This window comes from Lolium perenne, chromosome 5 (genome assembly GCF_019359855.2).
Source record: "Lolium perenne isolate Kyuss_39 chromosome 5, Kyuss_2.0, whole genome shotgun sequence".
Lineage (NCBI taxonomy): Eukaryota > Viridiplantae > Streptophyta > Magnoliopsida > Poales > Poaceae > Lolium > Lolium perenne.
The window spans coordinates 133383525-133671882 of NC_067248.2; the positions used below are offsets into that span (position 1 = coordinate 133383525).

The 288358-nt window shown below is 45.1% G+C and overlaps 4 protein-coding genes, 2 long non-coding RNA genes and 1 pseudogene across 9 annotated transcripts; all 7 read left to right on the plus strand.

Annotated features, from left to right (window-relative positions):
- Positions 1 to 12923: 12923 nt before the first annotated feature.
- LOC127299941 (protein ZINC INDUCED FACILITATOR 1) lies at positions 12924 to 31439 on the plus strand. Of its 4 annotated transcripts, XM_051330003.1 has the most exons (17): positions 12928 to 13304; positions 13532 to 13572; positions 27365 to 27425; positions 27739 to 27841; positions 27932 to 28034; positions 28168 to 28221; positions 28326 to 28388; positions 28465 to 28514; positions 28594 to 28669; positions 28769 to 28939; positions 29212 to 29299; positions 29409 to 29494; positions 29620 to 29727; positions 29908 to 29952; positions 30061 to 30149; positions 30693 to 30736; positions 31017 to 31439. In XM_051330003.1, the coding sequence occupies exons 1-17, from the start codon at positions 13163 to 13165 to the stop codon at positions 31121 to 31123; spliced, it is 1431 nt and encodes a 476-aa protein (XP_051185963.1). In that variant the 5' UTR covers positions 12928 to 13162; the 3' UTR covers positions 31124 to 31439. The 4 variants fall into 4 exon arrangements, 2 of the variants coding, with proteins under 2 accessions (XP_051185964.1, XP_051185963.1); XR_007850801.1 differs by lacking the exons at positions 29908 to 29952; positions 30061 to 30149 and having other exon boundaries at positions 12924 to 13304; positions 29601 to 29727; positions 31017 to 31112; XR_007850800.1 differs by lacking the exons at positions 30693 to 30736; positions 31017 to 31439 and having other exon boundaries at positions 12925 to 13304; positions 29601 to 29727; positions 30061 to 30091.
- Positions 31440 to 49341: 17902 nt separating this feature from the next.
- LOC127299942 (metacaspase-9) lies at positions 49342 to 50723 on the plus strand. The gene has a single exon (XM_051330005.2). The coding sequence runs from the start codon at positions 49451 to 49453 to the stop codon at positions 50492 to 50494; it is 1044 nt and encodes a 347-aa protein (XP_051185965.1). The 5' UTR covers positions 49342 to 49450; the 3' UTR covers positions 50495 to 50723.
- A 57256-nt stretch (positions 50724 to 107979) lies between these two features.
- Positions 107980 to 206930, plus strand: LOC127303586 (protein HEAT STRESS TOLERANT DWD 1-like; annotated as a pseudogene).
- LOC127299943 (uncharacterized) lies at positions 189070 to 190522 on the plus strand. The gene is made up of 3 exons (XR_007850803.2): positions 189070 to 189148; positions 190033 to 190108; positions 190268 to 190522. It is a non-coding gene; the product is annotated as an uncharacterized lncRNA (long non-coding RNA).
- Positions 196848 to 198452, plus strand: LOC139831028 (uncharacterized). Its single transcript, XR_011745015.1, has 4 exons — positions 196848 to 196979; positions 197145 to 197221; positions 198106 to 198181; positions 198342 to 198452. It is a non-coding gene; the product is annotated as an uncharacterized lncRNA (long non-coding RNA).
- Positions 206931 to 212986: 6056 nt separating the features above from the next.
- LOC127299944 (uncharacterized) lies at positions 212987 to 214667 on the plus strand. The gene is made up of 3 exons (XM_051330006.2): positions 212987 to 213261; positions 213367 to 213739; positions 214376 to 214667. Exons 1-3 carry the CDS (start codon positions 213189 to 213191, stop codon positions 214476 to 214478), a joined length of 549 nt encoding a protein of 182 aa, XP_051185966.1. The 5' UTR covers positions 212987 to 213188; the 3' UTR covers positions 214479 to 214667.
- Positions 214668 to 237145: 22478 nt separating this feature from the next.
- LOC139831600 (uncharacterized) lies at positions 237146 to 239299 on the plus strand. Its single transcript, XM_071820899.1, has one exon. It carries the CDS (start codon positions 237182 to 237184, stop codon positions 239297 to 239299), a length of 2118 nt encoding a protein of 705 aa, XP_071677000.1. The 5' UTR covers positions 237146 to 237181.
- Positions 239300 to 288358: the final 49059 nt, after the last annotated feature.

The following is a 288358-nucleotide window of genomic DNA, read 5'->3' on the forward strand; positions in this document are numbered from 1 at the left end:
GAGGCCAGGGTTAACACAACAAGGTAAAAAAGAATTGGTCAGAGACTTAACTAAACGTCAAATTTGGAAACACTATAGAAAATAGTATGCTATAATTAGTAGTGTTACAGTTCAACAAACAATATTGGAGCACATGAAAATAGGTCGGCTTTGTCTGCCATTCACGTCATAGCAGCTACCTTTTTTTTCCTTTGCTTAACTGGGGAGGGTCATTTATTTTTCAAAAAGAATAATCAGGGAGATGCGATGTGATGACTACCTTCTATCATTCTTGTCTATGAAAAGAGTATTGCGATTGCATCATTTTTTTGGTCCTCATATATCTGCATTGTCTTGAATTTATCATCTTTCAGGCAAAGAAACTGATTTTTTTAGAACCATAGATAGCGATGGGCTGACAGAGATAGAGAAATTGATAGAGAGAGAGAGATTCAGCCAGAGAGATGCTTCGCCAAGACCTCCATCGACATCAGTCTCTCCCCCGCATGCCTCCCCCAAGCTACGCGCTCCACCACCCAACGGGCAACGGCCAGCGCGTCTACCAGGCCAACGAGATCATCGCTGCCTCCAACAACAGCATCAACCGCAGATCAGCAGGTGTCTGTCTGCACGCAACCCTCGGGTGCTAAGTTTCCTAACTTTTCCTGTGTGCATTTTTACTGCAAAACCTTACCATTTTGAGCATCCATAAACCTTGTTATAGGTAGATACCATGGCCTTTCCAATTAAAAGTTCCTAGAGTGTGAGAGCCTGAGGTTCTAAGACAATATATTATAGTGGATGCAATACTATTTAAGCGCGCTGGTGTGTGGGATAGATTATATATGTGAAGGCAGATATTGCTAACTTCTTCAATTTCCTGCCTTGAAAGAGGTTTTCTTTATACAAAAGATACTACAAAGATGTTATAACATGGTACGTGGGATAGATTATATATGTGCATGAGCTCCACAGTTGATTGTGGCCTTTCCATCATACATGGCATTTCATATATCCTTGCAGTTACAGAGTTAAGGAATTAATTCAAGAAGGTTTCAACCAGCAAAATAAAGATAAATTTAGAAATAGAATGAATGTCTTTTCATTATTTCAAGTAACTTGAAATGTATGCATAAATCCGTTGGTGCAGAGGATGGATGATAACACATGGGTGGATGCCCTGTCGAATTTCATGCATGCATCCATCTCCAATCCATGGCAGTCCATGGGTGTTGCCGCCGACGGTGCAACTTACCGGCGACGGTACAGCTGCCATCGCATGCATCTCCATCTCCTCATCGATGATAGAGGTGAAAGGCTGGGATGCAGCCATGTTGGTTCATTGATATAGCAGTCTTGCTTGTGAGCCATATCTCGTTAGTATTTTCCTAGGTTTCCACGAGTCAGAAATTTTTGTTTCCTGTAATACGAAGGTCCGCCTTGATTGTTGATCCCGAGGTGGAAGAAGATTTACCATAGGGTGTCTTGTGAAATTACATTTTCCGTATTCATATTGGCTTGAACCATATGAGAGATTGGCACCTGGTTAGAAATCTATCAAAGAGAGATGCCTCACAAAATTCCTGTACGGACTGTCTGTGAAAACATGCTTTCAGAATAGATTAGGACAAATGTCATGTTTCAGCTACTTCATTGGAATAAAAAGTAGCAGCTGGCAGTTCTCAAGTACCTTATGTTTTGAGCTTGACTTGCTCACAAAATTGAGGTTCCTTTCATACGCTAAGCTTGCGTTATTTGTTTTCTTTTCTACCTCTTGCGAAATTCTTCTTTGCTGCAAATATTGGCACTGCCTCCCCATTTGCCAGGTACAGCTCTAGGCCAATTCTCCTATATTCTATTCACATGAGTGATTTCAACAATATTAAGATCTCATATGCATGTTTGATGGATCATAATAGCAGCCCCTTGCTTCTTTATTTCAGGTTCAAGCTGAGTTATAGTATATGTTATATTGGCTGAGTATAACGAAGTGCTTTCCACGAGAAAACTCAAGGGGTGGGAGGGCTAGCATACTAATAGCACAGCGTGTGGACTAATCTATCGTTTATTTGGACACAAATTAGCTAGAAAGATAAGAGTACTAATACATATTCTAGCCTCTAAATTTCGAAGTGTCAGACCAAGTTTTATCATATATGAAGATTTGCCAAAGAAGTGTCAGACCAAGTTTTATCATATATGAAGGTATGCCAAAGAAGTGTCATACCCAGTTGTATACATGCAAGTGAGTTATTTACTGACCTTGTGCATTTCTCTTGATCATTCCGATATTCTTTAAATGGTAGAAAAGGTGTTACCACCTGTAGTGCCACATTTGGCACCAACAACCAATGTCTTGGGTGTCGTTTTGAACTCTTCAAAAAAAAGGGTACAAAACTTGGTGTTCTAGCTGTGGACTGTGGTGATCTAGACGTGCTGGTGTACATTGTATACTATACAGGATCTGTAAAGTCTAGCATACAATCCTTTTTCTCCTACTACTGATTTGATTGTTGTATTTCTATCTCTGTACCTTACATAAACCTGAAACTGACCGTAACTTGCCATCTGCACAAGAAAAATGGAATTGTAATCATTTTCGGTTTGCCAGGGGTTGAAAGTGATTCTAGATAATGCGGAAAGTGTAATAATTTTTGTTTTACTCATTCTTTTCTCTTCTGTTCTGAAATTTGGATTGTGATATGTAAGCTAATGCTGTTATTTTGGCAACATGTTAAGGTGGTAAAATGGACATGGCATTAACAATAGATGTCCGGGTACCAAACTATGATCCGCGATCATTTAGTTTCCGAGATGCGTGGCACCTGGAGTTTTAGTTTATTAATTTTTAACACCCCTGTAGTTCTTCCTGGTCTCTCCTTTTGATCCAGTCAGCAGCGCAATGTCCCCCTGATGATCTCCCCTCCACGAAGAAGGGAAGCTGGCTATTAATGTGTTCCTTTTAAAAATAGAATAAAAAACACTACTGTATTGAGGAGCACTATAATCTGCATGTAGCTATTTACTTCACTTGAAACATTTTCTTTATTTCAGGAGTCAGGGCACGGTGCGATCTGATATGAAAAATTCCTTGTATGGTTTTTTAATCTTGTTTTTTGGATTTATATTAATTGTTCAAATAAGTTCTTCATTTGTGTGTGTATGGTTTAAAAATGCAATTGAAATAATTAGGTTGATGTTCCAAGAATATTTTTAAAAATGATGTAATTATTATCCTAGATAGTTCTTATCCATGCTTCACCCGCACGTGCATGTGATGGTCATAGCAAAACTCAAAAATGATGTAATTATTATCCTAGATAGTTCTTATACATGTCTCAAGTGCAAATTTGAAAAAAAGGCTTGTAAGACAACACAATGGCTTTGTTTTCATCTGTTTGCCTACTATGGATGTCGCTACTCTGCTTTGTTGCTCCGTATAATGACATAAATCAGCCTTGTTAGAAACAATATCATAGGTTAAGGACATAATCTTTGTATTTTTTTGTGAAGAATACTCGAGATTTTATTACTCTACCATAGAATTACAATCAGCTAGCACTAGGTGTGATATAGTATCTGGAGTGTAACGTACCCAAGTACTTCCTCCAGTTCTATCCAAATTTACTAAACTATGAGCAACCCTATTTTACTTTTGAGTAACCTTGACGCATCTTGCTTCACGAATATTAATCAACCGCTTAACTTTCTCGAAAAGATGACCATACGCCGATTTGTTGCGGTTATCCTTTCTCACAACCGACACCACCAATGCATAATCGGTTTGAATGATGATTGGTTCCTCCGACCACTTATGAGCTAGAACTAAACCCTCCATCATCGTACTTACTTATGCTTCCATGGCATCATTGCAATGTTGCAGGCAACGTTGAGCTGAGAAGATAATTGATCCATTTGAGTCTCTCAGTACCATACCTGTACTAGCCCTTCCTTCCTCATCAAAAGAATCATAATCTTTGTATTTTAACCACACTTTTGATTTGTTTATGTGTGTTGTCGTTCGTCCGTGGCAACGCACGGGCATTTTTACTAGTAACCTAAAATGTGTCTAGCTGAGTCTACCAATTTTGATCTCACGCGATGGTGACTTCTAGTGTGTGGTTTGTCGTCGTCGTCTTCCCAAGCTCACCAATTGGTTGCAGGACCTCATTCTCTCCTAGCACGCCCACAATGTCCAAGCATTTTCCGCCCATATGGCACCAACTACCAGAAAAATCAGCTAATTTTAAGAACTCACACATACATATACTTCTCCCTTCAGCGGTTCAGCCATAAATACTTAAATTAGACAATTTATAAGCTAAAATGTGTCTAGGTTCACTTAACTTGGCGACGAGACAAGAAGCCCGTGGTGTCACATTGGTTGTGTCACTGAGTCGTGGAAAACAAGAGTCCGCATAGTGGAAAAAAATGAGAGGAAAAGTAAGAACATGACACTAGTTTGAAAAATGCGTGGACATTGTGGCCATGCCCGGAGACAGTGAGTCGTTGTTTTCACCCTGGGACATGACATTTGTGTGGAAGATGCTCGACCATGCCATTCTTCATTGCAGAGTGGTCCTTTGGAGATTACAGAGATTATTCGCATTTATCATAGTATCAAGGCATGAACAATGATTAATAAGAAATAGTTGTTGTATTAGTTCATTGAACCGGTACGAGAAAACAAACAGGAAGGCGATCAGGACGCGGCTCTAAAACCCATCTAGGGTTTCGTCCTTCTCACCGGTGACGCTGCCGGTCCGCCCCGCCTCCGGTGGCCTTGAGGCCTCGGAGGTGTGGCGGATCGCGGCCTCTCGCCGACGGTAAGGTTTCAGTTCTTCGTTTAGTTTGTTTTCGGTGTGTTCTTCGGGATGGTGAGGCGGCGGCTACTTCCTGAAGTCAGAATAAGGTCCTTCCCTTTCTATCCTCGCTCCGGTAGTGCATCTAGCGCCATTGGAGGGTGCGTGGAGTTGTGTGTCCAGCGGATCTCCCGTGATCCGGTCGTCTTTCGTGTTCGATTGTGTAGTTTCAGGTCAGTATCTTCCGATCTATGGTTGTCATCTTTGGCGATGGTTGCTACTCTGGTGCACTGGTCCTTTGGGGCCTTAGCACGACGACTTTCCGTTTGTCTACTACAACAAGCTCTACTACGACAAACTTTGCCTGGCTCCGTTGATGGAGGGGCGAGGACGGTGGCGCGCCTTCGGCTCGTGCTAGTGTCTGTAGTCGTCGCTAGGTGGTCCAATGATCTATTTGTAATTTTTATTACTTTTAGACATCTTTGTACTACTTTTTATGATTATTAGTAGATCGGTGGAATTTTCGCAAAAAAAACAATGATTAATAAGAACATCTTATCTTAATCTTACCATGTAATTTAGACATAGCAGTAAAATATGATGTAGAATGAAATATTTTTTAGTCTTATCTAGTAAGGAGATATCCCTAAATATGTGGTGAGAGAGGTTGTTGCTAAGAGTTCATCTCTTACCTACTCCTCCCATTCCATAAAACAAGGCAAATACAAGTTAATATTCTCTAAGTTTGATTAAGTTCAGAGAACAAAATATGAATATCTAGATTACCGAACGTATATGCATTTCCTTAGTGCATTTATCAACTATTATGAATATTTTTATTTTCGTGAATATCTTTAATCAAACTTAGTATGCTTTCATTTTTGAAATATACGCCTTGTTTTGTTTGGAATAGAGGTAGTGAGAGAAGACAAACCTCTTTTCTATTTCTCTCTCTTCCACATCATAAATTATAATAGATGACATTGTTAAGATGTAATCATTAATTGTACATGCCCCCCCCCAGAGCTCGAATAAGTCTTTTCTTCATGATAATAGGAGCAATTCATTGGTCCGAACAAAACTGGAGAAGAGAAAACCAACACTAGTCAATGAAAACCCACGTGATAGTTGGACTACCAAGAGCACGATCTCTCTATGATAGCCGGAAAATTTTATTTACATATACGTGGGCGTCTCTAGACGTTCAATCATGCTCTGAGATTCTTATTTTTCTAAACGGCACTTCATTACTAAAAAGTTTTAAGCATTACACCTGGTATCCTCATAGGTAAGATACATACAGCCACAAAAATAAAACCGAGAGAACTAAACATTCATTACAAAGAGAGAATCCAACTAAGGAGGCGAAGGACCAATCCTGAGATTATGCTGCCATCCGTATTGGATAATAAAATCTCTCGACGTGTCCTCTAACTGTGTAGATACCTCCATAAAAAGGTTGCAATCATCCGTACGCTGGAGCGACGACCATGAACAGGTGCACCGGTAGATAACCTGCATGAGAGAAGCATTTTTCATTAAAAAACTTATCATTTTAGCCAAAGCGACTAAATAACGGTGATTGTTCCTACCCTAGCTAATAAGTGTTTTAAACCTACGATCCACCCTGTTAAGCCAATTGCCAAAAATATTGACGACACTAGGTGGTGGGTATAAGGTATAACCTATTTGGATGATTGACCATAAGAATAAGTGTTTAATTGTCTCATCTTGATGACAAAAAACACACTTTTTACTCATTTGCCAATTGCGTTTAGCAAGGTTGTCCTTAGTAAGTCGGCGAAGATACCATGCAAATATTTTTGTTTTTAGTGGTATCTTCATCTTCCAAATAAGTATATTATTAACTACCGGCTGACTAGGCTGAACCAAAGCCCTATACATGGAGTCCACCGAGAATTTACCATTCTCGTTTAGATTCCAAGGGAACTCATATGACCCTTGCGATAGATGACAAAATCTAACCGCAATAGAAGTGCATTCCAAGATGCAAGCCTAGGCCCGACGAGATCTCTTCTGAACGTCACGGCTAGTGGGAAAGACTCCATCACCTTTGCCAGGGTACCCCTTTGTGACGCACAATGTTTTATAAAGATGGATATTGTTCCGGGAGAGTGGTGTTCCCAAGCCACCTATCCTCCCAGAACCTAATCTGAGATCCATCTTTAATAGAGAAAAAATCAAATGGGAAGAATAACTTGTTCGTCGCCATAAGTCCAGTCCAAAAGTGAGAGTCCCCGGGTTTCCAATAGACCTTGGATATCGCTTTTAAGCCAACATAATTCCTCTTTAAAATGGTTTGCCACGCCCCATATGTCTTCGGTGAGTAGCTTAGCCAACCATTTACCGAGCAGAGCCCTCTTCTTAACCTCAAGGTCATGAACACCAAGCCCTCTTTGGTCTTTAGGCCGACACACAATACTCCACTTAGTGAGCTAGGTATTTCTTCTTTTCGCTATCCCCTTGCCAAAAGAATATTGACCGTAGATTATCCAAATGATGCAAGATACATTTAAGTAATTGAAAAAAGGATATTATATACAGTACCATATTGGTTAATACTGGGTTTATGAGAACGAGTCTTCCGCCTAAGGATTGTAATTTGCCTTTCTAGCTGCTTAAACGTTTTTTGTAGCCTCTCCTCGACGTGTCTCCATTGTAGCTAATTGGAAACTGGCTCCACCCACAACCGAAAACATTAGCATATAGTTTTTCCTCGCCTTGGGCCTCACCGAAACAGAACAATTCACTCCTATGAAAATTTATCTTTAGACCTGATAGTTCCTAGAAAGCTGATAATATTAATTTCAGATTTCTTACCTTTTCAATGTCATGTTCCATAATTTATTTTGCATCATCAGCGTATTGAAGAATCGACAACCCACCATCAACAAGTTGGGGGACTACTCGTTCAAATTGTCCATCAACTTTAGCGTGTACTATTAAAATAGCAAGCATATAGGCCACTATGTTGAATAACATGAGATATAATGGGTCGCCTTGCCTCAAAACTTCTTTCATCTGAAAGTATTGGCCGACGTCATTATTGACCTTGATGGCTACACTTTCTCCGAAAACAAATTTACAAATTAGAGCACGACACTCATCAGAGAAACTTTTTATTCTGAGATTTTGTTAAAGGAAAGACCACATAATTTTGTCAAAAGTCTTTTCAAAGTCAATCTTTAGAATAATGCCACTCATCTTTTTACGATGTAACTCATGAACCATTTCATCCAAGGTAACAACTTCATCTAGAATATATTTTCCTTGCATGAAAGCGGTCTGAGTAGGAGGAACAATATGATCGGCTACAGAATTAAGCCTAATAATACTGACTTTGGTGAAGATTTTAAAACAAACGTTTAAAAGATAGAAAACATCCTGTGTTATATCCCTTTTGTGTCAGTAAGCCCCTCCCCTTTTATAGTATACCTCACATTCTTACAATGCATTATCACCTCTGAGTTGACTTTTCTTTTAACGGTGGAAAAGATAATAATTGAAAGTTAAGTCCCAACGTCAAAGACCGTCAACACCAAGATGCATTTCGAGCGATGGATTTTCAAAAGCCTTGATCGATAGAATTACAGAAGATTTTCGTAAAAAGGGTAAGGCTTTGCCATTGAGATGAAAGTATTGGTATGTTTTTAGGTTCTACTTATAAAAAAATATGTTTATATTCTAAGTGATTGTGTTAGAATCATATATGTCATTAGTGTTTCAAGGCTATTTTGGCCTTTGCAACATTTTTTGAAGTTTGCCCTACCTCAAATTATTTTCATCCTTCGCCATGGAGAATGGTGATTGCTGGAGGAGCACATGGATGGGGTGACGGTGGAGTACATGTTGCTGCCCGTGGAGATGGTGGCATTGTGTCGGCGGCGGTCAGGGTGGGGCTGGGATAGGGATTGGGGAGTCTTGACCGTGGGATGGGTGGCACGTTAGTTTCCTCGGTGCATGGTAGGCATGGCATTAGGAGAGCGGAGGTAAAGCCCATCATCTGCTTCGGATAGAACAAAGTGCAAATGTATAGGGGTTAGAAATACAACGTCTAGGTTGATAGTGTAAAAGAGCGCAACACGAATCAAACCATGATAGCCTTTGGATAAAAAAGTGACACCCACATCTTTGAAGAAAAACTACTGTCCCCTTTTGGTTGTGAGCGGGAAATTAAAGAAGTTATGCTCTCCCTTCCATCTAATAAAGCCCTCGGTCCGAAAGGTTCCATCTTGCACTTCTTCAAATCATGTTGCCATACAATTACATCAGATATCACTGCGATAAATGTTCTTTCTTCGATATAGCTTGCATGCATGCATTGTCCGTGGCTTTATGATTACTTTAAGATTGGCATATCATGTAGTCTCCCCTCTTGTTGTGAGGTAAGTTTATGCCACTTTGCATGCAAATTGTACTGTGCCTCCACACCGTTAGCTCTCTCTCTCTCTCTCTCTCTCTCTCTCTCTCTCTCTGTCATTCATTAGTATATCTAGTTAATTTGCAATCTTAGATTTGAAAGATTGTATGTTTCATACTAAACAACAAATTAACAATATGTTGAAACATGTATATTTATCTGTCGTAAAAATCAATTTTCATAAAATTGAGATTTTCTTCTGAAAAAGCAAAGGACAAGGAACAACATTACAAGCAGATTTTGGAATGTAAGTCTCGTTCCTTACTCTTCCAGTACCTTGGGATACCAATCCATTACAGAAAACTTCCTAGTTTGAGTGGAAGAATAGATTCGCTAGGAAGTTAGGATGTTGGCAAAGCAACTTGTTTTCTTAGGAAGACCTACTTGTGTTGATTAATTCAGTATTTACTAGCCTACTTATATACATGTTTCCTTTTCTTGAAATACCCAAAGAATTTATTAAGAGTGTCACTTGGAATGCTTTGTGAAGGAGCCAAGAATTTATTAAGGCATGCGATTTCCTAGTTCGTGCGAAGATTCCATCTTAGGTGGTTGGGTGTAAACCGATCAGGTCGGACTTTTCTCGTACCATATACTTTACAATATATTTTTCTTGGATTCGTATCGGAGCGGATATTGATCGGTTTTGGATTCAAATGCAGATATAACGGGACCGGAAACAGAAATAGTCGGAGGTAGATATTTGTAGTTCTTGAAAATCATGAGAGAGATTTAAACTTTTAGTCGAGCCGTGTGTAGTTAAGAAAAAAGAGGCACAATGCGACTAAAATTCAATAATTGATAAAAGTTTAGAGCTAAATATGCTTGCCAAATGAATTTGATAACTCAATGACTAGTAACCTTGCAAGATTAGCCTTGGATATTGACTAAAGAATTGGATTATCTGGTTTCAAACCTTTAGATTATCTTAATTAAATTTCCGATAATTCATATCCGCATGCTATTTTGTATACCATATCCTTATCCGTTGGACTCTTTAAAATCGGATCTGGATATCTTAAAACGGATTCGGCACCGATTTTGCTGCGGAAATTATCTTATCCATTTACACCTGTAAGCATGAAATTTGTGTCCCAGCTCAATGAGAAGTGGGTTGGTCCCGTGACCAAAGACTTGGCATCCTTTGAACTTTGTGTCCTAACCTTGTCCGAATACGTAGGATAGCGCCAATATGGCAATATCCAAATCTTGGTATTTATACTCATCACTTCTTTTCTCTAGATTTTTGACGTACTTGCAATCAAGATATATATGTATATAATTACTCTCCCTTTCTCTACCTTCTTTACGATAATTGCAATCTACTTTTCTGCAAGATATATGTGTGTATAATTACATCCATAAGGTGTTTTAGGCAACCGCAAATAACAAGTACTATCTCCGTTTCAAGAAATAAGGCGTCCTCAATTTACGTGCTTTTTATTTGACTAAAAAATATTTCAAATAGATAAAAATTATTCGTATGAAATTAGTATCATTAAAAAGTGTTTTTCAATACGAATCCAATTATACTAATTACATATCATATAATTAAGATTTTGTTGCGAGATTTTTATGACCAAAGTTCATCTTTAAATACGCGTGCGACTTATTCCTTATAACGGAGGTAGTATTAAACTTTCCAGATTCCGCCTAAGTATATAGGTTGTCTTTCAGATAATCCGTCTTTTTTCGTAAAAGCATCTCCAGAGGCCTGGCCAAAAAAACAGATGTGGACCATTTTAGACCACATGAACATGAGGACACCAAATACCTGACTGAGCGGTCCAACGTATATAGATTAAGTTGTGTGAACCGACCCATTATAGGTCTAAATTTGGGCTAGAAATGTGGTTACAAGGATACGACGTGAACGACTCGGCTGTTTGCATGTGTTCGCAGTGGAACCGGGACCGCAAGTCAGTGCCTCAATAAACTAGCTATGCAGTTTTTATTTTATTTGACCAAATTTCTTCTTCTTTTATGTACAGAGTTTAACCTAAACTAAGACAAACTGTATCTAGTCGCCGTCGCACACCTACTATGGCCGCATGTACTCGTCGTTGTGCGCCCTACTGGCCGAAGTCCTCCGCCCTGTTGCGGCATGATGGGTCGGCGCCGTCATGCCTCCCCCGTGTGTCCCAAACCGCTGCCTCCTACACCCAACACCACTCAATGGTGTCACAAATCAGATCATGCTCGGGACTATGAAACCCGCCTGCCGGCCACCTCCCGAGATCTCTCCCTCTCATCCTCCTCCTTCTCGGTTGCCTTGCCGCATCCATGTCGGTGAACCAGCGAGCTTTATCCCTCGCCACCTCTCTCCACCTCCACCTCCATTATCATCGTCACCCCATCTCCGCTTGTCGACTCTACCTCGCTTCCACCACTGCCTCACCCGCCACGTGGTGGGCTTCCACCGAGAAGAATTGGACGGCCGCGCGCCCTGCCGCTAGGGCTTGCCACTCGATAGCCATGAGCTGGCAAGTAGCATCATCGCGTTGGGCGGTCTTGAACGATGTGAGCAGAGCCTCTCGCTCGTCGCTCACGTCCAATGCATCTTCATCATCGTCGAAGTCCTCGAGGTCGTCGAGGTTCGCGTCCACCCACGTGTCGTCCACGGGCTTTGGCTGGTACGCGGCAACCATTTCTGCATCCCTCTGCCAACGCCGCATAGGCCCCCGCTAGCTTTGCCTGGTCCTACACCATGTTTGCGTTGGCCGCCGCGCGCCATCCCTCAGCGATGCCGCCTTCGCCAGGATCTATGATGTTGTCGTAGCCTCAGCCTCGTGCTCCGCGGTCTCCGCCACCTACACAGCCTCGCGCGCCGAGGACTCCGCCACATCCCCCATCCCCTCCCGGTAAGGCCCATACGCCACCTCATGCTCCTCATGTGCCGCGTACGCGGTGGTCTCCTCCTTCTCGAAGGCCTCCCTGATGGCTATCTTCATCTGGGAAGCGGTCGTGCGCAATTTTTGGTTGATCCTCATCGAGGAGGCTTCTCTCGTAGGCATGGTTGCTACGGTTGGCTGCCAGGATTTTGCTGGTTGCTTCCAGAGGGTTTGGCCCGCCACCCCAGCGGCGCTATTCCTCTTGTAGCCACGCGCATGGCGGGAAACGAGCAGCGGCACACGGGAAATGCGAGGCCGTGCACGAAATGATGGGCACATGCGTAGGAACCGAGCGGCCACGCGGGAAGCTGGCGGGCGGTTGGCTAAGGGGTGTGCGGCCTTTAAAGTTTAATCACACCGACGTCCTTGACGATGGGAAAAAAGAAACATGTCGACCCGTTGGGTGTGTCCTAAACCGAACGAACAAGAGGGGTGGACATGGCTGCATTTCTATCCACGAGCTAACGTAAATAGACCAAAACCGATATACATGTGTCTGAAATGAAATAAGTAGGGCACTGATACGACAACATTGCGGAAATTGTGGAGTCGTGGTCTGTGTTTTCTTCAACCGAAATTGGCTCGACGTAGTTGCGAACACGCCACAAATTCCATTTGCTAACGTACGCGGCGCCTCTAGGCCCTCTACTACCATGGATTTGCCTCGATCGTCAGGTGCGATGGCTCCGTCACCCTGCCTCTCACAGCCACAGGAAAAGCGTGGACACCGCTCTACTCGCTGACGCGCGTCACCCGCCTCACGTGTTACATACTAGTGCTACCACTGCTACATCATGGTCAGTGTGGAAGAGATGAAGACGCAACGGGGCACACGTACCAACACACGACGGCGACAGAGTGAGCTACTAGCTTTCTCAGCGCCGTTACCTGTTTCATCTTCTTCTCCGCGCCTTTAATTTTACAAGCAGTCGTCCTCCCTCCGCATCGTCTCCACTGCGCTGCCAGCCTGCCTTACTTCTACGTCTCAGCAAACCTCCACATCTTCCTACTCGCACTTGAGGTTTGCAGGTGCTGAGCGAGAGGCTGAGATGGGCGAGGCGGCGTCTCCAGCACCGGCCAAGACGTACTACGACGGCTGCCCCGGGTGCGCCATAGAGCGGAGGAAGGAGAGCAGCAAGGGGATCCCCTACAGGGAGCTCTCCTTCGTCGGAATCACCACGTTCGTTTCATGTTAGTGTGTTGTACTACAAAACTAGCTGAATTGCTGCCATCGTCTCTCTCTCTCCCTCTCGGTCTTATCTTATTGTCACTGCACCTACAGCACATCATAGTGGATTATTTAATTTCCTCAATGCATGCTTCTGCCTGTCTGCCTAAGTTCTTTGGTCGCATCATTCTCAACATAACCGATATTTCTCTCTCCGCACATCATGTACGTCTCCATCGATCTTCCTCAGCGTTGCCGATCACGTCGCTGTTCCCGTTTCTCTACTTCATGGTAAGTCTATCATACGCATGCCGTTTTCTTTCATTGCTACTGCCTTTTTTGTCTCAGAGTTTATTTTAATTAGCTTCCTTTGTCTCCCTGTTCGTTTTTAGATTGTACTACTGCTAGCTATACGCCATGCATTTTCTTCATTGATAGTCATAATTTTTATTTAAGTTTCCTTCCTGGTTTGCTTGTTTGTTTCAAGCGCATACGAGTGTAGACACTAGTAGAAAAACGGTCATCTATACCGGTTCCAGAGGGCCATTCGTACCGGTTTTGCAACCGGTACAAATTATTCGGCACTAAAGCCCCCCCCCCTTTCGTACCGGTTGCTTACGAACCGGTATAAAACGGGCCTCCACGTGGGCCACCAGGAGAGCTCAGGGCTGAGGATCTTTGGTACCGGTTGGTAATACGAACCGGTACCAAAGGTTCCCCCCGCGGCAGGGAATTTTCCCAAATCTCTGCCGCGGCAGAGAATTGGCTTTTTAGGGTTTCGGAGAGGTTTAGGGATATCGGTTTGATTCATATCGCGTCGATGCACCAGAAACGCGTTTGGGTTTAGGTAGTACATGAAGATCAAGATGATGCATAGCAAGTTGGTGCATATAATATAACACACATGTTATTGCATGAGATCGCAAATTAAGTAGCACTATGCATGAAGATCGATCTTCATGCATAGTGGTGCTCTCCGAGGCGTACTCTATATATGTCTATTACATGTAGCATAGTGGTACTCTTCGAGTCAACGATATATGTAACATGTACATCTTCATTCATTGTGGTGCTCTGCGAGTGGTGGTATGACGTCCCGAAGGAAAAATCCCGCCAATTCCTCGCCTATTGCTATGAAGCGGTCATCGATTGAGAGCTTGTTCCGCTTTCTTGCCAACTATAAAAGAATAAGATACAAATGAATACATGAAACAACTATTACTGAAACTCGGCACAACTTATGATAACAAAACAAATTTGTGAAGATTGTTTTTGTACCTCTTTATTTCTCTCATTATTCGTTCTCTCGTTGACAATTCTGCGGATGAACTCGCAAACGAAGAATCCACAGAGATCGGTCCCCGGAGGTTGTTGCGGGCATTTCTTTACAAGAATATAATTCAATCAAACAATAGTCAAGTATGATAATTGAAAGGTGTGTGGACCTAGGTAGTACTACTTACTTTCGCACGCCATCGCAGCTTCGGTGGCCATTCACGGGACGTATCTTCCTTGATGAAAGTTTGCCATACGCTGCTCGACAAAAGAAAATGCATAAAAGAGTCATCAATTAGTTCAAAGCAGGAAATTAACGAAACAAACCGATAAGAATTCAAATTACCTTCTAAGCATTAAAAAACAAGACACGTATAGATCCTTTTCTTTGGTTAGTGAGTCCAAGACTTCAACTTCTCCAATTTCCAAATTGATGACGAGAAGAATAAAGTGAAACCTACGCACGTTTCAATATGTAGTCATTAGTTAAAATTTTGACATACGGTGAGCAAAATATAATGTGTTATAAGACAGTAAGACTCACTCGAAGTTGTAAGGCCAAAGTATTAGCTTTTGTCACGTTGTCGCTTCAAAAACCTTAGCAAAGTCTGCGGTGTATCCTTGTTATAGAGGGGATCATCTATGGTTTTGACATGCATTGTGTTCGGGTCAATGAACCCAATGTCTGTGATATCGTCCCTTTTGCATTCGAGCATCTTCGATCTGCATAATATAGCGCACAAAAGATTATAATCTGCAGACAATGAACGACTTCTCAAATTAAATAAATAAATCACTTACGAGACAATAGCAACTGATGATTGATTTGTCGAGGGCCCGGAGATTGTATAACTGAAAGAGTTCGGCGAAGTCAACGTTCACACGGTACTCTGGAAGTAGTGCTCTTCCCTAACTCGCACCATGATAGTCTCGATCCCTTCCTTTGAGGCCTTAAGGTACCACGAATGCAAGTTACGCATACATGTTGGTACCTTCCTGAGATTCTCGACCAAATCTTTCCCTTGAACAAACTGATATGCTCGTTCAGCTAAGGCGTAATCAGTTGCGTCTTGTCGAGAACTTTGAACGGTCTTCCCGTCAAACACCTTGAGAGGGGCGACCGATTGAACGGGTTGTTGTCCGAGCTGGTAGACACTGTGTATCCCTTTTATCTCCACGATACCCGATTTAACGGGTTTTGTCGCCTCGATCATCTTGTCATACGACCTTTCAATAGAACGCGCATAGTCAGATGGCGGCGATGGTACAGGGTCATATAGATTGTCAACGGTACGCACAACTTTCTCCCGATCTAGTGTCTTCTCGAAAGGTATCTCTGGCACTTTCGGTGCATACATTTTGTTCACCTCGGCCTTAACGGCCTCCGCGTTTTCCTCTGGAGTTTTTTCCCAAGGTAACTTCTCAGGAGGCGGCAGTTGTTTCTCCTTTCTAGCTTTCTTCCTAGGCGGCGTACCGTTCCGCTTAACGGACGCTGTCTTACGCGGAGGATCTCGAGATGGTGGACTCACGCTGGGGTCCCTCTCAGGTAGGTGTGGACTTGGCTGCTCACCAGGATTGCCACCAGGAGGAGTCGATGGCATTTGCTGCTCATGTGTAGGAGTCGGTGGCCTTTGCAAAAGGACGACGTACTTCTTCGGCCATAGGGCGAAACCGTGCTTGACATCGCCCAGTGTCCTCTCATCTTCACCTCTAGGAATATCAAGCTCCACTTTTTCAAACCCCGAAACAACTTCATCCACCCCGACACGAACACAACCAGGTGGAATGGGCATATGATGGTGCATTGCTCCATCTTCACTTGGGTACACATAGCCGACCGCCACCTTAACAGACGCGGTCCTGATTAACATATGTAGCTCGCAATCTGTCTTCTCCGTGACATAATCCACGGGGTAGCTTCCTCCACATCCGTCAAGATGCGAGGAACCGACACTGCTTCTTCGCTGAGATGGGGCAGCATCGGCTTGTGGATCTGTAGAAACAGCGGCTGATCTGGTGCCCTCTGATTTCTCTCAAGAGCCTCCACCCTAGATAACAACTCCGTTACAATGTCGGCGTCCTTCTTCTTCTTTCGCGAACGGCTTCTATAAGTGTCAGCGCTGTCCGGCCACGCTTCCTTCATGGTGAGACCTGGGCGAGCTCGTACCCGTCCAACATGTTCAGGGTTCCCCAGCAGCGAGTGTCGGCTCGTCATTCTCTCGATCGGGAATGTACTCTCCCTTTCTGACCTTTTCAATTGCATCTACAAGCTTCGGTACAATTGCCTCAATTTTTTCCTTCCATTTTCCCTTCGCAACGATCAACCCTGTCTTTGGGTCCAACCCTGCCCCATGAGCGAACAACCAGAACTTGGACCGTTCGGGCCAGTCCCATGTCTGTGGAGTGATTCCATGATCCATCAGTTTATTCTCAAACGCTGTCCACTTCGGAATGGCACTCTTGTAGCCACCTGACCCCAAATGATGCGGAAGTTTCTTCTTTGCAGCATTTTCGGTATTTTCTTCGATCGGGACACAAACTTAGACGATTTCTTATACTCCTTAAATGCGGCCCGGTGATCTTTTATCTTCACTAGATTTTCGGTATTATCATCGAATCTTGGATCTTCATTCTTATATTTGTCCCATAAATTTTTCTTGAAGCTACGGAATTGTATGGCCATCTTCTTCCATGTCCATTCCTTGACTTTATCCTTCTGGCCTTCCGTCATGTCTTCCGGTAGGCTGAACTTTGTCAGTAGCGTTTCCCAAAGAAATTTTTTCATGCTGTCGTTGACATAAGTAGCACCACTCTCCGGGTTCTTCGGCTTATGCCACTCTTGAATGCTGATCGGTACATGGTCCCTAACAATAACTCCGGATTGACTTGTAAATTTGCGGCAAAACTCCTTGGGCTCCTTTGGTTCACCATTAGCCTTGAATGCCGTGAGGGCTAACCTGCCCTCGCCCTTTAGCACCCGCGTCGGGCCTCGTTTTGTTCTAACAGACTTGCTCGATGATCCAGAAGGCTAAAAGAAAAAATTATTCGTTAATAAGTGCAATACAAATAAATGAATGCATCTAGGGATGAACACAGACTAATTGATACATAGATATACACCTCGCCGGAGTTTGTGATGGACACTTCATTGTCTTTTCTAACTTGTTCAGACTCAAGTCCCTCGCCAAAATCATTCAGAAAGTCGGCGTACTCGTTGTCATCTCCATCGTCGGGTTCCGGACCACGGGCACTCTCATAGATCAATCGCTGCACCGCTTCTTCCCCCTCCTCATCTCGGACGAAGGTGCCGTCCTCCATACCTCAATGTCACTGCAAAATTAAGAAAGCAATTGTATTTCATTCATCATGTAATGATCATATAACAGATTGCTAGATGGATAACAATTGAAATGAAGAAAGCAAAAAAACCCTAACCACGGACTCGGCACCGCTACAGACCCTAACCCTAACACTCGGCGCTCGTCCTCTCGCTCTTCTCTCTATGTCGCGGCGCATGCAGTGCATCTGCTCGGCGAAATGCCATTGTCACCAACTCACTCGCCGTCTCGGATGCCAGAGCGCGCGCGCGGCGTGGGATAAAAGCAACGGAACAAGGGATGGTCCAACCAGAGCTGCCATCTCGCCTAAATAAAACACTCCCCCACACTTCACCACACTTCGTGGCGCTCTTCGCCGTCCCGCTCCTCTCCTTCCACTTCATCTCCACCAAAAAAACCCTAACACTCGGCGGCGCGCCCCTCATGCTCAACGTCTACCCCTACTACGACTACATGCGCTCCAACGGTGTAATCCCGCTCGACTACGCGCTCTTCCGCCCGCTCCCTCCCAACAAGGAGGTCGTCGACGCGTCCGCCAACGTCCCCGTCATGGTCACCAAGACCGGCTGGCCGCACAAGGGAGACGCGTCCGCCGAGCCCGACGCCAACACCGGCAACGTCGACACCTACAACAGCACTGGATGTCGCAGGCGGCCACGAGCTCCACGCCGGCGCCCACGCAGGCGTCATGCACGGCCGAGCTCGATCCCGCGCAGAAGTGGGGGCCGGCCGCGGAGAGCACGGCGGCGCGCGCCGCCGGAGGCGGTCCAGGAGGGACATGGCGAGCGGGATCTCCGCGAAGGCCTCCGGCCCATTCAATGCCGTCCTCGCCCTCGTCGCTGCATTCCGTCGAGCACCTGGTGTGCGGCGTCGAGCGGTGGTGGGCGGCAGCGTGTGGCGCGGACGGCGGCCTCCGGGCGGTCTCGGGTGGCGCGCGCGGCGTTGCGCGTAGCGCGCGGCTGCGCGCAGCGTAGCGGCGCATCGGCGTCGGCGACAGGTGCCGGAGAAGGGGAGGGAGGCGATGGTCGGCCGGGCGGCGCACGTACTGCAGACGGCGCGGAAAGGAGCGGCGCCGTGGACGAAGGTGATGGCGACGGTGACGGCCTGCTGCGGCGTGGCGCGGTCGACGGCGACAGCGTGGACGACGGCGACGGCGAGCTAGCGGCCGGAGCTTCGTCTTCGCGCGCGTCGTCTGCGGGAAAGTGTGAAGTGTGGAAATTTGGGGATTTTTGCTCGCGGCCAAGTGAAATCGAGCCGAACCCCCCTTTGGTACCGGTTGGTACCACCAACCGGTACGAAAGACCTTTCGTACCGGTTGGTGGTACCAACCGGTATCAAAGGGTTTTTTTTGTTTTTCTTTTTTCTTTCTTGTTTTCTTTTTCTTTTGCTGTTTCTTTTTCTTTTCTGTTTCTTTTCTTTTCTTTTCCTGTTTCGTTTTCTTTTATTTTCTTTTTCTTTTTTGTTTCTTTTTCTTTTCTTTTCTATTTCTTTTCTATTTATTTTTTCTATTGCTTTTCTATTGCTTTTCTTTTCTTTTCTTTTTATTTTTTCTATTGCTTATCTTTTTCTTTTCTTTTCTACTCCCTCCGTCCCAATTTAATTAACTTGCTTGTAATTTTGCGCAAAACCCCCTACCATTTTCTGCCTGCTACTGGATCATAGTTTCACCGTCGTTGTATGTGAGATTGGTTTCCGCGGACTGGAATTGGATGGATCGGCCATGCTCCGCTCGCGGGATTGGAACGCGTTCGTTAACCCCCGGATTAGCGGTGATGCGTTGCGACTTGGTGGTGCTCCTCTCCCGCTTCCCCGCGCTGGGAATGCCGGATCCGACCAGCGGCGTCGCGCTCGGACGGAGTCCGCCGCCTAGCCCCACGACGGGCGTCGCGCCGCAACGGAAGGCGCCGCCCGCTCCCCATGGCCGTCGCGCTCCGGCGGAACGCAGCGACTGCGGCGCGGCCCAGCGAGAACGCCATTGCTCTGGCTGCGCGGCACGACGCTGGCCAAGGCGCTGGCAGGGCGGATGGTGGTGGGCCCCGGCGAGGTGGATCTGGACAAACTAGGAGTGCGCTATCAATATTTTCAATTAGTTAGGACTAAAATGTAATATTGATTTTCTGAACGTTTTCCCCTCCCCAAGTTAATTAAATTGGGACGGAGGGAGTATTTATTTTTTGTATTTCTTTTCCTTTTCATTTCTGTTTCTTATCTATTTCTTTTCTTTACTCCCGCCACGACGCCATCCGCGGGGAAAGTTTCCCGCGATGTCGCGGGAAACTTTCCCGCCATAATGTCGCGCGTGGGAGAAAAAAGGCGAGAAAGAAAGGGCGGGAATAAAATTTTATTACGATTGAACTCGAATTAAAATACATAGTTTAACTGAAAATTAAAGATACATGGCCAAATTCTACTGTTGGAGTCATTCAGTCATACTCGTGCCTAGCCCTGTAGTAGTCGCCACTGTAGTCGTCATAGTCGCCGTCATCATCGTCGCTGGCATCGGGGTCGCGGTACTCTCCGGTCGGCGGGTGAGCACGCGTGGGCTGGGACTGAGGGTAGCGCAGGCGGGGGCCACGGTAGGCCATGACGCCCTGGAGAGTCCGGCCGCGCCACCACAGCCGACGGCCGGCCTCATTGAAGTTCGAAGGAGGCGGACCGCCCTCCTCATGCCTGGAAAGCGCCCTCTCACGCCGATTGATGAAGAAGCTTTCCCAAGTCGGGCTGTAGTCGGGATGCCACTGGGGATTCCTCCGCTGCTCTGGCGTGAGCTCGAAGTAGTAGTGGTTCGTGATGGCCATCTCGCGCGCCACACCTAGAGGGACTGGAGGGACCGGTACGCCTCCGACGCTTAGCAACCAGCCGGTCGGGACGCGGTAGCCCGGCGGGCAGGGGTAGTTCGAGGCGCAAAGCGCCTCCGCCTCCCGGGGGGTTAGAGATGCGATGGAAGCCATGGGAGAGAATGATGAGGTTTGCAGATATGAGTCTAGATGTGATATGTAAATGGTGGCTAAGCCTACATATATATAGTGAAAAAATGGCGGGAAGAAAGAGGCGGGAACCGGTGGAAAGCGCGGGAAGAAAATAGGCGGGAAGACAGAGGCAAACCTTTAGTACCGGTTGGTGGGTGCAATCGGTACTAAAGGTGTTTTTCTGTCATGTAACAAAACTGTCGGTGGGATAAGGACGCGTGGGTAACCTTTAGTACCGGTTGGTGGGTGCAACCGGTACTAAAGCTGTCGGCAGGATAAGGACGCCCTGCTCGATGAGATAAAGTATGTAGGGCACGACGCCCTGTCGGTGGGATAAGGACGCGTGGGTAACCTCTAGTACCGGTTGGTGGGTGCAACCGGTACTAAAGGTGTTTTTCTGTCATGTAACAAAACTGTCGGTGGGATAAGGACGCGTGGGTAACCTTTAGTACCGGTTGGTGGGTGCAACCGGTACTAAAGCTGTCGGCAGGATAAGGACGCGTGGGTAACCTTTAGTACCGGTTGGTGGGTGCAACCGGTACTAAAGCTGTCGGCGGGATAAGGACGCCCTGCTCGATGAGATAAAGTATGTAGCGCACGACGCCCTGTCGGTGGGATAAGGACGCGTGGGTAACCTTTAGTACCGGTTGGTGGGTGCAACCGGTACTAAAGCTGTCGGCAGGATAAGGACGCGTGGGTAACCTTTAGTACCGGTTGGTGGGTGCAACCGGTACTAAAGCTGTCGGCAGGATAAGGACGCCCTGCTCGATGAGATAAAGTATGTAGCGCACGACGCTCTGTCGGTGGGATAAGGACGCGTGGGTAACCTTTAGTACCGGTTCGTGTCTACAACCGGTACTAAAGCTGTCGGCAGGATAAGGACGCTCTGCCTATAAAAGGAGCATCGATACACCATGGGAAGCAGCTCAACAAGCCAACATGGATGGAGAGTTTCATCACCATGGATGGAGGAAAGGGTTGGGAAATCTCCCGTGGCGGAACTTGTCGAAGATGCCCTTGGTGCACACGCCCTATGGCATCTTCGGAAGTTCCGCCTCGGAAAAATTTCCCTGCAAGCCCGTGGAAGACTCCATCTCCTCTAACAAATGTTGGGGAAAGGGTTGGGAAATCTCCCGTGGCGGAACTTGTCGAAGATGCCCTTGGTGCACACGCCCTATGGCATCTTCGGAAGTTCCGCCTCGGAAAATTTTTCCTGCAAGCCCGTGGAAGACTCCATCTCCTCTAACAATGTTGCGGAAAGGGTTGGGAAATCTCCCGTGGCGGAACTTCTCGAATATGCCCTTGGTGCACATGCCCTATATATGGCATATTCGGAAGTTCCGCCTCGGAATTTTTTCCTGCAAGCCCGTGGAAGACTCCATCTCCTCTAACAATGTTGCGGAAAGGGTTGGGAAATCTCCGTGGCGGAACTTCTCGAATATGCCCTTGGTGCACATGCCCTATATATGGCATATTCGGAAGTTCCGCCTCGGAAAAATTTCCTGCAAGCCCGCGTGACTTAACTAGTAAAACAAGCCAACCATCTCCATTGTTAATATCTTACATACGGTAACATCATTACACAAAAGTGATTTCCATATTGAGATACACAAGTTATGATCCCTATATGTAGCTAGCTAGTCTTACGAGTTTTCTTCGCTCGTTTCCCTTTCTTCTTACTGCGACGCAACCATGGACAATCTTCATTGTTTAAGATGATGCTTGGGTCAATTTTTACCTTGAAGGGTGGAATATCGTCAAACTTATTATAATCTTCGACATGTCTGTCTTGTCCTCTACTCCCACGATGTTTCTTTTTCTGAAAGAACTATGTGCCGCTTTGGCTCATCGTATGATGTGTCCTCTTGCCTTTCTTTCCTTTTTTTCGGTTTGCTAGACATATCCTTCACATAAAAAACCTGAGCCACTTCAACGGCTGGACGAATGGTTCGGTGTCGTACCCAAGATTCTTGAAATCCACCGTAGTCATTCCGTCTGCGGGTCTACTGTACCCCGTCTTTCGGGTTGAACCATTTACACCGGAACAAAGGGACCTTGAAATTAGGTCCATAGTCAAGTTCCCATATCTCCTCTATGTACCCATAATATGTGACCTTGTTCCCATTGCCATCTTCTCGCATCAAAGCGGACACCACTGTTTTGGTTGGTGCTCTTTTTGTCTTGGGCGAAAGTGTAAAATGTGTTCCCATTAATCTCGTACCCTTGAAAAGTCGATATAGTAGAAGATGGTTGCTTGGCCAACAAGTACAGCTGCTCGTCATCGGTGACATTCATGAGACGTGTTTGCAACCAACCGCCGAAAGTCTTCATGTGTTCTCCATCAATCCAATCTTCACGTTGCTCCGGGTATTTAGAGCGTAAGATCTCCTTGTGTTCCTCTTTGTACGGAGCCACCAAGATGGAATTAAGTAGAACTGTGTAGTGTGCTTGAGTGAAAGAATGTCCGTCCATACACGTTGCTGATTTCTTTCCTAGCGTGCCTTTTCCACGCAGTCTCCCCTCATAGCGCGATTCAGGAACACCGATCGGCTTAAGGTCGTGAATAAAGTCAACACAAAACTCAATGACCTCCTCTGTTCCATAGCCCTTGGAGATGCTTCCTTACGGCCTAGCACGGTTATGAACGTACTTCTTTAAGACTCCCATGAATCTCTCAAAGGGGAACATGTTGTGTAGAAATACAGGACCGAGAACGCCAATCTCTTCGACCAGGTGAACTAGGAGATGTGTCATAATATTGAAGAAGGATGGTGGGAACACCAACTCGAAGCTGACTAGACATTGGACCACATCCTTATGTAAATTTTGTAGAGTAAGTGGATTGATCACCTTCGAGAAATTGCATTGAGGAACGCACATAGCTTCACAATGGGTACTCGAACATTTTCCGAGAAGCCCCCTCAATGCAACCGGAAGTAATTGTGTCATAATCACGTGGCAGTCATGAGACTTTAGGTTTTGAAACTTTTTCTCCGACATGTTTATTATTCCCTTTATATTCGACGAGAAGCCAGACGGGACCTTGATGCTACTCGGGACTTCAAAAAAGATCTCCTTCTCCTCTTTGGTAAGAGCATAGGCGGCAGGACCTTGATACTTCTCTGGATTCAGGTTGTTTCCTTCGTGGATACTTTGCTGGTCCTGCCGTGCATCCGGTGTATCTTTTGTCTTCCCATACACGCCAAGAAGTTTAGCAGGTTCACGCAAAGATTTTTCGTCACGTGCATCACGTCGATTGCAGAGTGAACCTCTAAGAATTTCCAGTAGGGTAGCTCCCAAAATATCGACTTCTTCTTCCACATGGGTACGTGTCCGTCAACATCATGCGGAACAGATTGTCCGCCGGGACCCTTTCCAAAGATCACTTCTAAATCCTTGACCATATCATATATAACTTCCCCATTAGGGCGGGTAGGCTTGGTTCGGTTATCCGCCTCACCTCCGAAATGCTTTCCTCTCTTTCTTACGTGATGTTGTTTTGGAAGAAATCGACGATGCCCTGTACACATTCTTGTTTCCCAAATAAATACTATCAGTCTCACCTAAACAGGTGTGTGCATGCATTGTATCCCTTGTTTGTTGCCCCTGAAATGTTACCAAGAGCAGGCCAATCATTGATGGTTACAAATAACAACGCTCGTAGGTTAAATTCCTTTTGTTCGTGCTCATCCCACACAGGTACACCTTCGTCACGCCACAACTCTAAAAGTTCTTCAACCAATGGCCTCAGGTACACATCAATGTCGTTGCCGGGTTGCTTCGGGCCCTGGATGAGCACTGGCATCATAATGAACTTCCGCTTCATGCACAACCAAGGAGGAAGGTTATAGATACATAGAGTCAACGGCCAGGTGCTATGGTAGCTCTGCTCCCGAAAGGATTAAAGCCATCTCGTACTTAGACCAAATCTTAAGTTCCTTGCGTCATCTGAAAATGACTTGAACTCTCTGTCGATTTTTCTCCACCGCGACCCGTCGCCGGGGTGTCTCAGCATCACATCTTTCTTACGGTCCTCTTTGTGCCATCGCAACAACTTGGCATGCTCTTTGTTCTGGAACAAACGTTTCAACCGTGGTATTATAGGAGCATACCACATCACCTTCGCAGGGAACCCTCTTCACGGGGGTGGACTCACCCTCAACATCGCCGGGGTCATCTCGCCTGATCTTATACCTCAATGCACTACATACCGGGCATGCATTCAAATTCTCGTACTCCCCGCGGTAGAGGATGCAGTCATTGATGCATGCATGTATCTTTTGCACCTCTAATCCTAGAGGGCAGACAACCTTCTTTGCTTCGTACGTGCTAGAGGGCAACACGTTCTCCTCGGAAGCATCTTCTTTATTATTTTCAGCAACTTTTCAAATCCCTTGTCGAAGTACCATTCTCGCCTTCCTTCCACTGCTGACAATTCCAGCGTGGTACCCAGCTTTTCTGACCATTTTCGCAATTTGGGTACAACAGTTTGTTGTGATCCTCTAACATTTTCTCCAACTTCAACCTCTCCTTTTCATTTCCGCAGTTCATCTTCGCATCAAGAATGGCCCGACCCAAATCGTCATCCGGGTCATCAAAAATCGGCTCATCGAAAATGAGCTCTTCTTGACTTCATCTTCCCCCATTCTACTACCACCGTCTTCGGTGAATAAGCTGGGATAGTTGTCACTATCCTCTTCTTCTTCGTTGTCTTCCAATATAACTCCTCTTTCTCCGTGCTTGGTCCAACAATTATAGCTGGGCATGAAACCATTCTCCGGCAGGTGGACGTGAAGGGTCTTCGAGGTAGAGTAATCCTTCATATTCTTACAGGGAACTACATGGACAATACATGAAACCATTCGGCGCTGTTTGCCTCAGCCACGTTGAGAAAATAATGCATGCCGGTAATGAACTCGGGATGGCACCGGTCACCGTACATCCATTGTCGACTCATCTGCATTTTATATGTATATCAAAAATCATTAAGTACACAACATCATGGATATATGAGTGACCAACTTAATTAATATTCAAGTTCATCACATAAAACTAAGTTATATTTCTAATAAAGACGCGGGGCTCACCGAGGTGGTACCGTGCCGGCTAGGGGACGACGCTAGCGATCGACGGCGGTGAGGACGGGGATGATACTAATTAAAACCTACAAAACATACCATAATTTCAGCTCAAATTGCATATAAAAAAATAAAATCACTAACTTAGGCATTTCATCGAACACCTTGATTGCACTACAAAAATAGTACGAGTTAAAACTACCAAAGAACTGAGCTAAATTAGGAACGCCGGAAGGAAGGATGATATTGCTAACCCTTGGATAGATGTATGCCGTTAATCTTGTTAAAATGGTGGAGAAAAATAAAGATTATTGGAGTGTGTGAGAGGTGGAGAAAAATTTAGAGTGTGAGGAAGATGAGAAAAATGAGAGCCGACGGGGGCTCGGACGAGCTGGGCGATTTTGATATGGCTGGGTACCCTTTGGTACCGGTTCGTGTTACGAACCGGTACCAAAGGTCCAGCCCGGGCCCCACCACGCGTCTGAATTTTGGCCGAAGACCTTTCGTACCGGTTCCTAACACGAACCGGTACGAAAGCCCCTCCCAAACCGGTACGAAAGCCCCTCGCCCACCTGAGCCCTCAAACCGGTACAAATGGCCCCATTGGTACCGGTTCGTAAGGGAACCGGTACCAATGGCTTAGATGGATGTGAGGTTTTCTACTAGTGAGACTGGCTATCAAGTACTACTCTAGAGTGCCTAGACATGTTTGGTTGTTTGCTAGCTACCTGGGCATGTACAACAGAGTGGTCTTTGTCCCTGTCGGAAAAAAAAACAGAGTGGCTAGTCTTCATGTACTCTTGTAACTATAGCCTTTTACCACAAAGGGATTTTACCTCCTTTTGTCATGTTGGTACGTTTTGGATCCACATGTTATTAGTGCAAACCGAGTGGCTAAAAGAAGACGCACCAAAAATCCAGTGGCATAAAGGAGATAAACCGTAGTCTAGCCATCATCACCAAATTATTTTTGTAAGCAGGCCGCTGTCAAGAGACTCTTTTCATCTCTTTTTCGAAAGACAAGGTGACTCTTTTTCTTGTGTCCGGTTTCAACAATAGATTCTGATCCAGACATCCAGTGGTCACTGTACAGTGCACCCGGGAATTTTTCAAACTTGGATATATTTTACCTCCATCCTAAAGTTTAAGCTTATATTTTTTTTGAAAAGTTAAACCAAGTAAGGTTAACCAAACTTTTAGAACAATATATCAACAAATATAATAATTTTTAATACCATACGAAAATATATTTCATTATCTATTTAATGATATTAATTTTATATTTTACATGTTAATGATTTTAGTAAAACCATAGTCAAACTTACATAGTTCGACTTTCTAAAAATAATATAAAACTTAATCTTTGGGATGGAGTACTGCGCAAAAATTAATGAGCACTCAAGGCTTTCCTTCTCTGAAACAGATACAAGACTTGCACGTTGCTCAACGAGAAGAAGATATTGGATTCTATGCTGGGTTTCTTGGTAAGATTGTGTTAGCACATAATTCTCAAAGAGTAATTAACAACAAAGTCCATGCATGTATTTTTGTGGGTTTTTATATATCACAGTTGATTGAGATTTTCTTCCTGAAGTCCCAATCAATTCAGACAAATAATAAATCGACAGAGACTTCAAAATTCCTAATCAATTGAGTCTAACAAAAATATAGTGTTTTTCTATAAATTACCAATATCCGTTCATACCTGGCACCGGGAGCACCAAAATTCATGCATACTTCTATGTTCCACAAAGATATCAATATTTTGTGCATACTCTTTTAATACTTCTATTGTAGGTGCATCATATATGGTTGGTAGAGCTTTCGCGTCAATCTTTTGGGGAATGGTGGCAGATCGCATTGGGCGAAAGCCTGTAATAGCATTGTCGTTACTTTCAACGTAACTGCTCTTAATATCTTTCACTGGTGAAAATTTATTATCCATGTGATTTATTTTGTATGCAAGCTAATTTCCATATCTGCATTTCAGAATTGTTTTCAATACTTTATTTGGATTAAGTGTGAAATATTGGATGGCTATTACTACAAGGCTGCTGCTTGGATCTTTAAATGGATTTCTTGCACCAATAAAGGTATTTTTAAATATAGATAACAATTGTGACGAATAAACAAAGGAAGGATATCACCATCAGCATCTACATATATTCTTATTGTTATTATGTCAAATGTCTATTAAAATAATGTGAAAGTTACTTGTGGATGCAGGCTTACTGCATTGAAGTTTGTCGGGATGAACAACAAGCTTTGGGCATGTCAACCGTAATTCTTTTTCCACATTAAGCACTTAACTACTAATGTTTTGTCCACAGTAGCACTATGATAAATACCATGAAGCTAATTTGATCAACTTCACCAAAACTTAGGTCAATACAGCATGGGGATTGGGCCTTATAATTGGCCCAGCAATTGGGGGCTACCTTGCCCAGGTAATATGAAATATCCTGTAAATCTCAATCGCACTAAGAGTATTTCTTTTCACCTTTTTTGTCTACTTATCACCAGCCAGCCAAACAATATCCACACATTTTCAACGACAAATCAACATTTGGGAGGTAAACTTTTGTCCTAGATTTCCATACTAAATAAAATAAATGTTTAATCATTTTAGTGTTCTTGATCCCAATTATGCAGATTCCCATATCTTCTTCCATGTCTCTGCATATCAACTTTGGCAATTTTTGCCCTGATAAGTTGTATATGGCTTCCTGTATGTATATTTCCTGAAGTCTGCTTATGCTATCTATACTACTACCTATTATTGTGTTTTGTTTGAATGTTTATCTGGTATGGTCAATCAACTAAACAGGAAACTCTACACAAGCACACCAACCTTGAAAAGGTAGTTGAAGCAGCTGAACCTTCTACATCTCAAGAACATACAGAGTCGCCTAAGAAGAGCTTATTAAAAAATTGGCCACTGATGTCATCAATTATTACATATTCTGTCTTCTCCCTCCACGACACTGCATACAGTGAGGTAATAGGCGATATGATTACTTCACTATAGAAGTGCTTCAAAAAGATAATGAGATCTAGGTGCAGTACAATATATATGTCAATCATTTCATGTCACTGTGTGAGATTGACCTATTTGATCTAAAATGTGTACATATTCGTCATGCAAACATGAAATCTGCTACTACCTCGATTCTTTAATATTTGAACTGCCAAAACGTCCTATAATTAGAAAGTGAGGGAGTACTTGGAAGCATAATTATTCTAATCATTACCACCACACTTGAACATCAGATATTTTCTCTCTGGACTGTAAGTGATAGAAAATATGGTGGACTTAGCTTTTCATCTAAGGATGTCGGACAAGTTCTTACAGTGGCAGGTAAGTGTATTAAATCAATTCCTTTCCGGATTTTTTTGAAGAATCTTAGGTAGGTCTTAGATAATGTTGTGTGTTTAAGCTGCAATATATGCGATTTTTTACACTGCAGGTGCATGTCTTCTTGTATATCAATTATTTGTTTATCGTTGGCTCGATAAGATCCTTGGGACAATCAACTCAACCCGCATCGCATCTGTGAGTTACTAATGTCATTCTTTTATCAGATAAAAAAACTGTCACCCTTTTTATATATGGGAATTTCAGTTTACTTGATAATTCACTACTGCCTATGTTTTCTCAGTTGACCACTAGCATTGCAGGCACTGTCTATACCAATTATTGCTGCTTATCCGTTTCTGACACACTTGTCAGGAATAAGACTTGGTGTTGTTCTATATATGGCAGCAATGTTTAAAAGCTCTCTTGCTGTAAGTACTTTATTAGGAGCTTATAGTTCCAAGATTTAAACCATCTTCACCGCTTCCAGCAAATGGTCGATACATGTGATGGTAATTCATCATAAATGTTCGAACGTATGCTGGTACTTGGTGCATTTCTAATTCAAAAATTTATCTTTCACAAATACTCATTCTTGGTATGTTGATCAGATAACTAGAGTCAGCGGCACCTCTCTTCTACAAAACAATGCTGTCGTATGTAACCAACTTTTCTGAATTCACTTGTATACTATCCCAGATCTTACACAGGGAAAACATTATATTCCAATGCACTGACGTAAAAAATAAAATCCACGTTTACAGCCACAAGGGCAAAGAGGTGCTGCAAATGGAATAGCCACAACATTCATGTCCTTATTCAAGTCTGTTGCTCCGGCTGGGGCCGGTATTATGTAAGTATAACCATGCTTTCTGTTTGTTTAACACACTTCAACGTGTGTGTAATTTGAATTAGAAGAAGAGCACCAAATTTGTGTATAGAAACGAAAGTGGTGCCAAAACAACAAGCAAACCAAAGTACACAAAAAAAATAGATCCTAACAATCCAGGTGGTGATGGCTTGTCGCGGCCTTAGTGTAATACACTATTGTTTTCAGCATCTCCTATTTATTGGAAAGACAAAGAAGAAGAGCAACAGCTAAAAAAATTATATTCTGGCTTTTCATAATCTAAACTTTGTAGATTGAACATTGGTTTCTTGGTTAACATGCTTACTCTTACCATTCAAAAAAAAAAAACATGCTTACTCTTTTGGAAATACTAGTTGACCAAACCAAAAAAGCATGCTATTATCCGTAAAACGTAAAACATTTATCAATTTCCTATTGTCTAGAGAACTCATGTTACCTGACGATCAAGATAAAAACATAAAGTAGGAGATATATTTTGGCAAAATGAATTAAACTTACTTTGCAATACCTTTTCTGTGATTGCAGATTCTCGTGGGCACAGAAGCGCCAGCATGCAGCGTTCTTTCCAGGTAAATTTAGACTTCTGAGAAATATGTAACTTGCAGCATTACAAATTTACAATAGCATTTCAACCTTTTAACTGCTAATTTATAATTTGGTGATTTACCCGCTAAAGTCTAAACTATGGTAGGTAAGAAATAGGAAGAGTTTAAACCAGTTGGATAATTTGTAACTAAACCAGGTGGACTTTACCATGTTTATCATAGGGATTGAATATAAATGTCAATTCGTAGAAATTCATAACCACTCTCAAAACACAACTGTTTAAATTGTTACGTGTACGTTCAGGTGATCAGATGGTGTTTCTTCTGCTAAACTTGACAGAGGTACTCGGGCTCATCTTGACCTTCAAGCCGTTCCTGGCAGTTCCCGAACATTACAAGGAAAACAGATAGGTCTAGATAGTGCTACAAAGCATGCTTGTGGTACTGTGGCACCACCGCACCATCATGTTGAAGACTGAAGAGTCCCCTTTTTTTGTACCTCTAGATGTAGTAGTGTTGCTAGCTGTGTGACCCAAGCAATCAATCTGCTAGTTGAGCAATCAACTGCAATCTTGGCATGCCCCAGTGTTCACCCAGATGTTAGCATACGTGTAATAAGCAGGAACTGAAGTCTGATGAACTCTGTAACAGTACTGAACCTTTCGATTTCTTGATGAAATTGGGGGGTTTGTTTGCCCTGCTAAAGAAACGGCAATAACTCTGGCAACATGATTGGACTGCTATTCCTGTATGAAGCGTTATGTACTACGATGGATCTTGTCATGATAGTGGGAACACGGATTGGATCGGCGAGAGATGGGTAGGAGAGTGGGGCCGAGCAATTCGTACCCGCGCCTGGAACGACGTCGCGGCGGTTCCGGGATTAGCGTCGCTCCCGGGTCCTCGCTGACCCTCCAGCTAGCACCTTTGCCGGCGGCTAGCGCGGCGGCGCGAGCACCCGACAGGATGGCGGGAGCTCCTATCGGTCGCCATTAGCGACGCAGGGTGAGCCTTAGCCTGAGCCTGAAAGCTCCCCCAAATGGGCCGTATTTGCACGGCCTGCTAAGAGCTAAGTTATTTTTTTCTTTCTAAAATTATATGTACCCCTCTGGCCCAAATTACTTGTCTCTGATAAATATTCAAAGCAAAAGAGAGTATTTTCAATAAATTAATTTTATACTAAAAAGTGTGTATTTTAATAAGAAAAAGAACTTGCATCGTGGGCGCAAGGGACATCTCTAGTCGCCACTCGCTAACCGGTGCAGGTGGGTGCAAACCGCAAAGTGACGGATAACACATGACGGGGTATCATATGATTGAGGGAGAGTTATGTTTTGATGTGTGAACTGTTGAGATTTGGCTTGGGTTAGACATGGCTGAACGTTTAGGTTTTTTTTTGTATCGAATGGGTTGCATATCCTTATTCTGTCAGAAAATGATTGGTCACTCTTGTTTCCACTTCCATGATAAAAAAAATATGTTAAGTTTTTGTTTCTATATTTTATCTCTTTTTTCCCTCAAAATAATGGCAAAGATTGCATACCATTTTCATCCATAGGAGTGAGGGTGAACAGAGAGGAGATGGTCTTTTTTTTAATCTTGCGTGGCGAACATTTTTTTCTAACGGGGCTACTGCATTTTTTTGGTTTAGTGTTGCATGAATGGAGAACATATATAACTTACAAGCGCAGAGAAATTGGCACCAAGAGCCTATCGTGTGGGCAGTCCCATTAACCCCTCCCGCCTGAAACGTGATGCTAAGGACACGTACAATGGGGTGATGTCACATTTTCCTTAGAGATGTCACGTCGGATTTTTACTTAGTTGGAGGACAGAGAATGAAGAGAGGGAAGATTGTCTTCCCTTAGCTAAGGTTTCATCTCTTCGGAAATAAGGGAAGACTATTTTCTCCATTGTATCACATACGTTTTCCCTTGGCAACAAATTTTCAATCAAAATTTAATTACTAATATTAATTGCTAGAGATGGCTATAAAAGATAATGCATTGTATGACTTATACATATTGCCTTCTCTAGCTGATGTGGCGGGGTAAGTGAAGGCATATCTTCTCTATTATTGTACATGCCCTAAAGAAGACTCTCGTCGACAAATTGTTGAAATATTGGGCCCACACTTAGTGGTCCATGCTAGATTTCAGATTTTTCTATAAATCTCAAAGCCCACATAATGGCAGCCTTGTGAGTTTGAGCTCAAGTTGGTGGCAGCTCACTAGGGAGTGGCAAGAGGTGGGAAGTTTAGTCCCACATGAAAAGTTGGGAGGAAGTTAGACCACCTTATAAGGTGGGTTGTTCCACCACTAGTAAATGAGTAAGAATAGTAGTGGTTGACGCGCGCTCCTCCTCCTCCTCCTCGCTCGCTCGTCTCGACTCGACTCGACACGACACGTCACGTCACGACGCGCGCCGCGGTCGTGGTGAGTGGATTGAGCCTCGAGCCGAGAGTTTCCTTACTTTTTGCAGCTCAGGAAAACGAATAGAGTCCTAGACGGATACGTCGCAGTTAGTCGGTTCGGGTCGCTCCCGGATCGTGGGCTATCTGTAACCAACTCGAAACGTGCGTGCGACATGGGCGTGGCCCACGTTGCCTAGGCTTTTCTGAGCCTATATAATCTCTTGCCCGGCTACCGCAGAAACATATCTAATATACGAGTTAGGTTTTCCCCACCTCTCTCTGCTTGCGCCGCCTTCCTAGTCTACTCCATCCCGCGCGCCGACGTGCATCGACTAAAAGAGAAGAGCAGGTCTCTGATACGTCTCCTACGTATCTATAATTTCTTATGTTCCATGCTAGTTTTATGACAATACCTACATGTTTTGTTCATACTTTATATCGTTTTGATGCATTTTCCGGAACTAACCTATTGACAAGATGCCGAAGTGACAGTTCCTGTTTTCTGCTGTTTTTGGTTTCAGAAATCCTACAAAGGAAATATTCTCGGAATTAGACGAAATCAACGCCCAGTATCTTATTTTTCCCGGAAGCTTCAAGAGCACCGAAGAGGGGCCAGAGGGGAGCCAGGGGGCCCCACCCCACAAGGCGGCGCGGCCAAGGGGGGGCGCCCCCTACTGTGTGGGACCCCGTGGCCCTTCCGACTCCGCCTCTTCGCCTATTTAAGCCCTGATGACCTAAAACTTCGACACGAATAAGCCATAATATGAGAAAAGTTCCAGAGCCGCCGCCATCGCGAAGCCAAGATTCGGGGGACAGAAGTCTCTGTTCCGGCATGCCGTCGGGACGGGGAACTGCCCCCGGAAGGCATCTCCATCGACAACACCGCCATCTTCATCACCGCTGCTGTCTCCCATGATGAGGAGGGAGTAGTTCTCCCTCGAGGCTAAGGGCTGTACCGGTAGCTATGTGGTTCATCTCTCTCTCCCATGTACTTCAATACAATGATCTCATGAGCTGCCTTACATGATTGAGATCCATATGATGAGCTTTGTAATCTAGATATCGTTATGCTATTCAAGTGGATTTTACTTATGTGATCTCCGGAGACTCCTTGTCCCACGTGTGTAAAGGTGACAGTGTGTGCACCGTGTGGGTCTCTTAGGCTATATTTCACAGAATACTTGTTCACTGAGTGACATAGGCATCCCAAATGGGCCTGCCGAAGATGGTACCCGGGGTTTACTGGAGGCCCAATACCCGAAGAATAAGAAGATTCGGGAGCCCAAGATTTACTAAGGAAAGATAGAGTTGTAATAGGAAGTGTTGTTTGTAATCTGGCGGGATGAGTTAGAAACCATCCCGGACTCTGTAAACTTGTATAGCACGAATCCCTCGCTCCACCTCCTATATAAAGGGGGAGTCGAGGGACGAAGAATCAATCGAATCATTGTCTGCAAACCCTAGTTTTCATAATCGTCGAGTACTTTTCGGCTGAAACCTTCGAGATCTACTTACCCTCTACTTCCAACTAAACCCTAGCCTACGATCCATAGGCATTGACAAGTTGATACCTTGTCAATTGGCGCCATCTGTGGGAACTAGAGGCGTAAGGAGCTGATCTCGATGGCACGCTCAAGATCTTCGACATCGTCAACCGCAAGCAACACAATGGATCGAGGTAAACAGATCGCTGCTGGTCTTGTCGATTTTGTTCCTCACCCACCCTCCCGTTTGGATGCATATGCGTATCTGGCGGAGCCCATGGAGATGACGTTCGGAAGGTTCCACTTTCGCGTCGAGAAGGAAGGATCGTATCGTGTCGAGATTCCGATTTCGTCGGGATCGTCGGCGGTCGATTCCGATTTTTCAAACTATGCATCGTCAACCGAGTCAGGAGAAGAAGAAACCTCGGCGACATGCTACGTCAGCACCAGAGCAAGAGAGAAACTCGCCAAGATCTTCAACGACATGTCGTTTGAGTCATCTGCGGACTCATATATAAGCGATGGCTCAAGCGATGTCGACAGTTGCGACTTCATCGACAAATCTCTCACAGTGGGCAAGGTCTTCATCAATCTCAACGATGATGTCACCAAACCCAACGTAGATCTGAGTACAAAATATCATCAGATTTACGCCATTGAAGATCAAGAGGAGACATACGAGGCTTTCGACGGTGCGGGAAACCCATACGTTGATCCCTCCAATCTGCGACAAGGCCTGGGCAACAAATACGTCGGGCCAGAGCCGCGAGATAGAGTTCAACTGTCACAAGCAGCGTGGGACAGAGCCACGAGAGCTATGAACGGCACAGAACCAATGGCTACCACGGCCACACCAGAAGAACTGCAAGCATATCAATATAGGCTCGCACGAGCTGCCAGGAAATTGGAAAAACAGACAGCTGAGTTGGAGAGGAGAAAGGAGGCAGCTTCTGCATCCAGCAGGAGAAGGGCAGATCTAAGTCGACAATCTAGAACCACGGGTGATAGCCATCGGGAGGCGCGAAACAGAGCAAGATCAAGGCTGCAACACATACCCGAAGCAGAAAGAGAGCACTTGGTCCAAAACCTCGACATGTCCTTTATGTCGATAGATACAAGAGGAAACATCATCCCTAAGACACCAGAGGCTGGGTATATGGCGACACATGCTTTTATCCTTGCATCTAAACCACCTCCAGGTGATCCAAGGGAAACACTGTACAATATGGCGGTAGCAGGAGTTGGAGCTATGGGGACAAAGGCTTTGTATCAACGCCTCCCGAAGGAGCGGCAAGACAAAATAGTCCACGACCTGCAGCGGCAACGGCGGCACTTTGAAGGGCCAAGTGGAGCAAGAGACACAACCGCACAAGCAAGAGTCGACGAGCGCGGCAGAGCGAAGGGATCATCGGCAATCTCCGGAGTTGAACGACGAAGATATGTGTGGCTTGCCATGCTTTACGAGGAGAGTCCGAAAACTCGAGTCCCCTCGGGATTCAAGTTACCCGATAACTTCAAGAAGTTCGACGGCCTCCAAGATCCGGAGGATTGGCTAGTCGACTATCTCGGAAACGGTGAAGCTCACGGGAGGAACTAGGGCAACAGCCATGCAAAGCCTCCATGAGCACTTGAGTCGAGCCGCACGATCTTGGATAAAGAAACTCGCCCCGGGATCCATCGACAGTGGGAAAGTTTCGAGGATGTGTTCGTCAAGAACTTCGGATCCACGTGCAAAAAACCCGCGTCGTTAGAGGAGTTGAGAGCGTGTCGACAAAAGCCGGATGAGCCAATGAGGAAGTACATCCAGAGGTGGAATATCATCAAAAACTCGGCAGAAAATATATCCGACGAGAGAGCAATAGATGCGTTTGTTGCGGGAGTCGCGTGGAGATTTTGTCGAGGACTTGGGAAGGACCAATCCAAAGACAAGATCCGCGTTAATGGAGATAGCAAATAAATGGGCAGATGGAGAAGACGCTGTCCACAACAAACGACACAGTCGCCGAGAGGAGGACCGCGGTCGAAACTATCAACCAAGGCGAAGATTTCCTCGGACGTACCGGAACTACGACGCTCCAGGACAAATTTCGGCAGGTTTTCGGACAAATACAGGAGGAAGCAACAGAGATGATTACCAGAGAAGCAGTGAACAGCGAGGTGATAATAGGGATGATTCACGCAACAGGCAAAATAGCGGGCCTAGGTTCCCAAGACCTTTCGTGTCCCCTGAAGAGATGATGAACGGACCGTGCCAGATGCATTTTTTCCTCGACAAAGAACGGCAAAAGACGGTCGGGGCACTTGCGTAAGGACCGTCGAAATTTTCGAGCAATGTTGCGGTATGCAGAGAACGCCAATGCGCGAGCAAGCACGGAGAAATCCTCGGGAACCCAGGAGTGAGATCCACTTGCCGCCTCCTCCTGCGATTACAGATGACAATCGGCATCAGCTCAGAATAGCGGCAGCACCTGCACCACCACCCTATGTTGATCCTAACTCCAACGGAGCGGTGTCGATGATTCAGAAGGGAAAGCCGTCCAATAGAGCTCAGAAAGTAATCTCACGACAGGTGTTTATGGCAGAGAAAATGCCTCCACCAACAGTTGAGTACCTTAATTGGTCAGGACAAGACATCGGCTTCACAATAGCAGATCATCCGCAGCAAGTTCCTCGACCAGGGCAATCAGCACTTATTTTGCCAGCAGTTATCGCGGGATTTGATGTTTCTCGAGTGTTCATAGACGGCGGCAGCAGCTTAAACCTTATGTATGCCGATACATTGAGGAAGATGAACATATCCTTAGCAAACTTGAAACCAACAGACACAAGGTTCCACGGCATCACACCAGAGAAACCAAGTTATCCATTGGGAAAGATCAATCTCGACGTTCAGTTTGGGACCCGAGAAAATTACAGAATCGAGAGGCTTGAGTTCGAAGTCGTGGATTTCCCGTCGCAATATCACGCTCTGTTGGGACGACCAGCATATGCTAGATTTATGGCGGTGCCGCACTATACATACTTATTGTGGAGGTTGCCTGGACCAAAGGGACCAATCACAGTCAAAGGAAGTTTTGCCTTAGCCGATAAGTGCGACAAGGATTTCCACCGGTTGTCAGAAACTTTCGGGATGCAAGCTGAGTACTTGGCGTCAAAAAGCATGACTGATTACGACGTACTGCCAGACGTTGGGAGGCCAAACAAAGAATCAACTTTCAAGATCGAGAAAAATTCAAAAGAGGTGCAGATTCACCCGACAGACCCAAAAAAGACGACATCTATCGCAAACGACATGGATATCGCATAGGAAAGCGCGCTCATCGAGTTCCTCCGTGAGAACTGGAAAATCTTCGCATGGTGTCCAGCTGACATGCCAGGAGTACCCAGGGAACTTGCCGAGCACCACCTAAACTTGGATCCACTAGCGAGACCAATCAAACAACCTTTGCGGCGTTTTTGAACCAAACCGCAAAGCCATGCTATCGAAATCAATCGACTACAAGAAGCTGGATTTATAAAAGAGATATTCTGAAGCCACATGGGTAGCAAATCCCGTGCTGGTGCCGAAGAAAAACACTAAGGTCCTTCGCATGTGCGTCGACTTTACGTGTCTCAATAAACATTGTCCAAAGGATCACTTTCCCCTCCCGAGGATCGATCAAATTATCGACTCCACGGCTGGATGTGAACGTCTTTCCTTCCTGGATGCATACTCTGGTTATAACCAGATCAGATTGAAAGAAGAAGATGAAGCAAAAACTGCGTTTATTACACCTTACGGCGTGTTTTGCTACAGAACAATGCCCTTTGGTCTAAAAAATGCGGGAGCAACATATCAGAGGATGATGCAGAAGTGTTTGGCGACACAGATTGGGAAGAACGTGCAAGTATACATCGATGATGTCGTCATAACATCAAAAAAGGGGGCAACGCTGATTGAGGATCTCAAGGAAACCTTCGACAACCTCGATAAGTTCTGCCTCAAACTGAACCCAACGAAGTGTTCTTTCGGCGTCCAGCGGGAGAACTTCGGGTTTCCTAGTCTCGGCAACAGGGATTGACGCAACTCCCGAGAAAATCCAAGCTATCGTAACAATGAGGAAGCCAACAAAGTTGAAAGAAATACAACAGCTAACTGGGCGAGTCGCAGCTTTGAGCAGATTCGTCGCAAGGTTGGGAGAAAAAGCGTTGCCGTTCTACGCTTTGATAAAACAAGGAGATAAATTTCAGTGGAACGAAGAAGCCGACAGAGCTTTCGAGGATTTGAAGCGTACAATCTCGACACCACCAATCTTGGTGGCGCCAAAAGAAAGGGAACCTCTCCTGTTGTATATCGCAGCCACGCCCCAAGTAGTGAGCACGGCGCTAGTTGTCGAAAGGGAAGAAGAAGGAAAGCTCCACGGCGTGCAGAGGCCAGTATACTTCGTTAGCGAAGTTTTATCGCCCTCAAAACAAAGGTATCCGCAGTACCAAAAGATAGCATACGGAGTGTTCACGACAGCACGAAAATTGCGTCACTATTTTTCGGCACATCCGATCATAGTGGTCAATGAAGCTCCTTTGTCAAATATATTGAACAATCAAGAAGCTACGGTCGTGTCTCCCTTTGGGGAATAGAACTTTCCCCTCGGGACATCACGTATGAAAAAGAAAAGCAATCAAGTCGCAAGTTCTGCCGGACTTCATCGCAGAGTGGATGGAGTTGCAAAATACAGGACCTCCAGATTTGTCGAGAACTTGGACCATGAATTTTGACGGGTCCAAAAGACTAGAAGGAGCTGGCGCAGGAGTAGTACTCATATCACCTGAAGGCGACAAATTGAAGTACATCCTTCGGATGACGTTCCCTAACGCATCTAACAATGAAGCAGAATATGAGGCTCTAATACACGGGATGAAGATGGCGAAAGCCTGCGGAGCAACTCGACCGAAAATCTTTGGCGATTCACGAGTTGGTGGCACGGCAAGTTATGAACCAATGTGACGCAATCAATGATAGCATGATGGCATACAAGGAGGTGTACAACGAGCTCGAGAAGTTGTTCGATGGATGCGAAGTAAACCATGTTAGTAGATTGAGCAACGACGAAGCCGACGTTCTTGCAAACATCGGGTCGCAATGCCTTGCAGTCCCGCAGTGTATTCTGGGAAGAGATAACAGAGAGATCCACTAAGTCGACAAAATCAAAAAAGAAGGAGAAGAAACCCTCGGGGGCTACCAAGGACAAGCAAGAGGACGAAGAAGAAGATCAGGACCTGGTCATGGTGATACAAATACCATGGATGCAACCGTACATATCATACATCCTAAGGAAAGAAATACCCGACGATCCAGTTGAGGCAAGGCGAGTAATTCGACGCTCCAAAGCTTTCACGGTGGTCAAGGGAGAATTGTATAAGCGAAGTATTTCAGGCGTCTTGCAAAGGTGCGTCACACCCGAAGAAGGAAGAATAATCTGAAGGATGTACACGAAGGAATATGTGGCCACCACGCAAGTAGTCGAGCTATCGCAGCCAAGGTCTTTCGGGCAGGATTCTACTGGTTGACAGCAATCGAGGACGCCAAGGACATAGTAAGAACTTGCGACGCGTGTCAAAGGTTTGCCGCAAAACCTCATTCTCCAGCAGCAGAGCTAGCACCAATACCATTGTCATGGCCCTTTGCTCAATGGGGACTTGATATGGTGGGCAAGTTACACAAATCCTGGCCAGGAGGAAAAGAGTACATGCCGGTAGGCTGTCGATAAGTTTACAAAGTGGATAGAAGCGAAGCCGATAAATTCACCAGACGGAGCATCCGCAGTAAAATTTGTCAAAGGCCTCGTCTTCAGATTTGGAGTGCCACACAGCATCGTCACAGACAACGGCAGTAACTTCACATCCCATGAATTCAAAGATTATTGCGAAGAGGTGGGTATCAAGCTGAACTTTGCGTCAGTTGCACATCCTCAAACCAATGGGCAAGTCGAGAAAGCCAATGGCATCATCTGCAATGGCATCAAGAAGCGCTTATTAGGACCACTGGAAAAAGCTCGACATACCTGGCCAGAAGAACTACCAAGCGTGTTGTGGAGCATCCGAACAACACCAAACACAGCAACGCAGGAAACTCCGTTTTTCCTGGTTCATGGAGCAGAAGCGGTACTACCAATAGAGATAGAGCATAACTCTCCACGTGTCGCTGAATATGATGAAGAAACGTCGAGAAAAGCGTTAGAAGATGACGTTGACGCACTTGATGAAGCTCGAGATGAAGTATTATCTCGGGTAACCAAATATCAACAGGACTTGAAGAATTACCACAGTCGACGTTTACGGCCAAGATCTTTCCAGGTGGGAGACCTAGTTCTTCGGCTCACGCAAAAAAGTCATGAAAAACTCGAGTCACCATGGCTTGGTCCTTACATTGTCACGGAGGTAATCGGAGGAGGAGCATACAGGATAAAGGACAAGAAGACAGGGGTGGAGGAGCCAAACCCCTGGAACGTGGCGCAACTTAGGCGGTTCTACGCCTAGAGTCGAAATATAGTCTTTGTAAAACTTCAATGTACTGAAACGCCCGCGAGTTTTCAGACGCACTCTTTTCCTTTTTCGGGGCACCGAGTGGGGCCGGAGAAGGTTTTTAATGAGGCGGGCTCGCGGTGCTGCAATATAATAAAGATAGTGACAGTATAACTTTTCTTCTTTATCGACATGATCAAAGTCTTTGCTCCGACGAATTTCAAATATAGCTCATCGACAAAAGAAAAGCCTTGCTTTGGTATTCAAATACCTCGTGAGACAATAGAAATACAAAATAGTACTCAATAAAAAGCTCGGGGGCTCATCTCCGCCATAAATATATAAATGCCTTGGTTCAAAACCTCGCAAATATACACCGAAACACTCGGGGGCTAGACAAACAGAGAAATATAATGATTGCTTTACAATATAGTCATGGATTACAAACAAAAAATATCTACAAGAAGAAAATAACTAATCTTGATTCAATATGTCATCAAGAGTAACTCTGTTTTCTTCAGGAGCAGCACCAAGAAAATCGGCATAATGGCCATCGGCAAAAAAGTCGGCATCCATCCGAAGCAGGTCCTCAATCATTTCTTCGGCTATAGGCGTAACCTTCGTGTTAATCCTGTCAACACCAACTCTCCGACGTTTTACCTTTTGGTGAACTTTCTCGACAACCTGGGTAAGGTCAAGTTTCGAGTGGCAGATCTGGAGCATGATAAGAGCAAATCTGGCGCCAGCTACCAGTTGAGCTTTGACAAAATCATGGATACTGCGAGCATCCCTGAACCTTTCCATCAAGTCAGGAAGAGTTTTTGGCTGGACGTTCCGAGGAAACATGGAGTTGTAAACCATGGACAAAGTCTTGGTACAGAAGTCAAGGAAATCGCGAGTTTGAGAGGCGCGATCTTGAAATCTGACAATTTGGCGGGTCCTTTCTGGGGTAGCCCAAAACAAAGAACCATGGTCCAGGGAAAGATTAACAAGGAGGGTTGTCCTAGCATTTACCCTCTCTTCCTCGGCAAAGACATCGGTAAAGGCACCTATCAAAACAAAGAAGTGGAAACCTTTAAAAAGACAGTAGCATGAAGATGGAAGATATCAGAGGATGAAACAGGCATACCCGACATATCTGCACTGGCTTCATTCATTAATTCGAGCATGAAATTTTCTCGAGTAGTCGCCTTTTCAGCTTCGGAAGCAGCAATTTCTTTAGCAGCCACGGCCTCGTGAGCTTGCTGAAGAGCAATTTTTTCGGCTTCAGATGACTTACGAGATTGCTCCATCATCACAAGTGTTTGCTTCATCGCATACTGAAGTTGTTGCCGAAGTTCATCCAGTTCTTGCGACAAGGTATCGTCGACAGGAGCGGTATCAGCAAAAGCTCTCCTCGCGTGGGAAGAAGAAGGCGAAACATTGGAAGGAGCGGCAGATGGAGTATAATTGTCAAATATCAACTGAAATTTAAACAAGACAACATCAAACAACCAGCAAAGATAGAAGTTTTCATTAATTTCTTGGAATAATTACAAGGGCATTACAGTGGAGCTAAGGAAGTACGTGTCGCCAAATGACTACTTTGGCGACAGGAGCAAAAGAAATAGAAAGAAAAACAGAGGCATGCAACTAGACCTCCGGCCTTGACGAGCTAGGAGTCGACGATGGCTTAATCCCGAGATATGCCAAGATCTTCTTGGTGTTGGGCTTGGCCGCCTTAATCAGTGACTTCCACCTTGACTGCTCTATTTGCTCGGTGTCGCCAACTTTTATCCAGTCAATAGTCTGTCGACTGTCAGCAACCAACGCGACAGTGTTCTCAACGGCGACCTTCATATTTTCTTGGCGCACCTTCAGTCCAAGGTCTTCCGAAGTATTGAACATCTTGGCGAGGTTAAGGAAAGTTGCGGGTTCTTCTTTCTTCGGGAAGAAGTAAGGGAACAACGCCGACAATCCTGCACTAGCATTCGCCACGCCTTCACGAATTTCGCGCCCGTGAAACTCCAGAAGAGAAAGTGCGTCAAGGAGAGGATCGTTGACGGGATTATCCAGATCAAAATCCTGGTTTGTTTGGGCTGCCACACAAGACAAGACATCAGTCAACAACCAAGAAACAGGAAGTGCAATAAAATAAAAGAGATTGATAATATTACTCAGAGTACGTCGACTTTGCGACTTCAGACGCTTGAGGATTCCTTCTTCACGAGAAGCTTGTGCAGCTTTGTGCTCATCGAAGGCAGCTGTCGCATCCTCAAGTTTCTTCTGCAGTTCCTCGACACCAGCAGCTTTCGCCTTAGCTTCATCAGCTTCGACCTTGGCTTTGCTAGCAGCGAGTTCGGCCTTCTTGCGAGCCGCCTCACTTTGCTCAAGTTTTTGAGCAAGTGCGTCGGCGCGTTCGTTGGCCTCTGCAAGTTTCTCTGTCAAGATATGGAAAATAGAGAGAAGAAAGATCAAAAATCGCGGCGAGCAACAGGAGTGACAAATTAAGGAAAAACAGCAAGTATGAAAGTCGTTACCTTCGGCTCTGTTAGCACATTCACGGTACCCAATAAATTGGGAACCGATGCGGAGAAGATCCTTGATCATAGGCTGTTCAACGTGAACACAGTAAGAGAAACATCGGCATGAAAAAGAGAAAAGGTGTGACAAAACAAAATAAGAAAAATATAGATGTCGACAAACTTACATCATCTAAGAGCAGAGTCGACGAACTGCCCAACTGAGGGGCAGGATCAACAATCTTTTCCACCCTTGCCCTTTTTGGTGAAGGGGCACGGGGGCTTGATGGCGGAGTAGTGGTGACGACGTTTTGTTGAGGAGGCGACGTTTCTTCTCCTTCAACTAGCGTGTCTGAGGCAAGTACAGTACGTGACGTGCTTGTCCGAGGAGCCACGTCGAATCGGTACTTCTTCCTCCTCATCACTGTTGATCAAAAAATCGGCAGTATAAAAAGCAAGACAAGATAAATATTTCGAGTACAAGAATAGAGAGAGATAAAGACGACTTACGAGCTGACGAGGGATTCAACATAAGGATCGTAAGCTGCCTTCGGATGGGAAGGAACAACTTCTTTAGCCTTAGAGGTGCCAGAATCCTCGGCATCAGTTCTTTTCCTTTTGTTCCTTGGAGAAACAGCAGGAGGAAGGGACTGCGTTGACTCACTGGCTTCAGACTCAACTTCTTTTTCATGAGAAGCCGCAGATTTGTGAGAACCCGCGACTTCACTTTCAGGAACAGAAGAGCCTTGAGTATCTTCGGCAACGATGGCCATTTCTTCGACTTCTCCACCCTCAGGAAGAGGAGGAAGGGAAGTCATAGTAGGATGGTTCTGTAAAAAATAGTGACAAAAAGGAAATTAAAGAGAAGACAATACAATGAGATGCAGAACAAGATAAAAACTCGGGAAGACAAAATACCTCGGGGAGTGGATTGGTGGAGCTGTACGGTTCCACGCGACTTGGGGAAGGAATTGGGTCTTTGCCCAGACGAGAAAGTCTTCGAAGCAACTTCTCGAAGTCCTTGGTGGACAGATCATCGGAGATTCTGTTGGCGTCATTTTTACCAGAGTACGTCCAAAGGGGATTTTTGCGAGCCTGAAGAGGCTGCACTCTAATCTTAAGGAAGTAGGCAGTGATTTGAACACCAGACAGCTCCTTGCCTCGAGTGTTTTGAAGTTGATGAATACGAGACATGAGTGCCTCTGTCGCCTTTTTCTCTTCCTCAGAAGCCTCGGCATCCCAGGAGCGGCGGCGCTGGATTTTGGCACTTCCGTCGAAGGGGATTATGTTGTGCTCAACGGAGTTGGCACTTTCTTCGTGAATGTAGAGCCACTTTTTGCGCCATCCTTGGACAGAATCGGGAAACTTGACGTCGAAGTAGTCGACATCAGTACGGACACAGATAACAACGCCACCTATGTTATAAGTGGCGTTGTGGGAGCCATTGCGGCGGAGGCAGAAAATGCGTTTCCACAGAGCCCAATTGGGAGGGATTCCGAGGAAACATTCGCAAAGCGTAATGAAAATAGAAATATGAAGGATTGAGTTGGGGGTCAACTGGTGCAGTTGAATCCCATAAACAAAAAGAAGGCCGCGGAGGAAATCGTGGATTGGGGTCGAAAGGCCGCGGATTAGATGATCAACAAAACTAACCCGGTACTCCATTGGAGGATTGGGGTAGCTTTCTTCGCTAGGGAAGCGGATGGCGCCTTCTTTCTTCATGAGGCCAAGCCTCTTCAGCGTGTTGGTGTCTTGGTTGGAGATTTTGGATCTCTCCCACTCAAGATCCTCGGCGGCCATCTTGGATTCCGGGGTGCTGTGGCGAGTCAGACGCGCGCGCGGTGGCATCAACGGCAATGGGCAGAGCAATGTGTGTGCGTGCGGAAGATTGGAGAGAGTTGGGCGCAGGGGGAGTTTTGCGAAGAGGAACAGGTGAGCGGCGCAAGCGAGGGGATGAACGGAGGTTGAAGAAAGGTTTATATAAGACTCGGGTGAGGCAGTGTGCCGTTGGATGAAGAAATCGTGTGGTGAGAATGGATCTTCTAGATACAAGGGCAAAACAGTATTTTCTTGAGATAGGCGTTACCGTACGTGCGCCAGGAAAAGCGGAGGACGTGTGTCCCCCACTTGCACGACGTGTCAACATGGTAGAAACAATGGACCCACAGAGCAGAAAAATTACGACTATTCGAGAAGGATGAAGTAAATTTGATTAAGGGAAGCATGTCGACAAGAAAAATAAAAGAAGATTGGCGACAGAAAGAATTATTCAATACTTCGGGAGCCTTTGACCAAATACAAGTTTTTGCCCAAATGCTCGGGGGCTACTTTGGAAAAAAGTAAAATTTCGAGTATGACAATATAGAAATTGTGGGAGCCTACAACCAAGCACAAGTCCTTGGCTGTAGCCTCGGGGGCTACTCCCATCGGGAGCGCTGTTCGCGCACCCGAGAGATTAAAAAAAAAAAGAAGAAGAAGAAAGAGATCATATTGGGAAATAATGACAATATAGCGACAAGGTGGACTAAAATGTTGAGCCTACAACCAAGCACAAGTTCTTGGTTGTAGCCTCGGGGGCTACTCCCATCGGGAACGCTGTTCGCGTGCCCGATGAAGTTAACAAAGGAAAAATAGAAAAGCAAGAGAGTATATTTCGAGTTATAGTTAACTCTACATATACTCCCATCGGGAGAGTAACATAAGTCATATGTGACTCGATAAAATGTGCCATTCCAACAGCCGGAAAAGCACTCGACAATATATTCTCAGAACGCCGAAGTTGCGATCAATTTCTGAATGCCGCAAATCTGCGAAGGTAAGACCCCAGATCCGTTCTGCTGGGCGTGGCATCGCCAAAGACTGCGCTCTGCTACCTTTATCCGTATCAGCAGATACGAAGAAAAATCCTAACGGACGCGTTAGGTACCCGATAAATTTGACTGGGACTCGACAGAATGGTAAGACCTTAAGCGGCACCTGTCGAAGTTTACACCAGTATCCCGAGATCATGTCCAGGGACGTGATTTTGAAGTAGGTTTTTGCGGATTGCCACTAGAGCAGTTAACTAGTACCTGATCCGTCAGATGAACTAGCCCCAACTACCATTATCCCTGTACAATATAGAATTTTATGTGAAGAAGTATAAAAAAGTTAAAGCTTCCGAATAAAAATAAACAGTGGAGATTTTCCCTGACTCTACGATTAAAGCAAAATCTCGGGGGCTACTGACATAGGCATCCCAAATGGGCCTGCCGAAGATGGTACCCGGGGTTTACTGGAGGCCCAATACCCGAAGAATAAGAAGATTCGGGAGCCCAAGATTTACTAAGGAAAGATAGAGTTGTAATAGGAAGTGTTGTTTGTAATCTGGCGGGATGAGTTAGAAACCATCCCGGACTCTGTAAACTTGTATAGCACGAATCCCTCGCTCCACCTCCTATATAAAGGGGGAGTCGAGGGACGAAGAATCAATCGAATCATTGTCTGCAAACCCTAGTTTTCATAATCGTCGAGTACTTTTCGGCTGAAACCTTCGAGATCTACTTACCCTCTACTTCCAACTAAACCCTAGCCTACGATCCATAGGCATTGACAAGTTGATACCTTGTCACTGAGTTATGATTTGAGTCGGATGTCTCTATGAAATTGGGGTGTGTTAGTACCTCCTATGAATGCTCACAGTGACAGCGTGGGGTGTTTATTAGTACTTGGGAATACATCTTTAAGGTTTGCCTACATGATGAATTAGTGTTCGTTATCTTGCCAGAGAGTAATTCGGAATAGCATAGTGAAGTGCTTATATTTATATTCAATTATGATTGCAATGTTGAGAGTGTCCACTAGTGAAAGTATGATCCCTAGGACTTGTTTCTAAGCATTGAAACACCGTTTCCAACAAGTTCTAATGCATGTTTACTTGCTTCCATATTTATTTCAGATTGTTATTAGCACTCATATTCATCCATATTACTTGTATTTCACTATCTGTTCGCCGAACTAGTGCACCTATACATCTGACAAGTGTATTAGGTGTGTTGGGGACACAAGAGACTTCTTGTATCGTAATTGCAGGGTTGCTTGAGAGGGATATCTTTGACCTCTTCCTCCCTGAGTTAACCTTGGGTGATTCACTTAAGGGAAACTTGCTGCTGTTCTACAAACCTCTGCTCTTGGAGGCCCAACACTGTCTACAGGAAAAGAAGTGTGAGTAGACATCAGTCTCCGGAACCGCTCGTTCTTCCGATCTTGTACGGGAGAGGGCGAATTAGGTTTTTGGGAAGCGCTCTGCGCGACTGCTCAACCTATTCATCACGGGTCGTCTTCAACGTCGTCTACTTTGACCCGTCGTCCCTGGCGTCAACAACGTTACTGCTGCGACATCATCTGCTACACCTCCACCGCTACCTCCACCAGATCGGTACGTGCAACATATCTCGATCTGTTTAGCGATGGATGCTTTACCGTTTGCGCTGCTGCTACTCATGTTGATTAATGCATCTAGTATGTTCGAGTTTCACATGTTATTAGTTGCTGTCATCATGTTTTATATTTTGGAATTAATCATGAAAATTGTGCCTAATTAAGTAATTGTCCAACACAAATTAGTGAATAACTCATGTGTCAATATCTTTAATCCCTTGGCAACACAATTGTTTGTCCCAACAACAAAAAAAGCAACACAGTTGTAACATTCTGCATTGTCTCTACAAATCGTAATCTATGCAAAAACCATACCGCGACTGATTGATGCCGGCCATGGAAGCAAACACATTCAAAATTGACGATGGTAGTTTGACATTTTATGCTACATGTATGCCCATTAATTTAACACATGACATGAATTTGGATGGGTCGGTGCGTCAAGCAAACAAGGCTAATGCTTAAGATAGACAAAGATATAGAGAGACGTAAAGCGGGGGGTCTATACGCTGGCAAGTCCAATTTATTTGCGTAGGTGGCCTATATATTTCTTGCACGCAAGCCAAAGACCTCTCCCCTGCGCCAAAGCAAGGAGCTACCTAGATTAGGTCGACCTGGGGTGATGTTTGAAGTAAGTAACCAAATTATCCGAAAAAACAAAGTCTAAACCCGAGCTCATATGCTTTTGGTTGAATAAACAAAATTAAAAAATAGCAAACAAATTAAAAAAACAGCTGATTTTTTTTACAATGAACATGAACAAGTGTTCTAACTGCACCAAAAATCTCCAAGCAAAGATATATGTAGTGTAGTCTGCAAAAAATACATATCGGAGTGTTGTGCAAGAGTGTTTACTACATCACTCCGATTCATCTTTTTTTGCATAGATCACTATATAAGTCTTTTCTTCGAGATTTTTTGTGTGCTGTTAGAACACTTGTTCATATCCATTGTACACAAAAATTCTGTTTTTTCAATTTATTTGCTATTTTTTCGATTTTTTATTTAACCAGAAGCATATGAGCTCGGGTTCAGAAACACGTTGTCCCCAAATTATCAGGCTACTTAATGCAATCAGCTTTACTGGGTTCCGGCTCCGTTTGGCATTACGGTAGCAGTTTGGCAGAAGCATCGTTTCAGAGACATAGCACAGTGGGGCGTTTATCTAGTTGGTATGATAAGAAAGCATAAGAAATAATGAAAACAGTTTGCTTAACCCAAACACAAGTTTCGTGCATTGCATCCTCGATCAAGCAACAGATAATCGCGAGCCTGCATCCATCTATATAAAAGGTGGACTGCGACATTGTTATACTACGTGCAAGGAAGGCTAGCTACTGATCTCTCCATCGATCCATTTCCATTCCGGACGCGAAGCATTGATTCGGTGAGTAGGGAAAGAGTGGAAGCACGAACAGACATGGAGGGGAAGCTGGCGAGCAAGAAGAAGATGCTGGCCACGCTGGTGGGCTGCAACTACGCCGGCACGCGCAACGAGCTCCGCGGCTGCATCAACGACGTCGAGACCGCGCGGGACACCCTGGTCGCCCGCTTCGGCTTCGCGCCGGCCGACGTCGCCGTGCTCACCGACGGACGCGGCGCCAAGGTGCTCCCCACGGGGGCCAACATCAAGCGCGCGCTCGCGGACATGATCGCCCGCGCGGCGCCCGGCGACGTGCTCTTCTTCCACTACAGCGGCCACGGCACGCTCGTCCCGCCGCGCCACGGCCACGGCCACGGTGGGGATGACAAGGAGGAGGAGGCGATCGTGCCGTGCGACTTCAACCTCGTCACGGACGTGGACTTCCGGCAGCTGGTGGACCGGGTGCCGCCGGGCGCGAGCTTCACCATGGTGTCGGACTCGTGCCACAGCGGCGGCCTCATCGACCAGGAGAAGGAGCAGATCGGACCCTCCGTCGACCTCCCCGACTCCGCCGACGCGTCGCCTCTGGCCGCGCCCGCGCGGACCGCCCGGTTCCTTCCGTACGGCGCGCTCCTCGACCACCTCTCCAGCGTCTCGGGCATGCCGTCGTCCCACCACGCCGCCGACCACCTCCTCGCGCTCTTCGGCGCCGACGCCAGCGCCAAGTTCCACGGAGGCCACGGAGGCACCCTGCCAGCCGCCGAGCCAGCGCCGGCGCCACGCCCGGACGAGGGCATCCTGCTGAGCGGGTGCCAGACGGACGAGACCTCCGCGGACGTCGCGGCGGAGGACGAGGAGGAGGGCGGAGGCAAGGCGTGTGGGGCGTTCAGCAGCGCGGTGCAGAGCGTGCTGGCGGCGCACCCGGCGCCGCTGAGCAACCGGGAGCTCGTGGCGAGGGCCAGGGCCGTGCTGGACGAGAACGGCTTCGAGCAGCACCCGTGCCTATACTGCAGCGACGCCAACGCCGAGGCGCCGTTCCTTTCGCAGGACGTCACGGCGGTGCGAGCGGCAAGTCCGGCCATGTCACCGTCGGCGCCCTGATTTGATTCCGCCCCGCTTCAGCTCACGTGCGTTCTATGGTAAACAATGTACTGTACATGGAGTTCACTTTTAAGTTCCCGCGCGCGCCGGATTCATCGAGTAGAGTATTGTTGGGTGTGTGTCAGTTGTTGTGTGTGCGGCGTCAATGTACCTGTGCACAGATACGGACATATGGTACTACAGAAAAACAATATACGGTACAACATATATAAGGATTTGTTATTTGTTATTCCTAAGTTCCAACTCGACCAATTGCCACACAAAGTTATGCACGACCGGAAGTGTACACGTCCATAGAACTGAAGGCACCCGGTTTGTTTTTCGGGAGAAAAAAAGGTGCCCCCATTTCATGGTGGACAAAAGAAAGCAAAAGAACTCAATTTTAAACCCTGAATAGTTCGGCGATTTGAACCCTTCTCTTCAAGTCCCTCTCATTTGCATTCTAAATTAAAAAATCCTGGTCTAAATTGAATCGTCACACGGCTGCCAAACATGGTGACGTGGCTAAGGGGTGACTAGGATTGCTAGTTTTGCGAGGGACGCGAGCGAACAAAACTGTGGGTTGGCCTAGTGGGACCCGCCAGTCCACCTTGTCCTCTTCGCATCCCCTAACGTTCCACATTGTCTGGCGATGTCAATGGTGACGGTGGTTCATCGGCCGGGATGACCATCGTGATGATGCGAAGACTCGATGAAGACGATGGTAACATCGTGGAAGCCCTCCTCCTCTCGTCGACGTAGTTTGCTCTCTATTTGCGCCGGTATGGTTTGGGTTTATAGTGAGTAATTTGGCGGTGATTTTTGTGAAACAAAAGATAGGATTTTTGTTGTGGTTTGCCCATGATTCTATTTGGAGTTGCATTGTTTACTTATATATATGCATGCACGTACACTGTTTGTTTTCGGTTAAAAGTGGAAGCCATTTTCGATGACAAATCATATATATCGCCCATCGCATGCGGAATCCGTACAACCCACACGCACGTGGGGTTGGGCCGTCCCATCTAGATGCTTTTCCTATTATCTCTACTACAACGGTCTCTGGTTTTCCCTTTTTCTGCTGGTTTTTTCGTACTATTCCTTTTAAGTGGTTTCTCATGGTTTTTATTTTTTATGTTTATATTTCATTCTTATTCCTTTTATGTTTATTAATTGAAACATTTGAACATTTTTAAATTCCTATTATACAAGTGTGCTAACATTCTAACTGCAATACTCTTTTTTGAGATGTGGCCCAAAATTCCCAGGCCAAGCCCGACCCGACCATGCCTCCGGGCCGGGCATGGGCCTATTTTTTTGGCCTGATGGTCAGGATGGGCCAGGCCTGGGTCTATTTTTTTCCCGATGGTCAGGATGGGCCAGGCTTGGGCCTTCATTTTGTGCGATTTAGTGAAGCGGCTCAGCCCGAGGCCCGAGAAGCTTTCAGTGTGATGGGCCGGGCATGGGCCTATTTTTTGGCCCGATGGTTGGGCTGGGCCTGCGCCTAGATTTTCCACGTCGGGCTTTGACCGGCCCGGCCCGAGAAATGCTCAGGTATATGTTCAGGTACTTTTTTTATTTGTCCATATTTTTTTTATCAAAAGCTACAAGATGTATTTCTTTTACATCAAATCCCTTCCCTTTTAATAGATATCTTTTTACTGTACATCAAGCTAAATTTTATTATGCTCCTCATGAAAAACTTGGCATGTACATGGACGGGGTCCTATTTGTCCAGCAATAGAACATATATTATATCCATTATATTCCTCCTGAGACTTGTCCAGGAATAGAGTGCATCACACTGGCCGCTTCCATGTCCTATATACTACTTAACTCTGTTCTCTCTTCTACATATGAAGGTGTGGGATTTCAGCTCGTTCATTGCTTAAGTATACTCTAGAACAGGTGCACACAAACTGTTGGAATTTTGGCCCAAAATAGCCTAGTCCAATTTTTCCATTCCAATAATACATGAAAATCCTAGAGGCCCATGTAGCCCATTCATGCATGGCAAGAGGTGGGACAAATGTTTAGTCCCACATTGCTAGTTGAGAGAGAGCTGGAGTGGTTTATAAGGAGAGCTGTTCTAGCACTTGTATGTGAGTGAGAACAAGAGGGAATCCTCGCGCACTCCTCCTCCTCCTCGCTCGCTCGTCACGACACGACACGACACGGGTTGCGGGAATGCCTCGAGCCGAGAGCTTCTCTATCTTTTTGCCGCGCGTGAATGGGAAATAATCTGAACGGTTGCACAAAGCTGAAACGAATTTTTGCTAGTGGGTTTTTATTAGGCGTTCGGCTCCGGCTGATGTCTCCTCGGTTCGCCTCCCACTGACTGTTCGTTTCATCTCCCGTCGCTGTCTGTTCGCCTGCCTGCCCGTGCCTATAAAAGGGAGGTCGCTCCTCACCTCACGTACAGGTTCTTGAAAACGTTTTCCATAGCACTGCGCTGCTACAGGTTCTTCTCCATCCCGTCTTGCGGCGTGCACCACGATCCGGGACAGTAGGCCTCCGAAACCCCGCTTCTTCGAGTCCTGTACGGGAGAAGGGCGATAAGGTTTTTGGGGAGCGCTATCAGCGCGACTACTGACTTCATCACGGACTTCGACGACCACTTCCCCGACGAGGACTTCTTCCCCGACATCAGCAGTCTCTACCTCGACGACATGGCTGAAAACGACAACGTCAATGCCAACGCGGGCGCACAGCTGTATGGTGTTTTCTTTCATCTTGTTCAGATCACCACCATGTTCTCTATTTGTGTCGCACCTATAATATATGGATCAATCTCTCCGAATGTGTTTCCATTATCTTTCTTCTCCTACATACATTGTTTATTTTCCATTAATCTAGTCATGTTTTTTCTTGCGGTCTATTTTGTCTAAATTACTTGGTAAATTGCTAATTTTCTCAACAATCCAAAAACCTTATTATAGGGAATTTACCCCAAGTGGCTTTGTCGCATCTGTGAAGCCGTCCCTTTTTGAGGGTACTCACTACAAGAGATGGCGCGCGAGAGCAGTTCTCTGGTTTGAAAACATGAACTGCTATGACGCCACTCTTGGTAAGCCTGAGGGAGAGCTTACTCCTGCTCAGGAGCAAGTTTTTCAGAAAACTGACAGGCTGTTCAGGGCTGCTCTGTTATCTGTACTTGGAGAGAACATTATTGAACCCTATATGTCCTTTACTAATGGCAAGGACATGTGGGCTGCTCTCGAGGCCAAGTTTGGGGTCTCGGATGCAGGCAGTGAACTGTACATTATGGAGCAATTTTGTGACTTCAAGATGACTGGTGATCGCTCAGTTGTTGAGCAGGCTCATGAGATACAGGCACTGGCCAAGGAGCTTGAGTACTTCTCCTGTGTGTTACCGGACAAGTTTGTTGCCGGAAGCATTATTGCCAAGCTGCCTCCTTCATGGAGGATTTTTGCTACTTCCCTAAAACACAAGAGACTAGAGTTCACTGCTTCGGATCTCATTGGGACTCTTGATGTGGAAGAAAAGGCGAGGGCAAAAGACACACTTGCTCGTGGTGCTGAGGGTGGTTCAAGTGCCAACTTGGTACAGAAAAAGAACTTCCAGTCCCACAAGTTCAAGAACAAGGGCAAGTTTGATGGCAAGAGCAAGTTCGACTGGAAGAACAAGCCCTCACAGTCCACTACTTTCAAGAAGAAGACTGATAAGAAGAAAGGTTCATGTCATGTGTGCGGTGATCCTGAGCATTGGGCTCCTAGCTGCCCCAACCGTTATGACAGGCGCCAGCATGGGAAGGGCAGCAAGACCGCCAATGTTGTCATGGGCGATGTTGATATGAAGGATGTTGGATCAGAGGGACTCAGTCCGTGCTGATGGGGAACGGCTCGCATGCTTCTGTTCATGGTGTTGGTACGGTCGATCTGAAGTTCACTTCGGGAAAGACCGTGCGACTGAAGAACGTGCATCATGTTCCCTCAATAAATAAGAATCTTGTTAGCGGATCCCTTCTATGTCGTGATGGCTACAAGATTGTTTTCGAGTCCAATAAGTTTGTACTTTCTGAGTTTGGTACTTTTATTGGTAAAGGATATGAGTGCGGAGGTTTATTCACTTTGTCCTTTATCAGATGTGTGTAATAAAGTTGTGAATCATGTTTCGTCTGATCTTATATCAAATGTCTGGCATTCACGTCTTTGTCATGTTAATTTTGGTTGCATGACGCGATTATCAAAATTAGATTTAATACCAAAATTCACTTATGCCAAAGGATCGAAATGCCTAGCATGCGTGCAAGCAAAACAACCTCGCAAGTCGCATACGACTGCAGAGGTGAGAAATTTGGCACCACTAGAGCTCATACACTCTGATCTTTGTGAGATGAATGGTGTATTGACAAAAGGTGGAAAGAAATACTTCATGACATTGATCGATGACTCTACGAGATACTGTCATGTGTATCTTCTAAAGACAAAAGATGAGGCTTTGAGCTTCTTCAAAATTTATAAAGCTGAAGCAGAAAACCAACTTGATCGAAAGATTAAGAGGCTAAGGTCTGATCGAGGTGGAGAGTATTTTTCCAATGAGTTTGATTCCTTTTGTGCGGAACATGGTATAATTCATGAGAGGACGCCTCCCTACTCACCCCAGTCAAATGGAGTAGCCGAAAGAAAGAACCGAACTCTAACAGATCTGGTTAACGCCATGTTAGACACATCGGGTCTCTCTAAGGAATGGTGGGGGAGGCACTGTTGACCGCATGTCATGTCCTAAACCGAGTTCCCACAAAGAACAAAGAAATTATCCCATTCGAGGAATGGGAGAAGAAAAGATTGAAACTCTCTTACCTACGGACTTGGGGATGTTTGGCCAAAGTCAATGTGCCAATTCCCAAGAAGCGCAAGCTTGGACCAAAAACTGTTGATTGTGTTTTTCTGGGCTATGCTTTTCATAGCATTGGCTATAGATTCTTGATAGTAAAGTCTGAGGTATCCGACATGCATGTTGGTACACTCATGGAGTCGAATGATGCGACTTTATTTGAGGATATATTTCCCATGAAGGATATGCCTAGCTCATCGAATCAGGGGATGCCTAGTACATCTATCCAGAAATTCGCTACAACCTGAATCCACCATTCCGATAGAACACCTTGAGAATCTGGAGGAGGATAACAATGAAGCTCCTAAAAGGAGTAAGAGACAAAGGACTGCGAAGTCCTTTGGTAATGATTTCATTGTGTATCTCGTGGATGACACTCCCACTTCTATTTCAGAAGCCTATGCATTTCCAGATGCTGACTACTGGAAGGAAGTTGTCCGAAGTGAGATGGATTCCATTTTGGCTAATGGAACTTGGGAGATTACTGATCGTCCTTATGGGTGCAAACCCGTAGGATGTAAATGGGTGTTTAAGAAGAAGCTTAGGCCTGATGGTACAATTGAAAAGTACAAGGCACGGCTTGTGGCCAAGGGTTATACCCAAAAGGAAGGTGAAGACTTCTTTGATACGTACTCACCTGTAGCTAGATTGACTACCATTAGAGTACTACTATCACTGGCTCCCTCATACGGTCTTCTCATTCATCAAATGGATGTTAAGACAACTTTCCTAAATGGAGAGTTGGATGAGGAAATTTACATGGACCAGCCAGATGGATTGCTAGTAAATGGTCAAGAAGGAAAGGTGTGCAAACTATTGAAGTCTTTATATGGTCTCAAGCAAGCACCTAAGCAGTGGCATGAGAAGTTCGAAAGAACTTTAACTGCTGAAGGATTTGTTGTAAATGAAGCTGATAAATGTGTGTACTATCGCCATGGTGGGGGCGAATGAGTCATTCTTTGCTTATACGTCGATGACATATTGATTTTCGGAACCAACCTGAATATCATCAAGAAGACCAAGGATTTCTTATCTCGCTGTTTTGAGATGAAGGATCTTGGGGTAGCTGATGTAATCTTAAACATCAAGCTGTTGAAGCATGACAATGGTGGGATTACACTGCTTCAATCTCACTATGTGGAAAAGATCTTGAGTCGTTTTGGGTATAGCGATTGCAAGTCTTGTCCAACGCCTTATGATCCTAGTGTGCTGCTTAGAAAGAATAAAACGACTGCTAGAGATCAACTGAGATATTCTCAGATTATTGGCTCGCTGATGTATCTGGCTAGCGCTACGAGGCCTGACATCGCCTTTGCTGTGAGCAAACTTAGCCGATTTGTCTCAAATCCTGGTGATGATCACTGGCATGCTCTTGAAAGAGTGATGCACTATCTAAAAGGCACTGCGAGTTATGGCATTCACTATACTGGGTATCCGAGGGTACTAGAGGGTTATAGTGATCCAAACTGGATTTCTGATGCTGATGAGATTAAGGCCACTAGTGGATATGTATTTACACTTGGTGGTGGCGTTGTTTCTTGGAAGTCTTGCAAGCAGACCATCTTAACGAGGTCAACAATGGAAGCAGAACTCACAGCACCAGAAACAGCCACTGTTGAAGCAGAGTGGCTTCGTGAACTCTTGATGAACTTACCCGTGGTTGAGAAACCAATACCCGCTATCCCAATGAACTGTGACAATCAAACTGTGATCATCAAGGTTAACAGTTCTAAGGATAATATGAAGTCATCAAGGCATGTGAAGAGGAGATTAAAATCTGTCAGAAAAATGAGAAACTCCGGAGTTATTGCACTGGATTATATCCATACATCTAGAAATTTGGCAGACCCCTTCACAAAGGGTCTATCACGCAATGTGATATATAATGCATCAAAGGAGATGGGTATGAGACCCACAATATGTGTTTTCCACAGTGGTAAACCACTCTATGTGATCGGAGATCCCGTGAATTAGAATTGGGAGACAAGCTGTTGGTTGACTGAGAGGAAAGTATCCATATTTTAATAAACACCACTCCGTGAAGATGCAATACTTTCCTATTCTGCATGGCAGGTTGATATTTATCTTAATGTGTTCTAAGTGGCTTATCTTAAGCAGAGATGTTGTCCGGCAGAACATCTTTTGAAGAGCACACCTATATGAGTTTGACTGTTAACCGTTGATAACCCACAAGTATAGGGGATCGCAGCAGTCTTCGCGGGAAGTAAATCCCAATTTATTGATTCGACACAAGGGGAGACAAAGAATACTTGAAAGCCTTAACAGCGGAGTTGTCAATTCAGCTGCACCTGGAAACAGACTTGCTCGCAAGAGTTTATCAGCAGTAACAGTTTTATAGCAGTAGCAGTAGTGAAATAGTAGCAGCAGAGTAGCAGAGACAGCAGTAGTGATTATAGTAAACAGCAGGATTAAAATACTGTAGGCACGGGGACGGATAACGGGCGTTGCATGGATGAGAGAAACTCATGTAACAATCATAGCAGGGCATTTGCAGATAATAATAAAACGGTGTCCAAGTACAAAGCAATCAATAGGCATGTGTTCCATATATAGTCGTACGTGCTCACAATGAGAAACTTGCACAGCATCTTTTGTCCTACCAGCCGGTGGCAGCCGGGCCTCAAGGGAATCTACTGGATATTAAGGTACTCCTTTTAATAGAGTACCGGAGCAAAGCATTAACACTCCGTGAACACATGTGATCCTCACATCACTACCATCCCCTTCGGTTGTCCCGATTCTTGTCACTTAGGGGCCATTGGTTCCGGACAGCGACATGTGTATACAACTTGCAGGTAAGACCATAAACAATGAATATCATGATGAAATAATAACATGTTCAGATCTGAGATCATGGCACTCGGGCCCTAGTGACAAGCATTAAGCATAACAAGTTGCAACAATATCATCAAAGTACCAATTACGGACACTAGGCACTATGCCCTAACAATCTTATGCTATTACATGACCAATCTCATCCAATCCCTACCATACCCTTCGGCCTACAGCGGGGGAATTACTCACACATGGATGGGGGAAACATGGCTGGTCGATGGAGAGGCGTCGGTGGTGATGATGGCGATGATCTCCTCCAATTCCCCGTCCCGGCGGAGTGCCAGAACGGAGACTTCTGGCTCCCGAGACGGAGTTTCGCGATGTGGCGGCGTTCTGGAGGGTTTTTGGTGACTTCGACTTCGTGGTCGCGATTTTTAGATCGAAACACCTTAAATAGTCCAGAGGAGGGCGTCGGAGGCCAGCCGAGGGGGCCAGACGACAGGGCGGCGCGCCCCCCTCCTGGGCCACGCCGGCCTACTGTCTGGGGGCCCTGGGCCTCCCCCAGGCTTGCCCTTCTGGCTCCGTGAGTCTTCTGGAAAAATAAGACCTTTCGCATAAATTCCGAGGATTTTCCTGAAAGTTGGATTTCTGCACAAAAACGAGACACCAGAACAGTTCTGCTAAAAACAGCGTTAGTCCGCGTTAGTTGCATCCAAAATACACAAATTAGAGGCAAAACAATAGCAAAAGTGTTCGGGAAAGTAGATACGTTTTGGACGTATCAACTCCCCCCAAGCTTAGCTTATTGCTTGTCCTCAAGCAATTCAGTTAACAACTAAGCGATAAAAGAACTTTCACGAACACATTTGTTCATATGATGTATATATTCTCATAATATGGCTAACACTTAGGCAGTTCATAATGAGATACATGCAAATAAGATCATCTAACAGCTATGTCAATCATGGAGAGGTACCAACAATTAATAATAAGTATCATGAATCATGTATATAAGCAGGATTGCAATGTTCATAAGAGAGTATGATAAAGTGGCACTACAAGGAAAAGGGCTACCGCCGGCGAACCAAAAATGCCCATTGCCGGCGCACCACGAGCCCGCCGGTGCGAACGCGCCGGTGATAAATTGTCACTGCCGGCGCACCAGGCAGTGCGCCGGCGATAGATGGTTACTGCCGGCGCACCTTCGAAGCTTCGCTGGCAAAGAACCATTTTCACCGGCGCACAATCAGGTGCGCCGGCAGTAGTGCTTCCAGCACTGGCGCATGCCACGTGCGCCGGCAGTATGTCATTTAGGTGCGCCGGCAACTAATTCGAAAATTCTTTTTTTCCAGCTTTTTTCCAGCATATTACAATACATATTTGACAGCAGTATATATTTACAACGCAGTTCATTTATACAGTATTACATGCAATATGAGAAGCACATAGAGAGCCAAGTTTCATTTCGGTATCAGTACACAAATACGCAAGTTTCGTTTCGGAATGTTGATTCATACAACACATGTGCATATGCAACACCGAACGACGAAGTTTCACAAAGTTAGAAGTCTTGGTACATAGTCGTCACAAGTATCGTCATACACCTCACAATGTAGGTCCTAACCTAAACTAGAATCACATAGAACATGACAAACATGGTCATGATGACCATCATCACGAAGGCCATGGTCTTCATCCGGTTCCTCCTCATGTCCCTCATCTCTCCCGCTAGATAACGGGCGTATCTTCCTTCCGCCTCCACCCTAGTGGGGTATCCCTTGTAGCTGTTGCCGCTGAAACGGTGCACTGTCTCCGATGATCCTCCCGATCGTCGTAGACTCCAGGAACCCTCCCCTTGTACACGACATATGTCGTCGGCATCTCCATTCACAAGACAAGTAAAACGTTAGTACCAATGCAATGAACAAGTGCCAACTCAAATAAGAGACAAGTAGTATGAACTAAATAGCATGTGCCTCATACTTTGTTGGTCGAAATAAATAATAACATACAGGGATGGGGTCAGTGAGGCTAGGTAGGATGCACAATAGATTGATATTTGTGGCCATCACACCAAGCCTCACTGGCCCCACCCCGGAGTGTACAAGTAACCGAACATTTTAATCATCGGCCAATGCAATTAAGAAGTGCGAACTCAAATAGAAGACAAGTAGTACGAATTAAATAGCGTGCCTCATACTTTGTCGGTCGAAACAAATATTAACATCCAGGGATGGAGTCAGTGAGGCTAGGTAGGATGCACAATAGATTGATACTTGTGGCCGTCGCACCAAGGCTCACTGGCTCCACCCCCGAGTGTACGATTGACCGAACATTCTAATCATCGGCGAACTCCAAATACGAGGCAAGTAGTGGTCGAGTAAATGCAAATAATTATTAAGCTATGTACGCCATAATCTTGAAATATATAGCAAAGTAAATGAAACTACAGACACATGTTCACATGCACATTCATACAACTAAATAAAAGCAACTAGTCGATTCTATGGGAATATATAGCAATTATTGCAGTACGGAAGTTCAAGGACATATCGTTCAAGCTTTAGCAAGTGTTCCCGTCGTAGGATCAGGTTATACGCCTAGGGGGGAATGGACGGCAGCCCTCAAGCGAGTTGAACGGCCTCTCATCACGCGACATCTCCAAGCGGAGGTCTATCTCGTCATTAGGTGGTAGACCATAGCCGTAGAAGAACTCGCCAGACCTATTGTTGACATCCTGCAGGATTATCGTGCAAATGAACTGCTGGATGCGACCCCAGTTCTTTCTAATCTCTCTATCAGGGACATCCGCCATGTTTGCAAACCTGTTTCTGAGATTCTCTGGCAGCAACATGTCATCTGTGTACTTTATGTACTCCTGCATCTGAAGGATGGCGTACCACGCGTCCATCCCATTGTCGGGCGTCGACTGCCTGAGGCAGGGGAAGTTGGTTGTGTGGGTTAAGACCAAGCCTCCTCGGGATTTCCTCTCTACTTTGAGGGGGCCTGCCTTGTTGGCGAAGCCGGTGAGAGCATCATTGAGAAGGGCCCTGATGTGGGAGTAGTCTTTCTTGCGGTCCCTACCCGAGTCGAGATAGGCGCATGCGAGTGTTGCGGGTGCACGACGATGAGGGTGCAGAACTTGTCTCTGCGGAAAACACACGGATTAACCTTTGGAAATGCAAATGGAGATATAGGATAGAATGGTGATGGGGGACTAGCGAGTGATTACTTACTCGGGAAGTAAGGGATGAGAATGGCGCCCTTCTTAATGTTCGCCGGCATGAAATCCTCGACCTGTGCGGGTGGCAATCGCGCGATCCCCAGGGTTGCAGATGATGCTCTCCCGCATATAGAAGGGGTCCATTATCGCGATGGTCGGCGTCCCCTCCTTAACAATCTGGGAAGACAAGCTAAGAGCAACTAGGCGAACCACACTAAAGTGGAGCGCTTGCATGCGATAGATGCTGAAGATGTCGTTGAACCGGATGAAGCACAAGTCCGCGGGGTACTTCTCGACGAAGTTCATGCCAGTTGGCACCTTTGCCACGAAGAGAGGGTAACCAGGATCTTTTGATTTGAGAAGAAGGTTCTCCACATGCAAGACAGTCTCATGCAAGCTCCTCATATCCGGGGTGAGTTTCTTCACGACATGCTCCGGCAGCATCGGTTGACCCAAGTGATGCGAGAGGTCGCCAATTGTTTGGCAACTTGTCAAGGAGTGGGACCTTGTCCTTGGATTTGGCCGCCGCCTTGTCTTGGGCGTCCTTCTTATTTTGCCTCTTCCTCTTCTTGGGTTGTCTTGATGGACCCTCCATCGCCGTAGTGGCCGTAGCACGGAGTGTGTTTGGGCTCAACATATTTTTGACGGCGGCGGTGGCGACCTCCTCGGGATTTTCCTCCTCAGTAGTTTCTTGAGAATCGAACAGACTTCTTGGAGCACACATATTTCAAGCCCGGCGCATCCTCATGGACAACTTGTGAAGACGTAGGAATATCCCATTGGAAGTTGTCACGTTCGTATTCCTCGGCCTCGCGGCGCAGCTGGCTGTTGTGGTGGGGCGCTGACCTCGGCGCAGCCGGCCGTTCTGGTGGGGCGATGACCACGGGCGCCGCTGGCTGTCGTGGAGGGACGCTGACATGTGGCGCCGCAAGGTGCTTGTCTTTGCTTGCCGTCGACCCCGAGTAGGTGTTGATCCGAATTAGGGTCTTCGGCCATAGCAGTACCCAACCCTTCAGTGAGGCCAGATTCAACGGGCTATCGTCATCGGCACCATGCGGTTGATTAGGAGGAAACAAATCCTCATAGCCCGGTAACGCCCGATCCACTTCAACCCGGTAAACGTCATCCGCCATATCTCGTGTGTGCCACTTCTTATCCAGGGGCCGAAGGATGGACCCCCTCGCGACGTCTTTGAGTTCGTCGTTTACTCTCATCAGGAAGCTGCATGCCGTCGAGCGCGCTGCGAGAACATGTGTATGGCGTTAGAGAGAGGGCAAGGATGACGAAACTAATATATTAACTTGATGTACACATTAGTTAATTACCGTGAGGGCGTTGAGCTCGGCTAATGTCGACGGGCCAGCACATGCGGCGGCGGGCGTGCAAGTGACGGAGGGGCTGCTACCCGGCATCGACGGTGAATCCCTAGCACCAGCGACATTGCCGGCGGCCGGAGGAGTCTCCATTATAACATTGTCATTGCCGGCGGACGGCGGCACCATCGAGTTGCTGCCGTTGAAGCTAACCACTTGCATTTTCGGGGGGGGGGGGCCTTGTTTGCCACCCTCATACCACGCTTGTAGAGCGTTGAAATCTGCTTGGACTCCAGCGGCGACTTCAGCTTTGACTTCAGGTACGAGTGTAGCTTTGAGTTGCGGTACCAGTTGCGGTACCAAACCAGCTTGGACTTGGGCTAGGATTGACTCCCTCATTTCCTCCGCCTCCCGCTGCTTCCTCTCATTACGCGCATTTTTATCGGCCGCAGACGACAAGCCATAGTGACCATGCTTGTAGCCTGTACCGGCGCCAGCCACACGGCCTCTATGCGGCCTTCTCGTCGGTGAATGCTTATTAACGATGTTTAGCGCCCGTACGAGAGGCTTGTCCCAGGCTACCCTGCCCGTCGACGCCTGGGACGAGGAGCCTTCGTCACCTTGAGAAAGTCTTTGTCTTTCTTCTTCCTGCGGAAGAAACGCGAACCATTTAGAAATATTGCTACTATTATATGAACGATACTTGATCTAATTAAACCGGTAAATTGCTTACCAGTTTTTTCTCCAACGCCAGGACCTTCTGGTCGTTCGTGAACCAAATTATGTCGGTTACGACCTTCGGGTCCGTGACAAGTTCCCCGGTTAGTTTCTTCTTATGGTACCGGGACCTGATGAATCTTCTTTCAAGCGGGTCCTTGTACTTGAGCCAGGGGTTCTCAATGTCGGCATTTACATACGCCTCGTCCTCCTTCGCCCAATAGGGCTCCTTTCCCTCGTACCTGATGACCCACAAGTATAGGGGATCGCAACAGTCTTCGAGGGAAGTAAAACCCAATTTATTGATTCGACACAAGGGGAGACAAAGAACACTTGGAAGCCTTAATAGCGGAGTTGTCAATTCAGCTGCACCTGGAAACAGACTTGCTCGCAAGAGTTTATCAGTAGTAACAGTTTTATAGCAGTAGCAGTAGTGAAATAACAGCAGCAGAGTAACAAAGACAGCAGTAGTGATTATATTAAACAGCAGGATTAAAATACTGTAGGCACGGGGACGGATGACGGGCATTGCATGGATGAGAGAAACTCATGTAACAATCATAGCAGGGCATTTGCAGATAATAATAAAACGGTGTCCAAGTACAAAGCAATCAATAGGCATGTGTTCCATATATAGTCGTGCGTGCTCGCAATGAGAAACTTGCACAACATCTTTTGTCCTACCAGCCGGTGGCAGCCGGGCCTCAAGGGAAACTACTGGATATTAAGGTACTCCTTTTAATAAAGTACCGGAGCAAAGCATTAACACTCCGTGAACACATGTGATCCTCACATCGCTACCATTCCCTCCGGTTGTCCCGATTTCTGTCACTTCGGGGCCATCGGTTCCGGACAGCGACATGTGTATACAACTTATAGGTAAGACCATAAACAATGATTATCTTCATGAAACAATAACATGTTCAGATCTGAGATCATGGCACTCGGGCCCTAGTGACAAGCATTAAGCATAACAAGTTGCAACAATATCATCAAAGTACCAATAACGGACACTAGGCACTATGCCCTAACAATCTTATGCTATTACATGACCAATCTCATCCAATCCCTACCATCCCCTTCGGCCTACAGCGGGGGAATTACTCACACATGGATGGGGGAAACATGGCTGGTTGATGTAGAGGCATTGGCGGTGATGGCGGTGATGATCTCCTCCAATTCCCCGTCCCGGCGGAGTGCCAGAACGGAGACTTCTGGCTCCCGCGACGGAGTTTCGCGATGTGGCGGCGTTCTGGAGGGTTTCTGGTGACTTCGACTTCTCTCCTGGTGTTTTTAGGTCGAGGCGAATAAGTAGTCCGAAGGAGGGCGTCGGAGGCCGGCCGAGGGGGCCACACCACAGGGCCGCGCGGGCCCCCCCTGGGCCGCGCCGCCCCATGGTGTGGGGCCCTCGGGCCTCCACTTCAATTGCCCTTCTGGCTCCGTTAGTTTCCTGGGAAAATAGGGCCTTCTGCATAAATTCCGAGGTTTTTCCCGAAAGTTGGATTTCTGCACAAAAACGAGACACCAGAGCAGTTCTGCTGAAAACAGCGTTAGTCCGTGTTAGTTGCATCCAAAATACACAAATTAGAGGCAAAACAATAGCAAAAGTGTTCGGGAAAGTAGATACATTTTGGACGTATCAACTCCCCCCAAGCTTAGCTTATTGCTTGTCCTCAAGCAATTCAGTTAACAACTGAACGATAAAAGAACTTTCACGAACACATTTGCTCATATGATGTATATATTCTCATGCAATAGCTAATACTTAAGCAGTTCATAATGAGATACATGCAAATAAGATCATCTAACAGCTATGTCAATCATGGAGAGGTACCAACAATTAATAAGAAGCATCATGAATCATGTATATAAGCAGAATTGTAATGTTCATAAGAGAGCATGATAAAGTGGTATCTCGCTTGCCTGTATTTGGTTGGCAAAACATAAATGCCCGGGCACCTCTGGAGTTCATAGAAAGACTAGAAGTAGTGATTGTCAAAAGATAAATGCATCAAAGTTATACCACAATCAATCATATTTTGAGACAAGCATATTGTACTAAGAATGACAGTTGTGCTCTCAAGATAGTGCTCAAAGAAATAATGGAGACACAACATAAAAGTAAAAGATTGACCCTTCGCGAGAGGGAAGCGAGGGGATTAACATGCGCTAGAGCTTTTCATTTTTATAAAGACAGGAGTAAAATTATTTTGAGAGGTGTTTGTTGTTGTCAACGAATGGTAATGGGTACACTAACTACCTTGCCAACCGGACTTTCAAGAGCGGCTCCCATGAATTATTGCATATTTATTTGGCACTCCTTCCAACCTTTCTTTCACAAACCATGGCTAACCGAATCCTCGGGTGCCTGCCAACAATCTCATACCATGAAGGAGTGCCCTTTTATTTTAGTTTTATTATGATGATGACACTCCCCCCAACCTTTGCTTACACAAGCCATGGCTAACCGAATCCTTCGGGTGCCGTCCAACAATCACAAACCATGGAGGAGTGTCTATTTAAGTTAATTAATTTGGGAATTTGGGAATCCCATTGCCAGCTCTTTTTGCAAAATTATTGGATAAGCGGATGTGCCACTAGTCCATATGAGAGTCCGTCAAAAGTAAATGACAAGGTTGAAAGCTAAACACCACATACTTCCTCATGAGCTATGAAACATAAACACAATTTGAGAAGCATTTTGAAGGTTTTAAAGGTAGCGCATGAGAATTTACTTGGAATGGTTTGAAATGCCATGCATAGGTATTTATGGTGGACACTTTGGAATAACTTGGTTTTCATGTGTTTGGAAGCACGAGCAGCGTTCCCGCTCAGTACAAGTGAAGGCTAGCAAAAGACTAGGGAGCGACAAATCAAGAGAGCAGTAACTGTCATAATCATGCTTGCGGCAAAATAAATTAACGGAGGCATAAAAGTGATACAAGAACTCTGAAGCAATATAGATCATCGAGGCTTAATTGACTTTTTGTTCAGTCATATGCATGCGTGAGCATGTGCCAAGTCGATATAAATGAATTATTCAGAGGAGGATACCACAATGCCATACTTACTTATGAATAAAACAATGCAAACAAACATACATGACATGCTACTCATATTAATAAATTGGAGCTAAACATGAGAGATCATGAACTACTAGACTTTCTCAAATAAAATATACCTCACATGAACCAACTAAGCATGCTCACATGGATGAGTATATGTACAAAAATGAAAACAAATAGAGTTCATACCAGCCTCTCACCACAATCAGGTTGTCGTAGATCGTCATTATTGCCTTTTCACTTGTGCAGCTTGGATAATATGAAATGAAAACCACGCTCCAGCCACCGAAGACCATTGAACTCATAAAGAACTTTACAAACCAGAGAAGAACAGCAAATATTTTTGGTGTTTTCAAATTGCAAATAAGAACAAGAGGAAACAAACAAACAAAGCAAAATCTTTTTGGGTTTTCTTATAGCAAACTAGCAATAGCAAATAAAGTGAAACAAATGCAAGAAACCAAAGCAAACAAATGGTGAAGAGAAACAACAGAAATATTTTTGGTCTTTTTGTGTTTTGGGAAGGAAAACAAAGCAAAACAAGAAATAGCAAACTAAAAGAAACACAGAAAAGCGAGATGGCAGAAATCTGCCAAAACCTGACAGCAGTACAGAAATCGATTTTAACAAAAATCTTACGTTGCTCAGATCGAAAAGTGTTCAACTAATGAAAGTTAGATAACAACCTGGGGAACCTGCACAAAAATTTGCAGCTCAAAATGACGCACTGGCTATTTTTGACGATTTTTACAGTAACGTTCCAGAATCTGTTTTCAGGCAGCATTTCCCCAAATATCATCCTCCTCTCATTAGAAAACCACTCAAACGAACAAAACAAGTATGTACAAGTATCCAGCAACCATAATATGCAAAAAATGAGTGATGCCGGTATACCTCCCCCCAAGCTTAGGCTTTTGGCCTAAGTGGAGTTTAACCCCAACGAGGGTCGTTGTTCCTCGCCGGTGGGTAGTCCATGGAGTAGTCATAGTAAATCTCCTGCGCAGAAGAAAAGCGTGGAGGCTCCGCATATCCACCGTGTTGATGCGAGGAACTTGCTGCATCGGATGATGAGTCGAGGTGCTCCTCGACCTCCGTGTCGTCTCTTGCATGTTGACCTCCTCTCTCTATGTGTGCATCTAGTGCACCCTCTGTGACCGACCAATCTCCCCTGGAATCAAGGTTAGACAAAACAGGCGCAGGCAATCTTACTAGTTTCTCAGTTTTCTTAGTTATTCTCCAAACTTTCTTATAAAATATCATCTTATAATACAGGTTACCCAAGTTGGAGGAGTCTGAAACAAATTCATGTTTAATCATAGAGGCTATGTCAAGTTTTTCTATGGGGAACGGAATATCAAAATGATGAGGTTCTACATTATGAAAAGCTAGTAAACGAGAGGCGATGAGACCTCCACAAATTCCACCTTTCTCGCGGTTAGTAGCAAGTCTATAAGCTATTAATGCCCCCAAATTATAAGACCTACTATTTTGCAGTGCTGCAGCTAGAAAAGCCAAATCCGGGATAGAAAGTTTACCACCAATCCTTTTAGCGAGAACGCACTTGGTAATAAAATAGGCAAAGTAGCGGATAGCCGGGAGCTGAATACTAGTGATTTTACCACTTTCACCTGAGAAACTCCTTCCATCGCAAATCATCTTGTAGAGATCCGAGAGTTCTTGCGGCGATCCCTTTATCTTCTCACATGATCCCCATTGCGGTACTCTAATTGCTGCACAAAAAGCACTAAATGGCAAGTTGACAGCTTTATTGTAAATTTTATACTGGACCGTGGGGTTAGATCGTGACCAATTGAACTTGAAGTCCTGCACAAAAGACATAGTTAATTTCACATATTGTCTTGGCTCTCCTTCAACAAAGTCACTCAGCCCTGCACGAGAAATTAGAGTTTGAACATCTTCAAATATCCCCGCGCTTCTCATGAAATCCGCGCACGGGTAGTAAGAGGGGTATACTCCGTCTTCACGATTGACCATCATAACTTGTTGGACTTCCAATTCTTGCCGGTTCAAGTGATATCTATTCCACTCCATTTTCTGAAATTTCAACAACCAATATAGAAATTTGATTTGGTGACAAATAATTGAGGAAAACTACCATAGGAACTTGTTAGAGTACTAATCATGCATCAAAACTAGTTTCTACCACTTAGAACAAGCATGCAAGCTCACTAAACATGTTACCTACAGCAGCAAAATATTCAAGATATACTCAACCAAACGAAATTCTACTTGGATGGGTGGAGGAGTCACATACCGAAAAGCAAATGTGCCAAATTTCAGACAGAAATCTGGGCTGAGCAAAGAGATCGAAAAATCTGGAGCTCTGGAGCAAAAATGCAAGTGAGAGGAACTTGGTGTTGATTTTTTTGGGAGAGAGAAGAGTCTGGGAGGAAGAGATGGCAAAGTGGGGCAGAGGGGGACCCACACCACATGGTGGCGCGGCCACCTCCTTGGCCGCGCCGGCCTGTGGTCTGGCGCCCTCTGGTGCCCCACAGGTCATCCTCTGGTGCTCCCAGGTGCCTCGTGGAAAAATAGGACCAACGGTATAATTTTTGTGAATTTTTGAAAACTTTGAAAAACGCACATTTCTGGGTATTTAGTTTATTATTACTGGCCAGGAAATTTTTTTTGAAATCTTCTTATAACTCAAGAACATTGCAAATTAAAAATGCTACAGCAACTAGAGCAAGTGGAGGAAAAAAGATATGTTGTTTACCTTTCTATGCATATAAAAAGTATCCGTTAACAAGGTTGATCAAGTCTTGTCACCAAATAAATTTTACATAGCATAAGAAGAAATAAACCTCAAATCAATCATGTTACCTTGAATTGTATTGATATGGATCCAATCACGAGAGTTTGATATTCTTCCTTAGGCTCATATATAGGACAATCAATAGTTCCCACTTTGATAGTTCTCACATTAGAAATAGTATTAACTCCACACGCTTTCTCGATCCTCTTGGGAAAATAAACGGTATGCTCCCTATCATCAACATTGAAAGTAACCTTTCCTTTGTTGCAATCAATAACAGCCCCTGCGGTGTTAAGAAAAGGTCTCCCAAGAATAATAGACATATTATCATCTTCAGGCATTTCCAACACAACAAAATCAGTTAATATCAAGCAGTTAGTAGTAACTTGAACAGGAATATTCTCACATATACCAACAGGAATAGCAGTAGATTTATCAGCCATTTGCAAAGATATATCAGTAGGTATCAACTTATCTAGATAAAGTCTCTTATAAAGAGAAAAAGGCATAACACTAACACCGGCTCCCAAGTCACATAGAGCAGTTTTAACATAATTATTCTTGATAGAACAAGGAATAGTAGGTATACCTGGGTCGCCCAACTTCTTTGGAATTTTGCCATTGAAAGAGTAATTAGCAAGCATAGTGGAAATTTCCTCATTGGGGATTTTCCTTTTGTTAGTAACAATATCTTTCATATACTTTGAATAAGGAGGCAATTTAATAGCATCAGTCAAAGGGATTTGCAAGAATAAAGGTTTCATCCAATCGCAAAATTTATTATAGTGTTCTTCTTCCTTTGATTTTAGTTTCTTAGCAGGAAAAGGCATTTGCTTTTGCACCCAAGGTTCTCTTTCATTACCATGTTTCTCAGCAATAAAGTCTTCTTTAGTGTACTTTTTATTTTTAGCATGCTTTTCAGGTTCTTCTTCAACCTCTTCTTTATCAGGAGTATCATTCTTAACATTATCATTATCATTATCATGTTCATTACCACTTTCAGTTTCAGCATCAGAAATAGAAATACTATTAGGATCATTAACAGGTTCAGAGGATTCTACAACATTTTTATGTTTCTTCTTCTTTTTCTTCCTAGAATGAGCACTAGGTTCAATGCGTTGAGAATCTTGTTCAATTCTTTTGGGATGCCCTTCAGGATATAGAGGATCCTGGGTAGAAACACCACCTCTAGTTGTTACTTCATAAGCATGTTTCTCTTTAGAATTATTCCCTAACAAGTCATTTTGCACTTTAGTGAGTTGATCAATTTGAGTTTGAATCATTTGAAAATGTTTAACAAGCATCTTAACATCATTGGAGGTTCTCTCCACAATATCATGCAATTCACTAATAGCTTGAGAATTTTCCATTAAATGATTCTCTACTCTCATATTAAAATTTTCTTGCTTAACAATATAATTATCAAACTCATCTAAGCATTGTGCAGGAGGCTTTGAATACGGAATATCTTCCCTAGTAAAGCGTTGAAGGGAGTTTACCTCAATCATAGACGAAGGGGGAATTATCTCACATATATCTTCAATAGGAGGTAGATTCTTCACATCTTCAGATTTAATACCTTTCTCCTTAAGAGACTTCTTGGCTTCCCTCATATCTTCATCATTCAATTTAATTAAACCCCTCTTCTTCAATATTGGAGTTGGAGTCGGTTCAGGCGTAGTCCAATCATCATGATTCCGGCTTATTTTAGCCAATAATTCTTCAGCGTCATCCGGAGTTCTTTTCCTGAAAACACAACCAGCACAACTATCCAGGTATGCCCTAGACTCAATGGTTAGTCCACTATAAAATATATCAAGTAAATCATGCTTTTCCAGATCATGCTCAGGCCGAGCTCTAATAAGAGAGCAGAATCTCGACCAAGCCTCAGGCAATTTCTCTTCATCTCCCTGATTAAAATTATAAATTCTCTGCAAAGCAATATGTTGAGCACTAGCAGGAAAGTATTTGCGGAAGAAAACATCAAGCAATTCTTTCGGACTTTTAATAGAATTAGGTGGCAAATTATTATACCAAGTTTTAGCGTCATCCTTTAATGAGAATGGAAATATTTTAGCAACAAAATAAGTACGCATCTTAACATCATCAGAAAACAAGCTACTAAGAGTAGATAACTCAGTCATGTGTTCAACAGCACTTTCTTTTTCAGTACCACGAAAGGGTGTTTTCTCAACAATAGCTATATGAGATAGATCAAGAGAAAAATCATAATCTTTATCCTTAATGTTTATGGGAGATGTGGCAAACTTAGGATCAGGAGACAGTTTATATCTAACGGCATGTTCTGCAAGCAACTTTTTAATTTTTCTTGCATCTGTAGTAGCATTGCATTTTTCAATAAAATCATCATTAAGCTCCACATAATCTTCCTCAGGATCATCACTAAAATAACCAAGTTCAGGTGAACTAACAGGTGTAGTAGCATTAGGAGTTTCAGTATTTTCAATTTGTCTAGACCTAGCAATTGTAGCATCTAGAAAAGATCCCAATGAACCACTATCATCAAACACAGCAGAAGCATTATCAATATTATGAGAGTGTTCAGATTCAGCAGATGTACCCACATGCGAAGCATGTGACGGTGAAACAAGTTTATCAATCACAGATGGTGAATCAAGTGCAGCGGAGGTATTCAGAATTGTACCTTTTCTTGTAGTGGATGGTAATATGGCGATCTTAGTATCGCGAGGTTTACCCATGATGGAGAATTTGCAGCGAACAATAATAATCCAAGTGAACTTCCAAATAAAGCTATGCTCCCCGGCAACGGCGCCAGAAAATAGTCTTGATGACCCACAAGTATAGGGGATCGCAACAGTCTTCGAGGGAAGTAAAACCCAATTTATTGATTCGACACAAGGGGAGACAAAGAACACTTGGAAGCCTTAACAGCGGAGTTGTCAATTCAGCTGCACCTGGAAACAGACTTGCTCGCAAGAGTTTATCAGTAGTAACAGTTTTATAGCAGTAGCAGTAGTGAAATAACAGCAGCAGAGTAACAAAGACAGCAGTAGTGATTATATTAAACAGCAGGATTAAAATACTGTAGGCACGGGGACGGATGACGGGCGTTGCATGGATGAGAGAAACTCATGTAACAATCATAGCAGGGCATTTGCAGATAATAATAAAACGGTGTCCAAGTACAAAGCAATCAATAGGCATGTGTTCCATATATAGTCGTGCGTGCTCGCAATGAGAAACTTGCACAACATCTTTTGTCCTACCAAATGGTGGCAGCCGGGCCTCAAGGGAAACTACTGGATATTAAGGTACTCCTTTTAATAAAGTACCGAGCAATGCATTAACACGCGGTGAACACATGTGATGCTCACATCGCTACCATTCCCTCCGGTTGTCCCGATTTCTGTCACTTCGGGGCCATTGGTTCCGGACAATGACATGTGTATACAACTTATAGGTAAGACCATAAACAATGATTATCTTCATGAAACAATAACATGTTCAGATCTGAGATCATGGCACTCGGGCCCTAGTGACAAGCATTAAGCATAACAAGTTGCAACAATATCATCAAAGTACCAATAACGGACACTAGGCACTATGCCCTAACAATCTTATGCTATTACATGACCAATCTCATCCAATCCCTACCATCCCCTTCGGCCTACAGCCGGCGAATTACTCACACATGGATTCTGGAAACATGGCTCGTTGATGTAGAGGCGTTGGCGGTGATGGCGGTGATGATCTCCTCCAATTCCCCGTCCGGCGGAGTGCCGGAACGGAGACTCGGCTCCCGCGACGGAGTTTCGCGATGTGGCGGCGTTCTGGAGGGTTTCTGGTGACTTCGACTTCTCTCCTGGTGTTTTTAGGTCGAGGCGAATAAGTAGTCCGAAGGAGGGCGTCGGAGGCCGGCCGAGGGGGCCACACCACAGGGCCGCGCGGGCCCCCCCTGGGCCGCGCTGCCCCATGGTGTGGGGCCCTCGGGCCTCCACTTCAATTGCCCTTCTGGCTCCGTTAGTTTCCTGGGAAAATAGGGCCTTCTGCATAAATTCCGAGGTTTTTCCCGAAAGTTGGATTTCTGCACAAAAACGAGACACCAGAGCAGTTCTGCTGAAAACAGCGTTAGTCCGTGTTAGTTGCATCCAAAATACACAAATTAGAGGCAAAACAATAGCAAAAGTGTTCGGGAAAGTAGATACGTTTTGGACGTATCAGTACCCACGGCTCCCAAGGTTGTGGTTGCCGATGTTAAGCTCCTGCATTTCCTTCCCCCACAACTTGCGATTCTTGGTTGCTTGTAGCTCTTCATTGGCCAGAAAAGCATCAAAGTCCGCCTGGGTGACATGCGGAAAGGCGGAGTGGACCTCTTCGAAACCTTTGCCCTCAGCAATCAGCTTCCGCACCATGTACTTATAGCTGCTGAGGTGTTTGGTGAACTTCAGGAGGGCTTGTGAGTTCACAATGTTGTTGGTTTGATGACTGGAGGCGTAGTCGCCTAGGAACTTGTATCGTGCGTGCAACCTCGCAATGAGCTGGGCTCGCAAAGGCGCTTTGCTCTCAGCTCGGAGGTCCGTCTCGTTGAGATTGACGACCTCTCGGAGGATACATGCCAGTTGGTTGCCGTACCCCTTGGCAACATCCTTAGGCTCCACCGGCAAACCACTGGCGGGGTCCACCTCTTTGACTGTGTCTCTGCCGGTGCCGACCGTGTTTTGGCGCCTTGCCTTCCGCGGCCTCTTGGCTCCACTTGTCCCGGTGCCACTACTCCCGGCGGCGCCGCTAGGATCGTCGCCGCTTGTCTCGCCGCCACCCCCGGCGGCGCCGGTTGCCTCATCGCCGCTAGGCTCGTAGGTACTACCCCCGGTGGCGGCGCTTGCCTCATTGCCGCTCGGCTCGTCGGCACTACCCCCAGCGGCATCCTCCATCTCATGGTCCTCGTCGCCGCCAACACCAGCGGCCTCGGCATCCTCCTCCGTCCTAAAGAAGTGCCTATTGTAGTGCTCCTCTAACTCTTCTTGAGACGACATGGTGGCTTGCACTAATAGAAGATGAAAAAGAGTTAGAATTCACGGAAAAATTCGGTATGACCTTTGCTAAAAATTGGTCATGCCGAGTGCTAGAATTGCCGGAACGGAAATGAATCGACATTCCGGCACTCAATAGCAACTCAATCCTATGTAAATGCAATTCACATATAGGAATTTTCTCCAATTACATAACTCAAAATGTAGCAGCAACAATAGTAGCAGAAACATCTTAACTCTCAAGTTACATAACTCAAAATGTAGCAGCAACAATAGTAGCAGCAGGCAGCAACAATAGTAGCAGAAACAATAGTAGCAGCAGCATTGCATGTACTACAACCAGTATAGTGAGCATTTTACATCCCTGGCATCCCTGGCAGCATTACTGCTTAATTACAACAGAAATACAGCCTTGGCTCTCCAGCTTATTCCCTGGAAGTCACGCTGTGCTAATCTTCCCAAAAGATGACCATTTTTTCTCAAGAACAGTAGCAGTAGCAGTAAAAGCATCTGACCTAAATGAACTAAATTTCAAACCAGAGAACAAAATCATTTTCTTTTCTTTTTTTAAACCAGAGAATAAATGCAGTTTGCAAACAGGGGCACCACAATTATATACCCCCACAGAGAAACCAAATACATTACTGCTAGCATTTGAAATCTAGTCAACAACTATCTCTGGTTCATGGGTGAAAAGTTGAGCTCTGCCAACAAGATTATCCATAATAGCAGTAGCACTTCCATTTCATTAGGCATTTAATTAAATTAAAACCCCAATTAAATGAACTAGTAGCATCTCCATTTCATTTCCACTATAAATTGAAGCAAACCAGAAGCAAACCAGAGACATTTGCAACCAGAGACATTTGCATCTGGTTCTACTTAATTCATAAATTCAGTAGCATGCATTTCATTTTCTTTTTTCAACAGCACTTGTTCTTTTTATGAACTAAACCTACTGCTAGCACTTGTTCTTTTTAAATTAAGTAAACCTACTGCTAGTGAACAGTAGCACTTAGCATTTGATAGCACTTACAGTAGCATAAAGTAGCTAGCTACTTCACTTGCATTTCATCTAAACCAACTAAACCAACATATATAAAGTTCATTTTCAACTTGATTGCTATATCATTTAAACCTACTGCATCATTTTACTTCATAGCAACAACATGTGTCATTTCTCATTTGTGAACACTTGACAGCATCTATTATTTTTCTCATTTGCTACTCTCTGGCTACATAATTAAAACAGTGCCAAACAGAGCTTGTACCCACTTATACAAAATACACTAGGTACCTTATCATTTTCATTTTGTTTTAAATGAACCAGATAAGGAATATAGCACCAATTTTCATTTTCTTTTTAATGAACCAGAGAAGCTCACATGTGTCATTTCTCATTTGTGGATTATCAGAAAGCTCCAATTATATTTTCTTTTATTGTTTACCTAAACATTACTGCTTAATTACAACAGAAATACACCCTTGGTCCTAAATCCTAAACCAGAGAACTAGCATCAACCATGCATAGCACCAATTTAAATCCATTTTAGCAAACCAGAGAGCAAAACCAGAGAGCATTCTTTTGGCAAGTTGAGCATGAGCATGAGCAGTAGCATTTCAAAACCATTTCAAAATCTTTATTTGCAACCAGTGAGCATCAACATGAGCATTCATTTCATTTCCATTTCCATTTTAAATAGTGAAGTAGCAATAGTGAACTAAACCAGAGAACTATTTTAAATGAACCAGTAGCATTTCCATTTCATTTACACTATAATAAAAAACCCCAACTCAATTTCTTTTTTCAACAGCACTTAGTATATAAAGCATTTTATTAAAGCATTTTATTTTTATTGCTAACATAATTTGACAGTAGCATGAGCATGAGCATGAGGTTTTTTCACAGTAGCATTTCACCATAACCATCATTTTCATTTTGTTTTAAATGAACCAGAGAATGAATTAAACACTAAAGTGCTCATTTCACCATTTTTTAAATGAACCAGAGAATGAAACCTACACTAAACCAGTAGCTACAACATTTTTTTTAAATTGCATTAGGTACATGCCCCATTTGCAAGCATCTAAGCATCAAATTCAATAGAAAAACCAATTTAGCAGTAGGTAAATGCCCCATTTTATTTTCATAATGCAAGCATTTGCAAGCATAGCACCAATTTTGCAAGCATTTGCAAGTATTTGCAAGCATTTGCAAGCATTTTATTTTCAAAATGCAAGCATTTGCAAGCATTTGCAGTAGCTAAATCAACCATAGCACCAATTTTTATTTCCAATTTTCTTACTGCAAAAAATCAGAGGCAAAGCACCAATTTTTATGAACTAAACCTACACTGGCAGAAATTCATTTTGTATATTAGCATTTCATTCTTGTTATTAGCATGAACCAGAGAATGCATTTCATTAGGCATTTAAATGAACCAGAGAATGCATTCTTGCTATATATGAACCCTAAACCAGGGCATCAAATTCCTATGAAATCTAAACCCACAGGACATCAAATTCAAAGAGGGGATCGAACCATGGCATCAAATTTGCTATGAACCAGGGCATCAAATTCAATTACCTATGAACCAGGGCATCAAATTCACTAAGGGGATCGAACCAGGGCATCAAATTCAAAGAATAGAGAGGGGATCGAAGAGGGAGGGGAAGAGGGAATGGGAGAGGGAAGCTTACCGTGGACGGGAAGTGGTAAGGGGACGGTGGCGCCGACTTCCCCGGCCTGCTCCTGTCGGCGATTGCTCCTGTCGGCGACGGTGGCCCGCGCGACACCTCCTCCTCTCGGCGACGGTGTCGACTGTTCGTCCTCTCGGCGGTGACGCCCTGATCCTCCTCGCGGCGGCGTTCTCTTCCTCGCGGCGGCGTTCTCCTCCTCTCGGCGGCACGGGGGCGGGTGCACGGCGCGGTTACTCGCTAGCTAGGGTTCGTGATGAGAATGGGGAAAGGGAGAAAGATAGCACGCGTGCGGCTAAGTCCGAAGTATAGCCGGACCCACCTTATTGCCGGCGCACCTCCTATTCGGTTCGCCGGGGACAACTATACCCCCGGCGAACCAAACATGTGGTGCACCGGCAATAAGGTGAGCCCAGCTATACCTGGGACTTGTCCCCCAACCTGGCTGGCCATTTCTTTTTATTCTTTTCTTTATTTCTTTTCACTTTCTTTTTATTCTTTTATTTTTATTCTTTTCTTTATTTCTTTTCACTTTCTTTTATGTTTCTTTTCTTTTCCCACAAATCCTATACTATTTTATTTCCTTCTCTTTTCAAGATAATAACCAAGCAATATGAGTTATGCATTACAAAAAATATGAGTTATATACATGCATGCATAAAATATTGACCAACACAATATTAATTATTCATACATAAAATATTGGCCATGACCATATGAGTAGTTATGAATTACACAAAATATGAGTTATAGATTGCAAATAAAGTTTTACATCATCGATTGAGAAGAGTGTTTCGCTTTCTTCTTGCTTTTCTTGCTCGTCGTTGAATAATTTAGCCCCGTGTCGTGACTTCTTCTTTTGAAGGGTCGACCTGACCTCGGTAGCGTGGTCCTGCTTCTTCTTGTGGTGTATGTTGTCTCTTCGTCCTCAGATTCTTCCATCATTGGGTCTCCGACTTGTCCTTCGAAGTCTTCCTCGTTGGCGACTCCATCCATTCCGACGATGGTCCTCTTGCCTCTCCTCACGATAACACGGCTAGGCCTGGATGGGTCGGTTATGAAGAAGCATTGGTGCACGTGTTCTGCCAGTACCCATGGCTCATTCTGCGCGGTGGCGTTCGTGGACTTTGATTTGTTGGCTTCGGGTAGAAACATGGTGGTGAAATACCGGTCTTCTTTTCTGACGCTCTTAGCCCATCTGATACGGAACATCGGCACTTTCTCCCCAGCGTAGTTAAGCTCCCAGATTTCCTCGATTCTTCCGTAGTATCTAGTCTTTACGTCACCCGTCCAGGAATCCATCGTTACCCCTGAGTTCTGGTAAACACTGTTCTTGTCTTTTTCTTCCGTGTAGAATGTGTACCCGTTGATATCGTACGCTTGGTAAGTCATGATGTTGGGCGCGGGGCCATGTGACAAGGCCAATACTAGTTTATCCTTGTCAGAATCCATTGGTGGGGGATTAGCATCAATGTGGTCTTTGAACCAGCGCGCGAAAGAGGAGTTGTGCTCTCTGTGTATTTCTGCTTCCGTCATCATCGGCTTGCCACTGTTTTCTATCATGGTTTTGTGCTGTTTCAACCAAGGATCGATCAAGTCAATGTGTTGTAGCGCTACTAAGTTGGCCCTGTCAAAGTCGGAAGTCCGACCAGACATGTGCACGTGCAGTTCCTTCCTTCCATTTTTGTGGCCTACTCCCTCGAACCTGCGGACGTGCTTGTTTTGAGGCAAACCAACAGGGTCCTCGATGTCTAGATAATTCGTGCAGAAAGAGATGCACTCTTCGGTGAGCCAGCCCTGGACGATGCTTCCATCCGGATGTGACCTGTTACGAACGTATCCTTTAATGACCCCATTCATTCTTTCAAACGGCATCATGTTGTGTAAGAATGCCGGCCCTAGACTGACGATATCATCCATGATATGGATCAACAGATGGACCATCACGTCAAAGAATGCAGGCGGGAAGTACATCTCCATCTCACATAGGATCACCACGATCTCTTCCTGGAGCCTTGCGAGTTTCTTCATGCTTATCGACTTCCGAGTTATGACGTCGAAGAAGTTACAGAGCCCAGTCAGCGTTGCACGGACATGGTCATCCATTATACCTCGGATTGCAACCGGAAGAATCTGCGTCATTATCACGTGACAGTCATGAGACTTCATGCCGCTGAAGTTTCGTTTCTTGGGGTCCATGTATCTGCTTATTAGCCCGGAGTAACCGAAGGGCACTCTGACTCCTAGAAGGCAATTGAAAAATTGATCGACCTCGGCCGGACTAAAAGTGAAGCAGGAGGGGGACAAGTAATAGTCGGCTGCTTAATCCTTTTGCGCTTCGACCGCCGTCCGCCTCCTCCTCCGATCGTCCCTCTTGGGCCGGCGGGATCTCGAAGCTCTTCCCTGATGCCCAAAACTTTCAGGTCGTGTCTTGCTTTCGGCCCATCTTTGGTCCGGTCCGGCATGTTGAGAAGAGTGCCAAGCAAGCTCTCGCACACGTTCTTTGTAATATGCATGACATCAAGGCAGTGAGGTGTATCGAGAATTTTCCAGTACGGCAAGTCCCAAAACACGGACCTCCTTTTCCATACACCAATGAGCGGCGTCGTTTCCTTTTTCTTCTTCTTCTCTCCAGGCTTTTGACGAATCTTTCCCGGCGCAGGGCACTCCTTCCAACCTTTCAGTAATGTATCGATCTCTTCGCCGCTCTTCTTACGTGGAGCTCCTCGGGGTTCATTTGTACCATCGAACAGATCTCCACGCTTTCTCCACGGGTCAGTCTTCTGTAGCCACCTTCGATGCCCCATGTAAACTGTTTTCGAAGAGCCGGGATCCTTACCAAGCTGCAAAAACATCGTCTCTTCCATGCACCTGACACATGCCTTGTGTCCATGGCACACCTGGCACGAAATGTAACCGTATCCGAGGTAGTCCTGCACCGTCGTGATCAACGCGGCTCTCAAAGGGAAATATTCTTCTGCGACGGCGTCCCATGTATCTACTCCTTCCTCCGCCCACAACGTTTCAAGCTCCTCCTTTAATAGTTCAAGATACATGTTGATATCGTTTCCTGGCTGTGTCGGCCCTTGAATTAGCATACTCATCTGTATGTACTTCCTCTTCATGCACAGCCAGGGCGGGAGGTTGTAGATCCATACAAACACGGGCCATGTGCTATGTGTGCTGCTCTGGTTTCCGAACGGATTGAATCCGTCCGTGCTCGCACCCAACCTGATGTTTCTGGGATCTGCCCCAAAACTTCCGAATTCATTGTCTAATGCTTTCCACTGGCTTGCATCCGAAGGGTGCGTCAGCACTGGGTGCTCAATCCGCTCTTTATCATTCAACACTGACTCCTTTCTTCTGCGTGCCAGCGCATGAGCTTTGCTTCCTTGCGGTCCGCGTAGAACCGTTGAAGCCGGGGGGCGAGCGGGAAGTACCACACAACTTTCCGAGGAGCTTTCTTCTTACCTTTCTTGTACCGTTCAGCTTCACACACAGGACATTTGGTCTTGTCCATGTGCTCCTTGCGATACATGATACAGTCGTTGATGCAGGCGTGATACTTTTCGTGGGGTAAGTCGAGAGGGCACGTGATTCTCTTGGCCTCGGCTAGACTACCAGGACACGTGTTCCCGGCAGGAAGGAGATCTTTCACGTATTCCAGGATGTCGTCGACGCTTGTGTCCGTCCATCCGTGTTTCGCCTTCATCTGCAGCACATCGAGAGCTACTCTCAAGCGAGACTCCCCCAACCCGCGACCTGAGTCGTACAACGGAGTATTCGAGTCTATCTCGAGTTGCTCAAGCTTTGATTTCCGCTTGGCGCCTTTCGTCTTTTCGAGAAGCAGATCTTGAAGATGAGGGTCCCGCACGACTGAAGCTAGCGGCACCTCTTCGTCGTCGTCAAGGTTATTGTCGTCGTCAAGGTTATCGTCCTGTGCGACAAGCTCTTCATCGTCATCAATATCATGATGCCCTCCTTCTTGCCGGCCATTATTACCACCTGCTGCCGTCGCCCCATTGACCTCCGCGCCATCATCACTCATCCATTGAGTGTGTCCATGCATGAAACCATTAGTGAGCAGGTGCCCCTGCAATTTGCCTGAATACGGGTCAAACCATTTCCCTCGTTTGCATCTCCGGCACGGACACAATACCTCCGTGCGGTTATTTTCATACATGTCGATGATCGCGTGTTTCAGATATCTCATCACGATGCTTTCACTCATCTCGATAACCATTATCGCCTGCATGGTAAGATTACATAATTGATTAGAACCATGCATCCGTCGGTAGTTTTCACGGAAAATTTCGGCATGACCTTCCTACACGGTAGGACATAGGAGCGCCAGAAATGTGCCGAAACGGAAACTTAAAGAATCAACATTTCGGCGCAACGTTGGCAACTCATTTTCAACGCCAACACACACAAGCACAAGCACAAACACAACATATATATATATGCCACACACGAGCTTTGCTTCAAATTAATGTCCAATATACGTTGATTTCATTCCTCAATTTGTTCATTAATCACCTATTGGTTTGATATACTCGTCAACAAGATCGAGACGTCGTGCCGCTACCACGGCGTATGGAAGCCGACTTTCTAGATCTAGATCTATATTGAGCGGTCAATGCGGGATAGTAGATCTAGATCTACATAGGGGGATGTGGGAGATGCATGTAGGAAGGGAAGATTTGGTAAAAAAATATGATTTTGTTTGGTCAAATTGGCTAAATTTGGGATAGAAATGGGCAAAAAATAGGTGGGTTGGGAGAAGGGTCGGGTTGTGTGGAGGAGTGTGGAGTGGTAGTGTAGTGGGGGTGGTTGTTGAGCAGAAATAACTGCCAGGTTACTGCCGGCGCACCAGGGCATGGGTGCGCTGGCAGCACATAGCCTTTTCGGCTATATCACCCCCGGGCCAGGCCCAAGAATCATTGCCGGCGCACCGGCCCAGGGGTGCGCCGGCACTAGCAACTTTTCCACCGGCGCACCACTGGGCCGGTGCGCCGGCAATGATTCTTGGGCCTGGCCCGAATCGGCCGGGGCCATGCCAGGAAATAGCGCCGGCGAGCCTGCTCCCCTGGTGCACCGGCAGAAGGCCCGCATCCCCGGCGCGGCTGAAAAGAGGTGCGCCGGCAACACTTGTCACCGGCGCACGTCCTTGGTGGTGCGCCGGTACCTACTGCCTCCAACTATAGCCTTTTTCCTAGTAGTGTGGTATCTCGCTTGCCCATATTTGATCAGCAAAACATAAATGCTCAGGCACCTCTGAAGTTCATAGAAAGACTAGAAGTAGTGATTGTCAAAGATAAAAGCATCAAAGTTATACCACAATCAATCATATTTTGAGACAAGCATATTATACTAAGAATGACAGTTGTGCTCTCAAGATAGTGCTCAAAGAAAGAATGGAGACACAACATAAAAGTAAAAGATTGACCCTTGACATGCGTACAGCACGCGACCGTTGGGAACCCCAAGTGGAAGGTGTGATGCGTACAGCAGTAAGTTTCCCTCAGTTAGAAACCAAGGTTTATCGAACCAGTAGGAGTCAAGAAGCACGTTGAAGGTTGATGGCGGCGAGATGTAGTGCGGCGCAACACCAGGGATTCCGGCGCCAACGTGGAACCTGCACAACACAAACCAAGTACTTTGCCCCAACGAAACAGTGAGGTTGTCAATCTCACCGGCTTGCTGTAACAAAGGATTAGATGTATAGTGTGGATGATGATTGTTTGCAGAAAACAGTAGAACAATTGCAGTAGATTGTATTTCAGATGTAAAGAATGGACCGGGGTCCACAGTTCACTAGTGGTGTCTCTCCCATAAGATAAATAGCATGTTGGGTGAACAAATTACAGTTGGGCAATTGACAAATAGAGAGGGCATGACCATGCACATACATGATATGATGAGTATTGTGAGATTTAATTGGGCATTACGACAAAGTACATAGACCGCTATCCAGCATGCATCTATGCCTAAAAAGTCCACCTTCAGGTTATCATCCGAACCCCTTCCAGTATTAAGTTGAAAACAACAGACAATTGCATTAAGTATGGTGCATAATGTAATCAATAACTACATCCTCGGACATAGCATCAATGTTTTATCCCTAGTGGCAACAGTACATCCATAACCTTAGAGGTTTCTGTCACTCCCCCAGATTCACGGAGACATGAACCCACTATCGAGCATAAATACTCCCTATTGGAGTTAAGAGTAAAAACTTGGCTAGAGCCTCTACTAATAATGAAGAGCATGCAAGATCATAAACAACACATAAGTAATAGATTGATAATCAACATAGCATAGTATTCTCTATTCATCAGATCCCAACAAACACAACATATAGCATTACAGATAGATGATCTTGATCATGTTAGGCAGCTCACAAAATCCGACAATGAAGCATAATGAGGAGAAGACAACCATCTAGCTACTGCTATGGACCCATAGTCCAGGGGTGAACTACTCACTCATCACTCCGGAGGCGACCATGGCGGTGTAGAGTCCTCCGGGAGATGAATCCCCTCTCCGGCAGGGTGCCGGAGGCGATCTCCTGAATCCCCCGAGATGGGATTGGCGGCGGCGGCGTCTCTGGAAGGTTTTCCGTATCGTGGCTCTCGGTACTGGGGGTTTCGTGACGAACGCTATTTGTAGGCGGAAGGGCAGGTCAAGGGGCGTCACGAGGGGCCCAGGAGACAGGCCGGCGCGGCCAAGGCTTGGGCCGCGCCGCCCTACCTTCTGGCCGCCTCGTGGCCCCACTTCGTTGACTCTTCGGTCTTCTGGAAGCTTCGTGTGAAAATAGGCCCCTGGGCGTTGATTTCGTCCAATTCCGAGAATATTTCCTTACTAGGATTTCTGAAACCAAAAACTGTAGAAAACAGCAACTGGCTCTTCGGCATCTTGTTAATAGGTTAGTTCCAGAAAATGCATAAATATGATGTAAAGTATGCATAAAACATGTAGATATCATCAATAATGTGGCATGGAACATAAGAAATTATCGATACGTCGGAGACGTATCAGCATCCCCAAGCTTAGTTTCTGCTCGTCCCGAGCAGGTAAACGATAACAAAAATAATTTCTGGAGTGACATGCCATCATAACCTTGATCATACTATTGTAAGCATATGTAATGAATGCAGCGATCAAAACAATGGTAATGACATGAGTAAACAACTGAATCATAAAGCAAAGACTTTTCATGAATAGTACTTCAAGACAAGCATCAATAAGTCTTGCATAAGAGTTAACTCATAAAGCAATAATTCAAAGTAGAGGTATTGAAGCAACACAAAGGAAGATGAAGTTTCAGCGGTTGCTTTCAACTTATAACATGTATATCTCATGGATATTGTCAATGCAAAGTAATATAACAAGTGCAATATGCAAGTATGTAGGAATCAATGCACAGTTCACACAAGTGTTTGCTTCTTGAGGTGGAGAGAGATAGGTGAACTGACTCAACATAAAAGTAAAAGAATAGTCCTTCAAAGAGGAAAGCATCGATTGCTATATTTGTGCTAGAGCTTTGATTTTGAAAACATAAAGAGAGCATAAAAGTAAAATTTTGAGAGGTGTTTGTTGTTGTCAACGAATGGTAGTGGGCACTCTAACCCCCTTGCCTGACAAACCTTCAAAGAGCGGCTCCCATTTTATTTTTATTTTTGTGTGGCACTCCTTCCAACCTTTCTTTCACAAACCATGGCTAACCGAATCCTTCGGGTGCCTGCCAACAATCTCATACCATGAAGGAGTGCCTTTTTATTTTAGTTTTATTATGATGACAGTCCTCCCCACCTTTGCTTTCTCAAGCCATGGCTAACCGAATCCTTCGGGTGTCGTCCAACAATCACATACCATGGAGGAGTGTCTATTTTTATTAATTAATTTGGGACTGGGAATCCCATTGCCAGCTCTTTTTGCAAAATTATTGGATAAGCGGATGAAGACACTAGTCCCTTGGTGAAAGTTGCCCAACAAGATTGACAGATAAACACCACATACTTCCTCATGAGCTATAAAACATTGACACAAATCAGAGGTAATAAATTTTGAATTGTTTAAAGGTAGCACTCAAGCAATTTACTTTGGAATGGCGGAGAAATACCATGTAGTAGGTAGGTATGGTGGACACAAATGGCATAGTGGTTGGCTCAAGTATTTGGATGCATGAGAAGTATTCTCTCTCGATACAAGGTTTAGGCTAGCAAGGTTTATTTGAAACAAACACAAGGATGAAGCGGTGCAGCAAAACTCACATAAAAGACATATTGTAAACATTATAAGACTCTACACCGTCTTCCTTGTTGTTCAAACTCAATACTAGAAATTATCTAGACTTTAGAGAGACCAAATATGCAAACCAAATTTTAGCATGCTCTATGTATTTCTTCATTAATGGGTGCAAAGTATATGATGCAAGAGCTTAATCATGATCACAACAATTGCCAAGTATCACATTATCCAAGACATTTTAGCAAATTACTACATGTATCATTTTCCAATTCCAACCACATAACAATTTAACGAAGAAGAAACTTCGCCATGAATACTATGAGTAAAGCCTAAGGACATATTTGTCCATATGCAACAGCGGAGCGTGTCTCTCTCCCACACAAAGAATGCTAGGATCCATTTTATTCAAACAAAACAAAAACAAAAACAAACCGACGCTCCAAGCAAAGCACATAAGATGTGACGGAATAAAAATATAGTTTCAGGGGAGGAACCTGATAATGTTGTCGATGAAGAAGGGGATGCCTTGGGAATACCCAAGCTTAGACGCTTGAGTCTTCTTGATGTATGCAGGGGTGAACCACCGGGGCATCCCCAAGCTTAGAGCTTTCACTCTCCTTGATCATGTTGTATCATCTCCCTCTCTTGATCCTTGAAAACTTCCTCCACACCAAACTCAAAACAACTCATTAGAGAGTTAGTGCACAATCAAAATATACATGTTCAGAGGTGACATAATCATTCTTAACACTTCTGGACATTGCACAAAGCTACTGAAAGTCAATGGAATCGAAAACTCCATCGAACATATCAAAACAGGCAATGCGAAATAAAAGGCAGAATCTGTGAAAACAGAACAGTTCGTAAAGACGAATTTTATTGAGGCACCAGACTTGCTCAAATGAAAATGCTCAAATTGAATGAAAGTTGCGTACATATCTGAGGATCACTCACGTAAATTTGCATAATTTTATGAGTTACCTACAGAGAATTTTTCCCAGATTCGTGACAGCAAAGAAATCTGTTTCTGCGCAGTAATCCAAATCTAGTATGAACCTTACTATCAACGACTTTACTTGGTGATACGTCTCCGACGTATCGATAATTTCTTATGTTCCATACCACATTATTGATGATATCTACATGTTTTATGCATACTTTATATCATATTTATGCATTTTCTGGAACTAACCTATTAACAAGATGCCGAAGAGCCAGTTGCTGTTTTCTACTGTTTTTGGTTTCAGAAATCCTAGTAAGGAAATATTCTCGGAATTGGACGAAATCAACGCCCAGGGGCCTATTTTCACACGAAGCTTCCAGAAGACCGAAGAGTCAACGAAGTGGGGCCACGAGGCGGCCAGAAGGTAGGGCGGCGCGGCCCAAGCCCTGGCCGCGCCACCCTGTCTCCTGGGCCCCTCGTGTGGCCCCCTGACCTGCCCTTCCGCCTACAAATAGCCTTCGTCCCGAAACCCCCAGTACCGAGAGCCACGATACGGAAAACCTTCCAGCGACGCCGCCGCCGCCAATCCCATCTCGGGGGATTCAGGAGATCGCCTCCGGCACCCTGCCGGAGAGGGGATTCATCTCCCAGAGGACACTACACCGCCATGGTCGCCTCCGGGGTGATGAGTGAGTAGTTCACCCCTGGACTATGGGTCCATAGTAGTAGCTAGATGGTTGTCTTCTCCTCATTATGCTTCATTGTCGGATCTTGTGAGCTGCCTAACATGATCAAGATCATCTATCTGTAATGCTATATGTTGTGTTTGTTGGGATCCGATGAATAGAGAATACTATGCTATGTTGATTATCAATCTATTACCTATGTGTTGTTTATGATCTTGCATGCTCTCCGTTATTAGTAGAGGCTCTGGCCAAGTTTTTACTCTTAACTCCAAGAGGGAGTATTTATGCTCGATAGTGGGTTCATGTCTCCGTGAATCTGGGGGAGTGACAGAAACCTCTAAGGTTATGGATGTACTGTTGCCACTAGGGATAAAACATTGATGCTATGTCCGAGGATGTAGTTATTGATTACATTACGCACCATACTTAATGCAATTGTCTGTTGTTTTCAACTTAATACTGGAAGGGGTTTGGATGATAACCTGAAGGTGGACTTTTTAGGCATAGATGCATGCTGGATAGCGGTCTATGTACTTTGTCGTAATGCCCAATTAAATCTCACAATACTCATCATATCATGTATGTGCATGGTCATGCCCTCTCTATTTGTCAATTGCCCAACTGTAATTTGTTCACCCAACATGCTATTTATCTTATGGGAGAGACACCACTAGTGAACTGTGGACCCCGGTCCATTCTTTACATCTGAAATACAATCCCATCGCAATTGTTCTACTGTTTTCTGCAAACAATCATCATCCACACTATACATCTAATCCTTTGTTACAGCAAGCCGGTGAGATTGACAACCTCACTGTTTCGTTGGGGCAAAGTACTTGGTTTGTGTTGTGCAGGTTCCACGTTGGCGCCGGAATCCCTGGTGTTGCGCCGCACTACATATCGCCGCCATCAACCTTCAACGTGCTTCTTGACTCCTACTGGTTCGATAAACCTTGGTTTCTAACTGAGGGAAACTTACTGCTATACGCATCACACCTTCCACTTGGGGTTCCCAACGGTCGCGTGTTGTACGCGTGTCAAGCTAAATCTCTGGCGCCGTTGCCGGGGAGATCAAGACACGCTGCAAGGGGAGCCTCCACATCCCAATCTCTTTACTTTGTTTTTGTCTTGCTTTATTTTATTTACTACTTTGTTAGCTGCACTAAATCAAAATACAAAAAAATTAGTTGCTAGTTTTACTTTATTTGCTATCTTGTTTGCTATATCAAAAACACAAAAAATTAGTTACTTGCATTTACTTTATCTAGTTTGCTTTATTTACTGTTGCTAAAATGGGTACTCCTGAAAATACTAAGTTGTGTGACTTCACAGCCACAAATAATAATGATTTCTTATACACACCTATTGCTCCACCTGCTACTACAGCAGAATTCTTTGAAATTAAACCTGCTTTACTGAATCTTGTTATGCGAGAGCAATTTTCTGGTGTTAGTTCTGATGATGCTGCTGCCCATCTTAATAATTTTGTTGAACTTTGTGAAATGCAAAAGTATAAAGATGTAGATGGTGACATTATAAAATTAAAATTGTTCCCTTTCTCATTAAGAGGAAGAGCTAAAGATTGGTTGCTATCTCTGCCTAAGAATAGTATTGATTCATGGACTAAATGCAAGGATGCTTTTATTGGTAGATATTATCCCCCTGCTAAAATTATATCTTTGAGGAGTAGCATAATGAATTTTAAACAATTGGATACTGAGCATGTTGCACAAGCATGGGAAAGAATGAAATCTTTGGTTAAAAATTGCCCAACCCATGGACTGACTACTTGGATGATCATCCAAACCTTTTATGCATGACTGAATTTTTCTTCGCGGAACCTATTGGATTCAGCTGCTGGAGGTACCTTTATGTCCATCACTCTTGGTGAAGCAACAAAGTTTCTTGATAATATGATGATTAATTACTCTGAATGGCACACGGAAAGAGCTCCACAAGGTAAGAAGGTAAATTCTGTCGAAGAAACCTCTTCCTTGAGTGATAAGATTGATGCTATTATGACTATGCTTGTGAATGGTAGGACTAATGTTGATCCTAATAATGTTCCGTTAGCATCATTGGTTGCTCAAAAAGAACATGTTGATGTGAATTTTATTAAAAATAACAATTATAATAATTCTAGGCCATATCCTGCTAATGGTAACTCTTATGGTAGATATGCTTCACCTAATGAGGAAAAGATGTTAGAAATTGAAAGATCCACCAAGAACTTTATGCAATCACAATATGAGCAAAATAAATTGTTTACTAAAACTATGAATGAGCAATCTACCTTGTTGAAGAATATAGGAAATCAACTTGAAAATCTGAATATGGAGATCTCTGGGTTGCAAACTAAACTTGCAAATGCTGAAAACCGAATCTCATACATGTCTACGTCACAATCTTCTTTAATTAATAAAATGGCTGCTAAACCCGAGGATATAGATAATAAAATTGTTACTACAGCAAATGCCATCCAAGTTAGAATTAATGAGAATATAAGATTGATGGCCGAATTGCGTGCTAGGTGGGAAAGAGAAGAAAATGAAAAAGAAGATAATATAGCTAAAGTTTGGACTATTACCACCACTAGCAATGCTAATGCTACACATGTTGCTGCACCTCCTACTAATAATGGTAAAAGAATTTGTGTTGGCAATGTTTCCACTTCTAATGCAAAGCGCGAAAAACTGCTCAAATCGCTAAAAGCTGAAATCGCTCGTGATAAAACTGCTGAATTTTTTTCCAACATTGGGGATGATGATCCCATTGCTTTAGATTATAATGGTTTAAATTTTGATGATTGCCACATCTCTAAAGTTATAAAGTTCTTACAAAAACTTGCTAAGAGTCCTAATGCTAGTGCTATAAACTTGGCTTTCACAAAACATATTACAAATGCTCTCATAAAAGCTAGAGAAGAGAAACTAGAACGCGAAGCTTCTATTCCTAGGAAGCTAGAGGATGGTTGGGAGCCCATCATTAAGATGAAGGTCAATGACTTTGATTGTAATGCTTTATGTGATCTTGGTGCAAGTATTTCTGTTATGCCTAAGAAAATTTATAATATGCTTAACTTGCCACCATTGAAAAATTGTTATTTGGATGTTAATCTTGCTGATAACTCTACAAAGAAACCTTTGGGGAGAGTTGATAATGTTCGCATTACCGTTAACAATAACCTTGTCCCCGTTGATTTTGTTATCTTGGATATTGAATGCAATGCATCTTGTCCCATCATATTGGGACGACCTTTTCTTCGAACTGTTGGTGCTATCATTGATATGAAGGAAGGTAGTATTAAATATCAATTTCCTCTCAAGAAAGGTATGGAACACTTACCTAGAAAGAGAATGAAGTTACCTTTTGATTCTATCATTAGAACAAATTATGATGTTGACACATCGTCTCTTGATAATACTTGATATACACTTTCTGCGCCTAGCTGAAAGGCGTTAAAGAAAAGCGCTTAAGGGAGACAACCCATGTTTTTACTACAGTACCTTTGTTTTTATTTTGTGTCTTGGAAGTTGTTTACTACTGTAGCAACCTCTCCTTATCTTAGTTTTGTGCTTTGTTGTGCCAAGTAAAGTCGTTGATAGTAAGGTTCATGCTAGATTTGGATTACTGCGCAGAAACAGATTTCTTTGCTGTCACGAATCTGGGCAAAATTCTCTGTAGGTAACTCAGAAAATTATGCCAATTTACGTGAGTGATCCTCAGATATGTACGCAACTTTCATTAAATTTGAGCATTTTCATTTGAGCAAGTCTGGTGCCTCAATAAAATTCGTCTTTACGAACTGTTCTGTTTTGACAGATTCTGCCTTTTATTTCGCATTGCCTGTTTTGCTATGTGGGATGGATTTCTTTGTTCCATTAACTTCTAGTAGCTTTAGGCAATGTCCAGAAGTGTTAAGAATGATTGTGTCACCTCTGAACATGTGAGTTTTTGATTAATGCACTAACCCTCTAATGAGTTTGTTTCGAGTTTGGTGTGGAGGAAGTTTTCAAGGATCAAGAGAGGAGGATGATATAATATGATCAAGAAGAGTGAAAGCTCTAAGCTTGGGGATGCCCCGGTGGTTCACCCCTGCATATATCAAGAAGACTCAAGCGTCTAAGCTTGGGGATGCCCAAGGCATCCCCTTCTTCATCGACAACATTATCAGGTTCCTCCCCTGAAACTATATTTTTATTCCATCACATCTTATGTGCTTTGCTTGGAGCGTCGGTTTGTTTTTGTTTTTGATTTGTTTGAATAAAATGGATCCTAGCATTCTTTGTGTGGGAGAGAGACACGCTCCGCTGTTGCATATGGACAAATATGTCCTTAGGCTTTACTCATAGTATTCATGGCGAAAGTTTCTTCTTCGTTAAATTGTTGTATGGTTGGAAACGGGAAATGTTGCATGTGGTAGTGTATAATAAAATACTTGTAGAACATTGAGCTTTGATAACTTGATTCTTTGCAAAATGTTTTGAGGTATTTAGATGGTAAGGCTTGCTGGATAAATAAGTTAAAATTAGTAGTGGATTGTTGTCTTTAAGCTTGTGCCGTACTACAAATTCTATTTAAATAGTTGAAGGCGTAGTTGGACTTGATAGCTTTCCATGTCTGAGAGTTCATCGTAATAACTAAGTTGTGCTGAAGGTCGAGGGAGCTAGCGGGGTACTTGTGCCACCGTGAACGGCCCTCCTTGGAGTAAATTTTAATCATGCTCTTAATGATGAACCTGCTAGTTGTTTGCAATAAGCTTGTGAGTTCTTTTTGACTAATGTTAAGCTACGATTTTTGGCACTTCCACCATCCAAATTTGCTAGCCTCTTTGGTACCGTGCATTGCCTTTTGCTCACATTGAGAATTGTGCATACTTCGCCGGTACATCCAAACCCGTGGGAGAACTTTCTCTTGTTCTCCTACACATAAGCCCATACATCTCCTCAAAACAGCCACCATACCTACCTACCACAGCATTTCCATAGCTGTTCCGAGATATATTGCCATGCAACATCCATTTTTACATTACATGCCATGTTGTCATTTATTATTTATATATTGCTTTGCATGATCATATACAGCTGATGTGTGGTTTACCCATGTTACGCTAGATCATTGCACATCCTGCTACACTGGCAGAGGCATACAGTTTCATACATCATGTTTCATTCATTATGAGTTATTTGTACCAAAAAGTGTGTTGTCATATTAGGATGTTGCCCCTAAAAATGAAAAGAGCCGTGGAGGCCATCAAAAAGAAAGAAAAAAAGAGAAAGAAAAAAAAATGAAAAAAGGAAAAAAAGAAAAAAAAGGAAAAAAGAGAATAAAAAAAGGGGCAGCATTACTATCTTTTATCCACACTTGTGCTCATGTTTTAGCACCCGCATTATTCATAGTCATCATTTGTGCTCATGTTTAGCACCTACATTCATATGAGAGAGTTTTCATGTTTTACTAGTATAACTATGTGGGGAATTTACACTATAGAACTTGGGTTGTATATTCCAATGATGAGCCTCCTCAAAAGTGCTCTAGGTCTTCGTGAGCAACCAAGTTGGATGCACCCCCACTAGTTCCATTGGAGAGCTTTCATACACATATAGCTCTATGTGCATCCGTTGCATGGCAATCACTACTCCTTGCATAGCTTCGGTCATAAGGCTTCCTCTTGTCTAATGGTCATTTACAGCTTTGCAAGCCTTTCTTCCATTTGGCCTTCCAAACACCTATTAACGTTCTTTATGCCATAACATCCTGGTGCTAATACCAAATGCTTGCGCTCACCGGTTGAGTAGACTTCGAAACAGTTGATTCATGACGTTCATGTTTATGTTTACTTGACTGAATCCTTCTTATGTTGTGAAAATTTACTTGATGCTTGGAATGAAGGATAGAACTTCTATGCTGAATACTTAATACATCTTTAATGAACTTTGTACGGTTGCATGTCTTTAAAGCAATAGTTCATGAAAACTTCTAGCTTGTCTAACTCTTGCATTATCATCTCTTATATCAATATAGATACTTGCTTTGAATGATTTGATCTCAGCTCATATGCTTTACAATAGTATGATCAAGGTTATGATGGCATGTCACTCCAGAAATTATCTTTGTTATCGTTTACCTGCTCGGGACGAGCAGAAACTAAGCTTGGGGATGCTGATACGTCTCCGACGTATCGATAATTTCTTATGTTCCATGCCACATTATTGATGATATCTACATGTTTTATGCATACTTTACATCATATTTATGCATTTTTTGGAACTAACCTATTAACAAGATGCCGAAGAGCCAGTTGCTGTTTTCTACTGTTTTTGGTTTCAGAAATCCTAGTAAGGAAATATTCTCGGAATTGGACGAAATCAACGCCCAAGGGCCTATTTTCATACGAAGCTTCCAGAAGACCGAAGAGTCAACGAAGTGGGGCCACGAGGCGGCCAGAAGGTAGGGCGGCGCGGCCCAAGCCCTGGCCGCGCCACCCTGTCTCCTGGGCCCCTCGTGTGCCCCCCTGACCTGCCCTTCCGCCTACAAATAGCCTTCATCGCGAAACCCCCAGTACCGAGAGCCACGATACGGAAAACCTTCCAGAGACGCCGCCGCCGCCAATCCCATCTCGGGGGATTCAGGAGATCGCCTCCGGCACCCTGCCGGAGAGGGGATTCATCTCCCGGAGGACTCTACACCGCCATGGTCGCCTCCGGAGTGATGAGTGAGTAGTTCACCCCTGGACTATGGGTCCATAGCAGTAGCTAGATGGTTGTCTTCTCCTCATTATGCTTCATTGTCGGATCTTGTGAGCTGCCTAACATGATCAAGATCATCTATCTGTAATGCTATATGTTGTGTTTGTTGGGATCCGATGAATAGAGAATACTATGCTATGTTGATTATCAATCTATTACCTATGTGTTGTTTATGATCTTGCATGCTCTCCGTTATTAGTAGAGGCTCTGGCCAAGTTTTTACTCTTAACTCCAAGAGGGAGTATTTATGCTCGATAGTGGGTTCATGTCTCCGTGAATCTGGGGGAGTGACAGAAACCTCTAAGGTTATGGATGTACTGTTGCCACTAGGGATAAAACATTGATGCTATGTCCGAGGATGTAGTTATTGATTACATTACGCACCATACTTAATGCAATTGTCTGTTGTTTTCAACTTAATGTTTGGAAGGGGTTCGGATGATAACCTGAAGGTGGACTTTTTAGGCATAGATGCATGCTGGATAGCGGTCTATGTACTTTGTCGTAATGCCCAATTAAATCTCACAATACTCATCATATCATGTATGTGCATGGTCATGCCCTCTCTATTTGTCAATTGCCCAACTGTAATTTGTTCACCCAACATGCTATTTATCTTATGGGAGAGACACCTCTAGTGAACTGTGGACCCCGGTCCATTCTTTACATCTAAAATACAATCTACTGCAATACTTGTTCTACTGTTTTCTGCAAACAATCATCATCCACACTATACATCTAATCCTTTGTTACAGCAAGCCGGTGAGATTGACAACCTCACTGTTTCGTTGGGGCAAAGTACTTGGTTTGTGTTGTGCAGGTTCCACGTTGGCGCCGGAATCCCTGGTGTTGCGCCGCACTACATCTCGCCGCCATCAACCTTCAACGTGCTTCTTGACTCCTACTGGTTCGATAAACCTTGGTTTCTAACTGAGGGAAACTTACTGCTATACGCATCACACCTTCCACTTGGGGTTTCCAACGGTCGCGTGCTGTACGCGTGTCACTTGGCACAACAAAGCACAAAACTAAGATAAGGAGAGGTTGCTACAGTAGTAAACAACTTCCAAGACTCAAAAATAAAACAAAGTACTGTAGTAAAAACATGGGTTGTCTCCCATAAGCGCTTTTCTTTAACGCCTTTCAGCTAGGCGCAGAAAGTGTATATCAAGTATTATCAAGAGACGAAGTGTCAACATCATAATTTGTTCTAATAATAGAATCAAAAGGTAACTTCATTCTCTTTCTAGGGAAGTGTTCCATACCTTTCTTGAGAGAAAATTGATATTTAATATTACCTTCCTTCATATCAATGATAGCACCAACAGTTCGAAGAAAAGGTCTTCCCAATATGATGGGACAAGATGCATTGTATTCAATATCCAAGACAACAAAATCAACGGGGACAAGGTTATTGTTAACAGTAATGCGAACATTATCAACTCTCCCCAAAGGTTTCTTTGTAGAGTTATCAGCAAGATTAACATCCAAATAACAATTTTTCAATGGTGGCAAGTTAAGCATATTATAAATTTTCTTAGGCATAACAGAAATACTTGCACCAAGATCACATAAAGCATTACAATCAAAGTCATTGACCTTCATCTTAATGATGGGCTCCCAACCATCCTCTAGCTTCCTAGGAATAGAAGCTTCGCGTTCTAGTTTCTCTTCTCTAGCTTTTATGAGAGCATTTGTAATATGTTTTGTGAAAGCCAAGTTTATAGCACTAGCATTAGGACTCTTAGCAAGTTTTTGTAAGAACTTTATAACTTCAGAGATGTGGCAATCATCAAGATTCAAACCATTATAATCTAAAGCAATGGGATCATCATCCCCAATGTTGGAAAAAATTCAGTAGTTTTATCACAGGCAGTTTCAGCAGTTTCAGCAGTTTCAGGCAGTTTTTCACGCTTTGCATTTGAAGTGGAAACATTGCTAACACCAATTCTTTTACCATTATTAGTAGGAGGTGCAGCAACATGTGTAGCATTAGCATTGCTAGTGGTGGTAATATTCCAAACTTTAGCTATATTATCTTCTTTTTCATTTTCTTCTCTTTCCCACCTAGTATGCAATTCGGCCATCAATCTTATATTCTCATTAATTCTAACTTGGATGGCATTTGCTGTAGTAACAATTTTATTATTATGATTTTCATTAGGCATAACTTTCGATTTCAAAAGATCAACATCAGCAGCAAGACTATCGACTTTAGAAGCAAGTATATCAATTTTCCCAAGCTTTTCTTCAACAGATTTGTTAAAAGAAGTTTGTGTACTAATAAATTCTTTAAGCATGGCTTCAAGTCCAGGGGGTGTGTTCCTATTGTTGTTGTAAGAATTCCCATAAGAATTACCATAGCCGTTGCCATTATTATAAGGATATGGCCTATAGTTGTTACTAGAATTGTTCCGGTAAGCATTGTTGTTGAAATTATTATTTTTAATGTAGTTTACATCAACATGTTCTTCTTGAGCAACCAATGAAGCTAACGGAACATTATTAGGATCAACATTAGTCCTATCATTCACAAGCATAGACATAATAGCATCAATCTTATCACTCAAGGAAGAGGTTTCTTCGACAGAATTTACCTTCTTACCATGTGGAGCTCTTTCCGTGTGCCATTCAGAGTAATTAATCATCATATTATCAAGAAGCTTTGTTGCTTCACCAAGAGTGATGGACATAAAGGTACCTCCAGCAGCTGAATCCAATAGGTTCCGCGAAGAGAAATTCAGTCCTGCATAAAAGGTTTGGATGATCATCCAAGTAGTAAGTCCATGGGTTGGGCAATTTTTAACCAAAGATTTCATTCTTTCCCATGCTTGTGCAACATGCTCAGTATCCAATTGTTTAAAGTTCATTATGCTACTCCTCAAAGATATAATTTTAGCAGGGGGATAATATCTACCAATAAAAGCATCCTTGCATTTAGTCCACGAATCAATACTATTCTTAGGCAGAGATAGCAACCAATCTTTAGCTCTTCCTCTTAATGAGAAAGGGAACAATTTTAATTTTATAATGTCACCATATACATCTTTATAATTTTGCATTTCACATAATTCAACAAAATTATTGAGATGGGCAGCAGCATCATCAGAACTAACACCAGAAAATTGCTCTCGCATAACAAGATTCAGTAAAGCAGGTTAATTTCAAAGAATTCTGCTGTAGTAGCAGGTGGAGCAATAGGTGTGCATAAGAAATCATTATTATTTGTGGTTGTGAAGTCACACAACTTAGTATTTTCAGGAGTACCCATTTTAGCAATAGTAAATAAAGCAAACTAGATAAAGTAAATGCAAGTAACTAATTATTTGTGTGTTTTTGATATAGCAAACAAGATAGCAAATAAAGTAAAACTAGCAACTATTTTTTTTGTATTTTGATTTAGTGCAGCTAACAAAGTAGTAAATAAAATAAAGCAAGACAAAAACAAAGTAAAGAGATTGGGATGTGGAGACTCCCCTTGCAGCGTGTCTTGATCTCCCCGGCAACGGCGCCAGAAATTTACTTGCTGGCGTGTAGTTGACGCGGGAGTTAGAAATCTTTGTGGTGTAACTTTTCTTCAAGTCCCCGGCAACGGCGCCAGAAATTTAGCTTGACACGCGTACATCACGCGACCGTTGGGAACCCCAAGTGGAAGGTGTGATGCGTACAGCAGTAAGTTTCCCTCAGTTAGAAACCAAGGTTTATCGAACCAGTAGGAGTCAAGAAGCACGTTGAAGGTTGATGGCGGCGAGATGTAGTGCGGCGCAACACCAGGGATTTCGGCGCCAACGTGGAACCTGCACAACACAAACCAAGTACTTTGCCCCAACGAAACAGTGAGGTTGTCAATCTCACCGGCTTGCTGTAACAAAGGATTAGACATATAGTGTGGATGATGATTGTTTGCAGAAAATAGTAGAACAATTGCAGTAGATTGTATTTCAGATGTAAAGAATGGACCGGGGTCCACAGTTCACTAGTGGTGTCTCTCCCATAAGATAAATAGCATGTTGGGTGAACAAATTACAGTTGGGCAATTGACAAATAGAGAGGGCATGACCATGCACATACATGATATGATGAGTATTGTGAGATTTAATTGGGCATTACGACAAAGTACATAGACCGCTATCCAGCATGCATCTATGCCTAAAAAGTCCACCTTCAGGTTATCATCCGAACCCCTTCCAGTATTAAGTTGAAAACAACAGACAATTGCATTAAGTATAGTGCGTAATGTAATCAATAACTACATCCTCGGACATAGCATCAATGTTTTATCCCTAGTGGCAACAGTACATCCATAACCTTAGAGGTTTCTGTCACTCCCCCAGATTCACGGAGACATGAACCCACTATCGAGCATAAATACTCCCTCTTGGAGTTAAGAGTAAAAACTTGGCCAGAGCCTCTACTAATAACGGAGAGCATGCAAGATCATAAACAACACATAAGTAATAGATTGATAATCAACATAGCATAGTATTCTCTATTCATCGGATCCCAACAAACACAACATATAGCATTACAGATAGATGATCTTGATCATGTTAGGCAGCTCACAAGATCCGACAATGAAGCATAATGAGGAGAAGACAACCATCTAGCTACTGCTATGGACCCATAGTCCAGGGGTGAACTACTCAGTCATCACTCCGGAGGCGACCATGGCGGTGTAGAGTCCTCCAGGAGATGAATCCCCTCTCCGGCAGGGTGCCGGAGGCGATCTCCTGAATCCCCCGAGATGGGATTGGCGGCGGCGGCGTCTCTGGAAGGTTTTCCGTATCGTGGCTCTCGGTACTGGGGGTTTCGCGACGAAAGCTATTTGTAGGCGGAAGGGCAGGTCAAGGGGCGTCATGAGGGGCCCAGGAGACAGGCCGGCGCGGCCAAGGCTTGGGCCGCGCCGCCCTACCTTCTGGCCGCCTCGTGGCCCCACTTCGTTTACTCTTCGGTCTTCCGGAAGCTTCGTGTGAAAATAGGCCCCTGGGCGTTGATTTCGTCCAATTCCGAGAATATTTCCTTACTAGGATTTCTGAAACCAAAAACAGTAGAAAACAGCAACTGGCTCTTCGGCATCTTGTTAATAGGTTAGTTCCAGAAAATGCATAAATATGATGTAAAGTATGCATAAAACATGTAGATATCATCAATAATGTGGCATGGAACATAAGAAGTTATCGATACGTCGGAGACGTATCAACCCTTCGCAGAGGGAAGCAGGGATTAACATGCGCTAGAGCTTTTCATTTTTAAAACAAGAGTAAAATTATTTTGAGAGGTGTTTGTTGTTGTCAACGAATGGTAATGGGTACACCAACTACCTCGCCAACCGGACTTCCAAGAGCGGCTCCCATGAATTATTTTTATGTTTATGTGGCACTCCTTCCGACCTTTCTTTCACAAACCATGGCTAACCGAATCCTCGGGTGCCTACCAACAATCTCATACCCTGAAGGAGTGCCTTTTTATTTTAGTTTTATTATGATGACACTCCCCCCAACCTTTGCTTACAAAAGCCATGGCTAACCGAATCTTCGGGTGCCGTCCAACAATCACATACCATGGAGGAGTGTCTATTTAGGTTAATTAATTTGGGATTGGGAATCCCATTGCCAGCTCTTTTTGCAAAATTATCGGATAAGCGGATGTGCCACTAGTCCATAATGAAAGTCCGTCAAGAGTAAATGACAAGGTTGAAAGTTAAACACCACATACTTCCTCATGAGCTATGACACATTAACACAAATTGAGAAGCATTTTGAAGGTTTTAAAGGTAGCGCATGAGAATTTACTTTAAATGGTTTGAAATGCCATGCATAGGTATTTATGGTGGACACTTATGAACAACTTGGTTTTCAGGTGTTTGGAAGCACGAGCAGCGTTCCCGCTCAGTACAAGTGAAAGCTAGCAATAGACTGGGGAGCGACAAATCAAGAGAGCAGTAACTGTCATAATCATGCTTGCGGCAAAATAAATTAACAGAGGCATAAAAGTGATACAAGAACTCTGAAGCAATGTAAATTATCGAGGCTTAATTGACTTTTGCTCAGTCTTATGCATGCGTGAGCATGTGCCAAGTCGATATAAATGAATTATTCAGAGGAGGATACCACAATGCCATACCTACTTATGAATAAAACAATGCAAGCAAACATCCATGACATGCTACTCATATTAATAAATTGGAGCTAAACATGAGAGATCATGAACTACTAGACTTTCTTAAATGACATATACCTCACATGAACCAACTAAGCATGCTCACATGGATGAGTATATGTACAAAAATGAAAACAAATAGAGTTCATACCAGCCTCTCACCACAATCCAATTGTCGTAGATCGTCATTATTGCCTTTCACTTGTGTAGCTTGGATAATATGAAATGAAAACCATGCTCCAGCCACCGAAGACCATTGAACTCATGATGAACTTTACAAACCAAAGAAGAACAGCAAATATTTTTGGTGTTTTCAAATTGGAAACAAGAACAAAAGGAAACAAGCAAACAAAGCAAAATCTTTTTGGGTTTTCTTATAGCAAACCAACGATAGCAAATAAAGCGAAATAAATGCTAGAAACCAAAGCAAACAAATGATGAAGAGAAACAACAGAAATATTTTTGGTCTTTTTGTGTTTTGGGAAGGAAACAAAGCAAAAACAAGAAAATGGAAACTAGAAAAGTCACATAAACACAAAGCAGCAGAAATTCGTCAAACTTGACAGCAGTACAGTACTCGATTTTTAAGAAATTCTTCCACTGCTCAAATCGAAAAGTGTTCAACTAATTAAAGTTAGATAACAACCTGGGGAACATGCAATAAAATTGTCTTCGCAAAATACTTTTCTGGCTGTTTTTGAGAATTTTTTCGGTAACAGTCCAGAATCTGTTTTCAGGCAGCACTTAATATCATCTTCCTCTCATTAGAAAACCACTCAAAGAAACTAAACAAGTATGTACAAGTATCCAGCAACCATAATATGCAAAGAATGAGTGATGCCGGTATACCTCCCCCCAAGCTTAGGCTTTTGGCCTAAGTGGAGTTCAACCCCAGCGAGGGTCGCTGTTCCTCGCCGGTGGATAATGCATGGCGTAGTCATAGTAGGGTCCCTGTGCAGAAGAAAAGCGTGGAGGCTCCACATGCCCAAAATGTTGATGCGAGGAACTTGCTGCATCGGATGACGAGTCGAGGTGTTCCTCAGCCTCCTCCGTGTTGTCTCTTGCATGATGGCCTCCTCCCTCTATGTGTGCATTCAGTGCACCTTCTGTGACTGACCAATCCTCCCTGGAATCAAGGTTAAATAGAACAGGCGCAGGCATTCTTACTAGTTTTTCAGTTTTCTTAGTTGTTCTCCAAGTATTCTTGTAAAATGTTATCTTCTAAGACAGGTTACTCAAGTTAGATGAATCAGAAATAAATTCATGTTTAATCATGGAGACTATGTCAAGTTTTTCTATGGAAAGTTGAATATCAAGATGGTGAGGTTCTACTCTATGCAAAGCTAATAAACGAGAGGCGATGAGACCTCCACAAATTCCGCCCTTCTCACGGTTAGTAGCAAGTCTATAAGCTATCAATGCCCCCAAATTATAAGTCTTACTACCTTGCAGTGCAGCAGCTAGAAAAGCTAAATCCTGGATAGATAGTTTACTACCATTCTTTCTAGCAAGAACGCATTTAGTAATGAAATAGGCAAAGTAGCGGATAGCTGGGAGTTGAATGCTACTGATTTTACCACCATCCTCTGAGAAGCTCCTTCCATGACAAATCATCTCGAAAAGGCTTAAGAGCTCTCGCGGCGATCCCCTTATCTTCTCGCATGATCCCCATTGCGGTACTCTAATTGCTGTACAAAAATCATTGAATGGCAAGTTGACAGTTTTATTATAAATCTTATACTGAACCATGGGGTTAGATTGCGACCAATTGAACTTAAAATCCTCCACAATAGACATAGTCAATTTTGCATATTGGCATGGTTCTCCATCAACAAAATCATTCAACCCTGCACGAGAAATCAGATTCTGAACATCTTCCAATATTCCTGCACTTCTCATGAAATTTGTGCACGGGTAGTAAGAGGGGTATACTCCCTCTTCGCGGTTCACTCTCATGACTTGTTGCACCTCCAATTCTTGTTGGTTTAGTTGATATCTATTCCACTCCATTTTCTGAAATTTTTCAACAAACAATATAAAATTTGATTTGGTGACATATAATCAAGGGGAACTACTATAGGAACTTGCTAGAGTACTAATCATGCATCAAAACTAGTTTATTCATCTTAGAACAAACATGCAAGCTCACTAAACATGTTACCTACAGCAGCAAAATATTCAAGATATACTCAACCAAACAAAATTCTACTTGGATAATCGGAGGAGCCACATACCGGAGAGCAAATGTGCCAAATTTCAGACAGAAATCTGGGCTGAGCAAAGAGATCGAAAAATCCTGAGCTCTTGAGAAAAAACGTGAGTGAGAGAAAGCTGGTGTCGATTTTTTCGGGAGAGAGAAGAGAGTGGGAGGAAGAGATGCTGAAGTGGGGTAAAGGGGGGCCCACACACCAGGGTGGCGCGCCCCCTTGCTGGCCACGCCAGCCTATGGGGTGCCACCCTGGGGTGCCCCACTGGTCGTCCCCAGGTGCTCCCAGGTGCATTTTCGAAAAATAGGACCAACGGTATAATTTTTGTGAATTTTTGAAAAATTTGAAAAATGCACATTTCTGGGTATTAAGTTTATTATTACTGGCCAGGAAATTTTTTGAAATCTCTAACTAGCTAAGGAACTTTGCAAATCAAAAGTGCTACAGCAAGTAGAACAAGTGGAGGAAGAAAGAGATGTTGTTTACCTCCTCTATGCATATAAAAGGTATTTGTTAACAAGGTTGATCAAGTCTTGCCACCAAGTAAATTTTACATAGCATATGAAGAAATAAACCTCAAATCAATCATGTTACCTTGAATTGTATTGATATGGATCCAATCATAAGATTTTGATAGCCTTCTTTAGGCTCATATATAGGACAATCGATAGTTCCAATTTTGATAGTTCTCGCATTAGAAATAGTATTGACTCCACATACTTTATCAATTCTCTTGGGGAAATAGACGGTATGCTCCTTATCATCAACATTGAAAGTAACCTTTCCTTTATTGCAATCAATAACAGCCCCTGCAGTGTTAAGAAAAGGTCTCCCAAGAATAATAGACATATTATCATCTTCAGGCATTTCCAACACAACAAAATCAGTTAATATCAAGCAGTTATTAGTAACTTGAACAGGAACATCCTCACATATACCAACAGGAATAGCAGTAGATTTATCAGCCATTTGCAAAGATATATCAGTAGGTATCAACTTATCTAAATAAAGTCTCTTGTAAAGAGAAAAAGGCATAACACTAACACCGACTCCCAAGTCACATAGAGCAGTTTTAACATAATTATTCTTAATAGAACAAGGAATAGTAGGTATACCTGGGTCGCCCAACTTCTTTGGCACTTCGCCATTGAAAGAGTAATTAGCAAGCATAGTGGAAATTTCCTCATTGGGGATTTTCCTTTTGTTAGTAACAATATCTTTCATATACTTTGAATAAGGAGGCAATTTAATAACATCAGTCAAAGGGATTTGCAAGAATAAAGGTTTCATCCAATCACAAAATTTATTATAGTGTTCTTCTTCCTTTGATTTTAGTTTCTTAGCAGGAAAAGGCATTTGCTTTTGCACCCAAGGTTCTCTTTCATTACCATGTTTCTTAGCAATACAATCTTCTTTAGTATACTTTTTATTTTTATCATGCTTGTTAGGTTCATCTTCAACCTCTTCTTTATCAGAAGCATCATTCTTATCATTATCATTATCATTATTATGTTCATTTCCACTTTCAGTTTCAGCATCGGAAATAGAAATACTATTAGGATCATTAATAGGTTCAGAGGATTCTACAACATTTTTATGTTTCTTCTTCTTTTTCTTCTTAGAAGGAGCACTAGGTTCAATTCGTTGAGAATCTTGTTCAATTCTTTTGGGATGCCCTTCAGGATATAGAGGATCCTGGGTAGAGACACCACCTCTAGTTGTTACTTAATAAGCATGTTTCTCTTTAGAATTATTTTTTAACAAGTCATTTTGCACTTTAGTGAGTTGATCAATTTGAGTTTGAATCATTTGAAAATGTTTAACAAGCATCTTAACATCATTGGAGGTTCTCTCCACAATATCATGCAAATTGCTAATAGCTTGAGAATTTTCCATTAGATGATTCTCTACTCTCATATTAAAATTTTCTTGCTTAACAATATAATTATCAAACTCATCTAAGCATTGCACAGGAGGTTTTGAATACGGAATATCTTACCTAGTAAAGCGTTGAAGGGAGTTTACCTCGATCATGGATGAAGGGGGGATTATCTCACATATATCTTCTATGGGAGGTAGATTCTTCACATCTTCGGATTTAATACCTTTCTCCTTGAGAGACTTCTTAGCTTCCCTCATATCTTCATCATTCAATTCAATTAAACCCCTCTTCTTCAATATTGGCATTGGAGTTGGTTCAGGTGTATTCCAATCATCATGATTCCGGCTTATTTTAGCTAATAATTGTTCAGCTTCGTCTGGAGTTCTTTTCCTGAAAACACAACCAGCACAACTATCCCAATATGCTCTTGATTCAATGGTTAGTCCACTATAAAATATATCAAGTAAATCATTCTTTTCTAAATCATGTCCAGGTCGAGCTCTGATAAGAGAACAAAATCTTGCCCACGCCTCAGGCAATTTCTCTTCATCTCCCTGGTCAAACCTATAAATTTTCTGTAAAGCAATATGTTGAGCACTAGCAGGAAAGTACTTTCGAAAGAAAATATCACGCAGCTCAGTTGGACTTTTAATAGAACCAGGAGGCAAATTATTATACCAAGTTTTAGCATCATCCTTTAATGAGAAAGGAAAAATTTTAGCGACAAAGTAAGTACGCATCTTGACATCATCAGAAAACAAGCTACTCATAGAAGAAAGTTCAATCATGTGTTCTACAGCACTTTCTTTTTCAGTACCACAAAAGGGTGCTTTCTCTAAAATAGCTATATGAGATAGATCAAGAGAAAAATCATAATCTTTATCCTTAATGCATATAGGAGATGTGGCAAATTCAGGATCAGGAGATAGCTTATGTCTAACAGTATATTGTGCGAGAAACTTTTTAATTTTTCTTGCATCAGCAGTAGCATTGCATCTATTAATAAAATCATCATTAAGCTCCACATAATCCTCATCAGGATCATCACTAGAATAATCAAGTTCAGGTGAATTAACAGGTGTAGTAGCATTTTCATTAGGAGTTTCAGCATTTTCAATTTGTCTAGACCTAGCAATTGTAGCATCTAGAAAGGATCCCAATGAACCACTATCATCAAGCACAGCAGAAACATTATCAATATTATGAGAATTTTCAGATTCAGCAGACGTACCAGCAAGTGAAGCTTGCGGCGGTGAAACAAGTTGACTTATCACAGATGGTGAATCAAGAGCAGCAGAGGTACTCAGAGTTGTACCTTTTCTTGTAGTGGATGGTAATATGGTGACTTTAGGATCGCGAGTTTTACCCATGATGGAGAATTTGCAGCGAACAATACAATCCAAGTGAACTTCCAAATAAAGCTATGCTCCCCGGCAACGGCGCCAGAAAACAGTCTTGATAACCCACAAGTATAGGGGATCGCAGCAGTCTTCGCGGGAAGTAAATCCCAATTTATTGATTCGACACAAGGGGAGACAAAGAATACTTGAAAGCCTTAATAGCGGAGTTGTCAATTCAGCTGCACCTGGAAACAGACTTGCTCGCAAGAGTTTATCAGTAGTAACAGTTTTATAGCAGTAGCAGTAGCAGTAGTGAAATAGTAGCAGCAGAGTAGCAGAGACAGCAGTAGTGATTATAGTAAACAGCAGGATTAAAATACTGTAGGCACGGGGATGGATAACGGGCGTTGCATGGATGAGAGAAACTCATGTAACAATCATAGCAGGGCATTTGCAGATAATAATAAAACGGTGTCCAAGTACAAAGCAATCAATAGGCATGTGTTCCATATATAGTCGTATGTGCTCGCAATGAGAAACTTGCACAACATCTTTTGTCCTACCAACCGGTGGCAGCCGGGCCTCAAGGGAATCTACTGGATATTAAGGTACTCCTTTTAATAGAGTACCGGAGCAAAGCATTAACACTCCGTGAACACATGTGATCCTCACATCACTACCATCCCCTTCGGTTGTCCCGATTCTTGTCACTTCGGGGCCATTGGTTCCGGACAACGACATGTGTATACAACTTGCAGGTAAGACCATAAACAATGAATATCATGATGAAATAATAACATGTTCAGATCTGAGATCATGGCACTCGGGCCCTAGTGACAAGCATTAAGCATAACAAGTTGCAACAATATCATCAAAGTACCAATTACGGACACTAGGCACTATGCCCTAACAATCTTATGCTATTACATGACCAATCTCATCCAATCCCTACCATCCCCTTCGGCCTACAGCGGGGGAATTACTCACACATGGATGGGGGAAACATGGCTGGTCGATGGAGAGGCGTCGGTGGTGATGATGGCGATGATCTCCTCCAATTCCCCGTCCCGGCGGAGTGCCAGAACGGAGACTTCTGGCTCCCGAGACGGAGTTTCGCGATATGGCGGCATTCTGGAGGGTTTTTGGTGACTTCGACTTCGTGGTCGCGATTTTTAGATCGAAACACCTTAAATAGTCCAGAGGAGGGCGTCGGAGGCCAGCCGAGGGGGCCAGACGACAGGGCGGCGTGCCCCCCTCCTGGGCCGCGCCGGCCTACTGTCTGGGGGCCCTGGGCCTCCCCCAGGCTTGCCCTTCTGGCTCCGTGAGTCTTCTGGAAAAATAAGACCTTTCGCATAAATTCCGAGGATTTTCCTGAAAGTTGGATTTCTGCACAAAAATGAGACACCAGAACAGTTCTGCTGAAAACAGCGTTAGTCCGCGTTAGTTGCATCCAAAATACACAAATTAGAGGCAAAACAATAGCAAAAGTGTTCGGGAAAGTAGATACGTTTTGGACGTATCAACCGTCGCAGTCTATGAGAGTTGGGTGCTCTCTAACAAACTCATGAAAGGCCATGGAGTATGACGCATAAGCTCCACCCGCGGGGAAGTCCCACGGCAGCCTAGTATTGGTCAAGGCTTTGTGTGAAGCTAGGATGCAGCAAACTTGCAGTTCAAGGCACTGTACAAGTCGCCGCCTAGTGTAGCATAGAGTTATAGGTGGAAGTTCAACTTAACAGTCTCCACTGCAGTACCAGTATATAAACAGTGTTTTGGATCCAAAGGCAAAATTACATGTGCCTGTAGGATCTGGTGGGGGATTGTTGGAATTTTGGCCCAAAATAGCCCAGTCCAATTTATCCATTCCAATAATTCCTGAAAATCCTAGAGGCCCATGTAGCCCATTCATGCATGGCAAGAGGTGGGACAAATGTTTAGTCCCACATTGCTAGTTGAGAGAGAGCTGGAGTGGTTTATAAGGAGAGCTGTTCTAGCACTTGTATCTGAGTGAGAACAAGAGGGAATCCTCGCGCACTCCTCCTCCTCCTCGCTTGCTCGTTTCGTCACGACACGCCGCGGGTTGCGGGAATGCCTCGAACCGAGAGCTTCTCTATCTTTTTGCCGCGCGTGAATGGGAAATAATCTGAACGGTTGCACAAAGCTGAAACGATTTTTTGCTAGTGGGTTTTTATTAGGGCCGTTCGGCTCCGGCTGATGTCTCCTCGGTTCGCCTCCCACTGACTGTTCGTTTCATCTCTCGTCGCCGTCTATTCGCCTGCCTGCCTGCCCGTGCCTATAAAAGGGAGGTCGCTCCTCACCTCACGTACATGTTCTTGAAAACGCTTTCCATAGCACCGCGCTGCTACAGGTTCTTCTCCATCCCATCTTGCGGCGTGCACCGCGATCCGGGAAAGTAGGCCTCCGAAACCACGCTTCTTCGAGTCCTGTACGGGAGAAGGGCGATAAGGTTTTTGGGGAGCGCTATCAGCGCGACTACTGACTTCATCACGGACTTCGACGACCACTTCCCCGACGAGGACTTCTTCCCCGACATCAGCAGTCTCTACCTCGACGATATGGCTGAAAACGACAACGTCAATGCCAACGCGGGCGCACAGCTGTATGGTGTTTTCTTTCATCTTGTTCAGATCACCACCATGTTCTCTATTTGTGTCGCACCTATAATATATGGATCAATCTCTCCGAATGTGTTTCCATTATCTTTCTTCTCCTACATACATTGTTTATTTTCCATTAATCTAGTCATATTTTTTTCTTGCGGTCTATTTTGTCTAAATTACTTGGTAAATTGCTAATTTTCTCAACACAAACATGACGACATAATCCATAACCATGTGCTTCTAAAAATATTTAGTGGCCATAAAGATGAAGGATATGCACTTGATTGGAACCAAAGATTTACATGAAGACTTGTGTCTGGTGTGTACTAAATCTTATCTCCGTTAGTTCGATTAAAGACTTCTTCCGTCTGTACAATTCGTTTGGTGGTGCAAGGAAACTGATGTAGTTCGGTATATTGCTTGTCCATGCAGGAGAATGTAACAAATGCATTCATCTTTGGGAACCCTCTTCAGACAGTTGGGATGTGGACACCAACCAATTTGTTGGACACTCTGCAAGTGTTGAAGTTCTTCAGACATGCCATACAATGATTGATTACATATTTCTATAATTATGTTTTGTAGTGGAGACATGGAGAAGAAAATGTATTTGCCTCATGTTCGGTGGATGGAACTAATGTTATATGGGATGATATATACGTGAAGGGAGGAAGCCTTGTTATCCTCTTGTCAGGGGTTCACAATTCTGATGTCAATGTGATCTCATGGAATCCGTATGTACTCTGTATATTATCTTTATGAACACTATAATGTCTTGTATGTCATTATGGATTTTTTGAATTTCATTTCAGGCTTGCAGGCTGTCTAATAGCTTCAGGTTGTGATGATGGCAGTATCTCAGTTCATTATGTTAGAGCAATCGATGTACTTCCATTTTCATACAGCACAAGTGTTTTATGTTGTCAGTTTTCGCATGACGCGCTTAAATAGTACTCTAGCAGTTAATTTGTTCCCTTGTATTTACAATACATTTTGGGGTTTATCAATGTGTCTATGCACGTAATATTCAGAAAGAAAAAAATGTGATCAACTCTTTTCAAGAGAATGCCAGATGAGGAAACCTTCTCATATATATAAAGTTGGGGCATGTTGTTGCTACTATACTTGTCACATCGGCCGTCGGCGACCCAAGGAAAAACGACGTGCCCAAAACAGACAGCCAGCCAGCCAACGGGAAGCGGCGCCGTACATCGCTGCGTCTCCTCCCCATTGCTGCAGTACTCGCATCCGCCTCCTTCCCGGAACCTACCCCGTCGCGCGCCAGAGCTCCCCCTCGCTCTGGTGGTTACTTGCTTGGCCGGTAAACTCATCGAACCTACGAGGAAAAAGAAGCGATGCGCTCTGGCGATGACGAGGGCGATTCTGGCGACCACGAGGACGAATCTGAGATGGCCCGCGGGCCGGGCTCCTCTGCGTCGCCGGAGTTGAGGGCGCTTCCCCTGCGGTCGGTAGCTTCCCCAGGGGTGGGGAGGAACTGGGGCAGGTTTTGGGCGCGGGAGAACTGCGAGGACGACGACGTGATGTCCTTCTCTTCGGAGGGTTCCGACGGCGGTGGCTCTGATGCGGAGCATGGGCCGCTCCGGCCACCGACCCTGTATACCCTGGAGGCTTTTGTGCTCCGGGCTGTGGAGCTTGGGGGCTCCCTCCCGGTGACGAAGCGCTCGGCCTTTGCCCCCCCCCCCTTGGCAGGCCTTCCAAATGCGGTGGCTTGGCGCCGCCGCGGTTCCGGCGGCTGGGTGACGCTGGGGGGCTCCGGCGAGGTCAGCGATAGGGGTTCCCCACCTCCAGCTTGGATCTGGCGGGCGCTTCGCTTCCGCCGGCGCGTGCTGCGACGATCGCTGGCGCATGCCATCTTCTAGAGTCTGCGAGATCTGGGGGTCGGGCCTCGCCGGTGGCTTCGGCGTCTCCAGCAAATTCGAATTTCGAATCAAGGAGCGGGTTGGTGGGGGACAGGCAGGGCCCGGTCTCTGCACCGTTGACCTTTGGTGACGTGGCCTCCACTCCGACCGGGCAGGAGGGTGGGGTCATTCAACCCACGGGCATGGCACTGGACTGGGCCAGACAACCTGAGGGGGTTCGGGTTGGCCACTTGCAGGCTGGGCTGCTGGGCCTGACAGGCCGGTCCACCAGCCCATGTGCGGCCACCAACTATAGATGGCTCTGGCTCCCTTCGGGTTGCACTGAGCCAGCGTTAGGGTTTCCTGCTAGACAGTCTGAAGTGCGTCGGCGCCTCTCTAATCCCCTTGCGTCGCGCCACCGCCTCCTTCGCCGCATCACCAACCCGACGCCGCTGGTCCGCTCCTTCGCGGCCGTGGTTATGGCGGGCGGCTATGATGAGGGGCGCAAGAGGCGCTTTGACGAGGGCTCTGGGGCTCGTTGGCAGGATGGCCGGGCGGGTGTGGTGGCGGGGCACTAGGATGGTGGAGGTGGGGGACGGCAAGATGGAGGCGACGGAGGTGGTGGAAGACAAGATGGCGGCGGCGGAGGACGTCAGGATGGTGGTGGCTACCGCTACCTCGACGGGCCTGGCCGCCAAGATGGCCGGCATGATGGAGGTGCTGGTGGCGGGTTCCGCTCCCAGGAGGGGGAGTAGTTCTTGCGCGACCAGGACCGTGGCCGGGGCGACTATGGTGCTTACGGGCCCCCTCCTCCGTGGTGGGAGGAGCAGCGCTAGAGGGAGGAGGCTCTAGCCAACCACCGCGGGGACAGCAACTCGAGCACGGGTTTCGGGCCTCCGGCGCAAGGTGAGCGGTTCCCACAGGGGATGAGCAGCAGCCGGCCAAGGGCAAAGCCAAGCAAGTCCCTGCCCGGACATGGGCTCCGGCGGGGCAAGTCCTTCAAGCGTGGGAGAGAGGGTCACTACCAATCTGATTGCTTCTTCGACCCTTTCTGCATTGTGCTCCGGGGAGGGGCACATGTCCACAAACTACCTGACAAGGGGTATGGGCCTGCGGCTGGAGACCATGGGACATGCCATCACCGGCGGTGGCTTCTACAACATAGATGTCGAGCCGCTGCGGGGTGGGACGGGCAATGGCGAGGTCTTTGTCGCGATCATCAAGTTCAGCTCGGCCCGCTCTCTGAGGAACAACTGTCTGACGAACTAAAGCATCTTGTGGATGAACTGTGGGATTGGCAGGTTCGCAAGCTCTCTGACTTGGAATTTTCCGTGGTCTTCCCAACTCGCCAAACCCTGAAGCTAAGCACTGGAAGCGGGAAGCTGCACCTACCCTTGAGCAAGTCTGACATGGAGATTAGGGAAGCCTTCCTATCTCCGACACCGAGCGTGATCCTACCTTCCACTTGGGTCGGCCTCACAGGGGTGCCGGAGGACCTGTTGGTGAAGGATCGACTCATGGAGGCTTTTACAATGATCTGCAGACCAATTGACGTGGATGAGCTATCCATCCAAAAGAGTGATCGCGAGCCCATCCACATGCGCTTTCATTTCTGTTACCCGGAGCGGATCAAAGCCTCTGTGCAAGTCTTTGTGAATGGAGAGGGGTTCATTGTGGGGGTCCAAGCCGAGGCGCCGCCGAGAGGCACTCCGGGGATGGGGATAGGGGGCCCGCCGCCGCCTCCTCCGCGCATGGACTTGGATGAGGACTCAGACGAGCTGTCCTCGTACAGCGAATGGAACAAGCATCATCCTCGCCGGGGTGGCAAAGACAAGGGTGACAATCAGCCTAATGTGGCCGGGGGCACCACGGGCCCATCGGGCTCAAAATCGGCCAGGGATAAGCTGGGTATGCCTCTGGACTTGGACCAGTACGAGTCCAACCTCTCTGCCTCGGCAGAGGTTCTCCCCTCCCTGCGTCTCCTCGAGGCTACCAAGACCAAGACAGTGGTGCAGCTTCTCCCGACGACCAAGGCTGGCGGCTCCCTCTGCACCATCAAGGAGTCGCTCGAGTCCGGGGAGCTGGACTCTCACATCACGGACCCGCAGGCCGAGGGTCCTCCGGCCTAGGTGGCGAGGCTATTGCAGGCTTCCCCACCGCGTGTGGCCGGTGTGGTGGAGGTGGAGACGGTTGACACGTCCGACGAGGAGGAGCTGAAGGTGTAGGGGGCGGCTGCTGCGGGGGATCTGAGGAAGGAGGTGGCGGTGGCCACACCACTGGCACAAGGTCTGCGCTCCAAGGCCATCTACTACAAGCGCGCACCGGACACCCCGGCTTCGGCTGTGCGGAAGAGCGCCAGGAACTCGATCGTGGCACCAGGGACCTCGGCGTTGGCGCGGGAGCAGCAGCTGACCACCGAGAAGAACCAGGAGGGGAGGACAACGCTCATTGGCAAGGAGAAAGGTAATGACTTCTCTGTCCTAGATATTTTACCTAATTCCCATCTTTCGTTTGTTGTCACGGATAGCTGCTTGGTGTTCAACCCCTCGGCGGGGGAGCCAGGGGAGCCCTTGTCCATTATTTGGGCCAAGGAGAAGGTTCAGGCTGTCATTGCAGAGACTGCCCGCCGCCTGGCTAGGGAACCCGAAGCGCGGTTCTGCCCAGGTGGCTGCGAGCTTGGCCGAAGCCCAAGGGGTGGCCTCGGAGGATTCGGCGCTGCCAGAAGCAGTAGAGGATTCGGCGCTGCCGGAGGCAGGGGCCTCGATGCCGGATACCCGAGCCAAGGTGACGGCTCGGCCCTCTGCGACCAATCGCAAGGCCGGTGAGACTCTGTCGCGCCTGATTCAGAAGAGCGTCAAGGCTTCTGTACGCCCTGTTCTACGAGACAGTACAAGAGGCGCTCGAAAAAATGAGATCCCTCTTCTACAACTTGAGATGGTTTGGGGGACGAGGGCGTCGCACCCAACTTCGGGACTTTATGCAGCACGAGAGGATCGACATCCTAGGTCTTCAAGAAACGGTCAAGCATGATTCTTGACCGCTGAGCTACGGAGCCTTGAGCAGGGTGGCCAGTTCAATTGGAACTAGGTACCGGCCAATGGTCAATCCGGGGGGATGCTGCTGGGTTCCGAGACGAATGCTTTGAGGTAGGGACCTGGAGGAAAGGGAGTTACTTCATTAGCGCAGACATCTACCATCGCTGCAAGAGGCTAATCTGGACATGCATTCTTGTCTACGACCCAGCGGATCATTCCAAGACTAGGGAGTTCTTGGATGAGCTGGTATCGGAGGTGGAAGCTTGCCACTACCCTCTTGTCGTAGGGGGCGACTTCAACCTCATCCGGCGTGTGGATGACAAGAACAACAGCAACATCAACTGTCCTAGGGTGCGCCAGTTCAATGATGTTATCGCTAACCTTTCCTTACGGGAGATTAACAGGATTGGCGCCAGGTTCACCTGGACCAACAAGCAGATCTCTCTGGTTCGCTCCGTCCTGGACATGGTGTTTGTCTCCCACTCGTGGGAATAGATCTTCTCGCTTTGCTCGCTTACTGCGGTCATGAGAGTGGGTTCCGACCACAACCCCCTCCTCCTCGACGACGGGGAGCAAAGGATTCGGAGGCCTGCGAGATTCTTCCAGACTTGGTGGCTTAGGGTGGCTGGGTTCGATCAGATGGTCAATAAGAAACTTGATGACTGCATCAATGCGCTGGGGCCGCATCACAGTAGCGTTGACCTCTGGCAATGTATTGCTAGTTGCCTTAGACAACATCTCCGGGGATGGGGTGCGAATCTTGGCAAGCTGCATCGTCAGGCGAAGGACATTCTCATCTGCCAGATCCAGGAGCTGGACAGGACAACGGATTCAGCGGGGCTTGATGAGGATGGTTGGGCCCTTCGCTATTTCCTCGAAGACTAAGTGGTCCAGTTGGATGGGATGGAAGAGGATTAATGGCGATAGCGGAGTAGACTTTAGTGGACCCTCAAGGGGATTCCTGCACTGCCTACTTCCATGCATTTGCCAACGGGAGGCGAAGGAAGTGTATGATCCCCAGACTTATCACCAATGAAGGGGACTTTACCGCCCAAGAAGACATGATGGGTCATGTCTACCAATTCTACCATGGTCTGATGGGCACGGTGGGGGAGGAGAGGGCCTTCTCCCTTGCACCTAACCTCTGGCCTATGGACAAAATGATAGGCGAGGAGGAGAATAGGGCTCTCGAGCTTACCTCCACCGGGGAGGACCTGGATGAGGTTCTGGCCGGGATGAAACTTGACTCGGCCCCAGGTCCCGACGGCCTACATGTTCTCTTATTTAAGAGGTTCTGGGGAACGCTTAAGGCTCCTATCCTTCATATGCTCAATGACTTTGTCCTAGGGAGGATCAACGTTGCGCGCCTTAACTATGGAGTTATCTTCCTCATCCCTAAGTCTCAAGGCGCTAACAACATCAAGCAGTTTAGGCCTATTGCTCTTATCAATGTTATTTTTAAATTCATCGCTAAAGCCTATGCCACCCGTCTTGCTCCTGTCGCGCTTAGAACCATCGATCGTAGTCAGACTGTGTTCATCAAGGGTAGAAGCCTGCACGAGGGCATGCTGGCTCTACATGAGATTGCACATGAACTCAGAGTCAGAAAACTGAGAGGGATCCTCCTCAAACTGGACTTTGAGAAAGCCTTCGACCGTGTGAGTTGGGGCTTCCCAAGGAAGGTCCTCCTACATAAGGGTTTTTCCCCCATGATTATGCACCGGCTAATTCAATTGGTCTCGGGAGGACAAACTGCAGTGAATGTTAATGGTGTCATCGGGGATTACTTCCGGAATGCACGGGGAGTGCGACAAGGGGACCCTCTATCCCCGATTCTCTTTGAATTTATGGTGGACTCTTTAGCGGCCATTATTGCTAGGGCCAGCTAGTTGGGGCACCTCCAGGGGGTCGTGCCACACCTTATACCGGGCGGTGTTAATACCCACCTCTAATACACTGATGACACCTTGATCCTCCTTGACCCCTCGGATGTCGGAGTGGCGAACCTCAAACTTCTGCTACTATGCTTTGAGAACATGTCAGGATTGAAGATCAACTTTGCGAATAGTGAAGTGGTTGTGACCAGGGTCACTAACCAGGAACGTCAGAGGATTGCGGATGCCCTCAACTGCAAGCTAGGGAGCTTGTCGTTTACGTACCTTGGCCTCCTTCTCAGCGACAAACCCCTCTCAGTTGCGGACTGGAATTTCCTCACTGAGAAGGTTGGCCATAGGGTTGAGCCCTGGCAAGGGTTATACCTCGCCTCCGCGGGGAGGCTAGAGCTTACCAACTCTTGCCTCTCTAGATTGCCGTTGTTTTCAATGGGGCTATACCTCTTGCACGACGTGACACATGGGGACATGAACCGGCACCGTTCCTGCTTCTTTTGGGAAGGAGTGTCCCCAAGCGCAAGTACCACATGGTAGACTGGGCTACAGTGTGCAAGCCAAAGGAATTTGGAGGATTGGAATCCTCAACACAAAGTTCATGAATATTGCCCTTATGCTTAAGTGGATCTAGAAGATCTATCAGAACAGCGAGGGGCTATGGGCAGACCTGCTGAGGGCCGAATACTTGGGCAACAATGACTTGTTCTCCCCTGCGGTGCCTACCAAGGGCTCCTAGTTCTGGAATGCCATTCAGAAGATCAAATGGTACTTCAAGATGGGGGCCAAGCACAAGGTGCGTAATGGGAGGCGAACCTACTTTTGGCTAGACTGGTGGACGGGCATGGGGCCCTTTGGGGCTGACCTTCCCACGCCTTTTCGCATGCTGTGACAACCACTTCGCCACAGTGGAGGGAGTTCGCAACAACGATGGCTGGCGTATCAGATTCAGACGCTCCTTCGGTGTCGTCGAGATGGTGGAATGGGAGAACCGTTGCATGATTTTCGACCTCACTCCCATCATTGCGGGAGAGGACGAGGTCCGCTAGACGTTGGAGACAACATGGGAATACTCCACCAACTCCATGTACTGTAAGTTGTCCAAGGGTGGGGAAATCGCTCACTTCAAGGAGGTTTGGCGCACCGGGGTGCCGCCTAAGATTCGTGTCTTCCTCTGGCAGCTCATTAGAAGTAGGCTTCCAGCGGGGGATCAACTAGTTAAGAGGAGAGGGCCCTCTGACGACAACTGTGCCCTTTGTGGAGAATGAGAAACCTGCGATCACATTTTCTTCAACTGCCATATCACAAAATTCATGTGGGCAGGGATTAGGGAAGTCGGATTAGGGAACTCCTGAACTGCTCTTGGAATCTAGCAGGGGCCGCGAATTTCATGGCCACAGTAAATGGCATTATGGGTCGTCTCCATATGTTAGCTTGGTACACCTTCGCGGCCTAGTGCTGGGCCCTTTGGAACATCCGGAGCAAGCTAGCTATAGAGGGATCCCTGATCAACAACCCGGGTGACGGCATCTTCAAAATGTCTATTCATATGCAGAGCTGGAGGGTTCTGGTCAGACTGAGGGACTTACCGCTGCTGGACGCGGCTCCAGACGAGGTTAGGAGGCTTCAGCGGCGGAGACGCGATGACGATGGGACGCTGATGGATGAGATGATGATTGACCTCTGCCGCCACCTCGATGCTTCACGTGCAGTCGCTTGTGGCTTGCTTGTCTTCTTTATGCTTTCAGACTAGTTGGTACTTGTGGTTTGTAATCACTAAGACATCAGACAATCCGTTTGGGGTGTGAGTTGTATACTATGTTTCCATAAGAGCTTTATAAAGCTGGGCCAAGGACCTTCCCTTTTAAAAAACTATACCTATCACATTTATATGCTATGTGAGATATTGTTTGGTCGCCCATAGTATTATTATGGGAAACTTAAGTTGCCGGCACCGCTTGTCATGATCATGCTCATTGCTAATGGCAAAACCTTTGCTGAGAGGAATGGGGGCTTCGCCGTGTGTACTAGCCACACGGCTATGTACATTATACAATCTTCAAAACTCGGTGAATCTAAACAATTACCTAATAGTCTTTCATAATACCCTTTTTTATCTTAACATATCTTCCTATGTACCAACTGGTATAGTTTCTTTTCTTTGTCAGTTATATTTAGTATTGTCTGTAACTGTGTATATTAACATCCAGTATTTTCCCGTTTGGTTTTATTTACTTGTAGAGAGGTGAGTCTGGTGACTCCTTTGTAGCATATTTTGCATACCATATGCACCACATTACGTCTATCGAATGGAGTCCACATGAAGCATCAACATTGGCGATATCATCTGGTCACCATCAACTGACGTAACTCTCCACACCCTCCTCCCATATATAGTTTCATTTCGCTGAATTACCCATTTATTTGCCTCTTATTTTTTATATGAGTTTCGAACTGCTATGCTATTACATAGACTATATTTTGGGCCAGAATCTGGGATCTTTCATTGGAAATGGATGCGGAAGAGGAGGCTGAATTGAAATCAAAGATGAAAGAGAAAGCACATGGGCCTGATTGACGGAAGATTTTCCCCCACGACTACTCCACTACGGGAACCAGCCAAGCTGCCGACGGCCTGCATCCGTCGGCCCAGCATCACCTGCCATCGGCCCACGCCTGTACCGACGGCTGCCGTCGGCACAATATTGCCTCGGCACAGACCCTGACGTCGTCGGCACAGTCCTTACCGTCGGCACAGATGCCAGCCTGACGATGTGACGATGCCGTCGGCACAGTCCGTGAGGGGCTCGCGGAGCGTCTAACAGCCGTTAGACTAGGAAGGGTGATGTGCCGACGGCCAGACCGTCGGCACAGGAGCTGTGCTCGGACGGCCAGAGGCTACCACGCGTCCACGCCCCTGTTTCTGTGCCGACGGCAAAGCCGACGGCCCAGCCGCCTTGCCAGCTGCTCCACCCAGCTGTTGTCGCGCCACCCTTCTGTGCCGACAGCATGTCTGCCATTTGGTTTTCCCGCAATATTTGTGGCACAACACAACAAGCACATCACAAATAGAAGTAATATAAATTGAAATGCATCACAAATGTAGCACATCACATAATCATCATTGTCATCATATTAAATGTAGCAACAACATCATCGTGATACAAATATGTAGCACGTCGCACACACGATCATCATACATCGTCGACACATGGCACACACGATCGACTCTAGCCTGTCACACAGATTCTCAATATCGACTCTAGCCTTGACATTATCCTTTGTCTTGTCAGGAATGTTCAAGACGGTGTTAAAAACGGACTCCCCAACATTCTTTTTGGTGTGCATCATATCGATGTTATTGGGAAGTTCGAGATACTTGTAATACTCGAGTTGCGCTAAGCCTGCCACGTGAGTCCAGTTGTGTGTCTCACCATATCCCACATATGTTTTGCCGGGTTCTTTACTAGGCTTGATAGCATGTAGCTCACTATCAACAGTTTCACCATTGAACTTTGATATCGTTTCTTCTTCATGTACAACTTTGCCCTTTGTGAATTTCTCTTTGTCTCCTCTGAACCGATTCCCTCTTTTGAGGTACTTTCGATGTTTGTCAAATGCGACATATTTGCGACCCGCATTTAGCCAAATGAACTCCAGTCGGTGTCTGCACACTGGGCATGGAAACCTACCAGCTGTAGAATGCCCGCAGAATAGGGCGTACCCAGGTAGGTCGTGCATGGAATATTGGAACCAAACTTTCATGACAAAGTTTGTCTTTGTTGCTCGGTCGTATGTCAAGGTCCCATGGTGCCAAGAGTGGTGCAAATCATCCACAAGCGGTTGCATGAATACACTCAAATTCTTCCACGGGTAATCAGGCCCTGGAATAATCATCGACAGGAATATGGTCTTCCTTTGCATAAGGACTCTGGGAGGGAGATTGAGCGGAATAACAAACACGGGCCAAGAGTTGTACGAGGATGCCGACATACCATATGGATTGAATCCATCGGTTGATATCTATTGGGGGGATGACCCCCGGTATGCCAAAGGCATGCCAAACCAGATGGTTTGAGCCATCAGGATACCGGTTAAATGTTCATACCGGAGCATAAGATGGGCGTTTGGCTGAACAGGGCTAAGCCGGTATCCTCAGGGGAGGTATACCGGAACCGGATAGAAAAGGTACCGGGCCACCAGAAAGAAGAGCATGTCGGCAAGACTGGTCAAAGATCCTCTCCAGAGCTAGAAGACAAAGATGAGCTAAGCAAAGTAGCTTTAAACGAAGGGCTGACGATAAAGAAGAAGATGACGAAGAAAGAAGCCGGAGGACGTCAGCCTCCTTGATTAAAGAAGACCCCGGTGTCATCTATGATTAAAGTAGCTTTGTAAAGTAGCTTTGTAAAGTAGTTTGTCTAGTCAAAGATGCCATTAGGGTTTCTTGCACTGTAAGCCACCCTCTCCCCTATATAAGGAGAGGGGGCAGCCCTCCTTACGTACGCACGCACGAAGTAGCAAGGCACGAAGCACAAACCTGTAACCTGTGAGAATCAATGAAGAATGTGATCTAGAAGCGAGTTCTTCCTTGTATCTTTCTTCTTCAACCTCTGGCCCTGGCCAAGTTCTTGAGGAAACCATCCGGAAGTTCGTCCCATCGGATCACAAACCCTCCCCCGAATCCTCTAGCGTCCATTCGGCCCCAATCTAAGCCATCCTATGGCATCTGCTCGTTCACCACGACGACAGTTGGCGCCCACCGTGGGGCATGAAGTGGCGCTTGCTGGAGTTCACATTCGGGCGGGCATCCTCGACGTCGCCGGTCAGCGTACGGTCTCCGCGTTGGTGCAGCGCATCTACGCCATGGACATCATCAACGACAACGCGGGCTGCTTCGCCAACGGCGGCATCTTCCCCAAGAACGGCCGCATCATCGAGTTTGGCAGCCACCGCGTCTACTTCGGCACCGTCCCCGTGCGCCAGCGCCTCTCGCCGGTGCTGGTGGCACCGGACCCGCCAAGATGGCTTTGTGCTGGCCGCGCCGCCGGCAGCGTCGAGGTAATGATGACCGGCGTGGTTGGTGCAGGAAAAGAAGCTGTGGGTGAAGGTGCTGGTCATGCGGCTTCGACCCGTGCGGCCAAGCCACCGCTGGAGCGCGGCGCAGGTGCTGCGGGGGCATCATCAGCACCACCGGAAACACCACTCCAAGCAGCGATGAACGTTCTCGCCACCCCCATCGCGCAGAACATCGACCCGGCAGCGGCTCAGGCGGAGCTGGAGGTGCAGCGCCAGAAGATACTCGAGAGCGGCAAGGACGTCGTCAGGGCGCAGCGCGAGCTGAACCTAACTGTACGTGAGTATAACGCTGCCCATGGCTTTGCTTCTGTTAGCGCGCATGCTGCTAGGATACCGGAGAACTGGCTAAAAGCTCGCAACCTAGATCAGGATTTGCGCAAAGAGATTCATGCCGGCAAAAGTACCTCTGCATCTGTTAGCATCGTGGAAAAACCTAAGTACAGTAGCCCGGATAAAACTATAAAAGCTGCTAAAGCTGCAGTAGAGTTATGCGAGTCGCTTTCCGGAGATGCTTTGGCAAAACAGCAAGAGCGTGTTAGAGAGCTGCTGGAAACTATTGAGCAGCAGAATGCTGAGCAGCTGGCTAAGCTAAACAAGGCCGCGGCCTCGAAATTCGCGCGTTCAACAAAGAATGCCGGGAGCAAGTCCCATGGGCAGGCATCGTCCCCCCATCCGGACAGAAGAAAAGAGAAAGAGATGAACGCACAGCAGATGACTGTGTACGATCCGGTTCTTGCCGGAAAACAACAAGCCGGGCAACATGATGCCGGTAGAAAAAGCCAAGGGGCAGAATGAGGCTACGCCAGAGGCGGCTATGCCGGAAACAATCATGCCGGTAGATACGAGACCGGGCAAAATTATCGACCTGCAAGGGCAGCGTATGATGAGGAGGAAATAGATCCCCCGAGGTACCGGCAGGCAAGGGCCGTGGTACCGGAATGTTATGATGAAGCTGATTCTGCAAGACCGGCAGCTTTCCGGAACGCATTGGGAGAACGCCTGGGAGAGAGATACTTACCGGAACGGGATGCGAGGCACCGTCTGGATAGAGTGTACTTGTCAGAAATGGTCGAGGAGGAAGGTCCCCCAGGCCCAAAGTGCTTTGGCCCAAGGATCATGAAAGAAAGACCACCAGTGCGCAACTTTATGTTGCCCCGTGACACAAAAACATACGATGGCACTACGAAGCCGGAAGACTGGCTCGCTGATTACGTGACCGCGGTATACGTCGCAGGCGGAGGAGGAACCGTAGCAGGAGGAGGAAATCGGCGTTGGGCCGTGAGGATCATACCATCGTTTTTGGTTGGACCGGCAAGAATCTGGCTAAACAACTTGCCGGCAGGAAGCATAAATGGCTGGCTGGATTTTGAGGAGGCTTTTGTGAGCAATTTCAGCAGCACCTATCAAAGGCCAAACAGGCCGCAGTAACTCGCTCTGTGCATACAGCGCGCGAACGAAACAGACCGAGATTATCTGGCTCGGTGGAACACTACAAGGAACTCCTGTGAAGGGGTAATCGAGGCACAGGCCATTGCTTGGTTTAGCAGTGGGTGCAGAAGAGGTTCACCGTTGTGGCAAAAGCTGCAGCGGAACATGCCGACAACGTTGGCAGAGATGATACGTGTGGCGGATAGCTATGCGTTGGGAGACCCAATGCAGCCGGCAGTGCAACCTGAGCCGGAACAGCTGCGCCACGAACAACACCGGGATAACCGGAATAACAAAAGAAGAGAAGATTTTCCGGATCGAAGGTATGGTCCGCAGCAAGTTGCTGCTGTGCAGGAAAACTCTGAAGCCAGCGGCAGTCAGAGGCAAAGAACCGGATCGCAGCCATGGGCGGGTCCTAAGAAACAATGGGTGGAAAAGAAACCCTGGGTCCAGAAAAGAAACTGGCAAGAACCCGCAAAATACACCATGGAAGCTGCCATGGACCAACCTTGCCGGTGGCACACACCAAATCCGGCACACCCGTCAAACCACCTGACGAAGGATTGTACCTGGACCAAGTACTTGATGCAAAAGGGAGCGGTAAAAGATGCACAACCACCACAAGACATGCCGCGGCAACAACAGTTACCGCCACCACCGCCACTTACCGGGGCAAACGCCTTACCGGTGCAGCCAAACCGGCAGCAGTACCAGCAAGTTAACCGGGTGGAGCAAGATGATGATCAACCACCTCCACCGGCACCTTTAGGCCGGAATGTTTACGAAGGCCCGCATATGTGCTGTGTTGTCTTTGTCACCGAGCCAACAGACAGGCAAAGTGTACACCGCCGCTCCATGGAGGTCAATGCCGTGATGCCGGCAGTCCCCAAGTACATGTTGTGGTCAGATCAGGAAATTACCTGGTCATTTAAGGATCACCCCAAGATCATGCCGAATCCGGGTGGATACGCTCTTGTTGTGGACCCAATCATGAAAGGGCCACAAACTCGAGTAAAGTTCAGCAAGGTGCTGATAGATAACGGTAGCAGCATAAACATCATGTACAAGCATACCATGCATACGCTGGGCATAACAGAAAACATGCTTCAGCCAACGCGTACAACGTTCCACGGAATCGTTCCGGGCTTGTCCTGTGCCCCGATAGGAAAAGTTCGGGTGGACGTAGCATTCGGAGGACGTGATAATTGCCGGGTTGAAAATGTTGAGTTTGAGGTGGTGGATCTAGACAGTCCTTACCATGCATTGTTGGGAAGACCAGCATTGGCAGCTTTCATGGCTACCACTCATACGGCTTAACTCAAAATGAAGATGCCGGCACCTCGTGGACCCTTGATTGTGGTGGGGAACTACAAAGTCTCACTGGAAACTGCATCTGCCGGATCGAACCTAGCGGAATCGCTGGTGATCGCGGAGGAAAAGAAAAGGATGCAAACAGCGGTTGCGCTGGCTCAGTCCTCACAGTTGAGCTTAGCGGCAATGAGTGGAAACTTGGGCTCACCGGCATTCAAGCCGACGAATGAAACAAAGGACATTGTGCTGGATCCGGCTTACCCAGAGCGCACCGTTCGCATCGGTGCCGGACTCGATCAAGCATAGGAAAGCGCGCTCGTCAGCTTCCTCCGTGAGAATCGGAATATCTTTGCTTGGTCAACTGATGATTTGGTAGGTGTTCCGAGGGAGCTGGCTGAGCACTCTTTAAACGTCCGGAAAGATGCCAAGCCGGTGCGACAACCCTTGCGCCGGTTCGCTGAAGATAGAAGGAAAATCATAGGAGAAGAGGTAACCAAACTGCTTGTTGCCGGATTCATTGTGGAGGTCACGCACACAGAGTGGCTGGCCAATCCGGTAATGGTCGAAAAGAAGAAAGATGAGAACCTGGAGGCTAAGGCTCTGAAAGTGTGGCGAATGTGCATCGACTACACCAACCTAAACAAGGCCTGCCCAAGAGATCCTTTTCCTTTGCCACGAATCGATCAAGTGATTGATTCAACTGCTGGGTGTGAGTTGTTGTCCTTCCTGGATGCCTATTCCGGTTTCCACCAAATTCCCTTGAAAAAGGAAGATCAAATAAAAACTGCGTTCATTACCCCGCACGGGGCTTATTGCTATGTCACTATGCCTTTTGGTTTGCGCAACGCCGGTGCAACGTACCAGCGCTGTATGCAAAAATGCTTGTTCGATCAAATTGGAAAGAATGTGCAAGTCTATGTAGATGACATTGTGATAAAAACTAAGGTAAAGAACACCTTAATCGATGACATCCGGCAAACATTCGATAACCTAAGACGGTTCCGGATGAAGCTTAATCCAGCAAAATGTACTTTCGGTGTCCCTGCCGGCAAGCTGCTCGGTTTCCTTGTATCAAGCCGGGGCATAGAAGTCAATCCGGTAAAAATCCGGGCAATAGAAAGAATGACTGTCCCTCGAGAGCTAAAAGATGTGCAAAAGTTTACCGGAAGCTTGGCATCGCTAAGCCGGTTCGTAAGCAGGTTGGGAGAAAAAGCTCTGCCACTCTATGCTCTGATGAAAAAATCCGACAAGTTCGTCTGGACCCCTCAGGCAGACGCAGCGTTCAAAGAACTGAAAGCAATGCTGGCCACAGCACCTATACTGGCTTCACCTCTAGAAAGAGAGCCTATGCTATTATACATAGCGGCAACAAACCGGGTTGTGAGCGTAGTGGTTGTGGTTGAAAGAGAAGAGGAAGGAAAAGCCGTCCAGAGGCCGGTATACTACCTGAGCGAGGTGCTCTCCCTCTCAAAACAAAATTACCCTCACTTCCAAAAAATGACTTATGGCGTGTACATGGCCGCCACAAAACTCAAGCATTACTTTGAGGAGCACCCCATGAAAGTGGTGAGCGAAGCACCGATCTCCGATATCATGTGCAACAAGGACGCTAGTGGAAGGATTGCAAAGTGGGCAACCTAGATATCACCATACGTGCCGGTATATGAAAGAAGGGATGCCATAAAGTCACAGGCTTTGGCTGATTTCCTCGTTGATTGGGCGGAAATGCAATACAAACCGCCAGATCAGAGGATAGAATACTGGAAAATGCACTTTGCAGGATCCAAACTCAAGGAGGGTCTAGGTGCCGGTGTGGTGCTCACCTCACCAAAAGGAGATCACCTCCGGTACGTTTTGCAAGTACATTTCAGGGCATCGAATAATGTCGCTGAATATGAAGCTTTGATCCATGGGCTTAAGGTCGCAAAAGAAATCGGTGCACACCGGATCATTTGCTATGGAGATTCAGATCTTGTGGTACAGCAGTGTTCCGGGGATTGGGATGCAAAAGATGCCAACATGGCCTCGTACCGGTTTCACGTGCAAAAGATTGCCGGATTCTTCGAAGGGTGTGAGTTTCACCATGTGCCGCGAGCAGAAAATGAAGCCGCGGATGCTTTGTCCAAGCTGGGCTCATCCAGGCAAGAAATTCCTCCCGGAATAGCTTTGGCTCACTTAAGAGCGCCATCGATCAAACCAAGCCCGGAATCGGAATCAATTTTTGTACCGGAATCACATGTAGTACCCATGGATATTGATGAAGGAAACCCGGGGACTACTCCGGCAAACTCGGGGACTGCTCCGGCAAGCTCGGGATCATTGCATCTGCAGACCGGAAGAAATGATGCTGGTAGATAGCATGGAGATAGATGCACCGGTGTTTTTGGTTCGAGAGACACCGTCGTGGGTTAAACCTATTAAGGAATTCCTGATCAACGGCACCTTGCCGGATGACGAAAATGAGTCAAGGAGAATACAAAGAAGGTCCAAGGCATATACATTCATCAATGGTGAGGTGTACAAAAGAAGCGTTACCGGTGTCCTTCAAAGATGTGTGGAACCGGAAGAAGGGAAAGAAATGCTTGAGGAAATTCACCAAGGAGAATGTGGGCATCATGCTTCATCAAGGGCGCTGGTAGCAAAAGTATTCCGGCATGGGTTTTATTGGCCCACTGCTTTGGAAAACGCTGAGGATTTGGTAAGAAAATGCAACGGGTGCCAGAGGTACGCCAAGCAAAATCATACCCCAAATACCTGGTTTAAAAACAATACCGTTAACATGGCCGTTTGCCGTTTGGTGCCTCGATATGGTCGGCCCATTCAAAACTGCAAGGAGCAGCATGACTCACATCTTGGTAATGGTGGATAAATTCACCAAGTGGCTAGAAGTGAAACCTATCGCAAAGTGTGATGGGCGCACAACGGTGAAGTTCTTGAAAGATGTCATTTTGCGGTATGGATACCCGCACAGCATCATCACTGACAATGGAACCAACTTTGCTCAAGGTGAGTTCAAAAGGTTCTGTGAGGACAACAACATCCGGTTGGATTTGTGCTCAGTGGCACACCCACAAGGCAATGGCCAAGTGGAAAGAATGAATGCTTTGGTACTTTCCGGTATCAAACCTAGACTCATTGATGCAGTGGAAAAGTCACCGGGATGTTGGCTCGATGAGCTACCATCAGTACTGTGGAGTATAAGAACAACTCCAAACCGGTCTACCGGATACACTCCGTTCTTCATGGTTTATGGAGCAGAAGCAGTCATACCAACCGACATCATTCATGATTCACCAAGGGTACAGCTCTATACTGAGCAAGAGGTCAAAGAGGCCAGAGAAAATGATGTGGACTTGCTAGAAGAAGCAAGAGAGCTGGCTTTGGCAAGAACAGCCATCTACCAGCAAAACCTCAGACGCTATCATAGCCGGAAGGTTAACCCGAGAGTATTCCGGGAAGGAGATCTCGTGCTACGCCTAGTGCAGCGCACTGAAGGCCGGCATAAGCTTTTGCCACCATGGGAAGGTCCCTTCATTGTAAGCAAGGTGCTTCACAATGATGCATATTACTTGATCGATGCACAGGAGTGGAAAAAAGGAAAGACGGACAGGTCCGGAGAGGAGAGCAAGCGTCCATTGAACGTAGCTCTGTTGCGTCCTTTCTACTCTTGAAGTTGTGGTGTAAGAAGTTCCTTTTTGTACCTTAATTGCTATGAATAAAAGATGCCGGAACCTTGAATGAATCTCGGGGACTACCCCAATAAGGTTGCATGGAACTTGTTTATTTTTTCAGTTTACCGGTTGCTTATTGAACGTTTTTTCTTTCCGGTTTAGTAGTGTGCTAAACCCTACCGGAGTCTTCGACTCTGCTGCTGTCCGCAACCCGGCTTCATGGCAAGCAAGATAAACCGGTAGGGGATAAGCACATGAACTGTGGAGAGGGAGAGCAGGAAAGAACAATCCAGAAAATTTAACTAACCCCGGTTAAACCGGTTTTTTGCAAAATTTCGAAGTTATTTCTAAGTTCAAGAAAATGCTTGTTTGGTGAAAGAACCTTGTGCTCATACGCCAAAGAACGCCCAGAGAAGGCAGGCAGAGCCAAGGCAAAAGAACCAAGTATGCATCGAATTGGATGCGGAAACAATTTAGAAATCTTTGCGGTGCAAGATAAAAGCAAAACCAGAAGCAAATATGCTAAGGCAAACTTAAAGATACTTAACTACCGGTATAACTTACCGGCATAAAATGTTGTGTGGCAACCGAAAGCGAACTTAAAGTTTTACATCATACACCCCGGCATACCGGGGTCAAATTTAACGAAGTCTGTTGTAAAGCAAGCAGGAGCAGATAAAATGTTCAGGCGACGGGGGCATCAGGTGGAGCAGCACCGGTCTCGGTGTCTTCAGGGGGAGCAGTGCTGGCCTCGGGAGCTTTCGGCGGCACGTCCTCAGCAGCCTCATCTTCATCTCCCTCTTCTTCTTCCTCATCGCTGAGGTAGTCCTTGACACCAGGAGGGGGAGGGATGAAGGTGCGGACCTCGGCATACTCAGCAAGCCGGTAGGCCCGGTCCTGCCGCTTCGCGGTAAGCACCGGATCCGTGTCAGTGGGAGCATCTTGGCGCACACCTTGAAGAGCATCCAGATTCAGAGCCGGGTACCAGGAGCATGCGGAGCGCAGCGCCGCGTCAGCTCCGGCACGAGCCGCGGAGCATTGCCACTCGCGAATCCGGTGCCCGGCATCCTTGAGCCGGTGGGCGGTAAGCGTGATGTTTGCCGGCATCTCCTCCTCAGGCCACAACACCTTGAAGAGTTGGATGGCGGCGTCCGGTAGGTCGGCAAGGAGCCGGTCGACGGAGCGCATGTGTTGGACTCGCGCGGAGAGGGCGACAAGATAGTCGTACCCATCCCAGTGCGCGTCCATGTTGGGAAATTCCCGCGCCACCCGATCCTCCATCACCTTCTTCACGGCGTAGACCTGGGAGTCCGGGAAATGCTCTACAGGAGGAAGGAAAGAGCATAAACACAAGATACCGGCAAAAAGAATGTCGGAAGAACAAGGAACAAGGATACATTTTCAAAAGGAGAAAGCTTATAAGCGAAAGAAGGGACAAGGCAGGGGCTTACGGAAAGCCAATGCGTCAATCTGCATAACCAACCGATCGTATTCCTTGTGATCTGTGGTCATGACATCAATGAGGCGCTCCGCTGCCTTCCGCGCCTTCTTTTCCTCCTCCAGCTCTGCCGTCAGAACGGTGTTGGAGTTCGTGGAGTCCTCCACGACCTCCGCCAGCCTGGCCTCAGCTGCAACCCGGGCATCCTTCAGAGCTTGCTCGTGCTGGAGCGCGGCTTGCATAGCCTGTTCCTTCAGCTCCCTCAGGGCGGTCTTCTGGGCGTCCAGTGCCTCGTGGTGCTCCTTGATGAGCTGCTCTTTCTCGCCTAGATACCGGAAAGAAACGTGTTAGCAAGCGGCAATAGATGAAATGAAAAAGAACGGGTTGACCGGAGAAGAAAGGGTGGTACCTTGAAGCTTGACAACCTGGGACCTAAGGGCCTCGATGGTGGCTTCCGGAACAGCTGTTAAACAAAAAGATGCGTAAAGATCAAAGAAGAAAACATTCCGGTGAAAAGATGCCGGAGGAAAAGAAAGAAAACCAACCTTGGCAGTGGCTATGGGCCTCGGCAAGGTCCCGATGCTCCCACAGGAGCTCCTCAAAGAGCTGCTTCCGGGCATCCGCGGTGCTCTGATCAAAGGAGGATGGTTATGAGAAAGAAAGAAACAAAGTTCTTAACCCGAAACTCGGGGACTGGCAGTGCCGGTTTCGCGCGTTTCTAAGTTAAGTTTTCCGCTAAGAACAAGAGTTCTTAACCCGAAACTCGGGGACTGGCAGTGCCGGTTTCGCGCGTTTCTAAGTTAAGTTTTGCGCTAAGAACAAGAGTTCTTAACCCGAAACTCGGGGACTGGCAGTGCCGGTTTTGCGCTAAGTTTTTAAGTTAAAGTTTCGCGCTAAAAGCTACGCTCTCAACACGAAACTCGGGGACTGGGAGGATAGACAAGATCCGGAAAGAAAAGAAACCGGCATCAACAAAAAATTACAAGAGGGTTGGCAAAACTTACCACCACGTTGCTGGTGGCGTCGTACCATGCACTGTCAAACTCCTTCACGGCGCGTTTAAGCCGCGAGAAGTGTTCTTCAGTGGACCGAGGCCCAGCAGGGTCTGGCGCTGGAAGGCGGTCCTTCCCCAGGCCGCGGGTAGAGGCAGAGATATCCGCCTCATTCCACTTCTGGGCGTAGGGGAGAAGGTGCCCCAGGTCTTTACCCGCGCGTTTCAGCTCAACGATCCGGCCTAGGAGGCCGGAAGGTTTGTCTTGGACAGCAGCAGCAGCAGGGCCGACGTGCAGCACCACGGACCGCGAGCCGCCTGAGGCGTCGCCCTCCACGGCCTTGCCCTGAGAAGCCCCGGGCTTGAGGAACTTGGTGATCTTGGAGGTCTCTGGTGGCGGCTTTCGCTTGGCCGCGGAAGGTCCTTGGCTTGGCGACGGTGTAGGCTCGAGGGAAAGAGCTTCCGGTTGAGGCGCGGGAGATACCGGCGCGGAAGTATCCGGCGCGGTGGAGGAGGAGCTTGGCTGCTTCTTTTTCTTCTTCGGGGAAGGAGGAACCAGAGGTTCCACCTGCCCGGCATCTATCTCGTCGGCGCCGATGTGGCTGGCGCCGGTATCTTGGGCTTCTGGAGGGGAGGTGAAATCCTCCTCCGCGCGGTGATCAGGAGGTGTTGGGGCCGCGCACCCCGAACTTGTAGTGCCTCCCGAAGGGGAGGCAGAGGTGTTGCCGGCACCAGATGGTGCCGGACTTGAGTGAGGAGGAGGAGTTGAGGTCCTTGCGGAGCCGGCAGAGCCCTCCGGCTGGGAGCCAAGCTCAAGCGCAGGGCTGAAAGAGAGAAAAAAGAGAGCGGGTTGGAAAAAAGCAACCAGAAAGGAACTTGGTGAAATGGAGAAAACACAAAAACAAAGAAAAGAAGAACTTACCCGGAAGAAACCGGCATCCGCTTCTGCTTGTAGCGCTTCGTGCCAACCTGCTTCCCTCCAATGACTTCTGTCCGAGGGCGTTTGGCAGGAGGAGCATGGCTAGGGCCGGCGCCAGCAGCTGGAGGATCACTTTTCTGGCCTTCGGCCATGAGTTTGTCCAGAAACTCATCCCCAACCTCGGCCTGCAGGGGGGCCACATGCTCATGGACCTGTGGGTTGATGCTGGCTGAGGGAATGTCTACAGAATGACAGTAACAAAAAGAATATGAGAAAACGAACAGAAAAGCTACCTCAAGCAAGGTCAAGTCATCAGACGAACCAGCTGGCTCCGGCGGAGACTTGCCGAGGCGTGAAGCTGGAGTCCGGCCCATCCTCAGATCCAGCCAGTGAATGACAGGATCCGGATCGTACTTGTCCAAAGGCCTCTTCCGGCAAGGGCCTCGTCGATCTGAGTCAATCCGGGGGAAGCGGGCCTTAGCCTGAAAACAAAGAAAAAAGGGGGTTTAGTCGCAAGTATGAAAATTACCGTAATACGACCCGAGCCGCATAATTTCTTACTTCTTGGGACGGAGGATTTCTGGAGCTGAGAGGGCAAAGGCCCCACTCCCAGTCATCCAGCATGTCCGTTTGGCAAATTTGGTTAGCCTTCAGGACCACGTCCGCCTTGCTCAAGGGCAGGCCGGTGATCTTGGTGGGATCACCGGGGCCGTACATCTCGCTAATCTTGTGAGCACGCTGCTGAAGGGGAAGCACCCGGCGGCAGATGAAGGCGCAGATGATATCGTCGGAGCAAATGTTGGTGTCCTTCATCAACTTCAACATGAAGCGTACCACCCGGTTCGTCTCGTTGTGATCCGTACCAGGGTTGTAGTGCCAGTTGATCTTGGCGGGCGGCGCCGGGTTGAACACCGGCAAGTTGATGAGGTTGGTGGCGCTCTTGTTCTTCACATAGAAGAACGTTGTCTGCCACAACCGGCAAGACTCGAGGCCGTTGAACTTAAAAAAGGGGCTCCCTTGGCGGTAGCCGATGATGCAAGACCCGCATTGTACGGGGGGTTTGGGCTTGGGAATGTCCTTGCCCTGGACCGAATTGATCCGGAGAGAGAAGAAGCGGGCAAACGTCTCGCGAGCGGGACGGATGCCGATGTAGCCCTCCATGAAGGCCACAAAGCAAGAAAGATAAAAAACGGCATTGCCGGGAAGGTGGTGAGGTTGGAGTCGATAGAAGTTAAGGAACTGGCGGAAGAAATCGGAGGCAGGAAGGCCGAAGCCACGCTCAAAATGAGCAAGGAAAACAACGACCTCACCGGGTTCGAGCACCGGTTCGATCTCGTCACCTGGAAGCCGGCAGATGACTCCTTCCGGAATCCTCCTGGACCGGTAGAGCCAGTCGATCTCATATTGGGTCACGTCGGAACCCCTCCAGGCTCCGCGTGTCTTGCCGGAAAGATCCTTTCCGGAGGCCCGGCTAGATGTGCCGGCCTCTTGATCTTGGCTAGACGCCAAATCCATCCGGGCGAGGTCTTCAGTTAGCCCGTCGGAGGTACTACTGCCTTGGTTACTAGAGGTGGCAGCGGGGAGAGACCCTTCACTAGACATATGGATCTAGGCGACGCCGGAATCTACCAAAAAACAGTTTTCCCCAAAGAGACCCTCGCGCGAAGATCTACGAGTAAGAGAAAAAGCAAAATAAAGAGAGGATAAATACTCTACCGCCCCAAGATCTGGAAAGCAAGAATAAGAGAGGTAGAGGCGCGTCGGGCCTAACCTGAGGCGGTGAAGTTGCAGAAGAAGGAGTTCGCCGGAGAGATGGCGAGCCTGCAGCCGGCGAAGAGGTTCGTCGACGGCGAGGTGAGGAAGAGTTCGAGGAAGTGCTAATGCAGCAACCGCGAGAGATGTGTTGCAGAGGCTCCTCGCGCGGTGGAGTTCAGCGGCGTCCGACGGAACAGCAGCGGAAGTCCGTCGGGCGGCGGAGCTTGAACGGCGAACGGAGAGGCGGAGGCGCAGAGGGCAAAGGCACTGAGCGCGAGGAAGTGGAGAATGCGAGGAGAGGAAGAAGGAGGAGCAGTTTCGCGTTATAAAGGAATGGGGCGACGTGGGCCAGAAAAACCGCTGGGCCTCAGTGGTTCAGATCGTGGGCCGCGACGGTTCGCTCCACGGGCCGCCACGTGGCGCACACACACGCGTGCGGAAAACCGTTTGCCACAAGAAGGCCACACGGATCTGGAACGGCCGCGTGGATCTGATGTGCCGCAATAAATGCTGGCGCAGAAGCCGAAGGGAAGTGACCCCTGACACTGGCACGTCAGTCACAGTGCGCATGTCTCTGTCAGGCGCGGGGCCCAAGATATTCTCGACTTCGCCGAGGAGGTGTTTAATGACTAAGATACCGGAGGATAAGATGCCGGAGAATGACTTGCAGATAAAGATAATGAAAATCCGGGCAAAGATGCCGGATCCAAGCCCAACGCCGGATGGATTAAACCGGTATCCAAAGACATGAGAACCTGGCATGGTCTGTTGGATAGGATCCGCCAGACTATACCAGCTTCGGGGACTAATGTTGGGGGGATGACCCCCGGTATGCCAAAGGCATGCCAAACCGGATGGTTTGAGCCATCAGGATACCGGTTAAATGTTCATACCGGAGCATAAGATGGGCGTTTGGCTGAACAGGGCTAAGCCGGTATCCTCAGGGGAGGTATACCGGAACCGGATAGAAAAGGTACCGGGCCACCGGAAAGAAGAGCATGTCGGCAAGACTGGTCAATGATCCTCTCCAGAGCTAGAAGACAAAGATGAGCTAAGCAAAGTAGCTTTAAACGAAGGGCTGACGATAAAGAAGAAGATGACGAAGAAAGAAGCCGGAGGACGTCAGCCTCCTTGATTAAAGAAGACCCCGGTGTCATCTATGATTAAAGTAGCTTTGTAAAGTAGTTTGTCTAGTCAAAGATGCCATTAGGGTTTCTTGCACTGTAAGCCATCCTCTCCCCTATATAAGGAGAGGGGGCAGCCCTCCTTACGTACGCACGCACGAAGTAGCAAGGCACGAAGCACAAACCTGTAACCTGTGAGAATCAATGAAGAATGTGATCTAGAAGCGAGTTCTTCCTTGTGTCTTTCTTCTTCAACCTCTGGCCCTGGCCAAGTTCTTGAGGAAACCATCCGGAAGTTCGTCCCATCGGATCACAAACCCTCCCCCGAATCCTCTAGCGTCCATTCGGCCCCAATCTAAGCCATCCTATGGCATCTGCTCGTTCACCACGACGACAATATCGCAATTCTGACATTTCGAGCATCATTTGCCTTATCAGGGTGTTTTGCATCGAAGTTCTGCCATGCTTTACCAATAGATGGGTGCCCCATGTTTAGCCGTCCCTTCTCGTCCTTGAATCTCAACCCGTTCTTATGCCACTTCATCTGTTTGGCAGACTCCTCGGACATGTAAAGCCGTTGGATTCTTTTTATGAACGGGAGATAACGAAGAATCTTCACGACGACTTTTTTCTGCACCTTCTCACCATTAGCTCTTTTTATCTCATGGTACCTAGAGGACCCAAACTTGCTACAATATTTGTCATCCGCAAACTCTTTCCAAAACAAAAGACAATTTTTGGGACAACAATCATACTTCACATAATCCATGCTGAGCGCTTTCAACATTTTCTTTGCTTCATACATGGTTTTAGGCAGACAATGGTCATCGGGCAACATGTTACCAACTGTTACCAGATTTTTTTCAAAGCATGCACGTGCGGTGTCGAACTGGGCCTTGTCGGCTAGTACTTGCGCGATGGCATCGAGCTGAGAATTTTTTGCACCCTCGTATAGAGGTCTCTTAGCCGCAGCCATCATATCATAGAAGGCCTTTGCGGTTGGCTCCGGTTCCTCCGGTTCTGGCGGTTCCTCCCGTTCTGGCGGTTCCTCCGGTTCTAGCGGAGGCGATTCGGTCATGTAGGCATCACAGAGATCATCTAGCAAGTTTCTAATCCCATCGTCCTCATTGCCATCGATCCGCTGCCTCATCACCTCACCTGTGTCATATTCGTACTGAGCAAAGTCGACACACGTGACGTAATCAGGCATATACCCATTCAACCAAAGATGTTTAGTCATATCATCCTTTCCCTCACGATGACGCCTCTTGCAACGAGCGCAAGGGCAACTTGGACGAACGCCTGACTTTGAACCACGCGCTAACTCCTTCACTAATAAATTGGTCTTCCATACCCACTCATCTGTCATTTCGAACTAGCACGGCCACTGTACATCCACTCATTATCAGCCATCCTCTGCTTTATTGGGAGACAAACAACAAATAGTACCATAAAATTAAATGCATCATATTTTTATTTTCTACAGGCAAAAACGCAAGCATCAACCTACATCTCTACTAGGTGGGCTCCTAGCAGCCGCCGGATCCGTATATTGAGTGCGTTCACAATGCTCTACCCCGGTACGAGACAGAATTTCGGCAGCACCTCTCCGCTACTCTCCCGATACACGTCTCAGCAAAAAGCCGAGAGGATGTGCATCAACAGAACAACGGGGAGGCGCTACCGAAATACTGACTCGTACCGGGGTAGAGCACGTGAACGTACCCAACTACGCATCTGCCGACTGTCACGTAAATGCCGCAAGAGTTACAATTGAAAATATGCCGACCACTAATGCATATTTATCCGCGTAACGCTCGCAGACGGGAAGTGACACCTAGGTTACGCAACTTTACTTGGAAAATGAATCTAGTGATATAAAAATGTGGAGGAGGTGGAGTTTTAGCTCACCCTCGGTGATGTCGGCGACCGTCTCGAATCGCGTCAAGCAGCAGGTATCCGGGGTCGTCACGCCAGCGGCCTAGTTTAGACAACAACAAATTCAAATTGTTATTTTCCTATTTTCAATTTTAAATTTCTATTTGCTACTTGCTATTTTCCATGTTTGTTTCTATTTGCTATTTTCCATTTTTGTTTCTATTTGCTATTTTCAAATTGCAACAATTACTAATTACTAAAATGCAAAATAAAATTACCTAGGGCTGGGGCGGATCCGGAGAGGCGTGGGCGCGGCCGACGAGCAGCAGCCGGTGGCGTGGCAGGGGCGGAGCAAGGGAGGCGCGGGCGCGGCCGGCGAGTAGCAGCCGGTGGAGGAGCAGGGGCGGAGGCGGACGGGGGAGGAGGGGGTTCCGGCGGTCGGAGGAGGAGGGGGCTGTCGGCAGCCGGGGGAGGAGGGGGCTGTCGGCGGCCAGGGAGGAGGGGCGGAGGCGACCGGGGGAGGAGCGGCAGGGGAGGCAGCCGGGGAAGGAGCGGCAGGGGAGGCGACGGTGGAGGAGCAGCAGCCGGTGGAAGCAGGTGGGGCGGCGGACGGGGGAGGAGGGGGTGGTGGCTCGGGTGGAGGAGGGTGGCGGCGCGCGGGGTGGAGGAGGGGCGGCTCGAGTGGAGGAGGGTGGCGGCGCGGGATGGTCTGTGAGCCGGACTGGTCTGGCTCGACCACTTAGAGCACGACCTAGATGTGTCGACGGCTAGGCCGTCGGCACAGTTTTTTTTTACTTTTTATTTTATTTTTTTACAAGGATGTGTGAAGCCATATGTTTGTTGCTGAGTACAACTTAATGGATACAACTCCTTGTAAAAACTTTCAAAAAAAAGTCCTTGCAAAAAAAGATAAATATAATGGATACAAGTCATTCACCATTTAGTATTGAGATGTCGCAGAGCAATCACGCATGTCAATTAGATGCATAACCATATTGTTGTTTGACCAGGGACTCACAATTTCAAGGAATTTTGTTAGGTGATGAACTATTTTCCCTCAAATTTTGCGCTATGTCCAAAACGAATACAATCAAATTCGAATTCGACAAAAATCGTCCACAAGTTAAAGTTTTCTTGTTTTTTTTTTGAAATTTTGCATGTTTTGGTGAGATCTAATTTAATTTTGCTATCCAAATTTTGATCCCAGAATTGGAATAGAATGAGTGCTTTATAAAATTGTGGAAAGTGCATTTTATGGCATGAATAGTATAATGCCAATATTTAGCTTCATTAGGAGTAGTTATGAGCTTCTTTATTAATTAAGTAACCCTGCCTAGGAATTAGGAGAACACCAATTTAACTATGTTTATTATATGCCAAGTCAACGCCGGGTACATGCAAGGTTAGGCAAACCCACACTTGTGCACATATGTTAGGGACATATGTAAGTTTTTGAGCGGTTCCGACGCTCCGGTGATCTGTATCTTCGGAAACACTAGGGCGGGGACCCCGCAGATTTACCCCTATAGCTTTATCCGTGTGACGGTTTAACAATGGAATTTTTTGTTTGCTTTGGTTTGTTTAGGACATATTTACATGGAAACCATAGGTTGGGCATACTTTACCATAAATTGGGCTCCGTTTGAGCCGTACCAGGAGTTTCCACATACAGATCCTGGATTTTCACCAAGTGCTGGCCCATGTCTGCGAAAATCGTCAACGTCGGGTACATGAAAGGTTAGGCAAACCCTACATCACACTTGTGCACATATTTTAGGAATGTATGAAAGTTTTTGAGCGGTTCCGACGCTCCGGTGATCTGTATCTTCGGAAACCCTAGGGCGAGGACCCCGCAGATCTACCCATATAGCTTTCTCCGTGAGACGGTTTAACAATGGACTTTTTTATTTGCTTTGGTTTGTTTAGGACATATGTACATGGAAACCATAGGTTGGGCATACTTTACCATAAAATAGGATCTGTTTGAGCCATACCAGGAGTTTCTACATACAGATCCTGGATTTTCACCAAGTGCTAGCCCATGTCTGCGAAAATCGTCAACGCCGGGTACATGCAAGGTTAGGAAAACCCTACATCACACTTGTGCACATATGTTAGGGACATATGCAATTTTTTGAGCGGCTCCGACGCTCCGGTGATCTGTATCTTTGGAAACCCTAGGGCGGGGACCCCATAGATCTACCCCTATAGCTTTCTCCGTGTGACGGTTTAACAATGGACTTTTTTGTTTGCTTTGGTTTGTTTAGAACATATGTACATGTGAGAAGGTATTAACTTGTCAATGCCTACGGATTGTAGACTAGGGTTTAGTTGGAAGTACAGGGCAAGTATATCTCGAAGGTTTCAGCTAGAAAAGTACTCGAGTGCTAGAAAACTAGGGTTTGGTTGACAATGAAATCGATCCTCTCTTCGTCCCTCGACTCCCCCTTATATAGGAGGCGGAGCCGAGGATTTCATATTACATAAGTTTACAGATTCCGGGAGACTCTTTGAGTTCGACCCGTAAAGTTACAAATCTCTTTATTCCTAATACAATTCTATGTTTCCTTGTCAACAACTAATTGGGCTTCCGAACTTCGTATTCGTCGACTCATGGGCCTTCAATAAACCCCGGGTACCATCTTCGGTAGGCCCATTGAAGATGCCTATGTCAGTAGCCCCCGAGATTTTGCTTGAATCGGAGAATCAAGGAAAATCTCCAACTTTACAATTACCATACAACTTCTTCGAGTTAACACATATCTTTAATAAAACAGTCGTATATTGTATAGGGATAACGGTAATTGGGGCTAGTTCATCTGATGGATCAGGTACTAGTTAACTGCTCTTGTGGCAATCCACAAAAAACCTACTTCAAGATCACGTCCCTGGACATGATCTCGGGATACTGGTGTAACTCGACATGCGCCGCTTAAGGTCTTACCAAATGTCTAATTCCATTCATGTTTTATTGGGTACCTAACGCGTCCGTTAGGATTTTCCTTCGCATATGCTGATACAGAAAAAGTAGCGAAGCACCGTCAGAGGCGGTGCCACGCTGCACAGGACGGATCCCGGGGACGGATCCCAGAGATTAATTTGCGACTGAGTCACTCTGAGAATATATTGTCGAGTACTTTTTCGGCAGTTGGAATAGCACATTTATTCGAGTCACCGGATGACTTGTATATTTTTATCTTGGTCTCCCAATGGGAGTATATCAAGAGTTATTTGTATAACTCGAAGTATGGTCACTGATGACCCACAAGTATAGGGGGTGTACGTAGTATCTTCGATAAGTAAGAATGTCCATCCCAACGAGGAGCAAAAGGTGTTGACAAGCAGTTTCGATGAAGGATTCACCGTAAATGCTCACAGACAAGTATTCAGGGGGTTTTGATGTAACAGATGAATAAAGTACGAGTAAGTAAAGTGCGAGAGTAACAATTGCAGCGAGTGGCCCAATCCTTTTTAGCACAAAGGACAAGACGGTTTGTTTACTTATAATGACCAAACGTTCTCGAGGACACACGGGATTTTAGTCTAGTGCTTTCGCTACATACGGCTAATTAATCTTCATTGTTTTGATAAGTGTTGTGTGGGTGAACCTGTGCTAATGTACCGCCCTTCCTAGGACTAATGCATACTTGTGATTATACCCCTTGCAAGCATCCGCAACTACAAGAAAGTAATTAAGATAAATCTAACCACAGCCTTAAACTCTGAGATCCTGCTATCCCTCCTGCATCGATATACCAACGGGGGCTTAGGTTTCTGTCACTCCGGCAACCCCGCAATTGGCAAACGAGTACAAGATGCATTCCCCTAGGCCCATAAAGGTGAAGTGTCGTGTAGTCGACGTTCACACGACACCACTAGAAGAATAACACCACAACTTAAATATCATAACATTGAATATTACTCAACCATACTTCACTACTAACATTTAGACTTCACCCATGTCCTCAAGAACTAAACGAACTACTCACGAGACATCATGTGGAACATGATCAGAGGTGATATGATGGTGAATAACAATCTGAACATAAACCTTGGTCCAACGGTTTCACTCAATAGCATCAATAACAAGTAGAAATCAATACCGGGAGAGTTTCCCCTATCAAACAATCAAGATCAAACCCAAATTGCTACAGCGGTGACGATGTGCAGCGGTGGAGACGGCGGTGATGATGATGAAGATGATGATGATGGTGATGGAGATGATGTCCAACTTGATGGCGGTGACGATGGCGTCGATTTCCCCCTCCCGGAGGGAATTTACCCGGCGGATCTCAGCCCGCCGGAGAGCTCTTTTCTCTCTGGTGTTCTCCGCCCCGCAGAGGCGGGTGTAACTCTTCGTGAGGTACCCTCTGGAGCTTAGGTCTTCGGGACGAAGGATTTCGCGAAGAAAAGGAGGCGAGAGGGGCTGTGGGCCCCCCTCCTCACAGGGCGGCGCGGCCAGCCCTTGGGCCGCGCCGGCCTATGGGGTGGGCCCACCTCGGGTCCCCTCAGCTCCCCCTTCTGGCTCACTTCTTCATCTGGAAAAATATGATTTTTGGTATAATTTCCGTCAACTGATGATCTTCCGAAATATTGCATTCTGACGGTGCTTTTTCCAGCAGAATCCTGGCTCCGGTGCTCGATCCTCCAATAATCATGAAACATGCAAAATAGATGAAATAACATAAGTATTATGTCCAAATATGAAATATATCAATGAATAACAGCAAATTATGATATAAAATAGTGATGCAAATTGGACGTATCAACTCCCCCCAAGCTTAGACTTCGCTTGTCCCCAAGCGAAACTGAACTCGGTAAACAGGACCACATGTTTATGGAGTGAAGAGTCGATAAATAAAATACGGACAAGAAACATCATATTCATTCACACGAGACATTCTAGTAAACATCTTCCTCATATAACTCAACTTGAAACAAGTATAAGGTAATCACAAATAAAGGTGCATAAGAAATCATAGTTGGTGATGGCAAACTTCGTTCTTGGTCAGAGAACAATTAACAGGTTATACTTATTTTATTGAGCAACGCTCTCATGTTAAAGTTTATATGGCACAACTTGCATACTCAATCATAATAGTCTCCCCATGATCATTGATAACTTACAAAGCCATATTCATTCAGATAAAACTTGTACTGAACAAGGAAGAATAAATGGTTTGATCACAACTACTCAAATGCTTGCTTAAGATGGAGGGAAATAGGTTTACTGACTCAACATAAAGCAAAAGACAGGCCCTTCGCAGAGGGAAGCAGGGATTAAATCATGTGCTAGGGCTTTTTCAGTTTTGAAATCATATAAAGAGAATAAAAGTAATATTTTGAGAGGTGTTTGTTGTTGTCAACGACTGGTAGCGGGTACTCTAACCCCCTTGCCAGACAAACCTTCAAAGAGCGGCTCCCATTTTATTTTTATTTTGTGTGGCACTCCTTCCAACCTTTCTTTCACAAACCATGGCTAACCGAATCCTCGGGTGCCTGCCAACAATCTCATACCATGAAGGAGTGCCTTTTTATTTTAGTTTTATTATGATGACACTCCCCCCAACCTTTGCTTACACAAGCCATGGCTAACCGAATCCTTCGGGTGCCGTCCATCAATCACATACCATGGAGGAGTTTCTATTTAGATTAATTAATTTGGGACTGGGAATCCCATTGCCAGCTCTTTTTGCAAAATTATTGGATAAGCGGATGAAGCCACTAGTCCATTGGTGGAAGTTGCCCAACAAGATTGAAAGATAAAACACCACATACTTCCTCATGAGCTATAAAACATTGACACAAATGAGAGATAGTAAATTTTGAATTATTTAAAGGTAGCACACGAAGTATTTACTTGGGATGGAAGGAAATACCATGTAGTAGGTAGATATGGTGGACACAAATGACATAGGTTTGGGTTAAGGTTTGGATGCACAAGAAGTATTCCCTCTCAGTACAGGTCTTTGGCTAGCAAGGTTAATTAGCAAGCATAAGAGTCGAGGGAAACAAACAAATATACATGTGATAGAAATAATCATGCATCTTCCTTGTAAGCACAAACAGTTTTAACTTCAGAATAATAAGCTATGAGCTAACAAGAAAGAAAGACAATGAAACAACTACATGTATTCCTCTTTTCTACTTAAACCTCAAAGTGTTGTTGCTATTGACCAATGCTAAGTTTGCCAAAACCAAATAGATTTATTCAATGCTCCCAAAGTGATACCAATACTAATAACAAGATCAATCATATAATAAGGATTGCAAACTAAAATAAGATGTGCAACATGTAAATGATAAGACTTCTCATTAATATTCCATAACGATAACTCACACCAAGGGATACATAGACAATCAACTAAAGGAGAGATACTTCCAAACTGCAACCCATCTTATATGATAACTTCCCTACTCATGATATGACACTACTTAACAGTAAAAAGTAAAAGGTAGTGATGATGTGATACCGCGGCACTCCCCCAAGCTTGGAACAAACCAAGGGGATGCCAATACCGATGATGAATTACTCCTTCGGCGATGGTGGTGATGAATTCCTGACAAGCTTCTCAACAAGCTCCTGAAGCTCATCAATCTTGTACGTGAGGTTGCGAATCATCTCTGAATTGTGCTCGACGCGGTTAAGAAGTATGTCCGACGGCGAGTCCCAACTCTTGGAGTTATTTCCCCACTCTTCTCCCTCAGGCTTCATCCTTTCTGCAGTGTTAGAACGATCTATATCGCAATTGCTAGGCAATGCTGCCCTGGGAACTCTTTCAATTTGACTATTGAAAATTAGATTGCGGAAGGGATGGTGAGTGCCTGAAGAAGATGTCTTCTGAGCTAGGTAATGACGTGGAACCTTTCCTCCGGTGCGAATTCTTGTGCTCCTGTTTGCACTAAAAGGGTTATCCACCACCTTGATGCTTGCGATGGTAGCACGCGGGTGTGCGCACGAGTCTTCCTCCACCTCCTCTTCATCCTCTTCCTTGACATTCTTGTCCTCCTCTTTCCACTCGGGATCTTGAATATCTTCATCTGAAAGCTCCTTGCCCTTGTTCTTGGAGACCATGGTGCTTCTAAACTGAAAACAGATCCTGGCAGAAACAGCTCGAAACAAAACACGTCGGGAAAACGATATATGGACCTCCAGGGGTCTGGGGGATTATATAGCAAAAAAATTCACGACAAAAGGAAAGTACCAGGTCGAACCGGAGTCGGAAAGAGGCGTCGAGGCGGCCAGCTCATAGGGCGGCGCGGGCCAAGGCCTGGCCGCGCCGGCCTATGGGGGCACGCCCTCGTGCGTCTCCTCCACTCCATTTCGATCTCGTAATTTTTCATATTTTCCAAAAACAGCAAAAACATTGTTCGGAAAGTAAATTGCGAACTTTTCATTACCAGTACTGTTACCTATTCAAAGTCGAGTTCTGGCGGACTGTCAATTTGTCCTTTGATGAAAGCCTCCGGTGTTTCCACTCGAATAATATCTACATCAACATTATAAGAATCACCTGAGATATAATGCTTGAGTCTTTGTCCATTCACCACTTGCGTGGCATTGCCTTGGAGAGAGCTAATTTTAATTGCTCCTGAACGATACACCTCCTCAACAACATATGGTCCTTCCCACTTCGAGAGTAATTTCCATGCAAAGAATCTGAGACGAGACCGATACAATAGGACTTTATCCCCAATATTAAATTCTCTTTTGATAATCCTTCTATCATGCCATTTCTTAACTTTCTCTTTAAAGAGTTTAGCATTTTCATAAGCTTCACTTCTCCATTCATCTAGAGAACTCAATTGCAACAACCTCTTATTACCGGCAAGTTTAGGATCTTTATTTAATTCTCTAACTGCCCAATAAGATTTGTGCTCTAGTTCTAAAGGTAAATGACAAGCTTTCTGATGACCCACAAGTATAGGGGATCGCAGCAGTCTTCGCGGGTAGTATAACCCAATTTATTGATTCGACACAAGGGGAGACAAAGAACACTTGGAAGCCTTAACAGCGGAGTTGTCAATTCAGCTGCACCTGGAAAAAGACTTGCTCTCAAGAGTTTATCAGTAGTAACAGTTTTATAGCAGTAGCAGTAGTGAAATAACAGCAGCAGAGTAACAAAGACAGCAGTAGTGATTATAGTAAACAGCAGGATTAAAATACTGTAGGCACGGGGACGGATGACGGGCGTTGCATGGATGAGAGAAACTCATGTAACAATCATAGCAGGGCATTTGCAGATAATAATAATACGGTGTCCAAGTACAAAGCAATCAATAGGCATGTGTTCCAATTATAGTCGTACGTGCTCGCAATGAGAAACTTGCACAACATCTTTTGTCCTACCAGCCGGTGGCAACCGGGCCTCAAGGGAAACTACTGGATATTAAGGTACTCCTTTTAATAGAGTACCGAAGCAAAGCATTAACACTCTGTGAACACATGTGATCCTCACATCACTACCATCCCCTCCGGTTGTCCCGATTTCTGTCACTTCGGGGCCATTGGTTCCGGACAGCGACATGTGTATACAACTTGCAGGTAAGATCATAAAACAATGAATATCATGATGAAACAATAACATGTTCAGATCTGAGATCATGGCACTCGGGCCCTAGTGACAAGCATTAAGCATAGCAAGTTGCAACAATATCATCAAAGTACCAATTACGGACACTAGGCACTATGCCCTAACAATCTTATGCTATTACATGACCAATCTCATCCAATCCCTACCATCCCCTTCGGCCTACAGCGGGGGAATTACTCACACATGGATGGGGGAAGCATGGCTGGTTGATGTAGAGGCGTTGGCGGTGATGATGGCGATGATCTCCTCCAATTCCCCGTCCCGGCGGAGTGCCAGAACGGAGACTTCTGGCTCCCGAGACGGAGTTTCGCGATGTGGCGGCGTTCTGGAGGGTTTCTGGCGACTTCGACTTCTCCCTGTGCGTTTTTAGGTCGAGGCCGATAAGTAGTCCGAAGGAGGGCGTCGGAGGCCGGCCGAGGGGGCCACACCATAGGGCCGCGCGGGCCCCCCTAGGGCGCGCCGCCTTATGGTGTGGGGCCCTCGGGCCTCCACCTTACTTGACCTTCTCGTTCGCTCGCATTCTGGGAAAATAGGGCCTTCGCATAAATTCCGAGGATTTTCCGAAAGTTGGATTTCTGCACAAAAACGAGACACTGAACAGCTTCGCTGAAAACAGCGTTAGTCCGTGTTAGTTGTATCCAAAATACACAAATTAGAGGCAAAACAATAGCAAAAGTGTTCGGGAAAGTAGATACGTTTTGGACGTATCAACTCCCCCCAAGCTTAGCTTATTGCTTGTCCTCAAGCAATTCAGTTAACAACTGAGCGATAAAAGAACTTTAACGAACACATTTGCTCATATGATGTATATATTCTCATGCTATGGCTAATACTTAAGTAGTTCATAGTGAGATACATGCAAATAAGATCATCTAACAGCTATGTCAATCATGAAGAGGTACCAACAATTAATAATAAGCATCATGAATCATGTATGTAAGCAGGATTGCAATGTTCATAAGAGAGTATGATAAAGTGGTATCTCACTTGCCCGTATTTGATTGGCAAAACATAAATGCCCAGGCACCTCTGGAGTTCATAGAAAGACTAGAAGTAGTGATTTTCAAAGATAAAAGCATCAAAGTTATACCACAATCAATCATATTTTGAGACAAGCATATTATACTAAGAATGACAGTTGTGCTCTCAAGATAGTGCTCAAAGAAATAATGGAGACACAACATAGAAGTAAAAGATTGACCCTTCGCAGAGGGAAGCAGGGATTAACATGCGCTAGAGCTTTTCATTTTTGAAATCAGGAGTAAAATCATTTTGAGAGGTGTTTGTTGTTGTCAACGAATGGTAATGGGTACACCAACTACCTCGCCAACCGGACTTTCAAGAGCGGCTCCCATGAATTATTTGCATATTTATGTGGCACTCCTTCCAACCTTTCTTACACAAACCATGGCTAACCGAATCCTCGGGTGCCTGCCAACAATCTCATACCATGAAGGAGTGCCTTTTTATTTTAGTTTTATTATGATGATGACACTCCCCCCAACCTTTGCTTACACAAGCCATGGCTAACCGAATCCTTCGGGTGCCGTCCATCAATCACAAACCATGGAGGAGTGTCTATTTAAGTTAATTAATTTGGGACTGGGAATCCCATTGCCAGCTCTTTTTGCAAAATTATTGGATAAGCGGATGTGCCACTAGTCCATGTGAGAGTTCGTCAAAAGTAAATGACAAGGTTGAAAGCTAAACACCACATACTTCCTCATGAGCTATGAAACATAAACACAAATTGAGAAGCATTTTGAAGGTTTTAAAGGTAGCGCATGAGAATTTACTTGGAATGGTTTGAAATGCCATGCATAGGTATTTATGGTGGACACTCTGGAATAACTTGGTTTTCATGTGTTTGGAAGCACGAGCAGCGTTCCCGCTCAGTACAAGTGAAGGCTAGCAAAAGACTAGGGAGCGACAAATCAAGAGAGCGATGCTTGTCATAATCATGCTTGCGGCAAAATAAATTAACGGAGGCATAAAAGTGATACAAGAACTCTAAAGCAATATAAATCATCGAGGCTTAATTGACTTTGGTTCAGTCATATGCACGCGTGAGCATGTGCCAAGTCGATATAAATGAATTATTCAGAGGAGGATACCATAATGCCATACCTACTTATGAATAAAACAATGCAAGCAAACATCCATGACATGCTACTCATATTAATAGATTGGAGCTAAACATGAGAGATCATAAACTACTAGACTTTCTCAAATAACATATACCTCACATGAACCAACTAAGCATGCTCACATGGATGAGTATATGTACAAAAATGAAAACAAATAGAGTTCATACCAGCCTCTCACCACAATCAGATTGTCGTAGATCGTCATTATTGCCTTTCACTTGTGTAGCTTGGATAATATGAAATGAAAACCACGCTCCAGCCACCGAAGACCATTGAACTCAAGATGAACTTTACAAACCAAAGAATAACAGCAAATATTTTTGGTGTTTTCGAATTGCAAACAAGAACAAAAGGAAACAAGCAAACAAAGCAAAATCTTTTTGGGTTTTCTTATAGCAAACTAGCAATAGCAAATAAAGCGAAACAAATGCAAGAAACCAAAGCAAACAAATGGTGAAGAGAAACAACAGAAATATTTTTGGTCTTTTTATGTTTTGGGAAAAAGAAACAAAGCAAGAACAAGAAAATGAAAACTAAAAGAAACACAGAAAAGCGAGATGGCAGAAATCTGCCAAAACCTGACAGCAGTACAGAAATCGATTTTTACAAAAATCTTACGTTGCTCAGATCGAAAAGTGTTCAACTAATGAAAGTTAGATAACAACCTGGGGAACCTGCACAAAAATTGGCAGCTCAAAATAATGTTCTGGCTGTGCGCAAGAATTTTTCTAGTAAGAGTCCAGAATCTGTTTTCAGGCAGCACTTCCCCAAATATCATCTCCCTCTCATTAGAAAACCACTCAAAGAGACTAAACAAGTATGTGCAAGTATCCAGCAACCATAATATGCAAAGAATGAGTGATGCCGGTATACCTCCCCCCAAGCTTAGGCTTTTGGCCTAAGTGGAGTTCAACCCCAACGAGGGTCGCTGTTCCTCGCCGGTGGATAATTCATGGCATAGTCATAGTAAAGTTCCTGTGCAGAAGAAAAGCGTGGAGGCTCCACATGCCCAACATGTTGATGCGAGGAACTTGCTGCATCGGACGATGAGTCGAGGTGTTCCTCGGTCTCCGTGTCATCTCTTGCATGATGGCCTCCTCCCTCTATGTGTGCATCCAGTGCACCTTCTGTGACCGACCAATCTTCCCTGGAATCAAGGTTAGACAGAACAGGCGCAGGCAATCTTACTAGTTTCTCAGTTTTCTTAGTTATTCTCCAGACTTTCTTATAAAATGTCATCTTGTAAAACAGGTTACCCAAGTTGGAGGAATCAGAAACAAATTCATGTTTAATCATAGAGGCTATGTCAAGTTTTTCTATGGAGAATGGAATATCAAAATGATGAGGTTCTACATTATGAAAAGCTAGTAAACGAGAGGCGATGAGACCTCCACAAATTCCACCTTTCTCACGGTTAGTAGCGAGTCTATAAGCTATCAATGCCCCCAAATTATAAGTCCTACTACTTTGCAGTGCCGCAGCTAGAAAAGCTAAATCCGGGATAGAAAGTTTACCACCAATCTTTCTAGCAAGAACGCATTTAGTAATGAAATAGGCAAAGTAGCGGATAGCCGGGAGCTGAATGCTAGTGATTTTACCACTATCCTCTGAGAAACTCCTTCCATAGCAAATCATCTTGAAGAGGCTTAAGAGTTCTTGCGGCGATCCCCTTATCTTCTCGCATGATCCCCATTGCGGTACTCTAATTGCTGCACAAAAATCACTGAATGGCAAGTTGACAGCTTTATTGTAAATTTTATACTGAACTGTGGGGTTAGATCGCGACCAATTGAACTTAAAGTCCTGCACAAAAGACATAGTTAATTTTGCATATTGTCTTGGCTCTCCTTCAACAAAATCACTCAGCCCTGCTCGAGAAATTAGACTCCGAACATCTTCCAATATTCCCGCGCTTCTCATGAAATCCGCGCACGGGTAGTAAGAGGGGTATACTCCCTCTTCACGATTCACTCTCATAACTTGTTGGACCTCCAATTCTTGTTGGTTAAGTTGATATCTACTCCACTCCATTTTCTGAAATTTTCAACAAACAATATAAATTTTGATTTGGTGACATATAATCAAGGGGAACTACTATAGGAACTTGCTAGAGTACTAATCATGCATCAAAACTAGTTTATACAACTTAGAACAAGCATGCAAGCTCACTAAACATGTTACCTACAGCAGCAGAATATTCAAGATATACTCAACCAAACAAAATTCTACTTGGATAGGTGGAGGAGTCACCTACCGGAGAGCAAATGTGCCAAATTTCAGACAGAAATCTGGGCTGAGCAAAGAGATCGAGAAATCTGGAGTTCTTGAGCAAAAACGCGAGTGAGAGGAACCTGGTGCGAGTTTTTTCGGGAGAGAGAAGATGCTGGGAGAAAGAGATGAAATAGTGGGGCAAGGAGGGGCCCACACCACAGGGTGGCGCGCCCCCCTCCTTGGCCGCGCCGGCCTGTGGTGTGGCACCCTGGGGTGCCCCACAGGTCATCCTCTGGTGCTCCCAGGTGCCTCTTCGAAAAATAGGACCAACGGTATAATTTTTGTGAATTTTTGAAAACTTTGAAGAATGCACATTTCTGGGTATTAAGTTTATTATTACTGGCCAGGAAAATTTTTGAAATCTCAAACTAACTAAGGAACTTTTCAAATTAAAAGTGCTACAGCAACTAGAGCAAGTGGAGGAAGAAAGAGATGTTGTTTACCTCCTCTATGCATATAAAAAGTATTTGTTAACAAGGTTGATCAAGTCTTGCCACCAAATAAATTTTACATAGCATAAGAAGAAATAAACCTCAAATCAATCATGTTACCTTGAATTGTATTGATATGGATCCAATCACGAGAGTTTGATATTCTTCTTTAGGCTCATATATAGGACAATCAATAGTTCCCACTTTGATAGTTCTCACATTAGAAATAGTATTAACTCCACACGCTTTCTCAATCCTCTTGGGAAAATAAACGGTATGCTCCCTATCATCAACATTGAAAGTAACCTTTCCTTTATTGCAATCAATAACAGCCCCTGCGGTGTTAAGAAAAGGTCTCCCGAGAATAAGAGACATATTATCATCTTCAGGCATTTCCAACACAACAAAAGCAGTTAATATCAAGCAGTTATTAGTAACTTGAACAGGAACATCCTCACATATACCAACAGGAATAGCAGTAGATTTATCAGCCATTTGCAAAGATATATCAGTAGGTATCAACTTATCTAAGTAAAGTCTCTTATAAAGAGAAAAAGGCATAACACTAACACCGGCTCCCAAGTCACATAGAGCAGTTTTAACATAATTATTCTCAACAGAACAAGGAATAGTAGGTATACCTGGATCGCCCAACTTCTTTGGAACTTTGCCATTGAAAGAGTAATTAGCAAGCATAGTGGAAATTTCCTCATTGGGGATTTTCCTTTTGTTAGTAACAATATCTTTCATATACTTTGAATAAGGTGGCAATTTAATAGCATCAGTCAAAGGGATTTGCAAGAATAAAGGTTTCATCCAATCACAAAATTTATTATAGTGTTCTTCTTCCTTTGATTTTAGTTTCTTAGCAGGAAAAGGCATTTGCTTTTGAACCCAAGGTTCTCTTTCATTACCATGTTTCACAGCAATAAAATCTTCTTTAGTGTACTTTTTATTTTTAGCATGCTTTTCAGGTTCTTCTTCAACATCTTCTTTATCAGAAGCATCATTCTTATCATTATCTTTATCATGTTCATTACCACTTTCAGTTTCAGCATCAGAAATAGAAATGCTATTAGGATCATTAACAAGTTCAGAGGATTCTTCAACATTCTTATGTTTCTTTTTCTTTTTCTTAGATGGAGCACTAGTTTTAGTTCGTTGAGAATCTTGTTCAACTCTTTTGGGATGTCCCTCAGGATATAAAGGATCCTGAGTAGAAACACCGCCTCTAGTTGTTACTTCATAAGCATGTTTTTCTTTAGAATTATTCCCCAACAAGTCATTTTGCACTTTAGTGAGTTGATCAATTTGAGTTTGAACCATATGAAAATGTTTAACAAGCATCTTAACATCATTGGAGGTTCTCTCTACAATATCATGCAATTCACTAATAGCTCGAGAATTTTCCATTAAATGATTCTCTACTCTCATATTAAAATTTTCTTGCTTAACAATATAATTATCAAACTCATCTAAGCAATGTGCAGGAGGTTTCGAATACGGAATATCTTCCCTAGTAAAACGCTGAAGGGAATTTACCTCAATCATGGATGAAGGGGGAATTGTCTCACATATATCTTCTATGGGAGGAAGATTCTTCACATCTTCAGATTTAATACCTTTCTCCTTGAGAGACTTCTTGGCTTCCCTCATATCCTCATCATTCAATTTAATTAAACCCCTCTTCTTTAATATTGGCGTTGGAGTTGGTTCAGGCGTAGTCCAATCATCATGATTCCGGCCTATTTTAGCCAATAATTCTTCAGCGTCGTCTGGAGTTTTTTTCCTGAAAACACAACCAGCACAACTATCCAGGTATGCCCTAGACTCAATGGTTAGTCCACTATAAAATATATCAAGTAAATCATGCTTTTCCAAATCATGGTCAGGCCGAGCTCTAATAAGAGAGCAAAATCTCGCCCAAGCCTCAGGCAATTTCTCTCCATCTTCCTGGTCAAAATTATAAATTCTCTGCAAAGCAATATGTTGAGCACTAGCAGGAAAGTATTTACGGAAGAAAACATCAAGCAATTCTTTTGGACTTTTAATAGAATCAGGTGGCAAACTATTATACCAAGTTTTAGCGTCATCCTTTAATGAGAATGGAAAATTTTTAGCAACAAAGTAAGTACGCTTCTTAACATCATCAGAAAACAAGCTACTTAGAGTAGATAACTCAATCATGTGTTCAACAGCACTTTCTTTTTCAGTACCACAAAAGGGTGTTTTCTCAACAATAGCTATATGAGATAGATCAAGAGAAAAATCATAATCTTTATCCTTAATGTTTATAGGAGATGTGGCAAATTTAGGATCAGGAGACAGTTTATATCTAATAGCATGTTCTGCAAGCAACTTTTTAATTTTTCTTGCATCAGTAGTAGCATTGCATTTTTCAATAAAATCATCATTAAGCTCCACATAATCTTCATCAGGATCATCACTAGAATAATCAAGTTCAGGTGAATTAACAGGTGTAGTAGCATTTTCATTAGGAGTTTCAGTATTTTCAATTTGTCTAGACCTAGCAATTGTAGCATCTAGAAAAGATCCCAATGAACCACTATCATCAAGCACAGCAGAAATATTATCAATATTATGAGAGTTTTCAGATTCAGCAGAAGTACCCGCATGTGAAGCATGTGGCGGTGAAACAAGTTTATCAATCACAGATGGTGAATCAAGAGCAGCAGAGGTACTCAGAGTTGTACCTTTTCTTGTAGTGGATGGTAATATGGCGACCTTAGTATCGCGAGGTTTACCCATGATGGAGAATTTGCAGCGAACAATATCAATCCAAGTGAACTTCCAAATAAAGCTATGCTCCCCGGCAACGGCGCCAGAAAACAGTCTTGATGACCCACAAGTATAGGGGATCGCAGCAGTCTTCGCGGGTAGTATAACCCAATTTATTGATTCGACACAAGGGGAGACAAAGAACACTTGGAAGCCTTAACAGCGGAGTTGTCAATTCAGCTGCACCTGGAAACAGACTTGCTCGCAAGAGTTTATCAGTAGTAACAGTTTTATAGCAGTAGCAGTAGTGAAATAACAGCAGCAGAGTAACAAAGACAGCAGTAGTGATTATAGTAAATAGCAGGATTAAATACTGTAGGCACGGGGACGGATGACGGGCGTTGCATGGATGAGAGAAACTCATGTAACAATCATAGCAGGGCATTTGCAGATAATAATAATACGGTGTCCAAGTACAAAGCAATCAATAGGCATGTGTTCCAATTATAGTCGTACGTGCTCGCAATGAGAAACTTGCACAACATCTTTTGTCCTACCAGCCGGTGGCAGCCGGGCCTCAAGGGAAACTACTGGATATTAAGGTACTCCTTTTAATAGAGTACCGGAGCAAAGAATTAACACTCCGTGAACACATGTGATCCTCACATCACTACCATCCCCTCCGGTTGTCCCGATTTCTGTCACTTCGGGGCCATTGGTTCCGGACAGCGACATGTGTATACAACTTGCAGGTAAGATCATAAAACAATGAATATCATGATGAAACAATAACATGTTCAGATCTGATATCATGGCACTCGGGCCCTAGTGACAAGCATTAAGCATAGCAAGTTGCAACAATATCATCAAAGTACCAATTACGGACACTAGGCACTATGCCCTAACAATCTTATGCTATTACATGACCAATCTCATCCAATCCCTACCATTCCCTTCGGCCTACAGCGGGGGAATTACTCACACATGGATGGGGGAAGCATGGTTGGTTGATGTAGAGGCGTTGGCGGTGATGATGGCGATGATCTCCTCCAATTCCCCGTCCCGGCGGAGTGCCAGAACGGAGACTTCTGGCTCCCGAGACGGAGTTTCGCGATGTGGCAGCGTTCTGGAGGGTTTCTGGCGACTTCGACTTCTCCCTGTGCGTTTTTAGGTCGAGGCCGATAAGTAGTCCGAAGGAGGGCGTCGGAGGCCGGCCGAGGGGGCCACACCATAGGGCCGCGCGGGCCCCCCTAGGCCGCGCCGCCTTATGGTGTGGGGCCCTCGGGCCTCCACCTTACTTGACCTTCTGGCTTCGTCAGTATTCTGGGAAAATAGGGCCTTCTGCATAAATTCCGAGGATTTTCCCGAAAGTTGGATTTCTGCACAAAAATGAGACACCAGAACAGTTCTGCTGAAAACAGCGTTAGTCCGTGTTAGTTGTATCCAAAATACACAAATTAGAGGCAAAACAATAGCAAAAGTGTTCGGGAAAGTAGATACGTTTTGGACGTATCACTTTCCCATAAACCATTTTATAAGGTGACATTCCCATGGGATTTTTATAAGCACTTCTATAAGCCCATAGTGCATCCTTCAATTTACTAGCCCAATTCTTTCTAGTTTTATTAACAGTCTTTTGCAAGATAGATTTAATTTCTCTATTTGATAGTTCTACTTGCCCACTAGTTTGAGGATGATAAGCGGAAGCAATTCTATGATTAATACCATATTTAGCAAGAGTTTTTCTAAAGCCACCATGAATAAAATGAGAACCTCCATCAGTCATAATATATCTAGGAACTCCAAATCTAGGAAAGATAATATCTAAAAGCATTCTTAAAGAGGTCTCACCATCAGCACTTTTTGTAGGTATGGCTTCCACCCATTTAGTCACATAATCAACAGCAACAAGTATATGAGTGTTACCTTCTGAAGAGGGAAAAGGTCCCATGAAGTCAAATCCCCAACAATCGAACGGTTCAATAACAAGAGTATAATTCATAGGCATTTCATTGCGTCTGGAGATATTACCAACCCTTTGACATTCATCACAAGATAAGATAAACTTCCTTGCATCTTTGAAGAGAGTTGGCCAATAAAAACCTGATTGTAGAACCTTTTGCGAGGTTCTATCTCCGGCGTGATGTCCTCCATAAACACTACCATGATATTTACTCAATATCTCTTGTTGTTCATATTCGGGAACACATCTTCGCAGAATACCATCCACTCCTTTATATAAGTGTGGGTCATCCCAGAAATAATGCCTTGATACGTCTCCGACGTATCGATAATTTCTTATGTTCCATGCCACATTATTGATGATATCTACATGTTTTATGCACACTTTATGTCATATTTGTGCATTTTCTGGAACTAACCTATTGACGAGATGCCGAAGTGCCAGTTGCTGTTTTCTGCTGTTTTTGGTTTCAGAAATCCTAGTAAAGAAATATTCTCGGAATCGGACGAAATCAACGCCCAGGTTCCTATTTTGCCCGGAAGCATCCAGAACACCCGAGAACCGCCAGAGAGGGGGCACAGGCCCACCAAACCCTAGGCCGGCGCGGCCAAGGGGGGGCCCACGCCCCCCTATAGTGTCGGCGCCCCTTCGACCTTCTGACGCCGCCTCTTCGCCTATATAAAGCCCCTGGACCTAAAACCTCGAGACGAAAAAGCCACGGTACGAGAAACCTACCAGAGCCGCCGCCATCACGAAGCCAATATCTGGGGGACAGGAGTCTCTGTTCCGGCACGCCGCCGGGACGGGGAAGTGCCCCCGGAAGGCTTCTCCATCGACACCACCGCCATCTTCATCACCGCAGCTGTCTCCCATGAGGAGGGAGTAGTTCTCCATCGAGGCTCGGGGCTGTACCGGTAGCTATGTGGTTCATCTCTCTCCTATGTACTTCAATACAATAATCTCATGAGCTGCCTTACATAATTGAGATTCATATGATGATGCTTGTAATCTAGATGTCGTTATGCTAGTCATGTGAATTTTACTTATGTGATCTCCGGAGACTCCTTGTCCCACGTGTGTAAAGGTGACAGTGTGTGCACCGTGTGGGTCTCTTAGGCTACATTTCACAGAATACTTATTCACTGTTATGAATGGCATAGTGAAGTGCTTATTTATATCTTTATGATTGCAATGTGTTTTGTATCACAATTTATCTATGTGCTACTCTAGTGATGTTATTAAAGTAGTTTTATTCCTCCTGCACGGTGTAATGGTGACAGTGTGTGCATCCGTGTTAGTACTTGGCGTATGCTATGATTATTATCTCTTGTAGATTATGAAGTTAACTATTGCTTTGATGGTATTGATGTGATCTATTCCTCCTACATAGTGTGAAGGTGACAGTGTGCATGCTATGTTAGTACTTGGTTTAGTTGTGTTGATCTATCTTACACTCTAAGGTTATTTAAATATGAACATTGAATTGTGGAGCTTGTTAACTCCGGCATTGAGGGTTCGTGTAATCCTACGCAATGGTGTTCATCATCCAACAAGAGTGTAGAGTATGCATTTATCTATTCTGTTATGTGATCAATGTTGAGAGTGTCCACTAGTGAAAGTATGATCCCTAGGCCTTGTTCCTAAATACTGCTATCGCTGCTTGTTTACTGTTTTCTTTGCGTTACTACTGCTGCGTTACTACTGCTTGTTTACTGTCCTGGGCAAAGCACTTTTCTGGTGCCGTTGCTACTACTTATTTATACCACCTGTATTTCACTATCTCTTCGCCGAACTAGTGCACCTATTAGGTGTGTTGGGGACACAAGAGACTTCTTGCTTTGTGGTTGCAGGGTTGCATGAGAGGGATATCTTTGACCTCTTCCTCCCTGAGTTCGATAAACCTTGGGTGATCCACTTAAGGGAAAACTTGCTGCTGTTCTACAAACCTCTACTCTTGGAGGCCCAACACTGTCTACAGGAAAAGGAGGGGGCGTAGACATCAAGCTATTTTCTGGCGCCGTTGCCGGGGAGGAAAGGTAAAAGGCACTCATACTTCAGTTCCAGGTAACAGTACTTTTCTGGCGCCATTGTGTTTGTGCTCGAAGCTATTTCCTTTAGATCCTGCAATTGCAACTTTTTGTTTCTTGTTTACACTAGTAAGGCATAATAGAAAACAACAAAAATATGAGAGATCTTTATGAACTTTATCTTGAATTAGGACATGATGTGTTTGAAGAGAGAATTAAAAAACCCATGGAACTTTATATGCATGCTAATGGGAATGTTATTAATATGAATGCTTTGAACACTATTGTTGCTAATGCTATGGAAAATTCTAAGCTTGGGGAAGCTGGTTTTGATGAGCATGATCTTTTTAGCCCCCCAAGCAATGAGGAGGAAATTTACTTTGATGATACTTTGCCTTCTATTTATGATGATTATAATGATAGTGGTCTTTTGTTGCCGCCTACTATGGAGAGTGAATTTGATTATGATTACAATATGCCTCCTATATTTGACGATAGCCACTTTGATGAATTTGCTCCCACTACAACTACTAAAATTGATTATGCTTATGTTGGGAGTAGTAATAATTTTATGCATGAGACTCATGATAAGAATGTTTCATTTGATAGTTATATTGTTGAGTTTTCTCATGTTGCTACTGAAAGTTATTATGAGAGAGGAAAATATGGTTGTAGAAATTTTCATGTTACTAAAACACCTCTCTATGTGCTGAAATTTTTGAAACTACACTTGTTTTATCTTCCTGATCTTGTTACTTTGCTCTTCATGAACTTGTTTATTTACAAGATTCCTTTTCATAGGAAGCATGTTAGGCTTAAAGTTGTTTTGAATTTGCCTCTTGATGCTCTCTTTTGCTTCAAATACTATTTCTTGCGAGTGCATCATTAAAACTGCTGAGCCCATCTTAATGGCTATAAAGAAAGAACTTCTTGGGAGATAACCCATGTGTTATTTTGCTACAGTACTTTGTTTTATATTTGTGTCTTGGAAGTTGTTTACTACTGTAGCAACCTCTCCTTATCTTAGTTTTGTGTTTTGTTGTGCCAAGTAAAGTTGTTGATAGTAAGGTTCATACTAGATTTGGATTACTGCGCAGAAACAGATTTCTTTGCTGTCACGAATCTGGGCAAAATTCTCTGTAGGTAACTCAGAAAATTATGCCAATTTACGTCAGTGATCCTCAGATATGTACGCAACTTTCATTCAATTTGAGCATTTTCATTTGAGCAAGTCTGGTGCCTCAATAAAATTTGTCAATACGAACTGTTCTGTTTTGACAGATTCTGCCTTTTATTTCGCATTGCCTCTTTTGCTATGTGGGATAGATTTCTTTGTTCCATTAACTTTCAGAAGCTTTGGGCAATGTCCAGAAGTGTTAAGAATGAATGTGTCACCTCTGAACATGTGAATTTTTGATTATGCACTAACCCTCTAATGAGTTTGTTTCGAGTTTGGTGTGGAGGAAGTTTTCAAGGGTCAAGAGAGGGAGATGATACAACATGATCAAGGAGAGTGAAAGCTCTAAGCTTGGGGATACCCCGGTGGTTCACCCCTGCATATATCAAGAAGACTCAAGCGTCTAAGCTTGGGGATGCCCAAGGCATCCCCTTCTTCATCGACAAATTATCAGGTTCCTTCTCTTGAAACTATATTTTTATTCGGTCACATCTTATGTAATTTACTTGGAGCGTCTGTGTGCTTTTGTTTTTGTTTTTGTTTGAATAAATGCTTGTGTGGGAGAGAGACACGCTCCGCTGGTTCATATGAACACATGTGTTCTTATCTTTTAATTTTCATGGCGAAGGTTGAAACTTCTTCGTTAATTGTTATATGGTTGGAAACGGGAAATGCTACATGTAGTAATTGGTAGAATGTCTTGAATAATGTGATACTTGGCAATTGTTGTGCTCATGATTAAGCCCTTGCATCATATACTTTGCACCTATTAATGAAGAAATACATAGAGCTTGCTAAATTTGGTTTGCATATTTGGTCTCTCTAAGGTCTAGATAATTTCTAGTAAAGTGTTCGAACAACAAGGAAGACGGTGTAGAGTCTTATAATGTTTACAATATGTCTTTTATGTGAGTTTTGCTGCACCGGTTCATCCTTGTGTTTGTTTCAAATAACCTTGCTAGCCTAAACCTTGTATCGAGAGGGAATACTTCTCATGCATCCAAAATCCTTGAGCCAACCACTATGCCATTTGTGTCCACCATACCTACCTACTACATGGTATTTCTCCGCCATTTAAAAGTAAATTGCTTGAGTGCTACCTTTAAACAATTCAAAATTTATCACCTCTGATTTGTGTCAATGTTTTATAGCTCATGAGGAAGTATGTGGTGTTTATCTTTCAATCTTGTTGGGCAACTTTCACCAATGGACTATTGGCTTCATCCGCTTATCCAATAATTTTGCAAAAAGAGCTGGCAATGGGATTCCCAGTCCCAAATTAATTAACAAAAATAGACACTCCTCCATGGTATGTGATTGTTGGACGGCACCCGAGGGATTCGGTTAGCCATGGCTTGTGTAAGCAAAGGTTGGGAGGAGTGTCATCATAATAAAACTAAAATAAAAAGGCACTCCTTCATGGTATGAGATTGTTGGCAGGCACCCGAAGGATTCGGTTAGCCATGGTTTGTGAAAGAAAGGTTGGAAGGAGTGCCACCCAAAAATAAAATAAAATGGGAGCCGCTCTTTGAAGGTTTGTCTGGCAAGGGGGTTAGAGTACCCGCTACCATTCGTTGACAACAACATACACCTCTCAAAATTTTACTTTTATTGCTCTCTATATGTTTTCAAAACCAAAGCTCTAGCACAAATATAGCAATCAATGCTTTCCTCTGCGAAGGACCTTTCTTTTACTTTTATGTTGAGTCAGTTCACCTATTTCTCTCCACCTCAAGAAGCAAACACTTGTGTGAACTGTGCATTGATTCCTACATACTTGCATATTGCACTTATTATATTACTCTATGTTGACAATATCCATGAGATATACATGTTACAAGTTGAAAGCAACCGCTGAAACTTAATCTTCCATTGTGTTGCTTCAATACCTTTACTTTGAATTATTGCTTTATGAGTTAACTCTTATGCAAGACTTATTGATGCTTGTCTTGAAGTACTATTCATGAAAAGTCTTTGCTATATGATTCATTTGTTTACTCATGTCATTTACCATTGTTTTGATCGCTGCATTCATTACATGTGTTTACAATAGTATGATCAAGGTTATGATGGCATGTCACTCCAGAAATTATCTTTGTTATCGTTATTCGCTCGGGACGAGCAGGAACTAAGCTTGGGGATGCTGATACGTCTCCGACGTATCGATAATTTCTTATGTTCCATGCCACATTATTGATGATATCTACATGTTTTATGCACACTTTATGTCATATTTGTGCATTTTCTGGAACTAACCTACTGACGAGATGCCGAAGTGCCAGTTGTTGTTTTCTGCTGTTTTTGGTTTCAGAAATCCTAGTAAAGAAATATTCTCGGAATCGGACAAAATCAACGCCCAGGTTCCTATTTTGCCCGGAAGCATCCAGAACACCCGAGAACCGCCAAAGAGGGGGCACAGGCCCACCAAACCCTAGGCCGGCGCGGCCAAGGGGGGGCCCGCGCCCCCCTATAGTGTCGGCGCCCCTTCGACCTTCTGACGCCGCCTCTTCGCCTATATAAAGCCCCTGGACCTAAAACCTCGAGACGAAAAAGCCACGGTACGAGAAACCTTCCAGAGCCGCCGCCATCGCGAAGCCAATATCTGGGGGAGAGGAGTCTCTGTTCCGGCACGCCGCCGGGACGGGGAAGTGCCCCCAGAAGGCTTCTCCATCGACACCACCGCTATCTTCATCACCGCTGCTATCTCCCATGAGGAGGGAGTAGTTCTCCATCGAGGCTCGGGGCTGTACCGGTAGCTATGTGGTTCATCTCTCTCCTATGTACTTCAATACAATAATCTCATGAGCTGCCTTACATGATTGAGATTCATATGATGATGCTTGTAATCTAGATGTCGTCATGCTAGTCAAGTGAATTTTACTTATGTGATCTCCGGAGACTCCTTGTCCCACGTGTGTAAAGGTGACAGTGTGTGCACCGTGTGGGTCTCTTAGGCTATATTTCACAGAATACTTATTCACTGTTATGAATGGCATAGTGAAGTGCTTATTTATATCTCTTTATGATTGCAATGTGTTTTGTATCACAATTTATCTATGTGCTACTCTAGTGATGTTATTAAAGTAGTTTTATTCCTCCTGCACGGTGTAATGGTGACAGTGTGTGCATCCGTGTTAGTACTTGGCGTATGCTATGATTATGATCTCTTGTAGATTATGAAGTTAACTATTGCTATGATGGTATTGATGTGATCTATTCCTCCTACATAGTGTGAAGGTGACAGTGTGCATGCTATGTTAGTACTTGGTTTAGTTGTGTTGATCTATCTTACACTCTAAGGTTATTTAAATATGAACATTGAATTGTGGAGCTTGTTAACTCCGGCATTGAGGGTTCATGTAATCCTACGCAATGGTGTTCATCATCCAACAAGAGTGTAGAGTATGCATTTATCTATTCTGTTATGTGATCAATGTTGAGAGTGTCCACTAGTGAAAGTATGATCCCTAGGCCTTGTTCCTAAATACTGCTATCGCTGCTTGTTTACTGTTTTACTGCGTTACTACTGCTGCGTTACTACTGCTTGTTTACTGTCCTGGGCAAAGCACTTTTCTGGTGCCGTTGCTACTACTTATTTATACCACCTGTATTTCACTATCTCTTCGCCGAACTAGTGCACCTATTAGGTGTGTTGGGGACACAAGAGACTTCTTGCTTTGTGGTTGCAGGGTTGCATGAGAGGGATATCTTTGACCTCTTCCTCCCTGAGTTCGATAAACCTTGGGTGATCCACTTAAGGGAAAACTTGATGCTGTTCTACAAACCTCTGCTCTTGGAGGCCCAACACTGTCTACAGGAAAAGGAGGGGGCGTAGACATCATGCCTCAAGTCATAAAAGAATTTCCTCCTTTGCTGAGCTGAAAAGGTTGGAGGCAAGTACTTGGAAACAATAAAGTTAGCATCATCAGCATACCAAGGACTGTCTCGCGAGCTCACCTTTATTACAGCCAATTGTTCATTTGGAAAACCATCATTAACAGGAACAGGATCATAAGCAATATTTTCCAATCTAGACAAATTATCAGCAACAGGATTATCAGCACCTTTCCTATCTACAATATGTAAATCAAATTCTTGCAACAGAAGTACCCATCTAACAAACCTTGGCTTAGCATCTTTCTTTTGCATAAGGTATCTGATTGCAGCATGATCAGTATGTATAGTAACTTTTGAATCAACAATATAGGATCTAAACTTATCACAAGCAAAGACTACAGCTAACAATTCTTTTTCAGTGGTAGCATAATTTCTTTGAGCAGCATCAAGGGTTTTACTAGCATAATGAATAACATTCAATTTTTTATTTACTCGCTGTCCAAGAACAACACCTACAGCAAAATCACTAGCATCACACATAATTTCAAATGGTAAGTTCCAATCAGGAGGTTCAACTATAGGAGCAATTGTTAAGGCTTTCTTGAGAGTTTCAAAAGCTTCCTTACAATCATCATCAAAAACAAAAGGTACATCTTTTTGAAGAAGATTAGTAAGAGGCTTTGAAATCTTGGAGAAGTCTTTAATAAACCTCCTATAAAACCCAGCATGACCAAGAACACTACGAATACCTTTAACATCCCTAGGATAGGGCATCTTCTCAATTGCTTCAACTTTAGCTCTATCAACTTCAATACCTCTCTCGGAAATTTTATGTCCCAATACAATTCCTTCATTAACCATAAAGTGGCATTTCTCCCAATTAAGAACAAGGTTAGTTTCTTCACATCTCTGCAAAACTTTATCAAGGTTCCGCAAGCAATTATCAAAAGAATTCCCATAGACAGAAAAATCATCCATGAATACCTCTACAATACTCTCGCAAAAGCCATGAAAAATAGCAGACATGCATCTTTGAAAAGTAGCAGGAGCATTACATAAACCAAAAGGCATACGTCTATAAGCATAAGTTCCATAAGGATAAGTGAAAGTGGTTTTCTCTTGATCCTTAGTTTTAACAGCAATTTGTGAAAACCCAGAATAACCATCAAGAAAACAAAAGTGAGTATTCTTAGATAGCCTTTCTAACATTTGATCAATAAAAGGCAAAGGGTAATGATCTTTTTTAGTAACCTTATTAACTTTACGATAATCAATGCACATTCTATACCCTACAACTACTCTTTGAGGTATGAGCTCATCATTATCATTAGGCACAACAGTCATTCCTCCTTTCTTAGGAACACAATGCACAGGACTAACCCATCTACTATCAGCAATAGGATATATAATACCAGCTTCAAGAAGTCTTAATACCTCATTTCTTACCACATCCTTCATCTTAGGAATTAGACGACGCTGAGGTTCAACAACAGGCTTCGCATCATCTTCCATATTAATGGCGTGTTGGCAAATAGAGGGAGAAATCCCCTTCAAGTCATCAAGAGTGTAGCCAATAGCTCCTCGGTGCTTCTTCAGTATTTCCAATAACCTTTCTTCTTCGAACTCTGAAAGCTTAGAACTAATAATAACAGGATATATTTTCTTATCATCAGTATGAGCATATTTAAGATTATCAGGCAAAGGTTTTAAATCAAAGACAGGATCTTCCTTTGGTGGCGGTGTTGTACCCAGATCTTCTACCGGTAAATCATGCTTAAGAATAGGTTGGCGAAGAAAAATTTCATCAAGCTCATCTCTTTCTTTCCTAAAAACTTCACTCTCGCTATTCTCCAAATGTTGCTGCAAGGGATTATTAGGAGCAAGAACAATAGATGCACACTGTTCAACTTTAAAATCATTATTAGGCAAATCAGCTTTATAAGGAGTTTTGGTAAATTTAGAGAAGTTAAACTCATAAGATTCACCAGCAAATTTAGTCAAAATTTGCTCTTTCTTGCAATCTATAATAGCTCCACAAGTATTTAGAAAAGGTCTACCAAAAATGATAGGATAATATTCACTAGCAGCAGAACCAAGTACCAAAAAGTCAGCAGGATATTTAATCTTACCACATAGGACTTCCACATCTCGAACAATACCAATTGGAGAAATAGTGTCTCTATTAGCCAGCTGAATAACCACATCAATATCTTCAAGTTCACAAGAACCAATTTCGTGCATAATCTCCGTGTAAAGCTCATAAGGAATAGCACTAATACTTGCACCCATATCACATAAACCATAATAACAATGATCACCAATTCTAACAGATAGCATAGGAACACTAGCTTGTTTGGATTTATTAGGATGTGAAACAATATTGGAAGCATCTTCACAGAAAATAATATGACCATCCTCCATATTTTCAGTCACAAGATCTTTAACTATTGCAACAACAGGTTCAACTTTTATTTGTTCTTCAGGTTCTATAGGTTTCTTTTCACTTTTATGAACCGCACTATTTATAACAGAGTACTCCTTCATTTTAGCAGGGAAAGGAGTTTTTCAATATAAGCTTCAGGAATAACATGATCAACAGTTTCAACTGCAACGCATTTATTAATAGATGAATCAATTTTATCTTTATACAGTTCATGATACTTATCAAAATTCTTCTTAGGCAATTCATAATGAGAGGCAAAAGCTTTATAAAGATTTGCAGCAACTTGAGAATCAAGACCATAAGTAGCACTCATATTACGAAATTTATCAGTATCCATAAAAGCTTCAATGCATTTATAATCATAATTTATACCTGATTCTCTATCTTTGTCGTTCTCCCATCCTTCAGTATTTTCCTGGATCCGATTGAGAAGGTCCCTTTTAAACTCTTCTTTGTTGCGCGTGAATGATCCAGAACAAGAAGTATCCAGCAAGGTCTTGTCTTCAAAAGAAAGTCTTGCATAGAAATTATCAATAATAATATTACCAGGAAGCTCATGAATGGGGCATTTGAGCATTAAAGACTTCAATCTCCCCCAAGCTTGGGCAATACTCTCTCCATCATGAGGCCAAAATTTATATATGCGGTTCCGATCCTTATGAATTTCACTTGGAGGATAGAACTTAGAATAAAACCGGGGCACAATATCATTCCATTCAAGAGAATCCCCATTATCCAGTAATTTATAGCAATGCGCCGCTTTACCAGACAGCGATATAGAGAATAGTTTCTTCCTCACTTCATCCATAGCAATACCTGCACACTTGAATAAACCGCATAATTCATGCAAGAACAGTAAATGATCTCCAGGGTGGACAGTTCCATCCCCTGTATAACGGTTACCCACTACGCGTTCAATAATTTTCATAGGTATTTTGTATGGTATCTCTTCCTTACCTAGCGCCTCATCCACTACCTTTGCAGTAGTAGCAGATTTTCCAAATAAACATTCAAAAGGAGATCTCTCCATAATGAATTATGGCAGCAGGTAGAAATAAAATCAGCACAAACAGTAGAAGTTTCCCTTACCAATTCCACTTACCAATAGCGCTTCACTCCCCGGCAACGGCGCCAGAAAATAGTCTTGATGACCCACAAGTATAGGGGGTGTATCGTAGTATCTTCGATAAGTAAGAATGTCGATCCCAACGAGGAGCAGAAGGTGTTGACAAGCAGTTTCGATGAAGGATTCACTGTAAATGCTCACGTACAAGTATTCAGTGGGGTTTTGATGTAACAGATGAATAAAGTACGAGTAAGTAAAGTGCGAGAGTAACAATTGCAGCGAGTGGCCCAATCCTTTTTAGCACAAAGGACAAGCCGGTTTGTTTACTTATAATGACCAAACGTTCTCGAGGACACACGGGATTTTAGTCTAGTGCTTTCGCTACATACGGCTAATTAATCTTCATTGTTTTGATAAGTGTTGTGTGGGTGAACCTGTGCTAATGTACCGCCCTTCCTAGGACTAATACATACTTGTGATTATACCCCTTGCAAGCATCCGCAACTACAAGAAAGTAATTAAGATAAATCTAACCACAGCCTTAAACTCTGAGATCCTGCTATCCCTCCTGCATCGATATACCAACGGGGGCTTAGGTTTCTGTCACTCCGGCAACCCCGCAATTGGCAAACGAGTACAAGATGCATTCCCCTAGGCCCATAAAGGTGAAGTGTTGTGTAGTCGACGTTCACACGACACCACTAGAAGAATAACACCACAACTTAAATATCATAACATTGAATATTACTCAACCATACTTCACTACTAACATTTAGACTTCACCCATGTCCTCAAGAACTAAACGAACTACTCACGAGACATCATATGGAACATGATCAGAGGTGATATGATGGTGAATAACAATCTGAACATAAACCTTGGTCCAACGGTTTCACTCAATAGCATCAATAACAAGTAGAAATCAATACGGCCGGGAGAGTTTCCCCTATCAAAAAATCAAGATCAAACCCAAATTGCTACAGCGGTGACGATGTGCAGCGGTGGAGACGGCGGTGATGATGATGAAGATGATGATGATGGTGATGGAGATGATGTCCAACTTGATGGAGGTGACGATGGCGTCGATTTCCCCCTCCCGGAGGGAATTTCCCCGGCGGATCTCAGCCCGCCGGAGAGCTCTTTTCTCTCTGGTGTTCTCCGCCCCGCAGAGGCGGCTGTAACTCTTCGTGAGGTACCCTCTAGAGCTTAGGTCTTCGGGACGAAGGATTTCGCGAAGAAAAGGAGGCGAGAGGGGCTGTGGGCCCCCCTCCTCACAGGGCGGCGCGGCCAGCCCTTGGGCCGCGCCGGCCTATGGGGTGGGCCCACCTCGGGTCCCCTCAGCTCCCCCTTCTGGCTCACTTCGTCATCTGGAAAAATAGGATTTTTGGTATAATTTCCGTCAACTGATGATCTTCCGAAATATTGCATTCTGACGGTGCTTTTTCCAGCAGAATCCTGGCTCCGGTGCTCGATCCTCCAATAATCATGAAACATTAAAAATAGATGAAATAACATAAGTATTATGTCCAAATATGAAATATATCAATGAATAACAGCAAATTATGATATAAAATAGTGATGCAAATTGGACGTATCACTCACCATGTCTTTTATAATTTCATCGGGCACGCGAACAGCATTCCCGATGGGAGTAGCCCCCGAGGCTACAACCAAGTGATTGTACTTGGTTGTAGGCTAACTATTTTAACATCTTTTATCGTTATATTGTTATCTTTTCGAATTCTTCCATCTTTATCGGGTGCGCGACCAGCGCACCCGATGGGAGTAGCCCCCGAGCATATGAACAAATGCTTGTATTTGATCAAAGGCTCCCGAAATTATCATCAATCCATCTATGTCACCAATCCTCAGAACACCGTAGTCGAAATTTCTCTCTTTAAAGTGACATCAGTGCTGACGATAGCCACGACCGCTGTATTGGGAAAACGCGAGTCTTGTCTTGTCACTGACTTGTAGGTCTGAAAGCCTGCGGTCTGTGACACGTTACGCAAGTGGGGGACACACGTCCTCCGCTTTTTCTGGCACGCGCACTGTAGCGCCTGTCCAGTTCCGTCGTAGTAAAAAGACCTTATTACCCATGGAGACACATGTAAGTCATCAAATCCGTTCCTTCTACATCCAACGGCACGTCGATTCATAGGTTTGCTATAAAGGGTCTTCTTCTTCCTCCTGCTATCCCCTTCGCCGCGCCGCACTCAGATCCTCTCTCTATCCAAAAATCCCCATTGCAAACACACAAGCTCCTGCGCTCGCCCTCATCTTCAATCTCTCCAGCACCAACGTTGATGCCACCACGAGCGAGGCTCTCAAGGCACACCTCTCCAATGGCGGCAGGAAACCTGGAGTTCACGGAGTGGGAGAGATCCAAGATCTCCAATCAAGATCTGAACCTGCTCAAGAAACTGGGGCTGGCGAAGAAGGATGAGACGCTGATCTTCCCCAGCGAGGAGAGCTATCCGTCGTCCCCCATCGGATATCAGGTTACCTTTGTTGACCACCTCATTCGCGGCCTCTCTGCTCCTATCCATCCTTTTCTTCGTGGATTGCTCTTTGTGTACGGGTTGCAGCTACATCAGCTGACTCCCAATTCCATCCTTCACGTTTCTATCTTTATCTCTCTTGATGAATGCTTCCTCAGGACCCAACCGAATTGGGCTCTGTGGAAGCGCATTTTCTGCCTTTGCCACAACGGCTCCCACAACATTGCCTATTTTTGGAGATATGCCCAAGAGGCAATAATAAAATGGTTATTATAATATATCTTTGTGTTTATGATAATGTTTACATACATGCTATAATTGTATTAACCGAAACATTGATACATGTGTGTTATGTGAACAACAAAGAGTCCCTAGTAAGCCTCTTGTATAACTAGCTTGTTGATTAATAGATGATCATGGTTTCGTGATCATGAACATTGGATGTTATTAATAACAAGGTTATGTCATTATATGAATGATGTAATGGACACACCCAATTAAGCGTAGCATAAGATCACGTCATTAAGTTATTTGCTATAAGCTTTCGATACATAGTTACCTAGTCCTTATGACCATGAGATCATGTAAATCACTTATACCGGAAAGGTACTTTGATTACATCAAACGCCACTGCGTAAATGGGTGGTTATAAAGGTGGGATTAAGTATCCGGAAAGTATGAGTTGAGGCATATGGATCAACAGTGGGATTTGTCCATCCCGATGATGGATAGATATACTCTGGGCCCTCTCGGTGGAATGTCGTCTAATATCTTGCAAGCATATGAATAAGTTCATAAGAGACCACATACCACGGTACGAGTAAAGAGTACTTGTCAGGAGATGAGGTTGAACAAGGTATAGAGTGATACCGATGATCAAACCTCGGACAAGTAAAATATCGCGTGACAAAGGGAATTGGTATCGTATGTGAATGGTTCATTCGATCACTAAAGTCATCGTTGAATATATGGGAGCCATTATGGATCTCCAGATCCCGCTATTGGTTATTGGTCGGAGAGAGTTCTCAACCATGTCTACATAGTTCGCGAACCGTAGGGTGACACACTTAAGGTTTGATGTCGTTTAAGTAGATATGGAATATGGAATGGAGTTCGAAGTTTTGTTCGGAGTCTCGGATGGGATCCAGGACATCACGAGGAGTTCCGGAATGGTCCGGAGAATAAGATTCATATATAGGAAGTCACTTTCCAAGTTTGGAAATGATCCGCTGAATTTATGGAAGGTGGTTTCTAGAATTATCCGAAATAAATCACAATGGAAGGAGGAGTCCCGGAGGGACTCCACAAACCCTAACCAGCCAACCAAGTGGGAGGGTGAAGTCCATGGTGGACTCCACCTCCTTGGCCGGCCAAGAAAAGGGGGAAGGGGAGAGTCCCTATCCCTCTAGGTTTCGTCCATAAGGCAGTTTTTCTGTTTGGGTCTTATTCGAAGACTTTGGGCAAACCCTTGGGGTTCCACCTATATAATGAGGAGGAGAGGGAGGGGGCACCCCATGGCTTGGCCGCACCACCCCTGCCCCCTTGAGGCCGGCGCCCATGGCACCCCCTCTCCTCAAACCCTAGCACCCCTCCTCCACTACTTCTCCCGCATATGCTTAGCGAAGCTCCGCCGGAGATCTCCATCAACACCACCACCACACCGTCGTGCTGCCGGGATTCCGAGGAGGATATACTACTTCCGCTGCCCGCTGGAACGGGGAGAAGGACGTCGTCATCAACACCGAACGTGTGACCGAGTACGGAGGTGCTGCCCGATCGTGGCACCGTGATCAAGATCTTCTACGCGCTTTTGCAAGCGGCAAGTGATCGTCTACCGCAGCAATAAGAGCCTACTCTTATAGGCTTTGGAAATCTTCAAGGGTGAGTCTTGATCATCCCCCCATTGCTCCCGTCTTCTAGATTGCATCTTGGCTTGGATTGCGTTCTCGCGGTAGGAATTTTTTGTTTTCTATGCAACAAATCCCTACACCTATAACATAGGTGGGGTTGTTATCTGTGTCCGTACTGATGTCAACTATTTCGATGTCAAATTCCTTGACTCAGTCCAAGGGTGGCGCAAAAGATGGCTACACGTCCGCGAGGAGTGCTCCGACTTGCTGGAATACAACATCGCCCCCTTTGACGGTAGCGCAAAAATTCTTCGCCGCCGATCATGTGACGCAGAGGTCACCGAAGAAGAAAAAATGGCGACAGAAGCACTGATGAAGCGTATCCATGAGCTGCAAAATACCCGAGGCAAAGAATTGTTGGGTATCCAAATCACCGCCTACTTCCTTAGGATTAGGGTGCAGCCTCTACAGGCTCGCAAAAATCCCATGTGGATGTATGCTGGCGAGAAAGATGTCGACCGCCTCTCCAAAGATCTCTCTGTGAAGGACTTGGAGAAGCCTGTTCTGCGTGTTTCGTCGTTGAGCAAGAAAGATCCAGTGCCAACCTCCTGCCGCGTGGAGCCATATAGTGATGCCCACGCTCTTCCCCAAGTAAGTAAACCCGCCTCTCGAGTTTTTGTATTACCTACATCGCTTATCTTGCTTTATCGCCTTGGGTTAAAACTTCGACTGCTATCTTGTTATTTTGCTGTTGACTTCTTTCCTCAAATTTCTCTTGCTATTGTTTTTCCTTTTACAGAACCACCAAGTCACTTCCTCGTTACCTCCCTTACTTGAAGGTGGGGAGGTCGACGATCGAGACATCGTTGCCGACGATGTACAGGGTACTTCTCGCCCTGAGAGTGAAGTTGCGGGTTCTCACAAATCCGCGGCTTTCTCTGAAAGAGAAGCTAATTCTGAGGCTACCGAGTCTGTGCCTTCTCTCCCTTCCGTTCCCCAAAGAACAAAAGGAAAATGGATGGGGTCGCAGTCTCGCAGACTCCGGCACCTCCAAAGCCGGCGAATCCCCTGCCGAAGAAACTTCCCCCGAGGAAGAGGAAGCTTTCAATCCTTACAATGATTCCCTCGTTAGCTCGTAAGTATATGTCGTCTTTTTCATTCAATACATTGCTTTTTTGAGTGTTCTCATACTATTTTTGGTGCATAGTTGCGACGAAGAAGAACCTATTGTCAACGTGACTGCTCCCACGAGCACGTCGAAAACATTGGTTCTTTCGAAAACTCTTCATGTGGCAGAGGAAACCTCTCCCCCTCAGCAAAATCTGGAGACGTCGACTCCTACCACTAGCCCCCGAGCCCCCTCGCCGAAGAGGGCGAGGGTTGAACTTGGCCAAGAGCCAGCTCTCTTGATCGGGAGTTCGACAACTGCTCCTTTAGATGACGTGAGTATCCTTACAACTATATGTTTTTTTTCTTATTTTTCCTCTCTTAACCTTTTCTCGGAACTTTCTTTTTTGGTCAGCCTCTAATGGGTCAATTCATCTGCCTTGGTACTCAATTCATTGGGTACCGCGATACTGTCGATAATTTGAAAGGTATTCCTCTTGTCTGCTTCTGTCGAGTAAATTTTCCCTTTGCTATTTTGTCGTAACATTGTCATTATTTCTTTTGCTAGAGGCTCTCGCCAAAGCTAATAAGTGTGCTGATGACCATGCCCTCAAGCTGGAACAAAGCGAAAAAGCTCGCGAAAAGGCTAAACTAGACGCTGCCTCTGTCGAGAGTCTTCGAAAAAGACTCCATGACGCTGAAACTTCCTTAAGCGATAACACAACCCAGCAAATTGCTCGTGAGGAAGATATCATCGCCCGCTTGGAGTCACAAAATCGGCGTTTTGTCAGTAAGTTCCCTAATCACTTTGATCGAGTTGCTCCCAACACTATCTTTTTCGTGTTCTTGTTGGTAATCCGAGATTTGTTTCAGCAGGGAAGATGAGCCAAGACTTTGAACTTGAAAAACCCGAAGATGAACGTATTGTCAATGCTCTTTCTCTCCTTGAGATTCATGGGGATGAAGTGCGCCGCGACATCTCTGATGCTAAGACGGCATTTTCGCGTCTTTTCCCATACTTATTCCCGAAGAAGGAACAACCCAACACCTTCGCTGCTTTCACCAAGCACTTCCTTCCCGAAGAAGACCTTGGGCTAAACCTTCGGCAAGAGAACCTGAAGATTGGCGTTGAAGGCACCATAGCTTTGGTCGTCGAAAGCCAGCAAAACATCGACTGGGCGAAGGTTGGTGAAGTGAAGAAGATGAAGACAGAGAGGTGGCGATCCTTTATTAAGGCTGCTAAACCTCAATCTAAGAAGATCGTCTCCTTCCTCGGATACAAGCCAGCTCCTTCCCCCAGTTCTGCGAAGCCGGAGGTCAAGTAGACCATCCTGTCTTTGTTTTTCATTTAGTGCTTCTTTTGATGCTGCCACCTTAATACTGTATCGCGGCAGCTTGCCATTGGTTCGCTAGGGACCAATTCTTGTAATGAACATGTAAATATCCCAATGACTTAATGGAAAGCTATTTTGCCAAAAGTGATTTATGTCGAAATTTTTTCTCCAGTTGCTTTTTGACAACTATACTGTGGTGCCTCGTTCTTCGGATGCTTTACCCACTTCCTCCTACTCGAGGAAAACTTCCGTTGATGAATTTATTGAAGATTCTTTGAACGCTGATCCAATGGAAGATTTGAACGCACTTCGACAGCAGCTCCAGTCGATGAAAAAACAGGCTCTCGTGATAATGGAACAATCTCGAAAATCTTCCGAGAAAGAGAAAATTGCTCTTCAACAGGCCCAGGAAGCTTTAGCTTCAAATGAGGCTGTGGTTACTGAAGCTGCACGAGCTACTTCGCGAGAAGATTACATGCTTCAGTTGATGACTAACGCTAGCTTGGATATGGCAGGTGTGCCGGTATGTCCTGCATATCGATCTAGTGATAGGAACGTCCGGCAATCCTTCTGCAGATGTCCCGATTGCCTCTTTCCATTGTTGTCGACGAAAACGTGCATTTGGCATGGTCCATTTAGGAGATCCTCGGGTGATACATACGGCCTCTGAAACCTTGGTCCATTATATTGTCTATTGGGACGGGAGCCGTCCTTGTAGTCGCTTTGCTGCTCACCACTTTTTTGATAATCGTCTCGATGGTTTCCCCCGCTGTTTTCTCAAAAACCAACCGATATTTGGCCGGGAGCATCATAATCTGAGAACTGTCGAGAGAATCGTCGCCTATTTTTAAAGTTTCGGTGGCGCTCATCCTCAGGCAATCTATGCCGTTTGTTATAAACATCATCTTCTCCGTCCGCCCAGCGATTCTCTATTTCCATGAGTGCTGCTATTGTTTTCGGGTTAGTCCTTCCCAAATCCTCGACAAAGTCCTTCCTTCGAATTCCAGCCACGAATGCATCTATTGCTCTCTCGTCAGATATATTGTCTGCCGAATTTTTGATGATGTTCCACCTCTGGATATACGTCCTCATTGGTTCGTCGTATTTCTGTCTGCAAGCCCTCAGCTGCTCCAATGACGCGGGTTTCTTGCATGTGGATCGGAAGTTCTTCACAAATATATCCTCGAAACTTTCCCAACTGTCGATAGAGCCAGGAGGAAGCTTTTTTATCCATGATCGTGCGGCTCCACTCAAGTGTACTTGGATGCTCTGCATGGTTGTTGCTCTGGTTCCACCCATTAGCTTCACTGTCTCCAGGTAGTCGATTAGCCAATCCTCAGGATCTTGTAGGCCATCGAATTTTTTGTAATTATCGGGTAGCTTGAACCCTGATGGAACTCGAGTTTTGCGGACTCGTCTTGTGAAGCACGGGAGTCCGCACATATCCTCTTCGTCAGCCTCTGGTGAGTGCCGATGTTCTATTCTCTCGTGTCGCGCTCTGTCAACCCTTGCTTGTGTCGCCGTGTCTCTTACCCCACTCGTTCTCGCAGGGTCTTGCACCGCTGCAGTAGGTCGTGGACTATTTTGCCTTGCAGATCCTTCGGGAGGCGTACTTGCGAATGCTGTTCCCATGGCTCCAACTCCTGACATGGCCATGTTATAAAGTGCTTCTCTTGGATCTCCAGGAGGTGGCCTGGATGCCAGAATGAAAGCTTGTGTCGCCATATATCCAGCTTCTGGTGTCTTTGGAATAATATTCCCCCTTGTGTCTATCGACATAAAGGACATGTCGAGATTTTGGACTAGGTTCTCCCTCTCGGCCTCAGGTATATGTTGCAGCCGAGACCTTGCCCTATTCCGAGTTGCTCTGTGACTGTCTCCTTCCGAAGTACCTGATTGTCGACTCAAGTCCGCTCTTCGCCTGCTTGACGCGGAAGCCGCGGCTTGCCTCCTATCTAGCTCCACTTTTTGTTTTTCGAGCTCTCGTCTAGCACGAGCGAGTCTATATTGATATGCTTGCAACTCTTCAGCTGTCGCAGTTACAGTCATTGGTTATGTGCCATCAATAGCTCTTGCAACTCTATCCCAATCTGTCTGCGGAAGTTGCACCATATGTCATGATGTAGGTCCCGCATATTTGGTGCCTAAACCTCACGTAAGATCAGCGGGATAGATGTATGGATTACCCACATCATCGAAAGCCTCTGATGTTTCTTGCTGTACTCAGCTTGTTTCTCCAACTACATAAACTTGGTGACTTTTCAGCTTCCAACTCTTGTCGAGGTTGGTGACACCGTCGTTTAGATCGGTGAAGACCTCCCGAACAGAAGTAGATTTTTCGATGAAGTTAAAGTTGTCGATGTTGTCCGAGTCGCTGCTTCTACTGGAGTCCGCAGACGATACGAAGGACATGTTGCCGAAGAGTTTGACGAGTTGTTCGCTTGTCGCAGGCTTGCCGAAGTGTGGCGACGAGATCTCCTCGGCGCCTGACTCGAACGATGAGGATGAATCCGACAGATCGGAATCCATCACCGACGTTCTCGACGAAACCGGAACCTTGAGACAATGCGATCCGTCTTTCCCGACGCGGAAGTGGAACTTTCTGAACGCCATCTCCATGGGCTCCTCCAGATGTGCATATGCATCCAAACGGGAGGGCGGGTGAGGTATTAAATCGATTAGACCAGTTTCGATCTGTTTACCTCTATCCATCGCGTTGCTTGCCACCGAAGATGTTGCTGATGATGTTGACGATGTTGAACATGCCATCGAGATCAGCTCCTTGACGCCTCTAATTCCCACAGACGGCGCCAATTGACAAGGTATTAACTTTTCAATGCCTACGGATTGTAGACTAGGGTTTAGTTGGAAGTAGAGGGGAAGTAGATCTCGAAGGTTTCAGCCGGAAAAGTACTCGACTGCTAGAAAACTAAGGTTTGGTTGACAATGAAATCAATCTTCTCTTCATCCCTCCACTCCCCCTTATATAGGAGGTGGAGCCGAGGGTTTCATATTACATAAGTTTACAGATTCCGGGAGACTCTTTGAGTTCGACCCGTAAAGTTACAAATCTCTTTATTCCTAATACACTTCTATCTTTCCTTGTCAACAACTAATTGGGCTTCCGAACTTCGTATTCGTCGACTCATTGGCCTTCAATAAACCCCGTGTACCATCTTCGGCAGACCCATTGGGGATGCCTATGTCAACATGGAAACCATATGTTGGGCATACTTTACCAGAAATTAGACTCCGTTTGAGCCGTACCGGGAGTTTCCACATACAGATCCTGGATTTTCACCAAGTGCTGGCCCATGTCTGCGAAAATCGTCAACGCCGGGTACATGCAAGGTTAGGCAAACCCTACATAACACTTGTGCACATATGTTAGGGACATATGCAATTTTTTGAGCGGTTCCGACGCTCCGGTGATCTGTATCTTCGGAAACCCTAAGGCGGGGACCCCGCAGATCTACCCCTATAGCTTTCTCCGTGTGACTGTTTAACAATGTACTTTTTTTATTTGATTTGGTTTGTTTAGGATATATGTACATGGAAACCATAGGTTGGGCATACTTTACCATAAAATAGGCTCCGTTTGAGCCGTACCAGGAGTTTCCACATACAAATCCTGGATTTTCACCAAGTGCTGGCACATGTCTGCGAAAATCGTCAACGCCAGGTACATGCAACGTTAGGCAAACCCTACATCACACTTGTGCACATATGTTAGGGACATATGCAAGTTTTTGAGTGGTTCCGACGCTCCGGTGATCTGTATCTTCGGAAACCCTAGGGCGGGGACCCCGCAGATTTACCCCTATAGTTTTCTCCGTGTGACGGTTTAACAATGGACTTTTTTTGTTTGCTTTGGTTTGTTTAGGACATATGTACATGGAAACCATAGGTTGGGCATACTTTACCATAAATTAGGCTCCGTTTGAGCCGTACCAGGAGTTTCCACATATAGATCCTGGATTTTCACCAAGTGTTGGCCCATGTGTAACACCCCAACTTTTTCAACCTTGATTAGTTGTCCTTGTTTCAAAAATCAGGGGGAACAAAAACTTTTTCTAAAGACTAAATAGATGAATTGCCTTGATCTGTTTGTTATGGTGAATTGCTTTGATCTGTTGGTAGATGTATTGTCTTGATTTGCTTGTTGAGTTTTGTCTTGAGCTACCTCATAGAACAACACCCCTAGTGGTTAAACAAGCAACTCACCAAATAAAACACATGTGTGGCTTAGGAAGAATTGTTTTTCTTCTTACTACATCAAACCCTTCTCCTGATGACAACATGAGTTTGCCTACTTAAAAATTTCCGACTTTGGCAGTTGATATCTAAACAACCACAACTGTTATAGGTGGCCTCCATACATGGATCTTATCTATGCAACACCCTCTTCAACCTCCACGTCCTGCATGTCTCAGTCAATCCTTGCAACTCATATATTCAACTTGATCTGGTATCCTATCCCATGTTCCAGCATCAGATCACTTCTTCCTCTTTTACCTCTTGTTTTTATTCAAGCTTAATCTTCACAAAACCAAGAGTGGGAATGATGGATACATTTTGTAGCCACCATCTATCCTTGAGAACACTCCTCCCTAAAATAGTTCTCTTTCTCAAAAACCTATTGTTTTTCTTCTCAAGTTTTGATCACAAAACTACTTCTAGTTTTACTAAATCTTTTCAAAATATTTCTTCAAGGAAAACAAGGAACTGAAATGATTTTTGTTTTTCATCCCATTCCTACCAAGTACTGATTTCTAAAACATTACTCTCTATTTTGCTTTCCTTTTTACAAAAAGGCTTGTTATGGTATTTATACCATTTCTTGTTTATTTTAAGATTGAGAAAACTCTACTTTACTTGAGAAAGTAAGTAGAACATTTTGAACTCCTATGTTCCAACTAGTTCTCTCTCAATATTTTCAAATTCCATTCCACTTGAGTTCATTACCAATTGTCCCCTAGACAATTGAGGTGTTTCAAATACTTTTCAAACAAGTTCTATTTCAAATGACAACTCTTGCACATCTTGTGTACATCTCTGATCTACCCATTATGTTCCTTCATCCTCCAATTCTGGATCAAATGGATGATCATTTGATACTTTCAAACCACTCCCAATTGACCTCTTATTTGTAGAACAACTTATAATTCATCATGCCATCTCACTCCTCTACTCATTTCCATCCTCACCTTGACCTCATAAATTGATGATTTATGTCACCATATTCATCCTTGTGAGTATATGGATACTTCATTCACCATATCTTGTAGCCTTGCTCTACCATTGTCTAAACCACCATCACCACCATCTACTTTAGCACCCTTGTGCATTGTTATCTCTTTGCCTAAAATTCTATATCTCTTTAGGCCACCATTTATGCAAAATGTGAGACACTCAAACTTGGGTGTCATGCATGTGTGGCAATACTCTCTAAATGATCACATGTGCATGGCCACAAAATTGGCCGGCCATGCCATGCATGGCACACATGCATCATGCCTCTCCATCTCTCTCTCTCACACATAATTATTTCACCTTGGGAAGCCTCTCCTCCTTTGTCCCTTCCCAATGCCACAAATAAATTCAGCTTGGGTCAAATATCTCTTCCCCAAGCCAGCCACCCACCTCCACCAATCAATGAGAGGGCTGCCACCACTCTCTCCCTCTATAAAAACCCCATAGCCGGCCACCCCCTCCTCCTTTGCTTCTCATTTTTGACACTCCACTCCTTCCTCCACTCTCTCACACCCCTCTCCTACCTCTCCCCACGAGCTGCCACTACTAGGGAAAAGCCTATAGGTGGAGGCAAGTTGTGCCGGCGCACCACATTGTGCATGCGCCGGTGGAAAGGATTGCCGGCGCACCACATTTCAGCCGCGCCGGCGATGAAGGGATACTGCTGGCGCACCTCGGGGAAAGGCTCGCCGGCGCTATTTCCTGGCATGGCCCGGGCCGATTCGGGCCAGGCCCAAGAATCATTGCCGGCGCACCGGCCCAGTGGTGCGCCGGTGGAAAGTTTGCTATTGCCGGCGCACCCCTGGGCCGGTGCGCCGGCAATGATTCTTGGGCCTGGCCCGGTTGTGATATAGCCGAAAGGGGTATATGTTGCCGGCGCACCATGGTCCAGGTGCGCCGGCAATAACCTGGCAGTTATTTCAGCCACCAACCAGCCCACTCACTCACACACTCACTACACTCCACTTCTCCACACAAACCCGAGCCTTCTCCCAACCCAGCTCATTTTTGCCCATTTCTATCCCCAATTTCACCAATTTGACCAAACAAAATCAAAATTTTTGAGCAAATCTTCCCTTCCTACATGCATCTCCCACATCCCCCTATGTAGATCTAGATCTACTATCCCGCATTGACCGCTCAATCTAGATCTAGATCTAGAAAGTCGGCTTCCATACGCCATTGTCGCGGCGCGTCGTCTCGATCTTATCGACGAATATATCAAACAAATAGGTGATTAATGAACAAATTAAGGAATGAAATCGATGTATGTTGGACATTTGAAGAAAAGCTCTCGTGTGTGGCATATATATATGTTGTGCTTGTGCTTGTGTGTGTGTTGGCGTTGAAAATGAGTTGCCAACGTTGCGCCGAAATGTTGATTCTTCAAGTTTCCGTTTCGGCACATTTCTGGCGCTCCTATGTCCTACCGTGTAGGAAGGTCATGCCGAAATTTTCCGTGAAAACTACCGACGGATGCATGGTTCTAATGAATTATGTAATCTTACCATGCAGGCGATAATGGTTATCGAGATGAGTGAAAGCATCGTGATGAGATATCTGAAACACGCGATCATCGACATGTATGAAAATAACCGCACGGAGGTATTGTGTCCGTGCCGGAGATGCAAACGAGGGAAATGGTTTGACCCGTATTCAGGCAAGTTGCAGGGGCACCTGCTCACTAATGGTTTCATGCATGGACACACTCAATGGATGAGTGATGATGGCGCGGAGGTCAATGGGGCGACGGCGGCAGGTGGTAAAAATGGCCGGCAAGAAGGAGGGCATCATGATACTGATGACGATGAAGAGTTTGTCGCACATGACGATAACCTTGACGACGACAATAAACTTGACGACGACAATAACCTTGACGACGATGAAGAGGTGCCGCTAGCTTCAGTCGTGCGGGACCCTCATCTTCAAGATCTGCTTCTCGAAAAGACGAAAGGCGCCAAGCGGAAATCAAAGCTTGAGCAACTCGAGATAGACTCGAATACTCCGTTGTACGACTCAGGTCGCGGGTTGGGGAGTCTCGCTTGAGAGTAGCTCTCGATGTGCTGCAGATGAAGGCGAAACACGGATGGACGGACACAAGCGTCGACGACATCCTGGAATACGTGAAAGATCTCCTTCCTGCCGGAAACACGTGTCCTGGTAGTCTAGCCGAGGCCAAGAGAATCACGTGCCCTCTCGACTTACCCCACGAAAAGTATCACGCCTGCATCAACGACTGTATCATGTATCGCAAGGAGCACATGGACAAGACCAAATGTCCTGTGTGTGAAGCTGAACGGTACAAGAAAGGGAAGAAGAAAGCTCCTCGGAAAGTTGTGTGGTACTTCCCGCCGCCCCGCTTCAACGGTTCTACGCGGACCGCAAGGAAGCAAAGCTCATGCGCCGGCACGCAGAAAGAAAGGAGGCAGTGTTGAATGATAAAGAGCGGATTGAGCACCGTTGCCGACGCACCCTTCGGATGCAAGCCGTGGAAAGCATTAGACAATGAATTCGGAAGTTTTGGGGCAGATCCCGAAACATCAGGTTGGGTGCTAGCTCGGACGGATTCAATCCGTTCGGAAACCAGAGCAGCACACATAGCACATGGCCCGTGTTTGTATGGATCTACAACCTCCCGCCCTGGCTGTGCATGAAGAGGAAGTACATACAGATGAGTATGCTAATTCAAGGGCCGACACAGCCAGGAAACGATATCAACATGTATCTCGAACTATTAAAGGAGGAGCTTGAAACGTTGTGGGCGGAGGAAGGGGTAGATACATGGGACGCCGTCGCGGAAGAATATTTCACTTTGAGAGCCGCGTTGATCACGACGGTGCAGGACTACCTCGGATACGGTTACATTTCGTGCCGTGTGTGCCATGGACACAAGGCATGTGTCGTGTGCATGGAAGAGACGATGTTTTTGCAGCTTGGTAAGGATGGCTCTTCGAAAAACAGCTTACATGGGGCATCGAAGGTGGCTACAGAAAACCGACCCGTGGAGAAAGCGTGGAGATCTGTTCGATGGTACAAATGAACCCCGAGGACCTCCACGTAAGAAGAGCGGCGAGGAGTTCGATACATTACGAAACGGTTGGAAGGTGTGCCGTGAGCCGGGAAAGTTTCGTCAAAAGCCTGGAGAGAAGAAGAAGAAAAAGGAAACGACGCCGCCATTGGTGTATGGAAAAGGAGGTCGGTGTTTTGGGACTTGCCGTATCGGAAAATTCTCGATACACCTCACCGCCTTGATGTCATGCATATTACAAAGAACGTGTGCGAGAGCTTGCTTGGCACTCTTCTCAACATGCCGGACCGGACCAAAGATGGGCCGAAAGCAAGACAGGACCTGAAAGTTTTGGCCATCGTGGAAGAGCTTCAGATCCCGCCGGCCCAAGAGGGACTCGGAGGAGGAGGCGGACGGCGGTCGAAGCGCAAAAGGATTAAGCAGCCAGACTATTACTGTCCCCCCTCCTGCTTCACTTTTAGTCCGGCCGAGGTCGATCAATTTTTCAATTGCCTTGTAGGAGTCAGAGTGCCCTTCGGTTACTCCGGGGTAATAAGCAGATACATGGACCCCAAGAAACGAAACTTCAGCGGCATGAAGTCTCATGACTGTCACGTGATGATGACGCAGCATTCTTCCGGTTGCAATCCGAGGTATAATGGATGACCATGTCCGTGCAACGCTGATCGGCTCTCGTAACTTCTTCGACGTCATAACTCGGAAGTCGATAAGCGTGAAGAAACTCGCAAGGCTCCGTGAAGAGATCGTGGTGATCCTATGTGAGATGGAGATGTACTTCCCGCCGCATTCTTTGACGTGATGGTCCATCTGTTGGTCCATATAATGGATGATATCGTCAGTCTAGGGCCGGCATTCTTACACAACATGATGCCGTTTGCAAGAATGAATGGGGTCATTAAAGGATACGTTCGTAACAGGTCACATCTAGATGGAAGCATCGTACAGGGCTGGCTCACCGAAGAGTGCATCTCTTTCTGCACGAATTATCTAGACATCGAGGACCCTGTTGGTTTGCCTCAAAACAAGTACCTCCGTAGGTTCGAGGGAGTAGGCCACAAAAATGGAAGGAAGGAACCGCACGTGCACATGTCTGGTCGGAGTTCCGACTTTGACAGTGGCCAACTTAGTAGCGCTACAACACATTGACTTGATCGATCCTTGGTTGAAAGAGCACAAAACCATGATAGAGAACAGTGGCAAGCCGATGATGACGGAAGCAGAAATATACAGAGAGCACAACTCCTCTTTCGCGCGCTGGTTCAAAGACCACATTGTTGCTAATCCCCCACCAATGGATTCTGACAAGGATAAACTAGTATTGGCCTTGTCACATGGCCCCGCGCCCAACATCATGACTTACCAAGCGTACGATATCAACGGGTACACATTCTACACGGAAGAAAAAGACAAGAACAAGTGTTTACCGTAACTCGTGGGTAACGATGGATTCTGGACGGGTGACGTAAAGACTAGATACTACGGAAGAATCGAGGAAACTGGGAGCTTAGCTACGCCGGGGAGAAAGTGCCGATGTTCCGTATCGATGGGCTAAGAGCGTCGAAAAGAAGACCGGTATTTCACCACCATGTTTCTACCCGAAGCCAACAAATCAAAGTCCACGAACGCCACCGCGCAGAATGAGCCATGGGTACCGGCAACACGTGCACCAATGCTTCTTCATAACCGACCCATCCAGGCCTAGCCGTGTTATCGTGAGGAGAGGCAAGAGGACCATCGTCGGAATGGATGGAGTCGCCAACGAGGAAGACTTCGAAGGACAAGTCGGAGACCCAATGATGGAAGAATCCGAGGACGAAGACACAACATACACCACAAGAAGAAGCAGGACCACGCTACCGAGGTCGTCGACCCTTCAAAAGAAGAAGTCACGACACGGGGCTAAATTATTCAACGATGAGCAAGAAAAGCAAGAAGAAAGCGAAACACTCTTCTCAATCGATGATGTAAAACTTTATTTGCAATGTATAACTCATATTTTGTGTAATTCATAACTACTCATATTGTCATGGCCAATATTTTATGTATGACTAATTAATATTGTGTTGGTCAATATTTTATGCATGCATGTATATAACTCATATTTTTTGTAATGCATAAACTCATATTGCTTGGTTATTATCTTGAAAAGAGAAGGAAATAAAATAGTATAGGATTTGTGGGAAAAGAAAAGAAACATAAAAGAAAGTGAAAAGAAATAAAGAAAAGAATAAAAAAAGAAAGTGAAAAGAAATAAAGAAAAGAATAAAATGAAATGGCCAGCCAGGTTGGGGGTTAAGTCCCAGGTATAGCTGGGCTCATTTATTGCCGGCGCACCACATGTTTGGTTCGCCGGGGGTATAGTTATCCCCGGCGAACCAAACACGTGGTGCGCCGGCAATAAGGTGAGCCCAGCTATACCTGGGACTTAACCGCTGCGCGTGCTCTCTTCCTCTCTTCCTCACATCAATCTTCCCCGTACCGACGACGACGACCACCCGCCAGCGCCGCCACCCGCCGTTCTGCACCATCATCACCAGCCCCCCCCCCCCCTCCCCCGCCCCCCGCCCCCCCCCCCCGGCCGCCGCGGGCGCGGCGGCGCCGCCGCCGCCGCGGGCGGAGCCGGGCGAGGCGGCGCCGCCGCCGCGGGCGGCGCCACCGCCGCCCTCGGATCCGCCGCTCGAGGAGGAGCAGGAGCAGGAGACCCGTACTGCCGCTAGCCGCCGCCGTCGACCCCTCGCCGGTAGTCGGGTAGGTCCACCCCTCTGCCCCCAATCCCCCTCCGCCCCCAATCCCCCTCTGCCCCCATTGCTTTTTCAATGTTAGGGTTCATACAGAATGAACAAACAGCAATCAGCACTAAAATCATCAATTTGAAATTTTCTGGTTTGAAATTAAATGATGAAATGCAGTAGCAAATGATGAAATGCAGTAGCAAATGATGAAATGCACTCATATTCATTCTATGGTTTGAAATTTTGAGAGAGCACTACAATGAATTCATTCTCTGGTTTGAAATTAAATGATGAAATGCAGTAGCAAAAAATGGGGATTTTCAGTGCTTCTTTTCATGTTTTTTAGGTATGTTCATAATAATATGATGGTTCTCTAGTTGGCAGTAGCTCACTGGTTCAATTGTTTAGTTCAAAATGCTCATGCATGCTCACTGGTTGTAAATTAATTTGGTTCAAAATGCTCATGCATCATTACCTACTGCCAAAAAAAGAAAATGAAATAGAGGTTTGGCTCAAAATTGATTTTACTTGCAGTAGCTAAAATGAAAATTGATTTTGTTTAGTTAATTGGCCAGTGCATGTACAAGGTGAAGGAATGTCACTTTAATTCCACTTTAATTCCACTTATAGGGTTAGGGTTAGGGTTAGCCAAGAATGGTAGGGTTAGGGTTAGCCAAGAATGCTAGCAGAGTGGTTCTTCATTTAAATGCAGACGGCCAAGAATGCTAGGGTTAGGGTTAGCCAAGAATGCTAGCAGTAGTGGTTCTTCATTTAAATGCCTACTGCCAAGAATGCTAGCAGTAGGTTTACTTTATTTAAAAAGAACAAGTGATATGTTCATTCTCTGGTTTATTTAAAAAGAACAAGTGCTATGTTCATTCGTAGAACTAGTGCAAGTCAATATGATCCCTTGGATTTCTCGCTTGGTTACCTTTGGTTAACATTGCAAGAAATAGGGTTCAAATTGGAAATAGGGTTCTCTGGTTTGAATTTTTGAATGCTAAAAATTGGTTTCAAATTCTAGCAGTAGGTTTCAATTTTTCATTATAAGTTATACATAAAATTTTGAATGCTAGCAGTAGGTTTCATTTAATTGATTTAGTTAAATGCTAAAAATTGTTCTCTCGGTTGGAAATTGTTCTCTGGTTGGAAATTGTGATATAGAAATAACTAAATGAAAAAATGTAAATAGCTAGTATTAGTTGGTTTAGTTGATAAAATTTGTTCTCTCTTTGGTTTAAAAAGAACAAGTGCTATGTTCATTCTCTGGTTCATTTAAAAAGAACAAGTGCTATGTTCATTCAGAGAACTAGTATACATTTAAATTATATAGATGTTCATGCTATTCTATAAATTCTATAGATGTTTGCTGGCTAAAATTCTGGTTCAATTCATTCTTTTAAATTCATTCTCTGGTTCAATTCATTTATGCTTGTTTGAGAATTTGAGATATGGTGGTATGGTGGTTCAATTCATTCTCTGGACAAAAGAAAATGCCATTGCAGAAAATGGTCCCCTTAACCAGAGAAAATGGTCCTCAGTAGAAATGGAGAAATGTTTCATAGAGCAATAGCATGTTTCACCTTTCTTGTTTTTTTTGCTATAAAATTTATTGTATTATCTTGTTGTTTAAAACTTCTATTGAATTTGTAATTTGTATTGCAATATTGTAGGATGCTGCTAATTGTTGATGTACATGTTTTGTGGTTTGAACAATTCTTAGACTCGTTGTTTAGTAACATCCTATTGTTGTTAGTAGGACACCTGGGATGTCTATTCCTAAGTTGTCATGTTGGACATCTGTGCACTTGGTGCCGCAGAACCGTTGAACCTTCAAATTCTATTGGGATGTCTTTGTTGAGCCTTCGAATTCTGCTATGATGCTACATTGCTGCATTTGAAACTTGACTGCTTGCTGGCTTGTTTGATTTCCTCTATAGTTTGTGATCTTACCTCGTTGTCCGCACTTTTGCTGAATCATGAAATAGTGTGGTAAGATGGTTGCTATATATACATCTTTGTTTTCTAGTTTGAAAAATTCTCAAAGCATGTAGAAAGGAAGAGATGTTATCTCGGTAGTACGTAAAGTGCACATGGAAGTTTCACCCAACATATTTGATTAGCTATGCAATTTGTGGTCTTATTTGATTGTTCCCATACTTCGGTTGAATTTGGAATTAGCCTAGCTGGAGTGTATGATGTCGCTAAGCAGAGTTTGATGGAGGTTGTCAAGTGTTATTCACTATGTTCATTCTCTGGTTTTAAATGGAGGTTGTCAAGTGTTATTTTTATGCTGATGTAAAATGCCACCGTAATGTATATGCTAAAAAGCTAGCTACTGTAATTTATGTGGTGAGGGTTATGGTGATGGCATGGTTATGGAGATGGTTATGGTTATGGTTATGGCATTTCTATGTTTGCATTTCTGTTACAGGGATTGAGTTGCTATTGAGTGCCGGAATGTCGATTCATTTCCGTTCCGGCAATTCTAGCACTCGGCATGACCAATTTTTAGCAAAGGTCATGCCGAATTTTTCCGTGAATTCTAACTCTTTTTCGTCTTCTATTAGTGCAAGCCACCATGTCGTCTCAAGAAGAGTTAGAGGAGCACTACAATAGGCACTTCTTTAGGACGGAGGAGGATGCCGAGGCCGCTGGTGTTGGCGGCGACGAGGACCATGAGATGGAGGATGCCGCCGGGGGTAGTGCCGACGAGCCGAGCGGCAACGAGGCAAGCGCCGCCGCCGGGGGTAGTACCTACGAGCCTAGCGGCGATGAGGCAACCGGCGCCGCCGGGGTGGCGGCGAGACAAGCGGCGACGATCCTAGCGCCGCCGCCGGGAGTAGTGGCACCGGGACAAGTGGAGCCAAGAGGCCGCGGAAGGCACGGCGCCAAAACACGGTCGGCACCGGCAGAGACACGATCACAGAGGTGGACCCCGCTGCTGGTTTGCCGGTGTTGCCTAAGGATGTTGCCAAGGGGTACGGCAACAACCGGCATGTATCCTCCGAGAGGTCGTCAATCTCAACGAGACGGACCTCCGAGCTGAGAGCAAAGCGCCTTTGCGAGCCCAACTCATTGCGAGGTTGCACGCACGATACAAGTTCCTAGGCGACTACGCCTCCAGTCATCAAACCAACAACATTGTGAACTCACAAGCCCTCCTGAAGTTCACCAAACACCTCAGCAGCTATAAGTACATGGTGCGGAGGCTGATTGCTGAGGGCAAAGGTTTCGAAGAGGTCCACTCCGCCTTTCCGCATGTCACCTGTGCGGACTTTGATGCTTTTGTGGCCAATGAAGAGCTACAAGCAACCAAGAATCGCAAGTTGTGGGGGAAGGAAATGCGGGAGCTTAACATCGGCAACCACAACCTTGGGAGCCGTGGGTACGAGGGAAAGGAGCCCTATTGGGCAAAGGAGGACGAGGCGTATGTAAATGCCGGCATTGAGAACCCCTGGCTCAAGTACAAGGACCCGCTTGAAAGAAGATTCATCAGGTCCCGGTACCATAAGAAGAAACTAACCGGGGAACTTGTCACGGACCCGAAGGTCGTAACCGACATAATTTGGTTCACGAACGACCAGAAGGTCCTGGCGTTGGAGAAAAAACTGGTAAGCAATTTACCGGTTTTATTAGATCAAGTATCGTTCATATAATAGTAGCAACATTTCTAAATGGTTCGCGTTTCTTCCGCAGGAAGAAGAAAGACAAAGACTTTCTCAAGCCTCCCAAGGTGACGAAGGCTCCTCGTCCCAGGCGTCGACGGGCAGGGTAGCCTGGGACAAGCCTCTCGTACGGGCGCTAAACATCGTTAATGAGCATTCACCGACGAGAAGGCCGCATAGAGGCCGTGGTGGCTGGCGCCGGTACAGGCTACAAGCATGGTCACTATGGCTTGTCGTCTGCGGCCGATAAAAATGCGCGTAATGAGAGGAAGCAGCGGGAGGCGGAGGAAATGAGGGAGTCAATCCTAGCCCAAGTCCAAGCTGGTTTGGTACCGCAACTGGTACCGCAACTCAAAGCTACACTCGTACCTGAAGTCAAAGCTGAAGTCGCCGCTGGAGTCCAAGCAGATTTCAACGCTATGCAAGCGTGGTATGAGGGTGGCAAACAAGGCCCCCCCCCCGAAAATGCAAGTGGTTAGCTTCAACGGCAGCAACTGATGGTGCCGCCGTCCGCCGGCAATGACAATGTTATAATGGAGACTCCTCCGGCCGCCGGCAATGTCGCTGGTGCTAGGGATTCACCGTCCATGCCGGGTAGCAGCCCCTCCGTCACTTGCACGCCCGCCGCCGCATGTGCTGGCCCGTCGACATTAGCCGAGCTCAACGCCTCACGGTAATTAACTAATGTGTACATCAAGTTAATATATTAGTTTCGTCATCCTTGCCCTCTCTCTAACGCCATACACATGTTCTCGCAGGCGCTCTCGACGCCATGCACCTTTTTGATGAGAGTAAACGACGAAATCAAAGACGTCGCGAGGGGGTCCATCATTCGGCCCCCGGATACGAAGTGGCACACACGAGATATGGCGGATGACGTTTACCGGGTTGAAGTGGATCGGGCGTTACCGGGCTATGAGGATTTGTTTCCTCCTAATCAACCGCATGGTGCCGATGACGATAGCCCGTTGAATCTGGCCTCACTGAAGGGTTGGGTACTGCTATGGCCGAAGACCCTAATTCGGATCAACACCTACTCGGGGTCGACGGCAAGCAAAGACAAGCACCTTGCGGCGCCACATGTCAGCGTCCCTCCACGACAGCCAGCGGCGCCCGTGGTCATCGCCCCACCAGAACGGCCAGCTGCGCAGAGGTCAGCGCCCCACCACAACAGCCAGCTGCGCCAGAGGCCGAGGAATATGAACGTGACAACTTCCAATGGGATATTCCTACGTCTTCACAAGTTGTCCATGAGGATGCGCCGGGCTTCAAATATGTGTGCTCCAAGAAGCTGTTCGATTCTCAAGAAACGGCTGATGAGGAGGAAAATCCCGAGGAGGTCGCCACCGCCGCCGTCAAAAATATGTTGAGCCCAAACACACTCCGTGCTACGGCCACTACGGCGATGGATGGTCCAGCACTACAACCCAAGAAGAGGAAGAGGGCAAATAAGAAGGACGCCCAAGACAAGGCGGCGGCCAAATCCAAGGACAAGGTCCCACTCCTTGACAAGTTGCCAAACAATTGGCGACCTCTGCATCACTTGGGTCAACCGATGCTGCCGGAGCATGTCGTGAAGAAACTCACCCCGGATATGAGGAGCTTGCATGAGACTGTCTTGCATGTGGAGAACCTTCTTCTCAAATCAAAAGATCCCGGTTACCCTCTCTTCGTGGCGAAGGTGCCAACCGGCATGAACTTCGTCGAGAAGTACCCATGACTTGTGCTTCATCCGGTTCAACGACATCTTCAGCATCTATCGCATGCAAGCGCTCCACTTTAGTGTGGTTCGCCTAGTTGCTCTTAGCATGTCTTCCTGCATTGTTAAGGAGGGGACGCCGACCATCGCGATCATGGACCCCTTCTATATGCGGGAGAGCATCATCTCGCAACCCCTGGGATCGCGCGATTGCCACCCAGCAGGTCGAGGATTTCATGCCGGCGAACATTAAGAAGGGCGCCATTCTCATCCCTTACTTCCCGAGTAAGTAATCACTCGCTAGTCCCCCATCACCATTCTATCCTATATCTCCATTTGCATTTCCAAAGGTTAATCCGTGTGTTTTCCGCAGAGACAAGTTCTGCACCCTCATCGTCATGCACCCGCAACACTCGCATGCGCCTATCTCGACTCGGGTAGGGACCGCAAGAAAGACTACTCCCACATCAGGGCCCTTCTCAATGATGCTCTCACCGGCTTCGCCAACAAGGCAGGCCCCCTCAAAGTAGAGAGGAAATCCCGAGGAGGCTTCGTCTTAACCCACACAACCAACTTCCCCTGCCTCGGACACCGACGCCCGACAATGGGATGGACGCGTGGTACGCCATCCTTCAGATGCAGGAGTACATAAAGTACGCAGATGACATGTTGCTGCCAGATAATCTCAGAAACAGGTTTGCAAACATGGCGGATGTCCCTGATAGAGAGATTAGAAAGAACTGGGGTCGCATCCAGCAGTTCATTTGCACGATAATCCTGCAGGATGTCAAATGTAGGTCCGGCGAGTTCTTCTACGGCTATGGTCTACCACCTAATGACGAGATAGACCTCCGCTTGGAGATGTCGCGTGATGAGAGGCCGTTCAACTCGCTTGAGGGCTGCCGTCCATTCCCCCTAGGCGTACAACCTGATCTTACGACGGGAACACTTGCTAAAGCTTGAACGATATGTCCTTGAACTTCCGTATCGTAATAATTGTTATATATTCCCATAGAATCGACTAGTTGCTTTTATTTAGTTGTATGAATGTGCATGTGAACATGTGTCTCGTAGTTTCATTTACTTTGCTATATATTTCAAGATTATGGCGTACATAGCTTAATAATTATTTGCATTTACTCGACCACTACTTGCCTCGTATTTGGAGTTCGCCGATGATTAGAATGTTCGGTCAATCGTACACTCGGGGTGGAGCCAGTGAGCCTTGGTGCGACGGCCACAAGTATCAATCTATTGTGCATCCTACCTAGCCTCACGGACTCCATCCCTGGATGTTAATATTTGTTTCGACCGACAAAGTATGAGGCACGCTATTTAATTCGTACTACTTGTCTTCTATTTGAGTTCGCACTTCTTAATTGCATTGGCCGATGATTAAAATGTTCGGTCACTTGTACACTCCGGGGTGGGGCCGGTGAGGCTTGGTGTGAAGGCCACAAATATCAATCTATTGTGCATCCTACCTAGCCTCACCGACCCCATCCCTGTATGTTATTATTTATTTCGACCAACAAAGTATGAGGCACATGCTATTTAGTTCATACTACTTGTCTCTTATTTGAGTTGGCACTTGTTCATTGCATTGGTACTAACGTTTTACTTGTCTTGTGAATGGAGATGCCGACGACATATGTCGTGTACAAGGGGAGGGTTCCTGGAGTCTACGACGACTGGGAGGACTGTCGGAGACAGGTGCACCGTTTCAGCGGCAACAGCTACAAGGGATACCCCACTAGGGTGGAGGCGGAAGGAAGATACGCCCGTTATCTAGCGGGAGAGATGAGGGACATGAGGAGGAACCGGATGAAGACCATGGCCTTCGTGATGATGGTCATGACCATGTTGGTCATGTTCTATGTGATTCTAGTTTAGGTTAGGACCTACATTGTGAGGTGTATGACGATACTTGTGACGACTATGTACCAAGACTTCTAACTTTGTGAAACTTCGTCGTTCGGTGTTGCATATGCACATGTGTTGTATGAATCAACACATTCCGAAACGAGACTTGCGTATTTGTGTACTGATACCGAAATGAAACTTGGCTCTCTATGTGCTTCTCATATTGCATGTAATACTGTATAAATATGAACTGCGTTGTAAATATATACTGCTGTCAAAATTGTATTGTAATATGCTGGAAAAAAGTGGAAAAAAGAATTTTCGAATTAATTGCCGGCGCACCTAAATGAAACATTGCCGGCGCACGTAGCATGCGCCAGTGCTGGAAGCACTACTGCCGGCGCACCTGATAGTGCGCCGGTGGAATAGATCTTTGCCGGCGAAGCAGGGTGGTGCGCCGGCAGTAGCTGAGATATCGCCGGCGCACTACCTGGTGCGCCGGCAGTGTCCGTTTATCACCGGCGCGTTCGCACCGGCGGGCTCGTGGTGCGCCGGCAATGGGGGTTTTAGGTGCGCCGGCAATGGGCCTTTCCCTAGTAGTGTGCTGCTCCTCCTAGCAACCATGGCCGGCCATGGCCATGGAAAGAGCTCCTTGATGCAGCTCCCTCCTCCCTCAAGCTCATCCTCACCATGAGAGCATCTCTCTCTCTCTCTCTTTTCCCCTAACCCTAGCTGATTTCCTCACCTCTTCTTCTTCCTCCATTGCTAAGATTGGATCTTGATGCAGGTGCATGTTGGTCCAAGCATGGAGAAGCTTCACCCATCCTCAGATCTGAAGTTTTTGAGCAAAGTTCGTCCAAATCCTTGCAGTAATTTCTGCTATCTTGCTGTTTCAGATTCTGGTATGAACTTGTAAAATCCGCCAAATCTTGTGTGCAGATCCAAATCGAGTGATTCAAAGTTCCACAGATAGGTATTGAAAAGATCTACAACTTGGCATTGGTCTCATCCTCAAATTCGTTACGGATTTTGCATGGTATATAAAGTTCTGCAAACTTGCAGAATCACTGTTTGTTAGATTTCTTCCGTTTTACAAAACCTTTTTGAGCAAACTCAACTTTGGGTGAAAGCCCTCTCCAGTACCTTCATTTTGGCGTTGGTTTCACTTTGATTGACATCTTGAAACTGAAATGGCTCACAGATCAATATCTGGTCAGATCTGACTTTGTCGAATTAAACCAGGAGCTTGGAGACGAATTTTTGAATGAAACTAACTGGGTAAGAACCACCTATTCAATACCTTTCAGATGCAGCAGACCTCATATTTTTATGATTTGTGTATGATTTTTGATGAATTAAACTTGTTTTGTATGTTCTGCAGACATGGCTGTTAGCTTTTAATTCATCAAAAATCCATTTTTGAACCTAATTGAGTGATTCCAATTCTGTAGGATTACTGAATGTTTTCTTAATCATCTCCAACAAGTTTCAAACCTTTATCTGTTCTGCAACTCCATAGTTAAAGCAAATGGTGAAAACATGCAGTAAACTTGTCAATCCATTTGTGAGAGTCTCAAAAATAATTTGAACCCAAATCCAATTGTGTTTGCATCTCTGTTTAATTACCTTTCAAATGCAAGTAGCCTCATATTTTTGGGATTTTTCTACGATTTATGGCTTACAGATCTTGTTTTCTGTACAGTCAGATTCATGGAAATTCCTAAAATTGTATGTTTAATGTTTTTGGGTGATTCCAATTGGGTTAGTCTTGTATTAGTACTGGCCATCTAGGAAAAATAGTATTAGTCTCTGTTCATGCATATTTGTTACTGTTAGTAATGTATATGTGTGACATGCATTGTTGCAGCAAAACTTTTCGGTTTATTTAGAACCCTTGACCAACTCTTTTTATTAGAAATGGGCAATCTTTGTTTTATGATTGCAAAACAAAACCTCTGCATTTTAACATTAGCTCTTTTGTTTTGCTTAGGTTTTCAAATGGTGGGGCATATCATTTGCTTCCTATTCTTGTGTAGTGTTGTGTAAGCTTTACAAAATAGAGAGAATGATTTCCTGCTTTTCCAAAAATGTTTCAAAATATAATGTGAATGTATTTGATGTCAAACTAATGCTCTTGTCCTCTTTATGATGTTATCTACCAGGGGATGTTTGGTTCATACCATGGTGATAACCGAGAGAGGCAATTGCTAAGTGGTGATACTCTCATACCCTTACTAGGTAAATAAAATGGGTTCTCTTTTAGTTGCTTTGTAGTATCTATAAGTCTTTAATATGTTAGCCGTATAAGAGTGGTTAGTCTTTGATTGATGCTTGTTGCTTGTTGTTTTGTTGGTGCAATATGTTTGATTGTGTTCCTTTTATATTTTCCGACGGTAGATGCGAACAATTCCGGAGAAGAAGAAGAAGTGGTTCGGACAAGGATTTTATTTATATTGACGGGATTCTTATATTGATGAAGTTGAAGAAGTCCAGGGACAAATAAGCCAAGGCAAGCCATCTTTTGATCTCTGTTTTGGTGTCTAGTTGGATGTCATTTGTTGATGTCCAAAGCACCTTGAATTCTATGTGTGTTATTCTCTCTATTTATGTCATCTATGTGTGTTTCCAAGTGGGGTACTCCCTAGTGGTGATACTCCACCTGTGTCTTGTGATTATGGGATACATGGCATCATGGCCGTGCTACTCCCATTGGTTATCATGTATGCCCAACTTGAGCATGTATAATCTCAAGAAAATAACTTACATCACACCCACCCCCTTTGTAGTATAGAGGTGTCTATGTCATGATCTTGGTGTATTCTCCAATTGAGAGGAGTATGCCGTGTACCCTATTGGAGAGTATGTTGGATAGTAATACTCCACTATCTAAGTTGTATAGTTACCACCACAAATCTGAGAGTATATTCCTCCTTGTGTTGTCATAATGCATGCTTACCATAAGCAAGTATGATTCACTCCACTACACCTTTATACCCCTCTATGGCGTGATGACTCTCATCTCGACCGTAGTGCAATAGTAGTTCAGCTCATGAAACTTTAGGTTGGGAACCCCTCAAGGTTTTACCTTGTTGTAAAAGTTTTTGATAAAACCTTGGGCATGATGTTTTCCCCAAGTGAGAATTTATGAAAGGAAAGGATTTGGTAAAAATGATGAGGATATGAAAAAGGTTGGGTTTTATGAAAACTTTGGCGCCTAAGTACTCACCCATGACAATTAACTAGCGCAACCACAATATCCAAAGTGGGCACGGGCTTAGTCCGTAGTTTGTTGAAGTTGACATGAGATACCTTCACCACTCTCTAGGAGGGTCACGATGACCTCTGACACCGGGTTGCGCTCTGAAGGAGGCAATACACTGCATTAACTTGCAGCCGGATGATTACTGAGGGTCTTCTATCATGGCGCCGGAGATACGCTCAAAAGGAGGTACGCTGCCGGGGTGCCGGTAAGGGGTAAGCCCGCAGGGAAGGACTCATGACAAGGGAGACAGGCGAAAGGCTATGACTGATTATCCGAGACTCGCATACTTTAGTATGACGAACCGGGGATGATCTCAGCGGATTTATCGGTTCTTGTGGGGAAAGTGCGCACACTCTGCAGAGTTAAATCTATTCGAATAGCCGCGTCCGCGGTCATGGACGGTTGGAATGGCTGTTGCTTAGCCTGATGAGTTTTGGTTTAGAAAATGATTTCCAAAGGAAATGTGTGTGTTGGATGTACCGGAAGGGTACGGAAAGGCTGGTGCCGACCCTATGGAGATGGTCGAGGAAAATGAAACAAAATTGGGTGACCCTTCCTAGTGTTTCATGTAGAGGGACTCTTCTTCAATAAAGATATAGAGATGTCGTAGTTTATCTTTTGAAGTATCTTCTTCAACAAAGATATAGAGATGTCATAGGACTTCCCTAGTATCCCCATCAATTGAGATGGCGGTATGCTACCTCTTCTTTAACAAAGGTATAGAGATGTCATAGGACTCCCTTAGTGTCCCCATCACTCGAGATGCCGGGATGCTATATCCACAAGAGAAACTATTTCTCTTCCACATGCTATATCCACAAGAGAAACTATTTCTCTTCCACATGCTACATCCACGAGAGAAACTATTTTTCCTCTCTTGTCTTCTCTAGTTAGAATTTTTATCACCTTCTTGATGGTTTGCGAGTACAATTCCAAATGTACTCACGACTTTGTCCCTGGCTATTTACTTGGCCAGACTTGGAGGAACATGACGAATGAAGAAGGAGTTGGCGACGTCTATGCGAGTTAGGAACGTCTTCCCAGTCAGTTGCCTGTAGGGTTATGGCAGATGACTTGGGTACTGCGCTGCTGAAGTGATGATGCTACTCTGATGTTTAGTTAGGCCCTTCGAGGCTATTATGTAAGTATCGGTCATGTGACCATGTTGTAATTTTCTTATTCCGCTTTGTAATGGATGGTGTAATTTGATATCAGTTCGGTTATGTGTTCACGGCGCACTGATCATGGGATCGTGAACTGTATACATAACAGGGAATTTCGGACAGCTAGTCCGGGGTCCCCACAGAGCTGGTATCAGAGCCATCCTGACTGTAGGAGACCTTAGTTAGCATGGACGTTAGTTAGGAGACAAGTAATTGGGAAAAACTATTTACGAAACAAATTATTTCTTTAGTAGGAAGCATAGCTTCTACTCCTCTTATTTCTTCAAAGCTTCTAAATTCTTATCTCTCCGCTTTATTAAAATGTTTGAAAATTCTTACTCTATTGTCTCATCCACTTCAAACCCACATGTTAGACGATGTCCCCAACTCATACCGGAGACTCAAACTCAAAGATGGATCAATCCCTCGGGAAGACTCGTGTATCTCCAACGACAGCTATTGAAGATTGGATGCCGACTTAGCCGTGCACATAAAGGGATAAAGGATCATGTCTTTGGTTGTCACCAAAGTCTGTCAGAGAGCTGACCTTGTTCCTCTTTGGACTCGCACTTTCGCAGTCGTCAAGGATCAAGTTCTCAATTTCTTGACTAGTTATTTTTAGGCCAGCCACGAGAAGATCTCTACTTCAGAAGCACCTCAACAGCTACCTCTTCGAAGACCTCATGTTTCCGGGATGTCGAGACTAGAAGTTCTACGCAGCTTTCTCCTCCGCCTCAACATCAACGACTCAACACCCGGCCCCTTCACCACTAACTGCTACAAGGATCCAAGTTGAAGCTGATGCTAATGTTATAAAGACGTCAACATATGCGACCAGCCCCAAACCTATAGGATGGATAGGACAAACTCAATCGCTTTGATTGAGCTAACCCGCGCATTAGGAATTTCTGGGTACTTAGAGTACCATGTCTGGTGTGATGATTGCTTGTGGTTCCCTAGTGTGCTGCCTTGAATGTTTGTATCTGTTTGCTGTGTGCATGTATGTCTTGCTATTTAGACGTTTCCGCCCTTTTTAATTGTTTGAAATTTGTGAAACAGAAATTAAAAATGGAAATCTGCCAGCGTACTGTTTTGCTAATAAAAATAGTTTGGTAGCTCCGATTGATGCGATTCCAATTGCACTAGAACCAGTATGAAATTATCTTTCAGACGCCACTGACCTTGTATTTTTAGGATTTTTGTGCGATTTTTAATAAATAAAACTTGATCACTATTTCTGGTTAGTATTTTGAGTCTCAAAAATTGAAAAATAAATATTTTTGAATGATTCCAATTGTGTTGATCTTGTTTTGTTACTGTGCATCTAGGAAAAATACCAGTAGCCTCTGTTAGTGGTATTGTGTCTCTGGTTATGGTTGTATGGGTGTCACATGCAATGATAGGATTAAAGTTTGCCTCGCCGATGTATTGCTAACTATTAGTTAAATTGGGTAGACTAACGAAAGACTCTAACTCTAAACCCGTTGGAAGTTGTTTTTCAACCGTCAAGAAAACTAACCCGACCCCTATCTACGCTGACTTCCTTCAAGATCAGCTGGAGCATCTCCACTACGCCAAGAAAGAAGAAGCCCTACCTTCAAGAGTGACTGCACCTCTACGAGAAGACATGCTAACTTGGTCTAACCTTGGAGTATACTCGCGCTAACCGCGAGGATATCTTTTTGAAACTACCCTCGAACACACCATCTAACAAGTTGAGAGAACAATAGCGTCAAAGCCGAGATACACCACATGGTTCATCTGGTCCTCATCAAATGAAGCTTCTGAAGATACTCCAAGACTCAAGACTTTAGGCGTAGTTTACCCGCTAACTTCTTAGTTGTTACTGAAATCAGCACTGACCCTCAAGCTGAAGATTGTCTTCGACGACCCCTGTTGCTGCTTCATATGGGTACCAACCAGGCGTTTCTTCAACTTTCTAACTCGCCGCGGGTCCCATATGGTTCAGTTAACACCGTGAGTGCCTCTTGAAGTGGTGGTCTGCACGTCGCCTCCGAAGATTCTTCAGCTGAACAAGGAAGACCGATGACTTCTTCCGAAGCCCCAGACAGAACTACAAGGCAGGAGCTCTGAGTTTTTCCGAGAACCCGATGAAAAATCTTAAGGGTGGAAGACTTCGTCTTCCACTAAAATCAAGCTAACTCTAAAAAGGTTTTCAGCCCTGCTCAAGCACCGTTGGGTGCACTAACCCTCCCCCAGTCTTGAACCTCCGCCAGGATCGTGAAGAAGCTACAGATCCAACACCTGCATGGAGTAGTCAACCTCTTCATGAAGCTCGCCATCAGCCGAAATCCAACATGTCTCCCAGAAGATGAAGCAAACGACTTTCTCTACAACGGCACGTCTACAGAAGAATGGAGTCTGACTTTGGTTAAACTTTATAACCCCTCTAGTTCTACACCCAGTAATCTCGGGACGAGATTATTTTAAGGGTGGAAGATCTGTAACACCCCAACTTTTTCAACCTTGATTAGTTGTCCTTGTTTCAAAAATCAGGGGGAACAAAAACTTTTTCTAAAGACTAAATAGATGAATTGCCTTGATCTGTTTGTTATGGTGAATTGCTTTGATCTGTTGGTAGATGTATTGTCTTGATTTGCTTGTTGAGTTTTGTCTTGAGCTACCTCATAGAACAACACCCCTAGTGGTTAAACAAGCAACTCACCAAATAAAACACATGTGTGGCTTAGGAAGAATTGTTTTCCTTCTTACTACATCAAACCCTTCTCCTGATGACAACATGAGTTTGCCTACTTAAAAATTTCCGACTTTGGCAGTTGATATCTAAACAACCACAACTGTTATAGGTGGCCTCCATACATGGATCTTATCTATGCAACACCCTCTTCAACCTCCACGTCCTGCATGTCTCAGTCAATCCTTGCAACTCATATATTCAACTTGATCTGGTATCCTATCCCATGTTCCAGCATCAGATCACTTCTTCCTCTTTTACCTCTTGTTTTTATTCAAGCTTAATCTTCACAAAACCAAGAGTGGGAATGATGGATACATTTTGTAGCCACCATCTATCCTTGAGAACACTCCTCCCTAAAATAGTTCTCTTTCTCAAAAACCTATTGTTTTTCTTCTCAAGTTTTGATCACAAAACTACTTCTAGTTTTACTAAATCTTTTCAAAATATTTCTTCAAGGAAAACAAGGAACTGAAATGAGTTTTGTTTTTCATCCCATTCCTACCAAGTACTGATTTCTAAAACATTACTCTCTATTTTGCTTTCCTTTTTACAAAAAGGCTTGTTATGGTATTTATACCATTTCTTGTTTATTTTAAGATTGAGAAAACTCTACTTTACTTGAGAAAGTAAGTAGAACATTTTGAACTCCTATGTTCCAACTAGTTCTCTCTCAATATTTTCAAATTCCATTCCACTTGAGTTCATTACCAATTGTCCCCTAGACAATTGAGGTGTTTCAAATACTTTTCAAACAAGTTCTATTTCAAATGACAACTCTTGCACATCTTGTGTACATCTCTGATCTACCCATTATGTTCCTTCATCCTCCAATTCTGGATCAAATGGATGATCATTTGATACTTTCAAACCACTCCCAATTGACCTCTTATTTGTAGAACAACTTATAATTCATCATGCCATCTCACTCCTCTACTCATTTCCATCCTCACCTTGACCTCATAAATTGATGATTTATGTCACCATATTCATCCTTGTGAGTATATGGATACTTCATTCACCATATCTTGTAGCCTTGCTCTACCATTGTCTAAACCACCATCACCACCATCTACTTTAGCACCCTTGTGCATTGTTATCTCTTTGCCTAAAATTCTATATCTCTTTAGGCCACCATTTATGCAAAATGTGAGACACTCAAACTTGGGTGTCATGCATGTGTGGCAATACTCTCTAAATGATCACATGTGCATGGCCACAAAATTGGCCGGCCATGCCATGCATGGCACACATGCATCATGCCTCTCCATCTCTCTCTCTCACACATAATTATTTCACCTTGGGAAGCCTCTCCTCCTTTGTCCCTTCCCAATGCCACAAATAAATTCAGCTTGGGTCAAATATCTCTTCCCCAAGCCAGCCACCCACCTCCACCAATCAATGAGAGGGCTGCCACCACTCTCTCCCTCTATAAAAACCCCATAGCCGGCCACCCCCTCCTCCTTTGCTTCTCATTTTTGACACTCCACTCCTTCCTCCACTCTCTCACACCCCTCTCCTACCTCTCCCTACGAGCTGCTGCTCCTCCTAGCAACCATGGCCGGCCATGGCCATGGAAAGAGCTCCTTGATGCAGCTCCCTCCTCCCTCAAGCTCATCCTCACCATGAGAGCATCTCTCTCTCTCTCTCTTTTCCCCTAACCCTAGCTGATTTCCTCACCTCTTCTTCTTCCTCCATTGCTAAGATTGGATCTTGATGCAGGTGCATGTTGGTCCAAGCATGGAGAAGCTTCACCCATCCTCAGATCTGAAGTTGAGCAAAGTTCGTCCAAATCCTTGCAGTAATTTCTGCTATCTTGCTGTTTCAGATTCTGGTATGAACTTGTAAAATCCGCCAAATCTTGTGTGCAGATCCAAATCGAGTGATTCAAAGTTCCAAAGATAGGTATTGAAAAGATCTACAACTTGGCATTGGTCTCATCCTCAAATTCGTTACGGATTTTGCATGGTATATAAAGTTCTGCAAACTTGCAGAATCACTGTTTGTTAGATTTCTTCCGTTTTACAAAACCTTTTTGAGCAAACTCAACTTTGGGTGAAAGCCCTCTCCAGTACCTTCATTTTGGCGTTGGTTTCACTTCGATTGACCTCCTGAAACTGAAATGGCTCACAGATCAATATCTGGTCAGATCTGACTTTGTCGAATTAAACCAGGAGCTTGGAGACGAATTTTTGAATGAAACTAACTGGGTAAGAACCACCTATTCAATACCTTTCAGATGCAGCAGACCTCATATTTGTATGATTTGTGTATGATTTTTGATGAATTAAACTTGTTTTGTATGTTCTGCAGACATGGCTGTTAGCTTTTAATTCATCAAAAATCCATTTTTGAACCTAATTGAGTGATTCCAATTCTGTAGGATTACTGAATGTTTTCTTAATCATCTCCAACAAGTTTCAAACCTTTATCTGTTCTGCAACTCCATAGTTAAAGCAAATGGTGAAAACATGCAGTAAACTTGTCAATCCATTTGTGAGAGTCTCAAAAATAATTTGAACCCAAATCCAATTGTGTTTGCATCTCTGTTTAATTACCTTTCAAATGCAAGTAGCCTCATATTTTTGGGATTTTTCTACGATTTATGGCTTACAGATCTTGTTTTCTGTACAGTCAGATTCATGGAAATTCCTAAAATTGTATGTTTAATGTTTTTGGGTGATTCCAATTGGGTTAGTCTTGTATTAGTACTGGCCATCTAGGAAAAATAGTATTAGTCTCTGTTCATGCATATTTGTTACTGTTAGTAATGTATATGTGTGACATGCATTGTTGCAGCAAAACTTTTCGGTTTATTTAGAACCCTTGACCAACTCTTTTTATTAGAAATGGGCAATCTTTGTTTTATGATTGCAAAACAAAACCTCTGCATTTTAACATTAGCTCTTTTGTTTTGCTTAGGTTTTCAAATGGTGGGGCATATCATTTGCTTCCTATTCTTGTGTAGTGTTGTGTAAGCTTTACAAAATAGAGAGAATGATTTCCCGCTTTTCCAAAAATGTTTCAAAATATAATGTGAATGTATTTGATGTCAAACTAATGCTCTTGTCCTCTTTATGATGTTATCTACCAGGGGATGTTTGGTTCATACCATGGTGATAACCGAGAGAGGCAATTGCTAAGTGGTGATACTCTCATACCCTTACTAGGTAAATAAAATGGGTTCTCTTTTAGTTGCTTTTGTAGTATCTATAAGTCTTTAATATGTTAGCCGTATAAGAGTGGTTAGTCTTTGATTGATGCTTGTTGCTTGTTGTTTTGTTGGTGCAATATGTTTGATTGTGTTCCTTTTATATTTTCCGACGGTAGATGCGAACAATTCCGGAGAAGAAGAAGAAGTGGTTCGGACAAGGATTTTATTTATATTGACGGGATTCTTATATTGATGAAGTTGAAGAAGTCCAGGGACAAATAAGCCAAGGCAAGCCATCTTTTGATCTCTCGTTTTGGTGTCTAGTTGGATGTCATTTGTTGATGTCCAAAGCACCTTGAATTCTATGTGTGTTATTCTCTCTATTTATGTCATCTATGTGTGTTTCCAAGTGGGGTACTCCCTAGTGGTGATACTCCACCTGTGTCTTGTGATTATGGGATACATGGCATCATGGCCGTGCTACTCCCATTGGTTATCATGTATGCCCAACTTGAGCATGCATAATCTCAAGAAAATAACTTACATCACACCCACCCCCTTTGTAGTATAGAGGTGTCTATGTCATGATCTTGGTGTATTCTCCAATTGAGAGGAGTATGCCGTGTACCCTATTGGAGAGTATGTTGGATAGTAATACTCCACTATCTAAGTTGTATAGTTACCACCACAAATCTGAGAGTATATTCCTCCTTGTGTTGTCATAATACATGCTTACCATAAGCAAGTATGATTCACTCCACTACACCTTTATACCCCTCTATGGCGTGATGACTCTCATCTCGACCGTAGTGCAATAGTAGTTCAGCTCATGAAACTTTAGGTTGGGAACCCCTCAAGGTTTTACCTTGTTGTAAAAGTTTTTGATAAAACCTTGGGCATGATGTTTTCCCCAAGTGAGAATTTATGAAAGGAAAGGATTTGGTAAAAATGATGAGGATATGAAAAAGGTTGGGTTTTATGAAAACTTTGGCGCCTAAGTACTCACCCATGACAATTAACTAGCGCAACCACAATATCCAAAGTGGGCACGGGCTTAGTCCGTAGTTTGTTGAAGTTGACATGAGATACCTTCACCACTCTCTAGGAGGGTCACGATGACCTCTGACACCGGGTTGCGCTCTGAAGGAGGCAATACACTGCATTAACTTGCAGCCGGATGATTACTGAGGGTCTTCTATCATGGCGCCGGAGATACGCTCAAAAGGAGGTATGCTGCCGGGGTGCCGGGAAGGGGTAAGCCCGCAGGGAAGGACTCATGACAAGGGAGACAGGCGAAAGGCTATGACTGATTATCCGAGACTCGCATACTTTAGTATGACGAACCGGGGATGATCTCAGCGGATTTATCGGTTCTTGTGGGGAAAGTGCGCACACTCTGCAGAGTTAAATCTATTCGAATAGCCGCGTCCGCGGTCATGGACGGTTGGAATGGCTGTTGCTTAGTGACATAGGCACCCCAAATGGGCCTGCCGAATATAGTACCCGGGGTTTACTGAAGGCCCACTACCCGAAGAATAAGAAGATTCGAGAGCCCAAGATGTATTTAAGGAAAAGATGAGTTGTAATAGGAAGTGTTATTTGTAATCTGGCGGGATGAGTTAGAAACCATCCCGGAATCTGTAAACTTGTATAGCACGAATCCCTCGGCTCCACCTCCTATATAAAGGGGGAGTCGAGGGACGAAGAATCAATCGAATCATTGTCTGCAAACCCTAGTTTTCATAATCGTCGAGTACTTTTCGGCTGAAACCTTCGAGATCTACTTACCCTCTACTTCTAACTAAACCCTAGCCTACAATCCATAGGCATTGACAAGTTGATACCTTGTCAATTGGCGCCGTCTGTGGGAAACTAGAGGCGTAAGGAGCTGATCTCGATGGCACGCTCAAGATCTTCGACATCGTCAACCGCAAGCAACACAATGGATCGAGGTAAACAGATCGCTGCTGGTCTTGTCGATTTTGTTACTCACCCACCCTCCCGTTTGGATGCATATGCGTATCTGGCGGAGCCCATGGAGATGACGTTCGGAAGGTTTCACTTTCGCGTCGAGAAGGAAGGATCGTATCGTGTCGAGATTCCGATTTCGTCGGGATCGTCGGTGGTCGATTCCGATTTTTCAAACTATGCATCGTCAATCGAGTCAGGAGAAGAAGAAACCTCGGCGACACGCTACGTCAGCACCAGAGCAAGAGAGAAACTCGCCAAGATCTTCAACGACATGTCGTTTGAGTCATCTGCGGACTCATATATAAGCGATGGCTCAAGCGATGTCGACAGTTACGACTTCGTTGACAAATCTCTGACAGTGGGCAAGGTCTTCATCAATCTCAACGATGATGTCACCAAACCCAACGTAGATCTGAGTACAAAGTATCATCAGATTTACGCCATTGAAGATCAAGAGGAAACATCTGAGGCTTTCGACAGTCTGGGAAATCCATACGTCGATCCCTCCAATCTGCGACAAGGCCTGGGCAACAAATACGTCGGGCCAGAGCCGCGAGATAGAGTTCAACTTTCACAAGCAGCGTGGGACAGAGCTGCGAGAGCTATGAACGGCACAGAACCAATGGCTACCACAGCCACACCAGAAGAATTGCAAGCATATCAATATAGGCTCGCACGAGCTGCCAGGGAATTGGAAAAACAGACAGCTGAGTTGAACAGGAGAAAGGAGGCAGCTTCTGCATCCAGCAGGAGAAGGGCAGATCTAAGTCGACAATCTAGAACTACGGGTGATAGCCATCGGGAGGCGCGGAACAGAGCAAGATCAAGGCTGCAACACATACCCGAAGCAGAAAGAGAACACTTGGTTCAAAACCTCGACATGTCCTTTATGTCGATAGATACAAGAGGAAACATCATCCCTAAGACACCAGAGGCTGGGTATATGGCGACACATGCTTTTATCCTTGCATCTAAACCACCTCCAGGTGATCCAAGGGAAACACTGTATAATATGGCGGTAGCAGGAGTTGGAGCTATGGGGACAGCGTTTGTATCAACGCCTCCCGAAGGAGCGGCAAGGCAAAATAGTCCACGACCCGCAGCAGCAACAAGTTCTGCCGGACTTCATCGCAGAGTGGATGGAGTTGCAAAACACAGGACCCCCAGACTTATCGAGAACTTGGACAATGAACTTTGATGGGTCCAAGAGACTAGAAGGGGCTGGCGCAGGAGTAGTACTCATATCACCTGAAGGCGACAAGTTAAAGTACATCCTTCGGATGACGTTCCCTAACGCATCTAACAATGAAGCAGAATATGAAGCTCTCATACACGGGATGAAGATGGCGAAAGCCTGCGGTGCAACTCGACTAAAAATCTTTGGCGACTCACAGTTGGTGGCACAGCAAGTTATGAACCAATGTGACGCAGTCAATGATAGCATGATGGCATATAAGGAGGTGTACAACGAGCTCGAGAAGTTGTTCGATGGATGCGAAGTAAATCATATTAGTAGATTGAGCAACGACGAAGCCGACGTTCTTGCAAACATCGGATCGCAATGCCTTGCAGTGCCGCCAGGTGTATTCTGGGAAGAGATAACAGAGAGATCCACTAAGTCGACAAAATCAAAAAAGAAGGAGAAGAAACCCTCGGGGGCTACCAAGGAAAAGCAAGAAGACGAAGAAGAAGACCAGGACCTGGTCATGGTGATACAAATACCGTGGATGCAGCCGTACATATCATACATCCTCAGGAAAGAAATACCTGACGATCCAGTTGAGGCAAGACGAGTAATTCGACGTTCCAAAGCTTTCACGGTGGTCAAGGGAGAATTGTATAAGCGAAGTATTTCAGGCGTCTTGCAAAGGTGCGTCACACCCGAAGAAGGAAGAATAATTCTGAAGGATGTACACGAAGGAATATGTGGCCACCACGCAAGTAGTCGAGCTATCGCAGCCAAGGTTTTTCGAGCAGGATTCTACTGGTTGACAGCAATCGAGGACGCCAAGGACATAGTAAGAACTTGCGACGCGTGTCAAAGGTTTGCCGCAAAACCTCACTCTCCAGCAGCAGAGCTAGCACCAATACCATTGTCATGGCCCTTTGCTCAATGGGGACTTGATATGGTGGGCAAGTTACACAAATCCTGGCCAGGAGGAAAGGAATACATGTTAGTAGCTGTCGACAAATTTACAAAGTGGATAGAAGCGAAGCCGATAAATTCACCAGACGGAGCATCCGCAGTAAAATTCGTAAAAGGCCTCGTCTTCAGATTTGGAGTGCCCCACAGCATCGTCACAGACAACGGCAGTAACTTCACATCCCATGAATTCAAAGATTATTGCGAAGAGGTGGGTATCAAGCTAAACTTTGCGTCAGTCGCACATCCTCAAACCAATGGGCAAGTCGAGAAAGCCAATGGCATCATCTGCAATGGCATCAAGAAGCGCTTGTTAGGACCACTGGAAAAAGCTCGACATACCTGGCCAGAAGAACTACCAAGCGTGTTGTGGAGCATCCGAACAACACCAAACACAGCAACGCAGGAAACTCCGTTTTTCCTGGTTCATGGAGCAGAGGCAGTACTACCAATCGAGATAGAGCACAACTCTCCACGTGTCGCCGAATATGATGAAGAGACGTCGAGAAGAGCGCTAGAAGATGACGTCGACGCACTTGATGAAGCTCGAGATGAAGTATTATCTCGAGTAACTAAATATCAGCAGGACTTGAAAAATTACCACAGTCGACGATTGCGGCCAAGATCTTTTCAGGTGGGAGACCTAGTTCTTCGGCTCACGCAAAAAAGTCATGAAAAACTCGAGTCACCATGGCTTGGCCCTTACATTGTTACGGAAGTAATCGGAGGAGGAGCATACAGGATAAAGGATAAGAAGACAGGGGTGGAGGAGCCAAACCCTTGGAACGTGGCGCAACTTAGGCGGTTCTACGCCTAGAGTCGAAATATAGTCCTTGTAAAACTTCAATGTACTGAAACGCCCGCGAGTTTTCAGACGCACTCTTTTCCTTTTTCGGGGCACCGAGTGGGGCCGGAGAAGGTTTTTAATGAGGCGGGCTCGCGGTGCTGCAATATAATAAAGATAGTGATAATATAACTTTTCTTCTTTATCGACATGATCAAAGACTTTGCTCCGACAAATTTTCAATATAGTTCATCGACAAAAGAAAAGCCTTGCCTTGGTATTCAAATACCTTGTGAGTCAGCAAAAATACAAAATAGTATTCAATAAAAAGCTCGGGGGCTCATATTCCCCATAAATATATAAATGCCTTGGTTCAAAACCTCGCAAATATACAAATACAGTAAAGAGTCACCGAAACACTCGGGGGCTAGACAAACAGAGAAATATAATGATTGCTTTACAATATAATCATAGTCATGGGTTACAAAGAAGAAATATCTACAAGAGGAAAATAACTAGTCTTGATTCAATATATCATCAAGAGTAACTCTGTTCTCTTCAGGAGCAGCGCCAAGAAAATCGGCATAATGGCCATCGGCAAAAAAGTCGGCGTCCATCCGAAGAAGGTCCTCAATCATTTCTTCGGCTATAGGCGTAACCTTCGTGTTAATCCTGTCAATACCAACTCTTCGACGTTTTACCTTTTGATGCACTTTCGTGACAACTTCGGTAAGGTCAAGTTTTGAGTGGCAGATCTGGAGCATGATAAGAGCAAATCTGGCGCCAGCTACCAGTTGAGCTTTGACAAAATCATGGATACTGCGAGCATCCTTGAATCTTTCCATCAATTCAGGAAGAGTTTTTGGTTGGACGTTCCGAGGAAACATGGAGTTGTAAACCATGGACAAGGTCTTGGTACAGAAGTCAAGGAAGTCACTTAGCCTGATGAGTTTTGGTTTAGAAAATGATTTCCAAAGGAAATGTGTGTGTTGGATGTACCAGAAGGGTACGGAAAGGCTGGTGCCGACCCTATGGAGATGGTCGAGGAAAATGAAACAAAATTGGGTGACCCTTCCTAGTGTTTCATGTAGAGGGACTCTTCTTCAATAAAGATATAGAGATGTCGTAGTTTATCTTTTGAAGTATCTTCTTCAACAAAGATATAGAGATGTCATAGGACTTCCCTAGTATCCCCATCAATTGAGATGGCGGTATGCTACCTCTTCTTTAACAAAGGTATAGAGATGTCATAGGACTCCCTTAGTGTCCCCATCACTCGAGATGCCGGGATGCTATATCCACAAGAGAAACTATTTCTCTTCCACATGCTATATCCACAAGAGAAACTATTTCTCTTCCACATGCTACATCCACGAGAGAAACTATTTTTCCTCTCTTGTCTTCTCTAGTTAGAATTTTTATCACCTTCTTGATGGTTTGCGAGTACAATTCCAAATGTACTCACGACTTTGTCCCTGGCTATTTACTTGGCCAGACTTGGAGGAACATGACGAATGAAGAAGGAGTTGGCGACGTCTATGCGAGCTAGGAACGTCTTCCCAGTCAGTTGCCTGTAGGGTTATGGCAGATGACTTGGGTACTGCGCTGCTGAAGTGATGATGCTACTCTGATGTTTAGTTAGGCCCTTCGAGGCTATTATGTAAGTATCGGTCATGTGACCATGTTGTAATTTTCTTATTCCGCTTTGTAATGGATGGTGTAATTTGATATCAGTTCGGTTATGTGTTCACGGCGCACTGATCATGGGATCGTGAACTGTATACATAACAGGGAATTTCGGACAGCTAGTCCGGGGTCCCCACACCATGTCTGCAAAAATCGTCAACGCCGGGTACATGCAAGGTTAGGAAAACCCTACATCACACTTGTGCACATATGTTAGGGACATATGCAAGTTTTTGAGCGGTTCCGACGCTCCGGTGATCTGTATCTTCGGAAACCCTAGGGCGGGGACCTCGCAGATCTACCCTTATTGCTTTCTCCGTGTGACGGTTTAGCAATGGACTTTTTTATTTGCTTTGGTTTGTTTAGGATATATATACATGGAAACCATAGGTTCGGCATACTTTACCATAAAATAGGCTCCGTTTGAGCCGTACCAGGAGTTTCCACATATAGATCCTGGATTTTCACCAAGTGCTGGCCCATGTCTGCGAAAATCGTCAACGCCGGGTACACCCACACGAACCAAAGCACTTAAAGAACTAGACCACACGCGAACCAAAGCACTTAAATAACTAGGCCCACACACAAACCAAAGCACTTAAAGAACTACACCCACGCACGAAGCAAAGCACTTAAAAACTACACTCACACACAAACCAAAACACTTAAAGAACTAAACCCACACACGAACAAAGCACTTAACACTGGGTCGACACATGACCCGCTAGACACACGGACTCGACACACACACATACTAATCATTTGTCGAAATCTTCGTCCTCGCTAGGGGTGTCCTCTGAAGCGGTACTTGAGAGGTTCCACAACCACCGTTCATCATCTTCCCCCCATGTTGACGCCTCTCCTTTGGTGTACTCCACTTCATATTCGGCCTCCTCTGCCGCTTTCCCGCCCTCATCTCTCTCCTGTACGTCTGCTTCTCCTTCCACAATGCGAGCGTGGCCGCGACATCTCTGGGATGGTCTCTTCACCCTCTGAGCGAAGTAGCGGCTCAGTAGAGAGACTCTGGGCTTCCGTCAGAGACCTGACCTCCGGGAAGTTCAATTCGTGGCGCGACCGGCCAAACCTCCAAGCCGCAACGTCGTATGCACGGGCAGCAGCCTCCTTCATGTAGAAGGTGCCGAGCCACACACGCACACCACCGGCGGTGATTTCAGCCGCCAAATGGCCCACAGCCCGCTGGCGAACTCCGGTGAAGCCCGTGTTGCTACGGCGATGAGGAGTCATCTCAACGGCAGCTGAGCTCAGAGGATTCTATGGTGCTTTTGGATGAGAGAGTTGATGAGGAGAGAAATGTTGCCGGTGATATTAGTGGAGAAGACATGACTATATATAGGCCGACAAGGGCTGAAACGGCGGGAATACTTGGCTGGAGAGAATGGGCGCGAGAAGAATGGCGGGAAAAAAGGGCGGGAGGGAAGGAGCGGGGAAAAATGGCGGGATTGGTCGGAGGGAAAAAAATTGCAGGGAAGTTGTGCCGACGGCTTGGTCGTCGGCCCACATAGTGGGGCCGTCGGCACAGATAGACGCCGTTTGCCACCCGCTGACGCCGTTGTCGGTGGCTGTCGGTGGCCCTACCACCTGCTTATGTGCCGACGGCTAGGAGACGTGCCGTCGGCACAGATGAGGCATGTGCCGACGGTGGCCTTCGGCCCTTATGGTGCTGAGCCGACGGCCAAGCTGTGCCGACGGCCACTTTCCTGGCCTGACGGCGTGGGCTTCTGTGCCGACGGCGGCCGTCGGCCCAGGCTCTGGCCGTCGGCACATTGGCGGGTTCCCGTAGTGCTCTTTGTTCATCAGGTACTATTGTCATATTCCTTCTTGCAACGTACTATCGTTCTTGCATTCTTTACAAGAGGTTTTATTTTTAAAACACCAGCTTTAATGATGCCAGTAAGATGGTGATTCTTTCTGGTCATGTTTTATAGCTGAATCTTTTTTTTTTCGATTAGAGCCGTTTTTTCTTATTAAGAAAATTCACACTGTTCATTATTTCTGGACGCAGGGCCATAAAGATTTGAAAAAATTGCACTGGCATCCCCAGATACCTGGGATGATCATATCGACAGCAGCTGATGGCTTCAATGTGTTGATGCCTACTTGCCTAGCAACATTGAAACAACCATTCCATCTGCTGGGGAACCGATACCTATGTCCATGTGAGCAGCCGTTCAGCTAACTCCAGGTGAATAAATTCGTGAATTAAATCTGCAACTATGATAAAAGTAAGGAGACAGTGAAGATTCTCGGTTTTCAGTAGTGGTGTATATAGTCCTTTCCATAAGGAGTTTCAGTTTTGCATCCGATACGATGCTGTAGTCCTTTTGTTCCAACATAATCAGCTTTTAGTAAGTGTAGTCCCTTTTTTTCGAAAACAAGGAGGTATAAGAGCGTCCTTCATGGTTTCTTTTCTTCGACGATTATGTATGTCATTTTAGTCAAGAATATGAGGGGAAAACATCATTGGTGGGTGCAACTACAGTTTGATCCTTGTTATAGATTACTTTTGCGAGAATAATCCGGTCGACCAAAAGATTTTATTCTCAGGGAATTATATTCATCTACGTGATGGATCGGACCTGAGCTGAAAGGGCATGCTTTGCTGTCTTTCTGCACTCCATGTGCCTAGCTTGCATCCAATTGTTACTTAGGTAGGAGATTTTTAATTATACCTGTGGCGAATTTCTAGGAATCCGGTTCGTTTGGAATTTCTGCAGTTGTGGTAGCATCTTTTGGAAGTGAGCCTCACTGGCAGTCTGACACTAACTGCCTGCAGGTTTTTGTAAAGCATTGGCGGTGATCCGATGCTAATTTTATTCGATTCTAGGGAAATTTGGCAGCCGCCCAATTACATGTACATTATTTTGCTTTGGTGAAGTAAAGTATTCTTTTCATATGACAAATCCATGCTTCTTTGTCATGAAAGGAAATGAAGAGACAGAGTGGACAAGTCTTTGGACCTTAGGTAGTTTAGTGCAACGTCCATGTGTATCTGATGCCCTCGAGAAGTCGAGATACGAGAGTACCAGTAATGAGATGCTGAGTCGACCTCCCTCATGAAAAAGAAGAATCTAGGATCTAGTTCGGTGCATCACACCAAGGTCACACCAAGTACAATATTGCAAGATAGATGCGCGATCCAATGTATGCAGTTACACGACGGCAAGGAGCGAAAGCAGCACTAGAACCTTGATGCCGCCGCGTCGTCCTCGTCCACCATTGAAAGAATATGCAATCTGCTCATGAGATGGTCCTCCTTGTTGGAGCTGCTGTCGGGTGTGACCTGAGCAACAACGATGACCTATGTGGGGCGGTCTGGTCCTGAAGATCTTCGTGGGGGCGGGGCTTGCCCATCTCCACCCCTTCGGAGCTTGTCTTCTGAATCGGAGTTCGCTATGGTGAAGTCTTCATAGGGGGGGGGTGTTTCTTCTATGAAGCAAGAGGCAGTGGATCATGGAGGAGTGATGATAATGACTTGGCGGGATAAATCGACGATGACCCTCTTCAGTGGTGCATGTGCGTTTTGCACTTAGTAGCCATGCACTACAGGAATGGGAGGCTACGCCAAGGGCCAGGCTATACGCCGACGGCCAAAGTCGGGGCCATCTGGCCCGGCCAGGCCAGCCTGCCCTTTCGACCCTCGACGTAGCGCGGCCGTCGGCGTAGCGAGATCTACGCCGAGGGCAGCCATCGGCATATCTTTGGTCCTAGGCGTAGACAGGGCCATGCCGATGGCCACCCTCGGCGTAGCCATTTTTCAAATTTGTCTAATTTTGTAAAAATCATAACTAATTCATATGATGTTAGAAAAATGCGTATGAGGTATCAAAATGTTCAGAAAAAACATCATCTATCCGTTTATGTCAAAATTATGCATATTTGAATCATGTACAGTACCATGTTAACATAGAAACAATTTAATCACTTTCTTATATGTTCTCAGGTTCCCGTTTTAGCCAGATGGCAATTTAAACGAAGTCAAAAAATCTCGCGGAGCCGCATGGCATTATTTTATGTGTCCTAGTAATCACTCCAAAAGATGGAATTGGGATAAGCAAATTATTTTGGAAAACCCTTCACAAACAGGGCTATCAGGTCCTAAGTTATATGGCTTTTAGGGCAAATGAGTAGGAAACGGCTCGTGACACCGCATAGTTTGTCGGAACGAGGCCATATTTGGCACGTGCGTGGTCCCTGGGATGGGAAGCAAGGCCTCGGGACCGGATTTCCAATCCGACCCATGGGCGATGGTTTTTTCATTTTCGGGGTGCCAAAACGGTTTTTTTTGTGAAGCAGCTATATGGGGCGCATTTTAGTACTGCGCGAGACCTCCGCGTAGTTATAGGACACCGCCTTCAAACCATATATCACATGTCATATGTGCGTGCTAGCTATCTGGGAATCCATGCGGCTTCCTGCGGTGTCCCGCCGAATCCGTTGGAAAGTGACCGGATTTGAACTAGGGATACACTTTCTGTCGCTCAATAAATTCCGTAAAAAATGTTTTTAGGTCTATGACATATCACATTATGTGCGAATTTTTTTCCGTTTAGCGCGATGGTAAACGGGGGCACCAGCGCGCCCGGTACGGCCATACCGCATCTCCGTGGGGGGGCCCGTTTTGGCCAAATGGCAATTTAAACGAAGTCAGAAAATCCCGCGGAGCCGCATGGCGTCATTTTATGTGTCCTAGTAACCAATCCAAAAGTCGGAACTAGGATACGTCAATTATTTTGAAAAACCCTTCATAAACAGGGCTATCACGTCCGGAGTTCTATGGCTTTTAGGGCAAATGAGTAGGAAACGGCCCGTGACACCGCATAGTTTGTCGGAACGAGGCCATATTTGGCACGTGCGTGGTCCCTGGGATGGGAAGCAAGGTCCCGGGAGCGGATTTCCAATCCGACCCATGGGTGATGGTTTTTTCATTTTCGGGGTGCCAAAACGGTTTTTTTTTGTGAAGCAGCTACATGGGACGCATTTTAGTATTGCGCGAGACCTTCACGTAGTGGTAGGACACCGCCTCCGCACCATATGTCACATGCCATATGTACGCGCTAGCTATCTGGGAATCCATGCGGCTTCCTGCGGTCTCCCGCCGAATCCGCTGGAAAGTGACCGGATTTGAACTAGGGCTACACTTTCTGTCGCTCAATAAATTCCGGGAAAAATGTTTTTAGGTCTATGAAATATCACTTTATCTGCTAATTTTTTTCCCGTTTAGCGCGATGGTAAACGGGTGCACCAGCGCATCCGGTACGACCTTACCGCATCTCCGTGGGGGGCCGTTTTGGCCAAATGACAATTTCAACGAAGTCAGAAAATCCCGTGGAGCTGCATGGCGTCATTTTATGTGTCCTAGCAACCACTCCAAAATTCGGAATTAGGATACGACAATTATTTTGGAAAACCCTTCACAAACAGGGCTAACACGTCCGGAGTTCTATGGCTTTTAGGGCAAATGAGTAGGAAACGGCCCGTGACACCGCATAGTTTGTCCGAACGAGGCCATATTTGGCACGTGTGTGGTCCCTGGGATGGGAAGCAAGGCCCCGGGAGCGGATTTCCAATCCGACCCATGAGCGATGGTTTTTTCATTTTCGAGGGGCTAAAACAGTTTTTTTTCTAAAGCGGTTACATGGGGCACATTTTAGTATTGTGCGAGACCTCCGTGTAGTCATAGGACACCGTCTTCGCACCATATATCACATGCCATATGTACGTGCTAGCTATCTGGGAATCCCTGCGGCTTCCTGCGGTGTCCCGCCGAATCCGCTGGAAACTGATCGAATTTGAACTAGGGGTACACTTTCCATCGCTCAATAAATTCCGCAAAAAATGTTTTTAGGTCTATAACACATCACTTTATGTGCTAATTTTTGTCCGTTTAGCGTGTTGGCACCAGCCTGCCCGATACGGCCATTTCGCATCTCCCGAGGGGGCCGTTTTGGCCACATGGCAAATTGGACGCCATATTTGGATTCCTCTAATTTTTAGGTTCAAATGATGATATGGATGTTATATTTAGATTCCTCTCATTTTTCTGATCGATTTAGACATATTATTTGTGGAATTTCGATTTTCCGATTTAAAGATATTAATTATTCCATATTAAATAGAAAAAAGACCAAAAAATAAAATCATTTTATTGTTATTTGAATTCAGCATTATTATTACTTATATATTCATTGTTGTCTACTTAAGTAATTGTTTGGGATTCAAAAATAAAGAGGTGTTTATCATGGTTCAAGGGTTAATAGGATTGATATGATATTATTATCAGCAAGAGGTGTCAATACTATAATGAAAGCTCATCCGAATGGAACCAAGAAGTTAAGCGTGCTGAGGGCTGAGGCTGGAGTAGTGTGAGGATGGGTGACCGACTGGGAAGTTTCACCATGATTGTATTTGACCTAATATTAAGTGTAGTTAGAGTTAAAAGTGTATTGGGTGAAAGATAAACAAGTAAAAAAAAGAAAAAAAAATTGTGTGAAAGAAATTAAAATTTTAAAAGTCTATGCCGAGGGTTTTGCCGTCGGCATATAGAAAAAAAATTTGATTTTTCTTTTTTGAATTTTTTTGGAAAAGGGAAATTTGAATTTTTTAAAAGTCTATGCCGAGGGTTTTGCCGTCGGCGTAGCAGGCCCGGGCTACGCCGACGGTGATAGTGGCTTTGCCGAGGGAGTTATATGCCGAGGGTGGCCCTCGGCGTAGCCTATGCCGATGGCCAAAGCAGGCTACGCCGAGGGTTCCCGGCCCTCGGCATATAGCTCCATTTCTGTAGTGAGGGTGGCTGTCTGTAATATTTTTTGGTCGGTTTCACGATAATTAACCAGCCAACTCTCTTCTCCTTGATTAGTAAAAATGACAAATCTTTTACCGCACGTGAGCAGCGATAGAGCCTCCTCCCCCCCCCCCCCCCCCCCACCACCACCAAACCCTAGAAGTCCACCCTTCTTTTGTGAGAAAAAGAGAACATACATTGGAGAAGAGATGACAATAAATAAGATAGACTTTATAATCCATAGTAATTTAGTTAAGATTTCTGTCCTTATAATCAGTAACGGTGTGAGTACTAGCTACTTCTTCTTCTCCGAAATTAAATACAAATAGGGTAGCATAATATGCATGCTATCTAGGTCGTACTATTCCACTATGGAGTAGTAACATATGTTTTGGCTCTTGGTTGCATATGTTTCATTTATTCTAAAATTCATCTTTGATACATTTTAAAATAAATATTTTAAACGAAAAAATCACGTGTACGTTTTCACATGCTACGTGCGCACGAAGCCTTTCCCTGAAAAATTTACTTGTCATTTGGGTTGTGCAAGAAAGACAGAATTTGGTGCTAAAAATAAGTGTTGTGTGTCGACCATAAAAAATATAGTTTTTCACGAAATGTACATACCAAATTTTATATTGGATCTTTTGATAACTAGAAATATGTTTTGTTGGTAGAGGGAGCATATACACCCGGGAGTCGTATTGAATTTTCGCATATGTTAGCTGTATTTTGCTAGCTCCATAGTAGTGTATAATGTCACTCGTAGATAATAAAATTATTTTTATTCATTATCATTTTTCATTTGTTTCTTCCGTCTTTAATAACCTGATATTTTTATCCTATGTAGCCTGCATGTTACCACCTGTGTTTCTAAGAGGAGTACATTACATTGTGAGCGGAATAAAGGAAATGGACAGTTTTTTTGCGGAAAGAGCAGGAATGGACAGTTAAGTAAACGTTACCCTGATTTAATCGCATACATCAACTAGCCAGGTGAAGAAGCATCCGTTTCCTTGGTTCTTGAACAAGTAAGGTTTCCTTGGTGCTTAAACAAATAATTACTTCCTTCGTCCTAAATTATATATGTTGCATAATTTTTTTAGTTAAAATTACAAAAAAAAAAAAGAGTTTGATGAAATATGTATGAAAAAGTATGAACATCTATAATATTAAACTTACATTACGAGAGTCAACATTAACTATATTTCCATGATGTATGTATTGGATATTGCAAGGATTAATATGTGTGCCTTTATACACGGTTAAACTGTACACAATTAATTTGACTTTGACTAAAAGTTGAATACAACACATTTTGGAACCGACGGAGTAGATATTACTTTGGAAGAAAATAAACACTACTAGTAGATGTTTCTTCTTTTCTGTTGGTCTTGACGTGCGTTACAAACACGTACGTATAAATGGCTGGCTGGCCCTTACCACCTTGTCCTTATTTTAGCCAACTCACGCGACGAACAAGAAGAAACAAGGAGGCGATTGGCCGAAGGGGAATAATGATGGATTTGGCGGCAACAGAGCAAGAACAATAATCAGCCGCTGAATCCTTCCGATCGTCGTCTCCGTCGGTCATCTTCTCCGGCTCCGGTGGAATCGATCACACACAAGAAAGAAGGATGGACGAGCTTTCCAAGGAGCAGATCGCGGAGTTCCGGGAGGCCTTCAGCCTCTTCGACAAAGACGGCGACGGTACGTACAATCAATTCAATCCCTACCCCCATGTTCCTGAATCCTGATCCGATCAACCAATTCGTCGGGTTTCTCGGCCTCGATTTCAATAATGAACGCACGCAGGGACGATCACGACGAAGGAGCTGGGGACGGTGATGAAGTCGTTGGGGCAGCACCCGACGCAGCAGGAGCTACAGGACATGCTGGAGGAGGTGGACGCCGACGGCAGCGGCTCCATCGACTTCAACGAGTTCCTCTCCCTGGTGGCGCGGCAGATGCGAGGCGACGCCGACGCCGAGGAGGAGCTCCACGAGGCCTTCCGCGTCTTCGACAAGGACAACAACGGCGCCATCTCCCTCGACGAGCTCCGCACCGTCATGAAGAACCTCGGCGAGAAGCTCTCCGAGGACGAGCTCAACGAGATGCTCAAGGAGGCAGACGTCGACGGCGACGGACAGATCAACTACAAGGAGTTCGCTAAGGTCATGATGGCAAAGTGAGTTCCTTCCTAATGTTCCATTCTTCTCAACATTTCTATTACTGCAACGTTGATGGCTAGGTTGTTTGTTAATTTCCCACTCATCAAGCTAGAATCCTTCGTGAAACTTCAGCACTGCTGGCATTTCAACTATTTAACTCCTTTTTCCGAACCTGATATCGCCCCATTTTTCTCATCTCAAAATGGAAGAGAGCACCTACCAGTAAACCGTTTTCTGATCATCATGATTTTGCCCTTGTCACAAACAATAATAAAACATCAAAGTCACGATTTTATATTGTTTTAGTTGCGTGTGAAATTGTTATTTGTAGATGTACCTGCACGTCATGAAGTGTAGAGCCGAACAAAAAAGAACTTGCACTTTTAGGTGCAACCACTTAGATATTCATGTACTCAAATTTGACATGATTTTTAAAATATCCGTCTATCTATACAACATTTTGCAGACAAAACATCAATCTTCGCCAAATCATAATTGTTGTTTTCTATAGCTAGCCCCATTATCATGAAGTAATTAAACCTAGCTCTATAGTCACACGGCACTTGTCTAAGTAAATTTAACTGACAAAATAATATAGCGATAAATTTTAAGATGAATCTGATGAGCCTCTTCATCTCGATCTTGGCATGCAGACGGCGGCAAAATATGGAAGAAGATCATAGAGGTGGCAACCACGGCGGGTCAGATCACTCCAGCGGCGGCGGTGGTGGTTGCCCATCGTGTACGATTCTTTGAGAAATTCAGGGGCTTCTTTGGCTTTATAGTCTGGCTTATGACAGAACAAAGTTTTAAACATGTAAAACAACAAGCAAAACAAGACACCCGTGATTCATAGTTTAATGGGGAGAGAATATTATTACGTGTAGATTATTCATGAATCTTAGTTATGCTAAAAGATAGTGTGTCCATCTTCAGGGGCAAATATATCATGCAACTATCCGGTATGAAATGGTGCTAGCAAAATCTGCATGACATCCGAGGGAGCACGGACTGCACCTATGCCATATAACAAAGCGGCATAGCTCAATATCTATAGCATCCTTCGGTCCAATGTTCACAACAGAGCTTTCAACTTCTAGCGCTCCAGTTAAACTCGCACCACCTGCCTTTGGGGCTGCGCACGGCACCTGATGCATGTATGAACATGGGCTAAAAAAAATGTTATCATAAATGATGTTGTGAACTCACGAATTTAAAATGATTTTACTCTAAAAAATGACATCATAAATAATGTTCTCAAAATGCAGCCACTAGGGTTGACCACATTGCAATTTGGTAGAGTGATTTTTTTGGTTAGGTACACTGGAAACAACACTTAAAACTTAGCAAACACTTAGATTAATAGAGTGCTAATGAGTAAGTTTTGAAACTTGAACGGTAACATTCCTCTTTTTTCATTTTTCATGAAACATAACAAATGATCATATTGTTTTGAAAAGAAATGCATGGGTAAGTTTCAATTTAATAGGTATGTTGTCGAGGGTACTCCTCGGCAATGCCCTTCGATTGGAGCTTAGGGTTGATGGAATCCTGCAAGCTGACACGAGACATCGGTTTACAGACAAGCGGGGAGAGCGATTTACCCAGGTTCGGGGCCCTCGATGAGGTAAAACCCTTACGTCCTGCCTGTCTATTCTTGATTATGAAGATAATGGGTTACAATGGGGTGCCGAATAGTTCGGCTGAGATCCCGTCGAGAGGCTAAGCGCTGCGGCGACCTAGCTCTAGACTTTTGGTGGCTAAGGTTGCTAAGATTGATTGTGCCCCTCGGCAGCCCCTCTCCTGGCCTTTATATAGGGGGCCAGGTCTCAAGAGGTCTAACCGAGTACGACTAGGTTTACAGCAGTTTTGAATCTAATCTTCCCTTGTTCGGCTGCTTCCTTGTCTTGCCCATCAAGGAATCTTCTGGTGCGCCGTCCAGGTGATCCATCTTGCCTCCAAGTGCCTTCATGGGCCTCCAACTAGACAATATAGGATAGGGAAATGTCGGTTACCCAAAGGGTAATGCCCACGTCAGTAGCCCCCGAGTATCTAGCCGAACATAGTTCGGGTAGAGACTGAAACATGTCTCTTTCCAATGTTTTTCTCCTTGATTGTTCTTGTTCATCTTGAATCAGCATCATCTTCTTCTGTCGGGTGCGCGTCAGCGCTGCCGATGGGAGTAGCCCCCGAGTCTAGGTACGGATGCTTGTAATCCGTGCGTAGACTCAACTTGTACCACTCGAACGTTCTGCTCTGCCGAAGTTTTTCTGCAAGTCTTCATAGATCATCCGATATATTTTCCACATGCAACGGATGATGAGTAACGTGCCCAACTTTTGTTGGTTAACTGCCGATGGCAAAACAACGTTACCCTACACAGAATCAAGTCCCCGGGCATGATCCTGGAGTGCAAAAAAAGTTCTGTCGGGTGCGCGTCCAGCGTTCCCGATGGGAGTAGCCCCCGAGTCTGGGCACGGGTGCTTGCAACTGGGCGCAGACTTGCGCTAAGCAATCATCTTTTCCTTCATCTTTTTTCTTCGAGTCCTCATTCTGTCGGGTGCGCGTCCAGCGCTCCCGATGGGAGTAGCCCCCGAGTCTGGACGCAAGACCATCCGATGTTTTTTCATTTTTTCTTCGACTGCTCGCAAAAATCTCTATGACGTCACTGTTGACGTGCGGCTGTTGTGGTTTGATTGACAAGACATGACCTGATGGGCCCACCCTAGCTCTGCACGGGCAGTTTTTAGGACTTGACCAGTTCACGCGCGGCGACCGAGGCGTCTGATACGTCTCCGACGTATCGATAATTTCTTATGTTCCATGCCACATTATTGATGATATCTACATGTTTTATGCATACTTTATGTCATATTTATGCATTTTCTGGAACTAACCTATTAACAAGATGCCGAAGAGCCAGATGCTGTTTTCTGCTGTTTTTGGTTTCAGAAATCCTAGTAAGGAAATATTCTCGAAATTGGACGAAATCAACGCCCAGGGGCCTATTTTGCCACGAAGCTTCCAGAAGACCGGAGAGTCAACGAAGTGGGGCCACGAGGTGGCCAGGGGGTAGGACGGCGCGGCCCCACCCTTGGCCGCGCCGACCTGTCTCCTGGGCCCCTCGCGACGCCCCCTGACCTACCCTTCCGCCTACAAATAGCCTTCGTCGCGAAACCCCCAGTACCGAGAGCCACGATACGGAAAACCTTCCACAGACGCCGCCACCGCCAATCCCATCTCGGGGGATTCAGGAGATCGCCTCCGGCACCCTGCCGGAGAGGGGAATCATCTCCCGGAGGACTCTACGCCGCCATGGTCGCCTCCGGAGTGATGTGTGAGTAGTCTACCCCTGGACTATGGGACCATAGCAGTAGCTAGATGGTTGTCTTCTCCTCATTGTGCTTAATTGTCGGGTCTTGTGAGCTGCCGAACATGATCAAGATCATCTATCTGTAATTCTATATGTTGTGTTTGTTGGGATCCGATGAATAGAGAATACCATGTTATGTTGATTATCAATTTATATCTATGTGTTGTTTATGATCTTGCATGCTCTCCGTTATTAGTAGAGGCTCTGGCCAAGTTTTTGCTAGTAACTCCAAGAGGGGGTATTTATGCTCGATAGTGGGTTCATGTCTCCGTGAATCTGGGGGAGTGACAGAAACCTCTAAGGTTATGGATGTGCTGTTGCCACTAGGGATAAAACATTGATGCTATGTCCGAGGATGTAGTTATTGATTACATTACGCGCAATACTTAATGCAATTGTCTGTTGTTAGCAACTTAATACTGGAAGGGGTTTGGATGATAACCTGAAGGTGGACTTTTTAGGCATAGATGCATGCTGGATAGCGGTCTATGTACTTTGTCGTAATGCCCAATTAAATCTCACTATACTCATCATAATATGTATGTGCATGGTCATGCCCTCTCTATTTGTCAATTGCCCAACTGTAATTTGTTCACCCAACACGTTGTTTATCTTATGGGAGAGACACCTCTAGTGAACTGTGGACCCCGGTCCAATTCTCTATACTGAAATACAATCTACTGCAATACTTGTTCTACTGTTTTCTGCAAACAATCATCTTCCACACTATACATCTAATCCTTTGTTACAGCAAGCCGGTGAGATTGACAACCTCGCTGTTTCGTTGGGGCAAAGTACTTGGTTTGTGTTGTGCAGGTTCCACGTTGGCGCCGGAATCCCTGGTGTTGCGCCGCACTACATCTCGCCGCCATCAACCTTCAACGTGCTTCTTGACTCCTACTGGTTCGATGAACCTTGGTTCTTACTGAGGGAAACTTGCCGCTGTGCACATCACACCTTCCTCTTGGGGTTCCCAACGGACGCGTGTCGAACGGAAAGACAACACGTCAACCACGCGTATCAAGCAAAATTTCTGGCGCCGTTGCCGGGGAAATCAAGACACGCTGCAAGGGGAGTCTCCACATCGCAATCTCTTTACTTTGTTTTTGTCTTGCTTTACTTTATTTACTACTTTGTTTGCTGCACTAAAACAAAATCCAAAAAAATTAGTTGCTAGTTTTACTTTATTTACTGTCTTGCACTCTATATCAAAAACACAAAAAATTAGTTACTTGCATTTACTTCACTTATTTCAGCACGTTTCCTTTTAATTTTACCGTAAAAGACATGCCGGTAGGACGTGGGTCTATAATTGGGAGAAATAATATAGAAGAATTTTTCAATCATGTTAGTACCGTTGAAGATTTTGAAGATAGACACTTGGTAGAACTCGCTCCTACTTATGAAATTGCTGTTGCTGCTTTAGTTCGCATGTTGGAAACTAAATTTGTTAATCTCAATCCTATAATCCAACACATGTTTCTTACACCTGGTGATATGGAAGAAGGGGAAAAGAAAGATTTTGTTTTAGAAACCCTTCTTAGAGAATTTGGTGGTATAGCAAGAGAGGCTAGAAAGGACTTTATTAAATATAAGATGCTTGGTTCTTATACCAATTTTGTTAGTCTCCTTGAAAGGATGGATATGGATAGAATTAAGTATACTAATAATGTTAATGATGGTGGGGAGATCAAAGCACCAATACCATGTAAGCTTCTAGCGATGAATGACGCACTAGAAAATAACTATGCTTGGCTTGTTCCTGAAAATTTGTTTGATGAGAGTAGCAAGCCCAAGACTAATGAAAAGGGAGCCGCTAAAACTTATGTATCCAATATACTATGCATGGTTGAGAAAACTCCAAACCCCGCTGTAGATGCACCATCTCTTGATAATACTTGATACACACTTTCTGCGCCTAGCTGAAAGGCGTTAAAGAAAAGCGCTTATGGGAGACAACCCATATTTTTACTACAGTACTTTGTTTTATATTTGTGTCTTGGAAGTTGTTTACTACTGTAGCAACCTCTCCTTATCTTAGTTTAGTGTTTTGTTGTGCCAAGTAAAGTCGTTGATAGTAAGGTTCATACTAGATTTGGATTACTGCGCAGAATCAGATTTCTTTGCTGTCACGAATCTGGGCAAAATTCTCTGTAGGTAACTCATAAAATTATGCCAATTTACGTGAGTGATCCTCAGATATGTACGCAACTTTCATTCAATTTGAGCATTTTCATTTGAGCAAGTCTGGTGCCTCAATAAAATTTGTCTTTACGAACTGTTCTGTTTTGACAGATTCTGCATTTTATTTCGCATTGCCTGTTTTGCTATGCTTGATGGATTTTTCGATTCCATTAACTTTCAGTAGCTTTGTGCAATGTCCAGAAGTGTAAAGAATGATTATGTCACCTCTGAACATGTATATTTTGATTGTGCACTAACTCTCTAATGAGTTGTTTTGAGTTTGGTGTGGAGGAAGTTTTCAAGGATCAAGAGAGGGAGATGATACAACATGATCAAGGAGAGTGAAAGCTCTAAGCTTGGGGATGCCCCGGTGGTTCATCCCTGCATATATCAAGAAGACTCAAGCGTCTAAACTTGGGGATGCCCAAGGCATCCCCTTCTTCATCGACAACATTATCAGGTTCCTCCCCTGAAACTATATTTTTATTCCATCACATCTTATGTGCTTTGCTTGGAGCGTCGGTTTGTTTTTGTTTTTGTTTTGTTTGAATAAAATGGATCCTAGCATTCTTTGTGTGGGAGAGAGACACGCTCCGCTGTTGCATATGGACAAATATGTCCTTAGGCTTTACTCATAATATTCATGGCGAAGTTTCTTCTTCGTTAAATTGTTATATGGTTGGAATTGGAAAATGCTACATGTAGTAATTTGCTAAAATGTCTTGGATAATGTGATATTTGGCAATTGTTGTGCTCATGTTTAAGCTCTTGCATCATATACTTTGCACCCATTAATCAAGAAATACATAGAGCATGCTAAAATTTGGTTTGCATATTTGGTCTCTCTAAGGTCTAGATAATTTCTAGTATTGAGTTTGAACAACAAGGAAGACGGTGTAGAGTCTTATAATGTTTACAATATGTCTTTTATGTGAGTTTTGCTGCACCGCTTCATCCTTGTGTTTATTTCAAATAACCTTGATAGCCTAAACCTTGTATCGAGAGGGAATACTTCTCATGTATCCAAAATACTTGAGCCAACCACTATGCCATTTATGTCCACCATACCTACCTACTACATGGTATTTCTCCGCCATTCCAAAGTAAATTGCTTGAGTGCTACCTTTAAACAATTCAAAATTTATCACCTCTGATTTGTGTCAATGTTTTATAGCTCATGAGGAAGTATGTGGTGTTTATCTTTCAATCTTGTTGGGCAACTTTCACCAATGGACTAGTGGCTTCATCCGCTTATCCAATAATTTTGCAAAAAGAGCTGGCAATGGGATTCCCAGTCCCAAATTAATTAACAAAAAAATAGACACTCCTCCATGGTATGTGATTGTTGGACGGCACCCGAAGGATTCGGTTAGCCATGGCTTGAGAAAGCAAAGGTGGGGAGGAGTGTCATCTAAATAAAACTAAAATAAAAAGGCACTCCTTCATGGTATGAGATTGTTGGCAGGCACCCGAGGATTCGGTTAGCCATGGTTTGTGAAAGAAAGGTTGGAAGGAGTGCCACACAAAAAAAAAAAAAATGGGAGCCGCTCTTTGAAGGTTTGTCTGGCAAGGGGGTTAGAGTACCCACTACCATTCGTTGACAACAACAAACACCTCTCAAAATTTTACTTTTATTGCTCTCTATATGTTTTCAAAATCAAAGCTCTAGCACAAATATAGCAATCGATGCTTTCCTCTTTGAAGGACCATTCTTTTACTTTTATTGTTGAGTCAATTCACCTATCTCTCTCCACCTCAAGAAGCAAACACTTATGTGAACTGTGCATTGATTCCTACATACTTGCATATTGCACTTGTTATATTACTTTACATTGACAATATCCATGAGATATACATGTTATAAGTTGAAAGCAACCGCTGAAACTTCATCTTCCTTTGTGTTGCTTCAATACCTCTACTATGAATTATTGCTTTATGAGTTAACTCTTATGCAAGACTTATTGATGCTTGTCTTGAAGTACTATTCATGAAAAGTCTTTGCTTTATGATTCATTTGTTTACTCATGTCATATACATTGTTTTGATCGCTGCATTCATTACATATGCTTACAATAGTATGATCAAGGTTATGATGGCATGTCACTCCAGAAATTATCTTTGTTTATCGTTTACCTGCTCGGGACGAGCAGAAACTAAGCTTGGGGATGCTGATACATCTCCGACGTATCGATAATTTCTTATGTTCCATGCCACATTATTGATGATATCTACATGTTTTATGCATACTTTATGTCATATTTATACATTTTCTGGAACTAACCTATTAACAAGATGCCGAAGAGCCAGTTGCTGTTTTCTGCTGTTTTTGGTTTCAGAAATCCTAGTAAGGAAATATTCTCGGAATTGGACAAAATCAACGCCCAGGGGCCTATTTTGCCACGAAGCTTCCAGAAGACCGGAGAGTCAACGAAGTGGGGCCACGAGGTGGCCAGGGGGTAGGGCGGCGCGGCCCCACCCTTGGCCGCGCCGACCTGTCTCCTGGGCCCCTCGCGACGCCCCCTGACCTACCCTTCCGCCTACAAATAGCCTTCGTCGCGAAACCCCCAGTACCGAGAGCCACGATACGGAAAACCTTCCAGAGACACCGCCGCCGCCAATCCCATCTCGGGGGATTCAGTAGATCGCCTCCGGTACCCTGCCGGAGAGGGGAATCATCTCCCGGAGGACTCTACGCCGCCATGGTCGCCTCCGGAGTGATGTGTGAGTAGTCTACCCCTGGACTATGGGACCATAGCAGTAGCTAGATGGTTGTCTTCTCCTCATTGTGCTTAATTGTCGGGTCTTGTGAGCTGCCGAACATGATCAAAATCATCTATCTGTAATTCTATATGTTGTGTTTGTTGGGATCCGATGAATAGAGAATACCATGTTATGTTGATTATCAATTTATATCTATGTGTTGTTTATGATCTTGCATGCTCTCCGTTATTAGTAGAGGCTCTGGCCAAGTTTTTGCTAGTAACTCCAAGAGGGGGTATTTATGCTCGATAGTGGGTTCATGTCTCCGTGAATCTGGGGGAGTGACAGAAACCTCTAAGGTTATGGATGTGCTGTTGCCACTAGGGATAAAACATTGATGCTATGTCCGAGGATGTAGTTATTGATTACATTACGCGCAATACTTAATGCAATTGTCTATTGTTAGCAACTTAATACTGGAAGGGGTTCGGATGATAACCTGAAGGTCGACTTTTTAGGCATAGATGCATGCTGGATAGCGGTCTATGTACTTTGTCGTAATGCCCAATTAAATCTCACTATACTCATCATAATATGTATGTGCATGGTCATGCCCTCTCTATTTGTCAATTGCCCAACTGTAATTTGTTCACCCAACATGCTATTTATCTTATGGGAGAGACACCTCTAGTGAACTGTGGACCCCGGTCCAATTCTCTATACTGAAATACAATCTACTGCAATACTTGTTCTACTGTTTTCTGCAAACAATCATCTTCCACACTATACATCTAATCCTTTGTTACAGCAAGCCGGTGAGATTGACAACCTCGCTGTTTCGTTGGGGCAAAGTACTTGGTTTGTGTTGTGCAGGTTCCACGTTGGCGCCGGAATCCCTGGTGTTGCGCTGCACTACATCTCGCCGCCATCAACCTTCAACGTGCTTCTTGACTCCTACTGGTTCGATAAACCTTGGTTCTTACTGAGGGAAACTTGCCGCTGTGCGCATCACACCTTCCTCTTGGGGTTCCCAACGGACGCGTGTCGAACGGAAAGACAACACGTCAACCACGCGCATCAGCGTCTCCTCGATTTTCGCACAACATGGGAATAATGGGCCACCGGTTCCATTCTTTCTTCAAGCGCCACGTGTACAGCCAGATCCGCTCCACCTCCCACGACGCCTGTGGAGTTATGGCCACGATCTCGCACAGATTCTTACGGCATAAATAGAGGGCCTCCTCGTTTTTACCTTTCACACCTCTTACTGCTCATCTTCTCGCTCAAGCCCTCCTGCTTCCTCTGTTTCTTCGTCAGAAGTTCCGCACGCCATGGGCAATAATAAGAGCGCCAGCACCTCGGACGCGGCCAAAGTCAGCCGCGATTGGAGTGCCTCCGCCATTTCCAACCGCGACGTCAACAAGCTGCGCGCCCTCGGCTTCATCTCCGCATCTGAGGACGACATTCGTATTCCAGGTGCGGTTTCTCGCCCAAGGCCCCCAAAGGGCTTCACCGTCATGTTTGTTGCCTTCTTGTTCCGCGGTCTCTCTCTTCCGGCCCACGAGTTCCTTCGCTCCCTTCTTTTCTTCTACGGGATCCAGCTCTGGCAGCTGACCCCAAACTCCATTCTCCATGTCTCCATCTTCATCACCGTTTGCGAGGCCTTCCTTGGCATTGACCCTCACTGGGGTCTTTGGAGGAAGATCTTCTACGTGAAGAGTCACAACGATAGCAATGGCCCCCCCCGTCGTCGGTGGCGTTGGCTTTGTCGTTAGGAAGGAGGTCGACTACTTCGACTATCCAATGAAGGAATCCGTCCAGGGCTGGCTCAACAAGTGGTTTTATCTGCGAGATCCCGTGGTGCCTGGGCGGCGTTCGAATCTTCCTCCCTTTGAAGACGTCCTGATAGCTCACCAGAAGAAGTCCTGGAAAAACGCCCTTTCTCCCGAAGAGAGGGCGACAGCCGACAAGCTGTTTGAGCAGATCATCGTCGTGAAGAATACGGGAGGCTTGACGATGTGCGGCACTGAAGTAGTTTCAGTGTTTTTGCAACGTCGAGTGCAGCCTCTCATGTCTCGACCCCACCAGTTATGGCTTTATACTGGCAAATGCGACAAGTCAAGGATCATCTCTGCCGACCTGTCGGCAGACGAACTTCGAGACGAGGTTCGCCGCTTGACGTGCCTCAGTATGAAGGAGACCATTGTTTTGAAATCGGCTCGCTCCCCTTATGACTTTGATCATCTCCCGACTGAGGTATTCTTTGCTGCTACTTGCTTGCTTTCATCTCTTTTTTCCTCGTTGTGCTTTACGAACTTCCTTTTTCTCTTCTTGATAGGCCTCCTTCGTCGTTCAATGCTATCCTCCCACACCGGAAAGCGGCGTGGAACCAGAGGATGATGATGACAATTCCGAAGGGACCGAGGACGTCCAGCAGGTCTTTGAGGACAGCGATGTCCAGGAGGACGACACTGTCGAGGAGGCTGCTTTTACCAGGAGCAAGCGTCGCTTGCAGATAGACGAGGATTTTATCACGACGGCTGAATCTAGTCCCAGCGACCAAGATAATGATGCCGTTGGAGCTTCTCCGCCTTCTCCTGCCGACAAGGGGCCGTCAGGCTTCTTTGCTGCCGAAGATGACCTGGAACTGTGAGCATCTTTACTCCTTCGTAATTTGACCTTTGTCATTTTGTATGCTACTCATTCTTTTTTCTCAAGTAGCTCTGATGATGATCATGTTCCTCTCGCAAAGAGGGCTAAATTATCTATTGAGAGAACGACATCAGCTAAAGAGCCGAATCCTTCTCCTGCCAAGTCGACGCCTCCCACGAGGACGGCCGTGGAGAAAATTCCAGTGTCGAAGGTTATTCCTCCTAGCGACGCTCCTACTTCGTCGGCTGCTCGCGACCACGTAAGTTTTTACTCTTCCTTGTTTTGCTGAATTTTCTTCATGTCAACCGAGCCTTCTTGAATTCCCTTGCTGCAGCCGATTTATGCCACAGTCGATGTTGTGGTAGATTTCACTGAGCAGTTTACTCGACTGGAGGCTGAAAATGCCCAGCTTCGGAAGACTGTCAAGTCTTTGGCTGACCAAGTGCTGGAGGCCAACAAGCTTGCCACCGACGCCAAGAAAGAAAATGCCTCGCTGAAGGAGGAGCTGTCGAAGCTGAGGCAGCAGATGAAGGATGAACAGGACGCCAGGCGTGCGGCAGCGGTTGCAGTCGATAAAAAGGAAGGTGTCCTCCGCGAATCCATCAAGGATTTATTGGGTAAAATTCTCTACACATAGTTTCTTTCTTGGTTTTTCCTTACTGGCTACTGATATGTCCTTCTTTCAGAGGCTGCCAATATAACCGTCACTCGACGCCATCAGCTTCGGGAGGACACCACATCCGATGCCCTGTCGCTCGCTGCCGAGTCTAATGTCCAAGTCCTTGGGCTTCTGCGAAAGACTAGAGGAGCATTGTCGAGGCTGTACTCGATGATCTTCCCGAAGATGAAGCAGGACAAGACCCTTGGCGAGATGGCGGATGCTTTTCTTGTTGATTCTTCCGAGCCTGTGGAGGTATTGAAACGCTGTTCTCGATTGTTTGGGGCGGTTCTTACTTTCCAGCTGCTAATGGGTCATGGGATGGGGTCTGACTTGGAGAAGTTATCTAAGGCATTGCCTGTGGATGACGACAACCATTTAGTCGACCTTGAACCATTCAAAAAATCGGCAGTGACTTGTGCCAATCAACTCCTAAAGTTGGTAGACGAAGCACAAGCCAAGCCTACTCCTGAAGCTGCCCCTGGCTCATCGTCAGCGCCTCCTTGAGCTTGTTGCTTCATTAATTGTAAATAAGACCAATCTTAATTTGACTTAGTCCTATTTTATTTCGGCTCTGTTGCTGATTCGAACAACCTTTTGGATGTAACATATATGACACGCGCTCCCGATGGGAGTTTTATGTTAATGTCGTTCTGAATCGAAGATTGTACTGCAGATTCCTTCATCTTCTTCTCGTGCCGAGCTTTTCTCAAATCCTTCGACTAACGATGAATCTGAACTTGTTCGCCGCTTACGTGACCAAGTGTCTCGTTTAAATAAAGACATTACTTCTCTTCGGGCCATGGCAGCGTTGGTGAAGAAAAAGGGTGAAATAGCAACTGCTATTGAGCAATACGCTCTCGATGGTCTCCATGTTGCCACCGAAAGTTTGGGCTGTAAGTGTTTCCCCATCTTCTGATTCTTGGTGTAGCTCGGATGTTCTTTTAACTGATATTCGTTCCTTTTCAGTTGTATCTTCAGATAAATCCGAGGAGAACAGGAAGATCCATGAAAAGGTCTAGGCGATGACTGATGTTGCTCACCCGAAGCACGATCTGTGGCTGCATCGTCCGAAGGCTGTTATCATGGCGAAGTTTGAGCATCGGGTGGAGAAGGCGCATTACTACTTCGATAAGTTCCACGCCCATCTCACGATGGTTTGGAAGACCTTGTTTCCTCTAGACCAGGCACCCGAAACCTTGTCTGCCCTGTTTACTCGATTTAAGTCGCCCGAAAGGATTCGGCAGTTGGTGCGGAAGGAGCTTCTGGCTGGTGCTGAGCTTGCCTTTGCTTCTGTATTGGCATGTTATCCATCCTTAGACTTGACAGCCATAGCAAACATCGAGAGGAGTTTAGGGCAATATTATGATATTGCTAGAGGCCCTGCATGTCTTGAGAAGGAACTGAGGGGTCAAGGGAACCAGGGAGCCCAGTCATGAATGTAATAACCTTGTACCTGCATAAGATTGTTTTGTACAAATTTACTGCGTGCGTTACACGCTATGTTAGTTTGATTGGTAATTTATTGTCGAGGGCGGCTGAGTGATCAGTTCAACCTGCTCTCTCGAGGACTTCGTTGAATTTTGCAATGTTATTGCGAAGTCGATATGTATGTTTTGTAAGAGCGAGACCCATCGACTTAGTCGAGGGAATCAGACGCTTGGCTTCGTCACGCGGTGCACCGGTTTGAGCCTTATTTTGTGATAATGTAACCATCGACTGCAGCACTCGCGTATTTTCTCGAGGCTTTGATTAGTTGCTTTGGTGCGTCATTAATCTTAGCTCTCGTTGAGAGTATTTAATCAATGACACTGTGTAAGCGTATTCTTTAGGCCGGCGCTCCTGATGGGAGTAAGAGCCAATGGTAGGAGCCCCGAACGATCTGTTCGGGTGATAGGGCCTAAACGAAGAAAAAAGGTAGAAAACCTGATTAGAACTTTATTCATAATGCAAAAGTAACCTTAAGGGCTGTCGAGTAAATAAAAACAATTGTATCCTATGTATAGAACCGTCGCAACTGTGTGATGTTCCATGGATTCCCGACGTCTTTTCCTGAAGCTGGGTTTTTGAGCCGATATGCTCCTCCTGGTATCACTTCAGTGACGATGTATGGTCCTTCCCATGGTGATTCAAGTTTCAAGGGTCTTTCTTGCTTCAGCTGAAGTACCATATCCCCAACATAAAAGCTTCGACTGCGTATTCGTCGGCTGTGGTAATTTCTCAACGCCTGTTGGTATACCGTCGTTCTTGCCAAGGCAATATCGCGTGCCTCGTCGAGGAGGTCCACGGTGACATGGGCATACCCTTCGGGTACCCATTATTATTATACCTGGCTCGGCCCAATATAGAGAAGACCAAATATGGAGAAGGCACAACAAGGCAACCCGAAGAAGTAGTCGACTAGGACTCTTGTAAAACCCTATGCTGGTTGCATATATAAAGATAGCCAGGGCACCCGAAATAGAGAGGCCAACATATAGACAATAGATAGACAACATAGCTCCGCCTATGGCGGCACCCTGTAAACATACATATGATCATATACTGGATTGCTAGCAGCACATAGGGATCCTCCACTGAGGGGACCCGAAGCTGGGTACGTCGTGTGCCTAATCTCGACCCCGGAATCTCCATCGTCGCCCACTCCCGAAACCCAAGTCTACAATACGTAGGCATTGGCGAGGTGATCCTTCATCAATTGGCGCCGTCTGTGGGAAATCGCGGCGACTGGATTTTGTCATCCGGGCGGGATCTATCAAATTCATCATCATCAACAACGTGTGTGCCAATCAGCATCCGATCTACAACAACAAAGCTGCGGGGCAGTCTTACGCGTGATCGACTTGGTCTCATTAAGCTCGTGTCGCGCGGCGGATTTCTGAGTTAATCGATTGCGGCGTCATACGGTAACCTTTATGTGACTTTGTTTCCGGCAAGCATACGCCTGGGGAATTGGACTATGAAAGTAGCTAGCACTTGCATCGATACTCTAGCATGGACCAGCGAAAAGAAAGTATAGACAATCCGCTTCCACAAGATTCATCGTCGACTGAAAAAAAAGAGAAGGTTCAATCTAATGAGTAGTAGGTCTACTGCTTTCATCGTGTTGCAGGGCTCTTTGAAGTTGATAAATCTAGGTTGGCCCAACAGCTAGCATCAGCCGACTGCCACGACCAAGGCACAAGGGCGATGGATTGATTTCATGCCCATCTAATTTTTTTTTCTTGCTTTTCTCTTATTTATTACTCACCTAAATTGTTTATTCAGATCTAACAATGCATGCACGTTACATACACCTATTTTTACAAGATTGCATCTAGTTTCAGGAAGGAAAAAAGACACGAGAAGAGCACAAGAATATCAGGTATCAGGAATAGCAACCTGATCCCGCGATACAGCAGAATAAAATTTATCTTGGTTGCGCTGCCGCAATTTCGTCCACCAACTCGACATGGAGGACTTAACACACGGGTGCTCGCCCATCGTGGATTCACCACATCGATTGCATCTTCTTCAACGACTACTTTCGGCCAGACGCTGCATGACTACATCGACTGTGTCCGTTGCACGACCTACTTCAGCGACGACTTCGTCGCACCCGATATAAAGCTAAGTGTTATTCTTTCGAGAGCCAATTATTATTTACTTTCGCTACACGCGAATACTTGGAGGCTGTGCCATTACATTATTAGAGCAAATTCACAATACCGGGGCTACGCTATTACTTCGTTACCATAAATATACTCGGTTATTTGGTGAATTTCTTTTCTTCGGCTCTGGATATATCTTCTCCGGATCAATGGAATTATTTTCTCCGGTTCAGTGAAATTATTTTCTTCGGCTCAGTGGAATTATTTTCTTCGACTTAGTGGATTTATCTTCTTCGGCTTAGTGGATTTATTCTCTCCGGATTACTAGATTGGTTTTCTTTGGGTTATTATTGGTTCACTTATACAATATTACCTGATGCGTTTCCGGGACATTGGATTCATCTTCTATGGTTATTACTAGAACTATTTTCTCCGGATCCATGGATTCATCTTCTATGATATCAGCGGATTCATCTTCTATGATTATTACTGGATTCTTCGGGCCAATGGATTCATCCTCTATGATATCGATGGATTTATCTTCAATATATGCTCTATATTTAATGGTGTAATCTTCAATATGGATTCATCTCAAATACTTCATCTGGGATTCATCTTCGTATATTATTGTCTATGGCTTCATCCTAAATGGCTTCACCTTATATGACGCCGCGACTCCGTCAACTTATTTCGACGTCACGCCTAAACGCTCGGGGGCTCGACAACGATTTCGCCTCGGGTCACGACTGCGACACAACAATCATGACATCACCTCAGCAACGCTCGGGGGCTTGGCTATTTCTTCATCAACAATTTTGCGGCATCCACTGTTGCTATTTGGTGGTTCTACTTTGGCCAGATTTCTTATCTACACTCGAAGACTTCATATGCATCGACTTCGTCGTGTCCAAAAAGCTAAGTGTTCTTTTATTTTGCACAAAGTTGATTATCGTTTACTTTCGCCGCACCCGACACTCGGGGGCTGCGCGGCATATATTCACTTTACATATCATCGAATCTGAACATCTGACACCGCATGCGAAAAAAGAGAGTCAAGGGAAAGATAGAAAAAGTTTGTTTATTTATGCAGGAGAAAGCCGACGAAATTGTCTACAAGAGAGAACCCGACGAAATTGTCCAAAGGGAGAACTCGACGAAATTGTCTTCAAAAAAGAACAGGACCCGAAGAATTATCTTCAAAAAGGTCCCGAAGAATTATCTTCAAAAAGGTCCCGAAAAATTATCTTCAAAAAGGTCCCGAAAAATTATCTTCAAGAAGGTCCCGAAAAATTATCTTCAAGAAGGTCCTAAAGAATTTTCCTCAAGGAGGACCCGAAGAATTGTCCTCAGGGAGGACCCGAAGAATTGTCCTCAGGGAGGACCCGAAGAATTGTCCTCAAGGAGGACCCGAAGAAATTTTCTTCAAGAAAGAACTCGACGGAATTTTCATCAAGGAGGAACCAAAAAAAAAAAGAGATGGACAAATCTTTGGGTCCATTGACTCGTCATATTCTTCCAAGCAAGAGCATCGGTGTTGAACCCGACAATATAGAAGAATCCAATATATTCGGCTGTCTCATCAAGCCCGAGAGAAAAATAGAAGAGCCCGCAAAATGGGTCATTGCATCATCCGAACAAGGCACTTGACAAAATATTCTCAGAGCGCCAAAGTTGCGATCAATCTCTGAATGCCGCAAAACTTTGCGAAGGTAAGACCCCAGATCCGTTCTGCGTGGCGTGGCGCCGTCTCTGACGTCGGTTTGCTACTTTTTTCCGTATCAACAGATACGAAGAAAATTCCTAACGGACGCGTTAGGTACCCGATAAACATGACTGGGACTCGACAGAATGGTAAGACCTTAAGCGGCACCTGCCGAGTTAGCACCAGTATCCCGAGATCATGTCCAGGGACGTGATCTTGAAGAAGGTTTTTGCGGATTGCCACTAGAGCAGTTAACTAGTACCTGATCCGTCAGATGAACTAGCCCCAATTACCATTATCCCTGTACAATATAGATATGGATGTCAAATAAAAATAGCAACGGCCTGGAGTCGATAAAAAGAGGGGCTGCGCCAAGTTCTTTATCGAGTAGTACAACTCGAGTTTGTGCCTAGGTGCAAGCACCTGCCCATAGGCTCGGGGGCTACTCTTATTGAGAGTATTGTTCACCCTTCCAATAAGATACAAGAAAGAGGAAAAATTGTGGAGTCGACTACAAGCAAGTTGAGCCTACACCCAAGTGCAAACACTTGGCTGTAGACTCGGGGGCTACTCCCATTGGGAGCGCTGGTCGCGCACCCGATAGAAAATAACTTCGACAACATCTACGACAATCAATGTTTGTAGACTCAACTCGATTCTACGACTCGAGTGGAGCCTACTCCCATCGGGAGTGCTGAATTTCATTAAGTCCTCTAACAGGAGTCGATAAAAAGAGGGGCTGCGCCCAGAAGTACAGTCAAATTCTTCATCGAGTAGTACAACTTGAGTCTATGCCCAAGTGCAAGCACTTGCCCATAGACTCGGGGGCTACTCCCATCGGGAGCGCTGCCGCGCACCCGATAATTTCAAGAATCGTCGACATCATCTACGCTACACGTGATCTGCGGCATGGACCTCGCCTTGTATTTTTCTTCGACTTCGGAGATTGTTATGCTTGGAGTTTCTATGCAAGTCTTCGACTTCCCTATAAACTCGGGGGCTACTGACATGGGCATACCCTTCGGGTACCCATTATTAGTATACCTGGCTCGGCCCAATATGGAGAAGACCAAATATGGAGAAGGCCCAACAAGGCAACCCGAAGAAGTAGTCGACTAGGACTCTTGTAAAACCCTAGGCTGGTTGCATATATAAAGATAGCCAGGGCACCCGAAATAGAGAGGCCAACATATAGACAATAGATAGACAACATAGCTCCGCCTATGGCGGCACCCTGTAAACATACATATGATCATATACTGGATTGCTAGCAGCACGTAGGGATCCTCCACCGAGGGGACCCGAAGCTGGGTACGTCGTGTGCCTAATCTCGACCCCGGAATCTCCATCATCGCCCTCTCCCGAAACCCAAGTCTACAATACGTAGGCATTGGCGAGGTGATCCTTCGTCACACGGCATCCTGCAGCGCAATGTTGGAAGAAGATTCTGTGTACGCTGTCACCCGAGGAGCTTCAAACCGAACATCGGCTGGTAGAACTGCTTCGGCTCCATGCACCAGGAAGAACGGGGTGTACTGAGTCGACCTGTTAGGTGTGGTGCGCAAACTCCATAGCACAGATGGTAGCTCCTCGATCCAGGCTCCAGCCGCGCCTATAAGGCATTTCTTGAGGCCATCCCCTATTAGACCATTGATCCTTTCCACCTGCCCGTTGGTCTGTGGGTGGGCCACTGATGCAAACTTCAATTTGATTCCTCCGTCGTCACAAAACTTTCGGAATTCTTTGGAGTCGAAATTAGATCCATTGTCTGTGACGATGCTGTGGGGCATTCCAAACCGACAAGTTATTCCTCTGAAAAACTGAACTGTTGTTTCGGCCTTCTGGTTTTGAACGGGCACTGCCTCGATCCACTTAGTGAACTTGTCGACTGCGACCAGTAAGTACGTGTGCCCTCCAGGCGACGATCTCGGCAGCGGCCCAACTTGGTCGAGTCCCCACTGGGCAAAGGGCCAAGCTAGAGGTATTGTCATTAGATCTGTTGCAGGGGCGTGCGGCCTTGGAGAAAAGCACTGACAGGGGTCACATTTCATGACTAGATCTCGAGCATCCGACGCTGCCGTTGGCCAGTAAAATCCTGTCCTGAAGGCCTTTGCTACAAGGGCCCTGCTTCCTGCGTGGTGTCCGCAGGTTCCCTCATGTATCTCGCGCAACAGTGTTTTTCCATCGTCAATGGCGATACACCTTTGGAAGATACCCGAGATGCTACGCTTGTAAAGCTCACCATTGACCACAGTGAAGGCTTTTGACCGTCTGACGATCCGCCTTGCTTCCACAGAATCCTCCAGCAGCTCCTGCTTCGTTAGGTATGCTAGGAATGGTTTGGTCCATAGCGGCTCGAGGAGGAGGACTTGCTCCGCTAATGAAGGTGAAGGTTCTTCGACAGTTTGTTGCTGGCTTGCCGCTGATTCATCAGTCGACAGTTTTGAGGGTGCCAAAACTTTCTCTTTTATCGATCGCTGAGCAATGACTTCATAGAACACTCCGTCTGGGATGGGGGAGCACATGGACCCGATATTCGCCAGAGTGTCAGCTTCCTCGTTGCTGGCTCTGCCGATATGTTTGAGCTCGCATCCTTCAAACTTGGCTTCCATATTTTGATACAACTGTCGATAGGCGATCATGTTGTCATTGACTGCATCACATAAGTTCATCGACTGCTGCACCACCAAGTTTGAGTCTCCATAGATTTCTAGGCGAGTTGCCCCGCATGCCTTCGCCATCCTCATTCCGTGCAGCAGCGCTTCATACTCTGCTTCATTGTTCATCGGCAGGGAGAAATTCATACGTAGTATATATTTCATCTTATCTCCCTGTGGTGATATCAATATCACTCCCGCTCCTGCGCCCGTGCTCCGTTTTGACCCGTCGAAATACATTGTCCATGATCCCGACATGTCGGGTGCTGCTGGTGTCTGCGACTGGATCCAATCTGCCACAAAATCTGGAAGGACTTGGGACTTTATCGCTGTTCGATTAACGTAAGTTATGTCGTGTGGCGCTATCTCGATGGCCCATTGGGACACTCGACCCGTGGCTTCTGGGTTAGTCATTATGTTCTTCAATGGTGCTTCACTTACGACGACAATCGGGTGCTCCGTGAAATAATGACGCAGCTTGCGAGCCGACTTCCATACTGCATACGCCAGCTTCTGATGATGAGGGTATCGCTGCTTCGCGGGTGTGAGTACTTGATACGTCCAAAACGTATCTACTTTCCCGAACAATTTTGCTATTGTTTTGCCTCTAATTTTTGTATTTTGGATACAACTAACACGGACTAATCCTGTTTTCAGCAGAATTGCTCTGGTGTCTCGTTTTTGTGCAGAAATTCAACTTTCAGGAAAATCCCCGGAATTTATGTCGAAGGGCTTATTTTTCCAGAATAATCACGGAGCCAGAAGGGCAGACCTGGGGGAGGCCCAGGCCCCCCAGACAACAGGCCGGCGCGGCCTGGAGGGGGGCGCGCCGCCCTAGCGTGTGGCCCCCTCGGCTGGCCTCTGACGCCCCCTCTGGACTACTTAAGGGTTTCGATATAAAAACGCGAGACGGGAAGTCGAAGTCGCCATAAACCATCCAGTATGCCGCCACCGTCGCGAAACTCCGTCTCGGGACCAGAAACTCCGTTCTGGCACTCCGCCGGGACGGGGAATTGGAGGAGATCATCGCCATCATCACCACCGACGCCTCTCCATCGACCAGCAATGTTTCTCCCATCCATGTGTGAGTAATTCCCCTGCTGTAGGCTGAAGGGGATGGTAGGGATTGGATGAGATTGGTCATGTAATAGCATAAGATTGTTAGGGCATAGTGCCTAGTGTCCGTAATTGGTACTTTGATGATATTGTTGCAACTTGTTATGCTTAATGCTTGTCACTAGGGCCCGAGTGTCATGATCTCAGATCTGAACATGTTATTGTTTCATGATGATATGCATTGTTTTATGATCTTACCTGCAAGTTGTATACACATGTCGTTGTCCGGAACCCGAGGCCCCAAAGTGACAGAAATTGGGACAACCGGAGGGGAAGGCGGTGATGTGAGGATCACATGTGTTCACGGAGTGTTAATGCTTTGCTCCGGTACTCTATTAAAAGGAGTACCTTAATTTCCAGTAGATACCCTAGAGGCCCGGCTGCCACCGGCTGGTAGGACAAAAGATGTTGTGCAAGTTTCTCATTGCGAGCACGTACGACTATATACGGAACACATGCCTATGGATTGCTTAGTACTTGGACACCGTTTTATTATTATCTGCAAATGCCCTGCTTTGATTGTTACATGAGTTTCTCTCATCCATGCAACGCCCGTCATCCATCCCTGTGCCTACAGTATTTTAATCCTGCTGTTTACTATAATCACTACTGCTGTCTTTGTTACACTGTTGCTGATATTTCACTACCATCGCTATAAACTGTTACATTATCGATAAACTCTTGCGAGCAAGTCTGTTTCCAGGTGCAGCTGAATTGACAACTCCGCTGTTAAGGCTTTCAAGTATTCTTTGTCTCCCCTTGTGTCGAATCAATAAATTGGGTTTTACTTCCCGCGAAGACTGTTGCGATCCCCTATACTTATGGCTCATCAAGACTATTTTCTGGCGCCGTTGCCGGGGAGCATAGCTTTATTTGGAAGTTCACTTGGATTGATACTGTTCGCTGCAAATTCTCCATCATGGGTAAATCTCGCGATCCTAAAGTCGCCATATTACCATCCACTACAAGAAAAGTTACAACTCTGAGTACCTCTGCTACTCTTGATTCACCATCTGTGATAAGTCAACTTGTTTCACCACCGCAAGCTTCACTTGCTGGTACTTCTGTGAATCTGAAAATTCTTATAATATTGATAATCTTTCTGCTGTGCTTGATGATAGTGGTTCATTGGGATCTTTTCTAGATGCTACAATTGCTAGGTCTAGACAAATTGAAAATACTGAAACTCCTAATGAAAATGCTGCTACACCTGTTAGTTCACCTGAGTCTGTTGAATATTCTAGTGATGATCCTGATGAGGATTATGTGGAACTTGATGATGATTTTATTAATAGATGCAATGCTACTGCTGATGCAAGAAAAATTAAAAAGTTTCTCGCACAACATACTGTTAGATATAAGCTGTCTCATGATCCTAAATTCGCCACATCTCCTATAAACATTAAGGATAAAGATTATGATTTTTCTCTTGATTTATCTCATATAGCTATTGTTGTGAAAACACCCTTTTGTGGTACTGAAAAAGAAAGTGCTGTAGAACACATGAATGAACTTTCTTCTATGAGTAGCTTGTTTTCTGATGATGTCAAGATGCGTACTTATTTTGTTGCTAAAAATTTTCCTTTCTCATTAAAGGATGATGCTAAAACTTGGTATAATAGTTTGCCTCCTGGTTCTATTAATAGTCCAAGTGATTTGCTTGATGTTTTCTTTCGGAAATACTTTCCTGCTAGTGCTCAACATGTTGCTTTACAGAAAATTTATAGCTTTGACCAGGAAAATGGAGAGAAATTGCCTGAAGCTTGGGCAAGATTTTGCTCTCTTATCAGAGCTCGACCTGGACATGATTTGGAAAAGCATGATTTACTTGATATATTTTATAGTGGACTAATCGTTGAGTCTAGAGCATACATGGATAGTTGTGCTGGTTGTGTTTTCAGGAAAAGAACTCCAGACGAAGCTGAAGAATTATTGGCTAAAATAGGCCGGAATCATGATGATTGGACTACACCTGAACCCATGGGCGGAGCTGCATATAGCTAGCCTGGTGCACGTGCACCAGGGTCGAAAATCTTGCTAGTTAGCGATTAGTAGTAGATATGTAGCTGTGCACCAGGGTATACGAGCGGTGGTGCACCAGGGCCAGCAAATTTTTCCACTTTCCAGTTTTCACCGTGTGGGCTATTTGGCCTTTTAGGCATGAGGGCATGCATCAAGCCCTGATAGCTCATCTAATTAGTAATTACTAACTACCAACTACAAGACGTACGGGAGGCCTAGTGCTAATGGGCCAGATACTATCATACTAATCGATCGATCGACCACATCGGTACATCACGCACCATAAGTTGGTTCAGCTTCCCATCGACTTATCCTTTTCCTCTCTGACTCTGCGCGACTGCGCGACGCCGCGACCTACCGGACGACGAGACGACGTGCCGACTGCTGACGGTATTCCTTGGCTCCTTGCGCGCCTCCAAAATCGAGCATCCGAGGCTGCTGTGGGTCTGTGGAGCCGTCCCGATCAACGCCCGCTCCGTCGTTGTCAAGGTATTTCGTTAACATGCCCTAATTTAGCAATCCGAATTTTTAATTCCTTTGACCAGATTGGTGTGAAGTGGAGAATTCAAATAATTTGATTAGCACTTTTTAAATCAAATGCAGATACATGGATAGGTATCTTCTAAAACGCAAAGCCCCATCGCAGAATGAAGATGATTTCAATTGGGAAGAGGAGATTAAGTATGATCCGGGACAAAGGAAAAAAATAGAAGATTATCATCCTAACCTCAAGGACTTGGTAAGAAGGAAGTACTTAGTTAATGGACCATGCCAACCTCGCACTTGTGAATTTCCGCCCACACTGATGGGGGGCAAAAATAGAAGATTTAATCCTGATTGGTTTGATGAGTTTGGTAGTTGGCTTGAATACAGTGAGTCCAAAAAGAGGGCATATTGCTTTTGTTGCTTCTTATTTAGGGACCGAGGCAGTAAGAAAGAAGCTGGGTATGAGGCTTTTGTTGTGACTGGTTGGAATAGATGGAGCAAAAAATCAAACCTAAAAGATCATATTGGTGATGTCGGCAGTGTCCACAATCAAGCACTAAAAAATTGTGATGCTTTGCTTAGAAGAGATGCGCACATTGATGTTGCTATTCAGGTACAAAGTGAAGCTGCAAAGGTTGCTTATTTCACGCGACTAAATTCTTCAATTGACACAGCTAGATTGTTATTGAAACAAGGATTGCCGTTCCGAGGCCACGATGAGTCAAAAGAATCGCTCAATAAAGGGAACTTTCGGGAATTTCGTGATGCCCTAGCAGAACATAATCCATCTTATGGCAAGGCATTGGGACAAGATGCTGCAGGCAATTCTGTTATGGTGTGTCCTGAGGTCCAAAAGGATATTGCTAGCAGTTTTGCAGGTGAGATAATGAGTTCTATTCTCAAAGAAATTGGCCATGGTGTGTTTTGTTTGCTTGTTGATGAGTCCAGAGATGTCTCTTGCAAAGAGCAAATGGCCGTGGTCTTGCGGTATGTCAATAGTTCTGGAATCGTGAAAGAGAGTTTTGTTGGTCTTGTTCATGTGAAAGAAACAACATCGTTATATCTCAAGTCGTCAATTGATTCTCTCTTCACAAAATATAAGCTGAGTTTCAAGCAAGTTCGAGGACAGGGGTATGACGGTGCTAGCAACATGCGAGGTCAGTTTAATGGTCTCCAAGCATTGATCATGAGGGAAAGTAGCACCGCATTTTATGTTCATTGCTTCGCACATCAACTTCAGTTAGTCGTTGTGGCTGTGGTAAGAAAGCATATTGGAATTGGTAATTTCTTTAATATGATCTCTGTCTTGTTAAATGTTGTGGGTGGATCTTCTAAGAGAAGAGACATGCTTCGAGATATAAATCTTGAGGAAGTGCAAAAGGCTTTAGGTTGTGGAATGCTAAAAACTGGAACGGGTTTAAATCAAGAGCAATGTCTTCAAAGACCTGGGGACACTCGTTGGAATTCCCATTATAAAACACTTAAAAGTTTGGTTGATATGTTTCAAGCTGTTGTCAAAGTGTTAGAGTTTGTGGAAGAAGAAGATGATGATAGAACAAATAGAGAGCAAGCAAATGGTCTCCTGGTGTACTTCCAATCATTTGATTTTGTCTTCTTTTTGCATCTCATGTTGACTATCTTAATAGCTACCAACATATTGTCAGCAGCTCTCCAAAGGAAAGATCAAGATATTGTGAATGCCATGAGTTGTGTCAAGTCAACTAGATGTCATTTGGTTGATCTTAGAGAAAATGGGTGGGACTCCGTTCTATGTGATGTGCATGCATTTTGTGAGAAACATGATATTATCATGTTAGAAATGGAAGAAGCATATATCAATCCCAAGAAGAAACGACAGAATACTGGTATTACCAACCAACACCACTATCAGGTTGATTGTTTCAATGGTGTTATTGATTGGCTAGTGCAAGAGTTTGATAGCCGTTTCAGTGAGACGTCCTCCAACTTGCTTATATGGTCAGCCGCTTTGAGTCCGAGAGACTCGTTTCATGATTTTCATTTGGAGAATTTGATGAGCCTCGCCAAACTTTATCCTAGTGATTTTGACTATGGAGAACTAAGGGATTTAAGACATCATCTTTGCCTCTACATTGCTGATGTGCGTGCAGACGATAGATTCTCCAACATACAAGGTATTGGTGATCTTTCTAAAACAATGGTGGACACGAGGAAGCATATTTGCTATCCTTTGGTTTATCGGCTTTTGAATCTAGTACTTGTGTTGCCTGTTGCCACCGCTACGGTTGAGAGGTGCTTCTCGGCGATGAAGCTCGTGAAAACTTATTTACGTAATCACCTCAATGATGATAGTTTGAGTGATAATGTCATCTGCTATGTGGAGAAAGAAGAAATGAAGAAAGTCACCAACGATCAAGTCGTTGATCGATTCATGAAAATAAGAAATCGTAAATATTAAAAGGTAATATTCTCTACTTTAAAATAATTATAGTTGGTTATTTTATTTTGGTTGATAACTTGAATTTGCACTGCTAATTTACAGGTTTCGGAGGATTCAAGGCCGGAAGTTGTCTTTCTCTGGTATCGACTTTCTTTTGTGAGTCTCAATGTCTCATCATCAATTTATTATTAGTTCTGTCCATTTCGGCAAACGCTTGACCGTGCCTATTTGTGAGCATACAACGTGTCCTTCGTTTTGTTGGATTCTTTATGCTAAGACTCTTTAAATGCAACGTTATAAGTGAACTTCTGATTTTTTTTTTTCATATTTCTTTATGTCAATGTAAGACTTGTGCACCTGGGTAAATTTTCCCTAGCTTCGCCCCTGCCTGAACCAACTCCGACACCAATATTGAAGAATAGGGGTTTGATTAAATTAAATGATGAAGATATGAGGGAAGCCAAGAAATCTCTTAAGGAGAAAGGTATTAAATCTGAAGATGTGAAGAACTTACCTCCCATAGAAGATTTATGTAAGATAATTTCCCCTTCATCCATGATTGAGGTAAACTCTCTTCAACGCTTTACTAGGGAAGATATTCCGTATTCGAAACCTCCTGCTCAATGCTTAGATGAGTTTGATAATTATATTGTTAAGCAAGAAAATTTTAATATGAGAGTAGAGAATCATTTAATGGAAAATTCTCAAGCTATTAGAAATTTGCATGATATTGTGGAGAGAACCTCCAATGATGTTAAGATGCTTGTTAAACATTTCATATGGTTCAAACTCAAATTGATCAACTCACTAAAGTGCAAAATGACTTGTTAAAAAATAATTCTAAAGAGAAACATGCTTATGAAGTAACAACTAGAGGTGGTGTTTCTACCAAGGATCCTCTATATACTGAGGGGCATCCCAAAAGAGTTGAACAAGATTCTCAACGAATTGAACCTAGTGCTTCTTCTAAGAAAAAGAAGAAGAAACATAAAAATGTTGTAGAATCCTCTGAACCTATTAATGATCCTAATAGTATTTCTATTTCTGATGCTGAAACTGAAAGTGGTAATGAACATGACAATGATAATGATAAGAATGATGCTTCTGATAAAGAAGAAGTTGAAGATGAACCTGAAAAGCATGCTAAAAATAAAAAGTATACTAAAGAAGATTTTACTGCTAAGAAACATGGTAATGAAAGGGAACCTTGGGTTCAAAAGCAAATGCCTTTTCCTGCTAAGAAACTAAAATCAAAGGAAGAAGACCATTATAATAAATTTTGCGATTGGATGAAACTTTTATTCTTGCAAATCCCTTTGACTGATGCTATTAAATTGCCTCCTTATTCAAAGTATATGAAAGATATTGTTACCAATAAAAGGAAAATTCCTAATGAGGAGATTTCCACTATGCTTGCTAATTACTCTTTCAATGGCAAAGTTCCAAAGAAGTTGGGCGACCTAGGTATACCGACTATTCCTTGTTCTATCAAGAATAATTATGTTAGAACTGCTCTATGTGATTTGGGAGCCGGTGTTAGTGTTATGCCTTTTTCTCTTTACAAGAGACTTTATTTAGAAAAGTTGATACCGACTGATATATCTTTGCAAATGGCTGATAAATCTACTGCTATTCCTGTTGGTATATGTGAGGATGTTCCTGTTCAAGTTACTAATAACTGCTTGATATTAACTGATTTTGTTGTGTTGGAAATTCCTGAAGATGATAATATGTCTATTATTCTTGGGAGACCTTTTCTTAACACCGCAGGGGCTGTTATTGATTGCAATAAAGGAAAAGTTACTTTCAATGTTGATGACAAGGAGCATACCGTTTATTTTCCCAAGAGGATTGATAAAGTATGTGGAGTTAATACAATTTCTAATGTGAGAACTATTAAAGTGGGAACTATTGATTGTCCTATATATGAGCCTAAAGAAGGATATCAAAATATTATGATTGGATCCATATCAATACAATTCAAGGTAACATGATTGATTTGAGGTTTATTTCTTCTTATGCTATGTAAAATTTATTTGGTGGCAAGACTTGATCAACCTTGTTAACAAATACTTTTTATATGCATAGAGGAGCTAAACAACATTTCTTCCTTCCTCCACTTGTTCTACTTGCTGTAGCACTTTTGTTTTGCAAAGTTCTTTAGTCAATCAGAGTTTTCAAAATCTTTTTCTGCCCAGTAATGATAAATTTAATACCTTGAAATGTGCATTTTTCAAAGTTTTCAAAAATTCACAAAAATTATACCGTTGGTCTTATTTTTCGAAGAAGCACCTGGGAGCACCTGGGGATGACCAGTGGGGCACCCCAGGGTGGCACCCCATAGGCCGGCGTGGCCAGCAAGGGGGGCGCGCCACCCTGTTGTGTGGGCCCCTCCTTGCCCCACTTATTCATCTCTTGCTCCCACTCTCTTCTCTCTCCCGAAAAACTTGCACCAGCTTTCTCTCACTCGCGTTTCTGCTCAAGAGCTCAAGATTTCTCGATCTCTTTGCTCAGCCCAGATTTCTGTCTGAAATTTGGCACATTTGCTCTCCGGTATGTGACTCCTCCGATTATCCAAGTAGAATTTTGTTTGGTTGAGTATATCTTGAATATTTTGCTGCTGTAGGTAACATGTTTAGTGAGCTTGCATGCTTGTTCTAAGTTGTAGAAACTAGTTTTTATGCATGATTAGTACTCTAGCAAGTTCCTATAGTAGTTCCCCTCAATTATATGTCACCAAATCAAATTTTATAATGTTTGTTGAAAAATTTCAGAAAAGGAAGATGGATAATTATAACTTTGGAGAAGTGTTTGAAAGAGAGACGACAAGCACGGGAAGGCCTTCTAGGACCGCCACCCGATTCAGGCGATCCTATAATGAGGACGTCATCGCACCGAGCTTCGAGCCCGAAGAGGACAATGGGGTCCCTAACGCTTCATCTTTCCCATGTTATAACTTTTTGAGTAATGCAGGGTTGCTGAATGATTTCTTGACCCTCGTCAGTAAGGCAGGCTTAACCACCTATATGGGAGATGAGAGGGAGCAATACCACATGCTCACTAAAATCTTTGTGGAGAGCTTTAAGTTCAACAACAAGCACTATCACCCGACAGTTGCATTCAAGATCTATGGTAATCCTGTTACTATGAAGTTGGAGGATTTTTGTATTGCATTGGATATTGCCCCTGTAGGTACAGCGAAGAAGATCGAGAACAATCCCAAGGCTTTGCTGGAGCTCTATCGGGAGATCACCAATGATGATTGCCGCACCATTCAGCGTGGCAAGATAAGAAACATTCAACTCTCCGCTATTAAGTATTTTTCTTATTACCTTGCTACTAGCATTCTTGCTGGGAGAACACTAGCAATATTTCTAGCTATCATCTTGCTTTCTTGATTGCTGCACTCACTGGAGAGACACCTTATCATTTTGGTGCTCTTGTTGCTCGCCGTTTGTCTAATAGGGGGCCTATTTTTGGAGGAATTATTGCATCACGCATTTTATCATATCCAGATCTTCCTCTTGACCCTACTGATGTGAAATTAACTCCTATAAGGCTTGATATTGCTGCTATGAAGAGTCATCAATTTGTTACAACTGACTCTAGTTTAGATAATATGGTCTATAGAATGTTGTTTGCTGACGGGGATGAGAGGGAAATCCCTTTGCCACAGCCAGACTTGTTCAGTGTTGACAGGAAACCGTGGTCGCGCTCTAAGGAGGAGGTGGATGAGCAACTAAAGATACAGGGCTTCCACCAGCAGCATGACTCCGAGGACGCCGAGCCCTCTTACGACTACACCGTCACGTATCCTGGTGCTTCTTCCAGCACATACCCGGATCAGGATCCATCTTCGTCGTACTACGGAGGTGCCACTTCATGGGCACCATGGGATTGATCTCCACTTAGGCCAAAAGCCTAAGCTTGGGGGGAGGTATACCGACATCACTCATTCTCTGCATATTATAGTTGCAAGATACTTGTATATACTTGTTTAGCTTCTTTAAGTGGTTTTCTAATAAGAGGGAGATGATATTTGGGGAAGTGCTGCCTGAAAACAGATTCTGGACTGAAACCAAAAAAATTCTCAAAAACATCCAGAATGTTATTTTACGAAGACAATTTTTGTGCATGTTCCCCAGGTTGTTATCTAACTTTCATTAGTTGAAAACTTTTCGATCTGGGCAGCGGAAGAATTTCTTAAAAATGGATTACTGTACTGCTGTCAAGTTTGACGAATTCCTGTTGCTTTGTGCTTATGTGACTCTTCTAGTTTTCATTTTCTTGTTTTTGCTTTGTTTCTTTCCTAAAACACAAAAAGACCAAAAATATTTCTGTTGTTTCTCTTCACCATTTGCTTATTTTGGTTTCTTGCATTTATTTTGCTTTATTTGCTATCGTTGGTTTGCTATAAGAAAATTCAAAAAGATTTTGCTTTGTTTGCTTGTTTCCTTTTGTTCTTGTTTCCAATTCGAAAACACCAAAAATATTTGCTGTTCTTCTTTGGTTTTGTAAAGTTCATTCTGGAGTTCAATGGTCTTCGGTGGCTGGAGCGTGGTTTTCATTCCATATTATTCAAGCTACACAAGTGAAAGGCAATAATGACGATCTACGACAATTCGACTGTGGTGAGAGGCTGGTATGAACTCTATTTGTTTTCATTTTTGTACATATACTCATCCATGTGATCATGCTTAGTTGGTTCATGTGAGGTATATGTCGTTTAAGAAAGTCTAGTGGTTCATGATCTCTCATGTTTAGCTCCAGTTTATTAATATGAGTAGCATGTCATGGATGTTTGCTTGCATTGTTTTATTCATAAATAGGTATGACATTGTGGTATCCTCCTCTGAATAGTTCATTAGAATCGACTTGGCACATGCTCACGCATGCAGATGACTGAACAAAAGTCAATTAAGCCTCGATGATTTACTTTGCCTCAGAGTTCTTGTATCACTTTTATGCCTTCGTTAATTTATTTTGCCGCAAGCATGATTATGACAGTTACTGCTCTCTTGATTGTCGCTCCCCAGTCTATTGCTAGCCTTCACTTGTACTGAGCGGGAACGCCGCTCGTGCTTTCAAACCCCTGAAAACCAAGTTATTACAAAGTGTCCACCATAAATACCTATGCATGACATTTCAAACCATTCGAAGTAAATTCTCATGCGCTACCTTTTAACCTTCAAAATGCTTCTCAATTTGTGTTAATGTTTTATAGCTCATGAGGAAGTATGTGGTGTTTATCCTTCGACCTTGTCATTTACTTTTGACGGACTTTCATAATAAGAGTTGGCAACGGGGTGCCCAGCTGACCCACAAGTATAGGGGGTGTATCGTAGTATTTTCGATAAGTAAGAATGTCGATCCCAACGAGGAGCAGAAGGTGTTGACAAGCAGTTTCGATGAAGGATTCACTGTAAATGCTCACAGACAAGTATTCAGGGGGTTTTGATGTAACAGTTGAATTAAGTACGAGTAAGTAAAGTGCGAGAGTAACAATTGCAGCGAGTGGCCCAATCCTTTTTAGCACAAAGGACAAGCCGGTTTGTTTACTTATAATGACCAAACGTTCTCGAGGACACACGGGATTTTAGTCTAGTGCTTTCGCTACATACGGCTAAATAATCTTCATTGTTATGATAAGTGTTGTGTGGGTGAACCTATGCTAATGTACCGCCCTTCCTAGGACTAATACATACTTGTGATTATACCCCTTGCAAGCATCCGCAACTACAAGAAAGTAATTAAGAATAAATCTAACCACAGCCTTAAACTCTGAGATCCTGCTATCCCTCCTGCATCGATATACCAACGGGGGTTTAGGTTTCTGTCACTCCGGCAACCCCGCAATTGGCAAACGAGTACAAGATGCATTCCCCTAGGCCCATAAATGGTGAAGTGTCATGTAGTCGACGTTCACATGACACCACTAGAAGAATAACACCACAACTTAAATATCATACCATTGAATATTACTCAACCATAGTTCACTACTAACATTTAGACTTCACCCATGTCCTCAAGAACTAAACGAACTACTCACAAGACATCATATGGAACATGATCAGAGGTGATATGATGATGAATAACAATCTGAACATAAACTTGGTTCAATGGTTTCACTCAATAGCATCAACAACAAGTAGAAATCGATACCGGGAGAGTTTCCCCTATCAAACAATCAAGATCAAACCCAAATTGCTACGGCGGTGACGGTGTCCAGCGGTGGAGATGGCGGTGATGATGGTGGAGATGATGATGATGGTGATGGAGATGATGTCCAGCTCGATGACGGTGACGATGGCGTCGATTTCCCCCTCCCGGAGGGAATTTCCCCGGTGGATTCCTGCCCGCCGGAGAGCTCTTTTCTCTGGTGTTCTCCGCCCCGCAGAGGCGGCTGTAACTCTTTGCGAGGTACCCTCTGTGGCTTAGGTTTTCGGGACGAAGGATTTCGCGAAGAAAAGGAGGCGAAAGGGGCTGTGGGGCCCCCACACCACATGGTGGCGCGGCCAGGCCATGGGCCGCGCCGCCCTATGGTGTGGGCCCACCCTGGGTCCAGCTGACTCCTCCTTCTGGCTTCCTTCGTCATCTTGAAAAATAGGATTTTTGGTATAATTTCCTTCCACAGTTGATCCTCCAATAATGATGAAACATGCAAAATAGATGAAATAACATAAGTATTGTGTCCCAATATGAAATATATCAATGAATAACAGCAAATTATGATATAAAATAGTGATGCAAATTGGACGTATCAACTCCCCCCAAGCTTAGACTTCGCTTGTCCCCAAGCGAAACTGAGCTCGGTAAACAGGACCACATGTTTATAGAGTGAAGAGTCGATAAATAAAATACGGGCAAGAAGCATCATATTCATTCACACAAGACATTATAGTAAACAACTTCCTCATATAACTCAACTTGAAACAAGTATAAGGTAATCAGAAATAAAGGTGCATAAGAAATCATAATTGGTGATGGCAAACTTCGTTCTTGGTCAGAGAACAATTAACAGATTATATTTATCTCATTGAGCAGCGCTCTCATGTTAAAGTTTATAAGGCACAACTTGCATACTCAATCATAATGGTCTCTTCATGATCATTGATAACTTGCAAAGCTATATTCATTCAGATAAAACTTGTACTAAACAAGGAAAAAGACATGATGAAGCAAATCACAATATAATGGTTTGATCACAACTACTCAAATGCTTGCTTGAGATGGAGGGAAATAGGTTTACTGACTCAACATAAAGTAAAAGACAGGCCCTTCGCAGAGGGAAGCAGGGATTAAATCATGTGCTAGAGCTTTTTCAGTTTTGCAATCATATAAAGAGAATAAAAGTAACATTTTGAGAGGTGTTTGTTGTTGTCAACGACTGGTAGCGGGTACTCTAACCCCCTTGCCAGACAACCTTCAAAGAGCGGCTCCCATATTGTTTTCATTTTATGTGGCACTCCTTCCAACCTTTCTTTCACAAACCATGGCTAACCGAATCCTCGGGTGCCTGCCAACAATCTCATACCATGAAGGAGTGCCTTTTTATTTTAGCTTTATTATGATGATGACACTCCCCCCAACCTTTGCTTACACAAGCCATGGCTAACCGAATCCTTCGGGTGCCGTCCATCAATCACATACCATGGAGGAGTGTCTATTTAGTTTAATTAATTTGGGACTGGGAATCCCATTGCCAGCTCTTTTTGCAAAATTATTGGATAAGCGGATGAAGCCACTAGTCCATTGGTGAAAGTTGCCCAACAAGATTGAAAGATAAAACACCACATACTTCCTCATGAGCTATAAAACATTGACACAAATAAGAGATACTAAGTTTTGAATTGTTTAAAGGTAGCACATGAAGTATTTACTTGGAATGGCAGAAAATACCATGTAGTAGGTAGGTATGGTGGACACAAATGACATAGGTTTGGGTTAAGGTTTGGATGCACGAGAAGTATTCCCTCTCAGTACAGGTCTTTGGCTAGCAAGGTTAATTAGCAAGCATAAGAGTCGAGGGAAACAAACAAATATACATGTGATAGAAACAATCATGCATCTTCCTTATAAGCACAAACAGTTTTAACTTCAGAATAATAAGCTATGAGCTAACAAGAAAGAAGGATATGAAACAACTACATGTATTTCTCTTTTCTACTTAAACCTCAAAGTGTTGTTGCTATTGACCAATGCTAAGTTTGCCAAAACCAAATAGATTTATTCAATGCTCCCAAAGTGATACCAATACTAACAACAAGGTAAATCATATAATAGAGATTGCAAACTAGAATAAGATGTGCAATATGTAAATGATAAGACTTCTCATTAATATTCCATAACGATAACTCACACCAAGGGATACATAGATAACCAAATAAAGGAGAGATACTTCCAAACTGGAACCCATCTTATATGATAACTTCCCTACTTATGATATGACACTACTTGACAATAAAAGTAAAAGGTAGTGATGATGTGATACCGCGGCACTCCCCCAAGCTTGGAACAAACCAAGGGGATGCCAATACCGATGATGAATTACTCCTTTGGCGATGGTGGTGATGAACTCCTGACAAGCTTCTCGATAAGCTCCTGAAGCTCATCAATCCTGTATGTGAGATTACGAATCATCTCCGAATTGTGCTCGACGCGGTTAAGGAGTCTGTCCGACGGCGAGTCCCAACTCTTGGAGTTATTTCCCCACTCTTCAGCCTCAGGCTCCCTCCTTCCTGCAGTGTTAGAGCGATCTATATCCCACTGGCTAGGCAATGCTGCCTTGGGAGTCCCTTCAATTTGATTATTGAAAATTAGATTGTGGAAGGGGTGATGAGTGCCTGACAAGGATGTCTTCGGAGCTAGGTAATGACGTGGAACCGCTCCTCCAGTGCGAATTCTTGCGCTCTTGTTTGCACTAAAAGGGTTGTCCACCACCTTGATGCTTGCGATGGTAGCACGCGGATGTGCGCGCGGATCTTCCTCCACCTCTTCTTCATCCTCTTCCTTGACGTCCTTGTCTTCCTCTTTCCACCCAAGATCTCGATCATCTTCATCCGGAAACTCCTTGCCCTTGTTCTTGGAGACCATGGTGCTTCTAAACTGAAAACAGATCCTGGCAGAAACAGCTCGAAACAAAACATGTCGAGAAAACGATATACGGACCTCCAGGGGTCTGGGGGATTATATAGCAAATATTTTCACGACAAAAGGAAAGTACCAGATCGAACTAGAGTCGGAAAGGGGCGACGAGGCGGCCAGACCATAGGTCGGCGCGGGCCCAGGCCAGGCCGCGCCGCCCTATGGTGGCACGCTCTCGTGCGTCCTTTCCACTCTGTTTCGAACTCGTAATTTTTCATATTTTCCAAAAACAGCAAAAATATTGTTCGGAAAGTAAATTGCGTACTTTTCATTACCAGTACTGTTACCTATTCAAAGTCGAGTTCTGGTGGACTGTCAATTTGCCCTTTGATAAAAGCCTCCGGTGTTTCCACTTGAATAATATCAACATCAACATTATAGGAATCACCTGAGATATAATGCTTGAGTCTTTGTCCATTCACCACTTGCGTAGCATTGCCTTGGAGAGAGCTAATTTTGATTGCTCCTGAACGATACACCTCCTCGACAACATATGGTCCTTCCCATTTCGAGAGTAATTTCCCTGCAAAGAATCTGAGACGAGACCGATACAATAGGACTTTATCCCCAATATTAAATTCTCTTTTGATAATCCTTCTATCATGCCATTTTTTAACTTTCTCTTTAAAGAGTTTAGCATTTTCATAAGCTTCACTTCTCCATTCATCTAGAGAACTTAATTGCAACAACCTCTTATCACCAGCAAGTTTAGGATCTTTATTTAATTCTCTAACAGCCCAATAAGCTTTGTGCTCTAGTTCTAAAGGTAAATGACAAGCTTTCCCGTAAACCATTTTATAAGGTGACATTCCCATGGGATTTTTATAAGCAGTTCTATAAGCCCATAGTGCATCCTTCAATTTACTAGCCCAATTCTTTCTAGTCTTATTAACGGTCTTTCCCAAAATAGACTTAATCTCTCTATTTGATAATTCCACTTGACCACTAGTTTGAGGATGATAAGCGGAAGCAATTCTATGATTAATACCATACTTAGCAAGAGTTTTTCTAAAACCTCCATGAATAAAATGAGAACCTCCATCAGTCATAATATATCTAGGCACTTCAAATCTAGGAAAAATAATGTCTAAAAGCATTCTTAAAGAGGTCTCACCATCAGCACTTTTTGTAGGTATGGCTTCCACCCATTTAGTAACATAATCAACAGCAACAAGTATATGAGTGTTACCTTCTGAAGACGGAAAAGGTCCCATGAAGTCAAATCCCCAACAATCAAATGGTTCAATAACAAGAGTATAATTCATAGGCATTTCATTACGTCTGGAGATATTACCAACCCTTTGGCATTCATCACAAGATAAAATAAACTTTCTCGCATCCTTGAAGAGAGTTGGCCAATAAAAACCTGATTGTAGAACCTTTTGCGTGGTTCTTTCTCCGGCGTGATGTCCTCCATAAGCACTACCATGGCATTTACTCAATATCTCCTGTTGTTCATATTCGGGAACACATCTTCGCATAATACCATCCACTCCTTCTTTATATAAGTGTGGGTCATCCCAGAAATAGTGCCTCAAGTCATAAAAGAATTTCCTCCTTTGCTGAGCTGAAAAGGTTGGAGGCAAGTACTTGGAAACAATAAAGTTAGCATAATCAGCATACCAAGGACTGTCTCGCGAGCTCACCTTTATTACAGCCAATTGTTCATTTGGAAAACTATCATTAACAGGAACAGGATCATAAGCAATATTTTCCAATCTAGACAAATTATCAGCAACAGGATTATCAGCACCTTTCCTATCTACAATATGTAAATCAAATTCTTGCAAAAGAAGTACCCATCTAATAAGCCTTGGCTTAGCATCTTTCTTTGTCATAAGGTATCTAATTGCAGCATGATCAGTATGAATAGTAACTTTTGAATCAACAATATAAGATCTAAATTTATCGCAAGCAAATACTACAGCTAATAATTCTTTTTCAGTTGTAGCATAATTTCTTTGAGCAGCATCAAGAGTTTTACTAGCATAATGAATAACATTTAGTTTTTTATCTACTCGCTGTCCAAGAACAGCGCCTACAGCAAAATCACTAGCATCACACATAATTTCAAATGGTAAGTTCCAATCAGGAGGTTCAACTACAGGAGCAGTTGTTAAGGCTTTCTTTAGAGTTTCAAAAGCTTCCTTACAATCATCATCAAAAACAAATGGTACATCTTTTTGAAGAAGATTAGTAAGAGGCTTTGAAATCTTGGAGAAATCTTTAATAAATCTCCTATAAAACCCAGCATGACCAAGAACACTACGAATACCTTTAACATCCCTCGGATAGGGCATCTTCTCAATTGCTTCAACTTTAGCTCTATCAACTTCAATACCTCTCTCAGAAATTTTATGTCCCAATACAATTCCTTCATTAACCATAAAGTGGCATTTCTCCCAATTAAGAACAAGGTTAGTTTCTTCACATCTCTGCAAAACTTTATCAAGGTTTCGCAAGCAACTATCGAAAGAATTCCCATAGACGGAAAAATCATCCATGAATACCTCTACTATACTCTCACAAAAACCATGAAAAATAGCAGACATGCATCTTTGAAAAGTAGCAGGAGCATTACATAAACCAAAAGGCATACGTCTATAAGCATAAGTTCCATAGGGACAAGTGAAAGTGGTTCTCTCTTGATCTTTAGTTTTAACAGCAATTTGTGAAAACCCAGAATAACCATCAAGAAAGCAAAAATGAGTATTTTTAGACAATCTTTCTAGCATTTGATCAATAAATGGTAAAGGGTAATGATCTTTCTTAGTAACTTTATTAACTTTTCAAAAATCAATGCACATTCTATACCCTACAACTACTCTTTGAGGGATGAGCTCATCATTATCATTAGGCACAACAGTCATTCCTCCTTTCTTGGGAACGCAATGCACATGACTAACCCATCTACTATCAGCAATAGGATATATAATACCAGCTTCAAGAAGTCTTAATACCTCATTCCTTACCACTTCCTTCATCTTCGGAATTAGACGACGCTGATGTTCAACAACAGGCTTTGCATCATCTTCCATATTAATAGCATGTTGGCAAATAGAAGGAGAAATCCCTTTCAAATCATCAAGAGTATAGCCAATAGCTCCTCGGTGCTTCTTCAATATTTCCAATAACCTTTCTTCCTCAATCTCTGAAAGCTTAGAACTAATAATAACAGGATATATTTTCTTATCATCAATATGAGCATATTTAAGATTATCAGGCAAAGGCTTTAATTCAAAAACAGGATCTTCCTTTGGTGGCGGTGTTGTACCCAAATCTTCCACCGGTAAATCATGCTTGAGAATGGGTTGGTGAAGAAAAATTTCCTCAAGCTCATCTCTTTCTTTCCTAAAAACTTCACTCTCGCTATCCTCCAAATGTTGCTGCAAAGGATTGTTAGGAACAAGAACAATAGATGCACATTGCTCCATTTTAAAATCATTATTAGGCAAATCAGCTTTATAAGGAGTTTTGGTAAATTTAGAGAAGTTAAACTCATAAGATTCACCAGCAAATTTAGTCAAAATTTTCTCTTTCTTGCAATCTATAATAGCTCCACAAGTATTTAGAAAAGGTCTACCAAAAATGATAGGACAATAATCACTAGCAGCAGAACCAAGTACCAAAAAGTCAGCAGGATATTTAATCTTACCGCATAAAACTTCCACATCTCGAACAATACCAATTGGAGAAATAGTTTCTCTATTAGCCAGCTGAATAACCACATCAATATCTTCAAGTTCACAAGAATCAATTTCGTGCATAATCTCCGTGTAAAGCTCATAAGGAATAGCACTAACGCTTGCACCAATATCACATAATCCATAATAGCAATGATCACCAATTCTAACAGATAGCATAGGAACACTAGCTTGTTTGGGTTTATTAGGATGTGAAACAATATTAGAAGCATCTTCACAGAAAATAATATGACCATCCTCCACATTTTCAGTCACAAGATCTTTAACTATTGCAACAAAGGTTCAACTTTTATTTGTTCTTCAGGTTCTACAGGTTTCTTTTCACTTTTATGAACCGCACTATTTATAACAGAGTACTCCTTCATTTTAGCAGGGAAAGGAGTTTTTTCAATATAAGCTTCAGGAATAACATGATCAGCAGTTTCAACTACAACGCATTTATTAATAGATGAATCAATTTTATCTTTATAAGGTTCATGATACTTATCAAAATTCTTCTTTGGCAATTCATAATGAGAGGCAAAAGCTTTATAAAGATTTTGCAAAAGAACTTGAGAATCAAGACCATATGTAGCACTCATATTACGAAATTTATCAAGGTATCCATAAAAGCTTCAATGCATTTATAATCATAAATTATACCCGATTCTCTATCCTTGTCGTTCTCCCAACCTTCAGTATTTTCTTGGATCCGATCAAGAAGGTCCCTTTTAAACTCTTCTTTGTTGCGTGTAAATGATCCAGAACAAGAAGTATCCAAAGCAAGGTCTTGTCTTGAAAAGAAAGTCTTGCATAGAAATTATCAATAATAACATTACCAGGAAGCTCATGAATGGGGCATTTGAGCATTAAAGACTTCAATCTCCCCCAAGCTTGGGCAATACTCTCTCCATCATGAGGCCAAAAATTATATATGCGATTTCGATCCTTGTGAATTTCACTTGGAGGATAGAACTTAGAATAAAACCGGGGCACAATATCATTCCATTCAAGAGAATCCCCATTATCCAGTAATTTATACCAATGCGCCGCTTTACCAGACAGCGATAAAGAGAATAGTTTCTTCCTCACTTCATCCATAGCAATACCTGCACACTTGAATAAACCGCATAATTCATGTAAGAACAATAAATGATCTCCAGGGTGGACAGTTCCATCCCCTTCATAGCGGTTATCCATAACACGTTCAATAATTTTCATAGGTATTTTATATGGTATCACTTCCTCACCTGGCGCCTCATCCACTACCGTTGCAGTAGTAGTAGATTTCCCAAATAAAAATTGAAGAGAAGATCTCTCCATAATGACTTATAGCAGCAGGCAGAAATAAAATCAGCACAAACAGTAAAGGTTTTCCTTACCAATTCCACTTACCAATAGCGCTTCACTCCCCGGCAACGGCGCCAGAAAATAGTCTTGATGACCCACAAGTATAGGGGGTGTATCGTAGTATTTTTGATAAGTAAGAATGTCGATCCCAACGAGGAGCAGAAGGTGTTGACAAGCAGTTTCGATGAAGGATTCACTGTAAATGCTCACAGACAAGTATTCAGGGGGTTTTGATGTAACAGTTGAATTAAGTACGAGTAAGTAAAGTGTGAGAGTAACAATTGCAGCGAGTGGCCCAATCCTTTTTAGCACAAAGGACAAGCCGGTTTGTTTATTTATAATGACCAAACGTTCTCGAGGACACACGGGATTTTAGTCTAGTGCTTTCGCTACATACGGCTAAATAATCTTCATTGTTATGATAAGTGTTGTGTGGGTGAACCTATGCTAATGTACCGCCCTTCCTAGGACTAATACATACTTGTGATTATACCCCTTGCAAGCATCCGCAACTACAAGAAAGTAATTAAGAATAAATCTAACCACAGCCTTAAACTCTGAGATCCTGCTATCCCTCCTGCATCGATATACCAACGGGGGTTTAGGTTTCTGTCACTCCGGCAACCCCGCAATTGGCAAACGAGTACAAGATGCATTCCCCTAGGCCCATAAATGGTGAAGTGTCATGTAGTCGACGTTCACATGACACCACTAGAAGAATAACACCACAACTTAAATATCATACCATTGAATATTACTCAACCATAGTTCACTACTAACATTTAGACTTCACCCATGTCCTCAAGAACTAAACGAACTACTCACAAGACATCATATGGAACATGATCAGAGGTGATATGATGATGAATAACAATCTGAACATAAACTTGGTTCAATGGTTTCACTCAATAGCATCAACAACAAGTAGAAATCGATACCGGGAGAGTTTCCCCTATCAAACAATCAAGATCAAACCCAAATTGCTACGGCGGTGACGGTGTCCAGCGGTGGAGATGGCGGTGATGATGGTGGATATGATGATGATGGTGATGGAGATGATGTCCAGCTCGATGACGGTGACGATGGCGTCGATTTCCCCCTCCCGGAGGGAATTTCCCCGGCGGATTCCTGCCCGCCGGAGAGCTCTTTTCTCTCTGGTGTTCTCCGCCCCGCAGAGGCGGCTGTAACTCTTTGCGAGGTACCCTCTGTGGCTTAGGTTTTCGGGACGAAGGATTTCGCGAAGAAAAGGAGGCGAAAGGGGCTGTGGGGCCCCCACACCACATGGTGGCGCGGCCAGGCCATGGGCCGCGCCGCCCTATGGTGTGGGCCCACCCTGGGTCCAGCTGACTCCTCCTTCTGGCTTCCTTCGTCATCTTGAAAAATAGGATTTTTGGTATAATTTCCTTCCACAGTTGATCTTCCGAAATATTGCGTTATGACGGTGCTTTTTCCAGCAGAATCCTGGCTCCGGTGCTTGATCCTCCAACAATGATGAAACATGCAAAATAGATGAAATAACATAAGTATTGTGTCCCAATATGAAATATATCAATGAATAACAGCAAATTATGATATAAAATTGTAGGATAACGTTGCATAGAAAACAAAAATTTTCCTACCGCGAACACGCAATCCAAGCCAAGATGCAATCTAGAAGACGGTAGCAACGAGGGGGTATCGAGTCTCACCCTTGAAGAGATTCCAAAGCCTACAAGATGAGGCTCTTGTTGCTGCGGTAGACGATCACTTGCCGCTTGCAAAAGCGCGTAGAAGATCTTGATCACGATCGGTTCCGGCGCCACGAACGGGCAGCACCTCCGTACTCGGTCACACGTTCGGTTGTTGATGAAGACGACGTCCACCTCCCCGTTCCAGCGGGCAGCGGAAGTAGTAGCTCCTCTTGAATCCGACAGCACGACGGCGTGGTGTCGGTGGCGGTGTAAAAGTCCAGTGGAGCTTCGCTAAGCTACGCGGGAAATATGAAGTGGAGGAGCAAAGCTAGGGTTTGGGAGGGGGTGGCCGGCCACTCAAGGGGGGCGGCCAAGCTGTGGTCTTTGGGTTGGCCGGCCCCCTCCCTTGGCCCCTCATTATATAGGTGGATCCCAAGTGTTGGTGTCCAAGTCTTCGAATAAGACCCGAAACCAAAACCTTCCATAGGAGGGGGCAAACCTAGCCCAACTAGGACTCCCACCCAAAGGTGGGATTCCCACCTCCCATGTGGGGGTTGGCCGGCCCCCTATGGTGGAGTCCACTTGGGACTCCACCCCCACTAGGGCTGGCCGGCCATGGAGGTGGAGTCCCTTGTGGACTCCACCTTCCTTGGTGGTTTCTTCCGGACTTTTCTAGAACCTTCTAGAACCTTCCATAGAACCTTCCGCGACATTTTATTTCACATAAAATGACATCCTATATATGAATCTTATTCTCCGGACCATTCCGGAACTCCTCGTGATGTCCGGGATCTCATCCGGGACTCCGAACAAATATTCGAACTCCATTCCATAATTCAAGAACTACCATTTCAACATCCAACTTTAAGTGTGTCACCCTACGGTTCGAGAACTATGCGGACATGGTTGAGTACTCACTCCGACCAATAACCAATAGCGGGATCTGGAGATCCATAATGGCTCCCACATATTCAACGATGACTTTAGTGATCGAATGAACCATACACATATATTACCAATTCCCTTTGTCTCGCGATATTTTACTTGTCCGAGGTTTGATCTTCGGTATCACTCTATACCTTGTTCAACCTCGTCTCTTGACAAGTACTCTTTACTCGTACCGTGGTATGTGGTCTCTTATGAACTCATTCATATGCTTGCAAGACATTAGACGACATTCCACCGAGAGGGCCCAGAGTATATCTATCCGTCATCGGGATGGACAAATCCCACTGTTGATCCATATGCCTCAACTCATACTTTCCGGATACTTAATCCCACCTTTATAGCCACCCATTTACGCAGTGGTGTTTGGTGTAATCAAAGTACCTTTCCGGTATAAGTGATTTACATGATCTCATGGTCATAAGGACTAGGTAACTATGTATCGAAAGCTTATAGCAAATAACTTAATGACGAGATCTTATGCTACGCTTAATTGGGTGTGTCCATTATATCATTCACACAATGACATAACCTTGTTATTAATAACATCCAATGTTCATGATTATGAAACTAATCATCCATTAATCAACAAGCTAGTTTAAGAGGCATACTAGGGACTTCTTGTTTGTCTATATATCACACATGTACTAATGTTTCGGTTAATACAATTCTACCATGATATATAAACATTTATCATAAACATAAAGATATAAATAATAACCACTTTATTATTGCCTCTAGGGCATATCTCCTTCAGTCTCCCACTTGCACTAGAGTCAATAATCTAGATTACATTGTAATATACCTAACACCCATGGCATTCTGGTGTTGGTCATGCTTTGCTCTAGGGAGAGCTTTAGTCAACGGATCTGCTACATTCAGATCAGTGTGTACTTTGCAAATCTTTACTTCTCCATCTTCGATGTACTCGCGAATCGAGTGGTAACGCAGCTTGATATGCTTCAGCCTCTTGTGTGACCTTGGCTCTTGTGCATTGGCGATGGCACCCATGTTATCACAAGAAATGATTAATGGGTCCAATGCACTAGGAACCACACCGAGCTCTACAATGAACCTCTTCATCCATACCGCTTCGATGAAGCCTCTGAAGCCGCTATGTACTCGATTCTCGTTGAAGACTTCGCCACCGTGCACCGCTTCGAGCTTGCCCAGCCCATCGCAGCACCATTCAATATAAACACGTACCCGCATTGTGACTTAGAGTCATCGGGATCGGTGTTCCAACTTGCATCGGTGTAACCGTTTACAACGAGCTCTTGGTCACCTCCATAACAAAGAAACATATCCTTAGTTCTTTTCAAGTACTTCAGGATATTCTTGACCGCTGTCCAGTGTTCCATTCCTGGATCACTTTGATATCTGCTAGTCAAACTATGCATGTGCTATATCCGGTCTAGTACATAGCATGGCATACATGATAGATCCTACTGCCGAGGCATAGGGGATGTTACACATCCTTTCTCTTTCTTCTCGCCGTAGCCGGTCCTTGAGTTTTACTCAATACCTTGCTCGGTAACATAGGTAAGAACCCTTTCTTACTTTCGTCCATTCTAAACTTCTTTAGAATCTTGTCCAGATATGTACTCTGTGATAGCCCTATTAGGCGTCTTGATCTATCTCTATAAATCTTGATGCCTAATATATACGATGCTTCACCAAGGTCTTTCATTGAAAAACTATTATTCAAATAACCCTTAACACTGCTTAATAGTTCTATATCATTCCCGATCAATAATATGTCATCTACATATAATATCAGGAATGCTACAGAGCTCCCACTCACTTTCTTGTAAATACAGGCCTCTCCATGACACTGTATAAACCCGAAGTCTTTGATCACCTTATCAAAGCGTCGGTTCCAACTTCTTGATGCTTGCTTCAGTCCATAGATTGAACGCTGAAGTTTGCATACTTTGTCAGCATTTTTAGGATCGACAAAACCTTTGGGTTGTACCATATACAACTCTTCCTCAATATCTCCATTAAGGAACGCCGTTTTGACATCCATCTGCCAAATCTCATAATCGAAAAATGCAGCTATTGCTAACAAAATCCTCACAGATTTTAGCTTCGCTACAGGTGAGAAAGTCTCATCGTAGTCAACTCCTTGAATTTGTCGGAAACCCTTTGCGACAAGTCGAGCTTTATAGACAGTAATATTACCATCAGCATCTGTTTTTCTCTTGAAGATCCATTTATTCTCGACAGCCTTTCGGTTATCGTGTAAGTCTACCAAAGTCCATACTTTGTTATCATACATGGATCCCATTTCGGATTTCATGGCTTCTTGCCATTTGTTGGAATCTGAGCTCATCATCGCTTCTTCATACGTCGCAGGGTCCTCATCATTGTTATCTACAATCATGACATTTAGACAAGGATCATACCAATCAGGAGTGGCACGTTCCCTTGTCGATCCGCGAGGTTCAGTAGTTTCCTCGTTCGAAGTTTCATGATCATTATCATTAGCTTCCTCTGTTGCCGGTGTAGGCGGTACAGGTACAACTTCCGGTACTGCGCTACTCTGATCAACGAGTATAGATTCATCAATCTCATCGAATTCTACTTTTCTTCCAGTCACTTCTTTAGTGAGAAATTCTTTCTCAAGAAAGGTTCCGTTCTTAGCAACAAAGATTTTGCCTTCGGATTTGTGATAGAAAGTGTACCCTATAGTTTCCTTAGGGTATCCTATGAAGACGCATTTCTCCGCTTTGGGTTCTAGCTTGTCCGGTTGTAACTTCTTTACATAGGCTTCGCAACCCCAAACTTTCAGGAATGACAGCTTAGGTTTCTTATTAAACCATAATTCATACGGTGTCGTTTCTACGGATTTTGATGGTGCTCTATTTAAAGTGAATGCGGCTGTCTCTAATGCATAACTCCAAAATGATAACGGCAAATCAGTAAGAGACATCATACTACGAACCATATCTAAGAGAGTTCGATTACGACGTTCGGACACACCGTTTCGTTGAGGTGTTCCCGGCGGTGTCAATTGTGAAAGTATTCCGCATTTCTTTAAATGCATGCCAAACTCATAACTCAGATATTCACCTCCACGATCAGATCGTAGAAATTTGATCTTCTTGTTACGTTGATTTTCTACTTCACTTTGAAATTCCTTAAACTTCTCGAAAGTTTCGGATTTATGTTTCATGAAATAGATATACCCATATCTACTCAGATCATCTGTGAAGGTTAGAACATAACGATAACCACCGCGCGATGCTACGCTCATTGGTCCACATACATCGGTATGTATGATTTCCAATAAGTCAGTAGCTCGCTCCATCATACCGGAAAATGGAGTCTTTGTCATTTTACCCATTAGACATGCTTCGCATCTATCAAGTGACTCAAAGTCAAGTGATTCAAGTAATCCATCAGTATGGAGTTTCTTCATGTGTTTCACTCCAATATGACCAAGACGACAGTGCCACATATAAGTAGAATTATCATTAAGTTTAATTCGCTTAGCATCAATGTTATGTATATGCGTATCACTACTATCGAGATCTAATAGAAATAAGCCATTCTTTTGTGGTGCTCGACCATAAAAGATATTATTCATAAAAATAGAACAACCATTATTCTCAGACTTGAATGAATAACCGTCTTGCATTAAACAAGATCCAGATATAATGTTCATGCTCAACGCAGGTACATAATAGCAATTATTTAGGCTTAAAACTAATCCCGAAGGTAGATGTAGAGGAAGTGTGCCGACTGCGATCACATTGACCTTGGATCCGTTTCCAACGCGCATCGTCACTTCATCTTTCAGCAGTTGTCGTTTATTCTTTAGTTCCTGTTTCGAGTTACAAATATGAGCAACCGAACCAAGATCAAATACCCAGGTACTAGAACGAGAACCAGTGAAATGAACATCTATAACATGTATATCAAATATACCTTCTTTCTTCTTCTTGACAAGGTCGCTCTTCAGATCAGCCAGATACTTGGAGCAATTACGCTTCCAGTGTCCCTTCTCCTTGCGAATAGCACTCAAGATCGTGCTTAGGGCCGTTCTTAGGTTTCATAGGAGGCGTGGCAGCTTTCTTGCCACCCTTCTTGAATTTTCCCTTAGACTTGCCTGTTTCTTGAAACCGGTGGTCTTGTTGACCATCAACACTTGGTGCTCTTTCTTGATCTCAATCTCAGCAGCTTTTAGCATGCCAAAAAGTTCAGGTAACTCCTTGTTCATGTTCTGCATATTGTAGTTCATCACAAAGTTCTTGTAACTTGGTGGCAGTGATTGAAGGACACGATTAATCCCTAGTCTGTTAGGAATCACTATTCCTGAGTCACTGAGTTTCTTCGCATGCCCGGTCATGGCGAGCATGTGCTCACTAACGGAGCTGCCTTCTTCCATCATACAGCTGAAGAAATGTTTCGATGCTTCATAGCATTCCATCGCCGCATGAGTCTCGAATATAGCTTTCAGCTCATTCATCAACTCATGAGGATCATGGTGCTCAAAACGTTTTTGAAGATCGGATTCCAGACTGCACAGGATGGCACACTGAACTTGAGAGTACCGAGTTTTCCGAGTCGCGTAAACAGCTTTTACTTCATCGGATTCATCTTCTGCAGGAGGGTCACCTAGCGGTGCATCAAGCACAAATTGCAGATTTCCGCCAGAGAGGAAGATCCTCACATGACGGAACCAGTCGGTGAAGTTGCTACCGTTGCTCTTAAGTTTCTCTTTCTCTAGGAACTGATTAAAATTGATTGGGGACGCCATCTCTACAACATATATTTGCAATAGTTTAGACTAAGTTTATGACAAATTGAGTTCAAATTTTAATTCAACATAATTAAAAACCTAAGTGAACTCCCACTCAAAACAATATCCCTCGCATTGTCTTAGTGATCACACGAACCAAATCCACCGCACCTAAACCCGATCATCACGAGAAAAGGTGTGATTTCAATGGCGAACACTCAAAGTGTTCATCATATCAACCATATGATTCATGCTCTACCTTTCGGTATCACGTGTTCCGAGACCATGTCTGTACATGCTAGGCTCGTCAAGGCCACCTTAGTATCCGCATGTGCAAAACTGTCTTGCACCCGTTATATGTACTTATTGAATCTATCACACCCGATCATCACGAGGTGCTTCGAAACGACAAGACTTGGCAACGGTGCTACTAAGGATGAACACTTTATTATCTTGAGATTTTAGTGAGGGATCATCTTATAATGCTACCGTCGCGATCTAAGCACAATAAGATGCATAAAAAGGATTAACATCACATGCAGTTCATATGTGATATGATATGGCCCTTTTGTTCTTGCGCCTTTGATCTTCATCTCCAAAGCACGGATATGATCTCCATCATCTTCGGGCATGATCTCCATCATCGTCGGCGTAGCGTCAAGGTCAATGGCGCCGTCTTCATGATTGTCCTCCATGTAGCAACTATTACAACTACTTTGAAATACTACTCAACATGAAATTTAAAGACAACCATAAGGCTCCTGCCGGTTGCCACAATACAATAATGATCATCTCATACATATTCATCATCACATTATGGCCATATCACATCACCAAACCCTGCAAAAACAAGTTAGACGTCTCTAATTTGGTTTGCATATTTTACGTGGTTTAGGGTTTTCGAGAGAGATCTAATCTACCTACGAACATGAACCACAACGTTGATACTAATGTTTTCAATAGAAGAGTAAATTGAATCTTTACTATAGTAGGAGAGACAGACACCCGCAAAGCCTCTTATGCAATACAAGTTGCATGTCGAACGAGGAACAAGTCTCATGAACGCGGTCATGTAAAGTTAGTCCGAGCCGCTTCATCCCACTATGCCATAAAGATGCAAAGTACTCAAACTAAAGATAACAAGAGCATCAACGCCCACAAACCATTGTGTTCTACTCGTGCAACCATCTATGCATAGACACGGCTCTGATACCACTGTAGGATAACGTTGCATAGAAAACAAAAATTTTCCTACCGCGAACACGCAATCCAAGCCAAGATGCAATCTAGAAGACGGTAGCAACGAGGGGGTATCGAGTCTCACCCTTGAAGAGATTCCAAAGCCTACAAGATGAGGCTCTTGTTGCTGCGGTAGACGATCACTTGCCGCTTGCAAAAGCGCGTAGAAGATCTTGATCACGATCGGTTCCGGCGCCACGAACGGGCAGCACCTCCGTACTCGGTCACACGTTCGGTTGTTGATGAAGACGACGTCCACCTCCCCGTTCCAGCGGGCAGCGGAAGTAGTAGCTCCTCTTGAATCCGATAGCACGACGGCGTGGTGTCGGTGGCGGTGTAAAAGTCCAGTGGAGCTTCGCTAAGCTACGCGGGAAATATGAAGTGGAGGAGCAAAGCTAGGGTTTGGGAGGGGGTGGCCAGCCACTCAAGGGGGGCGGCCAAGCTGTGGTCTTTGGGTTGGCCGGCCCCCTCCCTTGGCCCCTCATTATATAGGTGGATCCCAAGTATTGGTGTCCAAGTCTTCGAATAAGACCCGAAACCAAAACCTTCCATAGGAGGGGGCAAACCTAGCCCAACTAGGACTCCCACCCAAAGGTGGGATTCCCACCTCCCATGTGGGGGTTGGCCGGCCCCCTATGGTGGAGTCCACTTGGGACTCCACCCCCACTAGGGCTGGCCGGCCATGGAGGTGGAGTCCCTTGTGGACTCCACCTTCCTTGGTGGTTTCTTCCGGACTTTTCTAGAACCTTCTAGAACCTTCCATAGAACCTTCCGCGACATTTTATTTCACATAAAATGACATCCTATATATGAATCTTATTCTCCGGACCATTCCGGAACTCCTCGTGATGTCCGGGATCTCATCCGGGACTCCGAACAAATATTCGAACTCCATTCCATAATTCAAGAACTACCATTTCAACATCCAACTTTAAGTGTGTCACCCTACGGTTCGAGAACTATGCGGACATGGTTGAGTACTCACTCCGACCAATAACCAATAGCGGGATCTGGAGATCCATAATGGCTCCCACATATTCAACGATGACTTTAGTGATCGAATGAACCATACACATATATTACCAATTCCCTTTGTCTCGCGATATTTTACTTGTCCGAGGTTTGATCTTCGGTATCACTCTATACCTTGTTCAACCTCGTCTCCCGACAAGTACTCTTTACTCGTACCGTGGTATGTGGTCTCTTATGAACTCATTCATATGCTTGCAAGACATTAGACGACATTCCACCGAGAGGGCCCAGAGTATATCTATCCGTCATCGGGATGGACAAATCCCACTGTTGATCCATATGCCTCAACTCATACTTTCCGGATACTTAATCCCACCTTTATAGCCACCCATTTACGCAGTGGTGTTTGGTGTAATCAAAGTACCTTTCCGGTATAAGTGATTTACATGATCTCATGGTCATAAGGACTAGGTAACTATGTATCGAAAGCTTATAGCAAATAACTTAATGATGAGATCTTATGCTACGCTTAATTGGGTGTGTCCATTATATCATTCACACAATGACATAACCTTGTTATTAATAACATCCAATGTTCATGATTATGAAACTAATCATCCATTAATCAACAAGCTAGTTTAAGAGGCATACTAGGGACTTCTTGTTTGTCTATATATCACACATGTACTAATGTTTCGGTTAATACAATTCTAGCATGATATATAAACATTTATCATAAACATAAAGATATAAATAATAACCACTTTATTATTGCCTCTAGGGCATATCTCCTTCAAAAATAGTGATGCAAATTGGACGTATCACCAGCCCCAACTAATAACTTCATTAATAATTCTCTTCACATGTTTTGCTCTGATTCATCAGTAAGCAACTTAATTTTGCAAATAGACACTCCTCCATGGTATGAGATTGATGGAAGGCACCCGAGGGTTCGGTTAGCCATGGCTTGTGTAAGCAAAGGTTGGGGGAGTGTCACCTATAATAAAACTAAAGTACATGTGTAAACAAAAGAGAAGAGGGATGATCTACCTTGCTGGTAGAAATAACGTCCTTCATGGGAGCCGCTTTTGAAAGTCTGGTTGGCGAGGTAGTTGGTGTACCCATTACCATTCGTTGACAACAAAAAACACCTCTCAAAATAATTTTACTCATGTTTTAAAAATGAAAAGCTCTAGCGCATGTTAATCCTTGCTTCCCTCTGCGGAGGGTCAATCTTTTACTTTCATGTTGTGTCACCATCCTTTCTTTGAGTACTTTCTTGAGAACACAACTGTCATTCTTAGTATAATATGCTTGTCCCAAAATATGATTGACTGTGGTATAACTCTGATGCATTTATCTTTGACAATCTCTATTTCTAGTGTTTCCATGAACTTCAGAGGTGCTCGAGCATTTATGTTTTGCTGTACAAATACGGGCAAGCGAGATACCACTTTATCATATCCCTTTTATGAACATTGCAATCCTGCTGATAGACATGATTCATGATGCTTATTATTAATTTGTTGGTACCTTTCCATGATTGACATAGCTATTAGATGATCTTATTTGCATGTACCTTATTATGAATTGCCTAAGTACTTGTCCATATCATGAGAATATTTACATCATATGAACAAATGTGTTCGTGAAAGTTCTTTTATCGCACTCAGTTGTTAACTGAATTGCTTGAGGACAAGCAATAAGCTAAGCTTGGGGGGAGTTGATACGTCCAAAACGTATCTACTTTCCCGAACACTTTTGCTATTGTTTTGCCTCTAATTTGTGTATTTTGGATACAACTAACACGTACTAACGTTGTTTTCAGCAGAATTGCTCTGGTGTCTCGTTTTTGTGTAGAAATTCAACTTTCAGGAAAATCCCCGGAATTTATGTCGAAGGGCTTATTTTTCCAGAATAATCACGAAGCCAGAAGGGCAGACCTGGGGGAGACCCAGGCACCACAGACAACAGGCCGGCGCGGCCTAGAGGGGGGGCGCGCCACCCTGATACGTCCAAAACGTATCTACTTTCCCAAACACTTTTGCTATTGTTTTGCCTCTAATTTGTGTATTTTGGATACAACTAACACGGACTAACGATGTTTTCAGCAGAATTGCTCTGGTGTCTCGTTTTTGTGCAGAAATCCAACTTTCAGGAAAATCCCCGGAATTATGTCGAAGGTCTTATTTTTCCAGAAGAATTACGGAGCCAGAAGGGCAAGCCAGGTGGAGGCCCGAGGCCCCCACACACTAGGAAGGCGCGGCCCAGGAGGGGGGCGCGCCACCCTACTGTGTGGCCCCCTCGGCTGGCCTCCGACGCCCTCCTCTGGACTACTTAAGGGTTTCGATCTAAAAACGCGAGAGGAGAAGTCGAAGTCGCCAGAAACCATCCAGTACGCCGCCACCATCGCGAAACTCTGTCTCGGGACCAGAAACTCCGTTCTGGCACTCCGCCGTTACGGGGAATTGGAGGAGATCATCGCCATCATCACCACCGACGCCTCTCCATCGACCAGCAACGTTTCCCCCATCCATGCGTGAGTAATTCCCCCGCTGTAGGCTGAAGGGGATGGTAGGGATTGGATGAGATTGGTCATGTAATAGCATAAGATTGTTAGGGCATAGTGCCTAGTGTCCGTAATTGGTACTTTGATGATATTGTTGCAACTTGTTATGCTTAATGCTTGTCACTAGGGCCCGAGTGCCATGATCTCAGATCTGAACATGTTATTGTTTCATCAAGATAATCATTGTTTATGGTCTTACCTATAAGTTGTATACACATGTCGCTGTCCGGAACCCGAGGCCCCGAAGTGACAGAAATCGGGACAACCGGAGGGGAAGGCAGTGATGTGAGGATCACATGTGTTCACGGAGTGTTAATGCTTTGCTCCGGTACTCTATTAAAAGGAGTACCTTAATTTCCAGTAGATTCCCTAGAGGCTCGGCTGCCACCGGCTGGTAGGACAAAAGATGTTGTGCAAGTTTCTCATTGCGAGCACGTACGACTATATACGGAACACATGCCTATGGATTGCTTAGTACTTGGACACCATTTTATTATTATCTGCAAATGCCCTGCTTTGATTGTTACATGAGTTTCTCTCATCCATGCAACGCCCATCATCCATCCCTGTGCCTACAGTATTTTAATCCTGCTGTTTACTATAATCACTACTGTTGTCTTTGTTACTCTGCTGCTGTCATTTCACTACTGCTAGTGCTATAAACTGTTACTACTGATAAACTCTTGCGAGCAAGTCTGTTTCCAGGTACAGCTGAATTGACAACTCCGCTGTTAAGGCTTTCAAGTATTCTTTGTCTCCCCTTGTGTCGAATCAATAAATTGGGTTTTACTTCCCGCGAAGACTGTTGCGATCCCCTATACTTGTGGGTTATCAAGACTATTTTCTGGCGCCGTTGCCGGGGAGCATAGCTTTATTTGGAAGTTCACTTGGATTGATATTGTTCGCTGCAAATTCTCCATCATGGGTAAATCTCGCGATCCTAAAGTCGCCATATTACCATCCACTACAAGAAAAGGTACAACTCTGAGTACCTCTGCTACTCTTGATTCACCATCTGTGATAAGTCAACGTGTTTCACCGCCACAAGCTTCACTTGCTGGTACTTCTGCTGAATCTGAAAATTCTCATAATATTGATGATGTTTCTGCTTTGCTTGATGATAGTGGTTCATTGAGATCTTTTCTAGATGCTACAATTGCTAGGTCTAGACAAATTGAAAATACTGAAACTCCTAATGAAAATGCTGCTACACCTGTTAATTCACCTGAGTCTGTTGATTATTCTAGTGATGATCCTGATGAAGATTATGTGGAGCTTAATAATGATTTCATTGATAAATGCAATGCTATTACTGATGCAAGAAAAATTAAAAAGTTTCTCGCACAACATACTATTAGATATAAGATGTCTCCTGATCCTAAATTTGCCACATCTCCTATAAACATTAAGGATAAAGATTATGATTTTTCTCTTGATCTATCTCATATAGCTATTGTTGAGAAAACACCCTTTTGTGGTACTGAAAAAGAAAGTGCTGTAGAACACATGAATGAACTTTCTTCTATGAGTAGCTTGTTTTCTGATGATGTCAAGATGCGTACTTATTTTGTTGCTAAAAATTTTCCTTTCTCATTAAAGGATGATGCTAAAACTTGGTATAATAATTTACCTCCTAGTTCTATTAATAGTCTAGGTGATTTGCTTGGTGTTTTCTTTCGGAAATACTTTCCTGCTAGTGCTCAACATGCTGCTTTACAAAAAAATTATAGCTTTGACCAGGAAGATGGAGAGAAATTGCCTGAAGCATGGGCAAGATTTTGCTCTCTTATCAGAGCTCGACCTGGACATGATTTACAAAAGTATGATTTACTTGATATATTTTATAGTGGACTAACCGTTGAGTCTAGAGCATATCTGGATAGTTGTGCTGGTTGTGTTTTCAGGAAAAGAACTCCAGACGAAGCTGAAGAATTATTGGCTAAAATAGGCCGGAATCATGATGATTGGACTACACCTGAACCAACTCCGACGCCGATATTGAAGAAGAGGGGTTTAATTAAATTAAATGATGAAGATATGAGGGAAGCCAAGAAGTCTCTTAAGGAGAAAGGTATTAAATCTGAAGATGTGAAGAACTTACCTCCCATAGAAGATTTATGTAAGATAATTCCCCCTTCATCCATGATTGAGGTAAACTCTCTTCAACGCTTTACTAGGGAAGATATTCCGTATTCGAAATCTCTTGCTCAATGCTTAGATGAGTTTGATAATTATATTGTTAAGCAAGAAAATTTTAATATGAGAGTAGAGAATCATCTAATGCAAAATTCTCAAGCTATTAGCAATTTGCATGATATTGTGGAGAGAACCTCCAATGATGTTAAGATGCTTGTTAAACATTTTCATATGGTTCAAACTCAAATTGATCAACTCACTAAAGTGCAAAATGACTTGTTAAAAAATAATTCTAAAGAGAAACATGCTTATGAAGTAACAACTAGAGGCGGTGTTTCCACTCAGGATCCTCTATATCCTGAAGGGCATCCCAAAACAGTTGAACAAGATTCTCAATGAATTGAACCTAGTGCTCATTCTAAGAAAAAGAAGAAGAAACATAAAAATGTTGTAGAATCCTCTGAACCTGTTAATGATCCTAATAGTATTTCTATTTCTGATGCTGAAACTGAAAGTGGTAATGAACATGATAATGATAATGATAAGAATGATGCTTCTGACAAAGAAGAGGTTGAAGATGAACCTGAAAAGCATGCTAAAAATAAAAAGTATACTAAAGAAGATTTTACTGCTAAGAAACATGGTAATGAAAGGGAACCTTGGGTACAAAAGCAAATGCCTTTTCCTGCTAAGAAACTAAAATCAAAGGAAGAAGAACATTATAATAAATTTTGCGATTGGATGAAACCTTTATTCTTGCAAATCCCTTTGACTGATGCTATTAAATTGCCTCCTTATTCAAAGTATATGAAAGATATTGTCTCTAACAAAAGGAAAATTCCTAATGAGGAGATTTCCACTATGCTTGCTGATTACTCTTTCAATGGAAAAGTTCCAAAGAAGTTGGGCGACCCAGGTATACCAACACATCCTTGTTCAATTAAGAATAATTATGTTAGAACTGCTCTATGTGATTTGGGAGCCGGTGTTAGTGTTATGCCTTTTTCTCTTTACAAGAGATTTTATTTAGACAAGTTGATACCTACTGATATATCTTTGCAAATGGCTGATAAATCTAATGCTATTCCTGTTGGTATATGTGAGGATGTTCATGTTCAAGTTACTAATAACTGCTTGATATTAACTAATTTTATTGTGTTGGAAATGCCTGAAGATGATAATATGTCTATTATTCTTGGGAGACCTTTTCTTAACACCGCAGGGGCTGTTATTGATTGCAATAAAGGAAAAGTTACTTTCAATGTTGATGATAAGGAGCATACCGTCTATTTCCCCAAGAGGATTGATAAAGTATGTGGAGTTAATACTATTTCTAATGTGAGAACTATCAAAGTGGGAACTATTGATTGTCCTATATATGAGCCTAAAGAAGGATATCAAAATCTTATGATTGGATCCATATCAATACAATTCAAGGTAACATGATTGATTTGAGGTTTATTTCTTCTTATGCTATGTAAAATTTATTTGGTGGCAAGACTTGATCAACCTTGTTAACAAATACTTTTTATATGCATAGAGGAGGTAAACAACATTTCTTTCTTCCTCCACTTGTTCTACTTGCTGTAGCACTTTTTTTTTGCAAAGTTCTTTAGTCAATTAGAGATTTCAAAATCTTTTTCTGCCCAGTAATAATAAATTTAATACCTAGAAATGTGCATTTTTCAAAGTTTTCAAAAATTCACAAAAATTATACCGTTGGTCTTATTTTTCGAAGACGCACCTGGGAGCACCTGGGGATGACCAGTGGGGCCCCCCAGGGTGGCACCCCACAGGCCGGCGCGGCCAGCAAGGGGGGCGTGCCAACCTGGCGTGTGGGTCCCCCCTTGCCCCACTACTTTATCGATCTCTTCCTCCCACTCTCTTCTCTCTCCCGAAAAAACTCGCACCAGTTTCCTCTCACTCGTGTTTCTGCTCAAGAGCTCAAGATTTCTCGATCTCTTTGCTCAGCCCAGATTTCTGTCTGAAATTTGGCACATTTGCTCTCCGGTATGTGACTCCTCCAATTATCCAAGTAGAATTTTGTTTGGTTGAGTATATCTTGAATATTTTGCTGCTGTAGGTAACATGTTTAGTGAGCTTGCATGCTTGTTCTAAGTTGTAGAAACTAGTTTTGATGCATGATTAGTACTCTAACAAGTTCCTATAGTAGTTTCCCTCAATTATATGTCACCAAATCAAATTTTATAATGTTTATTGAAAAATTTCAGAAAAGGAAGATGGATAATTATAACTTTGGAGAAGTGTTTGAGAAAGAGACGACAAACACGGGAAGGCCCTCTAGGACCGCCACCCGATTCAGGCGATCCTATAATGAGGATGTCATCGCGCCAAGCTTCGAGCCCGAAGAGGACAATGGAGTCCCTAACGCTTCATCTTTCCCATGTTATGACTTTTTGAGTAATGCAGGGTTGCTGAATGATTTCTTGACCCTCGTTGATAAGGCGGGCTTAACCGCCTATATGGGAGATGAAAGGGAGCAATACCTCATGCTCACTAAAATCTTTGTTGAGAGCTTTAAGTTCAACAACAAGCACTATCACCCGACAGTTGCATTCAAGATCTATGGTAATCCTGTCACTATGAAGTTGGAAGATTTTTGTGTTGCATTGGATATTGCCCCTGTAGGTACAGCGAAGAGGATTGAGGACAATCCCAGGGCTTTGCTTGAGCTCTATCGAGAGATTACCAACGATGACTGCCGCACCATTCAGCGTGGCAAGATAAGAAACATTCAACTCCCCGCCATTAAGTATTTTGTTTATTACCTTGCTACTAGCATTCTTGGTAGGGAGAACACTAGCAATATTTCTAGCTATCATCTTGCTTTCTTAAGTGCTGCACTCACTGGAGAGACTCCTTATCATCTTGGTGCTCTTATTGCTCGCCGCTTGTCTAACAGGGGGCCTATTTTTGGAGGAATTATTGCATCACGCATTTAAGCATATCTAGAACTTCCTCTTGACCCTACTGATGTGAAACTAACTCCTATAAGGCTTGATATTGCAGCTATGAAGAGTCATCATTTCGTTACAGCTGACTCTAGTTCAGATAATATGGTCTATAGAATGTTGTTTGCTGACGGGGATGAGAGGGAAATCCCTTTGCCATAGCCAGATTTGTTCAGTGTTGACAGGAAACCATGGTCGCGCTCTAAGGAGGAGGTGGATGAGAAAATGAAGATACAAGGCTTCCACCAGAAGCATGACTCCGAGGACGCCGAGCCCTCCTACGACTACACCGTCACGTATCCGGGTGCTTCTTCCAGCAGATACCCGGAATATGATCCATCTTCGTCGTACTACGGAGGTGCTACTTCATGGGCACCATGGGATTGAACTCCACTTAGGCCAAAAGCCTAAGCTTGGGGGAGGTATACCAGCATCACTCATTCTTTGCATATTATTGTTGCTGGACACTTGTATATACTTGTTTAGTTTCTTTAAGTGGTTTTCTAATAAGAGGGAGATGATATTTGGGGAAGTGCTGCCTGAAAACAGATTCTGGACTGTTACCAAAAAAATTCTCAAAAACAGCCAGAACGTTATTTTGCGAAGCCAGTTTTTGTGCATGTTCCCCAGGTTGTTATCTAAGTTTCATTAGTTGAACACTTTTCGAGCTGGGCAGCGGAAGAATTTCTTAAAAATCGATTACTGTACTGCTGTCAAGTTTGACGAATTCCTGCTGCTTTGTGTTTATGTGACTCTTTTAGTTTCCATTTTCTTGTTTTGCTTTTTTTTCCTAAAACACAAAAAGACCAAAAATATTTCTGTTGTTTCTCTTCACCACTTGTTTATTTTGGTTTCTTGCTTTTATTTTTCTTTATTTGCTATCGTTGGTTTGCTATAAGAAAATCCAAAAAGATTTTGCTTTGTTTGCTTGTTTCCTTTTGTTCTTGTTTCCAATTCGAAAACACCAAAAATATTTGATGTTCTTCTTTGGTTTTGTAAAGTTCATTATGAGTTCAATGGTCTTCGGTGGCTGGAGCATGGTTTTCATTTCATATTATCCAAGCTACACAAGTGAAAGGCAATAATGACGATCTACGACAATTCGACTGTGGTGAGAGGCTGGTATGAACTCTATTTGTTTCATTTTTGTACATATACTCATCCATGTGAGCACGCTTAGTTGGTTCATGTGAGGTATATGTCATTTAAGAAAGTCTAGTAGTTCATGATCTCTCATGTTTAGCTCCAATTTATTAATATGAGTAGCATGTCATGGATGTTTGCTTGCATTGTTTTATTCATAAATAGGTATGACATTGTGGTATCCTCCTCTGAATAATTCATTTGAATCGACTTGGCACATGCTCACGCATGCATATGACTGAACAAAATTCAATTAAGCCTCGATGATTTACTTTGCTTCAGAGTTCTTGTATCACTTTTATGCCTCCGTTAATTTATTTTGCCGCAAGCATGATTATGACAGTGACTGCTCTCTTGATTTGTCGCTCCCCAGTCTATTGCTAGCCTTCACTTGTACTGAGCGGGAACGCCGCTCGTGCTTCCAAACCCCTGAAACCAAAGTTGTTCCTAAGTGTCCACCATAAATACCTATGCATGGCATTTCAAACCATTCCAAGTAAATTCTCATGCGCTACCTTTAAACCTTCAAAATGCTTCTCAATTTGTGTTAATGTTTTATAGCTCATGAGGAAGTATGTGGTGTTTATCCTTCGACCTTGTCATTTACTTTTGACAGACCTTCATAATAAGAGCTGGCAACGGGGTGCCCAGCCCCAACTAATAACTTCATTAATAATTCTCTTCACATGTTTTGCTCTGATTCATCAGTAAGCAACTTAATTTTGCAAATAGACACTCCTCCATGGTATGAGATTGATGGAAGGCACCCGAGGATTCGGTTAGCCATGGCTTGTGTAAGCAAAGGTTGGGGGGAGTGTCACTCATAATAAAAACTAAAGTACATGTGTAAACAAAAGAGAAGAGGGATGATCTACCTTGTTGGTACAATTAACGTCCTTCATGGGAGCCGCTCTCGAAAGTCTGGTTGGCAAGGTAGTTGGTGTACCCATTACCATTCGTTGACAACAACAAACACCTCTCAAAATAATTTTACTCTTGTTTTCAAAAATGAAAAGCTCTAGCGCATGTTAATCCCTGCTTCCCTCTGCGAAGGGTCAATCTTTTGCTTTTACATTGAGTCACCATCCTTTCTTTGAGCACTTTCTTGAGAGCACAACTGTCATTCTTAGTATAATATGCTTGTCCCAAAATATGATTGACTGTGGTATAACTTTGATGCTTTTATCTTTGATAATCTCTATTTCTGGTCTTTCCATGAACTTCAGAGGTGCCTGAGCATTTATGTTTTGCTGATCAAATACGGGCAAGCGAGATACCACTTTATCATACCCTTTTATGAACATTGCAATCCTGCTGATAGGCATGATTCATGATGCTTATTATTAATTTGTTGGTACCTTTCCATGATTGATATAGCTATTGGATGATCTTATTTGCATGTATCTTATTATGAATTGCCTAAGTACTTGTCCATACCATGATAATATTTACATCATATGAACAAATGTGTTCGTGAAAGTTCTTTTATCGCACTCAGTTCTTAACTGAATTGCTTGAGGACAAGCAATAAGCTAAGCATGGGGGGAGTTGATACGTCCAAAACGTATCTACTTTCCCGAACACTTTTGCTATTGTTTTGCCTCTAATTTGTGTATTTTGGATACAACTAACACGGACTAACGTTGTTTTCAGCAGAATTGCTCTGGTGTCTCGTTTTTGTGCAGAAATCCAACTTTCAGGAAAATCCCCGGAATTTATGTCGAAGGTCTTATTTTTCTAGAAGAATTACGGAGCCAGAAGGGCAAGCCAGGTGGAGGCCCGAGGCCCCCACACACTAGGCCGGCGCGGCCCATGAGGGGGGCGCGCCGCCATACTGTGTGGCCCCCTCGGCTGGCCTCCGACGCCCTCGTCTGGACTACTTAAGGGTTTCGATCTAAAAACTCAAGAGGAGAAGTCGAAGTCGCCAGAAACCATCCAGTACGCCGCCACCGTCGCGAAACTCCATCTCGGGACCAGAAACTCCATTCTGGCACTCCGCCGGGACGGGGAATTGGAGGAGATCATCGCCATCATCACCACCGATGCCTCTCCATCGACCAGCAATGTTTCCCCCATCCATGCGTCAGTAATTCCCCCGCTGTAGGCTGAAGGGGATGGTAGGGATTGGATGAGATTGGTCATGTAATAGCATAAGATTGTTAGGGCATAGTGCCTAGTGTCCGTAATTGGTACTTTGATGATATTGTTGCAACTTGTTATGCTTAATGCTTGTCACTAGGGCCCGAGTGCCATGATCTCAGATCTGAACATGTTATTATTTCATGATGATATGCATTGTTTTATGATCTTACCTGCAAGTTGTATACACATGTCGCTGTCCGGAACCCGAGGCCCCGAAGTGACAGAAATCGGGACAACCGTAGGGGAAGGCAGTGATGTGAGGATCACATGTGTTCACGGAGTGTTAATGCTTTGCTCCGGTACTCTATTAAAAGGAGTACCTTAATTTCCAGTAGATTCCCTAGAGGTCCGGCTGCCACCGGCTGGTAGGACAAAAGATGTTGTGCAAGTTTCTCGTTGCGAGCACGTACGACTATATACGGAACACATGCCTATGGATTGCTTAGTACTTGGAAACAGTTTTATTATTATCTGCAAATGGCCTGCTTTGATTGTTACATGAGTTTCTCTCATCCATGCAACGCCCGTCATCCATCCATGTGCCTACAGTATTTTAATCCTGCTGTTTACTATAATCACTACTGCTGTCTTTGTTACTCTGCTGCTGTTATTTCACTACTGCTACTGCTATAAACTGTTACTACTAATAAACTCTTGCGAGCAACTATGTTTCCCGGTGCAGCTGAATTGACAACTCTGATGTTAAGGCTTTCAAGTATTCTTTGTCTCCCCTTGTGTCGAATCAATAAATTGGGTTTTACTTCCCGCGAAGACTGTTGCGATCCCCTATACTTGTGGGTTATCACACCCTAGCGTGTGGCCCCCTCGGCTGGCCTCTGACGACCCCCTCTGGACTACTTAAGGGTTTCGATCTAAAAACGCGAGACGGGAAGTCGAAGTCGCCAGAAACCATCCAGTATGCCGCCACCGTCGCGAAACTCCGTCTCGGGACCAGAAACTCCGTTCTGGCACTCCGTCGGGACGAGGAATTGGAGGAGATCATCGCCATCATCACCACCGACGCCTCTCCATCGACCAGCAATGTTTCTCCCATCCATGTGTGAGTAATTCTCCCGCTGTAGGCTGAAGGGGATGGTAGGGATTGGATGAGATTGGTCATGTAATAGCATAAGATTGTTAGGGCATAGTGCCTAGTGTCCATAATTGGTACTTTGATGATATTGTTGCAACTTGTTATGCTTAATGCTTATCACTAGGGCCCGAGTGTCATGATCTCAGATCTGAACATGTTATTGTTTCATGATGATATGCATTGTTTTATGATCTTACCTGCAAGTTGTATACACATGTCGCTGTCCGGAACCCGAGGCCCCAAAGTGACAGAAATTGGTACAACCGGAGGGGAAGGCGGTGATGTGAGGATCACATGTGTTCACGGAGTGTTAATGCTTTGCTCCGGTACTCTATTAAAAGGAGTACCTTAATTTCCAGTAGATTCCCTAGAGGCCCGGCTGCCACCGGCTGGTAGGACAAAAGATGTTGTGCAAGTTTCTCATTGCGAGCACGTACGACTATATACGGAACACATGCCTATGGATTGCTTAGTACTTGGACACCATTTTATTATTATCTGCAAACGCCCTGCTTTGATTGTTACATGAGTTTCTCTCATCCATGCAACGCCCGTCATCCATCCCTGTGCCTACAGTATTTTAATCATGTTGTTTACTATAATCACTACTGCTGTCTTTGTTACACTGCTGCTGATATTTCACTACTGCTACTGCTATAAACTGTTACTACTGATAAACTCTTGGGAGCAAGTCTGTTTCCAGGTGTAGCTGAATTGACAACTCCGATGTTAAGGCTTTCAAGTATTCTTTGTCTCCCCTTGTGTCGAATCAATAAATTGGGTTTTACTTCCCGCGAAGACTGTTGCGATCCCCTATACTTGTGGGTCATCAGTACTTCACTGAGGCAGTAAACAGGCCTCTGAACACCGTGGACTTTTCCTGTCTCTTCTCGCTCGACAACCAAAACGCTGCTGAAGACTTGTGCTGTTGCAGCTATGTACATAAGCAGCGTTTCTTTCTCGCGTGGGGTTACAAGGACTGTGGATGTTGACAAGATTTTCTTTAGGTTGTCGAAGGACTCCTGCGCCTCTTTTGTCCACTCGAACTTTTCTGACTTTTTCATCAGGTTATAGAAAGGCAAAGCTTTTTCCCCTAGCTTGGCGATGAATCTACTAAGCGCTGCCAGGCGTCCTGCCAACTGCTGCACTTGGTGCAGATTCTTTGGCGGCTCCATGTCGAGAATAGCTTTGATCTTCAAAGGATTGACTTCAATCCCCCTGGCTGAAATGAAGTACCCGAGTACTTGTCCCCCTGGCACTCCGAAGAAGCATTTTTTTTGGGATTCAACTTGATTTTATACTTGTCTAGGTTGTCGAAAGTTTCCCGTAAGTCATCGATGAGAGTGGCGGCGTGCTTCGCCTTCACCATGATGTCGTCGATGTAAACTTCGATGTTCCTCCCAATCTGCTCTCCAAGGCAAGCCTGCATGCAACGTTGATAAGTTGCTCCTGCGTTTTTTAACCCGAAGGTCATGACGTTGTAACAGAAAACGCCGTGTGGGGTGATGAACGCGGTTAGCTCCTGGTCTTCTTTCTTCAGCTTGATCTGATTATACCCGGAGTATGCATCGAGGAAGGAGAGGCGATCGCATCCGGCTGTGGAGTCGACTATCTGATCAATACGAGGTAGCGGGAAGTGGTCTTTCGGACAGTGTTTATTAAGGCTGGTGTAATCGATACACATGTGTAGAGCGGTGGCATCCTTTTTGGGCACCATGACAGGGTTGGCCACCCACTCAGCTTCCTTGAGCTCCCGAATGAATCCTGCTTTACGGAGTCGACTGACTACTTCGCCAATTGCTCTCCTCTTTGGTTCGGAAAATCGGCGCATTGACTGCTGCACTGCTTGGCTGTTGGGTCAACATTAAGGGCGTGCTCAGCGAGTTCCCTGGGGATACCTGGCATGTCGGATGGTTCCCATGCAAATATCTCCCAGCGCTCATGGAGGAACTCGATGAGCGCGCCTTCCTATGCGCCAGTAAGGTCAGCCGACGTATTGATCATTTTTTTTGGGTCAGTGGGGTGCACCTGCAGCTTCTTGGCTTCCTTTGCAGCGTCAAACTCGTCGGATCTTACGTTTTGATTGTCGGCGGGTGGTTGCGTGTGATCTGTAACGGTGTCAATTGCGTTGAGTTCCTCCTTGTCTCCGAACTTCGAGGCGATCTTCTGGAACTCCCGGTCGCAGTTGTCCGATCGAGCAAAGCTTCCATGAACACTTATTGGGGTCCCATTGTTGCCTGGCATCTTCAGTTTTAGGTATGCATAATGAGGTACGGCCATGAATTTGGCAAACGCGGGCCTGCCAAGGATGGCGTGATACTGAGACTCCTAGTCAACTACTTCGAACTCGATCTTCTCTTTTCTGAAATTGTTGGGCGTGCCGAAGACCACATCCAATGATGTTTTACCAAGAGAATAAGCGGGTCGAGTCGGTATGGTGCCGTGGAATCCTGTGTCAGACTCTCTTAGCATATCGACTGTTAAGCCCATTGCTCTCATTGTGCTGGCGAATAGTAGGTTCAGGCCACTTCCTCCATCCATGAACACTTTGCTCATATTGTACCCTCCAATCTGTGCTTCAAGAACAAGGGCTGCGTGGCCAGGTCTCGGGACGGCTTTCGGGTGATCCGCCCTACTGAAGGAGATGCTTTGATCCGACCAGTCGATGAAATCGGGTGTGTCGACCATGGCGACTTCCGCATACTTTACTTCCCGGGAGAACTTCTTGATCTCCCTCTTTGAAAAGCTGGTTTTATGGATCATGTTGACTTGCCCGCACGGTTCCGGAAACACCTCAGTTGGTACGTGCTCGCTGATGGCGTGTAACTCACACGTTCGTTGGGAACCCCAAGAGGAAGGTATGATGCGCACAGCAGCAAGTTTTCCCTCAGAAAGAAACCAAGGTTTATCGAACCAGGAGGAGCCAAGAAGCACGTTGAAGGTTGATGGCGGCGGGATGTAGTGCGGCGCAACACCAGGGATTCCGGCGCCAACGTGGAACCTGCACAACACAACCAAAGTTCTTTGCCCCAACGAAACAGTGAGGTTGTCAATCTCACCGGCTTGCTGTAACAAAGGATTAACCGTATTGTGTGGAAGATGATTGTTTGCAGAAAACAGTAGAACAGTATTGCAGTAGATTGTATTTCAGTATAGAGAATTGGACCGGGGTCCACAGTTCAATAGAGGTGTCTCTCCCATAAGATAAACAGCATGTTGGGTGAACAAATTACAGTTGGGCAATTGACAAATAAAGAGGGCATGACCATGCACATACATATTATGATGAGTATAGTGAGATTTAATTGGGCATTACGACAAAGTACATAGACCGCCATCCAGCATGCATCTATGCCTAAAAAGTCCACCTCCAGGTTATCATCCGAACCCCCTCCAGTATTAAGTTGCTAACAACAGACAATTGCATTAAGTATTGTGCGTAATGTAATCAGTAACTACATCCTCGAATATAGCACCAATGTTTTATCCCTAGTGGCAACAGCACATCCACAACCTTAGAACTTTCTGTCACTGTCCCAGATATCAATGGAGGCATGAACCCACTATCGAGCATAAATACTCCCTCTTGGAGTTACAAGCATTGTCGGGGGGAAGACCCCGGGTAGGGCAATGGACGCGGAGCAGCCGGCTGGCCACTGGTCGGCTCGCGGCAAAAGCCGGCTGAGGTGCAGCCGGCTGGCGCCGTGGCCGGCTGGTCCGGAAGCCGGCTGGCTCTAGGTCCTAGTCGGCCTGGCTACGGCCGCCAATGCTGTAGCTGGGCCGGCTTCTACAAGCCATATCCGACTGGGGGTTTGTACCTCAGACCGACTCGAGGCTGGCGAGTCTTGCACTGGAAGGAACCGGGTTGGTGATCCGGGTTCCCAAAGTCCACGCTGACTCCATCTTCTGTAAAGCGCGGGGCACTGTGGAGCAATAGTGCCACGCGCCGGACAGGCCGTCAGGGCTTACGACGATCCGTACTGGCTACAGTGGCTGACGGCGATAGGGACACCTCCTCTCCATACCGCTGACCGTGGCAGCCGGATGGGACAGGCCACGATGCCTCAACGGCTCCTGACGTCACCGCCTCGGGAAGGAGCGGAAGCCGGAGCCGGCCAAGCCGGCCAGTAAACTATAGGGTCTTATATGTAAAGTGCCGGCGCCTATATAAGCCGCACTACCCCCTCTCGTGCAGGGGATCGATGATTCTTACTTCATTTCCACCCCTAGCGCTGCCCTGTGAGAGAGACCATCGTCTCCCTTAGCCTCTCAGGAGCAGCCGGACACAGCTCTAGGAGCACCATTGTACTGTGTGATCATCATATACACTCATAGCAGGAGTAGAGGTTTTACCTCCATCGGAGGGCCTCGAACCTGGGTACGTCGCCGTGTCGCTCGTGCCCATACCCGCATCCGGATACCGCCGTGAGATCCCTCAGGAACCACTTCGATTAGCCATCCTATGGCATATGCCGTGACGATACCACGACATTTAGCGCCCACCGTGGGGCCTTCAGCATCCTCGGCCGGTGTCTTCATCCGGACGGGCCTCACCATCACCACCGGCGAGCGAGTTGCTTCAGGCTTGATCTGGAGATTCGGCTCCCTCGACTGCGTCAGCGACAACGCTGGCTGCTTCGCTGACCGGCCCTTCCCCGCCGGCGGCAGCGTCATCTCCTTCGGCGGCCACGACGTCTACGTCGCCACCGTCGCACCGCCGCGCTACCCGCGGCAGGTCCTGCGCTGCGCAAGCCCTCCTCCGCGAGCCGGCAGCAGCGCTCCCGCCAGCCCCGTCGTCATGCAAGTCATGATGGCTGGCGAGGAGCTCCCCACCAAGAACCCGCGCACCCATGGCCCCAACCTGGAGCGCAACGTCGACCCCAACGCCTCCGGCTCGGGCCCAAAGGCGCCACCGCCACCGTCCCGGCTGGACGAAGTCCGGGCGAAACTGAGCACCCCGCTCACGCCTGGCGCCGACCCCACCACCATCGAGGCGGATTTGGAGGCACACCGCCAGCTCCTCCTCAAGCAAACCGAAGAACTGGCTGCTGCTAAGCGCCAGATGGAGATCACCCAGCGCGAGTACAACCGCGCCCACGGCCTCACTCCAGGCGGCGACGGTCCCAGCCGAGCCGGCCAGATCCGCCGCAGGGGCCGCGACCTTGGCGCCGAGATCGCCCACGACGGCGCTCCTTCGCCGGCTCCGTCTGTCGTGGTATCGTCACGGCATATGCCATAGGGTGGCTAATCGAAGTGGTTCTTGAGGGATCTCACGGCGGTATCCGGAAGCGGGTATGGGCACGAGCGACACGGCGACGTACCCAGGTTCGAGGCCCTCCGGTGGAGGTAAAACCTCTACTCCTGCTATGAGTGTATATGATGATCGCACAGTACAGTGGCGCTCCTAGAGCTGTGTCCGGCTGGCCCTGAGAGGCTAAGGGATAAGATGGTCTCTCTCACAGGGCAGCTCTGTAGGTAGGTGAAAGCAATAGACGATCGATCGTCCCTGCACTAGAGGGGTAGTGCGGCTTATATAGGCACCGGCACTTTACACATAAGACCCTATAGTCTACTGGCCGGCTTGGCCGGCTTCGGCTTCCGCTCCTTCCCGAGGCAGTGACGTCAGGAGTGGTTGAGGCATCGTGGCCTGTCCCATCCGGCTGCCACGGTCAGCGGTATGGAGGAGGTGTCCCTGTCGCCGTCAGCCGCTGTAGCCAGTACGGATCGTCGTAAGCCCTGACGGCCTGTCCGGCGCGTGGCACTATTGCTCCACAGTGCCCCGCGCTTTACGGAAGATGGAGTCAGCGTGGACTTCGGGAACCCGGATCACCAACCCGGTTCCTTCCAGTGCAAGACCCGCCAGCCTTGAGTCGGTCTGAGGTACAAACCCCAGTCGGATATGGCTTGTAGAAGCCGGCCCAGCTACAGCATTGGTGGCCGTAGCCAGGCCGACTAGGACCTAGAGCCAGCCGGCTTCCGGACCAGCCGGCCACGGCGCCAGCCGGCTGCTCCTCAGCCGGCCTTTGCCGCGAGCCGGCCAGTGGCCAGCCGGCTGCTCCGCGTCCATTGCCCTATCCGGGGTCTTCCCCCCGACATTAGCCCCCGAAGCTGGCAAGGTCCTGCGTTTAGAAGGACCTAGGCAGGTTTTCCTGGCTTCTCCGATATATTTGACGGCACTTGGAGGGGCCGACTGAGGATTTCCTCTCAGCCGGCTGCGCCCTCATCCGGCTCGTTCCTGCCGGCTGCTCCCAGCCGGCCGCTTTTTACACTTGTACAGTTCTTGCTTTCTCGCAAGGTCTGATGGTGCCTCCGCCTTGCTGATGAATTTTGGCTTAAGCGGAATTTTTGGTCCGGCTCCGGCTTGCGGCGCGCCGGAGTCTCCGCCGCCTCGGGTCCTGCGCCCGACTTGACAGGTCTGACGCCTGGCCCGGCGGTCGGTTCGTCTGGTCAAATCACTGCCCCTCCAGATCCGGTGCGGTAGTGGGCGACGTGGTGTGGCCGTTTCCGATAACCGTCGTGGACGTGGGAGGAGTTACGTGCAGTTACGGCGCAGTAAATCCGGGGAGTTACGGCCCACGACCGCCACTTGGAGGCCAACCGCCCGCGTCGGGTGGCTATAAATGCCGCGGGGGAGCGCCTCGAGGCGGCCGCTTGCCATTCTCTTCCTCCTCGCGCTCCTGCTCCCATCGCTCTCTGCGCTCGAGCCCGCTACTGCTCCGGCGAACTCCTTCCGCTGGCGAACTCCGGCGGGCGAATTTCCACCGATCCGCCGCCGCCGCTCCGTCAATCCGGCGCCACAGGGCCGCGCATCTCGACGGAGCGTCCTCAGCCGCCGTTGTTGCCGCCGCGGTCGCAAGGTTCTTCCTCGCCGTTCAGCCTCTCCTGGTCCTCTTCTTCCTCGTCCTCGTCAATGGCGTCCCCCAGCGGATCGTGGAGGGGCTCCTACATGCGGGAGGACGACATCGAACGCCTGGTGCGCCTCCGGCGGATCCCGCAGTCGGTCATCACGCGGGTGCCCGGCGAGGAGACGGAGCCCGAGCCGAGGGACGGCGAGCGCGTCGTCTTCGGCGCGCACCTTGATCGCGGGCTGGGTCTGCCGGCTTCACCGTTCTTCCGGCAATTCCTCGACCACTTCGGCCTCCAGCCGCACCACCTGCCGGCCAACGCGTGCGTCCTCCTGAGCTGCTTCGTAGCGTTCATGGAGGCTTACGCCGGCTTGTGGCCCGACATCGACTTCTGGAGCCGGCTCTTCTTCTTGAAGGCGCAGACCAACGACGGCCGCCTGCGAGCCTGCGGCGCCGCCTCGATCTACACCCGGCCTGGTACGCCTTTCCCCAAGATCCCCACCGTCGACTCGGTGAAGAACTGGCAAATGTCATTCTTCTATGTGCGCAACGAGGGGGAGCTCGTCGACCGGATCAACCTGCTGGAGTTCAATCCGGCTCCTCCAGTCGGCCGGATCAACTGGAGCCACAACGCCCGCTCGACGGATCCGGACGCGGAGGTGAACCTTCTCTGGGACTTCCTGGCGACAGCCACCGGTGGCGGGCTGACTGCCGAAGATCTCCTCTGCACCATCGCCGACTTCGTCGACAAGACGCTCTTCGTCGCGGACCCGAACCCTCCTCCATCCGATGGAGAATACATGGATGATGAGGAGGCGGAAGACGTGCCCGAGGACGACCCGGCCGCCGGCTCCACTGATGCCCCTCCGGCTTAGATTTCCTGCTTTTCAGTTGTTCTTTTGCAAGACAATTTATTAAATCCCCGGGATGCCGGGTGCAGATGTAAGACAATATTATTATCCTTTTATTAAGTCACACTTTAGTGTGTTTGTTAATCATTTGTGTGCCGAGTTGCTTTCTTTCGACTCGTTCGCTTTTTCCCATCCGCCCCACTCTTTGGCTGTGCCCTTGCCGGTCGTACGTCCGACTTGCGATCCGTCGCTGGATCAAGAGCGGGCCGCTGGGTGAGGCCGATAGTATTTCAGTCGAACGAGCTGAATTCGGCAATCCGGCACTTATAGGAAAAGTTGCAAGTCAACTCGCTTTTACTCTTTCCCTTAGTCGTTTTTCGCGTGCCGGCTCCCTAGGCCTTACTCCCGCCAGCCGGACAGCCGGGTTGCGGTCTATAGCTGGTCGGAAGCCGGCTGTCGGAAACCGGATCACGTTACTGAGCCGACCGCGTGAGAGGGTTCAAGCCAATTGGCGAAACAAGGTAAAGTATGCGAAAAACTTGTCGGAAACGGCGCTCTTGGCGCAAGCTTTTTCATAGCTCACAAAGGGGATACAAGGGATACATACATTCCTGCTCTCATGCGTAAAATGGGCGGAGTAACCTGACATTCCAGGGACGTTTAGTCTCCTCGTCAGCCTTGTCCGGCTTGTTTTTCTTAGCCTCTTGGGCGTCTATGAGATAGTAGGAATCATTGCCTACCGCCTTGCTCACGATGAAGGGACCCTCCCATGGGGATGACAGTTTATGCTGTCCGGCTGTCCTCTGGATCAGCCGGAGCACTAGGTCTCCTTCCCGGAATGCTAAGGGCTGGACCTTCCGGCTGTGATAGCGTCGGAGGCTTTGCTGGTAGATAGTAGATCTAGACTCAGCCAGCAGCCGGGCCTCTTCGACCAGGTCAACTCCATCTTCGCGAGCTTCTTTGGCTTCGGCTTCTGTGTAGAGCTTGATCCTTGGCGCATCATGCTCGATATCAGTCGGCAAGACGGCTTCGGCCCCGTATACGAGGAAAAATGGTGTGAAGCCGACTGAGCGATTTGTCGTTGTGCGCAGGCTCCACAGCACATTGGGCAATTCTTCAATCCAGCAGCCGGCTGCTCGCTCGAGCGGCTCCACCAGCCGGGGCCGGATGCCGGCTAGGACTAAGCCGTTAGCCTTTTCCACTTGTCCGTTGGACTCTGGGTGTGCCACAGAAGATAGGGCCATCCGGATCCCCATTTCCCCGCAATAGCGAGAGAAGATGCCTTGGGAGAAGTTGGTGCCGTTGTCGGTGATGATGGTGTGGGGGTAGCCGAATCTCACAATGATTTCCTTGAGGAATGTGACGGCTGTGGACCCGTCCAGTTTCTTGATTGGCTTGGCTTCGATCCACTTGGTGAATTTGTCAATCATCACCAAGAGATGTGTCATGCCGCCTCGCGCTGTTCTGAATGGGCCCACCATATCCAAGCCCCATACGGCAAATGGCCATGTGATGGGGATGGTTTTCAAGGCGGAAGCCGGCTGGTGTCTTTGCTTTGCGAAGCGCTGACAGCCGTTGCACTTCTTCACCAGATCTTCTGCGTCTCTGAGCGCAGTCGGCCAGTAAAAACCGTGCCGGAAGGCTTTGGCCACTATGGCTCTGGATGAGGCGTGATGTCCGCACTCTCCTTGATGGATTTCCCGTAGGAGTTCAATCCCTTCAGCCGGCTCGACGCACCGCTGGAACACCCCACTTACGCTGCGTTTGTACAGCTGGTGGTTGATGATGGTATAGGCCTTGGCCCTTCTCTCAATCTGCCTGGCCTGGACTCTATCATCAGGCAGCACACCGTCGGTGAGGTAGGAGAGGAATTCTTGTGCCCATGAAGGTACGCATCTTATCTCGAATACGCTGACCAACAGGGCCTCCTGCGTGGGAGCTTCCGGATTCGACTGCATGGTCGCCGGGTCCGGCTTGCTAGCCGGCGGGTTCGGCTTGCTAGCCCCCGAGTTTGGCGATGAAGCCCCCGGGTTGGACTGAGAAGTCCCCGGGTTCGGCATGCTAGCCGGCGGGTTCGGCTTGTTGGCCCCCGACTTGGGCGATGAAGCCCCCGGGTTCGGCTGAGCAGCCCCCGGGTCAGCCGGCACGAATATTGAATCCGAGTCCGGTGACGGTATGATGGACGGCTTCTTGAGAACCGCCAAGGCGACACCCGGCGGGATGGCTTGCCGGGTTGAGCCAATCTTGGATAAGGTATCAGCCGCTTCGTTGTTTGCTCGTGGCACATGGTGGAATTCGCAGCCGTCGAAGAAGCCGGATAGCTGCTGGACATGGAAGCGGTATGAGGCCATGTTGGCGTCCTTCGCGTCCCAGTCGCCAGATGCTTGCTGTATGACCAAGTCGGAGTCGCCGAAGCAGAGTATGCGACGCACGCCAATCTCCTTGGCCAGCTTCAGCCCGTGAATGAGCGCTTCATACTCCGCCACATTGTTGGATGCGGCGAAGTGGATCTGCAGGACGTAGTCCAGCCGGTCTCCCTTGGGAGAAGTGATGACGATGCCGGCTCCCAAGCCGTTGCGCATCTTCGAGCCGTCGAAGTGCATCTTCCAATGTGTGGAATCCGGCACAGCGGCAGATGCGCATCTCAGCCCAGTCGACGAAGAAATCCGCGAGGATCTGCGACTTGATGGCTGTGCGTGGCTCGTAGAGGATGGTGTGGGCGGCTAGCTCCAGGGCCCACTTGGCAACCCGGCCGTTGGCATCCTTGCTGCCGATGATCTCCGCCAAAGGTGCTGTGGCAACCACCCTGATGGGATGTTCTTGAAAGTAATGCTTGAGCTTCTTGGCCGCCATGTAGACGCCGTAGGTGACCTTCTGGTAGTGGGGGTAGTTTTGCTTCGACTGGGAGAGCACTTCGCTGAGGTAATAGACTGGGCGCTGGACCAGCTTCTCTCTGTTTTCGGCTTCTTTGCGCTCCACCACCAGGACAACGCTAACCACTCGGTTGGTGGCTGCGATGTACAACAGCATCGGCTCCATTGAAGCCGGCGTTGCAAGGATTGGCGCGGTTGAGAGCACGCGCTTCAAGTCACGGAAGGCTTCATCTGCCTGCGGTGACCAGACGAATTTGTCCGCCTTCTTCATTAGTTGATACAGGGGCAGTGCCTTCTCCCCCAGCCGGCTGACGAAGCGGCTCAAGGAGGCCAGGCAGCCAGCAAACTTCTGGACGTCCTTGAGGCACTGCGGCAGTTCCATCTTCTCCAGGGCACTGATCTTGTCCGGGTTGGCTTCAATCCCTCGCTGAGAGACGAGGTAGCCGAGGAGCTGGCCAGACGGCACGCCGAATGTGCACTTGGCCGGGTTGAGCTTCATCCGGAATCTTCTCAGATTGGTGAAGGTTTCTCTCAGGTCGTCAAGGAGGGTAGGCATCTCCTTGGTTTTTACAACGACATCATCCACATATGCGTGAACATTTCTGCCGATTTGATCCTGCAAACACTTTTGCATGCACCTTTGGTAGGTGGCGCTGCATTTTCAAGCCGAATGGCATAGTCGTGTAGCAGTAAGCCCCGTACGGGGTAATGAACGAAGTCTTTATTTGATCAGCCGGATTCAAAGGAATCTGGTGGTAGCCTGAATAGGCATCTAGGAAAGACAACAGTTCACAGCCGGCAGTCGAGTCTATGACTTGATCTATGCGCGGCAGGGGAAAGGGATCCTTTGGGCACGCCTTGTTCAGGCTTGTGTAGTCGATACACATGCGCCAGGAGCCGTTCTTCTTCAACACCAGGACCGGGTTCGCCAACCAGTCCGGGTGCAGCACTTCCATGATGAAGCCGGCAGCTAGGAGCCGGGCGATTTCTTCACCGATGGCCTTCCTTCGTTCTTCGGCGAAGCGCCTGAGAGGCTGCTTCACCGGCTTGGCCTCAGGCCGGACGTGGAGGTGGTGCTCAGCCAACTCCCTCGGCACACCCGGCATGTCTCTTGGAGTCCATGCGAAGATGTCCCGATTCTCACGGAGGAAGCTGGTGAGCTCGCTTTCCTATTTCTTGCTCAAGCCGGCACCGATGGTGACGAACTTGTCCGGCTGCGCCGAGTCCAGCAGGATCTTCTTGGTGTTGTTGGCCGGCTGGAAGTGAGTCGTCCCAGCCGGGTTGCCCGCAGCCGGCATGTCTGTCTGCGCGGCTTTGGCGAGGGCGACGGCGTCGTGGACGAGCTGCTTCTCGGTGGCGATGACCAGCGTCTGGGCCATCTTGGAGCTCTGCGTGGCGCAGTCCATGGAGCGGCGATAGTCGCCGGCTACGGTGATGACCCCCTTGGGGCCAGGCAGCTTCATCTTCAGGTACCCATAGTGGGGCACCGCCATGAACTTGGTCAGGGCCGGCCTGCCCAGGAGCGCGTGGTAGGGACTCACGAGGTCCACCACCTCGAACTCGATTCTCTCTGTGCGGAAGTGGTCCGGCTGCCCGAACATCACCTCCAGCGTGATCCGGCCGATCGGCTGGCAGCAATGGCCTGGCACGATGCCATGGAAGACGGTGGGGGTGGGGCGCAACTCGGCCTCCTGGATGCCCAGCTTGCGGGCGGTGTCGCGGTAGAGGATGTTGATGCTGCTGCCGCCGTCGATGAGGACGCGCGAAAAACGCACGCTGCGCCGGGTTGTGCCGATGGTGGGGTCGAGGACCATAGCGTAGCTGCCCGGCTTTGGCAGGACAGCCGGCGTGTCGCGGCGATCAAAAGTGATGGCCTGCTCTGACCAGTTTAGGTACTGGGGGACCGGCGGTATGACCGCGTTGACCTCGAGGGAACGGCGCTCTTGGCTCGTCCTGTCCTCGGGCTCGGAGGTGAAGATGATGTAGGTGGCGTCTTCAGCCAGATACCGGCCGCCATGGTGCACTTGGTTAGCCTCGTGGTGCTCGAGGTTGGCGTTCTCTGCGCCGGCTTGTCCACCCGGCCCGCCGGCTGGTGGAGGCGGGGGGGGAGGCGGGAGGGGTTCACCGCTTGTCAGCCGCTTCATGAAGTGGCAGTCGCGGGTGGTGTGGTTGGAGGGGTTCTTGCCGCTGTGGTATTTCCACGGCGAGTCGAGCATCTGCTCGAAGGTGTACTTCGGCTTCTACTGCCGGTCTTGCTTCTGGCGGCGGCTGCCGCCTGCCGCGTTGTCCGCCACGGCGGCTACGTGGGCGGAGCCGTACCGGCGGTCCGGCTGGTCGCTGTGACGCTTGCCGCGGTAGTTGTCCCGCCGGCTGCCGTGCGAGGCGCCCTCGGCCGGCTTGTGGTTGTCTCTTCGGGTGGGGGCCGGCGGAATGTCAGCCGGCGCCTTGCCGGCTTCCTCAGCCAGCGCGTACTTGTCGGCGATGGCCATCAAGGCGGCCATCGATTTGGGGTCACTGCGGCGTAGCTTGTGCCACAGCATGGTGTTGGGCCGGCAGCCGCCCATGAAGAAGCTGATGGCTTGCATCTCGTGCACGCCCTCGCAAGAGTTGCGCATCTCGCACCAGCGCGTCAGGTACGCGCGATCCGTCTCGTCGGGGCCCTGCTTGCACATCTCGAGCTGCTGGGGGCGACCCGGCCGGCGA

What these genes read in the sequence shown, in the direction of transcription:
- LOC127299941 (XM_051330003.1), top strand. Translation starts at nt 13,163, where the DNA reads ATGGGCGAGGCGGCGTCTCCAGCACCGGCCAAGACGTACTACGACGGC. An exon ending in AAGCTTTGGGCATGTCAACC is followed by an intron (nt 28,222 to 28,325) that starts GTAATTCTTTTT and finishes ACCAAAACTTAG; the next exon opens with GTCAATACAGCATGGGGATT. An exon ending in TAAGTTGTATATGGCTTCCT is followed by an intron (nt 28,670 to 28,768) that starts GTATGTATATTT and finishes TCAACTAAACAG; the next exon opens with GAAACTCTACACAAGCACAC.
- LOC127299942 (XM_051330005.2), top strand. Translation starts at nt 49,451, where the DNA reads ATGGAGGGGAAGCTGGCGAGCAAGAAGAAGATGCTGGCCACGCTGGTG.
- LOC127299944 (XM_051330006.2), top strand. Translation starts at nt 213,189, where the DNA reads ATGGACGAGCTTTCCAAGGAGCAGATCGCGGAGTTCCGGGAGGCCTTC. An exon ending in CTTCGACAAAGACGGCGACG is followed by an intron (nt 213,262 to 213,366) that starts GTACGTACAATC and finishes GAACGCACGCAG; the next exon opens with GGACGATCACGACGAAGGAG. An exon ending in GCTAAGGTCATGATGGCAAA is followed by an intron (nt 213,740 to 214,375) that starts GTGAGTTCCTTC and finishes CTTGGCATGCAG; the next exon opens with ACGGCGGCAAAATATGGAAG.
- LOC139831600 (XM_071820899.1), top strand. Translation starts at nt 237,182, where the DNA reads ATGGGGGGCAAAAATAGAAGATTTAATCCTGATTGGTTTGATGAGTTT.